The following is a 250,715-nucleotide window of genomic DNA, read 5'->3' as shown; positions in this document are numbered from 1 at the left end:
AGATACTTTTGTACTTTATGTAAGATGCACTGTGCCATTATAGTAGCAGTACTCATAAAGGGAGGTTTTTAATGCCGTCTACTACTTTTGCTGAGGTACATTTGCTCAGCTGCATGGTCGTTCTGTCTAAATCTGTGTGTTTTGCCTGCGTGTGGCTGATACGGAGAGCTATCCTCTTTGCAGCAGAGACCACAACGCCTGCCCTCTTGTTCAGTTCACTGGAGTTGTCAGTTGTTGGCGCTAACTGATTTTGCCACAGAGAGCCAGGCTGACAGCAAACACAACATCCTTTTCAGCCCACTTAGAGCTCATCATCTCAGCTCTGAGAGCCATTCATTACGTGTGGAGGGGGATATTGTCTGTAAGTGTGAAACCATCCTTATTCAAGACCTCCTCATGCTTTCAGACATGTTTAAAGAGAAGCCCACAAGCTTAAATAAGTCATTCACATTCAGACGATTAGACACGTACAGTATGTGCACATGATTCTAATCAAGCTGCTTTCACAGATGCACCAAACTCCAGACATTTTCCTAAAATTCTCTGAAAGGCTGTATGTGGAAATGCAAATGTCCATGTGAGGTGTTTTGGACATTTTCTGGAACTTCTCCTGTCGGGCCCCTGGTAAAATGTAGTAAAATGGCAGAGTGAGCCCATGTGAGAATAGAGAAGGAAAATGTTTGGAAAATTCACAGCGAGCGCGAGATGTTGATCACATTTCTGATATGCAAGGGATGCAAAAAAAGAACCTAAAAAGAATAGAAATAGCTCAGGATGAAAAAGAGGTGCAATACAGAAGCTCCGATGAAGATGTCAACTTGGAAAAACGATGAGATTCGAGAGGTTTTGGCGCTAACAGCCGACAATGTGCTGTAGAGAAAAACACACGATTTCTGCAGCGGAATTTATACGTCATGTCCTGCACGCTCAGGCACCACCCCTCGCCTGAACGTTTTCCCTGTTGTTGTAAATGCATCTGACCCGGACAATCTCCTGCGGTGTTGATGTAAAAGGCAAAACCGGGGTTCATGTCTGAAAACTGCTTCAGATGCACAAACTCTGAACTTGTAGTATTTCTCCAAAAGATGTATCTGGCCTTTTTTTTTAATCAAAACTATCCGTACTGTTGATATACATTTGTTTTCCCAACAAATCAAGGGAAGTGTCGTCGCGTCAGCTTGATGGCCCGTGCACACTTCCCATTACATAACAGGGAGTTACATAGCGGCCTGTTTGTGTGAAAACTGAGAAACCAGGTCAGACTTTTCAGGAGAGCCAGCATAGCATTGAACCCCCCTAAGTCCGGAGCGTGCATGAGTGTGTGCTGCAGGACGTACTGTACAGTGCTCTGAACCAAAGCATCTTATAGTGCCATGAGTGCATTCACTTTCAGCACGGGTAGCTCCTGTGTGAATTAAACCGCTAACCCTGGTGATCACGCTGCGTCGTACCAACTGAGCCCTACACAGGCTCTTCTATGCATGTTGTTGTGGCCATATGAGCCCATGTAGCTGCTCTGAACAATAGGATTAATTTGGAATGCATAGCTTTGATCTTTCAGGCAGACCCCGACAAAACTGTGACTCCACCATGCTCTGGTTACGATTTTACAAATCAGCAATTTCAAAGAAAAATGCATGGACCGTGATGATTGCAGTTCCACTGTGTAAGAGCGGCCACAGCTCGACGGCGTCATTACAGTATATCTCATTACACCATCTGCTCTCCACACAGTGCCACTGCAGCGTCCTGCTTTGAAGCAGTTGTTTCCTACTTTGGAAGTGATGATCCTCTGATAGATTACCAGATTCATTTGCATATGCTGCACGCTAACATTGGAATATTTAATCAAATGCAGGTTTTATTCATTTTAATAACAGCTTAAATGATAATCAAATAAAAAGGCATCGTACTTATACTGGTGAATGTTGAACCAAAGGGATCAGGAGCTCGAACACTTTCTTTGAAGGTTCCACAAGCCAAAGAAGCAACAAAGCCATAATTGAGGTTAGTTTTCTCCCTGGAGTCATTGACCTGTGAGGAACACAGAGATCTAGTGAAGACACCTCAGGCCTCTTTTATTCTCAACACCATGGAAAATAAATAAAGACCACATGCGATGTGGCTCTACGGTGCGACTGTGTCAGGAGCCCAGTGGACGGTTTGTGTGGGAAGAGGTACAGTACGGACCCGGCTACCCAGAGAGAGGGCATCTGGCTTGGCTCACTGATAACTCCCCCACAGCCCCGAGAGCTGCCGTGAGTCAGGTGCTCATGCAAACACAACATTGCCATGGGAACGAGGGGGGGAGAATGAGTGCGAAATAGGAAGAGTGAGGGAGAAAGAAGAAGAAAAAAAGATAAGCTGCTTTTCTCCAGTGTGAGTTCTGCTAGTTCTGCTTTTCCTTCATAAAGCCCCCTTTCCCTGACTCTCATGTGGGCGCTGCCTCCATGTGACGTTGCATGCTTGTGTATGATTTCCTCTCCACACAGAGAGGCTTTGGGGTAAAGGGGGGAAAAAGAGCCTGATGCACAGTTTTCTTGAAAAGCGACAGCTGTCGACAGAATAAAAAAGTAGAAAGACAAATTCAAAACACTTTATGCTAAGTGGTTCCATGTTACTCTTGCACAATCCAAAAGGTCAGCCAACTCAGCTGATTTAAAGGCTAACACGCCGTCATTGTTTCCTCACAGGCGGCCAGAGGAGCATTTTATCTCAGCTGGGTGTTTGCTTTTGCTGTGAACTCATTAAAAATGAAACATTATGATTTCAGCTGCTGAAAAGTAAATTTGGGTTAGAATTAATGTTTTAGTATCAGGCTTTATGAATGTTGTGCTCTTTTAAAAAAAATGATATTGAATGAATGCAGAGTAAAACCAGAAGGAAACGGAGACCTGTTTTGAGTCCAAATGTGAGCCACATGTTTCACGTTTCAAGTCTTAAAATACAATTCAAAATGTCATTAAAGAAACAGCAGAACAAGATGATTTCAACATTTTCTCTCAAAGCTGCTTTTTATAGTGTAATTTGTCCACATTTGTTTATGCATTTCAATTTTTTTAAAGTAGTGACAATTTTTTTAATGTTTTTAAAGTTGAGCATCACGAAAATAGGGATAAATAAATACATAGATAACTACATGCAGAAGTAAATTATTAATACATAAATAACTAGAAGAATATTTCTGTGTTTCTACGTGTAGTTATTTAATGACTTGTTCATTACATGTATTCATGCGTTTATTTGCATGTATATCTTTATATATTTGTATATCTTAACATATTTATATGTATTTCCCTCTGTCCTTTGAGTAGACTTAAAAAACAAACAAATTGTCACCTACTAAAACTACTGACAATAAATGGTTTTCAAGCTTTTCACAATGTGCTTGAACATTTTTCAAGATATATTCAATGATGTTTGGCTTTGCTAAAAGCTATAGAGCTAGCAGAAAACAAGGAATGACTTAAATGTGCACCTCACTGAAACATGAATTGTGCATTAATGTTGGACAGATACTTGGCCCCCTTATGGCCCCTGATTTAGAGAAATCTTAGATCCGCCACTGGTCACTCAAGTGATGACTAGTTGCGCTGAATAAATATGTGTCAGCTTTTCTCCAGCTGCAGATATTGTGAACCAAAGGTGGCAGATGGATGAGTCATTCACAATGACTACATTCTTTAAATGTACATTATTTCTTCTTGATGCAAAATCTCCCTCTAAGACTTATGCTGTGGTGAGAGGTAAGCTAAATAAACCTGGAAGCAGAGTCAGTATTTAGCTAAGCACGGCCGGTACCATTGAAGAATAGGAGGCTGTAGGTCAGAGAATAGACCAGGAGCTGTTTACCTAACTGCTGAAGTCGCCCCTCTCCAAATGCCCCGCAGATGCAGTGCTGAATACCAATCACACCTCTCTATGTTCAGTGTGTGTGGATGAGGTGATTTGTTCTGGCTCTGTGTGCAGATCCCCAGGTTGTTTGTAGCTCTAAGCCGTATAAGACAGTTATCCCTTTCTACACGTGCAGTGTGACCCTGTCCTCCCCTCTGTTGTGCCAAAGGGGGTGGAGTCTCCTCCGGGCACCACTGTGTCTCTGTCAGTCCGTCTGTACGTCCTCGAGGACTGGATGTCTGTGTACTGTCCCTCTATAACACATGACCCACTATTTTACTTTTATGTTTGTGTTGCTGGAGATGGCAGACGGCCAAACGGCCTGCACGAATGCTGCGTCAGGCGACTTCCCACTATGTGTGTGTGTGTGTGTGTGTGTGTGTGTGTGTGTGTGTGTGTGTGTGTGTGTGTGTGTGTGTGGATTTGTCCTGCTGTCCTTGTGACTTATGGTACAACTAAGGATGTAGGTTGAGGTTGGGCGAGGGAATGAATTTTGCTAATGTTACTAAGTTTGATTCATAGACAGAACATAAAGATGGATGACATGACTGCTCCCAAAGTAAAGCCAAAATGTCTCAATCGCCCCCTGGTGGCTGGTTGCAGTATAGGTCATAAATCCTGTTTAAAAATATTATAATTAAATTACCAGAGGATAAACACATTTATGGTATTACATATTTAGAGAGGTGAAAATTCCACCCTCCACTCCTTCACGCTCATGAATTCTGCTTTATTGGAACTTAACAGTAAACTCCAATACTGTGATCTGATTTTGATTCAAATGTTGCTATAATGTTGCATTTACTTTTCTCAAACTTTTTCAAGAGCTAAAGAAACACACACATGTATGACCTTCGAACTTTGTCAGAAACTCTGCAAGAAGCTGGTGTAGCGAGTTGGTTTTCAGGGTCTTTTTACCACATGTAAAGACAAACACCCATCTTTTGTAAAATACTAATGGCCAGGAGTAAAAAGAATGAGTTAGGGCCAATAGGTAGTACCATGCAAATGAAAAGTGAAGAATTTGAATCAGGGAATACACAAATGAACAATTTTTAAGAGGTAGAAATAGATAACATGCATTTGATCGCCCTTCAGAGCACACTTATGAGCGGTCATATTCATTTTTCTGGGTTAGGGCTAGGACAATCTCACATTTACTAAAAGTGACTTCATAGATCAAGACTTCTTCTATACGCAGCACAGAGACAATATTTTTACCTCAATGAAACCAGACATAACGGTAGCGGATCCAAGACTTCAGCTGTAATAGTCTGAAGTCTTATTCCACATCCCAAACATTCAACGCTCAGACCCTCCACCTCCGCAAAAGTCAATAAAAGCTTAGCATGAGAGGTACTGGAGTGCATTATGAGTTGACTTATTGCAGGACGGACGCCGCCTCCTCCTCACCACGGAAAAAGAAGAGAGAGAGAGAGAGAGAGAGAGAGAGAGAGATGGATATACGGCTTGATTTGAACTCATTATCATTCTTTATCTAGCAAATCTAGTTTTACACAATACCACTGTTCACTGCAGCACAAATAACCATCAAAGTCATCCCTTATTAAGTAATGTGTGTTCTAATCCTACGTTGTGTTGTAAATGTACTCTACATTTACACGTCACTGATGTTGTGACACTAGTGTTCCACAACAGAGACAGTCCCTTATGTTTCCTGTTCCACTATGGCACACTATGGGAGTATTTGTTCAGTACAAATTGTTTGCTGACACACGGGAGCACTTCACTTATCAAGTCGTGTTGACTGTAAATCCACACGAACGGTTCGGAGAGGAGTGATGATGGGACCTGTCATGCTGCACGGGATCTGACTGTTATTGTTATATACAGATAAATAAAAGTCTGTATGTGTGTTAATGCTGTTAAAGCTTGACGCAGCTTTTTCTGCGTCTCGACTCTGCTGCTGAAAACTCAAAATAATTGCACGGAGGATAGCACTCTTATGGGAATTTTTTTAAGGGGCTCGTAATGTGCATTTACATAATAATGTGTTGTCACTTTTTTCTGTATCCAATCCACTTTTTTTGGGAGCGAGCGGAAGCCTTTTGTACCTGTCAACCACCTCTCGAAGTGGTAATGCCCACCCACGTTATCAAGAGGTCAATTCTCTCTCTCTCTCTCTCTCTCTCTCTCTCTCTCTCTCTCTCTCTCTCTCTCTCTCTCTCTCTCTCTCTCGCCCGCTCCCTGTCTGCTGGTAATACAGAGGCTTGAATAATGGCTGCACAAAATCATGTAAAAATACTGCCAGAAGTGTATGGTTTCATAATACCTCAAAATTATATATTTCTTTCCCGTCTATATGCTATTCATAAGCGAGGGGTGCAAAACAGCCTTACAGAATCCACTCGTCAGCGCTGTCACAGTAATGGGAGCGTCTATTTAGTGTACAGGTTTTGTGCTGTTTTGGGGATTGACTGTGCAAATGTCACAAGACTGCTTTTTTCATCTTGCTTTAAATGATCCTCTGGTCTTACAGATGACACACTGGGTGAAAGGGGAGTGAATAAAGAGGTCATACCGTGCCCCAGGGAGCAGAAAACGCTCCTACCGCTGAGTGTACGCCTAATATTGTTCAGCATCCAAGATGCTCTTTATTTCTATTTCTATTCCTGTGTGCTCATTTTCCATATTTCTGCTTCAGTTTTTCTGCATACACATGGAGAACAAGACTCCCACTGTACTGTACAGTAAACTCAGTTTCTGCCATCTGGGGCTGACTTGAGACTGATTCAAGCTTTCTTCTCCCTGAGCCCGTAAATGACAGTGATAGATGATGCTGTCATCAGAAGCAGTGGAGCTCATCTACTGGCCCTATTTGCTGATTTCTGTGAACTTAACCGCCTTTTTTTAGCCTGCTCCATTAAAGGCACAGGCAGAAACTTCCATATCCCCTCTGAGTTACAGCAGCTCTGTAGTCCTTCTGTATGCTATAGCAGGTATGAAGATCATAATCTGAGCTGAAGTAGATTACATATGTACATGTGAATAATTCCATTATATAAACCGTTTATCTAGAGTGTCGCAATCCCATCCCACATGAGGCGAGAGGCGAGGAACACCCGGGATAGGTCGTCAGCGTATCACAAGGCCAACATACAGAGATCATTAACTCTCACATTCACAGCTATGGTCAATTTAGAGGCTCCAATTAACCTAACCCAAATCTGCATGTCTTTGGACTGTGTGAGTACCCGGAAAAAAAACATGTGGGGGTTCACTTTAACCCTAACCTTAACTATAACCCTAACAGTAACACAGGGAGAACATGCAAACTCCATGTAACCCGAACCAGGATCCGTACCTTCTAACCACTGCACCACCATGCCGGCCATATACATTATCTGTACACATATATAATTTTTCCCCCTGTATATGATTAGGCAGGAATGAGAGGGATGGTAGAAGAAATCTACTCTGAGCCACACATGATTAAATAAGAGTTAGGGTCCAGGGAGAATATGCTCAGCACAGAGTGGGCCACACATGCTTGGCTCGGACAAGTAACCAATTCTCCTCAGAGTGTTGTTATTTTTTTCAACTGGAGACCCTATCTGACACACCTGAAGTAATTTCATCCTGTTCAAGAGGGAGGAAAAAAAGATGCAACGGTAAAGATGTGAGGGACAGGGCCTTGATTAGCTGGTGCTATGCTATAGCCGCCTCGTGACAATGAAAGGGACCTTGGTGAGGAATTGTCTGCGTTTGTGGTTTTAGTGTGAAGCTGTACACATTGATGTGGGTGGGGGAGGGGGGCATTGTTTTATGTCAATAAAGCACCTTTGGATTGAACTGTATTGAAATCAGATCAACTGAGTAAGTAGGAGGGGAGGGGGCGGGGGGGGTGCAGGGAGGTCAATCTACAGTATATACCTTCTTATCTCGAGGCAAACAAATTTGAATAAAGCCTTAAGCCAACACTTCTTTACATCTCAGCAGCTTTAAAAAGAAACCCAAGCATCTAAAGGAATTATTATCTGATGCAGTGTGCTGTGCCCCTGACAGCCACTGCAAGATACAGGCCACACACAATGGGTGTTGAATGGTGAGAAATAGCAAGAATAGCTGGGCGTCATCAGCAAATATCCGTTCGCAGGGGAAGCCATGAGAGCATATCAAAACAGCGAGCATCCTTTAAACCTTCTGTTGGAACTGAAACCCTCCGACGCCCAAACCATACAGGGGCTCATTCATGCTCAACGTTAGATACGTACATGTATGTGGAAACTGATGGAGCCTTCTGTCCGTACTCTGTGTTCATTTTGTCGGTATCCGTGCACATCTACTGAAAGTTTACGGATACGGACAAAACAGACACAATGTAGCAGTACCAGTGAAAAATGTGGGGGGCAGTGTAGCCAGTAGTTCAAGCGAGGCCACCATGAGACACAAGGAAGACATTTCAATGACAGACGTTTTTGAGGAGAAACTTTGTGAGTTGGGAAGAAACTACATCTCTATGATGTTACTTCACCCCGGAAATGGTACAAACAGTCGCTTTTGCCTCTTTCTTTACAGGTACATTATCACAACCTCCTCCAACATCGCTATTTTTATAGTTAGAAACTCTCAACTCTGCGCTGCCATCCAGTGGATGTATTGCTGAACCACTATGGCAACAAAAAGGAGGCATAGTATGTGAGCAGTGATTGTTATATCGTTTGAAACAGACGTATCTCTTTTCATACAGATTACCCACTCAAGCAACACTATTTAAAATCCAAGACACCGTATCCCAAGAACCTGAGAGTAAAGTGAGAGAGTTTCCACAACACAGGCACCCACATACAGGATGTACAAACACAGGATGTGCAGGACAGACAAGGGTCGGCCTTTGTATGACCCTCAAGCCTAGGATACAGTTTTCAATCAGTTAACCAAGAATCTCTAATGTAAATCTGATACGGAATATAATATCAAGAATGATTGCTCTGGTATTACCTTGGAAATACATATTACAGTGTCATAGAAGTGTTGTGCCATAGTAGATCAACTGTACTGTACCTTGACGCTCAGCGACAAGAAATTAAATCCCTGCTAATTTATTTGCACATTATACAATATTTCTTTATGTGAAAGTGAGTGCTTTTTGGTCGTCAGAATAAAATTCATTTTCCAGCAAGGACATGTCTGAAAGAGGCATGGACCACGCTTATCAATGCACAACACCTGAGTCAGTTTTTCAGAAGTCTACCCTTTTTCCAAGGGGGTTGCTCCAGATGACACACACAGGTCAGCGGGTTTTAGCTTCAATGCTACAAGATCACCAAGATCAAATTGGAAAGATTTCTCTAAACTGATTCTACTCTCAGATACAGTGCTCACCTCGGAGAGCAGTTAGATTGGTTTCGTGTCTGTGCACTTAATGTATCTCAGATGTATCAACGTTTTTATACATGATCTATTGTATCGAACATAAAATCCGGAACACCCCATTGGGCAACAATTAGGTTCAGTTGCTTATCTTGTCCTGTAGAGCCCCAAGGTCAAAGTCAGTTATTGATCATGTATCAGTATAAAGCCGCCATTGTTTCCCAGGGGCTGTTTTCTCAATAAGATTCTGACAGCAAGTTGAATGTAACATGTGGAGCTGCAAATGTCACTTTTGGCTCCCATTTAGCCTCCTCTAAACTCTATCTGTCTTAACCTCTTTTCTTCTCTCTCTGACACCCTCTTTATTTTTCTCCATTTCTTCTGTGAGTATGTGTGTGTGTGTGTCTTTTATGTGTGTGTGTGTGTGTGTGTGTGTGTGTGTGTGTGTGTGTGTGTGCATGCATGTGAAAGTGTGCGTATTGGTCTCAGAGGAGTGAGCTGACCCAGGGGTACAGAGGCGGGCAGGAGCAGCTGGAGATCCACTCTCCCTTGGTTCGTGTCCCAATTAATTAGCATGGACGTAAACACACACACACACACACACACACACACACACACACACACACACACACACACACACACACACACACACACACACACACACACACACACACACACACACACACAATCTGATTCTTGGGATTCTAAAGTCACATTTCTCAACTTCAGGGCAGAGCAGCTTGTCAAACAGCTGTATCATTGCTTACATAGACAGCATGAGTTTACTTTCTCCGACTCTGAACACCACATTAGTGAGGTTAATCTGGACAATTCATTCAGTCTTTTCTCAGACAGAATTGGTCAATTTAAAACTCGTAGCTCTTGCCCATTGTTTTGCTGCTTTAAGGGCTGAGCAGTCTTACTTTCTTAATTAAAGACATTTCTCTGATATATGGTCTTCTTTTATGCTCTGCTGCCCCCAGGACAGTTCTCCGCGCCTTGATCTCATTTATTCCTCAACCAATCCAAAGAAACATTATATTATCACTCCTATCTTGGCCTCCTTTCACTGGCAATTTATTCATTTTAGAAACTTTTTTTTTTTTAATGTATCCCCCTCAAGGCAAAGCTAGGCCTGGCCCCAAGCTATATAACCACGGCGTGAAATTCCTGTGGATGGGGGGTGGGGCAGAGAGATCACACCCTAAAGCTAATAGAAAGGTGTACCCTCATGGATGAATGCACTTGTTGTAAGTCGCTTTGGATAAAAGTGTCAGCTAAATGATATGTAATGTAAATTTGTGTGTTTGTGTGTGTACTTGTACTTGTTCTTATTTAGGGTTTGAGTAAGGGCAATCTCAGAGTCCATCTGCTATCGTATGATGATGAATTAGCCTCTGGGGACAATGGCCAATATTTTAGGACTTTCATTTCCATTTGCGAAACACTGTTTACTGTCCGTCTAGTTTCTTTTATCACACAAGTCGAACGTTTCTTCACACAAAACACAAAGTTATAATTTTTCTTGGGGTTTGTTCCACCCACTTTTGCTCTCCACACGGAATGTTTACCTTCTGGCAAACAAAGTCTGTTCAAACAGGATTGGTCAAACTTGAAATGGAAGCTCCAAAATATCGTGCTTTGCCGACAGATTCTACATATTCTCATGCAGAATGGGTTTATTCAGATTAGGGTAAGGGTTGGGTGTGTGTCAGTGTGTACAACCCACTGCTCGTTTGCTAGCTAGTTTCCCAGTCACTCACCCACAGTGAGCTATGCCCTCTCTGGATTTCCCTGGTTTTATATTTCAAGATACTACAAGAAATTCGAAGCTAGAGTTGCATGTTGGACAAGTCACAGCCACATACCACACAAGTGCACCAGGAAACATTGTAGCGACTACCTGACAGCAGGGAGAGTAACTTCTTTGTTGTATGTGGGAATGAGCATCGAGTGTATTTGTCGGGATCGTGTGCAGTCAGAGCGTTTGCACTGCCGAGAGTTTGCATGGATTGAAATTCTGGGCAGTATGTGGACATCCACATTAGCATAAGTATAGTAATCTAATAAGCACTGTGTGTACTGTTTGATGCTAATACATGGGCAATGGCATTTGGCATGCTGTGAATCTTTGTGCAGCATATGGCTACCAGCTTGGTAAGTAGTACAGGAAGTGTCAAGGGCAGCGAGCATGAACTAGACTATATTAAATAGTAAATAGTAACATGCAATACTTAAGTGCAAGGATAATAATACTTTTCTATACTATACTATACTATATATATATATATATATATATATATATATATATCATCATCAACATCAGGGGCAATTTGGGTATCAGTATTTAGGTATCAGTATCTTGCCCAAGGACACTTGGTGGACAACCCACGATACCTCCTGTGCCACAGCTGCCCCAGTCAAAGTCCCCTTCCGGTTTTAAACATTTTAACATGTCCCCCTTGTGCCTTTTATATGGTAAAATACATATTTTGAGTAAAAACAGTATTTGCACCTTTACACTGCAGCAAATTAATGCCAGTCTGAAAAACAACGGATTCAAACAGCGAGGGTTTGCGATGTCACAAATATAAGGAACCAATCCTGTCAACTTGTGGGTGGGGCTCAGTAACAGGAAAAGGCTCCTCAGCTGCAGGTGAGCTGTGATGAGACAGGGAGCAGGGGTGGGACCATATTAGGAATATTCATAAATCCCAGTCAGGATATGAGTAAGAGTAAGTGTACAGTTAAATTTAAGCAGTTTCAAGGCCATGAAGGTATTTTTTTCATTAAAACCTTTTGAATATGTAATTGTGAGGAAGGATTTTAGTGGTGGTAATAAGTACTGGAGTGGGACTTTCAAATCGGATCACTTTTATTTAAAAATCTGACTATTCAAATGTAGCAATATTTAATATGCTATCCAATGTGAAAACTGCCACTGCCTGGTACTGTGGTACCTTGCAGACAACTTCACAACCCCTCCTGATGCTGTATTGTAGATGCAAGAATACACTGAATCTAACCTTAATAATACAGCAACATTTTCTTCACACCACCTGTGTATTTTTGCTATGGAGCAGCATGGGACGTCATTAGTAGCAGTAACCCAGTACCAGCTCTAGAGCATGGCTCATTAAAGGAGCATTGCCTGAATTAATGACCATTTTGTCACGTGCTATCCCCATCAAATAAGTGTACCTTCTTTTTTTTCTGCCACTGATTTTGCATTCTATCCCATTGTTTTTTTTCTCTCTTGGCAGCTTCCTGAGGTGTCTGCCCTCAGTTAAGTTTTTTCTCAGCATGTTGGCAAGCACACAAGTATCAGTGCTGCAAAAAATACACACAGAGCTGAGAGGATCAGCGAGTTTAGACAGTTCTCCAGCAGGTAGGTCTGACCAAGCTTTAACAGTGACAAATTATTACTGCAGACGGAAAACATGATTTTTAATTTTACACTTGGCTCGAACTAAATATTGCAGATGAGGAACCAAACAAGTATATTTTAGAAAGCTTTTATACGAATAAACAATGTGTCTGAAAAGGTTTGCAGAAAATAACTGTAGAGGATATTATTAATTTAGACTGGTGCATAATATTCAGACGAAATTAATGATATTGAATACATTTGCAGTTATGTTAGACAGTCGCAATGTGTCGAAAATAATTTTTTGGAGCTGTTTCTAAAGACTTCAAATGTTTTTTTCTTTTTCACTGACTCACCCACAAGCCTGCAATTACTTTTCAGTTTAATACCCTCAGAGGTACCCAACTGTAACTGATGGGAGGAACTGGCATTGATGCATTTCAGATATTTTGTTTTGGCTCAATATAAGCTCCTGTCCGTCTGCATGAGATTGACAGCTGTCAGAGAGAAGGAACTACAGTGAGAGACAATTAAATGGTAGATGAATGGAGGTATAGTTCACCGAAAAATGAAACTCCACTCATTATCTACTCACCACTATGCCAATGGAGGGGTGGGTGAAGTGTTTGAGTCCACAAAACAGTTTTGGAGTCTCCGGGGTAAACAGGGTTGCAGCCACATCATAAATCATATCTCCTCCATGTTAGCGGATGGGACATGGACCACCTAAAAAGTCCAAGTGCACATCGCATAAATTGTTAGCCATTTTAGGTAATTCTTATTCCAATGTTGTTTTTTTCCATTTTCACGGATTTTCCAGGGAATAATTGATGGGTCTTGTTGAAAAAAATCAGGAGCATTTAGAACACTGGTTTCTTTGTATGTGTAACTTGGTAGAGATTGATTGAATTTAATAATAGTCCCCATTGGGCCTTGGCAGAAGTACATGCTCTAGTCTACTGAGTTCCTTTCTGTTTAGTTACTTGATGCTATAAAAACAGGGTGAAACGTCATGGTTGACAGCTGAGACTGACTCAGGGACCTTCCCTCGATCACTTCTGCACAGGCTCTGGCTCCAAATGCCTAAGATTGCAGTGTTTGTATTCAGGATATTTTGACTATATGCTCTAGTAGTGGGAGGAAGTAGGAACACATCCTCCATCTTTATATACAGTCTATGGTCTGCACCTTAAGAAGACTTCAAGGCGGCTATTTATATATATGTATATATAAATATATATATATAATATATATATTATATTAAGAACAACTAGCTTAAACATCAGAGGTGTCTGCAGCTGTCTGTGGGCTTGTCCATTAGGGAGTGCAATTGAGGCTGAAGCTCCTTTGGCCCTGCTGTGTCGCAGGGCCAAAGGAGCTCCTTAACTTCAGCTCAGCTCAAAAACAGTGGCGAATAAAATCTCAGCCACTCTGGCATTGTATGTTCTGATAGCCCTACATAGAAGGCCTGCTGTCAGCTGGGGCTAATTTACCTATTAATTTGGAATGGGAGGACCACAATTAGAAAAAAATGGAGAAAGGCTGTCATATTCTTTGGCCAATTGACTTTGTTAGAGGGGATGGTGGTGCCAAAAGGTTTGCTGACTAAAATGTGAATGAGTTGAGGCTCTTGGGCTGCGATCCATATAATGATAGTGTCGCTGGGAGGCTAGCCTTTTCTGTGCCACATTGCATCAGAGGTTTGCTGGATGGGAAGGAAACAGTCAATTATGTTTTCAAAATGAGGCAACAGCTCCTTAATGGGGGTATACTACATATTGTTCATTTGCTTATTTGCTGAGAAAGCAGTTCTTCTTCATTATTAAAAAAACATTTCCAATGTCACGTTGAGGCAAGCAGAGCTGGCTGAGCAGAGGAGGGAAGGTTACTGTGAACTAAAGAGGAGTGGAGTGACCTACACAAGACTGACTGTTACTGTCAGTAGACACTTGATGAAATTGCTCTCCTTACTTTCTACTATAATTCTATAGAATTTCCTCGAGAAGAGATGGATATCAAACTGTCCCTATAGTTGGGAGAAAAAGTACTTTGAGGGTTTCATGATTTATTCCTGTACTGTATATCCATTCCTTTCGATGAGCTGTCTGTCTTGCAATAATACTGTATGTGCTGCACCATAACAGGCTGTGAAGAATCAGATGCCAGATGCAGACAGTCTGCAGTAAAACAGTACAAACCAGGCAGATGTTTTGTGATGTTTTAACTGAGCCACTTCTGCTTCATTAATCTTTGCTGTATTGCTCTTTCTTACAGTTATGTATGCTTTTTGGTTTTGCTGTGCCTTGGATCTGTGCAACCTACGCCTCATGTACACCCACTGAAAAGCCGTGTTAAGCCAATTTGTAATCAAAGGCTCAGATTTAAGCCTACACAGTGTCAGGCTGACAACACATGATCATTCATCATGTTTGTTTATGTTGCTTGGTTAATGTTGTGAAAATCTACAAACTGTCATGTAAATCTGGAGGACAGAACTTTTGTCTCCCCCTTCTGGCAATGAGAGCATTACAAAAATACTCACTGTTGAATATTGAGAAATGACTACAATTCCAAGACTAATTAATAATAAAATCATAAAAAACGAATCATTATTCATGTACAGTGAATGTTATCGGCACATCGCCCACTCCAAAATTTTACAAACCAACCTACGATCTACTGTTGTCTGCTCTGTCTCTGTCTGTGGATGCTCTCCGTTTCCACTCTGGCAAACCAATCATTGCTACTTGACGTAAAATGCGTCACCACCACTGGGCAGCGTAGGCAGGTTGCCATAAACATCAGCTTTAAAACTCTGGTACACTGGGAAATACGGAAAGATAAACAGCCTTAGTCAGCATTGTGTAAACTCGTTTGGCCACGGCTTTAATGTGATGGACGTTCATTTAAGTCCTGCAGTCACTGCAGCTTATAAGAAAAAAATTATCTTCAGCACTATAACTAGTGTTGCCCCTAAATATACATTATTTTGTTCGGGGAGCGGCCACAATTTAATTTGTATCTTTATTTTATGTTTTCAAAGCATTAAGAATTTACATAAATTCTGTAAGAATTTATATTTCGTAGGCCATGAAGACCACTTAAGTGCTATAAGTGGACATTTAGAGGGAGACACTGAGCGACTGTGAGTAGAGTTGGTTATTGTTTTTCTTTACGTCTTTTTTGACGTATTTATGTGACGGAATTATGTCTGTGCCAGCAGGAAGGTGTCTGGTCTCTGATCAGCTCAAAACTGAATTTATTTGTTTACAGCATGAAATTGTTCACAAAAACAAAACCCACAGGTAGAAGCTTTATATCATGTTTTCAGGCAGTTGTTAAAATATTATTTTTATCCGACACATCACCTGTGTCTGTCTTATTGCTTATCTGTCAGAAGGATTAAATAAAAAGCAAGGAAGTGATTTCCACCCAACTTGGCAGAGGCATGTGACCTGGACCAGGAAAAGATTCATTCAATTTTAGTGCAGATTCAGAAAAAATGTTAATCACAGACCTTGACATTGCAAGATTCAGTTTCTCAGGAAATTATCCATGGATCTTGATGTAAACAATATTGTGCAAATGATCAGTCAACTGAAATTTGATTTTCTGTTAAATGTGACAGATGTAGAAGTGTTTGGCCTTGGAGAACATATTTACTGAACTGCTTTACTGAATGCTGGTATAGTTTATGAATGAATGTATGAATGGACTTCATGTTGATTGCATGTGAAAGCCTGGCTTGTATAGGTTGTGCGTTATGCAAAACATATTTACTAATATATTGAAATAAAATCACTGTTGGGAGAAAGCAGAAGATTGAATTAATTTTGTGCTGTAAAGCAATTTCCCTGTAGTAACCTGGCCTTAGGTGAATGACCAAAACTGTAAATTTGTCTTTGAGTCCAGTCGTACTGTGTCACAAAAGGGTGTCACAAGCAACCAACGTGCCAAACAACGTGACACATGTGCTCATCAAGTCACATGACATTTTCCTGATGATTCTGACAAACCACAGATGGCTGACAGCCCCTTCACCCTTAACATGTACCCAGCGGGAATATGAGCGGATAAAGAATGACATTATCAAGAGCCATCAAGAGGCATTTGTCAGATGCAGCGTTGGTGTCTTGCAAATTGCAGAATCACTCGACACCATCGTTGCTTTGTCAGCATCCTGAATGCTGACTTGATGGACAACCGAGGCCGCAGACAATTATCTGCGAGACATTGTCTTTTAATTGGAGATTAATTAAAAAAATTCGAGATGAATGGACACGAGATCGTTCCAGTTGCATATCATATGACAACAGAGGAAAATATGAGGTATTTTGCACTTTGATGAATAAACAGAATGATTGAATAAATCTTAGTGAAAAGCAGCTCTCCATTTCTAGATTAGGAGCACTTGTCCCATAGGAGGACTGCCTGTCTAATAGCTGGGAATAGCCAGAATACAAGGAGACACCCAACTCTAATTAAAGACCTTTTACAGCTGAGGCCTCACATGAACACACACACTGACACACACATTGGAGCAGCCATACAAGATAGACACAAACACACACACTTGAGGGGCACATTTCTACACGGACAAAAAAGTTAATACTCAAAGAACTTTTCTGTCTCCAATCTAACATGTTTTCAAGAACTGCAATGAATGGAGTGGGTTCTGTATCCATGAGAGTACTCGTCACCTCACACTCTCAAAAGGTGGCAGCTATTGTGCTTTTATCCCACAATCTCTACCTCTTTTAAATGTTCTATCCTTCTTTTGAAGAACCGAATTTTTGTGACATATGCTTTTTTGCTTTCTTGCTGAGATGAAGACAAGAAAAATGACACCTAATTCCCACACAGCGAAATTGTTTGGGCCCAGATTTGGCCTACGCTGTCACACTGCTACACTGTCATCTGGCCCACATACCGGGTGGAATGATGGCACATGGCCGGTCCACTCCTGTTTGCCAGATCTGGGCCACAAGTAAGCCTGCATTAATAATATTGCATCTCAACCAGAGATGCCAAAGGTGGCCTGAATTTGTATTGTGCAATTTGGGCCCTTGTTACTATTTACCACATGGGCCACTTTAGGTTCACATCAAGATTACACCTTGTCTAGAGCACTGCATGTTTGCCAAAAAGGCCACATTGGGATATATGGGCCACATTCATTATTTTATAAGCGGGCCACTTTTGACAAGAAGGTCAGAAGTTGCGCATCATTGCCTGAAGTGGCCCACATCCGTATGCTATCTTGGTTTGCATGATAAATGAAGCCGTCACCAGCATCTAGTTAGCTTAGCTTAGTTATACTCAGACCAACCAGTCCAAAGCTCACTCACTTGTTATGAGATAATCATCCCGATTTCCTAAAAAAGTAGAAAATTACACATCGTGGTCTCCTGGCTGTTTCCTGTCTTTGTGCTAATGTGACAGAGTTTGTATCGTGTGATTCCACTTGCCTTGTGGGTATTATTGGCTCAAGGGCGCCGTCTCTTAGAGGTAGTCGGTAAATGCCATTGGCTGTATTGAGACCATACAGTCTATGATTGAGACGCTGTCAGTTCATAAGTAACGTGCCTGAGGGTGTGTGTACTAATGCTGTGTATTAATGTCTCTATGTCCACTATGTGAACATATGTGCACTGTAAGTCATAGGAGAGTGGGTCACTGTGCATTTCAAGCGTGGAAATGTTCAAATATCGACAGGCTCCACTTTCTCACTTCCTCTCTGCTAAAACAACTGCTTTAATAGTTTGTTGCGTGTGAACTGCTAATTGCGATCCAATTGCATGACTGACCTGTTCACACGATAAATGGTAAAGTGCAGTTTTGCCATTTACATCCAGGAATCGTTTGAACCGGCCAGTTTTAGCGGTTACACTTAGCTAAGGTAAACAGCTAATGAGTAAAGCTGCAGTTTTTGTTTGAATTTTTAACAAGAAAGCCAAAAGGCATATTTCCCAAAAATAATTGGTTAATTTATTTGCAGTCTTTGTAGTTAGGTGTCAACAGCAGTGTTTTGCTAGATTGTGTGTTCACAGAGATTGTTTGAGATGTGCTGATGAGAGGAGAAATAATCACTGCTTCAGCTTTAGGGTATAAGTAAAAATTATTATTCTGTCGGAAAACATTGAATATTTTAGATTGTTCTTTGCTTCATCTACTTTGTCAATGTGTACTCGAGGCGACATACAAAAATTCAAAGCGACATGAAAAACTCAAAGCGACATAAAATTACATCCTGAGAGGCAAAAGAGCTGGTTTGAGAGCCCCTCACAATTTTAGCTGCATGCTGATAAAGGGCACATCAGTCAGGCTGAAGGACTCACCAAACGTTATTCATCATCTGCGGTGAGCCATCGTGAGATTGCTATCAAGGGATTTTTGCTTGATTAGATGGTGTGGAGTGTGGGCACAGGGGATGTAAGGGATGAGGATTCATTATGCAACCAATGTGAAAACTTGGACACACATGACTTGATGGGTCCACATATATCTCAATCTGCTCAGCCACCAGGAAATGGCCCCTTGGAGATCATTGATGTTCAGGATTACAATCAATAGCAGAGATATCACCCCCTGAGACAAAAAATGTTTTCTCTGATATCACATAAACTCCACTTGAATTGATTTAAGGAATACTGTGGCCTTACCCCATCACATTTTATGGATTATTTTAAAGACATTGGTGATGCTTTTATTCTTGACCATTGTTCTTGCCTAAAAATAAATTGAAAGCGGCCCTGAAAATGAGGTTAATTATTTTTTAGATGAAACAAGAAACAACTTCTTGAAGATTTCTGAGGACTTATTGTTTTATTAGTTATTTTGTCCACCTCATTGATTTTCAGGATAACAAATTGCACAACAACACCCTATGACAAAATGGAAGCAATCAGATTGCGACTCCCAACAATCAATAGCAGAGATTTCACCCCCCGAGGCCAAAACTAATCTCTGAAATTGCATACATCCCAAACTGGGATCTCTCAAAGAGCATCACTGAAAAGCCCTGTTACCTTACAGAATGGAATAATATGTAAGTAGGAAACTACTAAAATTCAGAACCAAGGTGAAAAATGAATAGGCAAAGATTTGTATACACAGATGTCCTCAAAATCCAGTTAGGAAACAGTTAACAGGAAGACGGGACTTGTGGAAATCTTTGAAAAGCTTTCATTGTGAAAATGGCTTTTTTTTCCTTTTTCCATGAACCTCAGTGTTTCACATGGCCTCAGGTGTCTCAAGTATTATTCCTTCAAACAAAGCTTTGAGGTAGTGGAGGTCGGCTGCATTATGCTTGACACTAATGTGCTCGAGTGAAAGCCTATTCCTTTCATTCACACAAGATGCACAACAAGTGGTGTGATCACATTTTACACCTTACAAGTGTTGATGGAAATATTGTTCCAAACTAAAAGAAGTGTTCGGCTATGACCAGCCAGACACACATGTACTTGCTACTACAACACAGATTAGCATAATAAACATTAATTGGGTTACTAAAAATTGCTTATTTGTAAGTAAATATGGAAGCTTCTGGATTCAACTTTAATATTCAAAACCAAATTCAACAAAACTTTTTAATGTTTAATTAATGTGTCCTGTTAATTGATTGATTGATTAACCTGGAATAGATCAGACTAAGCTGCCTGCAGTTACTTTCCCAGAAGATGCATTTAAATCACAAACCGCTGCATTTTTACTCATCCTGTTTATTTGTTTTGTCCAGTTAATTAATAAGATAAATAATTTGTCACCTTTTCTTTGTATAATAACTTCTGGACTTTTAGAACTCGCTTCTTCCCAAGATTCCTATTTTCAGACCAACCCACATGCTTACAGATTATTGATTCCAGAGGTTTAAAAGCTCAAGACTGAAAATAACTTTAATTGATTTTAGGAAATACTGAGTTTACCCTATTAAGTTTTTATGGAAGATTTTAATGACATTGTTCTTTTATTTTTGACTATTGTCTGCTCTTGTCTCTTGCCTAGAAAGGAATTGAAAACTGCCCTGGAAATAAGGTTGATTATTTTTAGATGAAACAAGAAAACACTTCAGCTGTGATGAAACTTTCTTGCACTTCCCCCACTACTGAAGGATTACATGAAAGAGACATGACTTAATCACCTGATATGAATCAAGATATCAGCATGAAAAGGTACACAAGCATGAGTATCATTCACCAGGAGTCGGTGCAGTCCTGACTCTATTTGAGAGAGAGTCCTGTCAGTGTCAAATTAAGCAAATAATAAACCTGAGAACTCCCCTCACCCATATCCATGAGAACCAACCTTATGTTATGCAACTCTGTAAGCATTTTGAACAATAGGATCACAATGAAGTGAAGAAAAAATAGAAGCAGAGAGGGAAAAAAAACAGGGATTTGGAGTAAAGATTATGGATCTGGCAGAGCATGTGTTGGAGGCTGTCAGATATGCCTTCCAGAAGCTAGGTGCTCATTAGCATACTTCATTCGTCTAAATATAGGCCTAATCCAATGCCGAAGGGCAAACAAACAAATCACAGCATGTGTGAGTGAGCGTGCGTGTGTGTGTGTGTGTGTGGGGGGGCCATATTACTGATTCTTCACCCATGTAATATTCCGTCATGTCAACAACATGCACAATGTGTATAAAAATCATCAAATGCCTGCCTCTGATGCTTTGACATACAGTTTGTGACTCCTTTTGGAAATGTTTGCTATGCTGCTTGTGACAGAGCACACTGCAAATGACTGCAGGCTGCGGTGACGCCAGGGGAATCTGCAAAAAGGTCACAGGCAAAACAACTAGCTTGGCTGCAGGGGGGACATGCAGTGACACGGAGGCACATGTTGAAGACGCGTAAAGCTTCTGCGACTCCAGGAGTCTTTGAGACACATCGGCTTAGTTTGCATAAAGGAAGCGAGGACCCGGGGAGCGTTTCCCTCTGTGCACTCCGAGTGGCCTGCTGTGAATGCATGCGAAGCGGCAGCGATGTATGTGTAGAGCTGTCTATGCTTGACGTGATTATAGTATGACTCATAAAGGAGCGCTGCCATATGCATGCAGTGTTACAGTACGAGGTAGTACAGATGCATGTAAATGCCAGAGCCCAAAGGAGAGACCACAGCGTCTGGTTGAGAATACTTTATTTCAGCGCAATTCAACACAAGCATAGTTACGTCACGTCTATAAATATTTGATCGTTTCTCTCAAAACCCAAACAGCCCACAGAAATTGAAGTGAGGCAGCGTTTGTACTGTACGAGCCACGTGATTCCGTGGTATGAGTAATAAATTAGCATGTCTTTAAAGAGCCATGGGTTAGGCCGGCGGTACACTCACTCCGACAGCTGGCAGAGTGCTGTATTTTGTTGCACAGACCTTGTGCAGAAGCATTGAAGAGGTGCTACTTTGCAGGCTGTGGAGAAAATACAAATTTTGTTGCAATTTTTCCCATAGCCTCACACAAAGGAAAGCAATTGTGCAGCAGTTTTTGCTGTATGACAAAGTGAAGGGCAGCCGATAGCTTGTTGACGGTCCCTTTTTTTTTTTTAGATTACTCTCTCACTCGTGAAACTTTTATACATCTTTTAAAAAACGGTGGCATGATACATTTTAAATTGAGGGTGTGGGTGTACGTTGTTTTTTTTTGCAATGGCTGTCCGTGCTTGTGTGTGTGCTGCTGTGATTTACTCTGTCCTGAAAGCAGTTAGTCATCCACAGGTAGGTGAGAGCCGGACAGCGCTCTTTCCTGTTCTAGTATTGTTGTGGTGCGTAGGAGGGAGAGGAGTCATGAGGGTATGCTCAATGAGAGAAGGATGGAAAGAGCCAGAGAGAGAGAGAGGAGGGGAGAAAGATAGAAATGAAAAGATAAATTTAGAGGGTACAAACTTATCTCTGCGTGAGGTAATTTGTTTTTCACACAGCTGCCTCTCACAGACAATCTGGTAAACTCCACAGTGTAAACAGTCGCAGGCCAATTCATGTGACGTAAAGTGCAGGTTTACTGTGAAGGCTACACACTGTCATCTCTGTTAAATACACATAAAACCACTTATATTGTATCAGATCTGATTTGATGATATCGTTAAATAAACCCTTAGTTATTTTTTTCTGCAACTACAATATTACACATTACCCTCCCTGCAGGGAATAATAAAAACACGAAAACCCTAGTATAATTTAATTTGTATGATTTTCACAGAAAAGGAAGCCTCTTCATTGACTTAGGTATTGATTCCGACACTGGTAGATTCCGGTTTACCTAAATAAATAAATACTGAAAGCACCTAATGGCTTTTATTACCTGCCCATATTGTCTGCAGTTTAACACTCTCATGGCACAGAAAATGCTCTCTCTTCATCTCTCAAATATTGCTGCTAAAACCTTCCACACAGAGCTGGCTCTAGAAATCCTGTTAGAACAAAGTGTCTCTTGGAAATGGAGCTCCCAGACAAAGCGAACCAATGCCTTCATTCGGGGCTATTTTGTGGTGCTATTGATTTATCTCTATAATTGATGTGGGATCTCTCACATCTCACAGACTTCTCTTGCTTTTTCTCCTACACATTCAAAGGTTCTCAAGTGGGTTTAAATCCCACAGTTCAAAGCCGCGTATCAGTTTCAGCCTTTTTCTTTCTCTACATTTACCAGTGCAATATTTAGACCCAAGAGACCCCAGAGAAGTGTTTTATGTCATTACTGGTTAGAAAAGTGGAGGGGAGTAAACAATGTGCTCAAGATGGTACAGTAATGAATCGTTTCAAAATGAAGCTGTGTGATAACCAAAGGGCCACTTGTCTGAATCCATACTCTATGAATCAGACATGCACTGAAGCCTGGACATTCTCTGAAATTGGGTCTATGTGTGAAAATGCAAATGTTCGTTGTTCCAGACATTTTCCAGAACTTTTTCCTGCGAGCCCTCAACTAAAAAGTTTGGAAATGTCAGAGTGAGACCATGTGAGCCATCGGCAAGAAAATGCAAAGCGAGTGAGCGGGTGTGTTGATTACATTTCTAACTAGCACAACTAATACAAATGATGTAGAAGATGTCAACTTGGAAAAACAACAAGATTCGAGAGCCATTGGCGATAAGAGCAGATGACATCTGTCGATGTGCTGTAAACAAAAGCACAATGCTTTCTGCAGAAGAATTTATACGTCAGGTCATGCGTCCTTAATGCTCTCCCCAGGGCGCCACCCCCTTACCTGAATATTCTGAAAATTTGCTGTGGCAGGCAAACTGTGTGAAAACAGACGATGGGAGACACATAGAAACATTGAGTCAACAATAAAATGTATAAATCACCATTTGCAGTGCAGTCTGTTTTTTATTTGAAAGCCTATAAATGAGGAAGTCATCTACCCACATGCCATCTGGATATTTTATCCTGTACTAACCCTGTTCTCACTAAATATTCACAGACTCATATTGTCTGTCGAATCAAGCACATTCAATATTAAGAAAAAAGTAAATAAACCATAAACAAACTTAATCTCTCAGCTTTTAAGAAACCCCAAGTGTCACAACATCCGGTGTTTGCTGCATTGCCCTGTGCCACGATGATGAGTCAGAGAGCTTCTGGGTCGTGGACCTCCTCGCTCAACCTCATGCAGAGCCTCTAAATTCAGTTCATGTTCCACTGCAGCATTAATGTAGAAGTAATGGCTGACGATGATGCTAAAAGGTCAGTGTTAATTAATCCAACTCTCTATGCTCTATTGGCTCATACAGTTTAAACAAAGCCTGGGGTGACGCAATTTCCTCACAGAGTATTAAAAACATTACAGCTCCGGAAGGCAAATTATTTAATTTTCTCTACAATTCCTTTTTGGGTCGCCTTATTTTGGGTTAGGGTTAGGGCCATTCTTCCCGAGTGTAAGATGAGATGACACACAAGCCAAGGTTCAAATGTTTGTTAGATTGTTTACAGGTAGTTTCTGTTTCACATTGCAATTTAGGGAGGATACTTACAACTTTTGTATGACATATACATATGTACGACAATGAAAGAAGCGTTTACTTTTGTTTATCTCGTGACCACTGTACTATCATCAATAGCCTCTTTAGGCACAGAACTTGACAGTTTAAATACGCAAATGAACGCCCTTGTCGTTCAAACATTTTGTTGTCAGAGGCGAAGACTTTAAGCAAACCTCCAAACCTGAGCAGCTGTGTATCTGAGAAACCAGTCTTCTTCTATTGTTTACTGCTTTATCAACTTCCTGCTATTGGTCTGAAAGTTTGAACTACCCAAAAAGGGTCGGACTAGATTTTGGTCCATTGGTCTGAGGCACCTTTCACACCTGTTATCTTGGATTGGACTGAATGGAAAAGCCCAAGGGACCAAACAAACTCGCTGTGACAGTGGACTTAGTAGATGGATTTTGTTATCTTCAGACGGAGTAAGGCTGTTTCCTCCTTTTATCAGTTCTCATGCTTAGCTAAACTAAGGTTATCACTTTTATGTAGCTTAACCTAGAGTTGTATCAATCCTATCATTACTCTTCCCATTTAATTTTAATGAATACATTCGCCAAAGAAAATCCAACTAATGCTAACTTTGGCTCTGACTAGATCCTTGAAATGTTCTGCCTGTGTACTTCTCAGCAGGTGAAGCTCAGCCTGCTCAATTTGAAGCCACCGCCACTGTGCAGCCATAGAAATCCTCTTCAAAGGCTGCCATCGTCCAGGCACATCAAAGAACAGACCTCTGTCTCCTGGCTGGGAAAAGGCAAAGGTTTTTCTCTCTCTGTGTGCATCTGTCTGCTTGTTCCACTCAAAACTCAGGACAGAGAATCCTTATCAAGCTTTTTACTCACAAACTGACAGACTCTGTTGTCAGTGTTGGTGGTTTGATAACGACTTGCGGTGAGGCTTTATATTGCTGTATGCTACGATGCAAACTTTTTCCTGCTCCTCCAGTTATACCTACGTTTTTGAAATTTTTTTGTATTACCTGCCTGGAACTGTTAAACTGACCTGTTCCAGACACCTTTCTACTATGAACAAACAGCAGAGAGCAGAAAAAACGTCACCTCAGAGCTTCTTGTGATTGGGTAATCACTTGCTTTGTGTGAAGCGGCGTTGCAAGAGGTTGTTGTAACATGTTCACTTCTGGATTCTGGAGGCCTACAACTTTTGTTAACAGTGCAGAGGAAGATTCCCAGGAGACCCACCAGGTCTTGTGGGTTTGACATAGAGCGGCACATGGCGATGCATGTGCAAAAGGGGGCTTTGGTGTATGTATATGCACCAGTTCTTTTCAAGTGGTGATTAAATTACAAGCTTCAAAAAGAGAAAGGAAGAAATAGTAAAGTCTTCTTTTACCAGGGAGCGGTAAGGGAATGAAGACAGGGGGACCATTACAGAACCATGTAAGAGGAGATGTGAATGTTTAATAAGATATAATTGCAGCAGGGTGTCAAAGTTACTAAAGAAAGGACAATGGGTTTTTAGGAGCTTTCCATTTAGTCTGGTGGAAGAAAAACCTTTCCAGGCATATTGCGTAAAGACACTGAAAAGTAGTCGTTCAGTTCACTCTGCGTGATTGTGTCTGTGTCAGTCAGTGTGTGTGCATTCCCTCTGTGTGGGAGTTGTTTGAAAGGGTCAGCTTGTTTGTGACAGCGAAGTCAGGGGAGTCCAAGCTGGATGGAGCAAGGATGTGGAAAGAGCTCGTACGAGTGTGGTGTACCAGAGTAGAAATCCTCCCACTTGCATTCGTTTTTTTTCCTGGGACTGTAATTGTCTTTCTTATGCAAGATGTTTTATTCTGACTACACAGTTGTTAATGGCCTATGTGCTTCCTCCTTCGTCACGAGCATGCATTATTTAAAGGAGAAGGGAAGAGTATTAGCTAGCTGTGGAAAGAGGAAGAACAATAGCTAGTTATTCTGTTGGTGCGGTGCCATTAGTCAGCTTTAGCCATTTTATTTGTTTTTGTTCTCTTTCTCTCATAATTCCCTTGCTGCAAAGAGGACATGTGTTCCTTGGCAAAATTCTAAATAGATAATTTTGTGTTTTGTTTTGTTGCGTGTTGTCATGGTGTGTACATTGTGCTGTTGGCTTGGGGATGTGTTGACTGATTATGTTTCCCCGCCTCTCTTTTTCTCTCTATCGCTCTCGAACACATGCACACATACACACCCATCTTTGCCCACATGCACCTGCCCTGGGTACCTATTTCAATGCACCGTTCAATGGGCGCATTATATTCATCATCGTACATTATTCAGATTTGAATCAGGGTCTGTCAAGCTTGATGACGATCCAGAATTTAATAGCTCCGACAGGAATAGACTTGACAGCGCAGCCCACCGCTGTGATCCAGTGAGTTTCTATGACATGCTGGACCCCAGTTGGACTCTCTAGATTCTGGACGAATTTGTGATTACCCCTGTAGCTCCAGCAGGGTTTTCTCTGTCACTGCTTAATAGCTGTGGTGGCTTTCTTAATCAATCTGCCAGCTGTGTGTGTGTGTGTGTGTGTGTGCGAGATTGTAATTGCAGTGTACTGGCACAAAACGCTGACTCAGGGATGCTGTTCAGCTCCTGAGGACTTCAGCAGCCACAATCATGTTACACCATGAGAAACCATCGGTTATTTTCCTTTATAATAGGCTTGGAAAAATATTGTCAGTTTTCAGTGTTCAGCACGGTGAGAGTTTGGGTTTCTGCTGTGATGAATCCAGACTTTGCTGCTGTATAATTTTAATTTAGTCATTCACACATGGAGAGGGGGGGGCTTGACAAAGTTCCCGATGTTATCCTTCATGCAGCACTTGTCTCCTTAGCGTGCATTAAGCAGTATTTGCCTCAAGCTTGAGTGCAAGGAAAGATTGTTATGTGTTGATAATTGCAGGTTGCCACAGTCTCCTTTTCATGATCTGCTGCACAGCTAATCCAGTTTTCAGGTAGCTGCTGTGTAAAACACAGTTGTTTTACCCAGAGCCATGGGATAAATCTGTCATTCGTCACACCACTGCTGATAGAGTGCAGCGTCACACATGGCAGATTAAGGTTTTAAAGCCTTATTTGCAAAGTAACTACACGCTCTCCCATACACACTCATGCATGCACACATTATCTAACAAAAACATGTTGTTCTTTTGGCCATATTATGTTTATTCCCATGAGAACACACAGAAAACAGATGACATTCCAGCAATGAAATGAAATGAATACATAGTAAGATGCTCTAATGTCACAGTGAAAAGAAACAGATTGATTGGACAAGCATCTGTAAAGAAAAACATGAAATTGGGGGATGGGAGATTTTTAAGTATCAGGAATTTTTCTTTCAACAAATGATAATTCATACATTATCTGGTAATATATTGTAAAAATATCATAATTTACATGCCTAAAAAATACCCTGTATTTCTTACTGTATTAAACTTACTCATGCATGCAAGCTCCTACGTGTCCTTTCCAAGAAAAGTCAAAAAATACTGTCGGGTATGGCCTTCACTGGACAAGAGTCCAAACAGTAGAGTCACAAAGGGCCATAAACTATGTTGAGGAAAAGACGGTTTGTGGAAGAAAAAGGGCAAAAGTGCAGATTGAACAGAGTGTGGGTGGAAAAAGAAGACTTCAAATCATGAGGTTAGAGCCAAAGGTGAAGGTTACAGAAAATAGTTACAAAGACATCCAATACTGCAAGGTGTTGAGCTGGCCAGATACTAGACTCATGAAAGAAATGCTGCTCCTATCATCGGTAGCTTTTGTGCAACAACAGAAAAAAATGCTTCAAATGTCTTCTGAATATTTAAAACAAAAAGAAAACAAACATTAAAGTATACATGGAGCATTTCATTTTGCTTGTGGAGCGTCTGAAATATTCATACGTGTGGTGTAAAAAAAAATCAAGAACATTTCAAATAGCAGTTGAGCATAAATATTTCATATAAATATGTGTGTCACTTTTAACTAGGACTGACATGCATCAGCCGGTAGCAGTGGCTATGTGGGTGGTTAGGTCAGCATGGAGTCACCTAATGGGAAATTGTGCTTTACGTACCAAGAAAAAGGGCTTGGAATTAATGTTTTAGTTCCTGCTGCAGGAAGGGGAATTTAATCTTCAACCAGCCAAGAAGAGTTCTTGTAATAGTCAGTCAGCATATAGCTACTACCACTATTAACTAGTCCTTTTTTGTACATTTCAAACCCTGAAAATTTGTATAAAATGAGGTACAAGCTGGCTTCTTTTGGGTCAAGGCTCCCAGTGTGTTGGGGAGACAATCAGACACACACAGCAAGTTTTTACGATGAGGAAGATGTGAAAAAAAGAAAACAAACGGGTTGTGGTTCCCGGTACAAGTTGCCTTTTATAGATCAGTTTCCTACATCTTCTGTTGCATATGCAAACTAGAGGCCTTGTACATTTCCTCCTTGGTGAATGGGGGTTTCAGACACAGAGTAATAACAACAAGACAGAGAGAGGAAATAATCATCCTCCCAATTTTTTGGGGGAAATGAAAAGTAACAACACTTCCATTTGCACTGAGAAGCTGCTGTCAGACACATTAGTTGAGTAATGAGACTTATACTCTCCTTAAATGAAGGTGAATAAACACACTCTAGATTGAGAATATTGGAGTATCCATAATAAGCCCATGGTACTCATCGTCATGGCTACCAGTTGAGGCTCAAGTTAAAGTTATACAACTTGAGCTGTTATAGCAGTAAGTGGTCATTACGATTATAAAAAGACAACCTGAACCACCAACCTTTAAGTGTAGATATAGATATTGTACGTGTGTGTTTGTGTACTGTATGTGTACTTACATGTCTACAAAACCAATCTATACTATAGATTGACACCCTAGTATAGGAGTATTGCATGAGTCGGGGGCTGGAGATGGATGTCTTGTATCTCCAAGTACTGCAAAGGAACAAGCTGGCCATAGGCTAAATGAAGTATTACACTGTCCTGTCCTCTTGTCAAAGTCTTTCCTGGATTTTCAGCTGAAGTGGCCAATCAGTCAGGTAGTCCATCAGCGAGGGGCAGATCCTCTACAGCAGCAGCTAAGCCATTGGTCTCTCCTCTGTCACCCCCTGAATCTCTCTCCTCCATGTCCTCGTCCTGGCTGAGTGGGTCCTGTTTAGACAGGCGGTATAGGGGGTCAAAAGTATGAATTTTAGGCTCAGGGCTGAGGAGTGAAAGCTGAGGCAATAGCGGCTCCTCCCGGAGCTTAGCAGCTAGCTCCTTGGCGCTGCAGGCGGGAGTGTTGGTCTCGTAGACTTCGTGGAAGTTGTTGTAGTCTACCTCATAGAAGCCCTTCTCCAATGAGAGAACTGGTGTGAAACGGTAGCCCCAAAGCACCTCTGTGTCCAGGTAGGAGCTCCGTGCCTGACATGTCATCCCTGTCAGAGGTATGGATGGGTGTACGTGTCCACATGCACACAAACATATGCACAACATTACACACAGGGAATGAGAGGAGACAGAAGTAGACACACAGACAGAGTGGACAGGCAAACAAACACACAGAGATGGAAAGAGATGTTGGGAGAAAGAGAGACAGCATCAGTAAATTATTCATGGTTATTCAGGAACTTAACACAGAAAGGGCCCAGACCTATTTCTGCTAAACCTCCATTATGTTTTTGAAAGCAATAATGTTGGTAACCCCACTGATCTGAACGGAAATGACTAGAAAGGGGAGAAAGGCTTGGTCACAAGCCAGTATTCTAAAGGAAAGGTTTACACTAGAAGTTCCAATTCATTAATTGTATCAGCTGTGTCAAATAAAAATGTTGACACATTTTTGGAAAGGTATTGGTTTGAATAATTTGAAATATAGCAGTGAAATCAGCATTGCAGACCTAACGGCTAAATTAGCTGAGTATCTCAGCAGCTTCAATTAGCAAAACCATTCAAACGTAAACACAATGCAGTCATTATTCCTGCCATTAATCACACCTTTGCTCTTCCCGCAGTTACAAAAATGTCTACCGTGCAAAAGACGAATTAACAAATAGGAATAACAAAACATGCAATTAATCACAAATAAGATAGTTCATTGTTAATGTCCTGTAAGGTATGAATCTTAGGATGAGTGAAACCAAGAAACGCGCTCATTAGCAGTTAAGCTAGGCATAGCGTTTTCTCATGGGAATTCAGGATTAGCATAAATTTTGTAGATAAATGTTTATAACATCGTGTAATCGCCCTGTAACGCTTCATCAAACCCATGTCTGAATGGGTGGTGGTGACAAAATTTGATAAAAAACCCCCCATCTAACTTGGCCAACATCACTTTCTCTCACTTTAGAAACTTCATGTTTCACTTAATGTTACTATGCTTTTCAATCTTTCCCTCTGCTATACAACTAAATGGCTTTTAGCTAGACTCCGACTCAGGAAAATGGTCACAAGCTAATGAAGGCAACAACATATTACAGCCACTTTTAAAAATGTTTTAAAGGAGATCATTTGATGCAGAGGAGACAGATTTTGGAGTTCAAACTGAAAACATCTAACTTGCCATAGATGACTTGCTCACGTTACCTAATGTGCTGCGTGCCTTATACATAACAACACCCATAACACCGAGCATGTGCTCAAAAATAGACAAAGATGCCAAATTTGATATGGTGTCTAATGCCATTGTAAGAGGAGGGGATTCTGCACCTTTTATTCTGCTTCCCCTGTGGATATGAGTGGCCTAGTTTCCACTTTTAACTTGTGAAATGTTTATTTCTGTGACTGATTCCTCAAAGACAACGTGACGCTTTTCTATACTGTCTGTTAAGGGGTTTGGCACATTGTTTGATGTGTTGGTTTTGAATCTTAGTTTAGCCACTTTGCTGTCTAAATACATTATTTCCTGAAGATCTATTAACATCTTGTCACAGTAGCCTTTTGCTGATTGCACTTTTATCATTCTTATGAAAGCTCCATCTCAAGTCAAAAGTTCAGTTGCCTTTGACTCGAAACTTCTAAATGCAGGATGGAAGACAGAGAGTATTTTACTGATGAACTGGTGTAAACAAATTTTAAGAGCGGTTATTTCCTGAGGGATTAAAACTAAATGTACAATTTTATTCATGTGACTGAGTCAATTCACAAATAGGACAACATGAAAAGCCCCGAAGAGAGAAGATTCATACTTGGCTCCATAGACAATATCATAAACATACGTAGACGACTATACTCTTACACAAACACTTCTATACCGGTTTATGTGCACATTATTTCTTACACAAACAGCTATACTACATACTGTACTGCTACCATGCACCCATGCACCCACCTTACTGCAGCGTCTTATATCTAGGCTAAAATCATGCTTTATTTTATACTATCATCCGGTACACTTACTATATACTTGTATGATAGTCTATATAACTATGTAAAACAAAGGTCCAATATGTGTCGGAGATATTTATATTATAGGCTATGTGATACATTATAATAACATGTAAGAGAATTAAATAGTACATGGGAATATAAATGATAAAGTATAAGAAACAAAATGATAGTGAATGTAAGTCTGAATAATACAATATAGTATTGTTTGTGTTCAACAGATACACATTCATCGCGGTGCCGGTTTTCTCACAGCACATTTATTTCCACAGTCTCTCCTGTGCCATGGTGCTGAAGGTTTACTTAAAGGCTGTGAAACTCCCCTCAGAGTGAAACAAGGGATTCACTTACGAGATATCTGCTTGCCTGTAAAATGTCAAAGTTCTGTTATTGGAAACTTTTATGAAACAGTGGTTACAGTGCCCATAATTCTCCACACTGTATCACTGTTTGGAGGACAAATTCAACAGTTTCCATGCTATGTTTTGAGTCTCACAGCCTCAGCACGCTCATCTTGCTTTATAGATAACAGCCATATTTACTTCAGCGTTTTCATTACATCTGGGAAATAGAAAAGGACTGAGCAGCATTTCTGGATGCGCACTATATCATACGCAACGGCTTTGTCAAAGAAAACTATGGACCAACAATGATTTTTTTCCCCCCAATAGTGATGAAAATATAGACGATAAAATGATGTTCACCTTATGTTTGGAATAATATATAAACATATATATATAGAGATATTTATAATTCTTATCATATTAGTTGTTGACAGATAGGTCCCCCCTCTGGGAGTACATACACACACACACAGACACACACACACACACACAGTCTTTTCTGGTGCATATGGAAGGGTATATGAAAGTGTTATTGTGCGTCATGTGAGGGAATAGTACAATCATTGATAATAAATAAAATAAAGTATGATCGTACATGTGAGCGGTAACAGTGGAGTATAGTATGTGTGACATTATGATGTTACGTGTGAAACCAAATGAAATAAAGTCTTTCAAGGGGCCTCTCGTAGGTTTTTGCCACAACAGACATTATGACTCATCAGACAATACACGTGTGTCATTTCCATTGAGGTGTGTCAGTTTCCGGGTACTGGTGCTGTGCGTGCTGGCTGACAGGAACATCAAAAAGGAGAAGGGTCATCACTGATGTTATTAGTTGCACTTTTGCTTGAACAATGTTGACATGTCAGAATGTCATTGCAGGTGTAACGGCTGCAAACACATGCTGCCACCATCAGGGCTCATGACCCGTGTCCACCTGTAGACGCTGACTAGCTCGCCCCGAGGGAAACTTTTTGTCGTCACTTACCAGTCTCTGCCGTGTTGCTCAATATATTTCTGCAAGCGGTGACAAAGTCAGAGCCTACTGTAAAGAAATATTTTCTTGTAGTATTATTCTGCTTACAAGACTTAAGTAGGCTTTAGATACAATAGTTCACTGTCTGTTACTGTGGATGTTGTAAATATGTGTAACAACCAGTTCAAAATGTGAAGGATTTAGCAAAAGATGCTATGAATAGAAACAGATCAATACGCCACAAATAGGCAAGCAGAGTCAAGAGAGTCACAGTATGAAGCAATGATTTTTCCATGATAACCTGCAGGAATACTATGTTTGCAGAGATCATGGCCTTATGTGATGCCTGTCACAGTGTGGAAGTATGAATGGTGAATGGCTGTAGGAGAGTTTGTTTGATGAGCGTAAGCTCCAGATGGCTTTAGTGATAACTGGTCCTAATGAAGAAAATCCAACCTAGGCTTCCAGATAAATGAGTGGGTGTGCGCTGTGGTGTCTGAAGAGTTGGTAGATACTTTAGAAAGATGTGCTAAATCTTTTCCTGCATATCACTTGCATTTGATGGAATCTGCTTTACAGACCAGAGTGTTGGAAATGAAAACAAAAAATTGTGGAGAGCGACACCAATGATATTGTGTTGAGTGCTTAATCAATGACACAGCGCCAAGGCAAGCCCACCCTGGAGATTTTGCGAACAGTATTGAACATTGTTACTCTCTGTTGAGCAAAGCAGAAATGGGCTACACTCACTATCCACAACTGTCTAATAAATATCGCACAGATGAGTCAGGTCTGGTGAAGAAGCAGACGACTTCTCCCTCTTTCTTGCTGCTGCCACAGAGCTGCACAGGTTGGAAGCCTTTGGCTGCATCTACTATGTTTTAGCTTTAAACACTTCAACTCTGCTGAGGATATGTCTGGTGTCCACACTATTCCAGACTAGTTTCAGAAGAGAGAAGATTGGAAGAGCTGTTGGCCCCGTTTGAAAACTGACAACTGGTTTTTTTTGGACGCACAGTAATGGAGATGTTTGGAAACGATGACGTAGACACTCACAACCGCTTGCTGATTGAGTCTTATCGGTCACAAAGTAGCCACAGCTGATTTGTCAGGTTCCTATCACATGACCCCCTTCTGGAAGAAAACAACCGGCATCAGCCTTGGCTGCCATTGTAGAACTCAACATGGACAAGCAAAAGCTGTTGTGCAGTTAATTATGCATTTCATTATGCTGCTTACATGCATAGGAGACAAGCTATAGTGTGATAGTGTGGAGGGGGATTCAAACTGATACAGAGCCAAAACGCTAATGTTGTCAGAAATCGATCAGTATTTATGGAAGTAGCTTCAGAGTTTCTCACTTAGGAAGGGGCAACATAGAAGAAAGAATATCAAAACGTCGACTTAGGTCTCATAATGAGAAGAAAAAGTCAAATGTACAAACCACAAAAGAGGACATGTCAAGAAAGCTCCTAATCCTATCATTTACCCATATGAATGTGGTAAATCAATACTCAATAAGTTCGGTGTGAGGCAGCATTTACTTTCCCTGAGCCTAGAGCCAAAAGCCTACAAACAAAACTAGCCATCACAGCCTTTATACAAAACCGCAGTGATTTTTCCCAGGTTGTTCACTGTGTACAAGGCAGTAAGAAATCCTTGGCTTCATCCAGAGATTCATCATTGTGTTGGACACCAATCCTGAACTAAAAGGAGACTATGACAACCTCTTAACTGTTCAAACTTTTCTACAAAAGTTAAAACCGCATACAAACTGTTATGGATTGGCAGACCTTGGATTGGAACACAACAATAAATAATACAATGGCTTCACACAAGAGCCAAACTTTCTCCTAAAGCAGTGCTTTAGAGAAAAATAAATTCACAATTGTTGCAAACAACAGGTGATTGGGCAACACTAGAACCCTGCAACACAAATTGTTGTTGCACAAAATATGTGGTTCAAATCATTGATCAACTATGGAGGCAATGGAGGAAATTGGCTACATGCATTTACTGTCAAATATTCAGCATGTTGCTGAAACACCTCCGGCCTGTGCATCATTGATCTCTGCTGGATGAGTACAACCATTTGGCAGAATCATTTTTGAAAATCATGTGTGGGTTTAACTGTGAGCAAATTTTATTCAGTCCAGAGGGGTGTACTATTCGAGTGTCTTGACACAGTAAATTGTTCAAGATCAATAAGTCATGACCACGTGTAGATGTGTCAGTGACAGATGGTTAATTAAGAACCTATTGGAGATATCATGAACAGATGCCAATTAGTGAGAGAAGCTGTAAAAGTGTAAGTAAAACTACCCAAAAAAAACTACCAAAAAACCCTATTAACAAACGTATAAACCTCAGAGAGAGCCACATGTGAGGGATCCCTCTCCCAGGGGGGACAGAAGCACAATAGATGCCGCGTGTAACTGAACACATCAACAAAGCTACAATATTTTCAAAGTTGATGAGCAGAAACATATAAAAATGTCTGACAGAGAAGAAGGGAGCAGCAATGACAAATCAATTGAGGAGTTATTGTCAGTAATGGTATGTGAGTAGGCATATTGCATATCAAGCAGTCTTGTTGTAATCATAGTCCACTATCAGCTGCCACCACGATCTGTGCAGATGGCACCAATGCAAACTATGTTATCAGCTTAGGGTGCGAGGCACTGTACAAATAAGATAGCCATAACACAGGTACATTAGTTGGAGTTCATGCCGTAGGCCTGCCGCCTGCACCACAGCTTATCAATCCCACTCATGCGCCATCAGATCAGCCCTTGATGTCAGCATTCATGAATAGCAAGGGGCCACCCGTGAACGAGTTTGCGGACTCCTGCTGCTTGACCCGCGCCCATTCGATAATGTGTCCGGTCAGGGGTTTACTCATGTAGCACAAGAGCTAATCCATTGTGCTGTCCAGAGTACTGAAGCAGCCGACGGATATGGAGCCTCCTCTGTAAGTTTTGCCTTTGATCTACAATATTCTCTAACCCCAGATTTATATTACATTAACACTCTGTAACAAAGCATTTTTGGGGAAATATGACTCCAGATATAGTTTTTACTATATATGTTGGATGTCATTGCACTTTTCATGTTCATGTTCATATGAAAAACATTGCTAAGACGATAGTCGATAAGACGATAGGAAACCAAGGATTACAGCCATAAATGGATGAAATGTAACAGTAGAAGTACAAACATCACAGGTGTCCGGCAACAGGTGTACTGGGTCGGGTTCAGACCATAGCTAAGGCTCAATTGCATGTTATTGTGTGACTTGGGTCTCAAAAGATGTCTGTCGTGAAAAACCTTCACCCTGCATTACATTAGTTGTGTTGATCTCACAATCAAAAAATAGGGATCTGTGAAGGATTTCTTTTTAACCTCTCTAGGTCTTTAGGTTGCATTTTGGGTAAAAGACTTATACGTGGGCCTTAGAAACAATAGTTCACTGTCTGTCTCTAGGAAAGCAGTGAAGGCACTGATAGGGCCCAGTGGCCGTTGCCATAGCAACCAAGGTTGTAGCACAGACTCCATGCTCATAGCAGATATGATAAAGCAAGTCTCTGGTTGAGGGAGTAAACACTCATAACACAGGTGCTTTTCAGGGTCATGGGGAACACAGTTATTACTCAGAGATGATGCAAGCATTATGTAATAGATGGATGGATTGTTGTAGTTTATGTCAAATAAAAATATGATCTGAGAAAAGATAACAGGGTCTTAATTGAATGAAAAAGAACACGTACATCGACTTTTTTATTTATTTGCATTCATATGTAAATTGATGCCAGAATATCGTCTGGCTAATCTCTATTTTACACCCAGAAAAAACATCACTGTTTTTGGTCTGTGTGGAGAAACGTTTGACTCGTGTGCACTCGTCAGACTGTAAACAGTGGACGGTGAATGGAAGACTGAGTCTTCGCCCCGGATAATTGCTATCTACACACAAGCCCTAAATATATTGGTCTTTGCCCCCAGACACTAATTTGTCAACAGATGACAGCCGATGGGCTCCGAGATTGATGTTCATTTGTTCATGTATTTTGTCCCAGTTGTAGTTTGCCATTGTGTTTGTGGTGAATTGTGGTTTTCCCCTCTTCATGAAAACATCTTGTGCTGACTCAGTTTAGAATTGACATGTTATTTATATTCTGGCAGTCTATGAGGACGGGGGCCAATGATAATAAGAAATGTGACCTCATCTTGGTATTTGGCTGAAAAATATGCTTTAGGGAACAAAACTTATTCTTCAATTGTAAATGATAAAATATCAGTTGCCAAAAGGGAAATGATGGCACGTACAAACAGGACTGTATCTGAAGTCACTGCTGTTTTTACTTTCATTGCTAGTAGGTAATGTAGACATCTGGAGGACCTAAACATCTGGAAATAATTATATTGATAAGGGCCTAGTTTGTCATATTTTATTTGAAAAGACTTTCATTATATGCATATTGGTAACTAAGATCTTAAGATTGACCCAGACATAATATAGTGATAACCACGTTTGTCTTTGGGGAAACCACAAAAACTTCAACCAACTGCAAAGTGTAAAACAAAAAATTCCACTGAAGAAACTTGTTTACAGAGCAACGATATCGATGTAAGATGCTGTCTGTATTCTGAGAGATGACAAACAGCAGGTCGTATTTTATATATAAATAACGGACTATGAAGGAAACGGGACACAGAGCAGCGACTCGCTATCTTCTGAGCTACTTCAATGATAAAAACAAGGATTGTTGGCGGCAACATGAACAAATATGACTGGGCCTCTGGCAGAGTGGAGCAAGTACCGCAGACTTAACAATAAACTTCACCACTGTGTATAGCTTAGTATTATGTGTAACTTTATACCTCTTAAGGGCCAAATATAATCTTTTTCAAGTATTGTGCAAAAATGACTACATGTGAAGTATATTGCAGGGTACATAAACATCTGAAGTCTAGAGATCTCTGTTTCATATCCAATAAATGCATTACCTTTGAAATGGAAGTCACATTTTTTCTGCTGTAGTACAAACTGATCCACTGGGCACCAAAGTGCATGAGTGTGAAAAAAAAAACTGTGGCTTTCCATTATGTGCATGTCTTGTATTTGTACTTAATTTCTGAAATTGCACTTTAATAAAAGCTTTAAATATAAGCGGAATTAAGGATATTGGTAATAAAACCGAACATTCAGATAGATCGGTCAATTTAATGTGACAGAAAAGTAAAATAATGTATTGCATTCTGTGTAATCTGAAACTCCAACCACAGCAAACACAGTGGTGGTATGGGAAACAATGTATCTACAGTTTTATTTGAATCTCCTTCAAACATTGAAACCTACTACTTAGGTTAGTTTGATTTGGATATTCATGAATATGATTTTGTTTGTGTATTTTTAGTTGAAGATAATGGATTTTAAAATATTGCTGTGGCTGCTTCTGTGTTCCGTATTTTTTTAGTGCATCTATGGTGAATTGCATTATGTAGACATATGCTTTGGGAATGCCTGAGAAACAAATGTCTATCAAATAATTCCTTGCTTGATGTGAGAACAAATTTTCTCCAGCTTTTTTATTTTATAGAAAACATTTAATAGATGTACTGTGTATTTCCCCTGGTAATGAGAGTATTAAAATGATTTCCTGCTGGATCAGATATTTGCATACCACTGTATGGGCCATCCATTCATTGATACACAACTACACTGGCAGCAGATTCATCACTTTTAAATTAATGAAGTGCGGGTGCTTAGTCAGCTATATATTTAAATGCTTCTGACCTTGGAGCCTTATACCTCAATTAAAAAGACATAATTATCATAAATTAGTAGCCTGACTGCACTGATTAGTTGCCACATGTCCTTTTCGGCAGCTCAACGTATTTTTTAAATCACTCTGATATTTTATTACTTCCACTTATTATATGAGAATTGCTTATAAACATGAGTTTGAATTTTGACTTCTGTTTAAGTACTCAAATGCTCTCTGGTCGTGATATGACAATACATATTTATGTAGCACAAAAGGAAATAAACGTTTGTTCATGCATAGCCCATAAAGAAAAATAAATCAAATGTGCACTACGTGGTGAAGTAAGGGCCAGTCAACTTTTCTGCATCTTTTCTGCATCTTACTAAGTTCAAAAGAAAGTTGTTGTAGTCGATTTTTGTAATTGTACTTTAACAGTCAGTAGGACCCCAACCGATGAAGAAGTAAAGCCATTGTAAACAATACAGAGGTGCTAATCAAACCCTGATAGTTTTGGCTCCCAATGTTTTCTGGTTGGTTCAGTCGTGATAAACATTTCGACTTATCATTCAAATGCAGTGCTGGTAGTGTTTAGTTTAATTAGTCTCAGTAGGGTTAGCAGGGTAAAGGGGGAGGGCTAGTGGATGGTAAGATTGGTCTGTTGCCAAGTGGTCAAGGACAGTGACGACATAAACCCTGCATGATGCCATGGTCTGTGCCGGTGAAGCGAAAGGTGATTTAATGCCTGAGTCAAGTATCCAGCAGCGTGAGCAGGAAGCATGATGACTACTTGTGCTTTGGAGGGAAAAAAATTTAATAAATAAAAGAAATCAAGAAATGAAATAGAGCAGAAATGCTCAGATGCATGCAAAGCCATGCCTGATTGCATGAGGGAGCTTGAGCATTTTGTACGAGGTTGTAAAACGACAGTTGTCTGCAAAGACTAAACGCGAATGATCAACCGGTGTGCCTCATTTATCGATGGAACAAACGATGGTATCCAATAAAATAAATTAGAAACATGTATAATGCATTACATTTCAAATTAGTGGATTATAATTAGTGCTTGAACAACAGCCAATAAACAAGGCAGTTCAGGCATATAGACAATAAGTGGTTCAGCCAATGCCCCACAGAAAACCTACTGGAAGAGCAAATTAACAGCTAGTTGTGGGCCAGGCTCTAAAGGTGTCTGTATTTATCCTGCAGTGGTGAATAAAAAGGGGATTAGTGCTTAAGGTGAGATTTCTGAGTAGACGAGGCTACGTGTTTCCTCACGCTGGGAAATCGGAGCTTTATGGAACTTTACTGAACCACCTGGTCGTGTCCGCTTCATAAATGTAAGCAGCCTGGAGTGCTTTTTCAGGACAGCTTGGCCTTTACCCAAAACACAGACCAGCAGTGTGGGTAGTAACACTTCCTTCATTTTGAAATAAACAATATCAAAGACATAAACTTGAAGTAGCAACAAAGGAAATGCGGGCTGCAATTGAGTACAGGCAAACGTTTGATCGCCTTTCATCATTCGTCTCACTTCCAGTAACAGATACCAGGAGATATGTATAAAATAATTTGCTGATGAAGATGGAACTACTGTAAAAGAACAAAGAAACAGTTGCCTAATTCCTCCCAAAAAAGCTCATTATTAAAATTAATGATTATATTATCATTAAAATCCATACCATTATTTTTTAACTGAGACTTAGAGTTGATGATCTGTTAATGTTCGTGATCTGTCTTTCCGTCCATTCTAATATTATCTCTATTGCAATTTGCAGCACTTACAGGTACTCACTCCTGCTCCTCTCTTTGAAGCAGTGCAACTTTCCATGTGAGCCTCTTCTGCCTTTCCATCCATTTATCCATCCCCCCATTCCACCCACTCAGCTCACTTCCTGCATCCAACAGTTCATCAATCTCTGTCTCTCGATCATCTATCTGTCATCATACATCTTCCCATTTCACCCTTTATTTGTCTTTATCCCTTAAACCCCTCTCCCCACCACACCCTCTTGCATACCTGTGGCCTCCACCATTCCCTCAAGGATAACCACGATCTCAAACTCCTCCTTCTCCATTTGCGCCAGCGACATCTCCCAGAAGGGGCTCCTCTCGTTGATTTCGTGGGAGATGATGAGAGGTGACACCAGGAACAGCCGGTCGTCTCCCGTGTCAAAGCCGATGTTGATGTCAGTCTGGTTGAGCGGGATGAACTCCCCTTCCTTGGTCTGCTGCGAGCGTATCAGCTTCGCTCGGATCGATGCCTCGACGATGTGAGAGTTCCTCAGGTCCCCCACCCGAAACATCAGGCACATCTTGTTGTCTCGCACCGAAATAACAGCTTTGTGTGAGAACATGAGGGTCTCTGCGCGATTCTTTGGCTGTGAGATCTTGACAAACATGCAGCCCACCATCATGGCATTAACAATGGAGCCCAAGATGGCCTGCACCAAAAGCAGTATGATACCTTCGGGGCATTTTTCTGTGATCACGCGATAACCATACCCGATGGTGGTCTCTGTTTCAATGGAGAAGAGGAAGGCAGAGACAAAACTGTTAAGGTTCTCGACGCATGGCGTCCAGCCCTCCTCGTCGCCGTGCACCAGATCGCCACGGATGAGCGCTATCAACCACCACAGAAAGCCAAAGAAAAGCCAGTTGACAACATAGACCAATGTGAAAATGAAGAGACTTAGACGCCAGCGTAGATCCACCAGTGTGGTGAACAAGTCACTGAGGTAACGGTAGGTCTCTTGCACATTTCCGTGATGGACGTTGCACTTGCCGTCCTTCTGAACGTATCGCTGACGTGGCTTCTTTGGCGGGTCAGAAATCAGGTGGGTTCGCTCAGTTGAGATCTGTGCCTCCCGCAGGTGTTTGGGAAGCTTCTTCACCTACGTGGAACAGAAAAGATACAGAGGGAGAGAAGCAAAATCAGGATAAAGAGCTGGACGATTATGTGCAAGCAAAGGAAGAAAGTGGAGATGAGAGCAAGAAAATGGCAGTTTAGTGTTCTCTACATGTGTGTGTCCTTTACAGTAGCCTCACGGATTTCTTACCTAGGCTATATAGAATTTAGAGCAGAGGATTCACATGTTTTATGTGATTTTACTTCAGCCTTTCTAAAACCACACTGCTCTGTGCTGTTGGCCGGAAGGCAAATAAAAGTGAGGGCCGGTATAAAGTCACCGCTCTGTGCTACTCAATGTCATTGTATCTATGTATTGGGAGAAAGTGAAAACAGAGAGTAAGGACATAACAAGAACACAACGACGCCCAGGTCTTTGTCGATGCTGGCCCAGCTCCAGATAGACGATCTGGCTCCACAGCTGTGCCCTGTCTCTCTCCCTGTCCCCTGTGCTCCCTCCCCTCACACCCTATGGGACATTGGCAAGCCTGGATATGAACAGATCTTCCATCTTTCCCCAACAGACCCTTATGGCATCATTAAAAAGAGTGGCATATGCCTAGGTTCATTAGTTACACCATTTACAAACTAGGGTATTCCAATATTATTTGTTTCACGTGGTTTAACAACGTTACAGGACTACAAAAACGATGAGATACTCCTGCAGAGGCTGTGTGGAATTCGCTCATATGCTTGGACCATGCAAGCATACAAAAAGACAAAGGTGTAAGGCACCTTTAAAACAGACAGAGGACACTTGGCAGCACACTGACACTTTCCAATCTGAGCTGATAATTGAAAGGCAAAGTGTTGAAGCAAGGAAACAGCTCATAATCGGACATCTGGGATCCATCTAGAGTCGTGCTCACATCACAAGGAAACCTATGTCCTATTGTGCACACACTAAGTTCTCCTCTGCTCTATCACAAAGGCGATCACCCTCACAGTGCAGCCGGAGACGGACATAATCTAATGCACTACAATATCCTTCCATTTCCTTCATTTCTTGCAGCCTTGCCATGGCCAGAGCCTGCATAATAAAATCTGTCAGGCAGGTTTATTCGGGGGTTTCATTGAGATGTCAGGTGCTGTCTCACCACTGTCCTGTGTATATGCAGTCAGGCCTGCATGTATTGAGTTTACAGATATTGATTTGAGGTGATCCCTGTTTTGACAAAGAAGAATTGAAAGACAATGCACACTGACCCGCGTTGCAACTAGCGGCTTGATGACAACGCACTCACCAAATGACACTGGGCTGCCTTATTACCAGCTCTATTGGATCAAATATCAAACTTTCCTCTGATCAGTTCACGTACACATCTGTTTGAAGCTTTTGTTAATCAGCGCTACGCCTCTTGTAAACTTCAAAATATAGGCCCATTCATTTGCACACTTTGGGCTTGGGTTAATTGATTGATAGATGAAGCTGTCACAAGCAGTGCCGCCCAATCTTTGGCCTTTGTAGTCAATACAGTCCCTAGGGGTGATGGTCCATAAACAAATTCATTAGTTCTCACTGCGTGGAAGTGGTAAGTGGTGGGTGTTTTCTCTCATTGAGCCTCTCTGGCCGTGCTTGGATTGACAGTATAGGTTCCAACCAGCAGGTATATCAGGACAGATAACCGGTACAACTGCACCACCCATTATTTGGAGCGAGGAGGGTGGGGATTTATCTTTAATCTGTAGCGCTGATTTAATCTGCGCTACAGATTAAAGATAAATCACAGTAAATGTACACAGTATACCTGCTAAATATCTAATAGCCTTTTTTCTCAACATTCTTGACAGCCATCAGTCTGGTTTTCTTTCTCACACGCATACAGAATCTGCTCTTATCTTCTCCATCGCTTGAGCCCACACCACCTTCATCTCAAATACAGTATATCATGTCTCCCACTTTTTTCCCCATTGTGGAAATACGGCAGGGATGAGTACAGTGCTGGGCCGCTAGTGGCTGTGCAGTTTACCTGTGCTGGCGTGACTCCTATCTCCATGTTGTGGTCCATGAGGACTCTAGAATCCCCCGCCATTCTCAGCTGAAGCTCAACACCTACAGGACATAAGACAGAAAATAAGTGAAATAAATTTAGGATATAAAACATACATATTAAAATTGTGTTGCCATTTTCTTGGCAGAAGCAGAAAGAGCTTCAACTCATTCATCATCGACATTTAAATGAACAAATACAACAGAGAATACAGGTCAAAGCTGCGGTGGCCTCGGACCGGAATGTACAAGCTTCATCCATTAGGCCTTTTAACCTTTCAACCCTCGGCTCTCTAAATTATACATCTTCTCTGACAAGTACATACATTATGTCGACACTAACAATGTTGTGTTGATATTCAGTGCAAACCCCCTAAGGCACAGTATTTTCTACCTGTCATTTCAATTGTATCAATTTGTCAATATGTCAATATTGGCCAGCTTGTGTAATTAGAACCTCTGGAAACCACAAGGGTGGTTTGAACTATGAGCTTTAAAAGGTCAGATCTCCAGCAGAGTAAGATGTTTGCATTTATATCGGTTTTAATATTTTGTCTTTGTAGTTTGTGTGAATATTGTGTATAGTATTATGTGTGAAAAGTTGAATTGGTAAATCTTTTTTTCCTCTACTTAAAAAAACTTTTCCAGTTTTTCTGTTCTCTGAATTAATTGGGGAATTCACCATGGTGCATGACTTCATTAGCATATGAATTGCAATCATATGAAGACAATTTAATCTGAAGATTAACGGTAGCTGCAGCTACGACACAGCTTTTCACATCCATAATGTGGAGGCCAGTACAAAAACAGGGAGGTTGTTTCTCTCAAAGGCCATATTACAACAAAATTATAACTAGTGCTGACAATGATCCATATTTAAATCTATCATCCATCAGAAGTGACCACTGCTAAATTCGTGTCAAACTGTCATGCTTTCACTGAAATTTGTTTAGTTCAACGCCGTCTCTGCAGTTATAACAGTGTCACCACAAAAAAGTCTGCAGTCACTTTGGTTTGTGTTCACATAAAGTTCAGTGGAAGATTGTTTACAGGCCTTCGTGGTCCCAAGAGGATGAAGCCTCCTGACTTAGGCTTTGTGTTTTTTTTTTCTTCTAGCAACTATAGCATAGATTGCATGGAATTTGTTTCATGCATTCATGGTCCTCAGAGGATTACTATAAAAATCTGTTATTTTAATCCAATACTACAACTATACTATTGCTCTAAACTAAAAGGGGAACACTGTAAATATTATTAGCATTGCAACTGAGAGCATGTCAGCATGCTGATGTTAGCATTTAGCTCCAACCTCTGCTCTGCCAAAGAACCCAGTCAAACTTGTCAAGTCATTGAATATGTCTGCATAACGCTCACTGACCACACAGATTGCAGTTTCCCAACAATATGACACTTCCAATTCAACATCTGCTTGCAGCAACTGAAGACACGCATTCATGTTTTTAATGGTTATGTTTACACATTCACAGCACCAGTTAGAATGAGGGAACGTATGTGGTCAACACTGACTCACGAGACAGAACATGTGCTTTGTTGCCTAAACCTAACCACACACGGGACTGAGGTTGTGAAAACTTGCATGTGCTGCAAAAGAAAAAGAAGCAGGTCCAGGAATTATGTTTCCCTCGAAATGTGTCTGGCAAAACAAATCAGTTGAAGGTTTTTTTTCTTTCTTTTTTCGGCTCAACATATTCATGAATACAACACCTGAAAAAACAGTGACGAGAGATGCACTGGCAGCTCACAAAAACATGCCCATATTGAAACATGAAAATGAGCACATGCTAAATTTGAAGCTCAGTATAAGTACCGCAACATTGAGCATCCAGCATGTGGGCACCTACAATGATTTATCAATGATTTATCAAGAATGAAATAAAATTGCAGTGTAATCCGCAAATATGATAACAACTATAATAAAACAGGGTATTAAGGGATCTGCACTGTCACAGCTGGACGACTAAAGTAAGGGATTAGCTGTTGACATCACATGGGAGATGACCAAGTGTCCACAGTTGGCTAATGTGCTTGTACAATGAAGCGGGCTCAGCTGCAGCAGTCTTAACCGCATCATTTTGCCCAAAGAGCAGGCTTGTTATTGGCAGCCTCAGCTACATGTGACCACATGCAGACAAATGCATGCACACACAGCGAGAGACACACAAAGCTCTGCATACAAACACACTGCTCCCATACTACCCTGCACCACCGTGGCCACATTGTCCCTCGGATCAGAGACAGCGATTGCTTCTCAATGAGCTCGAGACAAGAGGAATAAATACTCCCTTTCACAGAAAACCCACTCGCCTCTTTTACTTTGCATTCAATCCAATATAAAATGACTGCAGGTATCATCTCTGTGGTTGTTTTTAGCTCCACTGGATCAACTGTGAGGTGCTGACAGCGTGCGATACGTGTGATGTGAGTTCTCTACTCCTGCGTTGTATTTCAAACCAGGTATTTTTAAACATCTGATATGAGAGGTCCAAAGAGACAGGAGAAGCAGACAAAGCACACTTTCAATGTCTCCTGAATGATGTGGGATTAATAACAGCCACTGCTCTTGTTATAGAGGAGAGTGTGTGTGTGTGTGTGTGTGTGTGTGTGTGTGTGTGTGTGTGTGTGTGTGTGTGTGTGTGTGTGTGGCGAAACCTCTGATAAAGCCACAATTTAATCAGCAATCTTACAACACCTTTGGAGCTGCACGAGAGGCAATTAACGTGTGGAGCCTGTGGGAGTTGAAAATCAACGACTCTTAATTTACAAAATAAAAAACAAGGTATACACAGGCCTTGTGACTGGCCGAGCTCAAAGAACGTGGGTAAATTCATTTTGCTGCGTGGCCCTGACAACATCTGACATTCCTTCGTCATCTGCCTTTGATGCCCTATTTGATCGCTGCGCAAGCAAGGAGAGGGAAAGCAAAAGTGAGCGTGTGCAGGGGGGGGGGGATGGGGCGGGAGGACCACGTCACAAATCAGATCCACACAGGAATGTAGTGTTGACATTGATGGTCCAAAGCAAAGGGCAGAGTGACGTGACAGGCATCTGAGCAGGGCTAATACAGACAGACGGACAGCAGAGGTGCGACACACACACACACACACACACACACGCAGATCCTCTGGAAAACCTCGCCGATTACATTAGAGGGGTTGCAAGGTCGCGCTTTCTGAATCATTTTAGGTTCTCTCATGAATTAAACATGGCTCCCTGGAGATTTGTGAACTCCAGACCTGTGTGTGTTTTCAGCAAGGCTGTGATTGCGGCAGCAGACTCAACAAGCCCAAATGAGAGGTGTTTGAACACGCATAACAGCTGGGGTGTTTTATCTTAGTACTTTAAGAGGGTAACAAGCATTTATCTTGTTAATGGGAGAGTGACTGCATGCTTTGGCTGAATTGTGTTTGTGTCCTGATAACAAGAGCACTCATATGTTGTGCTCGAAGCCAAAGGGATACTAGTAATCCGGGGAACTTGCTTCCTAAGGGGATTTCTACAGTACATATATTTTCCTTATTGCTGACGCTGCACGCTGTAAACAATAATCTGTACAGAGCACAGCGAAATGTGGCATTTTCAGTCTAACCTGTGGTAAGATCTATAATCCCCCCCCCCCCACACACACACACACGACCTGTGAAGCCCTGAATTGCACTTGCTCTGTGATTCATTCTCAACAATTTCAGAATTTGAGAAAGTTCGTCAGCTGCGTGTGCAGTTCTCGAAGGTAAGAGGTGGCCTGGAGCGGAGCCAAGAGAGCCTTTTTTATCAATACTAATCACTGTCCCGATAAAGACCTCGCAACAGATTAATTACCTGAATTATAATCCCCACTTGATCAACATAATTGTAAACTCTTTCATTCTCTAAATTACTTTCCTTTTTTTTAATTTCCCATTATAAGGAGGTAATCAATTTAGATTTTCTAGTCTGTGGAGAAACTGTTTCTTGCGAGAAATTTGTGCTTGTTTTGCAAATGCTGAGAACGCTGCTCGCTGCCGTCGGGTCCAAACTCAGTGGCTTCAAATGACTTCACTTTTCAGGAATAAGAAAATATACATCTAACATACGCGTTCAGTGACCCTTCTACACTCTCAACTGACAATTGTGCTTATGCTTTCGCTCTTCCTCCCTCCCTCCTCTTCCTCAGGTTGTAACCCCGCCGCTGAGCATGACAAGATACTGCCAACTCAGCACTATCCCTATGGTTTACAATACAGATTTGACTATTATTGGGCACGCATCCATAGAGTTTGAGGTCATGGCTTGCAGTTTTCTGTTGGTTCATTAAATACGATGCTGACACTGGATAGACAGAGACAAAGAGGCAGGAGAGAAAGAGGAGAGAGCCTTGAAGAGTATTGAAACAGCAGCTATTCTCACAGAATCCCTGCATCAGATGGATATCTACACTGGTAGAGTCCTTCCAGTTTATCTGCTGTCTCTGTTCTTTGGCTATGGGAGCAACTCCAACTTTGTATTTCCTTGGTCCCTCACCCTGCTTCACTCCGCCTCTCGGGTGAAAGCAAAGAGTCACGGTTACTGGACCTGTCATGATTATGTCCCGGGCTAAGATTGGCCCATAGAATAACATGGCTTCATCCCTATCTCTTCTCACTTATGACACTTTGAGGTCGAGCGGGTCAAATGACTAAAAACGGCCCCAGCTAGTTTGGCTCCAGGCAAAGCAAACACACACAACACTCATGCACACACACACACACACACACACACACACACACACACACACACACACACACACACACACACACACACACACACACACACACACACACACACACAGTTCATACCATCCCTCCCTCCCCATTTTCCCATTATGCCCGATAGTGAGCTGAGTGTATCCAGTTGTGTCCTTCTCATAGATGACCTTCTCTGGAGTGACACTGCTGCACCGAGACGTTCGACTCACACTCGAGAAACAATTTCCCTAATGATATGTCCAACTCTCTCTCTCTCTCTCAAACACACACATCACTCTGTCTATCTGTCCGTCCTGCCTGCCTCTGTCCTCTCCCTCTTACAGGACATTTTGCGCACATCCCTGGAAAGAAAAAAGTACGGTTCTTCAAACCCTGAATAGCTTTGGATCTGCTTCACTCTTCCACTAAAATGAGTGCGTGAAAAAAAAAAAAAAAGAGAGTGACAACCCAGATTCCACATCGCTGTTGAAGTGGAAGTGGATGGGATTAAAACCCAACACCTACTGGAGCTGGAAATAACACCCTCTTCAAGCCTGCTGGTCTGAGGCGTGAGAGATGTGATGGAGGGAGACATGAGATGTCAGAGGCTGAGTGGGTGGGTGGGTGGACATGCTCGCTGGCACCTTGTTTCGTCTTTTTTATCAGGCGTCTCTGTTGTTGCTGTGATTTATGGCTTTAGATCCCAGATATCCTCTGCCACGCTCTGTTTTGATGGCTAAGCAAAAGAACAAACCGTAATGAGAACGATCTAGGGTCAAGAAATACAGGGATTTCACATTACACAGCCAAGCTAATGTGTTGATTGTACATAAATGAGACTGACTAATATCCTCTGCATCAGATCTGACAGTACTTTACTTCATGTAGTTGATGAATCGTCCGCCTCGCCTCACTGCAGAGGACAGGGGAGCAGGGGGAGGAGGGAGGAGGGAGGGGGGGTGCCATTAGCAGTTTGGGCTGGGCTGCACATGCCGAATGCTTTGGAGGACCCAAAGGTCAAATGGTCTCGATTGGAATTCCTGACATGCTTCACTGTGTCCCCCATGCATGTCCCTTCGAGGAGCCTCCTTCTCTATAGTCAGCACATACCGAGTCACAATAAAATGAGATTATGACCCTGCATGTTGCATGTCAGAAATCCTCAGACCCACTCGTACATGGCAAAGCGGCTGAGTAACGTACCCCCTTGCTCAGTGCGTCCTCTGACAAAGTGTCTTTTAGTGACAAGCTTAAACCGCCGCCGGCGCCGCTGACAGCGGGTGATGCAGTGCGAATTAATCTTAGCCGTTTGAATGTGAAGCTGAAGTTGGTATCGCAGAAATACGCTGGGCAATCACAACATGTACAAAAATCTATATTTTAAACAAACAAGACAAAACAAGAACAAAAAGAAAACACCATGTCAAATAATAATTCCATGCTGCCACTCAGGCCTTATTAACACACATGGAAAGACATCTCCCCCTACCATGTGTGTTAATGAGCTGCAAATGTACAGGGATGTGCTTCCCCTGGGTGATGAATGCTCACGCCTCATAGATGCATGTGTAGAAACCCTCCAGATGTAGAGTAGACCTGAATACTGTAGCAGTGTTACACCGGCCAATTAGGGACTGTGGTTGTAGTGTTTTCAAATCATATAAAAAACGAAACAAAACATCCAAATCTATCGGCATGTATGAGGAGTGATATTGACGTGAGTGTGTCCTATAAAGCAATAAAAATGAACCCACATGTGATTTAGTTAAACTGGCCTGACCTGAATGCTTATTAGCTGGACAGGAGACAGTGTAACACATCTCTCTGCCATTGTCTGTCATGCTTAACAAAGGAGTCCTCATGAATAGAGCGAGGGATCCTCCTTCATTAAACTAAGTCCTGATAACGTCTGGTCTAGCCGCAGCGGCGAAGTCAGGAGCAGGAGATACTGTAAACCTTCCATTTCATTCTACATAACCTGCCGTCGGCCGAAAAGAACACGAGCCGTATTATGAGCCAGTTAACCTGGATATGGTATGTTTCCTGGAAGGAGTTTCCCCAGTTGTCAAAATCTGTGACAGATTATACCCTACAGTTTTTTCCTACATATATGTTATTCCTTCCAAAACTTCCACCTGAACAGTGTGAACATGGTAGCAGATGAGCTCGCTGGCGGTTGCTAAGGTCAAGACGACCTGACTCAAGGAGACATTCTTACAGAGATAGAATTCAGCTCCATGGAAAAGAGCCTGTATTTTCTGCAATTATCTTTTGTCCATGGAAGGTGACACAGGATAAGTGTGCATTTATTTTTATTTTGTTTTATTTATTAAGGGGGCAACACGTGGTTGGGTTAGGGCTAGGAAGGTTAATGGTTCCCCAGGGTTGAGTTTGCATGTTCTCTCTGCATGTGTTTGAGTTCTTTGACTGTGGGTGTGAATTAGTTTTTTCTCTAGCATGCCGCTCAATCAATGTCAGCTGGGATTGGCTCCAGCAGCCTCCCCCAACTCAACCCTCAAAGGATAAACTGTATAGTGAATGATTGGATGGTCGGATGAATGGTGTGATGGATGGATGGATGGATAGATGGATGGATGAATGCATGGATGGATATTTTATTTGGGAGTTTGCTCTCCTTGTGTCTGCATGGGTTTTCTGCTGGTAGTCTGACTTCCTCCCACTGTCCAAAGACATTAAGATAGGAGGTTAATTGGAGACTCTTAAGCCTCCTTTTCCACTGGTCAAATAACCCACCAACACCCACTAACATCTGGCTTTTGTCGCTCGACTGATAGTGATGACAACATGACACAAGGGTGAACGAGCCAATCATGTACGACAGCGAGGTGAGATAAGTGTGTTTGTGACGTTGAACATGACGTACCGGGTAGAAAGAAATAGAAATGCAAACCCCTCTATTTGCAATGGGAAAGGAGCCAGTCGCCTTTGTAGCGGGTTTCCCCTTGTGTAAGAAATGTGTGCATACCCGCTTTGATGTAAATGAGGTATAAATTGACCGTGAGAGTGAATGTAAGTGTGAATGGTTGTTTGTTTCTGCATGTTGGCCCTGTGATACGCTGGCGACCTATTCAAGGTGCACTCAGCCTCTCGCCCAAATGTCAGCAGGGATTGGCTCTAGCTCCCCCTGAGACCCTCAAGGGATAAGTGGTAAACATAGTGGATAGATGGAATATTTATTTGTACAATAAAAGACCATGTACAATAAAATGATGCATCTTAGCAGAGTTAGCCTGAGGCTAATTTTCATCTGCAGTGCAGTGACACGTCACAATTAAAACATCCACATGGTGTCAGAACAGCACTAAGCAAACTAGACGAAAACACATAAAACAAATTACACACAGTGACACACACACACAATTTGAATTTATTGAGAATGATAGAGGTGACTAGGATGTGCACTTACACTTACGCACGTACACTCTGCTGTATGTTCATACGTGTGGTGGACGAACAGAGAACAAAGATGAGATGGCTGGAGGAGTCGTCTCTCTGGCAAACAGAGGGGGGAGGTTTGATTGTGCTGCATGTAGGCTGAAGCAGCGGCTCCATGTACTGTATCAACTTTATGTGCGACAGGACTGTGGGAGAAATACACGCGCTGAGAAGTCGTTGCCTAATCAGCGGGGGGGGCGTACCGTAAATCTGGTACGTATAGGCATCGTAGGTGACACTTTAAAACACAGTAAACACACAGGCTCGAATTTGCATTATTTGCAGATTTACGAGGTCATAAACAGAGCGATTTTCCTTCCGAAGTATGACAAGATTGTGTTTGAAATTTTAATGCCGCTTATCCGTTTCATTGAAACGTCAAGAGATTGGATTGTATTAATGTACTATGCATGAAGTGCGACTTTTAAATTCAATTATAAAGTTATTTTTCTGACAGCCAAGTGTACAAACTAGAGCTGGAGGAGGATAAATATATGATAACTCAGTAGCATAGATAAATCATCTGCATATTGGTCTATCAACAGCCCCAACAGCTAAACACAGTATTTTAATGCAGTTGTCTGACATGCACACACATTTTTCTAGGCACTAAATAGGAAAGGAAAAAAAAAGTCTTCACGCCTGGCTAAGCTTTTGACACAAATGTGCCGCTGCGGTATTAGAGAATGTGGATCTGCTTGAAGAACAGAGCATTTCCCCCACATCCCCCAGAGACACGCAGTCTTGACTAAATAAACAGATCCAATTAATTATTCACAGTGTCTTCTCTTTAGAGAGACTCCTCAGATCCTGCTGAGCATTACATCAACCCTTTGCCCTCTTTTGTCCTCTTGTTAGGGAGATCGGGACAAGGATAATAACCTGAGCAGGAGGGCAGTGAGGTACACGCGCACTGAGTTGCAGCTACAATAATAGCGGTGATAATAAGGTCAGAAGGCCATCCATCAAAAACCATTACATCTAAGCAGGTCTCACTTCCCCTCGCAATCCTTGAATAGATGATCTCGGTTCCACCAGCTGCGAGCAGGGTGGAGGTGGATGAAGCCTTTTCAGACATGAACTCCTGGAGGATGTCCGCACAATTGTGTCGGGACTTCCTCCGGAGATTGCCTCTCACAAATGAACAACCTAGCAGGAGATTCTCCGCTCACAACAACACAGGAATCTCTGGTGCGTTCAGGCGAGGGTTGGTGCAGGATGTAACGTATTCACTCTGCTGCGGAAATCACGTGTTTTTGTTTACATCACATCGACACAAGCTTTGGCCCTCATCACCAAAATCTTCATCGGAGTCCTCTGCGTATATATCATCACTCATGCAGAGATGTATTGTTCTTGTTTTTTTTATTTATGCATCTGTCATGTGTGAAAAACGTCATTAGCACGCCCTCTTGCTCGCAGCGAATCCCCCAGAGGACCTCCTGCTGTATTCTCACCTGGGCGTATTCAGACATTATCCAGAGTTTTTATGGGGGCCTCGCTGGGACATTTAGCCCCTTCAGAGAATCCGTGGCAATGTCTGAAAGCAGCTTAACAGGGATAGAGGTAACAGCAAATGTGCCAAATGGGCTGGTTTAGTTGTAAAAAACAGTATTAACCACTCACTTTCAGACTTAGTTGTCTGATCCTTCTGCTCCAAAGGGCTTGAGTTAAATATCCCACATGTAGAAATGTGGTTAATGACGACAGCAGAGATGGCCTGCGCTTAGTTACGTCTCCACGGTGAGCCCGTAAACACATCTTAAAAAATTGGGACTACGTCCACGGGCTACCTTGACACTGTCTTGACATTTCCCGATGATGACCACACAAGGAAGGACAGGGCGCTTTGGAGAGAACCTGCACTTGCTACCACGGCTGCTAAGCCAGCTGCATCGTCATCAAAGTTTTACAGCTACAACTCAGTGCGGAGGGCACTGAACTGGAGCTGTACATCTGAGGAAAAAACAAGATCATCAGGCGTTAAAGCCAGCAGCCCTAATCCTCAGCCCGGAGTGTGTTTCCTTGGGAATCAATATGAATGATTTTTCTCTCAATGTCTTTGGTGTAGCTTACAATATTCATGAGAAAACTGCCGGCAGCTATCACTACACCACACGCCCGTTGCTTTATCTTTATCCAATGTATACAAAGGAGTGAGAGCTGGAACATGCTGCACTGTGGGACAGCGGTGTAAAGACCCCCTCCTCCACACACACATGCACACACACTTTCTGTACTGATGCACATCCACTCTGGGTTCGCTCCTGTTCCTACCACTGCCACCGCTGCTGCTGCGCTTGTAAAAACTCCTGCATTGCACTGAGAGAACTACAGCACGCCACACGAGTGTAGGCACAAACAGCGGGAGTGTTGACAGGCTTTTCTCCGCTTGCGTCAGAGAGATCCATGGGCTTTTTGAGTACCCTGCCCCCACTACAGTATGAGGGGAAAGGAGATGCATGGCAATGATCTATGTGTCTCTGCAATGACATAATATGAAGGAGACGTACTGTAAGATGAGCGGAGGCAAGAGTTCCTGCTCTCTGGCTCTTGGAGTGTCTTGCATTGTCTCACATCTTCTTTTTGCTGTGTCTGTTTTCATCTATCTGGCTCTCACAGTTTTTGGTCTCTCCCACACTTTCTTTTTTATTAGGCAACCTACTCCAGATTGGATTTGTGGCTGCGCAATGAAACACATAATGCAATCACAGCATGCGATGCCATCCACAGACAAATTGAGCGGAGGCAGCCTGGATGTGGAGCCACAGTCGTATCATGCATCAGCAGCTTCTAAACCTTCCCTCTCCTCTTTTGTTTTGCCTTACCCTTGCTATCTCTTTCTCTGCTTTTTTCCCTTTCTCTTCTTCATCAGTGGTGCACGAGGCTTACCTTCAGGTCTCTGCAGGAGTCGCTGGCAGGCTCCCTTCCAGGCATTTCACAGCTGCTCCTCTCCCCAGGACTGCGCACTCCTTTCCTGGCTTTGTTCAATCAGCAGCAGACCTCCTGCTTCACTCCTGCCACCCAGCTCCTTCTGCTCTCGCTCTCTATCTACTCCTGTGTGAAAGGGGGCTCTGCCTGTGCATCCATGTGTGTGTGTGTGTGTGTATGTGTGAGAGAGAGAGAAAGACAGAGAGAGAGAGAGAGAGAGAGAGGCAGAGTGGGTGAGAGAGGAGATGGCAAGGATGTTAATATGTGTCTTTGTCTTGGATGCTCCTCTCCTCTCACTTCCACACAGACATTGTACCTTGCCTCTCGGGATTTGTTATTGTTTTATGTGCAAGTGTGTGTTTATGGATTTTTGTACACAGCATCAGCATCACTGCATGTGTAGGTGTGTGTGCGTGTGTGTGTGTGTGTGTACGTGTGTGTTTGTGTGTGTGTCTACACCACATGGTCCTCTTTCCACTGCTGCAAAGGCAGAGAGAAATATTATGAAAAGTCAAGTACAGTGGTACAGTGAGAGGTGGGAATAGAGAGATGAGAGTGTGTGTAAATGTGTGTGTGTGTGTGTGTGTGTGTGTGTTGCAGGATGCAGACAGGGGAAGAGCGATGGTGAAGAGGGGTGTGCTGTAATCAATTGCTCTAAAACTGCAGTTGAAAAAGAAGCCCCATGGGATTGAGAGTGATATAAAGTGGAAGCAGAGAAAAAGAGTCTTAAGAAAAGATAGAGAGATAAGAAAGAGAAGAAGCAGAAGACAGTAACAAAGTCGTTTGAGAGAAAAATGGATGAAGTAGTGGCAGATATATATTGACAGGGATATTTGGACCGGGAATTTCTCTTCAGAATTCCACAACCAATCAGATTTGGTTTCACTTCCATTGATTTCCGTCCGGTATTCCTCAACGTACAGTTAATGCTGAAGCCAAAGTGGTTAGACCTCGGCTTGGCCACATTGCCATCGCATCCACCATGATGATGATGAGCAGTGTGGTCAGAAGGCGATGTTCACCCGTAAAGTCAAGTCGAATAGCTTAGCCACAGAATGGAGTCTGTGGGCTCATTTATGCGTCATATTTTAAATTACCTTCAGTAACTGCTGTGGGCAAGAGGACTGTGGACATACACTGCAGAGATAGAGACAGACAGATCGATGGATAGTGGACATTGAGTCATTATTGCACAGAGGAAAATGAATGCAGACTCGACATAGCGGAGGAGGAGCAACGACAGTGAGAGCAAAGAGAGAGAGAGAGAGAGAGAGAGAGAGAGAGAGAGAGAGAGAGAGAGAGAGAGAGAGAGAGAGAGATAAGGAGATGATGACAAGAGGGGGGAGGAGCAAAAGGGGAAGCTATCACCACGAAGCCTCCTCATGTACTTCCTGCTATGAGTTTGGGTGATTTATGACAGCAACCTCCCTTTTTCCCTTCATGCACACTCTCCCTCCCGAACCTTCCCCCGCCAGTCGCAGGGGTGCAGTGAGATGACTGGGAGATATCCCCCCCCTCAGCCACTGCCCGGCTGAGGAGCCAATAACAGCAGATTATGGAGCATCAAGAGGGGGGGGGGGTGATGCCGCAATAACGAGAAGCTTGGGATTTGGCTGAGGGATACGACCTCTGGGCCGCGCTCGCTCCAGGTGTACAGGTGCTAATCTCAGCAGCGCTGGTGAAGTGCCCGTTACTACATAGCCCCCAGTGGTTCAGATCCAGGCCATGTGTAATTATTTCCCCTTCTGGCGTTACCCTTTTATTGATCAGAGATCAGCCCCCCCTTCCACCTTATTGCCTCCACCGTTCACCCTGCCGAGAAATCCACTCAGATGACTGCACTGGCTCACATTAATCACGCATTAATAAAGCTTCTTGGCACATCCATTATTACCAGAGCTCGCTGGAAACTTGTGTATGTTGTGGATCCATTTGCATAAAGATAAAGGGATGCAGGTAACACAACAGAGCAGGCTTTTCATTGGCACTTTAATAGACGTTCCATTAGCCATATCAAACTGTGGATTATGTCGCTAAAATGAACTGCAGGATGAAGACACCCAACACAAATAACACAGTGTCATGCATGTCCGGAGTCTGATTTAATATTCTTCAATATAGGCATTTCCATATGAAATAAAGTGAGCTGTATCTCCTCCACGTTCAGTATGTGCTATTCCTGGTCTCCTTCCTGCAGACTGGTAAACAATCGACGTTGCACGCAGCATGTAAACGGAGGCTTAATTCTGCATGAAATTTGTCGAGATTTTTAAAAGTCATCAACGTCATGTAAATATTTGATTTGCCCATTCTGCTGAGACAGCTCTGAAGGGATCGTGGCATATCGTGGGTCAGTGTGGTCTCTGGCCTGTCCACAGAAGCCCCACAGCCAGAAAGTGCGTCAGGCCATCGGGTGGAGAAACGATTATTTCAGAGGCCATAGCTGAGGGAAGAGGAATTAGTTCTTCCCCTGTGTGGAGTGAAGAGGCGTCGTCGTTTTTTCTTAATCCTCTCTCTGCTCCATTGGCTCTAGTATTCTTTGTCCTCCAGCAAACCCCTGCACCCCCACCCCACCCCCTCCACACTCTCCCCTTCACTGCCCTATGGCTCCATCCCTCCTCGATTTCTCTCACCTCCTCCCAGGCTTCATTAGCTCTGATTGATCCTCTTGTCGGGGTTTATGGCACCGCGATGAACTGCATTGTTATTAGTGTCCCTGAACAAAAAAAAAAGGACTAACACAACAAACATATGACTGCAAGGGCATGAATGGACAGAGAATTGAGTCTGAGATATTCCTGCAAAGATTTGTCACGCGGGAGTAACATAGACTGTATATAAAGATGGCCGACATGGCAACCCCCCAAAAGTGAATTCAAAGCATCTCAATCACCATCTAGTGGCTGGTTGCAGTGTAGGTCATATATCCCACCTCCTCCATGTTAGTGGATGGGACATGGACCAAACTAAAAAGTCAAAGTATACATCAAATACATTTGAGCTACTTCTTATCACACTGATGTTTTGGTGAGTTTGGTTTTATTAGTTATTTGATGCTATAAAATCAGCTGAAAAGTCATGATTGACACCTGAGACTGACTCATGATTGGTCGAACGCGTGTCTCGACAGGACCTCGCTGCTGCGGCTCCTTTCCCCAATCGCTACTCCGCAGACTCTGGCTCCAAATGTGCAAGATTGCGGCGTTCGTATCCAGAATATTTTTGTTTAAATGTCTGGATTGTACAGAAGGAGACGCAATGTCCATCTTTATAAAGGCTCTATGGTTAGGACTGAGTAAATGAGAAGTTGTAGTTAAAGCTGCTCTTGCATATGGTAATATTTAACTGTTCAACCAAATGCAAATGTTTTACACAAAGAGCAGAGATGAAGGCCAGACTTTAACAGAAGAACCGGGGAATGCATGAAGCGGCAAGGTATGTTTGCAATGGAAAATGTGTAAATTATTAAACAATCCATCTGAGCAAGCTGGTGTAGCTTTAACTGTAACAAATTCATCAGTGTCAATATGTTGGTACAATAAATCATTTTATATGTATATTTATAAAAACACTATTTAGGAGCTTCCATACTCCTTATCTATACGGTACCTTTTAAATGGAAGCTTAACTTTAGGGAATGAGTACATCTAATAGTATTTAAATTATGAATAATGTGAGTGTGAAGATCTATAGCGCAGCACCATGCTTGTTATATGGGAATACATTATTTAGAGACACTGTAGCGTGTTTTTATCTTGTGCAGAGAATGCTCAAGTATCCACAGAGGAGGTCCTATGCAATTCTATATCCGATGACCACTACACTTTTGTCAGAAACAACAACATTCAGATTTTGCTTCATACTGAAATAGAAGGTCTAAACTGTTTCGCACAGGCTCATTGGAGTAGAGTGCCGAGAGCCGAGGGTGATTATTTTATTACATGGATAGAAAGATGAGGAATCTTCACAGATGCATCTTTATATGTGTGTTAATACAATAGTCCTAATATGACACGTGTGTATTTCCTTAGCTTTTCTTGATGATGAAGATTTACCCTCAAATTGTAAACACTATAAATGAGTATTGTGCTATGCAGAGATCACTGTTCGCAATTAGCCATCAATGATCTGCAGCTCTTTTATGTTTAGCAATGAATGAACAGAATGAGACTGATCCTGGTCTGAGCGCCACTATCCATGCACAGTGACACACTGTGGACGAAAGAGGTATAGAAGAGAGCAGCGGTTTGACTAGGACGGTGGGGGGTTGGGTTCCTTTGATCCTTGTATGGAATTAGGTCTAAACTCTTGTATATCCCATATCTGAGACATTTTAGAAGTTTTATCAAATTCATAAGAGCTGTAACAGATGAAACCGTGGATTGATATTGATTGCTTGTCATAATCCATCAGAGACGGACAGTCTGAAGCAGGGTGAAGCTGCAGCTCTGATGGGCACATTTGGGTGCATTCGGACTTGTACTTAGCGCTGAACACTTGTGGATGGATGATAATACCTGTTCTGAACAGGCTGCCTGTGTGCTCTTTTTCTGCAAGAGCGACATGAATTAAGTAGTTGATAGAAATGGTGGACAGATTTTCGGCTCGCAACCTTCCATGACATCAAGAGCGCAATTCAAACTAAACTACAGGTTTAAGTTCTTGTTAATGTCCCTCCAAATACCGCAAGGGGGACTTAAAGTATTTTCTATTTAAACTTTATTATTATTATTATTATTAATATTTGGAGAATCATTCAAAGACCTGATAGATATAAGTCTTTAGAAGTGAATCCCAATTTATTTACCAAAATAGTCATTGTCCAATGTTTCAGACCGCTATTCAGTCCCTGTAGCCTTTGCCATATTTCAGTCCAAGGCCATCACTGACAGAAAGGTTTGGCATCCATGCTTTACAAAAGTCTACTCCTCTATTGATTGTGTGTTGAAGAAGTACTTTATTCTTCTAGGAACTACTGTCATGCTGAGCTCTTACTGAGTGGCAAAGGCTCTTGAGCATTCCTGCAGGCGGGGGGGTGGTGGTGAGATCTCTGGCACCTTCCTGCTTCACAACATATACCTGGAGGGGTTAATAGACAAGTTATAGAGACACCTTCTCTTCCAACAGGGCTGTGTCTCAATACACAGGGAAGCGCTGGCAGACTGTCATTATAACCACTGCAAAGCAGAGATTAGTGTTTGTAACCACAGGCTCGTATTAGAGAATATCGAAAGAGCCTTTGAGATACCAAAAAAGAATCATAATAAAATTAAAGTCGCCATGAAAGAAGGATAAAGGACTGTGAAAATATATGACATGTAATACAGTGGCTGTGTTGTTGTATCCACAACTGAGAAAAGGTATAATCCTTCAAATGGAACAATAGGTCATTGTTCTCATGTGGATTTTGTCGCCAGGTGTCACATTACATCGTACAGTTGAATTGAATTCATGCTCTTTACCCACATGCCATGACTGGCCGTGCCTCCGATGAGAAGTGTGTGTGTGTGTGTGTGTGTGTGTGTGTGTGTGTGTGTGTGTGTGTGTGTGTGTGTGTGTGTGTGTGTGTGTGTGGGGGCAGTGAATTTCCTATTTCCTTTCACTTTCGCTGACTTACTTGTTCAGGCTATGTGGCTTCCTAATCAGCCTTTGAGTGGTGGGCATACGACGGGAAGGCAGGGTTTTAATGAGGATATTGAGTGTTGGATGAAAATGATGTGAGCTCCCTGTGACCCCCCCCCCCATCCCCTGTGGCCTCTGGGACCTCCAAACTGCTGTTTTATTCAGCAGGCGAAGAGGAACTCCCCAAAGACCCTTTACAATATTGTACAAACCGGAAAACTGCAGTAGCTATATCCCAACATAAGTGGGATATAGTTAAAAGAACATACATCTATACAACTATGCACAATCTCTGTCCACACGAGCGTTTTGGTTCTGTATCAGTTTTAATCCCTGTCCAATACTAACTTGTCTAAAAACTGATAGCTGGAATAACACCTCATCTCCTACGCATGTAAGCAGTATTGTATAAACAGCTGTGAGCAAAGACAACACGGTCAGCAACGCTTGTGATTGATTATCCCTGTTGTGTTCGCTGGAAGTCGAGGCGGATGCCAGTTGTTTTCTTCTGGAAGGGGGTCAGTTGATAGGAGCCTGACGAATCAGCAAAGGCAACGTCATGACAGAAAAATAAGAGTGGTTGTGATTGTCTACAACATCGTTTCCAAATATCTCTGTTTCTGCTCGTTCAGACTAAAATGCAGCCCCGGAATTTTCAAACTAAAACCTGGCCGGCAGCTTTTACAAATTTTTAACGGCTCTGAAATTCTGGACGGCAGGTGTATCAGAGTTTATGTGAACCACAGAGCAATTCAGGAGATGATGTATTATAACAACATAGGTGATTCCATTAGTTTTTGATGAAGCCCAGTGGGTTTTTTTTGTGTATTTGGTGGACAATCAATCAACGTCTTACTCCTGTGGTGGAAAATCCCCAAAAGCCCTGTTGGCCAAGCTTCTCCTCTGTGTTGTCATTCAGCCTTGACAGTCAAAGCCCTCGTCTGCAGGCTCCTATTGATATGCACATTGCACCCAAAGGCAACAATTCTGTTTGCATAGATCCTAAGATCATTACAATCTCAACAGCTTGCTGTTTTACTGCATGCCTAAATCTCTGAATTCCACAAACAAGATGGACAGGCTTGTATGTTCACAAGCAGCAAAGCTTGGCATTTAACACTTTGCCATTTTTACTCTGAGAAAGATGGATGCGGAATAAGAATGCTCACTGACATGCTGACCCAGCAAAATGGCTGCCATACATGTACAGTCCCCCCCACCCCTGGTATTGTTTCCATTCACACAAACACACTGACGCCCCACACACACTCATGCACAACCTCAGTCAAATAGATCTTAAAATATGAAGCTACATAACGAATGCTTTAACTATTTGTGTGTGTTGCCAAAGCACGTCTGAATCACAAATCAAAAAGGAGAAAAGCACAAAGGCTTCATTTCTAGTCACAAGAACACTAATTAAAAGATTTTATTAATTATTTTCTGACTGCAATAGATTTTTTTCCCTGATTCCCAACTGAAAAGATTTATCAAAAATGTTAAAAGTATCATGAGCACTGGGTTGAAACCCAAGTCAAACCCTTAAAAGTCCAGTCAGCAGGATGTAGGGGGATCTATTGGTAGAATTGTAACATATCAATAGGATACAATTACCTGAAACTAACAATCGATGTTGTCTTGTTTACTTAAGCTGCTTTCAAACATGCACTGAACTCCGTAGTTCCTCCATATTTTCATCCTGGAGAACTTGCCTGTGTGACCACAAATTTCTGAGTGACACGCGTCGCAGTCTCTGCTGAATTTCTCCGCCTGGCCTCCTAGAAAAATGCCCGTAAAAAAATCCAGGAGTTCCGATGTGTGAACACAGCAGGGGATCCCCCGCTGGATTCACCACCAGCGAGTGGGGGGGGTTGATGACGCTTGTGAACGTGCGACCGATGCAACAATGAAGAAAACAAATACCTCCGGTGTCATACAAAGTTGTGTCATACACAAAGAAGGCACCGACGAAGATGTTAAAAGAGTTTGTGGAGATAAGAGCTGACGCTGATGTGTTGTCAAGAAAATCACGTGATCTCCACAGCTGATTTAATACTTTACCTCCGGCCTCTGTCTGCTGCACCCGGCTGCTCCACCTCTCGCCTGAATAATGCGAAGGATTTGATGCTGTTGTGAACACGTTGGAAGGATTCTACACACAGGTCACGTCTGAAAAAGGCATTAGAATCATCCCTTTATATTCAGCCACGCATTTCACATATAAAGAACGCTGTAGAATGTTGTACAGGTCAGACAACAACAGGAACATTAAGGCGAGGGGTGGCGCTTGGGTAAAGCATGCAGGAGACAGGACATGCCAAGTAAATTCCGCTGTGTCAAGCAGCCAAAAGCTCTTGAATCTCATCTCGTGTCTTTTCAAGTTGACATTTTTGGTTGTGGTCCTCTACATGTATGGCTCCTTTATCTTATCCAGAGATATTCGTTTTCTTCCAATTGCTTGACATTTAGCTCAGGTGCTCGCAGGAAAAGGTCGGGCAAATAGGTCGGAAACAATTGACCTGGATGTTTGCGTTCTCACAAACAGCCCCTTTGGTAAGTTTCAGGAAAATATCTCAACTTCAGGGCATGTCTGAAAACAGCTGTTATTATCGAAGCAGAAGGTACTTTTCCACAGAGCCTGTTTTGTGTTTACACTGACCTGGAACAGACACTCTGAATGCTGAGGGCCTTTTGCATTTTAACATCGTGTTTGTTGCCATATGCAACGTCACCACTAGAAGCCACTGAATCCTACATACTAGTCCCTTAAAGGAGATGCCGCTCACTGTCAAATGCTTACTTCGTAACACATGCATTTACAACCCTGAACTTGATCGGAGGAGCTGTATATGTGAATGTAAATATCTGAATGATTTAGATTGGACATTCAACAGACTTTACCCTGCCAGATCCCAAATATAACATCTGAGTAATGTCCGATTGAGCACATGTGTGAACAGAGCCAGTTATTGTCCAGAAAACTCAACAGCAAGTGAATGGGCATTTTTAAATTCCTTAATTCTTAAACTGATTCTACAGACATTGGGAAAAAGAGCTCAGGTTAAGCAAAGTGATCCACACTGAAGATATTAACCTTACAGTTTCGGTAGGATGTCTCTTAATGACTTTTGAACCCACAGATACCGATCTGCTCGATGTTGCCTTTGTATTTGTTTGTATTGAGTGGAGCGAGTTTTAAACATTTAATTGCAGGTTAGTTTCACCAGCAATTACCATTATTTTAAACTTGGCAATTAATTGCACATGAGTGAGAAAGGTGTCACATACATATCCACAAGTCAGGAGCAACATCTACATGACAGATTTCCATTTGAACTTAATGTTACACTGCTTAGCACCTCATGAATAGTGAAGGCTTAGCAGGTAATTTGCTGCCACCCTCCTGTCCCTACAGTTGATTGACAGAAACTGACACAGAAACCAACACTATTCCTCTGAGTGCTCCAACTGATGTGGAGAGAAACTGCCATTGTTTACCCTCCCCACAAGACATCTAGTTATCAAAGGAACTTAAGTGCTGCAACAAGTATTTCTATTCAGTGTGGGCTCACGGTGGCGGTGTTGTGTTTGTGTACTAATCAGCTTATCATAAGTGCAACGGTAAACATGCATGTCTGTTTACATATACCACAGTGTGAGCCTGTCACCAGAGGTGGCAACATTGAATAGAAATAAGAAATTAGTTTACTGTCTAATGCACGGTATGATATTAATGTATATTTGGAAATATTATCCCTGTACTCTTCATTTATGAATTTGTGCAGTAATCTCCTTAAATAATGCAATTATTGAACTGACAATGCTTATGAAATTGACAGTTTGATTTATTGCATTTAAGCCATTTCATAGGTTTTGACTTACAATAATTTAATTATTATTAAGAAATGCATTAAAAACCCGTAAAAATGTCAGAAATGTTATATATAGCATTCACTTATCTCAACAACAAACCAAACCCCTGTTTTGTGTTGTTCTTACAATCATTATAGTCACAGAGCAACTAGAACTCACCATCTGTAGTTTGGTACCTGTAAGATCTTGATGATCGGCTCCATTGATTGAACTTTATTCCCGTAGTTTTCTTATCATGTATGGAAACAGCGTTGCCTTATCTGTTATTGATTTGTTTCTAACATTATTATTGAGTGGCAGTAACTGTCTCCGATTGCAATACTGTCAATCAAGCGTGGCCTCTGCAACTCTGAAGCTGCTGAACCAGTCCAACAAACAGTGCGCATACTGTGGTGGCTATTCGCCAGCCTATTGTCTGATACGAAAGGGATGAGAACAAGGGAGTTGATTAAACAAACAGGCACAACACCTCTTGAATAAAAGAAAATCCTTAAATACAAAAAGCTTTATTTTTTTTTAACAAAAGCAAGCCTTTAGAAAAAATAAAGCAGACAAGCCTAATCTAGTGGTGTGTCAACGGTTATGTATTGTGGTTGTCAAAAGTGTACACAATCTGCAGCATGTAAGGTAATACTGCAGCCTTTTCTGTCACTTTCATGGGGAACAATGGAGTTGAAAAATGACTCCCATCCCAATACACAACCATTCTCCTCTCGGCATTCCGAACATCTTGGGCTCATGAACTGATTCGGTTCCTGTCTGGCCCTGGAGAGCTATCTCTTTGGATCTGGAGCATCTCCTTTTTAATCACTCCAGTTTTGTTGTCTCACTCCATCACCTATTTATGTAGCATCGGTCCTGATACTTCATCAGTCTTGAGTTGTTGCTCGGAGCCGAAATGACGGTGCTGTTCCGAGCTGTGAAGTGCTGATGTTTGATAAAAAGCGACACTACTAAGCCTAACATGCCTTTATAAATTCAAAATCAGTTACATTCTCCTTTTTTCGATGAACACATTATTATTATTACAACATATTAATGTCATGTGAGAAGAAGCACACTCTGCACCCACTGAGAAGAATGCATCTCCCCCAAAACAGTGCCAATAAAAACGAGTGTTGTTTTTAGAGAGTACCAGAAACATAAACTTAACCTTGAATGAAAACAAACCAGAAACAACTGTAAAAGTCTGCAGCATGAAGTAAACTGGGAGTGTGGCTGATAGAGGTCAGCTTGGCCCTTGGTGTCAGGCATCTGTGGAGTAAACACAACTTAATGGAGCGGGGAGGGGGGTATGCATGTGAGTGTGTGTGCATGTGTGTGTGTCTGTGTGGGGGGCACTCGATGTCTCTGTGGGCGTAAACATCACCTGGCTGATTCCAGCACAGAGGACCGAGGACAGTATAAATGCACACAGGTGCTGGTGAACAGGCAGGAGAGGTGGGAGGACACACCTATCACCTGTCTCAGTCAGTTGTTAAGGGAGGAGGAGAAGGACACAGACGGAGACGGGAGAAGGCAAAGCTGGAGAAAGGGCCGTTCATGACCCCTTGGAAGTGCATCAAATCGATTTTCACTCCCTATTGTAGAGGTGAGTTTGGGCTGACGGACCTTCAGCTTATTTTTTATAATCCGTCCATTATTGAAAGAATGTGGTGATTATATCTTGGCTTAATTTCATGTTATGTAGGATTGCCTCTGTGACTGAAAAAAACCATTAAGGATCTTTCCTTAATGTTTTATTTCTGCAAATACATGGACTGATTCATTTTCTTTCTATATATGATAAACCTCTATCAATCTTTTGAATTATTTGCTTTGGTAATTAATGTCTTGTGAACAAGGGGCAGATTAGATAAGATCATTCTTCTTGCTGCTTCTTTTCATTCAAGATTTGGGATTTTGTATTTGCATTTAAATTGTTTTGTTTGGTCGGTGAATGAATTAAACGTATAAAAAAAAGATATACATTTTAAATTAGCTAAAAAAGTTGTCTTGTGTTGAATTGACAAAATATTTTCTACAAACAAGGCCCAGAGGCTCACTGGAGACATGTAAAGTAGGTTGAATTAAAGTAATAGGGATCCTCATGGGAGTTCATGCAACAGAAGCAACACTGTTAACAAACTACAACCAAATTTTTGTTTTTTCCATTGTAATTCTTTTTAGAAAGAGAAAAAACACATCAGTCTCCAATAATAAGAATAATAAGAATAATAGTCAAATAAGAATAACAGTTAGTTTCTTGGGATACATTTTATAGATGTAAGGATAGAACAGTCTAAAACATTTAAACCTGAAACAGCATATTAGTACAGGACTCTGTATTTGGACCATAATGTACCACTGAAGAACATATTTGATACAGCCAATCCATGACAAGCAGTGAAGACACATTGAAATGACCTGTGTAGTGACGGCAGTCCAAGGAAAAATACCAGAAAAATAAAGGAAAACAATTAAAAAGAATAGATATAAGTGATTTTTAGTCTTTGCTTGATTTATTACCTCCAAACCATTTTAACTCTGGTCAATCTTGAGGTCAGGAATGCTTTGAGTCTGAGTGATGAAAGTTAAATGAAAGACTCCTACATTTAAAGCTGTGTGGTAATGAGCTCTTCACACGGCTGTGTAATAGTTTAGAGTTACTTGTCATACATATAATTTAAATACCTATGAGCATATTTATTGTTACAGCATGAAAACATGCTGACCTAATGATAAGGTTTTACTTCCAAAATGATCAAAGCCTGCACACACGCTACATTGTGTGATTATCAGATTTAGTTTTTGGCAAAATGACTGGATGTGAGCTCGGAGGGCCGAAAACAAAAACACAAAGTCACCGCACTCGTTTTGCCCTATTTCACACTCTCTAACAAGCACGCCACGATCCAAATGGCTAGTTTCGAGACTTGGCAAGAACAGAGGCCATACTTATTTGGAAACCTCTGTGCAGCCAGTACTGCCAACCATCCATCAAGCTCCAGACTTACGAGAGCCCAGAGCCTGACTTAAGTCGAAGATTACAATGTCTGCGAGTAGATGGACTTTTTTGCCCAAATTGTTTCAATGCAGCGCTAACATTTGCTGCGTCGAAATCCAACAAAGAAAGGTGATCCTTGTGTTGAGACACTTGCTCGGGGAAAAGAAATAATTAGCCTTACTTCGGGCTGTTATGTGCTATGCCTCAGTGGAAACTTTTGTTTTCTCATTGACTTCAGGTCTTTTACTTTCCGCCCCTTTGCAGTCAGGATTAAAGATGCAGTCAGAAACAGCAGGTTGGAGTAAATGAGACTGGACATGAACATAGAGAGACCGGAGAGGAGTAACAACGTTGGAGAAGGAGAGCAATACAAACAGTTTGAGAATTAGGACAGTTGTTCAATAGAAACTATAATGAGGTTTTAATATTTCATGCTTAAATACCACAAACAATATTTTTATTTAATAGCATTTAACAGTATCCCTTGCTTATTATATATAAACATTGCTACATATGTAGGAATTATATCATATTCATCCTTGGCACAGTATGAAATGGCATTTCATCTTTTTTTTCACCTCCCTTTCAGCGCCTGACCACCAGTGTCACGGTGGCATTTTTATTTGATTGCAGTGAATTATAGTATTTGTGGATGACTGACAGTTTAAGAAGGTCCGTGAATGCCTGACTGGTTAAATGATAGGTGGTGGCGGATCTCTTTCAAGTATATTTGTTAGCTGCATTTTTTAATGCTGAACTTTGTTACTTGCATTTAAGAGATTTCTCATTGTCAACCAACATAGGGTGGTCGGGCTTCAGCTGCAGTGTCAAATCGGCTATCTGCAGATTGAGATTGCTTTTGATAAAGTGATGTTCATTTCACTCGACAAATGGAGATCAGGGTGTTTTTTCCTTCAGAAAACCTTTATGATGGCTTTTCTATTTTGCACTCATATGGTTTCTGCATATTTATTCTTCATTATTGTCTTATAGGTCGTGGTCTTTGAGAAAATGTTTGAAACCTTGAACAAACGTATCCAGGACAGTCTGGTGGAGCGAAAGAGCCGCAGGTGCAGACTAGTGACCAAAGATGGTCGCTGCAACATTGAATATGGAAACATCAACTACAGCAGACACTTTGCCTTCCTGGCTGACTTCTGGACCACCTTTGTGGAAATCCGGTGGCGTTTTGTTCTCTTCTTCTTCATTGCCTCTTTCACCCTCAGCTGGTTCATCTTTGGCCTGCTGTGGTACTGGATTTCCCGAAACAATGGAGACCTGACGTGGCAAAACCCCCCAGTGGACCACATTCCATGTGTTGACAATGTTGTAGGTCTCACCACAGCGTTCCTCTATTCCCTAGAAACCCAGACAACTATTGGGTATGGTGGACGCGCTCTCACCCCTCTCTGTCCCGGTGCTGTGGCACTTCTCATCATCCAGTCCCTCCTTGGAGCCATTATCAACTGCTTTATGTGTGGAATCATCCTGTCCAAAATCTCTTTGCCTAAAAAGAGAGCAAAGACCATCACCTTCAGCGACATGGCTGTAATCAGCCCCAAAAATGGTGCTCTCTGCCTGTCAATCAGAGTGGCCAACCTGCGCAAGACCCTGATGATAGGAAGCCAGCTCTACGGCAAGCTGCTGAGAACGACATACACACCAGACGGGGAGACCATCATCATGGACCAGGTGAACATCGACTTCACGGTGGATGCTGGGAAGGACAACCTCTTCTTCATATGCCCCCTCACGCTCTACCACGTCATTGACAAGAGCAGCCCTTTCTTTGAGATGGCGGTGGACACACTCCACCAAAAAGATTTTGAGCTGGTCGTCTTCCTAGACGGCACAGCTGAGTCCACCAGCTCCTCCTGCCAAGTGCGGACCTCCTTTATTCCTACGGAAATCATGTGGGGCTACAACTTCTTGCCCATCATTTCCAGAAGCAAGGAGGGGAGGTACAGAGTAGATTTCTCCAACTTCTCCAAAGTGGTGCCCATAGCGACTGCACACTGTGCCTATTGTTTCCACAATATCAAGGGTCATCACCACCACTCCAGAGACGGATTTGACAACCTGGGCTTTGAGGTGATTGATATCAATGACCCCCCAAATGTCACTAAGTTGTAAAATGGTAGAGACAATGGCCATTGCAAATCTCAAGAGAAAGACTTAAATACTCTGAAACAAACAGGTGCTAAGGGCAGGTAGGGCAACCTAACGGCAGACAGTGCATTGTGTATCATTTAAATGTGACGTAAAGACAACCTACTTATTTGTCTTATATGTTTGTGTTTTACAGAGATAAGGAATCTGTAAGAACAGTTATTGTTGAGAATTTGTTTGTCTGTCTGCCTGACCAGAAACCTGTTTTCTAAAGGGAAACCAAGTCATGCAAGATGGTGAAGCTACAGTTCAAGAACAAAGAGAGAGAAAAGTTTTTTCCAAGTAAACATATGCTCTTTATCTTTGACCTTGTACATCTGGTTTACCAAGTATCTAGAGGCAGAAAAAACAAAGAAAATGTTTAATCCTGGATATACATCTCGTCATTACTTGAAAGACCAGTGTTGAGGGTCGTACTTATAAGACAACGATGATGTAGTTCAATAGTTCATGTAAATTTAGGCTGTCATGCACAAAGAGACACTTGCACTTGAACCATCAGAGTTTGCTTGAACTATTCAGACACGGTGGCACTAGCAAGGTGTTGGGGTATGGGGACAGTCTTTTTGAACAGTGTGTGATGTAGTTGTGCTTTTTTTTTAATAAAGACACTGGGAGAGAACAAAGCTCTCAGGAAATGTGTAAAAATATGGCTGCAAGCAGCACTGACTGTACTGTAAGAATCAATTTTGTCTTTTTTGTATTTGATACAAGGTGGAGAATGTATGGAGCCCCTCTGGTGACATTTGGGACAAAAATATTGTGTAGCCATGCGCTGGAATGAGATCAATATGGCGTGGCCACAAGTTATGAATCTGTTCCTCAATAACAAGACCTGGCGAACACAACTGAAGAAGCAGCTCGGATGAGTGCGATGTGGCCTCTATAACGGCCTTTAGTTTGACACACACTGGCTGCACAGGCGTCACAATGTAAATCTGTAAACAATCTATCTATCTAAAATGTTTCATCTCTCATCCAAGAGGCTTCCAAGTTCCAAGTACGCCAGGTCTTGTAATTAAGGAACAGATTCATTCCCACGCGTTATGTTGTGGCCACGAGATCTTTTCTTTTTCTCCCAAAAGTCACCAGAGGGGCTCCGTCAGAAAACACTGAAAATAAAGGCTTTTTTTGCATTCAAAAAATATGTCTCTGCTGTGTAATTATTATTTGCTGTCTAACGTGGCCCGAACTTTATATAAGGCCTGTGATGAAAAAGGTCAAAGCAACATAATGACAGGTGCCAACCTCTATCACGGCTTTCCATCTATAAACAAAGCAAAGTTGTGACAGCAAACAGGGATCCAAACACGACAGAGTGGTGGTGTATGTGAGATGAAAGCCGTTGCTTGCTGCCCATTATTTTGCCTGCATGTTCTGAACATGAAACCAGAACTCTCCATTTATGGCTAAATAACAGCACATACTGTCTGCTAGCATGGAGCTTTGACTGGGTTTTGTTAAGGCCACTCACCTATGACCTCTCTAATTAACTGCATATGCTTAGAGTCATAGGTGTGTGTGTACCTGTGTGCCGGGAGGCCGCTGGTTCAAATTGCAGAGTAATAAGCAAGGTGAACAGATTCTGAATATTGATTAGTTAGCAAGCAGCTTAAAGATGATAATCTTTTGCAGGTATATTTCAATAATAAAATTATAAAGTCCACAACTGTCTCTCGACAGCTATTCCCTGTGATCATGATAGGCTACATATTTCTACATGCAAACTAAAAGGGCATTTTGCAAGACTTAAGCTGTAATTTCATACAAAAACCAGGTATACACACTAATTGTAATATTACCAAACCCGTGATTGAGAACGAGGTGACACAATAAGTAGCCCATATAGCATGTTTGTATTAGGGTAAATAGTTGGTAAATATCAGTTGGCATGTGGCATTTACATAGTGCATCAGAACAGAAGCACCTATAGAGGTCGAGTATATACTGTATGCATGGCGTGGATTCAGGATCTGTCGCATTGACGTTTTTATTATTTAGAGACAACACAATCAGTCCCTGAACATATCACAGTGGAGCCAGTTAACTGACCTTAGTGAAGGAGCCTTTTTCAAAAGCCAGATAAGGGTGATGAGGGTTCAAATATGAACAATTAGCTCCAAGTAACATTGAATATATTGATGATCTATCAATATAAGAAAGTGCAGGTCTCTAATGGTTCAACTAATTCGTTTTATTATTTTTGTTCATTCTCGACAGAAGCTGCATATCTGGGTCTTTATCTTGTCACTTTTTAGAAACAAAGAATAGTACAATTCCCTTGCTCACATTTTGTGGCATTGAGTTGTTGATTCAATACCTGATAGAACCGTAAAGAGTAAAAACACAATTTATCATTATTTTTGCAATGACAAAATGTTACTTGGGATTGTAATGGCAAAAAGCTGCATGCCATGTAGAAAAGAACGCCTATTAAAAGGATTGCAGTTTCCTTACTCCTTCTTTTCCAATTTAGTTTATCTTCATGAGCATATGTTAGATAGAGTGGACAAAATATTATATATATATATGTATAATATATATATATATATATATATATATATATACACATATATATAAAACATATGTAAATTGAGATGAAACGCCCTTCAGTATTAAATGTATATTTGTTGGAATACATGTATGCTCTTGTTTCTTAATGCAGATGCGATCTTACAATAAAACTCTCTCAACTAAAAGTTTCTTATCCCTCCAACCCTCTGCAGATGTAAATACATACTATATATACTGCTAAATACAAGAATACATATGTTATGCACTATAGAGTGTGTAATAATTAAAATAAATGCTCACTTAAAGTCAATGAGTTGAAAGAAATGTCACAACGGCAAAGGACGTTTCATCACAATCGACAAAAGTATCGTCACTATCAAGATAGTTGTGCATTTTTCAAATGTCCTGGTGGAAAATACAGAGACGTTGTGTTCATCTCTGGTGAAGCCACAAACAAGTGATTGGAAAAGAAACGAGAGGTAAAATTTTATTTTGTCACATTTTCCTATACAAAAGACCTTTTCCAAAAGGCATTCATACATTTCAGGAATGACAATAATAATAATACATTGGTTAATTGTAAAATTACACAACACACACACAGACACGCTCGCACACGCGCACAGAAACATACGCACCAACACACATATATATATTTATATTTGATATCCAAAATACATTGCATATACGAAGTAGCACAGATCCCTTTTCGTTGATAATGCTTGTGAAACATTGAAGTTAAGGGTACATTACAATAATTTCTTTATGCTACAAATTACATGTTCCCTTTTTATTTCTTCTTTTAAAGCTATAAGTCTTCAGGAGAAGCTGGTGGTGGGTATTAATACTGAAGGTATTATTTTGCATAAAATACCTGAAATTCTTAAATGTACAGGAAAGGGCTACCTGGCAGAAAAAAAGTGATTCGAAATGGAAAGAAACCATCTTAATAATTACATGTTGCATATAGAGTAAAGAAATCCCGGGATATTGGATTAGGATTCAAGCAGGCATTTATGGTTTTGGGAATACAAGAAAATATCTTGTGCACTTAAAGGCATTAAGGATGTTACAACCGAATTTCAGAAACAATAACAATTACAAGAAAACAAAATTTTTTAAAATGTATTGCCCAAATGTACAGATATAAAAAACGCTTACATGCTTAACAAACTACTTAGCAGAAATGGACTTAAAAGGTTTTGCATTTTTGACCGAGGTCAACTCGTATTAATTCTCTTGACTTTTTTAATACTGTGTCACATATGAAAATAACTCTGCATAATTTATACAGTAAGTTGCTTTAATGCCTAGTTGACTGATGCTTATAAAATAATACAAAATAGGTCTGACAAACGCACAGCGTTTGCGAATCTGAGGATTTCTTTGTTTCATCTCGTCATACTTTATTGATTTTGTTCTCTGATAAACTACTCAGTCCCAAGTAATTTATTTTCAAGTGTCCACTCTCAGTTACTCTGAAGGAATACTTTTGCTATGAACAGCTTTGAACACCTAAAGACGGATATGTTTCGACGTGATACTGTCACAGGATGATGATGATGAAATCCAGACTTGAGATTCATGTGCATTTTGCTGGGCTCTAGATCAGTGAGAAACTAACATTCAAACACACATGCTGCTCTCGAACTAGGATCCAGCCCTGGTAAAAGAATACGACTTGATTGTCTTTGTAACATGACTTGCTGCAAAGCCACTACTCTGTGCTCACCTACACGGTCCTGACTGGCCTACATAGGAAAGAGGAAGGAGACACCGCGGCAGCCGTTATAGTCAGAGTGCACTTCAAAATCAAAAATTGTCAGATTTGTGGTCAGACATGGAAATGATTTATAAATGTCACGATACATTTAAACGCGTAATGCTGTTCCATCATTAATGAATAGAAAATATATGGCATAAAACAGCAGTTAAGGCATGGCACTCACTCTTTGACCGTGAGGGTTTTGGGTCTCATTAAGGCACATAGGAAACCACCTCAGAGTAAAAGTAAATGCACTCATGGCACCGTAAGGTACTTTGGATTAAAAAAAACAAGCAAACAAATAATGAAAAAAAGCCACTTATCAACATATAGTCTTGAGCTTTGGTATGTTGTCATAATCATCTCTCATGTTTTAGATTAGTCAGGTGCAGCAATCGTGGTCTATCATCGAAAAAGGAATTAATTTCTCCACTCCTCTTTTTACAAAAGAAAACATCTGACAAATTTTGATTTTGCTGCGGGGTATCCCTTTTTACGTGTTTCACAAACATTCACATTAATACTGACATGGTCGAGCAACAAAACATCTGGAAATGGCATGGCTGAAAGGCAACAACATGGCAAACATTTAGTAGCCTAGTGTGTGGGCCCCTGAAAACATCTGACCTGGGTTGAATTATTGTTGCAAATTACTTCAATTACATCTTGACTCGGCTTCCCCTGCACGAACGAGTCAACTGTACACATCGCCAACCTTGAACTCCACACACAACACGCAAAAAAGCATTTTAAGTAACTGAGTTGACCCAGGTCAGCAAAACATACAGCGCTTCCCTCTGCGACATTTAACTCTTCTCTAGCCTTCCAGTTTGGAGGATAAATTAAATTGTGAATGGCATATTCCAGTTGCCAAATTTCATTCAGTGCTGAGAAAAGTCCATCTCTTTGAGAGCTCCTCCTTATCCAGCAAATTCCAGGAGACTCTCCACACATAAAACGATGCAGATGGACAGATGAGCAGATAGAGCCAGTGGAAACAAAAGGGTAGTTGCGGTGGGAATAAGGAACCCCGACAAAGCTGTAGACGAGCGGAAATGGAAGATGCTTTAAAGCGTAATGTGCATAATGTACTGAGGAGGTTGTAGATTGAGACCCATAAATAATAGGCCCATGTCTGGTACTATAGCGGGGAGCGGAGGCAGACGGACTCAGGTTGTTTCTCCTGTCTTCTGGCTTTGGTTTGGGAAGGTTTTCGGGAAGGACAGCTGTCAGTGCAGCTTTCAGAAGGATGGGAAACAGAAAGGCACAGGAAACTAAAACAGACTAAATCAGTTGCTAGTCTTGTAAAGTTAAGTAGTATTCCATTTTGGAGCATAGCATCCAGTTGTTTATAAATTCTTACATATATATATAAAACTTCAATTGAATCATCCTTTATTTCCTTCAGAGGTCAAATGCCTCTATCAATTCAGTCTTCATCGGTTTGGCATCACTGGGAGTGCAGGTCAGCAATTGTGGACTCTGTTGTGGGGAAAGGGGAGGTTTTTAGAGGATGGTGGATGGACAGACAGGGGTCCTTTAATAGTAACTGCCCAGGTGGGAAGGCACATGGGTGTTAGGGTGGCGGGGGACATTTGGGTTGGGGTAGATGCCTGCAGTTGGTGAGCTCCAGTACGGAGCAGTGGGTCCAAAGAAGTTGGAGGAGGTGACGGGCATGGATGGAGGGTGTGGGGATACGAAGTTGACCTTCTGCTGGTGGGCATGGTAGGAAGGCACATAGGCCAGGTCCGAGGGGTACTTGTACATGGAGGACTCAGTTGGGTGTGGCTGCAGCGCTTGAGCAATACCATGGAAGTCGAACTTGTAGGCATAGCGCTTGCCGTGCACCTTGGTCATGATATTTTTGTCGTAGTAGTAGCGTAGAGCACGGCTCAGCTTGTCGTAGTTCATGTTGGGCTTGCTCTTGCGCTCGCCCCAGCGTCGTGCCACCTCATCGGGGTCCGTCATCTTGAACTCGCCATTGGTGCCCTCCCAGGTGATGCAGCCAGCGTTAGCACTGTCGGACAAGAGCTCCAGGAGGAATTGCCACAGTTGGATTTGACCTGAACCTGATGGTGGACACAAAAACAAACAGAGGTCAGAGGGAGATCCAGCCTTATTTATTGTCAATAAATGTAAATTTCCCTCGGGATGCAAGATGATGCATGCAACCAAAAAGCAGTTTGGCAATGCCATTCGAAGGGAATGAGCAGCATTTCAGTTAAAGCCTCCGACGCATGCATCAGAGTCCTGTATAAGCAACATCTGCCTTTATTTACAGCGGCTTTATAAAGACTTGGACTTGCACAAACTCTTACCTGGATTTGCTAGGCGACTGCTGGTGGGACCCAGAATCTGGTAAGGATCTGTGTACAAAAGGAGAGATTTTTTGATAATATAAATTATTATGAAAACTGGCACTAAGTGAATCAAATAGGTGTAATAACAAATTGATGTAAAGTCTGTGCTTAAGACGAACAGAGTCGCAGGTTAGTTACCTGGCTGAGGTCTGGGCTGCTCAGTGGACTTGGTCACATTCTGAGTAACCACTGGTGAGCCTGCAGGGAGAGAAACAGTCAGGAAACACAGACAGAGAGAGAGACATAAAGAAACATCAGCGGGGGTCTACAGATAACCAAGCTACACGTTGTGATAGCAAGTCAGCAGAGGTCCAAATTAAATAAGGCAGTAACTGATGGCTGAGCTGACTTCTTCTGATTGTGTGCTCAAGTTCTGACAACACAGTTTGTAATCTCCAGGAGTCTGACCCACAGACTATGTGAATGCTGGAACTTCCACTGCCGTGACACAGACTTGGGTTAAACACTATCTGCAAACAACCTGGGTGTTTTGACCTGCACAACATATCACATGATAAAGTTCACCACATCGGGTGATCACTCCCTCTCTCAGAAGTTCGCCTCCACCCATAGCGACTGTACCCGTATCATCCAATCAAAAATGGGGATCTTTTCTGTTGATGATTTGTGTATGTCCTCACCTTTGCCGCTGTGCATGTTGTTTGACCATCCTGTCCGCCGTACAGCATCATATGAAGGGTCTGAAGAAGACAGAGGAAAAGAGGACAACATTTTTGTGTATTTTAAAAAGGTAGAAGACGGTGAGAAATATGAAAAACTCATAAAAGATCAATGAATGCACTTAAGTAAGTGACTATATCATGATGTGCTAGCCAGGAGGAGCCAAGAATGTACACTAGTGCCAAATGACCTAAATACATCTATTAAACATGGTTCAAGATGCTCTTCAAAGGATATCTGGACATGGTAATGTGGTTTTTAGTTTGGCATGTTGTGGTGGTGAACATGTAGATGGCACAATCTTTGACAGAAAAGAGTTGGTTGAGCAGCTTGCAACACTCTGACCACGAATAAAAGCTCTGATGCCAATTAACGTACAACTGACACACACACACACCCACACCCACACTCACACACACACCCACACTCACAGCCCCCCCCCACACACACACACTCTCTTTCCCAAACACAAGCTAATTTCATGAAACCTTGACAAGCAGCCAAACTGGCCCAGTTCGCACAGGTTCTACCTGCCGTGTGTCTGCGGTTCAAACCTATGAAGCTGAGTTGTGTGAAGGTGGACGGCTTCCAGTAACAATCCGTCACTCCGACACAAGCAGATAAAACACAGGATGTATTGTTCCCTTGAGAATATCTCAAAAAACACCCTGGTATCCCCGCCGCACACCTGGCTACAGCACCCTGGATGGTTTGTATTGCTGGGGGCTGGAACTGTTGCCAACATAAAGGGAAATATGAAGCATACCGTGGCCAGATATGTGTTGTGTGCAACACGCAGCTCCACACTTTTATCATGATCTGTAAATCTTTTATGTCAGCAGCATTTCACATCCTAGAGGGCAACGGATAGAGTGAGTCTAATGGTGATGACAGATGTGCCTGACAGTAACAATTGACAGTTTGTATGCATTAATTCGAAGAGTTGAAAACACAGATGAAGAATGAGCAAGTGTTGATCGTGTTGCAAAAAAGTGCAGTGGAAATCCTGTCCACATATGGCACAGGTGAGAAGAAGAAGAAGAAGAAGAAGAAGAAGAAGAAGAAGAAGAAGAAGAAGAAGAAGAAGAAGAAGAAGAAGAAATCATTCCATTAGGCTGCCCCTAGAAAAAGGGAGAATAAGGTATGATGAAATATATAGAATAAAAAAATGGTTATATTAACATATGTAGGCTACATTATTCAGAAGAAATATATATGAGGAAAAAATGTGGCTGGCAGCGTTGCGTTTATACACAATATGCATGATTAATCTTTAAACTTAATAGGTTTGATCATTAGAATAATATGGTTTGACATCTCAGATGTCATCCATTGTTCTGATGCCATTTGTGTGTTGTCGCTGTTTGTTTTATTTAGACATGAATATTTATCTATCTTCAGATTAGTCTCATCATGTTTTATCTTGTGCATTCACACAAGTCACAACGTTATTCAGTCATTAATCATTTAATAAACTATAATATTATATTAACCATATTATAATTACCCATATTTATCTAAGTTTTTACATGGAAAGGCCCCTTGATTTAGTACACAAGACAAATGTAATGTAGAAAGCTTTTCATTATTAATATGTCTGAAACAAATTAATGTGGTCGTCTTCATAACAACAATACATTTGGGGTTTGCGTGTCATCTTGAACCATATTACATCATACAGCCACACCAGAGAGACATCCAGTAGCATCAAATATATCATCAGTAGCCACTGCATGTTTCTAAACACTGTACAATACTGCCCTCCTGTGGATCTCAACATATTGACGTCTTGGTTCCCCTAAATAAACACCAAATAATAAAGTAATCGGAGTCAAATTTATTTTTCCTTTCAGAACAGTTGAGCTCAAGATTCCATTCTCACTACAACTATGAAAACAAAGTTTGCCTGGTAAGATACAGTAGGATAAGATTAGTCCCACAATGGGGAAACCCACCACACAAGTGTTTTATTGTTTAACTCCTTTCATAACATACCACTGAAAATGTAAAAAGACTTCAAATCCAACGTGTCTACTTTCAAAGGATGTTTTCCCTTTCCTCACTATATCAGAATATCCCCAAATGGCAAAAGTTCCTGTTGCTCGGGATCGTTTGATCTCTTCATTAGTTTCAAACTTTTCAACTTTTAACCCCTGATATTTCAGTAAATGATATTTCGGTAAACGATTCCCTCCTTTCTGCACAGACAACAAGAGGGTCTCAGAGCACTGTTACTGGGAAGAGAGGGGTTTTTTTGACGGTGGAGGAAGATGTAAAGAGACGGTGGAGATATAAAGGACATGAACTAAAAAAAATGCATAAATGAGGATGCGATCAAACGAATTAAAGGAATGCAAGTGTAACAGATAGAAAAGACAAAAAGAAGGAGAGGAGGGACAAATAACAAGTGGGGCTGCCGCGGCTCAGCGGGGCTGTCAGGTTCAATCTGCTGTGGGCCGGCAGGATAGCCAAGGAGCAGTGACTGGGGGAGAGTCCTGGGAGACTTGCGTTTCCTGCCTGCCTCGCCTGCAGACAACCTCTCTTTGTTTTACTGGCCCTTTTTTCCCCTCTACACACCCCCACACAGCCCCCCACCCCTACTGGCTCACCACCACCACTATGAAAAAAAAAAACACACACAACGGGGGCCCCCTCCCTGTATGTATATCGAGAGGGGGTTACAAACAGAAGAGGAGTTGGTTGGGGAGAGGGTAAAAGGCAAAGAGGAGGAAAGTTATTGACAAGCAGACAGATGCAGATGGAGACAGAGCGAGTAAGTACACAAAAAAAGCACGGAGAAGGAAAAGAGGAGAAAACATTGAAGGGCGGGAGGAGGAAAATGATGAAAAAAAGTAGAGTCAGACGAAGCACAACCTTGGAATTTGCAAAGAAAACAATGGCAGCAAACTCAGCTACTGTCTGGTATTGGCTGGAGTAGATGCCCAGTAATGTGGGCTCATCCACATCTCTCAGATACCCTCGGTGTAGCTGTTGGCAGCAGATTACATTAACCTCCAAAACAATTTTGCAAGTCAGAATAGAGGCAGACAGTGCCACAAAAAAAGAGAGAAACCAACACACACGCAGCACGTTCAAGGTTTTCACCATTACTTCTGTTTCGGGGGGGGTTCATTTGACGGAGAGAAACCTGGCGAAACATGTAAGTGAAAGTGCAGGAGGAGGATGAAGCAGCAGATGCAAAACGTACAAAGCCCAGAGTGGTGGGGGGTGTGCGGTTCGAGCTGGCCACGCAAAAAACACAGACATAGACCCCTGAATATGTGCACAAACACACACACACACACACACACACACAGACACACAGAGCCGCCTCAACCCCCCCACCTCTCCCGCCTTCATTTTTCCAGGCCTCGCTCTGACTGCGACTTGAGCCAGTTTCCACTCCGGTCTGGGGTGTGGTGCACGCTCCTGGGAGACTTTGACTGCAGGACCAGTTAGTCAAAACAAGGCCCGAGAGCTAGACAGAGAGAGGGAGAGAGAGAGAGAGAAAGAGAGAAAGAGGGGGGCAGAGAGACGGAGAGTAAAGGACAAAGACAGCGAGGAGATGGAGAGGGAGAAAAAGAAACTGCACATAGAGGGTGAGACAGACAGAGAGAGAGAGAGGAAAGAAGAAGATACAAGTTGTGGACTGTTTTTAACCCAGAGTCTGAGCCAAGGAGAGAGACCCAGACAGGATAAACTTTTTTAATACCCGTAATACAGGTGCTTTAAAAGCCATCTGTGTGAGGAAGGAGCCATGAGAGGAGGAGAATGATGGCAAAGTACAGGAGTTACACACAGCGAGGAGACAGTTGGTGCATGAGAGCAGAGAAGCATCACTTAAAGAAAACAAAACATTTCAGCAATGGCGCTGCACACACCAAACATAAACACAAAAGGGCAAAAAGTTACAGGCATCTTTCGCCCACCCCCTCATCATTGTTTCTATTTCAAAGAGAGAATTTCATCTCTCATTTATTTATTTATTAACTTGACAAAATGCAGCGAAGGGGAGCAATCGAAAGTCGTGGATTTATAACAGCTTGTGCACATAATGGCACACTTCAAATTGTATTGCCACTTTGACTTGGCAGCAAAATGAATACATTCGCAGAGGTGAATCATCATCTTCCCACATTCGCCGAGAAGCGGCGGAGAATATGAGTGTTCTCACTGCGAAAACACAAAATCCCAAAACGTCAGGGCAGCAACACAAACAGAACGGAAAACATTCAGAAAGGTGCAAAGGCTCAGCAACAAGCACTGTGTGGATATACATGTAACACCCAGTAACTAACGGAACATATGCACCTAAAAGTCATGTAAAAGCATACATGCTGTACTAAGACATACAGGAACTCACCCACTCACACACATGCCTGTCCACAGGCAAATCGCAGACACAGACTTTAGACACACACACGCACAGCCGCACACAGCCGCACACACCCTTTCATAGCTGCCGCATTCCGTGTTTTATATGCTCTCTTTTATTCATAACATTGCATTTTACACCACAGAGTCTGGAGCAGATTAAGGGTTGTCTCCTGCTGTACGCTCGTGCTTACTCTACCCCAAAGAGCCTGTATGGTATTTGACTGTTCTCAAAAGGCAATATGAACTTGAACATCTGGCAATGCTGATCTGTGAAAATGTTAATAAAGGCTTCTCCTGAAGAAACACCGCTTTTTTATTGTCGAGTCACAATTTCTCCGCTCCGACTTTTGTATGTTTTGTCTGTCTCGTTTCACTTTTTCCACACAAATTTTGCATTAAAGTTGCGCTGTGGCACATTTCTGATCAAAGTGATTGATGCGCGGGGATCAATCGGATAATATGGTTGTATTTGGTAATTCATGAAAAAGTCTGTGTCACAACTAGAAGTACGGTCAGCGCTGCAGAGGCCTGTAATAGAAGGCACCTCTTGTGAAAAAGGAAATGCTGCTGAAGGGAGTGACACTCTTTTCCTGCCAGTCCAAATACCTGGCTCTGAGAACCAGGAAGGCCGGGGTCAGGGGGTGGCCGAGCAGAATCTTATCTGGCCTGCCCATAGGTCTATTGGTATTGATGCCGGGGCGTGAAAAAGTGCGCGGCCTGCTCACGCTCACCACTTGGGCAGACAGAGCGAGGCAGAGGGCATTCTTGGACACTTATCGGACCTAGTGTTTCCTCTCCTTCTGCCTTGATAGCGCGCCTCATCCTGTGAGCAAGGCTATCATTGTTATTGCAGTCCTTTCTCCCGTCTCTGGTGGTGACACCGTATAGCTGATTTAAAGGATGCTTTTTTTCTAACAGATAGGCAGTGCAGCCTTCGCATAGTTCACGTTGTGTCAGCACAAAATAATGTTTGTAGAGTGAGAAGGAATCGAGAGGAAAGAGACAATCATCCTGCTGCAGGGTATTGTTCTCAGACCGGCTTCTGCAAGACGTTTTTTACTATTCAACAGTAACAACAATTCACTGCAGGATTTCTATTTTATCATAAATTATAAGTTTAAACCAAGATTCAGTATTTAAGCTCAGCTCAGACACAGAGTGGACCCAGATTTAAATAGTGCAAAGTATCGGATAAATAAGTACCTCTACTTAATTTGTCTTTTAGTCTCGGAATGAACATGACAGATCTCTAGATGAGGTGAGCTAATAGATGTTGTTACCTTTGAAAAGGAGGTTATGTTTTCATCTGCATTTTTTGGTTTGTTAGTTAACAGTATTACAGTATTATGTTATGTTCAGATTACCACAAAACTTGGTTGGAGGATTATTTTTAGATGTTGTTTAAAAATGTCTTCACATTGAGGTATAAGTGGTATAACTGGTATAAGTGTGGGTAATTTGCTGCAGTTTGATTGAATTGAAGGGGACAGTTGGGCCTTGGCAGAGGAAAATGCTCGACTGATTGCCATTCTGGTTGCTTTTTGTTGTAAGCAATGTTAATGATAAGAAAGAAGTCTCAACACTTCAATTTAAAGACCTATAATGAACAATTATAAAAATTGCATTTGATTATTATGTATTTTATTAAAGTTGAATTGTGTAGTGAATAAAATTACCCTTCGTGTTAAAAAACTGAATAGAATAAGCAGTGTATGAAACTGTGTATAAAAGTGAATACGTGTTAGGCTCCTTCACAGTTTGAATCGGGAGTGTGACTGATGTTGTGTTTAATAAACAGTGACAGTAATCTCATTAAAAATGGCGTAAATGCATTTTGACGCACTAAATGGGGTAAAAGTGCAAAGTGACACACGTCTTTCCACTTCAATCTGGCCTGAACCAGCGGTACAGCTTCTAACGTTTTCCATTCACATTGTTGCTTCAGCTCCTCTCTCTGACGCCTGTCTCTGCGACAAACATCCTCATTCACGTCTAACATCCTGCCTCTTTTCCGTCATGGCTGCATTCACAGTCCGCTCTTGCCCCCGATGCTGCAGACAGAGGTCATCAGCACGCTGCTTTTGTCTCAGAGCCGATGTGTCGTTACAGTGTTCGGGTAGAAGGCCTGAATGCAACAGTCTGCTGGGGCAGCCTGGCTCATATTATGTTTTACAACACAAAAGGTGCACCTGCCCAGAGCTTTGTTACTGACCGCATGTGCTTTGGGTTTGTGTGCGTGGTGTGTGTTTGAATCTGGTTGGCACTGTGAAGCAGACATGACAGATAAGAATTCTCTGACTTCTGTATTACATAACTCCAGGTTATAAAATGATAAAAAAAAAATAATATGGACAGATAGACACATAGAGAATAGAGAGAGAAATGTGTTCCTACCCTCTTTGGCAGCCAAGCGTGGGGATGGATCTGTGTGAGATGGTGTATTGTAGGATAATGATGAGCTACCTGTAATAACAGGAAATAATGCATCAAGAGAAATGAATGACACCACAAACAAGCATATAAAAACCAGGGTAGAAAATGTGCTAATTTAATCAATTCCTAAGAGCATTCAGTTATTAACAGTTTATATTATACACCTAACTTTAACTTTAAAAGGGACAGTGTACATTAATTAATATGAGCACAATGGTTCATATTACCAGAGTTTCTTTTTTTGACAAATTTTCATCTGCAGTCCCAGGCAGGTATATATATATATACACGTAGGTTCAGTATTATCTTTATTAAAAGTCCTTTATTATTCCCGCAATGGGGAAATTTGTGTATGTAGTAAGACTTTTAACGTTTGGTTTATAGAATATGTGAAGAATAGTAATATTTGTAAAAATGTATTAATGAATCATGATGGAGACATCACTTATCCTGAAACCTGGGTGACAATAAGTTCAAATGGTATGACAATAGCCAGTAGGTGGCAGTAATAGGTTCAGCTCAATTACTGTCAGGCAGCACCAAAGCACCCTTTTCATTTGTTGAATCGTGTTCCTGTTTTGTCCCTAAAAACCAACTCAGGAGGAAAATAGCTCGTGTCACATAAATCCTGTCCCAAATAAAGCACATCCAGCACACAGTCAGTCCTTTAAAGGTAGAGGGGAAAAAATGTTGCCTGTCAGCATTTTAACAGCAAACCCAACTCGAATAATAAAGTCAGGGAGGCAAGACTGTGCACATGGCTGCCTATTCATTTCACCTTATGGAGCAGAACTCTGCACTGCATTCCTCCACTTACACAGGCACCCTGGGCGGCACCAAAATGCTCCCTTAATTTTAGCTGCCCCCAGGCATAAATCAGCGAGTGGAAAAACAGACCCAAAAATGCACAGAGAAAACACAAGGGCAGCTACTACATAGGGAGTGTTACGATTTGGGGAGCTGCTGAGCCAGGATGATAACTTTTGTGAATGGGACGGGAAAAAAAGAAACGAAAAACTGCAGAGCAGAATTAAATTTGTGATGTGCTGTGTCTTGAGAGAAAACTACACCAAGTAGGTTTCTTACCCAGCTCGCTGTGCGGCTGATGGTGTAATTGGGGGTGGAGGGGCCCATGGTGGCAGACTAGGGGTCTGTTTTTTTAGGGGGTGGCCGAGGGGGAAAAGTGTGGGGTGCTCTGCAAATGTATTCTAACCTCCAAACACCCCTCCCCTGCTCTACCTACTCCACAGCACCCCCAAGGCTCTGGGTCTAGTTTAGAAACCTGGGGGCCTCAGAACAGGGGAGCCATTGTATGAGGCCGGGTCCCTGCTCAGCAATCAAATGCAGCTCCCCGTACAAAAATAATTCCACACGCTGAGTGTAAGCGCACGGGGGCAAGCAATCCGCCAAAAGCGCCATCTTTGGAATGAGGGAGAAAGTGTAAGAGTAAGATGCACAGACTGTCAGAAAAAAATCAAGTAAAAGGGGGAGAGAAGGGGGAGGAGCAGGAAGGGGCTGTTAACCCTTTTCCTACTGTGTGCCACATATGTGGGCTGACCCAGACAGGCAAACAGGCAGCATTGCTGAGAAAACCTCAAACCATCCCACAGACAAATGTAGGGCTGCTGTACGAGTGAGAGTGAGAGAGAGCATGGGGGAGAGTAAGGGAGAGAGAGAGAGACCACAGCTGACGGTTCGGTGGAGGGAGTCTTGGCTGCGCTGCCTATTTATTTGGACGGCCTCTTCCTCTCTCAGAAAACAAACATGTCCCGGTAATCTGACAGCACAGTGGGAGGACTGGCCAGTGTTCAGCCTCTGAGACCCTCGGCTTCCCTCTCCTTCCCTCTCCAGTCACATCTGCGCAGAGTCTGTTAGATTACATAACATCCACGACCAATTTTCATTTCTGTCCTTGACTGAATGGCGCTTTTCAAAAGGCCCTGTCCTCCTGTTTGGCACACCCATAAGATTGACAGAAATCTTTCAGGGCTCGCTCAGCAACGTGACGGACCGGCATCAGGCCTCTGCTGTTTATTCTGTAGCGCTATATGATACCATTGCCTCAAACATGTGGTCTGAGCTTTGTCAATAAACCCCGGGTCCCAGTCACCTAGTTTAAGGCATCTTGCCGCCAAGTGATCTCCAGCCAACAGTAAGTCATCCTTCAACTTTATAGCATGAAGCTGCACTGACATGCCCCAATGTCTCTTAAGGCAATCTTTAAGGATTGCAAAACCTGCAGCAGGTCCTCCCGAACCACAAAGTAAACCCTTCCCATCAGATGACATAGTTGGCCACTAATTCAATGAATAACTCCAAACATGCCAATGATTGAAAAAAAGTGTTTACATTCATTTACTAATTTCTCAAGCCCCAAATAATACGTTATATTTATCGTTTCTTTGTTTTCGTTACTCAGCCATCGGCTCCGTCAAAAGTGCCTTCAAACAAAAAACGCTTGTACACCTGCACGTCTCATTTTCTGTCCTCCAACACAAAGACATAGATAATGATACATTCTGGTTTAACTAGCTGTCAGCCTGTGCTTTGGAGGTATTTGCTGACCATCAACAGCAAATTTGACATTTGCCCTGAATGCCTTCACCATAGTGAAGCTACGCTCAAGCACCCTCTTAACTAACCTTAATTATTACCTCATTGTTCTGAACATTACTCCACAATTTATTCTTATTTTTAGATTAACATCGTGACATCACGATGATGCAGGAGACTCGGCCGGACCCCTGACATGGCGTTTAGGAGCAGTGTGTTCTTTCTGGGAGAGGAGCTCCCTTTACTGCAGATTGTTTGGCTAGATAATGCGTTAGAGAAAAGAAAAACTGAAGAAAGCACAATATGTCTCCTTTAGTGACCCTTTACTTAACCTAACTGTTGCAATGCACATATATTGCAGTGAGAAAGAATAACAAATAATAAAATTCTTAACTGGCGATTGGGTTTCAGGTCCAATTATCATGTGCCTCCAAACAGCTAGCTTCAATTACAACTGTCAGTGTTTACATGAACAGCAACTGCTTCTTATCCACCTCCACTTATGCTAATATGATGCATGTACAAAAAATCTTGGAGCGCTAAGTGTCTGAACCCCAGCAGTCAAGTGAGCAGCCACAGACTGCTCCGTAATGGTGGCTAACGGCAGACAGCTAACAGTAAAGGGCGCGGAGCCAGGTCGTTGAGCCCCTCTGCACCAGTGATAATCTGCCAATTGAAAGAACTAATGCAAGGGGAGCGCAATAAAAATGTTGTGAGAGGAGAAAGAGGAGAGAGTGTAAGTGAGAGAGAGCGAGGGAACGAGAACGAGAGAGCTCTCCAGACCTCCTTTTTCCCTACTCAGCCTTCGAGCCCAGATGTTTATGGTCTGTATAAACTATTGAGGGCTCGAGAATGTCCCCCACTCTGGAGCGAGCAGCAGCCGTGCAGAAGCCCAGACTTATCACTCTCCCTCTCTCTCTCTCTCCGTCTTGACTCCCTCACTGTAAATCCATCCAGACACACAAGCAATGGCGACAGCTGGGAAACAGAACTATTGCTATTCTCCAAAGGCACTCAATCATGACCACCTCGCACCGTTTCCACACAGTTCTAAAAAATAGTCCACCGGAGACTTTTTTCTTTTCTATCTCACACTCTTCTCGTTTTATAACTGCTTCTCCTCCTCACACCCTCCTGCCCTTGTCCTCAAATAACTACTGTAAAAGCTATCTGTCAAGGATATCTTTTTTTTTATCCAATTTTCTTCCATTATGTTTCTTTAGATTTACAGCAGATTTGCTCTCAATTCTCTGTCTCGTCACTTTCCCTCTTGACTCCCTCCTTTCACTGCTGCCTTCTTCTCTCTCTGTCTCCCCCTCTCTTCTTGCATCTCTGCGTGTTGGAGGATACAGCCTCTCGTTGTCTGAGGTTTTTTGCTCCGCTCCGTTTCCAGCACATGTGGTATCAAACCGACCTACATGGGTGCGATAAAGCAAACAGTCCACAGTCCCTCCCTGACAGACTAATTTGAACAAATTCTCAAATTGCACACAAAATTGAAAGCACATTGGGGTGTGGGCGGCCATCACTTATGAAAATCTGGATAAGTGACCAACAAGAAGGCCAAAATAATGCATGGGCAACTACCCTTGTTACTGTAAGCAGCTGGGTTTCCAGACAGATACCCGTGGTTTCACGTGGGCGTCTGAACAACATTTCTGCACATGACGTGGCAGGAATTTTCTTTTTGTTATGATATGGCCGTGTTGTGGAGAAGTGTGTCCCTGCCACATGCACAGTGTACATACAGGACTTAATGACCCTCAGGAATGTTCATCAGAGGTTCAAAAACCAGAACCCAACGCACGCATCATGCTCACAGATGTGTATGAAATGATTGCAGACCCCCTTGGACCATCCATCTTTTGGAAGAGGATCGGGCGTAATATAGTAAAGAGTGGGGAATGGGGTTGGTGGAAGCCATCACATGACCTGTAATCACTAATACTTCCAGGACTCAGCTTAGCCTTCCCCCTCCCTCTTTCTTTTTCTGTATTCTGGGAGCTCGGCCCGGCTCCAGCTCTCGTGAGTGAAGCCAGAGGTCTATTTTCTGGACGGGGTTACTCCTCGTCTATGATTGTGTTTGTTTGTGCTGCGGGGGGAGAAGAGAGAATGGCTTTAGTTTCCAAATCAGCCCTGCAGCGTCTGCATGAACCCTCCTCCTCCTCAGCCCTCCTCCTCCAAGTCCTTCTTAGTCTTCCTCAGACCTTCATTTACAAACATGGTTCCTCTTGCCCTTAGGCTCCCAGTGTCAATAATACATGCTGCTCACTTCTCAGAGAGCTTCCCCAAAACAGGTCAGTCAGTCCAGGCACGGAATGGGAGCATTCATCTTTTTTGATTTTCGGGAACGGATCCAAAGCAATTTCAACTGGCAAGTGGAGAGGATTCCCAAGACATCTCTTCTGTCTCCAAAACATACAAGGTCTAAATCAAAAAAGGACAGCAATGGGCAGAGTCGCGGTGCAGCACGCCTAATCCGTGGCTAAGTCCCGCAGCCAGTGGCCATAATGAAAACTGCTCTGCGGAGTGTTCCCAGTGGCGGTCAGACAGATCCACCCGCTGCAGCGCTACACAATGAGGCTGTTATACTCATGACAAGCATCTCTCTTTCTGCCCAGACGCTGTGCACAGAGAAAACTGTTGACACCCACAAAATATAGTTCCCATTACATCACACTGAGGCCCATCACAATTTTTTGGGAGTAATGTTAAATTTAGTCAAGCCATCAGTCTCTCCACCCAGCGTGGTATCGTTATATTGTGCAGAAGCAGCTCGCACTATTCAAAGGTGTAGAATGGAAAGAATTCAAAGATGGGATAAACGACTCTCTGTATGTCCACCAATCGCATTACACCTGATCTGCTTATTTTTATAGTAAACAGTGGGTCAAAGATATTGTCTGAACTAGATATATCACTGTGTATTCAAAGCAATACCCACACCAGATGTTACATCTTGTATTGAAATGCAATTTGCATACTGACTCAGAAGATTGGCTTTGTTTCCCCGCCGAAGCATATGAAGCAGGATTCCACAGAGGAACTCTTCAAAGGTAAGAGGCTCAAATTTAGTTGCCTCCGTTGCAAATTGCAGATCAACTTTCTTTGCCGTGCTGAACACACAGGCCTCGCGTGATTCCCGAGGCAATGCACCTGGCCTTCATCTTTCTGTGGACCATGTGGAATAAGGCACTGTAAAGTGTAGTGGGGGGATGCTGTTGATGGTTATCTGGGGAAGGGAAAGAAACCCTCTTGGTTTCCAGAGCTCTGCTTAATGCTGGGTAGACATTACGGAGAAATAAGTTTCCAGTAAAAGCAATTTCATTGTTTATTGACGGTAATATGAATATAGTGCGGTGACAAAAAAAAAAGTGTCATGTTGTTTGCTTGGGTTTGGCGTTTTTTCACCCTCTCGTCTCATCCAAAAGTAGAGAAAAGTATATGAGAGGAGGCTTGTGTTTTGAAAGTCAATGTTGACTTTGACTATTCTTTGGCAAAGATGGACGCCAGAACAGCGGAAATACGAGCACAGTGCGTCAACATTATTGTCTTAGTATCGCCCTTCTGCTGTCAAATAAGATCATCATTTGCTGATAATTTTTTACAATTGAAACAAAGATAACTGCCATCAATGCCTTGCCATCCAAAACACTGCAGTTCAAAGGACAACATTTGTCCATGAGGGGAAACAGGAAAGAGAGGGCCTCCTCCACTGACCTGGAGTGGTCAGTTGGAGTAAACCCGCATATTGTCACTACCACCCTAAGACCTGACCTGGTACTCTGGTCCAACACCCTGCGCGTTGTCTACTTTGTAGAATTGACAGTACCCTGGGAGGATAGTGTTGATGAAGCGAATGAGAGGAAAAGGCTGCGGAAAAGGCAGACATGGCATTTGAGGCAAAGCAATAGTTTGCCCTGTTGAGGTTGGCTGCAGGGGTTTTATTGAAACATCCACCATCAGGTTGCTCAGAGATCTGGGGATCCAAGGACAAGCCCTGTGCCAGCCCATAAAATAAAGATCACACACCGCAGAATGGGTGTCTTGTGATTAAAAGGCTGAAACACCTGATGACGCAAAGGTATACAACTGAAGATATGTCCCTAACATCCACTGGTGGTCACTAACATCCGCTATCAACTGGTGGTAATGATGTCTGATCTAGTGAGCGGGCCACATGGCTTTCATAGTACTGCCATACAAACCAGTAGCCAGTCAGATTTATCTTTAGCCTCAGCCTACCCTCAAGTTCGGCCTGTATCACTGATTATAGGGCCACAACACTTGATGATGCTAAGGTGCACAACTGACGTTATGTGCCTAACATCCCCTGGTGGCCACTAACACCTACTAACATCTATTGGTAATTCATAACTTAATTTGTGCAGAAGACCTTCAAACCTACAAGAGATACAGTATATACCATCTTGTCCTATATTTTAAAACTAACTTTTATTTGTCCAACAATTTTAGTTTCTAGTCAAACACTCGTCCCTGTATGTAATGAACTTATTATCTGAAAGTGTTCCTTTTGATTTGCCTCTTTTCTTAATTAAGTGTACTTACTTTCCCTGAGGTAATTGAGATGAGAGAGAAGCACTTCGGCGTTGTACATGGTGGTGAGCCGGAGGAAGTCCTCCTTGCTCATCTTGCAGAGGTCTTTGCCGTCTGTGTTCTGAAACATGGCCGTGTCGATCTCCAACAGGCCATACTCCTTAATGGCCCACTCTAGCCACTGGCGCACATGATCCTGGGACCACAACGACGGGTCTGCAGCAAGAAAGCAGAATGTTATTGACTTACTTACCAGTTGCATTCAAGGAGTGTCCTCCAAGTGGTTCTCCAATCCAGCCAATCATTCTCTCTCTTTTACTCTGGTTTATGTGTAAAAACGTGATCAGCTTGTGCAATTTTTCTAAAGGCTTTGACCCCGAACCTGCACTTGTTGCTCCATGAGCTGTGTTATTTCACACTCTGAACCAGTGAAGAAATACAATAAAATATAGTTCTGGCAAACAAACTGACACCTCTACCTGCACGGACTCAGCCGTACTCATGGGTAATGTAAAACACTGGAACAATGCTTTGCACCTCGAAGTGGGTAAATAAAAATGGCACTCGTAAAACATTTACAGCATTGGCAACATGACATCAGTAGAGAGGAGCGGTTCTGTGTGTAATCACAGCTGCGGCGTGGGAGAACCACCTAGAACAATTTGCACCATTAGGAAAACGCAATCACCATTATTTCTCTCTCGTAGCTATCCTTACCTGCAGGTACAATGACTCTGCGCTCATTGGTGGTCATGTTGGGGGGAGGGGCGTTCTTCTCGTCCATGTAGTTTCCATAGTTCATCTGCGAGGTGTCATTACCCCCCACCAGCTTATTGCATTTACCCACGCTGCAGTCCACTGGAGACTCCCTGCTACACAAACACGCACGGTTGTAAAAGTATTGTCAACAGATAAATTGGGAGTTGTTCGTTTTCTTTTCCAGTCGTTTACTTTGGCATGACCCACACTTGCAGGGATGTAAGGTATAAAAGTATAAGGTCGTTATTGTAAAATATATGGATATTCAAGACGCGGTCATATTTCACAGGACAAAGAAGAATATATATGCGAAAACAAAAAACAGGAAGTGGTTGTTATGCCATACCTGGATCCATTCATGTGCTCATATTCTCGCTTGACGTTGACCCGCACCGGCTGGTTGATCCACTCCTGCTGTGGGGGTAAGGGGTTGATTTTGTGGGTCTGGCCGTAGTCCTGTGTGCCAGATGCAGTCATGTCTGTCTTGGGGAGAGGGGCAGCAGCGGCGTACGGAGGCTCAAATAAGGACTGATCTTCACTCACCACTGATAGCGCCTCCTGGAGATGGAAAGAGCAAATACTTGGTATACATTTCTTGACTAACTTTGCAAATTATAAAGTATATGAGCAAAATCCACACAAGTAGCATATAGCCATCCTATCCCACACTTGTTTCACATTACGGAGAGCACTCACAATTATTTCCGTGCGGTAATTAGAGGTGCTTCTAGGCAGCTCATTTCAAATTAGTATAGAGAGCCAGTGCTGCTATTTTCACCTCCCTTCCTTGTGCTAAGCTATATTAACTATTGGAGGATACAGTCATCCTATAAGAACAAAAAATGTATACACTCAAAGTTATGAGCAGATACAGCAATAATCTGTCATTTGACAGTACCCAGAAACTTGTGATGTGATTTTTTTTCAGTCTCTTGTGTATTTTTGTTTACAGCAATTATGTGCAGTTATGGGTCATATCACAGTCTGGCATCCTAAGTAGTTTGTGTATACAACTCATGTTGCAACTGTCGTTTCCTGTTGATGTTAGGATGACTTCAATCATGCCCACAGTGGAGAGAGATATAAGATTGGGTGCATCCAACATACTGTTTCACTAACATTATGACCGAGTGCATATGGCTTCTCTTCCAGTAATGGCCCATTGAAGATTTACACATGAAACAAATCCACAAAACTAACCCTAATAAAATTGGGACTCTCACATTCATCACACTCCAAAGGCCGACAGTACAAAACTATCCTAAACAAATTTCCCTGATTCCCCCAATCATTTACTCTCGCCCATTATCCTCTTAATGTCACTGAACCCCAAAATCCCCTGTCAGGCCCTGATGTGTCTTCTCTCTCGTCTGGGCCTTGGGCTTCCCTTCACAGCTGAAGACTCAACAGAAGCAGGGGGGATCACAGCTACACTGACCCCTCTGCTGTGGCTCAGCTGGAGCAATGTAAGTTTATTAAAGAAAACAAACGCAGAAAAGAAGGGCTGGCCAAGATATTACGTGTCTTCAACATGCTCCTCGTGCAGTGTCTTCGAAGCGAAGCCTGGATTATAATACTTGATGTGTCACTTTTTTAAACTAAGATCTCACCACTTAGTGTTTGACAATGTCAGTGTCACCATCTCAGGCCTGTGCCAGGCAATAACTCTTAGCTGGCTTAAAGTGCATAAACTGCTTAATAAGTAACTGATGATTTTTTTATAAACAATAAAAGAAACAAAATGAAATAAACAATAAGTCAGAATATCGAGGGTAATCATTACCGTCATATGTCTCTGCTGAGGATTAGGCTCTAGTCTGATGCACATCTGGATCTGATAGGATCTGATGGCACAGCTTAGACCGAGACGTGTCTAATCCCCATGGACTGAATTATTTCATTCCAAAATGCCACATATCTGCTCCAGGGGGAAAAATGCTACTTGATATTCATCGATCAATATTTCCAACATGTCGTTTGCATTCTCCGAAATGTTGAGTTTATGAAAGTGAAATCCTCCTGATCTCACATGACTTCAGTACCATTCCTTTCTAGGACATGTCATGCGAGTAGAAAGTCTTCACTCGTGCCTATTTGAATGATAAACGTCTCTTTTTGGAGCAAACGGAGATCGTGACTGCATACGGCCCAGGCATACACACAATCTCCACAGTGACTATAAATCATAGTGACAAAAAGTTCTGTACAAACAAATACAACACTCTAAAATTTCCAGTCTTTTTATGACAGTTATAGTTGCTTTATACATTGTAAACACAAACAAAATGACTAGGTTTTTACCGTGAACTCTGAAATCTGAATTCTCTAACAGGAAACATCAGAGCACTAAATTATGAAGAACATTATTGTATTTGATTATGTTTGATATTGAACGGCACTATGCCAAGATTTGGTCTAGATTTAGGAGCATTAATATTGATCGTCAGAAACTAAACTGGTCTTTTTCTAATTTGCTGCTGAAGAATCGTATTTGCACGTATGGATCCAGATTTACAGTGATTGTTAAGTTTGAACCATATTTTGTGAACACTTCGGAATAAAAGGCACCTTCACTCTGGTCTAACAATAAGATGAAGTGAACCGACCAGTCAAACAAAATTGAGAGAAATCACGGGGAATTATATTTAATTATTCTTCACTCACTCAAGGGGTTTCACAAAGTCCTTCTCTTCAGGTAAATGGCTCGATAGTACAAACAACTAAAACCTCTCTAGAAGCATTTAACCATCTCGACAGAATTAGATTTTCCAGTGATTACATCAGTGGATCCATCATAGTCTGAGCACTGGCAGCGGGACCCACTATCTGAGCAGACCACAGAAGCCAGTCTGTGGATGATAAAGCGTAGAAGAGTGAGGGAATGTCTCATTACTGCGCGATAAGGACTCAGGCGACTATTACGACTGTTGCACGTTATATTTACAGTGACATATCAGCCTGCACAATTGAAGCCATGATTGGCAAGTGGTGTGTGCGCCCATCAAGATTGCAGAGGTTCTCTTCTTTTTTTTTAAACTGAAAGCACACCATGGGCGAGAAGCAGATGACAGAGCAGTGGCAATTTGATGCTCTTTACGGTATCTTTGAGCAACATACACACATATTGACAGTGAGTGCTACTGTTCTTCTTTATCTCCCAATGTCCACAGACAATTTGTGAAATGGTTAAGTGCCACTTTTAATCACTTCATCTGAAGACTTCACCTAAAATCTACAATCACGAAAAACTATTGAAACGTTCCATTTTCTGGGAAAAAACATGATATTTAAATGTGTAAATAAGATCTGAACTACAGTTTTCTACAGAGCCACAGACAAAGGAAAGAAAGCACTACACCATAGCTCAGCTGGGAGGATGCGAGGCCCGTTATAAGTATTGTGTGAGTGTGACACCTGCTGGGAGCCACCTCTGCTCTGTTCACATCAGCCAAGTCTATCTCCCCAAGTGCGTCACGACGCGTCTGGAGCAGACTGGACATGCATGCAGTAGCCCCACATCCAGACTACACGTGTGTCTGTTTGGCGTTCACACACAGCCATCTAAGCAGGAGCCACCCGTTGAGAGAGACGGGGGGGTGGGGGGGCATTCCTGTCTTTTGTTTAAGGAGGAAGAGGAAACCTGTCAGGAAAAGATTGTGTAGGACGGGAAGCTCTCATGGTTAGAGAGCCCTTCCTCTCTTTTAGCGAGCATGAATGCGTCTAATAACCACTCATTTACACCCAAGGATTCAATCTTGATTGCATTAGTCCACACACGTTTTTGCTTTGTTGCACGCACCCCGGGTACATGATTGCACCCCCCCCTGCAGTGTGGCATCCATCCCCAGCGCGCAACAAACCACTCGCAGCGCTCTGAGCGGGGAATGACGGGATTTAAGTGACTATATAAGCAGCCTGGCATTTTTGTCTGGCCCAACGTTTACACTCCTCCAGGACTCACACCACACCCAGCCGCCACAAACCCGCTACTTTAAATTTCCAAAAAAGAAAACAAGTCCCTGCATCAGTTCGCTGCAGCAGTAACAGTATACACGCAGATGCTGCATTCTTCTGAGCTTACTTACACTTGTTTTTAACCGGAGGACACAGACACACTGAAAGCATGCATGGCTCGGGTGAACTAATGGGGACTTGCCATTCAACATCTGGTGGCTGCAGCCATAATACATCTGGAATTTGACTGTCGGGGGCAGTAGCCTAGGTTAATGTGGACCAGCGCTCTCTGACTACCAAAGCACCATTTCAGAATAGTTGAGTAACCATATAAGCGGCAAGCCAAGGTATCATTGTGAAGCCCTGTGGTTAAAAGTGTTGCAAACTATGCAGTTACCGCACGAAGTTGCCAAATGACAGCTCTTCTTACACTTTGACTTAACTCGCTGCCCGACAGCGGAGTGAAAGCACTTTCCATAAACAACAGAAACAAATACAGAGCCATTATTATTTCTCCCTCTTTCTTTAAAAATCCTAACCATTACAGTTGATGACCCACGGATCTTCGGACTGCAGCCGGGCGATGTGCCACACCGCTGTTGCGCAGCTCGACACATCTTATCCAGCGGTACATCCAGTCATGGCTATTGCTCAATCCCCGCTTCCCGACTAAACCAAACGCTTGAACTCGTGGATAACGTATACCTATGTGAAGTTAAAGTCTACGGCTCGTTGTCTGAAACAAACAGCAACTCCTTTGTGCCTTTCCCAGACGTGCGTAATTGTGCGCCTGGTCCCCCAAATCCAAAGCGTGATTCGGATTCAGCCTTAAATCCACACGGTAAAGTATCCTCACAGCCAAACAGCTTTAGGGAAAAAAGGAAGACAAGGGGATACTCTCAAAGAAAAGAAGAAAAAAGGAGGAAATCTGGTTACCGCTTTCAGACCGAGAGAAAAAAGCCGCTCATCGTCGTCAGATTGGAGGTCCCAGCTCACAGACCGACACAGAGGGGCATTTCAAACCCATTGCTTAGAAAAAAGGAGGCGCAACTCCGAAAAAGCCAGTCTCCCACAAACCCATACACCCCGTTCTCCACCCTTACCTTAATAGTTCCGTCCATTTTGCGCAAATTTCAGCGGACCCCGACAATATCCCAAACATGACACGCTCCTGAATTAATTCCAGCCCCGGTATGTGGCGGAGAGACACAGACACTTTTACCGGATTGAGTTTTTTCTCTCCTCTAAATTTGGGAAGTGAAGTCACCGCTGTTGAGAAGGTTGAGAAGGAAGCTGTGTGTCACCGAAAGCCCTGCCTTCAAAAAAGCAGGATACTGTCCCAGAGAGATAAGCAGGGAAAACAATTGACTGTTCGCTCCGCTGTTATGTTTTTCTGCTCGGAAATATTTACAGGATGGCTGCCTGCGTTGCGCAGAGCCATTGCTGCGTATAGCGTGCTGTAGAATGGTGTTGTGTGTTTTGCTTCCCCAGTAGTGGCACAGATGGCGTGGACGGGTTTACTATTTGTCCGACTAATGAATTATATCTGCACATATTTGACTGAGGCTTTCTGGAAAGACACAGGGCACTCTTAACGTATGTGATGCTATGTTTTAGAGGTTCACGCCTACACATCAGACATGCATCTGGCCATGCCTCCATCCTAAATCATCATACTTTATGTTTTATTCTATATTTTACAGTGGAAACGATACATTGAATAAAGTTGATCTTTGACTGTAAGCGGGCACATGTGTCTCTGCTGCTCTCCTTTAAATCAAAGGAGGAGAGAAAGGTATGGCAGGAGCTGTAGCAGCCTTGTCTTTTCTGTTACAGCTCTCTGTGAAGCCTCTGTGAAGTTTCCCTGAGACACCATTAATAAAATCCAAGCATTCAGCTCCCAACCGCACAATAGTCTGTGGGTCTGCGCTACACGTGTGCTTCTGCGGCTCAGCGCAGGACTGAACGGATGAAACGCAGCCTGCGTCAACACTGGGCTCCCAATTCATCACTGTTATTGTTTTAATTCACATTATTGTTATTATTTCTACCACCGCATTGACTTTGCTTTTGTTATTCGATGGGATTTCTTTGACGCCTGACCCTAAAAAAGAAATCCTCTATACTCCCCACCCCCACACAGGTATTTTTTCTTTTTTTTTTCGTCTACCCTGTGAAATTGCCCTCATCAATTCAAACATAACTTTAGTGCAGATGCTCGACATGGAGCCAGATCTGAACGTGAGCACACCGAAAACACGGAAAGAAGAGTTTTGTTCTCCAAGTATTTATTGCCACTTTCAGCATTTCAGTGTTGATGTTTTTACTGAGCAGAAATAAAACAAGTACATTTTATAAGTAAGTAACTTAGATATTAAAATACTTTAATACTATTGTATTTGTTTAAGGGACTTTAAACAAGCTTGAGCCCATCTTGGAAATAGAATCTAATCATTCCAATGTATTAGGAAAACCAAAAAAGTCTGTTTGGACTTTACTAAGGTCAAAGGTGCATGTAGCTCATGTAGCTGGTTTTAATGTTTTTAGAATTCATTTAGCCGAAGTGATGATGATGGCGGTGATATTTTTTGCAGTACCGGGCTTCTGCCTTGTTGAGTGGTCAAACAGAAACTACACCGCTGCCGCAACAACTGGCTGCAGGGCCGGCCTGTCTGCTTTCGACTTGGGGGTCTGGTGGGGCCATGCATGGGCCCCCACCCTTGGGACCACCACATCTGGATCCTGCTATGGGTCAAGGCTTCTCCTGCCTGAGGCCAGTTCAGCCTCGTGTAATTAAGGGAGACACCTTGTTTAACTCTTCAGCGACTGGTTCGGTTTCCTTTTTCTTCCATGTACACATTCCTGGGTTTTGTGGTTTTCATATAGTCGTTTTCACTGCAGGGAGTCGGTTGATAAAGTGACGAATTAAAGAGATGCTTCAGCTGTGACCTCCACTTGGTGATTCACCATACGAGACCTCTTGACCAATAATACAAACACAGAACTGAAACTAACAGATCCCTGATGCTGCTTTGAATTTATGTCATCAGTTTCCATAACAAAAAAAATTAAAGTTTAACCTCCACTCCACTGGAGAGTTCAATTAGTGAGTTAGTTTAGGCCTTTTGCGCTATACAGTACATGGATCACGCCTGCAAGACAAACACGATGCTTTTCACGTGACCACCGGACAACATTATACCCCATCCCTGTACTCAAATACCTGCAGCCATAAAGCTGATTAGGAAATACCGGGGGTCCAGGACCCACCAAGACCATAATGAATACAGTGGTAACAAACATTTTGGAAGGCCAATAAACAGATGCAAGTTGGTTTACACAGCGAACCACAGAACATCTGGCTCGACGCTGGAACTAGACAGCCAGACATTTCTTCCTCACACCACGAGCCAGTAGCTCCTCTGTCTCTCCTCCGCTGAGGCAACAAGCCAGAGGTGGGCGGACACTATGGTGCGTTTATGTACGGCAGCCTTTCAATTGTTATAGGCCCATCCTTTGCTCTTAAGCCTATATGAAGCTCTGCGAAGATTCGCGGAGTTAAATGTCTTCAATGAGAGACACAAATACAGTAGAAACGATTTTATTCATCAGATGGGCTCAACATGTGAAAACCAAAGAAACAAGATTGTAATTAATTTCTCTTGACTGTGCCCTGGTAAGTCGTGCGTCATGACAAGGTACTGTTTGTTTCTGAAAAAAAATATGACTTCTCAAAACAAGTCATTCACAAGTTCTCCTTTTTTCTTGCTTTACACTCTGTAACAAACCGTTTTCCTACAATATAGTCTATATTAATTTATTGTTTTGTATACAATAACACGGAAAACAAATTTTGATCATACCTGGAGGGGGAATTATATTTGCTCCTGAGAGTTTTGAGAGCAACTGTTCGGTGGGCGAAGAAACAGTCCCAGTGCATGTGAGCTGTTTTATTAGACTGCAGTCCTGTATTCAGATCATTCCTTCTCTCGGGCTAAAAAGGACAGGCCGACTCAAAAAAATACTGAGGGCAAAAAGAAAGTGGTGTCTGCAGCACATATACGCACGAACTGTCTGGCCCCTCGCTCCAGGCCATAATTAATTTGAGATTTATTTTTATTGGAGAGTTCCAGTCTCGCCTGGCCTTAACCAAACAAAACCAAATGCTGGGCCGCGGATTCGCTTGAATGGGGGATATTTCTTTTAATTTTTTTTTTTGTGTGCCTATTGAGGCGTGCCACATTCTTACCAGTATCTCCCCGAGTGAGGAGGTGGGTGCAGCACTTGCACGCAAAAAAAAAAAAAAAAGAAATAAAACTATTACCCCTGACTGCAGGAGGAATAATAATAATAAAAAAAACCTTATTGGAAACAGAACAAACAGAACCAGGCCTAATCTAGTCTGCATTTCCACAGCAAATCAAAGAGGCCATGAGATGCGAGCACTGTAAAATTGAAAGTTAGCTCTCCTTCCTCTCCTATAACCTCCATCTGCTCCTTCACTGGCCTCCTCTCTTCTTTTGAGGGAGCCGGGGAGAGAAAATAAAAACTCATTTGAAAGCATATTTTCTCCTAAAACATTCCTCACCATTCAACTCCCGCACAACAAATCAGGAATTGTTCTGCGCCCTAAACGCCAGAGTCCCTCTCTCTGCAGTGGCACAAACGCTGCGCCTGCATGAAATGAAAAGAGCCCTTTATTCAAAGGGGGAATAAGTCTTCAAAACATTAGCAAGTCGCCCTTGGAAAAATACCTTGATTATGGAGATATTACCATAGCTCGCCTCTGCATAATGGCTCATTTTAATGAGGCACAATCCGTGCAGTCACCTTATTATGATGGATGTGAGCAAGCGAGCGTCATATAGGCCTATGCAAACTCTCCCAAATTCACACATACAAGTGCACGTTGAACTTGGCATCATGGGCTCACATGCGGTTTTATACCACGGGGACATATTTAATGGTCGCAGTGCCTTTGGATAGGCGATGGGCAGTCGCAGGTATTCACGCTGCGCCATATGTGGCGGGCCCGATGCAGTTTTTTTTTTTTTATGTGGAAACCAGATGTGCGCTGTTTGCTTTATTTACATTCTCAGGACTGTGGAGGAGAGAGAGAGAGAGAGAGAGAGAGACTGGAGGAGAGAGAGAGAGATTCATGACGTGAAGCACGATAATGATCCATAACAGCAGCAGCAGCAGGTTTTGGATTGAAGACAAAGAAATCAGAGACCACAACATGCCGAGCAACATTTCAACAAACGACGGCAGCGTCAACATTTACGCAGTTCCAACCAGAGGGCAAAATAACAAGGCACCAATCAAACGCGTGATGCTCCGCAGAGCTACAGGTGTCTCAGTTACAATGTAACATACTTGTGTGTGTTATATTTGAAGTCGTCGGAGCAAAACACTTTATTTATAATACAAATGATTATTGGTGAACCGTTTGGGGGTTGTTTGTGTTATTGGTTCTGTGGGCGTGCGCATTTTCGTCCTCACTGAGTTTTAACAATGAACATATCCCCACGTGGTCCCTCCAACATTACCTGATTGAAGAGACGGTGGTGGAGTCTTACCTTAACGTAAGACGACGTGTCAGGGACAGTTTGAAACATGTCTACTTGACAGACAGGCCCAGGGGTGCTTAGTGTCCAGTGGGCCCTAAAAAAAAAAGAAGAAAACAATCATAATCATTTCATAACAAGTTCTTTATTATATGCTCATTCGTTGGTTTTATGAAAGTCCGCACACATGAGGGTCACCACTTCCACCAAAAATAAAGGCAAGGTTACATTTGCTCAATGCCCACCCCTTGCACGCGCATCTGAAAACATAATGCCTCGATTCATTCATAGTTTTTTTCTTTTTCTTTTAACAGTGGTCAGTGGTATTATGGCGCAGGTAGATTTTAGTTCCACTTGCTCGCATATAAATGGAAATTACACCACTATCCTACTAATAACGTGAATGAATTACACTCCAAGGGGGGGAGCTGGGCAGCCAGGAGAAGGAGAAGTGGAAGGGCCCCATCCCCACCCCCATCCCGTTTTCCCCCTAAAGCTTACCACATATTGAAACACTTTTCGCTTTAATAAGTGCAGCTTACAAAGTCTAGGGTGAAAGGGCACTTAGAGGACGGTGTCTTTAGCCCTTCCCTCCCTGCGCAATTATTAGGAAGGCAGCAGCGGCATACACCATCACAAATGGCTGTTACATAGACCGTGATTAAGCAAATTAACATAAATGGAACAGTGTAATAGCATCCAGGACGCACCATCAGCTCAACGTATCCTAACGAGGCTTGTGCTCAGTATTGCGCTCTGACCTGTCGGCATTATAAATATACAACCACGAAGCTTGTTCCCGACCATGTGTTATAGCAGGATAAGTGGTGGACGCAGACCCTTGTGAACTGAAGCCAATACCTGGCAGGGAAATCCAACCAAAAAGAAACGGGAGAATTAAAAGAAAGAAGAAGAAAAAAAAAACAACACAGGGAGACTTATTCCTCCTACTTATACCTTTTAATGGCGCCACAATTTCTCTTTTTTTACTGGACAATTTCGAATTTGTTCTGCACATTGGATTCCTGCCCGGTGATAAATGAACGTGGCACGGTTTAAATACTTGTAGGGGACCCTGTCTTTTTTTTTTTGTCTTCTCGGCTGCTGCAGGCAAAAAAAAAAGCAAGGGCTCGCCTCATAAAGTTCCCCCAAATGCATCCAATTTCTACGCGGTAAAAAAAAAAAAAGAGCGCAGGACCCCGCATCTGTAGCCAATTAAGGCAGGAGGAGGACTGGTGAATAACGGCGTGAACCTTCCTCCGAGACAGCCCCGTGGGCCGGGACCCCTCTAGTGTTACATTTTAAGCATCTTACCTTTGCTGTTATCCATCACACACGGAGAGAGCCAACAGATTTTCGGGCTAATACGCATTCCATTTTTTTCCCCCCTCCTCAGACTCATCTAAAGTGAGGCTGCGACAAAGTACGCAATGAAAAGTTAGGTATTTTTCGATTGCAAAAAACTCAAGCCTGATGCAGCGGGACTCAAACATTAACGCGGAGGTGGAGGTTGAGGCTGCACGTTCAATTCACTTTCACTTCACTGTGCGTAATCGTTCCACAACGTCTGCACTGTTTTCTGATCCATCGATGCGCTGTGATCTGCTCTTTTCTGGCGCATCGATGACAGCGGTTCAACAAGAGGTGGTTTTATTGTCCTGCGTGCACACCTACGCTGCATCCTCCGCAGAACTCTCGCCAAACGCAAATCATGTTTCCGTCGTTGTTTTCCTGCACTCACCTGTCGTTACTTTGTGTCGATCGCTCGGGCCGCTTGTACCTTCGTTGTAATCACTCCTCCTCCAATTTTAAAATAATTAGTTCCGTCCAGGCAAAGCCGCTTTCCCCCTCAAATGTTGATGATGGTGACAGTGAGTAATTTTTCGAGAAGGGGCTGAAAAGGAGAGCCGGGTGTATGAATGGAAATGTTGCTGAGACGAGGGAGAAAACGCCGCGACCAATGAGCAACGAGAGAAAAACCTCCCCTTGCCTGCCGTGTGAGGCCACTGAACCATGAAATAAGGGGGGAAAGTCGGGAGAGAGAGAGAGAGAGAGAAGGAGCGTCGTAAATCTGCTACAACAACTTCTTCTGGTGGAGACAAATGTCGATAATTAAACCTAAAATAGAAATGTAAACACAAAATACCGTTGTCGTTAGTTTTAATCCTGCACGTTGCATCCACCTGCGTGTGGGCGAACTGTTGTCGCGGATATTGAAACGCACCAAAAAACATCCCTGCAAAGACAAGGTGTGACGACGTGTCTTCTAACAAACTGCGACTCTACGTGATAAATAAATAAACAAATAAATAATCCTGAAGGGTAATCCTCAAAGGAGCGCTTAACATCCAAGGATTAACGGTATCGATAATGGACGGATGGATGGGTGGATAGGTGGGGGATTTAAGGCGTACACAAACAAACAGAGGAATACATAAATACATAAACAAACAAATTAAAAAATAAACAAGTTATTTATCTCGTATAAATTATCCTCAAAGGTTAATTAAAGGATTTAGATTGATTAGAGCTCTATTATAACTTTTAACGAGCTATTATATACAATTATTTTAAATTAGCCTACATCTCCTTTTTTTTTTGTGCAAAACTCCACCCCCTTCATTAAGCGGCATTATGTATAGACCAATTTATTATTAGGTCTTATTTCTGACACAATGTTGCTGTTGGTGACTGATTATTGAAACATATTCTAGTGATCGGTCCCCCAGCAGCATGTGGTCGGGGAGTATCGCTGTATACAATGCAGTCGAGTCGCTGATGTCCCTGTCCCTGTGCGTCCTCGTGGTCAAACAGCAACACGAGTTCCTCCTCTGCGGGGGGGCTCTCTGTGTCTTTTCCTGCTCAGTTGACCCCGCTCAGTTCACTAACTTCATTTCCTTCACTTTGCTGCCGCTGCCCTCATCTTCGACCAACACATCAGTCCCACCACACACACAAAAAAAAAAAGGATGTGGGGGCAATTCACGGTGAGGAAAGTCGTCCAAGCGTGGCCTTTTACTGCCCCGTCAAGGTCGCTATTTCACTCAAAGCCACTAAAGTGAAACAGAGAAGTCGCCTGTGTAACCCTTTAGGGCTGTAAGACATGTTATAGATGAGCGTTGGATGCGGGATCTATTTTGGGGGTCTATTTAATGTGCGCACCGCAACAAGCATCCATCATCAAATTCGGATTTTTCTCGCTCGTTATTACTTTACAACATGGGACGTTTTCTGCCAAACTGTGAACTCTGTAGGTGGATTTGTTTTGGCTAGTAAATCCACTAAAGACGCCCCCATTATGTTAAATAATCAACAATACAACCTGTAAGAGCAATTTTATTTTTTTCACAGTTGGGGGGTCATCTGGTAAAGAGGTCGCCTTTCATCACCGGCTGGACCCTCTGTTTGTTGCGCTGTTTCCTAATGCAATGATTAAGAACAACAACATTGATAATGGTGTTCCCAGCACGAAACAATGGACGGAAATCCCAACATCCGTTTGACGGGGAAAAAAATGGCATTCACGCGCCTGCTGTGTTGCCTTCCTCTCAGGATAGCGGAGAAGTTTTCTAACACATTTGAACACCAACTATTACATTTTCAAAAAAGGGCAAGGAGAATACAAGTTTTGTGTCAATGCGGATACAGATATTAATGAAGTCAGGACCCATCCAGCTGTCTAGAAACTTGATGTCCAAAATCATAAGGTTCCATCATATTAGGCATCATATTAAGTTAAATATCATTTCAGTGGATTACACCTCCAGGACGATTTGTGATTCAGCACCAGCAAGTACAAAAGGGAGCCAAATATTTAGATATAGAGTTTTCAAATGACACCTGCTGTTCTATATAATACTTTATTACACTAAGTTGATATTTGCCGTTCAAATGTCAGATTTAGAGGTTTGTTGGATTGCCCTGCTGTATAACTTTTTGACCCTGATTGTTTGGTCCTATGTAGCAACACCCTCGTTTGTGTTTTTTTAAGGAGGTGAAAAAAAGACCAGAATAGATTTGCAAACCCTTCAAGTACCCTGGTTGTTTCATCAAGTCTTGCACCACGTAGGACTTCTTGTTTTTGTGCTTTTCCTTGCGGTGCGGTGATCATGCCTCTTGTGGAGAGCTCACACAAGGCCCTTGACAGTCTCGATTGTCTCTCATGTTTATTTATTGCATGAATTCTTTAATAGGGTTGAGAATAAAACCTTATCCCGCTCTGTAGTGAGGTCACACAATGTGCCACCAACAGTTTCCCATTTGCAGTCAGGGACCAGTCTTTCCTCACTGGTATGTTAACATTTCAGAGCTTCTTCTCTTGGGATTCCACCCGAAAGTTCTTGTGTTTGAGACGATGTGGGCAACCTATTCAGACATTTGTGATTACATCGCCTCGAGTAAATGAAGCTCCTTACTCTGAACTGTAATGAGTTATTTATTTAGTTGAAGGGGCTACCGAGAGATGATCTGGAGATGGAGATCGGGCTCATTCCAGACCCTTTTTCTGGGCTCCTCGGGGACGGAGAAAATGGCAGTGTGGCACCAGGGAATGGAAGGCAGGGCTGAATATCACATCTTTTCACGCAAGCTTCAAGGCACTCGCTGGCCAGGCAAAGAGCAGTGGGCAGCATGGAAGCTCAGATCTCACATTCAAACACATATTGAATTACAGTTTGAAAGATTCGGGAGTTGAATTCCATGGTGTTAGCCCTTAGCAGGAAGGTATGCGTGCTCCGTGAATACATACATACAACAAAGTGAAAATATATCAAATCCAAAGCATGATTTTTTTTTTACAAGAAAAGTTTTATAAAGTGTTGAGGAGCTTGGCTGGTCGTGCCAGTCTGATATCAAGGCACTGTTCCAAAACAACACAGTGTGCGGGACAGAACAATTCAAAGATACGCACTTTAACTCATGGTCTGTCTGTCCATTTAAAAATTGCTCCCACAGTGCAGACAGCAGGCCACTTGTGTGTGCCGTGATAATTAGCAGGGGGAAGTATTAAATTAAAGCAAGGCAGTCATTTTATGGGGCAAGCATTTATGAAGGTAATAGCATCCCTATAAATTAACGACCTCCCAGTGCCTCCTGATGTGTTGCCACTTATCAGGTCCAGAGCAAAACCGCTGATATGTCCACTGTATGACCTTATCCGCTCAGTCTTGGTATTCTTGCTCCCCTGGGGGTACAATGCTTAGATGAGGGCTTGAGAGACTTGATGTTTGGGGAGGGACATATGGCGTCGAGACACAATGCATGTTGTCGTTACATACAATATGTTCTGGTATGCAGTTAATCATAAAGAAAAGAGGGTGTGTGTGGGTCAGTGTCTGTCTGTGCTACTTTGCTGTATGGACCTACATTGTGTCTCCATATAATTACCATTCACAACACCACAAAATACTGCGAATTTCTCCTCTCTGTGGGTTTGTACAAGGATTTCCCACCACTTATCTTCTGTCAGTTCAGCTGTAAAGTGCGGACACACCCTGCAGTCTAGTTCCAGACTGGGCATGGGAAACCAAGGTGCTCACTTTACATTTTTAATCAATCTCTTTTGCCAAGGGGGAGAGTCATCCCTATACATGAACAACACGAGGCTGAAATAAAGCCCCCCGAAAATGACTGCTCTTGTGGAAAAAGCAGGGCGAGTGAGAGCAGGAGGAAAGCGTTGCTATTTCGAAGGTCTAAATCATCCCCTGAACTATAAATCCACTGACCGCTCATCATTCAGCAGCATTTTAAAAAGCCCTTAAAGAAAACACTGAGTGAAATGAATATGCTGTCACCTCTCATTTGAGTCTAGCCCACTGGCTCAATAAGAAAAGTGTTGTTCCCTGGAAGGCTGCTGGCCTGGGCTGAGCTCTCAGGTTTAGGGTTTACCCCTGTCCTGCATTCTCAAGGCTTTCACTTTGAGGCCCGCGTCTCTCACTTTCCTCCCCCACGTCCCCCCAGACGAGTCTGACAGGCTGAACTCAATGTGGGCTGTTCACCAGACTACAAAAATCATTCATCTGTGCCTTCAGACGGTCAAATCTGGATCTAATAAAGGGAGCTTGCCTATTGATCCTATTCATAGGAAGAGGCAGTGCCTACTCTTGCCACTGGAGGGCTCTCTGGCTCAAGCTAGAGGTGGCTCATTGAGGACTCAAGTACCCCTTTGTTCAGACTGTGAGACACATGAACAAGCAGTGATGATGTTTGGGTGCAAATTACCTCAGGTGATTTGAAGTCATCTTAAAGAAACGTTGTTCTTTTCCACCCATTATTTTAATGATCTTTACTTTAAAAAACAAAACTCACGTGTACCTGTGACGTATCCAAGGACACTTCACTGTGTACATATACTACCTCGCAGGCTTTACATCTGCGACATAACATGTTTGTTTCCTATTTTGCATTCTCTGAAGCTTGAGAAAAAGGCTTATTGGGTCATTGAGGCCAAAGACAACCACCACACCCTCCCCTTTTTTCACCTGTGGCACAAACAAACACGTGCAAAACGGAAACTAACACTGCTGTGCCTTGAAACAGTGCCAGCCAGATGAGGGGGAGGCCATTGTTTTTCTTTATTTAACACTGGAGTGAAGCACAGAATGAAAGTACAACACCACAAAACAACACACAAGAAACATCCTGGACCGGGGAGGCCTCTACAGTACAGAATGAAAGATGACAGAGACAGCGGGAAGGAGAGTGAGTCACAGTCACTTTTAGGGTTGTATTTATGTGTGGATGAGGGCACTACCCCAAACGCCCAGGCAAACCACAGCATTCCACGCCAGGTCTTAAAGAGACAGAGCGACGCTGTCATCATGGGTATTTGGGGAGCAAAGTGTTAACATATGGTGAGGGCTATTTGAGACGGCTGCTAGAGACGCACAGAAGCCGGTAGGTGGCCGTGCCAGTTCTCTGACTGCATTCCAGCAGCAGAGGGTACAGACTTATGTGTCAGGTATAGCGTGTGAAGAAGTGGCTCGCGAGATGTTGGTTTAAGTTGTCAAAACAAGAGAAACTGATCAAATATATCCAAAAATATCATAGGTAAAAAATAAGTAATATTTCTAGTCAGAGGCAAGTCGAATTTTAGTTGTGGTTTATGATATGAAACTGCTAGAAATGGCAGTTGAAGACAGTGTCCCTGCTTTTCAGAAAACCAGTGATAGAGGGCAGAGTTGAGCCGTGAAACAAGAGTGATTGCAGCAGTGTGTTCTATCAAGCTTGTGCTGAGGACCTCAAATATACCCTTGAGTACACCAATGCTACACAAACTACAAACATTTCAAAACTTACAATTTCAGTATTGTAATAAACACTCATTAAGCTTCTGTAAAATTGAACCATAACTAAAATTCCTATATTTGGTTAATCATTTTAAATTAAAATGTTCTTCGACTTGATAAAAATCAATACACACAAAGGCCTACACAAAACCAGAGTCAATCTGACCACTGCTGCTTCAGGATTTTAGGATTTACAGCTTCATATGTGCACTTTTGGGTGTTTTTGTGATTGCAAATGATGACAGGCCCAGACTGCATGTAGGAGTAGTCGGGGGTGAAGAAAAAAGCTCACAGCTAGGAAGACAGAGAGCGAAGACGAAAAAGAGAGAAAATGAGAGGATTGTGTTGGTGGGACGTGAGAGGTGAGAGTATGGCCATGGTGCCTTGTGTGGACAATTGGGCGGTTAGAGAGAGGGTGAATCTACAGTGTGTGGCAGAAAGAGAAAGTGTGTTGGTGAGGTGGTGATGGTGGTGGTGGTGGTGGGGGTTACGGAGAAGGGGCTTTTGAGGAGGAAAGAGAGGATGCAGAGAAGGAAATGAAATGGAAGCGAGGGGGGCTAAAAGAGAAACAGCCTGTTTCCTCGCTGAAAATCCATGGCACAAATGTGGACTTAACATCCTTAAACCATCAACTGAGCTCTAAAAATAACCCCCTTTTTTCTGCACAGTAAGAGGTAGGAGCGGGAGTGAGGGGCGAGCGAGGTGTGGTTGAGTGGGGATCGCCTGGCGGCTGGAAATGGGACTTGAGACTGGAGGAGTGAGAAGTTGGAGGGAAACGAAGAAACACCACCCTGCCAGACAGTGGTGGTGAGAGATGGGCCTGAGTGCATGTGCATGTGAGACAAAGATGGAGAGAGATGGAGAGTGTGGGAGTCGGAGAGTGAAAGTGGAAGAGAGAGAGAGCCTCAATCACACCCCCACAAGCTCACTTATCACAGCACTTCTACTTGGTAAACAATCTTAGTTTTCGGGAAATAGTCTTTCTCTTCTCTTGAAGGCTGGATTAAATCCGGCAGTGGCAGAGCGTGATAGTCATTGTCACCTGCTGACAGGTTTGTGAATTACAAAGAATTTCCTGCAGTTACAGTATATTCACGACACTCGATGCTTTTATCTGAGATCTATAACAACTCCACATTTTTCATAGACAACAAATAATGAGGCCATTAAAGGTCACATGATTTGCTGTCTCCTTAAATGTGTAGGATATAGGGAGATCTATTGACAGATATGGAATAGGATATTCATGATTATATTCAATCATCTCAAAACTAAGACTGGTTGTGTTTCTATTACCTTAGAATGAGCCCTTTATATGTAAAATCGTCCACAAAGTCCGCCAGAACTAAAGATGAAGCACATTCCCTTCTTAGTACAAACAAGCTTTTACCGCTTTTAAGACGGTTCAGGTTGCCATCCTTCTGAAGCAACAAGACTCGCAGATCATATGTGCCAACGATTATTGCAGTCTTGAACAAACCGTGAAACAAAAAATTACTGAATCTTGGTGTGTGAGGGTTATAACATGTAGAGCACTATCTATCTATCTATCTATCTATCTATCTATCTATCTATCTATCTATCTATCTATCTATCTATCTATCTATACCATGTTTCCACAGCAGCATGGAAAGGACATATCAAACACAAGAGAGGATCTTTCACATTTGATGTTACCTGAAGGCCACCATAGTTTCACTGCACGCTTGGAAGGGGAGGGTGAGGTGTATTCAGTTCGGTTGCAATCAGCAACTTCACCACTAGATGTCGCTAAATTCTACACACTGAACCTTTAAATATAATGCATTGATCACAGTCGGCTACAGGATGGTGAACAGTACATTTGATAAAATTAGCTGCACTTCAACACACGACAACCTTAAAATGCTGCAGTGCACCAGTTGTATATATTACGTGTATATACAACTTGATGTAACTGAGCTTCGCCAGTTACTATGGAACCTGGCTTGTTAAGCAAGAGGAGAATTTACAGAGTAGTCATTAATACAGTTAGTTCAATATGAAATAAGCTGCTATCTCTCATGATGTTTAAATTGAAATTACATTATAACATGAATAACATGAACTGGATATTATATTGGTCATTTACAGTTACCTTGCAATGTATGCTTAGATCCACTGTAGATCTGTATCTCAGCACGGCGGCTAACCAACTTGTGTCACGATTACACTTTTCAATGTACCATGGACAGTTTAGCACCATCGAATCAATTTCATTAAGTCACAGTATTAGCATATTTATACAGAGGAAATACTGCAATGATATTAATATGCCCCCTTTGTGTCGTGCGGCGAGCTAACCTGCCTTGGCTATATCACTCATGAACTGACAAAGTGGAGTTAACTATTGAGAGGGGGCACACTTACCGCTACCAAACTTAAACTGGATTCATAGCAGGTGGAATCAAACCCCATACAGACAGCAGATACAGAGATCTATTTTTCAGTAGGTACATGATTATTAATACATGGCTGTAAAAGAGATAAGCTGCCAACACTTGTACAACATTTCTTTCCTCGTTGAAGCTCCAGATTAGTTGGGTTTATTGCATCAGTGCAGTCTTAAGAAAAAGCTATGCAATACGGAAATTATTTTCTCTAGTTTTATTCAAGCATATTGCTACCCACTTATCCCCTGTGTGGGTGATACAACAAAGCCTGAAACACATGACACTTTCAAATATTCTCTGTTCTACCAGTCTGGTGATAGATGAGAGAAGCAGGAGGTGAAATATATAAGACCGTCTCCAGGACACAGCGCAGACTCCTCTGAAAACCAGCCACTGACAAGCGGCTCCTTCTTCCCTCTCATCACCCTGATAAGGCCTCCTCTGCAGCCTGAGCCACACCTCATCACCGACTGGGGAAAGGGAACGAAGCCGACAGGCACTGATGTTGTTATCAGTGAGAACACAACGGTGATGTAGTAGAGCTAATGATACCTCTTTCTCACAACAAGTGCTCTGGTTAGGAGTCAGACTCACCTCAGCCCTTCGATACCTCCCACATGGGATGGAGCCAGATTAGCCAACTAGAAATCCCAGGTTGTGTGAGTTAACGGTGTATTGATGGGGGAAGAGACATATAATAGCATATCAGCTGTAACTCTCCAGAGAAGATAGGCCCTTCACTCAATTCAGAGAGTTGAGAAGGACGACAAATGTTTTCAGTTTGGCTGTCCTGAATGTCGCGTGTCATTAAAGAAGATCACATGGAAATCTGATGACTGCGGGGGAAACTGAGCAAAGGAAATAAAAGCTCTATATAAGTGTGCAGCAGGAATAAAATTCCTGCTCCCACTTTATCCTTATTAAGGAGAATACCAGCTGACTGAGGTAATTGTAATAATTTCATCCAGACCGAGTGACTGTCATCCACGGTCCCTAGTTGGTGCACTAAAGTCAGAAACCTCTCCCCTCATTTTGTAAGTTTCTGTTTTTCTTGTTGCCCTCAACACTTCCTTTATTTTTTTTCCTGGCACGTTCCCACTGTCCCTCAGTCTTTCTCTCTCTACCCCATCGGTCTCACTGATTGCTCTCCCTCGCATGTGCCTCCCCGGCCTGCCTCTCCACCTCTCCCCTCTCTTTCCAGCCTTCCTCTCACTTCTCTAATGAGAGAGGTTTTTTTTTATTTTTTTTTTAACGCAGGCATTCAAAAACCTCCTCGGCTAATTACATGACAAGCATCTCGTTCTGGGACACTAATGAAGAGGAATAGTGAGCTGGAGACGCCACTTGAGTGGTGGCAGTTTGTGTGTGTGTGTGTTTGGTGGAGGGTAGGGGGGTCAAACTGGCCACTGGCCACTGGGTTGGGTGCGTGTATGTGTGTTTATATGCATGTGTGTATTGGGAGGAAGGGGGGTGTTTTGGCGCCAGGCCAGCACCTTATCAACTAGGGCATGTTAGACTCAGCATCTCATTCTCTCACTCTTGCCCTCCCTCCTTGCTTTTTCCTTTCATCCTACTACATTATTTCTTTTTTTCTTACAAAAGAGCAGTGTAAGGGCGTCATTATGCCAAATAACATTAACTTTATTTTTGATTAAATCTGGTATAAGCTTTGAAAAGGACGCTTGTTCTTTGGTCCTTTGAAGAAAATAAATGCAAATCCATGATCTGTTATTTGTGTTGTGCTGGCCCCTTTGCACATGAAATGTGCAGCATTGGTTTCGATTGCAGAATGGGTCATTTGTGGGGACATGGTCTAACAAACACAACACTGACGCTACAGTACATGCACACACTTACAGCTCAGAGATAAACCCACACACAAGAAGAGACAGAGAGAGAGAGTGCTAGGCAGAAATCCAGCGACTCAGCATGTGATGTGGAGGAACTCGTTCTGTCAAGGGGCACACTCGAACAGAAGATCGCTGTCCCGTACCATCCCTCGTGAAACGCTTGAGAAACACAAACCATCTGTAGGCTATAGAGCACACTCTCGACCCATCAAATATTGAGGATGTTTGTCTGATTTACAGAGCCTATTTAGGAGTGTTTGGACAACTTGGCTGAGGGATTGGTTCTTTAATTAAAGATAATATCGAGAGCTAATATTGCCCCCAAGACCTTTTTCTTCACAGTCAACAGTGCAACTAAGTCACGGTTCTGTGGGTGAGGGTGAGAGTCGTAACCACAAGCACTTCTAAATGAATCTAGTCAAGGCCTGACAAAAGGCTTTTCCATACTCCTTTAACTTACCTCATATTCACCCCACTTCCATTCCACTTGTGCCAACAGCAACGTAGGCCCTCTCAGGCCCGAACCCACCAGGGTGATGGCATATTGATACTGTCATAAAATATTACATCCTCACTTTATTCATTTAGAACTGGGCTTTAATCTAAAAATATCACGGGCAGGGAATAAAACAGAGTTTTCCGTGGCAGAAAGATTAGGCCTGCACTTCTCTCACTGAGCGCCACAGCTCGGAAACACAGAGGCCCAAAATAGATGTTCTCCTCATAAAGGGCTCCTTCTTTGTAGTCAGCATACAGCAACAACATCTGCAGGGCAGTTTCTATGGGGGGAACAGATTCGGGCAGGCTATCAAAGAGAGAGGCGATCTCCTGTGAGAAGCGGTGGGCGGAGGACTTCCATATTCTCTCTCTCTCTATCTGTCTTTTTCTTCGTCCTCTCCCTTGCTCTTCCCCTCTTTCTCTTGCTTCCAAAAAGTCTCTAGCTATCAGGACGATGCTAATAAAAGACCATTAATAACACCTGTCAGTGCTATCTTTGGAAGATCCAAAATGAGAAAATGAGACCAAAGGATTCACAGTCTGGAAGCTGCTCATTGAGACTCAGGGTGCCGGCGGTGGACGGACAGCAGTATGGTTTGTTTGTCATGATTTAAAGAAAGAAAAGAAAGCCCTGGGACGACAGAGATCCATCAGAAGTCGCAAAGCAAAGACAACCGAGGAGCTGCAGAACAGTCCCATATTTTATAACTTATGTTGCGTCTACAAGACATTTGGTTTTCTTAGCTGAAACATTAGGTTCGTGGCATTTACGTCTCCAAGCATGGTTTGCTAGTTTTAGTCGGCCTTAAAGCAAACGGTTGCTTCGAGTTATATATCTGTTTTAGTGTTTTCTTGGAGATGTTCCAGTAAAATGATGAACTGGGTTTTGGATTCAGCAGGTTAAGGTGGGATTGTCACTTCGGAACAGATGGTAAATATAAGAATATGACCCCTGTGTGACTTCAGGTACTGTGTCTTTTAGGGCAGACAATGGACCTGCCATGTGAGCTCTGTTTCAGGGTTAAAATCATACGGCAAACATTTTAAACTCTTCATGGTTTAAGATGTGGAATGTGGCACTAAACAGTGTAAGCTATAAAAAAACCCCAATGAAGTATGGAGGATTATGAATCAATCCATCCGTCCGTCCATCCATTGGATGTACAGCTTTTCCTTGTGTGGTACCATCATTGTGGTAGAAACGGACTCATATCAGTTTAATTCAGAGCTGATGTGGACGTAAGAACACTAAGACTTTACAAGGAGAGTGGTGGTGAGGGCCATAAACCCCTGCAGGTCTTTTGATGGATGGCTTTTACTGGTGGTGATGGCAAGGCGTTCACTATCTGTTTAATGTAAAACATGAGCACGGCCGTGCATAGAGAAGGGGGCTCTGAGCGGAAAAAGGTGGCACCATAATGGGGAGGTGAAAGGCAAAAGGGGGCAGCGCGATGATAGTGGCTTCATGCGGAGCAGGAGTGAATCAAGGGCCTCGCCTTTGAACTGCTGAGCCAGCTAATTGAAACAGCATTGCCGGGGCATCGGCTGAAGATCTGGATCGCATTCATCCTCGCTTTTATTCAATTTGGTCTCATCACAGGGGCGCGTCCCCGTGCTCTTTTCTTCCACATGGCAATAAGTCATACCTCTGCCTTTTGCCCTCGACGTGTTGCCCATCTGTGTCCCCCGGGGGCCCGGGGGGCGCGGAGGCCCACGGTACGCAGAGGGGATTCAGGCAAGGTCTTGAGAAAATACAGGCTGCCTGCCACTGAGCCCCTTATGGTACTTCTTCACGCCTCTCACCTTGGACTTGACCCACCTGCCCCCAGCTCTTCACTTAAACACACACACGCACACACACCTCCTTACCCGGAGACTTTTAGGATTTACTGTTAAGAGCAGGGGCTGTCAGGAGGTTTGAACCGTGCACTTTCTAATTCAAACAAATGCTGCACTGGGGTCACAGAATTATCATGGAGCCACAAGGTGTTTCAGATGACTCGCAAGTGTTGAGTGTTAAGCTGATAGAGAGAGAGAGAGAGAGAGAGAGAGAGAGAGAGAGAGAGAGAGAGAGAGAGAGAGACACTGCTGGTAGGTGCAATGCAGCAGAACGCTTGGCAGCTTTCAGCAAGGAAATAAATAAACAAATAAAGCGATAAATAAGCTAAACAGATAAACCTTGACACTGGAACCTGGTTATCGCTAACTCTTATCAGAGCGGGTGCATGTAGATCTTCCTGTTGTACTGTGGGATCCTCTCATTTCGCAGAAGACTGGTCAACGCCTCTGTCCCAGCCTTAATCAGCGGCCCACATGCATTGGCTGCTGGTTGGGGTTCAGGGGCAGGAGAGTTGGGGGGATGATGTGATAGTCAGTGATGTACAGCAAATAAATTCTCACATGCTTCTCAGGTGCAATCAGGCAACCCTTGAGACGAATTGGTTTGACGGCTCCAGCTCCTCAAATGGTTCGTTATAGCCTGGTTTGGTGCCAGGTTTCCGAGGTTCATCATCCAGGACAACACTATCGAGAAAGGAGATATTTAAAATAGGAATTGATTGAAATGGAACTGACACAAATGTTCAAAAATGGCATATCGGTGCATTAAAAAAACACAGGCACATGTTTTTTTCTTTCTTTTTTTAGATGATAGCATCAAAGGGAGATCAGCTATTGTCATTGTCATCACACCCGTCTCTATGTGATGTTTTCCTCCCTCTTTCCGGCTATTTTTCCCAGTAAGACTGAGACAAGAGGAAAACAGACTGACAGATAAACAAACTTAATTCAGATTTAGCATCAAAACAAGGAGAGAATAGTTCTGACTTATTTAAGGAATGAGTCTAATGATAAATGGCACATCAGTAGTTGCTTTATTTTTCTAGATACACAGCAAATGCATTGAAGAAACTTCCCAGACCTGACATTGGATGAAAATACACATCTCAAATGTAAAGAAAAGTTCCATGGCTAACCAAACCCACTGCTGACCACCACATGGTTTTTCTACACCTGTACTGCGGCTGCATGCAAACCACAAGTGGTGCGTAAAAATCCCCAGGGAGACTACATGCCAAAGGAAAAACAGGATTCGGAGAGGATCACCGTGCGATTGGAGGGAGGGACTAAAAGTGTGCATAATATCTCTCCTCTGTGGGACTCCGCTGCTGCGAGCAGGTACAGCATCTCTCTGTGCAGTCCAACCGCTCAGCTGTCACACTCCGCTGCCCGGCGCGTCCGCTTCACAGGGAAACTTCTCACACCGCAGTCGGTAGGTGCGTAAAGTTTATTCTTACTACTATTGCTATTATTTGTACCAGAAATGAAGCATGAATCAATGATCTTTGAGAAGAAGGAGTGCTTGTCACCGGTGCTCCTCTGATGCACAGGGACGGGGAAAGTGTTGCCTTCAAAGTTTCTCCTCTTCCCGGCAGGAATGCGCGTTAAGAGCGCAAGGTCCTATTTTAAATTGAGACGTTGCTGCTTTCGTTACCTGCTTCATCTTGCGACCTTATGGCATCATTCCAATGGTCTAAACCAGAGGAACTGACATGCACGGCTTTATCTCTTTATTAATAGGAACTTTACGTCAGGATTTGTATTTATTTATTATACTTTAGGAGCTTGGAAGTGCCTCCAAATGGAGCACTCAAAATATGTAATGCATATTTATACAGCCTATATGATGTATTAGAGAATTTAAATGCAAATACATGATTAGGGTTATTTGAATGCTTACTCTTTTTTTTAATTTAGCAATCATTTATTGTTTATTACCCCCCAAAAAATGAATGATATGAAAGTAAAAGCCTAAAGGTAGTGCATGAATTTGGCTGATTTGCACATTATTCACGCTGTGTATGGGTATATTTCCTGAAACAAGAGCCCCTCACTCTCTTTGAGCGGCTGAACATCTGCAACCATTGAGCACTGGTGCATCCTCCCTCAGTCTGTCAGCAGCTGCTTGCCTCAAACTAAATATTCCACGTTGCTTAACATATGAATGTGAGGAAGAGGATGATGGGGACCTGCCACTGCCCATATACACTACCCCTCCTCTAATGTAATCCTTCAGCTCAGTTTCCAGGCTCTTTTGTTGACGCTGTCTCGAGTAAACAATGTTAAGTGATAAGTAAAGTGTGTAGGAGGGCAGGAACGAGGGGAAGAGGAAGGAGGAGGAGTGGGAGGAACATGTGAGGCGGCTCAAAGGAGGAGGCCGTTTTCTACATGATGAGGAGAAGGGAGGGAGACGGTGAGTGAGGAGTGATGGAAATGTTGGGTTGACAAGCCTTTGGATTGATGGCTTAGCTTCAGTTTAAATAATTTTTTTCACATAAATAATCTTAAATCACAAGAACATAACTCCTGTAAGCCCTAAAACTTTGCTGGGAGTTTTCACCCATCTTAACTCTGCAGCTGATGTTACAGGTTATTGAAACTCAAATTTCTCACACTCTCCCTCTCTTTCTCCTCACTCAAAAAAACCTACATATACACAATCCCCCGCACCAGACACACATGCAGTATATACCACACACTTGCACACAAAGTGTAAACAGTGTGTGATAGATAGTTCGCTCCACCCTGACACCGTGTGTTGATTCCTTCAGCAGGCCCTGCTTCTCCTGTCCACGGCGTCCGTGATGAGTTACTACATGGATCCAGTTTCTTCCTACCCAGCCCTTCACCCCTGTGACCGTCTGGGCGCAATGGTAAGACCCCGCTCGTAAATTACCTCTGTGTTAAGGCTGCCTCAGCTACCTACCACACAGCTGGGCAGGAGTGTAAGGGAATGAGCGTATATGTGTAAGCGTGTAGGCTCTCAGGCACATGACAGTGCAGGAATGTGTGCAGGATCACATACGAGCGCTGTGCTCGTACGTGTGTTCCTAACTCTGGATTCCTTCAGCTCACAGAAGCACACGCTATCTCTCAACATTTCTCCTGCTGACTTGTGGTGTCTCTGTCTGTACACGGTGTTCCTTGTGATTTCGTCAAAAGTTAGGAAACAGAGCTGTTGAACAAGACGCTTTTTCTACAAGGCTGCGAAATCACCCTTGTGAACACCCCCCCTTGCTGTTGCACAACCGGCCACTGCCAAAATGCACTTCTCTTTGGCGAGTATTGTAAATATTGAGACCCGCAGGCCTCCAACCTCGCCACTAACCAATCATATCGGAGTCAGACCATAACTACTGAATAACACTTTTCTCAGCTAAGCCGCCCGCACAGTGCTTTGCAGCAGTCTGTTTGCAGGAACACCAAGGCTCTAAATGCTTTCCAAATGAGAGAGCAGAACACGGAGTCAGAGGCGGTGGTAGCTGGGAACATTGGGATTCCTGTCAGGAGAACATTTGAAGGGTGAAGGCCAAGGAGCGGGAAAATAAATGCCTCCATTTGTATGCAGAGCGCTGGCATATTAGGATAAGAGACTGAGGTTATATGCAAATGGCAACCCCTCCCTGGCCTGATAGACAACATAGAAGGATACGGCTCCCCGGGTCCTAATTGGCTCAGGTGGTGGGGCTTGCCTTTGAAATTGAGACTACCGTATACCACGACAGACTTGGTCAGAAAGGTGAACCTGGGTCACCTCGGTAGCTCTATTTACATGAATTATCAGCAAAAAACAGGGGGCCTGGCGTGTTTTATATTTTTATGTTTACAATTTAGCCTGTGTGTGTACATAGAGAGCACCTCAGGCTTTTTAGCTCCCTGCACCAGTGGAGAATAAAACCAGAAGCCACCTCACCGCAAAGGTGATCACCATTTCCATGGAGAGAATGTATAGAACCTTCTCACACATGTAAAGTCACAGCAGAGCACTCTTCCTCATGCAGCTTTGGTGTGGAATGAAATGCCATCAGCCCTCTGAATCGTTGCCATTCTGCGTCATCACTGACACATAGAAATATATATGTAATTTTTGCATCCATAAAAAGTAATGCATTACATTGAGGGGTTGATAGCAGGCTTACTAAAGATCACTATATAGCAAATGATAGTGATTTTAGGTGCAGGCCTTTAAAGGGTACATTTGTCATTTGCCGTAAATTTAGTCTGAAATGTCTCAGTTTTCATGCACTACACAGGGGCCCCTGCTGCTTAGTTACCTCTTTGAACCACCAGGGGGATGAGGGACTAAACACCTGTGTAACTGTGTATAAAGATGGACGACTTGACTGCTCCCCAAAAGTGAAGCGGAAGCATTTGGATTGCCACTTGATGATTGGCTGCAGTATAGGTTCTTCATCCTGCCTCCTCCATGTTAGTTCTTAAAGATGGTTTCAGTCATTTTAGGTTGTTCTCATCACGTTGATGTTTATTCCAAGTGCTTATTTTTCTGGTGAATTTGGTTTTAGTTTGTTGTTTTGTGGCTATAAAACTGAGGTGAGAGGGCACGATTTAGAGCTGAGACTGACTCGGTTGAACAAGTGTATCAACGGGACCTCAATGCCCCGGCTCTCTCCCCCGATTGCTACTGTGTAGACTCTGGCTCCAAATACACAAGACGGCGGCACTCATATCTGGGACATTTTGATTTGATAGTGGGAGAAAGTGGAGACGTATCGTGCATCTTTATACACTGTCTCTGGTCACAACAGAAGAATGTGTGTTAATATGAGACACTTGACAATATCAAATTAAAGTGGGTCCTTAGTACATTTGGAAATTCAGTCTTTTTTTTTACGTGTGTGTTCCCATATTGCAAAATACATTGAGTGATTTAAGAACCCTGCTCCTTTCTATATATGGTATTGCACTTATTTTGTGGGTTGAACTGTCAGGTCCTGGAAATGTTAATACGTAATGTTCAAATCTTAATGCAGGCTGAAAACGTTTTGGGTAGGAGGCACAACATCAAATACACTAACCTATTTATAGTTTATATAGACAGTAGACGTGCTCTGTGGCCCAGTCCCTTCCCATATCCATCAGATCTTTTCACAGGAGGAGTGAGAATTTATGCCTCAGATCTCAGTGCCTGCTGGCCTCCTCCTATTTTAATGTACTGTATTGTAACAATGTCTTGGAACTTTCTATAAGTTTTTACCACGGTTTGATCATTGTTCGAATTGGGCCATTAACTCGTTCTGTCACAAATAAGTGGCTTGTAATACACTAATCCTTGTATATAGACAATATTACTTAAAGCTGTAAACATTTCGCTTTTTTCTCTTTAGCACAAAAAACAATATGATTCATGTTGCGTAGTTGAACTTCGATAAAAGTTAATGGTGTTTTTGTTCTGAATTACATACTGACCTCTGCATTTAAAGTTACTCTACATTTGAGCAGATCAAAGCATATCATAGTGTCGATGTTATCTTTGCTGTTATCTATATCAGCCTAACTGTTTATTCCATAAATCATCCATGTGGCTCCCTCCATGCCTATCTAACTTTTTCCCCCCCCTTGCTGATTGGCCTGATACGAGGTGGCAGCGTTTGGAAAGATCCAAAGAGCCTCGTAAACTGACCTGATCTGGTCATATTAGCCATCCATAAAGCTGCATGGCCGTGTACTGATAAATGCTGCTGTGCTTAAACAGGGGCTGGTTATCAGATCGACAGTCACTCCGTCAGCCGGTATGTCAGTTGCTCACATGACATGTAACAAATGTCGGGCTAATGTGACTCTGTGTGGAGGCTACATTGGCAAGAATAAATATGGCTTTGCTCTTAAACTACTTTGACGTGTTAAAAAGTAAGTAAAGGTGAAATTGTCACTGCTGTTTTTATACGATTTTTGGGGGATTTCTCATCGACATCAAAAAAACAAAACCCACAATCGCATACAACACTAGGAGGGCTCTCTGAAAGTGTATACCTCCACCAAGGCTAATGCCCTATCTTGCCCTGACAAAGCAGTGTTTCCCATTAATTATCTAGACTGCTTTATTCTAATTTGGCCCACAATTAATAATGAACCCAAAAATGATTTTATACTCCTCATAATAACATAAGACATCTCTAACTTGGTGTTGTGCTCCGATGCTGCATTGCATATCTGCGTGCAGCGCTATTTGCTGCGTGCTAGCTCGAGCTATCATGTGCTCCCGCCACAAAGGTTTTACCAACCATGCAGACAGTCAGACCTCATAGATTCCGCTCCAGTTGTACGCAAACCAACGCAATGCAACTCTCTCTCTCTCTCTCTAATGCGCAACCTTGTCTTTCACTCTTTAGTCTGTGTATTAGTCACTAAGAATCTGTTGCTTGTGAGAGCGACCTTTGTGCTCTCCTGGCAAAGAAAGTGAAAAAAAAATTCCTTGGTCAGGGCATTTATTCAGATCTGCTCCAACAGGTCAATGGGTTCTTCCCATAGACTGTATATAAAAAAGGTTCTTGCTTGGGCCTTGTCTCAGCCCTCCACAAAATGTGACAGAAAGTTCAAAAGAGCACATTATGTTTAGTTAGGCACATGCCTGTGAGAAAAAGTCAATCTGCCGTTCACATCGGTTTCAAACTGAAACATCCAACAATATCTATTGAGCTTTTTGTTTGTTGTCAAATGAAGGTTCTGACATGCTATAAATGGCCAAGTGGCTATCTCCCCCCACCCCCCCCGCTTACTATCTCTTGTATCCACATGGAATTTCATATCTCCTCTGGCTCCCCCTGTCAAGTGCTGACTTCAGACTTCCCCCCACAGCGCAACCTCTTACGTGAACAGCTCGGAGATAAGCAGGATAAAACAACACAGCAAAGATAAACTAAATGAGTCAAATTTAGCCGCATGGGTTATCTGTTAGGGAAAACAATGAAAAAAAACCGTTTTCAAAAATCCAAGGTTGCACTGTCGTCCAAAGCCACTCGTTAGTTTGATCAACTGTTTTGAGCCTAAGCTGTCACTACACCCCAAGACACAGAAATAACGTTTTTTTTAATTAGTTAACAAATACAACTCGTGGCTAAAAATAATTGTCACACTCTGATTTATTTTGAGAACAATAAAACTCTGGTAAATTGTGACCTTGTTAGACAAGTTCCAATGTAATTTTCCTCTTGGAACTCAAGCCTTTGAAATAATTAAATTCTTAGCTTGAATTACATCCATGATACAGGAATGTATCAGCTGTGTGACATAAACAACATGCATCTGTCCAAGGCCTCTCAGTTCAGTTTGGCTGAACCATAATGTGTGCTGTGTGTCTCCAGAGGCAGAACGGCGGGGTGGCAATGGGCCCTCAGACCCATCTACCAGGCGTGGTTCACCCTCAGCAGCAGTACTACCCCTCCCAGCCCCTTTACCCCCAGGACATCCCCCTGCAGGAGGTGCCCAACGGACACGATGTGTGCCCCACAGGTAAGAGACGCACACACAAAGCCCCACCTCAAACATGTGACAAGGTTTTAGAAGAAGAGCCTATTTGTTAGCATATTTTGGATCAAAATCCATAACTTCCTTTTACAGCTACTTCCATTAAACTCATCTTCTTTTCGATCATTGTTGCACACCTACATGCTTCAATGCATGATGTTCAAAATGCAATAGTCAATTGTTCATTGTGGATTTAACGGCCTAGAGCAAACAAAAGACTTTGAAATGGACAGTCATTCACACTCATGTGACATTCATGTCTGCAATCTTGACACACGCATTTAAACTCCCTAATCTAGTTTTCTAGAACAGAAACACACACACACACACACACACACACACACACACACACACACACACACACACACACACACACACACACAGTCTCAACTTAGCCTGTTGTTCTGCGTCTGCTGCATGAGGGATGTTTGTGATGCTGACCCCGAGGGCAATGCCTTTACCAGATACCCCCTCTTGTTCTCTTTTTTCCCTCCGTGTCCTCTCTACTTCTGGGGACATTTAAATACCCTGCATATTTCTGCTTCCAATTCTGATCCTCCATTTTTCTTTTGTTTTTTTATAAATTAGTTTTATTTTAAACTGGAACATTCCTTCCAGTTCACTGCGCTTGACTCTGGCCTCTTCTCGTCCTCAAATGTGATTGATGCTGGCGGACTGGGACGCACGCCACAGGAGTTGGGTAGGGGTGCTGCAGGGGCACAAGCTTCCTTCCGTCATCTCCCTGAGCTGGATGCAGGGGGCAAGACACGGGGGCAAAGGGCGGCCATCTTTTTCCCAAGCCTCTGGTTTGGTCCCTGGAGAGGTGGAGGGGACTGAGTGTGCATGTGTGTGTGTGTGTGACTGTGTGTGTGAATGAGAGGGGAGATTTGATGGGATTTACTTATGTTTGTTGCCAGAGACACACTCCTTTCGGAGCCCTCTCTTCATTGCTCCCAATGCTAAACCGTTGACATAAACATTGCTGAGTGGAAAAAAATGACCGAGCGTTGACCTCCTTTTTTTTCCTCATCCTTCTCCTAAATCCTCCACAGCGCAGACCACAGGTCGAGGAGTGTTTGAGCCACCTGGAGATGTGGTTAGAGTCATTTAGTTCTCGTATATGAGGTTTTTGAGCTGACAGCATCTGGCGTTATGAATGTATTATAACATCAAATGCAGCTCAGTAACCTCTGACACAGTCTCGACACCCTGCAGCCGTTGCTTTGACTAATTTCTCTCACAGTCTCCTCTTGAATGTTTTGCACTTGGAATTTGATTTAAATTCAATTTGTGAGTGGAAAAAAATAAAACCACTATTAATCTAAGCATCGGAGTGATTTGGCACTTTGAAAATCTCTGCTTTGAAGTCACATGTGCATACCATTAATGCTTAACCATTGAAGTTGCAGCAGTTTTGAACAATTCGTTTTGGCTCATTAACTGCAAATTAAGGTTTTATTTAATCTCTGGCCATCAAAGGAAGATTTGCTGGGATTTAATAGATTATAATAACTTCACCAGTTGACTTACAATATGTATAAGGCCCCTTTTTAGGTTTATTCTGCTATAGTCACTAAAGTCAGATTTTCAGGGAAACTAGACTGAAAATGAAATTCTACCTAGATAAATCAGACCTTGCTAAATAATTTACAGGCGAAACAGTGGTTTCAAGAGGTTTCTAAAGCACAGCAGGTAAGTCCAACATTGACACCATTCCTAACAATGTCACAAGCTAAATCCAGTGTGCTTGACATGTGGGATCATATATTTTGTTTGAGTTTTAAAGTGGTTCCATAACACAGGTTTGTACAACTGAACTCACTCTTGTTTTTCTTTAAGAGTGGATAGGTAGTTGTTAAACTGAAACGTACCAGTGTGAGAAAGCGAGAGTACGGAACAGATGTGAGGCGGGGATGTTCTATGTTAAAGGACCATCGCATGTTTGGCCCAGAGCCCAATGTCACACACACTGCTTCCTGACAACAGCCATGCCATGGTAATGTTTACACTAACCCGGCTCCGCTCCTCGCTATCCAACGCTCATACCACAGGAGCTGTTGTAAACGTCCATTGTGGAAATTCTGTGTGTGTGTGTGTGTGAAAAAAAAAGGAGTGAGCGTGTATTTCTGTGCGATCTCATTGAAATCCAGGCACAGATATCACACACACACACACACACACACACACACCCCATCAACATCCTGCAGTGATGCACACTCCACATATTCATTCATTAAATTCACACCCTGCACTCTGGTGTGTATTGGTGGTGTGTATTGTATTACAGCATCCTCCCATTCAGTAAAACAGGCACACACACACACACTTGCACACACACACACACTCCCAGGCACTCGTGGGTTCACTGTACATTTAAACATGCACTCCCATTCAGTACACACAGACGCAGCTGTGATCTGGCACTTGGGGACCATTGGCCTGTGTTTTATTTGATGTGATTTGACAGCTGGACAGTTGGAAGAGGAGGGGAACGGGTGGAAAGCGAAGGAGAGTGGGCGGAATACAGTTTTAGGAGAGAGGACGGATAAGCAGAGGGATAAGTCACAGGGCTCGCACTGGCGTTGATGGGAGGAGAGGAGCCGAGGGGAGGGTTTGCGGGGAGGAGGATCTTACAGAGAGAGGTGGGGGGGTTCGCCTCTGATGAGGGGCACGTCCTCACGGGCGCAGGCCCATTTTTTATTTCTAAAAGTAAACAGGCGGCCTGCGGGGGTCCAGGGGGTTATGGGAAAGAAGGAAGCAGTGATGCTAATCAGGCCGGCGCACACTTCCCCCTCCAACAATAAAACAAAACAAGAGTGGAAACACGGAAAAGCGACAGACAACTGCAGAGGAATGGGCTGCACTGCTGCCATGGGCCTGGATTTGAACTGTACAGTGTGATTAGAGTTCTGAGACATGTGGTGTTTGTCAATAAACAGAGGGAAGAGCTGAGGTGTAACTATGTGTTTTTTGTACATTTAAAAACTTAAAAGAAATTTAAAAGGATTTGAGTGAGTTAATGTGATATGTCTAAGAAGTGGTTGCTTTGGAATCAGTTTACAGTAGAGTCCCTCTGGAATTTCCGTCCCATTGCTCAAATTACTGCTTTACTGAGCTAAAGGAAATCCATATTTTTTTGTTTTCATAGGACATTTATTTGAATATTTATTTAAATACCTCTGACCTTCCAAAACTACTGGATTGAGGGATGACCCCATTGCTTCCTGTTAGCATTTTAAAGATTTTTGTAAGATCCCTTTAACAGGGCTCTACAAGTTTGATTTCTGGGAAGTGTGAGTGTAGTTAGTTCCTCTTGATGGCACGGTGACTAATTACAAACCCCTTCAGTTGGAGAACAAACAGTTCTGAAACAAATGCAATCACTGACGGGGGATGATGCAACAGATTACAGCTCATCAGGAAAAGGTGGCGCTTTAATGAATCCTAAGAGAGACCTCCCATTGTTTTAATGTTTATATCGTGGGCTTAGTAATATTCACAGACTGTTAACTACAATGAGTGTACACTGGTAATAGGAAGAGTGACTCTCACTGTGTCTCATTTTACGCATTCGCAGTCTTGTAAAATCCATTCTATAACAGTTAAGTTAAATTCTTCTGTATAGTCCCTCAATATAAAGAGCATTTATTTAACATTTAACAAAATACAGCAGTCGGCCACTGTGTTTTCACAGGCAGAGCATTGTCTTTTCAGACTTACATTTATTCAGTGAGAAACAAATGAAAACCACAGAGCGATGTATTTTCCCTTCAGCTGAGAGAGGATGAGCGGAGCTTTATCTGAAAGTGTGGTGGTAACAGAGGGGAGGGAGGGCAAGACGAGGAGAGGGAGGATTGGGAGGCAAAGAGACCATGAGGGGGGTGGGGATAATTGAATTATCTTCACAATGGAGTGATGGGGGGCACGTGGTGCCACTAATGGAGGAAGAGATGTCCTTTTTAGCGGAGCTAATTGTTCAGAAAAGAGCTGAGCCTTGTTCAGGGAGGCCCTGCTACTTAGTAGCGCGTGCACATACGCACACACACGCACACACGCGCACACACTCAAACACACACATACTCTCAGAAGAGACTTTGGAATGTGAGGCACAGGAACAAGAGAGAGAGAGAGATGTACATAAGCACAGTACATTAGCACACACACACACACACACACACACACACACACACACACACACACACACACACACACACACACACACACACACACACGCCGGGGGTACACCGCTCATGTCCCAGCTAGCCCTCTGATCTCAGCAGGGGTGCATCCAGCCTGTGGCACCTTCAGACAGCATCCACCACAGATAGAGCTGAGACTGAGCTACTAGACAGAGGCCACAAGGACCCCACTGTTTTACTGTTTCACTGTCTGCTCTCTGGCTCTCTGGCTCTCTGGCTCTCTGGCTCTCTCTGGCTCTGTCTCTCTCTCTCTCTCTCTCTCTCTCTCTCTCTCTCTCTCTCTCGCGCTCTCTGTCTGTGTGTGTGTGTGTGTGTGTCCCATCTGTGTGTCTGCTTGAGTGCCTGTAAATGAGTGACTGATTGATTACATGCTAAATGCTGTCCATTCACTCAACATACCAAACCTGTCGGGCCACATCCATTATTTGAGATGTTTTACACTTTGACAAATTTATATACAATTTTTTGTAAATGTGGAAAAGAAAATGAAGTAGAGCTAAAAATTCGAATACTCTCAGCAACCAAGACTCTTGTGACTCGTTGCGAGGGAACCAAGACCAAAGACAAATATCTTTTGACAGCTGAATGGATTGCTCTAAATCGAATAACCTTTCAGTTAACTCTGTGAAAAGTAGCAGGTGCAGCGGTTACATCTGAGGATTATAGACAAGCACACAGCACAGATGTGCCAGCGAGAGACAGGCAGCACGCAGGAGAGGTCGGTGAGCAGAGAGAGAGAGAGAGAGAGAGCTGCTTTAGCTTGGGGTGGTAGACTGCAACGCAAATGAGTGTAGCCAGCTAACTGTCAAAACCATGGCAACAGCATTTACCAGGTGAAGAAAAGAGACAGTGAAACCAAAACTTGTTTGATCTGGGACACGTGTTTTCAAGCAAACTGGTTCATACTCCAGGTTGCTTGGTCGTTGTTTGTGAGAGTGAGACGGTTAACAATCCGTCTTCTCAGAAGGAAATGGTGAAATTTGTTTCAACAATAGTTATTTTTGGGGGTTTGAAAAACTTTGACAAAGGCAGCTGATACACACAGATCTCCATATAGATAAACTCAGTGTCAGTTTTTTTATGGAAACTGTTTTCGCCGTGTCAGTGTGCTGTTCATAAAAACATGTTTGTCTTCAGGGTCACACAGGGCTGTCTAAGGGCAAACAAGAATTGCTCCGAGAAAAAAAAAATCAGCTGAGAAACAGAAATGTATTCACATGTTTCCCGGCAGCAGGAATTTAAAGCAACAACGTTTTCTTGCGGTTACTTTGTTGCTGCCTATTTACGGGACTTGTTTCTACAATTTCAATACACCAACCCTGCACTCTGAACATTCATTTGTGAAAAAACTGCTAAATAGTTTCTGATTAAGCTGAGAAACAATCAGTGACAAGAAGTGGCGATGGGAAGAAGAGAAAATTGAAACATTTTGCAGTGACGCCAGCCCAGATATTAGTCAGCAACACCATTAAACCTCTAATGGCCGCCCTGAGGCACAAAGGGACGCGGGCCGTCCTTTTAAGAACAGATATGAGGGAGTTCATTAACAGAAAACAAAGAGGTCCAGTCAGATAGAGTGAGAGACTGACTGACTAAAGTGACGTGAGAGGTACTGCTCCCCCCCCCCCCCACCACCACCACCTCTTATTCTTCTCTTCAATCACCCCCCACTACTTTGCCCCTGGTGAGGCAGCTCCTCTCACCGCAGAACCCACCAGCGCTCTTCCCAGACGAGGCTCCTATCAGGCCAATGAAACCTGATCCAGGGCTGCTAATGGAGCCAGTGAAGTACCACCGGTCTAAAAATCCATGTGTGATCAATATCCCTGGCTCCCCAGCCTCCATCCAGATCATCCCATTTAGAAATACATGAGTACAGTACACGCAGTATCATATTGATGTGCATCATAGGTTGCGCCCCTATGGTTGCGCCTCATGACTCATTCTAATAAGGTTGCTTATGATGAGGGTGGATCTATGGAAAATTTTCCAAAGAAAGGTTGCATTTTCGTTAACCTGAGTCCAACGTACTTCTCCTTGCTGGAACCGGATTTGTCTTGCTGTTTTTATAAAAAGCATTTCGTTTCAGTGCAACTTGTGTGCGAGATTTACTGTTATAATCTCTTATTAATGTTTCTGCTGCCCTGGGAGGTGTTCCCTAATGGCCGCAGTTTGCTCAGAGTGGAGCCGTACTGTGTCTAAAATGCCCAGTCATTCGGTTGTCTTTGTCTATTTTTTTTCCAGTGATAGCACAAACAATTGATTCAATTTCCAGCAAGGCATGGTCATTGTTCCTGATTATTTTAAGATAAGAAAGGACAAAAATCTGAGAGTATAATAAAGCAACGTGAGGTTTACAACAGGCACAAGGCCTTATTTTAGCTAGATTTTCATTGATGATGTTTGGATGAGACCAAGTTTGATTGACTTGTACTGCTGAACTTTAAACCTTGAACTTTTAACCCTCTGGCGTCTGCACTCACGTTGGCACGATCAAATCGCGTGATGTGTCTTGTGTGTTTTAGGATCCAATGTGTTGATATGCTATGTCGAAATTATAAAATGTATTGTCTGGTCACATATAGGCAATGTTTTGCTGAAGAAAAGTTTCCAAACATTGACAAGGAAAACATTTTTATTGTGGTATGTAAAGGCTAAATTAACAACATCCTCAAATGGCCATTACAGCCTCAAAGTCTAAAAGGTTTAAATACATTATATCTACACGGGGATGATTTTACAGGTAATACTGTACATTTTCAAGATTTACTCTAATACGCGATGGAGACGTTTAAAGAAAGAAAAGGACATGGCTGTTTTTTATTGATCAGTACAAGGTGAGCAGGAAATACTCTGAGGTGTTTATGAGGGTGAGCTCCAAGTTACGAGGAAGCCTGGACTTGTAGAATATGGGACGCTGACAGTCCAGACTCTCCATTCAGCTTTTAGTTTGTGGTTCTTCTTCTTCTTCCTAAATCTAAAGTCTTTTGTGCTCAGCAATTTTTTTTAATCTAAAACCATCTCCAAAAGACATATTGTTTCTTACTCTCAGAGACAGTTCCTATAATGTTCCTTTAGGGGACCAGTGTGTCTAATATGGCTGCAATATCTCTACTTTATGTTTTCTTTCCAAGTGAAACGATGTAGTTCTAGAATGAACAGCTTGCTGTTATCTTTGGATAGTAGATAGTAGGGGTTAGGAATCTCAGGGTAACTCACAATACCCAATACATTACCCACAATAACAATAATATCACGATACAGCGATACTGCGATATCTGCGTGTTATCTATCTAACTGAAGAATACAAAATGCCCTTAAAGAGATAAAGTGCAGGATTTGTGTATTTATTCACTGCACTTTGGTGTCAGTTTCACACAAACCGAGATAAAACAATGTAGAACAAAAGTCCATAAAGTGTTAGTGTCTCTTTATTCCACACACCGTGACTTGTCAATGTCCACACGTGCCATCATTCCAATGTAAATTAATTATACACTGGCAAAATAAAGCAAAATAACAACATTTGGATATTCGGTGCCTGCATATTGGTAATCGTACAGCTCATGAGTCTGGACGACGATATATTGCCTTATCAATATTTAATCCCACCCCGAGTAGACAGCACTATACATATACCCCCCTCCCAGTAAATGTGGTGAAGCATTACTACAGCTCTCTCTCTCTCTCTCTCTCTCAGACATCAGCAGCTCTCACATCTCCACAGTGATTAGCAACCCTGTAAAAAAGAAAAAGAAAAAACGAGTAATTTGCGGGAACTTGTAAACTCCTGATGACGTGAAGGGGGTCTTGGTCCAAGAAGGTTTCTCACAGAGGAGCAGGGGGTGGTAGTGTGTGTGTGTGTGTGTGTGTTTGTGTGTCTGTAGAAGAGTATGGTAGTGCTGGTGATGGTGTGTGTGTGTAGGGTGTGTGGGGGAGGAGCATCGTAATTGAATTGTGAATCAACCGGCAAGTCAGCCCCCAACCTCTATACCACACCTCTCCAAACACCGCCCCCTTCAGCTGTCGTCGGCTCCCTGCAACGCAACGCCCATCAGCCGGGGAGAGGGAGGAAGGAGCGAGCGTGTGAGTGAGTGAGTGAGTTAGAAAGAACGAGGAAAAGAGGGAGTGTGTGTGTAGTGCGGCGTGTGTGTGTGTGTGTTTGTGTGTCTACATGTACCGGAGAGAAAGAGAAAGATCTGAAGTGTAAGAAACCGAGGCGGCTCACAGTGTGAGGGGACAAGAAGACAGCGAGAAAGAGAGCAGAAAGAAGAAGAAGAAGCGGGGCACCACAGGGACAAGAAGAGCCCCACTCTTTATTTATAGTGTGTGGGGCTGTTAGAATAAACAGAGAGGGACGCGGCGCTGATCCGATGATCATGACGGCGGCTGTCGATATGAAACCGACGCTCACCATCATTAAGGCTGAGAAAATGGACGGTGAGTGACACAAGTCTTCTGTGAGAGCTTGACAGTTAGCGTGAGACCGGTAGTGCCGGTGGTTGGCTCCCGGCGAACGGGTTGATCCGTGCGTCGGTGGTGGACACTGAGCGGGACACAGCGTCCTGATGTGTCAGGAGTGACAAGACGCTGTCGGTTGCTCAACATCGGACAACACGCAACACTTATGGAGAAATGCACGCCCGAGGCTCCCCAGTCATGCAATAGGCTATTTATGTGTGTGTGTGTGTTTCTCATTATTATTATTGAATGAATCAGGCTCCAAGCGGTCTCTGCTTTTGCAATTCACAATGTGATGCTGCGTGTGGGAAAAAGTTTTTACATTTTCATTCATCGCAGAAGTCTTAATGACAACACAGCCACACGTTTAATTCATGATCCTGTGATTCATATTCTTTCATGTGGCTGGTAAACTCTGAAAGACTGCACGTTTTCAAGTCATCCCCCGGTTTATTCATATTGATTACGTGATCAGATTTGCTCTGATATATCTTCATTTAAGTCACGCTTTGTGGGTTTGTTGTCCAAAATGCATATCCCTCTCCCTTTCATCCTGCTTTGATCTCACTGGGGGGTCCAGACCATCTGAGCACCCATCTCTGACCCATATATTCAGCGTCATACTTGGAGAGCCGGGGGTACTCTGCCCATGGAGCCGGCAAGGGAGTCAAACGGTGTTGCTCACTGCCTCCTCTACCTCCCTCAATCCTTTCTTCTGTCTCCCCCTCCTCCTCCTCCTCAGTGTTTGAGACTGGCTTTCCAGAGGGGAGGAGAGACAGACTGAGGTGATGAATCTGCAGTGCTGAGGCTTGCCTCTCTGACCCTGCTGCCTGGAAGACTTGGCTTGCTCCAGGGGTAGTCCAGGGCACAGACAGGGAAGCCCGCAACTGTGAGCTGTGTTTGTGTTGAGCTTTAAAAACTTTCTGAGGTTTCACTTGTCTTTTTTTTCTTTTTTTTGTACACAGACAAATGCTACAAATGGTGGCATGTTTGGATGATTTGCATATAGCAGCTTTGTACATGAACCTATCCCCTGTGCTGGTGCAGCTCAGGTGGCACTGACTCTGCTAGTAAACTGGCAAACTGCACCGATGCATCATTGAAACTTGATACTAAATGCTAGCGTTGACCCACTAAGGGACTGTGACTCACCACATGTACCACCTTCTCCTCACTCTCAATACATGCAGAGCAAAGATTCTTATATACACATCTCACAAATGCACATAGAAGGTGCTGACAACTGCAGTTCAGTTGCCAAAGCGTAGTGCTCTCTTGCAAAACCGTTTCGCAATGCGTGCTCCTGCTCACTTGGGTGCATTCGGGTCAAGTTGAGGCTGCCAAGGAGGAGTTCACAACTTCACACAAAAACATATTCTCTCCACCTCTCTCTTACTCACAAGCGCACGTTTGTGTCCACTCCTTGATATTACCATGCTCAGCAGATAAATGCAAAGTCCAAGGCTGTTTGCCATCCCTATGAGACACAATATTGATATCCCTGTGCACTGCATGCATTTAACACGCATATGACTCGTTATTAGCTTACAACTTAGTGACAAAGATAAGCATCTCATACAGAGCCAGGACACAGCTGTTGATTTGTTGGATTGTGAAAGTAGCCACCCTCCCAGTGAACATGACTGCTTGGCTCTTCACAGCACAGATCAAGGGAATTGTAGGAACTTTATTTTTTCTTCCTTAACACCTGTAACCACATACGTAACATACATACAACACTAACCGCCATAAGTGGTCTCCAGCCCACCTTACTATATTGTTTGTTTTCCTTTGCGACGGAAGGACAGTCAGTGTCAGCTTACCTGAAGCCTGTCCTCCCTCTTTCCAGCAGAGGTAATTCCCTTTAAAGCACTCACACACTGCCAGGGTCAGAGGTGCAACCAAACAAGACTTCTCATGTTCCAGGAGGCTTTTATTCCTCTATTTAAAATTGTAGCAGTCAGTTCCTGACACAGCACACTCACTTCAGTGTGACCCATAACACGGTAGCTTATTATTGAAAGCATTGTGTAGCCATAACAAAACCGCCAGCTCAACAGAGACACATTTTAAAGATGGGGGACATCAGTACTTAACACAGGAGGGGTTGGATTTTGACATTATAGGCGTGCAACGAGAAAAGTGTTGTCTGTCTTCTACGTTTGTATAATTGAAATTCTTATTACACGTTATAGTATATCCAGCTATCGTTACTCTGTGGTTCAGTATAGATTTCATACTGAGAGCTGTCAATCATTTACAGGTAACATATTTGTCAGATTGAGTGAGTCGTCTCTGTTACTTTCCTTATATGTTCCTGAGATCAGGCTCCAGTGACTGACAGGAATGCTTCGAGGGCATGCCCTGCTGGGTGGCATGCATGGAGGCATAGGAGGAGCTTTCGTGGGAGGCTCACTTTTTTATCTGATCAAAATGCTGCTGTTTGTTATAACTGGCATGCCTGATGCTTCTGCCGAGAGCCCTTATCAGGCATCGCGTTCCACGCCCGCCACATACCCTATGCATACAGGCCATACCATCCAAATGATAGCCAGAGAGGCTTCACTGGTTGTCTCTCCCAAGGTGCCTCCCTTGTTGGTACAGTGTGAAGAGGGGCAGCTTATGCCAGGACAGAGTTACAAGCGTCAGGTTTTTTGCTCTGCTGTGTTTGTGTCAGCACTCCTCCAGTAGTGCAGGGTATATATGTCAATGTTTGAGTGTGCATGGCTGGCTGGCAGCTGTGCAAACACTGTTTGGGTGATCCAGGCTTCTCTTGATGTGGTGTGTCAATGAATCGGGCCAAACGGAGCAAACAGGTCAGTTTTTCATGGGATGTCAAACTGAGGGTATTTCTTTGCCAAATCAAAACGTGATTAATCGGTCCAGTGTTCAGTGCATCATGCATATGTTACAGGGTAGGGTTTGACCAGACCATGTTTGTGAGGGCGCGACAGATACCAGCTTGATCAATGGGCCTCCCTGTGATGGTCAGAGTGGTCCATTGACTGGGTGGATACTAGTGAATTGGATGTCTGTTAGTTTCCACAATGACCTTGTCTTTCTTTCTTTCTTGCCCTGCTCAGTGATGCCACTGTGCTACATCAGATAGGTATTCCCCCATTCAGCCAGTGTCATTCATTGCTCCTTCCGTTATCTGCTTTGTTGACCATATAAATATAAAACCATTATACTGCGCAGGTCATATCTAGACGCCTCCCTGGTGGATACACACCCTAATCTTTGCTTATAAAGCTTAGTCATACAGTGAGACATGTTAGCACCAGATATAGAAGTCTGCCAAATAGCAAACATATGGTGAGAAAAGCGGCCTGTTTGAGGGACACCAAGAGACAGATCTTCTAAGGTGTAGTCACTATGATGGTAGTAAATATTCCTAGCTATTGTAAAAGAATAATTAGAGATCAAAATGATCACAATGCCTATCCCAGCAATCTGTCTTCAACAGCTTCTCATTTACTCACATTCCACAAAAAACCAACAACCAAAACAAAGGAAAACATGTTCCTTGGCCGAGGGAATAAAGCATTAACAAGCTTTTTTTGTAAAAGACAACTCTTTTCAATCATTCACCCACCCACTCACACAGTTCCTCCCCCAGTTTTCCTCCCCCTCCTTTCCCTTTCTTCCTCTGTTTCCATGTCTTTCTGCTGGCCACATGAGTTTCTATCAAGCCACCTTGATGTGGTGTTGAGTGCGTTCCTGGGGAGTGCACTTTGTCCCATCCCCAGTCATTCCTTGCTTGTAATCCCTGAGTCATGGCACAAGACGCCTGCTTCACCACACGCCACTACTGGCTGTCCGAATGCACGTCTGCTTGGTTTGCTGACTGGTTTCGTCTACCACAGGCCTCTCCCCTCTCTACATTACCAGTCTGACTGTGAACCCTAACTGGCCTGACTCTGCATCTGGCTTCACCACCGCCCACGCAACTCAGCGTAGCCCTGAGAGCTTTAGAACTTTATTTTGTACTCATGCTCTGTTGCTGTTTCCATCATATGGCTCTACATTTAGGACCTGTGTTTCCTATTGTGGAATGGAAACTGTGCAAGTTTGGCCTGTTTTGAGAATCTGTCCACTGTCCTGAAAGGCGCAAGGTTTGTTTCACCATGGATGTTTCAGTCGTCCACAACTAGGCCATGTCAGTCATTTTGTTCAGTTTATGTTCCAGATTTCCCTCACTTGTTTTTCTCTTCTGTTTGCTGCACACCACCTGTTTTTGGAGTCAGTATTGCGTGCTGGTTTTGTGATCAGACCAACAAATGGGACGCAGCCACAGATTTTATGTGGATCAGACACGCAGCATCGGTTTCTTACTCATTGTTGGCCTGTTGAAGCACAGGAGGGTAAAGAAGGGTGTGTTTGTGTGGGTGTCAGGCTCTGCTGAGTAGGCGTGAACCTGTGGTGCTCATGACGAGTTGGGCCTTGGTGATACAGTCAAATAGTTTTGAGCTGTAGTAGAAGCAGCTGGATTCCTTAGCTTTGACTGTCTACTGTGATCTCCCTAGTATCAGCATTTACACATATTAACATTAGTTGCCTTCAGGCCCGCATGTTCAGAAGACAATGAAAATTTGACTTTGGCAGTTTTCACTTAGAGAAATGTGGTTGTGTTTCTGGTATATTATTGTTTGGCTTCACCTAAATCCTCATTAGAGATGGTCTGTTTGCTATCTAAAATGTGTGATTGTTGCATGCATATTTAGAAGGTAACTGAGTCACGGGGCAGGAATTTTACAAGACATGGTCATTGCCTTCATCATGACCAGACGCATTGTCAAACGAATTAGCATGATATTCTCTGAAGTCCAGTCATTCTTCGATGGAATGAGTCACAGCCTGTCCCTGCTTGCGTATATCAGTGTGTGTGAAGGCAAGAGAGAGAGCGAGAGAAATAGGGAGATTGAGAAGACAAGGTAAGCAGAGTTTACACAACCACAATGACATGTGCATGTTTTCGAAAGTACTTCTATCTTTTATTGCAAAACACTCAGTTGTAACTTTCCAGCTATCAAGTCTGGGCTCAAATCTTAGAATCAGCATGGTCAGCCAGACCTGATACATTTGACCTGCCATGAAAAATAACATATCTTGAATAAGATAAAGTGAGAGACATGTGTTCAGATATTTGATGATTTGTGCCCCTGTTGGCAGTAGAGCCTACACTGAGTTTAAAATAGAAGGGCAAGTCATCCCTCTGAGCTGAGACCATTTTGCCACTTACACCACAAGTCATTTTTTGGTCACATTAGTGGAAAACAAGAAAGCAGTGTGAAGCACATTAGCGATTGTAAAACAGAGGTGGAATGCAAAGCACGCAACATGAAAACACTGTGGTCTGGTGGAGAATTTATTTTTCAAGCATCCATCTGTCGTCATTAGTTTGCCTTCAAACAAGCAACACGCTCTTATATATGGTATGGATGATGCATAATTGCATCCAGCCATTACAAGATGCGTGCATGCGTTCATATTGCACAAAAGGATGAGGGTCGAGGGGCAAACGGTCCTGTGAATGTGTGGCTGTGCACTGTCCCACGTAAGTCACACTTATATCAGCAACCTGGCTGTGGAATGTATCAGTTTGGACTAAAAATGTGGCAGGCACCATGTTTTGTGGAAAAAATGCAATACGGAGAGTAAACTGTTTGTCAGATATGTCGTGTGTTTGGTTTAACGCCTAAACAGTTCCCCCAGAGCATCCCCTTTTTGTTTACAACGGAGATGGAGCCTGGGAGGGCAGCTAGCTGGGATATAGCTACACTAGCACCACCTGCACTCACACAAGTACAGCGCTCGCATGTCAGTTCACTTTTCTCGTCACTATGTCTAGCAATGACGGATAAAAAAAAAGACAGTCAAAACCTTTGGACTAAGAAGTGCTTTCATTATAAATATTTAACATACAGTATGTGGAGGTCACGGAAAACCCTCAAGTTGAGTGAGATTCGTCATTGTGTTTGTGTAGTGCTTTAGCACAGATTTATCTTTAAATTTTTTTTTACAGTATTGGAGAACCCGAAGGTTGTGCAATGGGTTTTTGTGAGGAATGCATTACTGTTGCTCAACATTAATACGTAGAACCCAGGCTGTTTCACACTGTTTAAGATCATAGCTGCAACAAAACTTGTACACAGTTAAATAAGCAACAAGGAGCCAAATCCTGTCTTATCTCTTTCACCCTCATTCTTCTGGAAAGACAAGAATGTTCATCTAGCTTTTAGCAAAAATATGTTAAGTGTCTATTGGCAATGATGAGGGATCATTTTAAAGTAATGTCACATCGAGCGCTGAGACTTTGGCATAAACAGTAGAGTTAATGCACTTTCACATCATAAGCTAATATGATTTCAGAGATGGAGGCAGTGGAAGGAAAAAAAAGCAGCAAGGCAGCAATGGGGTATTAGTCTCACTTATTGTCTCTGTCAGTAGCCGGTGTGTCTGTGGCAGTGATCATTCTGGACAACTCCAGTTTAATGACCAAAGACGATGTCTGCAGTTGTACAGCTGCTTTACATTATCCCAGGTTTGTGCTTCACAGGGGCAGCCAGAAGCCAGTGGTGAAGAGTAAAGAATAAAACTAGTGTTAGAGCACTGTTGTCAGTGATGTCGGGAGGGTCCTGGTATGTGTGTGGCATTTCTTTAGGTTAACACTGTTCAGTTTGGAACCGACTTGGGTCAAGGTCTGGACTGGCTTCGTCACATAGGCCTGGCTTGACCCAGGCCTACACATCTATTCCTGGTCCTTGGCATTGAGATGGAAATCTAAACAGCGGGGCAGCTGGCTGAACAAGCAGCCCTCTCAAAGCCAGACTGCCACCCTGTCCTCCTCCTCTTGCTCCACTGCAACCCTCAGCCACCACTTTATCACCCAGTGGCGTTGAATGGGCTCCCTTCATGTTGGTTGGGTTTATGACCCCGTGTTCTCAGACCAAGGGTCCCAGACAGATCCACATCAAAGGCACTCTTAGATGCCAATGTCACCTTTGGTCTGCTGTGCGTGGACTGGTCTGACTTAAAGAGCTGATTATATGCCCTTGGCAAGTAACCAAGACCTGCACCTTGCTATGGCAATGCAGATATGTAAGCATGCAGAGGTATTCTGGAAGGGTATGAGACCTCAGTGGTGCATCTAAAACATTTAACCCTCACCTGAACCCACACATCACCTCACATCCCACAGGAAGCGACAAATTAGCGACGGGAAATTGACTATTTGAAACAAGTCCGCCGTACACTCTGCTACAGAAAGGTATACATGAAAAACCCAGCTTTGTGTAGCCTTTTAGATCTCACCCTCACACACTCTCTGTAGGGCTATTTATAGCTCAATTGCATGATACAAAGTATATTGTCCCTTATTTGTTGGGTCTGGTTGCCTGCTCTACTTCTAGCATTGCATCATTCTGAGTGGAGGCAGAAGTCGAGGCTTTATGAATGAATCGAGTCTCCACCAAAGGCTGGGAGATGGCAATGATCCCACTGTGATGTCACTCCAGAGACAAGGAGAAGAGAGGGAGCTTTATGAGACCTCCCATTCATTCGTCTCTCTCTCTCTCTCTCTCTCTCTCTCTCTCTCTCTCTCTCTCTCTCTCTCTCTCTCTCTCTCTCTCTCCTTGCCCACCCCCATTCTCTTGTCCTGTGATGGGCTCATATTACAGACTGGTGACTCCCCCCCCTCCTCACCCCTCCTTCTTCCCTGCCTACATTATCACCTCTCACCCACCCAATCCCCCCCCCCGGCCCAGTCCTGCCCTGCCCAACCCTGCCTGTTTCATCCCCATACACATTGGACCCAGACGCAAAAATCCCAATTTCACACCCACGCTCTGGTGCACAGGACGAAAAAGACCACTAATTTAGTGTGTGTGTGTGTGTGTGTGTGTGTGTAATTATGTGTGTATCCGTTTTTAACAGCCAACGGTGCCAAACAGAACCTCCGTCTATGGTTGAGTGGGGGCTTGGTCACAGGGGCTTGGCAAAAAGGGTGCACAATCTGACAGTGAGAATCCCTGTGAGATACATCGCCGTCGCACTCAGCAGACTGTCCATTGATCAAATCACGGAAAAAGGGGGGAGTGGTTAATCAATACACTCTACTGTACGTTTACATCCAGACTAAACATCACTCTCACTCCATCAGCGATTCCTAGAATAGATGGATTCATAATTCTCTCTTCTTCATTATAAGAAATTGGGTTTATTTCAGCCTCTTTACTGTAGAAACTCTTTTTAGTCCGTCTTGTTAGTGAAATGTGAATGCAATAATGTTGCATTTGATTTACACCCACTCCCACATTTCGGGAGCTAAGTGGATGGGACTCATTTTTGCGGACAGACCAACACCGTCTAATGTGGAAAGTGATGACTTGTGGATGCTCTAACTCTCAGCCCATACTGACCATTCTGTATCTAATGGGACTCCCAGGCATAGAAATCCTATCAGGGCTTCATCATTTACTAGAGATTGTCTAGATCCAAGCTTGCCTCTCTTACTAATGGATGCGCAGTGAACATTAGCTCTGCCGCAGATAACTTTCATATGGGTCATTCACCATGGAGACTGCTGTATTACCAGTGCACATTTAAGTCTTGCGTTTGCCTCTCAGTGTTGCTGTGTCCTCTGCTTCACATTTTTTAAGATTTTATTGCAAATTCAAAAAACACAAACAAAGCAATTTACACATACATATACAATGAAACAAATTGTTGGAAGTGTAATTTCCCTGCACCTTACAGTCTAAACTTAGAAGATATTCATTGTGCTTTGAATTGATTTAAGGCCGTCAACAAAAATACCACTTCAAACACATTTTAAATGTATGAAACAACAAAAACAAAAGAAATCACTGAAATTACTCTATAATCATGGTTCCCATATTTCTCTCTTTCGAATGGCTAATGGTTCTCATGCAAGATGGTGCCGAGTGTCTTTGATGGAGGATTTAGTGCTAAAGTGGGTTCAAGTCTGTGTGGGCAAGTATAAGCTGGGGCTGGGTTGATAAAAGCGATGGGGAGGGAGCGGCATAAATGGTTCGAAAGTGCAAAGAAACTCCACTCGATCCAGCTTAAATAAACTGCCACATTTCGCCTTTGCCTTCACATCAAAGCGCAGACTGTCTGAGCCCCAGTCCCATCTCAGTTTGCAGCGGTTTGCAACATACACGTTTTTGCACCACCAACACTACTTAAAAGAAAAATGAGCTCGGTAGAGGCTTCGACAGCCTTGGTGTCAGGGGCACCTTTTGCTCAGCGACAACTCGCTCAGGTCTTATTTTCACTGTGAAACTGCACCGTTTATTTTGATGTGCCGTCTGCGTCTGACAGTAGTTTAACGGAGGTATTTTGTGAGACTGTAAAACAGCGTTTGCCCTCAGCTCTTCTACCTTCTGCTCTTACTTGTGACTAGAATGAATAACTTTCTGCTTGTTCACCCGTCTAGCAGAGAGCAATGTATTATTACAGGCCTAACTGAATCACATGAAGAAGCAAAGGGCTCCTGTCTCTCCTCTGTCTCCGTTTCTGCTGCGAGGTTTCTTTCTTTAGGCAAAATAGAGGGGAAAAAGTCAGAAAAAAGAAAGTGGAAGACCTAATTTTACAAACGGCCAGACAGACATTGGTTACATGGGCAAAGGAGGGACAGCTGCTGTGCATTCCAGACGAGGTCGAGACGTCAGTGAGTGGTGAAAACAAGCATGAACTGTATGTTGCGCCAGTGATAAAACCACCAGCCAGCAGAACATCTGGGTTCGACGAGTTGTGTTGCTGTGCGAGGAGTGACACAACTTTTCCTCACTGTGTTTGTTAACAAGAATTTAGTGATCTGGTTTTTATCTATTTTAATTGACGGATAAGAAGGATGAGATGAAAGGAAAGACACAAAAGTCGAAGACAGATTCAACCTTTGATTTTGTGTGCGTCTTAACTTGCTGAAGACTCAACATGCCTGTTTTTGGTCTGTTAAAGTTGTGCCTCATGCACATTACCCGATCAGACTAGACATGGCTGTGTCTTCAGACTCAAACCGATCATGATATACTGTATGTCGGCTTTTGTTTTGTAAAGGCAAAAAGTGTGCATGCTTTTGCAGATTAAATGATAAAGACATGCTGGTTAATTGGAACTGTGTAAGGCCCTTTTGTGTCTATTTACAAGTAATTTCTTGAGTCTTGGCCTAGTTAGTTTTTAGCAGTCTATTCTAGTGTGAGTATCCCGAGGGTCTTTCCCCTGCTCTTCTCTCATCATCTCCCTTGTTTTGCCCCCTCGTCCCACACTTCTGGTCAATCTAATTAGATGAGTGCGAGTCATCAGGCTCTGTTTAAAGCCATCAAAGGGAGCTCTGTTCCCCATTGGGTGCCTACTGGCTGCGAGCAGAGAACAGTAAGCCCAGTGTGCGACTGGGACCCTCGAGACAGCCCACCCCCCATCTCTACTAGCCACCCGCCGGCAGCTAAAGTGACATCATCACCTCATCCCTCGACCCCTGACCTCTCAGAATGTTTGACCCCATGCTTGGTCTGGTGACAGTCGGCCCACTGTGCAGGGGAAACTTTGTTGGAGGGCTAGCAGGGGTCATGGTGTCGCTGATGGGCACCAGGCGCTGCTCTCCCACCCAGGATTTGTGGGTAAGAGAGGGATCAGTGTTAGTAGTATTTGATAATATACTTGTGTGTTTATTTTAATGCCACATGAGTGGGAGATGCCTCAGGACCCTGTGTGAAATCCCACAAACTGCAGACATTTGGTATAAAAGAAAGAATAGTTGGAAAGCTGTTGCATGACGTAGTGACACCTCTTGTTTAAATAGCTTGTCTCTGATATGGAGACAGTGTCCGTCTGGAGGGGAGGTAATTGTCAAGCCATGTTGTTGATCACGGTCAGATGCAACATTGGTGTGTGTGTGTGTGTGTGTGTGTGTGTGTGTGTGTGTGTGTGTGTGTGTGTGTGTGTGTGTGTGTGTGTGTGTGTGTATAAATAGCTAACTGAACCACATTCGATAGTCTCTCTTTCCCACCCTCTTTTTTCCTCAATTCAATTTTCCATTCAGTGAGCTTTATTGGCGTGGAATATAACACAGGGTGCATTGCATTAGCTTGGGTTGTCAATAATAGTTAAAGCAGGGTACAATTTTAGCATGTTAATAATTGAAATCCCAAATTAAATTGATATTGTTATTGCTCAGAATAATATTATAATCAAATATCATATAATTGTTCCTTGTAATTTTGTGATTGGCAGATCCAGAGTGCGGAGATGTCCCCCTGCTGACACCAGGAAGTAAAGAGATGATGTCCCAGGCTCTGAAGGCCACCTTCAGTGGCTTTACAAAGGAACAGCAGCGGCTGGGTATTCCCAAAGGTAAGACTCTAAGCTGCCTGTATTCTCATTAGTCAGGTGTTGACATTTGCATTAGGGAGATGAAATGTTAGTAAAGCAGGAGCCATCATAACCACCTCAACATGTCACACACTAGGGATGAATGCATCCTCACATCATAGCCTGCTTTAGATCACTCAGTGACAGTGTCTCTCCCTGAAAAGCAGGAGACAAGAGCATCACGTTCAAACCCATGTCAGTCCAGGCAGACTGACAGACTGAGTGACTGACTGCAACATTCAAAGCATTTAGACACAGAGACACACTGAGAAATGAATGAGTTGGCTTCCTGCATCCAGGCTGAGCCTCTTCACGCTGTTTGGAAACAGCAGTTCTTACAATATCTGTCTCTGCAATTGTGCTTTATTTACAAACTATGGGTTTGGCTTGTCTTTACCACTGCTGTTTACATCCACCACTGCCTCCCTGTATAGCTGCTGCTGATTGACTTGCAGAAGGTACATACTGTATATTTACCACGGAGGTAGTGTGAATGACGGAAGCATAACCAAAGGTTGGAGTTCTTCTCACGGTGAAAACAGAACTTAATACAGGGATGTGCTGCAGTTTATAGTGTTGCAACCAGAAACGTGGAAATTCAGTCTACATTGTCATGCCACTTGTAGGTAGGGCTGACTGTCTGTATGAGTGCACCTTAATGCACTCATAATACTTGCATGGGTCACTTAAACCAAAAAAAAAAAGATATACAGTATCAGTGCATGTAACCATCTCATATTTGGTTCCTGTTCAGATCCCAGACTGTGGACAGAAAACCACGTGGCTGAGTGGTTAACATGGACCGTGAACGAGTTCAGCCTGAAGAACGTTGACTTTGAGAAATTCTGTATGAACGGAGCCAGCTTGTGTGCGATGGGGAAGGAGCGCTTCCTGGACTTAGCACCTGACTTTGTGGGGGACATCCTTTGGGAACATTTAGAAATGCTTCAAAAAGGTAAGGCCACATTAATCTAAAGACAAGTTTGATATTAGTGTGCATTATAGGATGCTTTTAATACAGAGGCAAGAGGCTAAAAGAGTTTCTAATTCACACATATATACATATATATATATATATATATATATGCGTGAGAAAACATCACTCACGCAAAACAGTGTGATGTCACTGCCCGCACCACAGGAAGATGCAGTTTAGCTCAGGTCATAAATTTTTAATCATAACGCTGGATGCAGTTACATGATACATGAAATCAATGAGGAGGTCACTGACGCTCTCTATCTATTTTTCATGAAGAGGATACAAAGCATTATCCCATCAATGGATTGACCTCCAACTTCCAGGAATCCCGTTATACCTCAGACTACTTTGTCAGTAAGTACTGCTCACACTCATTGTTAATCACTCAGCGTAACAGCTTGAGATACACGCCTGAAATATGAATGTGCATACTGCAAAGAGGTTAAAGGTTGCGAATGAGCGAAGACTTGGATTTAGTGTTTAGCATGGTGTAAAACTGGATTTTGAGCTCCATGATATGACCTGACCTTAAGTATTGCTGATGCAAGGTCTAATCAATAATGTTTTCTAAAATCAACAAGATTCCTCTTGTGCACTGAGGCTGTTTTACGTTTTGGACTATTCACACATTAAGCATTTGGGGGCAGGAGTTCAGCACAAGAAGGACAAGGACTCGTCTGAGTCTGATCTTTTCATCCCTTTTTTTTCTGCTCCTCGCTTCCTCTCTGTGCTTCTCTGTCTTCGCTCGTCGTCCTTCGTGTCTTCAGGCTACGGTGTTGAGCATGCTCAGTGTGTCCCTCCTTCTGAATACTCAGAGCCCGGCTTCATCACAGAGTCCTACCAGACGCTTCATCCCATCAGCTCGGAGGAACTGCTGACGCTCAAGTATGAGAGTGAATACCCTGCTGTCATCCTGCGGGACACGCCCCTCAACCCGCTGCAGGGGGACTACTTCTCCGTCAAGCAGGAGGTAGTGTCCCCCGACAACATGTGTGTGGGACGCCTCAGCAGAGGTGAGGGGTCATTTATGAAGAATACACTATAGTTGTGATTTAGGTATTTAACAGTATAGGATTAGTCTGCAGAAGCATTGCATTTAAGAATGTCACCTACTGAGGTCTGCATTGAGTGCTTGAGAAGCGTGTCCGTCTAAGTGTTAAGTGGTGCTGTGGGTGTATGTGTGCCTGTTACTGTGCTGAAGCTACCAGAATCGTGTCATACCACATCAGTGTGCACGTATTACTGGAGAAGAAAAGCAGGCCCTCTGGTTGATTTGTGGTCCAAGCAAACCCGCCTTGTACACTCTCGACTGGGTTAGGGAAAAAAATAGAAGAGCCTATTGTTTTTGTCAGAGCGATACATGAAGCAAAGCCACAGTGTGTTCTCTTCTTGCCGCTCATTCTTTATGTAAAACAGCTGAAGTGCTGTAACCTTCAAGAATTTTTTTTTTCTTTTTCTTGTTTTCGTTGGCCTCTTTTCCTTGACTCAACGTTTGGGTTCTGGGTAAGGAGACAGAGGTGTCATCCTCGGTTAGCGACGGTGTAGTTTTCTCATGAAGCTGTTTGCTTTTCTGAATGCACACGGCTTGTCTTCCCTCCCACTGATAGTTTACAGAGGAATTAGGAGCATGGTTTACATTTATAGTCACAAAGCTAGGATTTTCTTCTCACACATCCCCAGCTGTATAAATGAATAGCATGTGCCAAACGCATTATACAAGCCCCCTTATGGTGCTTTAAGCATTTGCCTGCAATGTATGAGGTCCGGCCCTCATGCATCACACATACCAAGCTTCTGAGCGTGGCGTTGGGCTCTCCCAACGTGGGAAAGTATTTGCGTAGCCCAACTGATATCCACATGTGGCTTCAATTTCAGCAGTTGGAAGATTCCGGCATCAATCGAGGCGCTGCATTATCTGTCATTTGTTAATGACTCACCATTGAAAGACTCCTCTTATCTTTTCCAAGGCCAAAAATAGCAAGGCAATTTGTGTGACTGTCTTCCATTTAAAATCAAACTCAAGTGGTGGTGAAATGAGGTGTTAAATGGAGAGAGCTGTGGCACCGTATAGAAAAATCCAGCTTAGTGAGTAAGAGTGTAATTTAGTGCTAAGCTTTTGTTTGTCGTTTTCATACATAGTGCTCCTTTGTCAATTATTAGAACAAATTGTGGAAAAAATGTCCTTATTATGCACTTAAGTATCACGTTGAAAAAAAGTCATGTTGTACAAATGACCAATTTTCGCTTTATTAGAGAGATTCTAAAATGTGATATGCTATTACATTTACAGTTTAAAGTTAGCTCCTTTTTTTTAAAACCTACAACTCTGTCTCCCTCTCCGCTCGTCCTTTGTTCTCAGGTAAGCTCGGCGGCCAGGACTCCTTCGAGAGCATCGAGAGCTTCGAGAGCTGCGACCGACTCACCCAGTCGTGGAGCAGCCAGTCCTCGTTCAGCAGCCTGCAGCGGGTGCCCTCTTACGACAGCTTCGACTCAGAAGACTACCCCACTGCCTTGCACGGTCACAAGCCCAAGGGCACCTTCAAAGACTACGTGAGGGAGCGCACAGACCTCAGCAAGGATAAACCCGTCATCCCTGCAGCGGCGCTGGCAGGATACACAGGTAAGATGTCTCGAGGTCATAGTTTATACATTATCATACTGTCCTGCCTAGAAAAGTGCCGTGGCTTTTTTCACAGCAGACACTTTCAAAATGTCACAGGAGGAAAAGCACATGGTAAATAATAACATTAATCATAGCTCTGTTCCATTTAGGTGGAACTATATGGCAGCCAGCATGCACAATCCCTGGAGCCTAATGGGGGGGGAAAGGGAAATGCATTCATTACACATTTTGATAGTCATAGAATATAACAAAAATGTAGAACTATATTATTTAATTATGTACAATTGTAATTATCATTAACTCTAAATAAGCAAGTGAAATTGAATATGGTGGTTTACATTGAAAGAATAATTCTGGTAGTGTCTGCAGGCTGTCAGAAGACTTTTTAGATATCATATTCCTATTTGTTGACACTCGTTCTTGTGTGCAAAGAAAAAAAAAGATTCCACAGCCTTGAACATTGCATTGTAGATCCATCATCTATGCAAACATAGACACAACAGCTCAATTCAAAGATTAATATGTTTTGAGTCTCTGAATGCAGTGCAATCAGGGCAAACGCTAATCTAGTATCTGCATGGTTATTCTTGTTGTGGGAGAAGTATTCCCTCATAGTGCAGAATTCCTTCCACCAGTTCCATGATATTCAGCTGTAACACAGTTGTTGATTCTCCGCAAAAGCCTCTGATGTGAGGGGGCCTTAATGCACTGCTTTTAGACCAAATGAAAACACCCCCTCTATCCAGGCAGCCCAGCTCACGCACATTACAGGAAATAAAACAACATTTCCTCCTTCTTCCCCTTCACCTTCTTACACTTCTCCTTCCTCTTCTTCTTACTATTCTTACTCCTTTGTTCTGTCTTCACTTATCATCTGCCTCCCTTGTTATCTGCAGCCTGCATCTCAGCCTACTTATTGTAGGTCGTCCTAGCAACGCCGGTGAAACTGAACAGAAATCGTGCCTGCCCCTGCGCATAACACCGGAGTAAAATTATCTCTTCATCTCATGAAACATCTTCATACTCGTACACGCTCAAAGAGCTGGTTTTTATGCATCCTCCAAGATGTGGAGATATTTGCAAGCTCCTTTCAAGCAAATGCACTACTTTGGCATCTGTAATGGGTTTTGGTCGAAAAGTTGCATGAAAAAAGCTGCTCATGTAACTACTTGTTACACTTCATAATTATATTAATAGCTGTATTTACATAGCACCTTTCAAAGCAGACATTACAAAAGTGCTCCACAAAGATGAGACTGAAAAACAAAATTTGAAGAGAAGTAAAGTAAAGAAGCAAATAAATAATTTAAATCAAAGACAAAAGCAAATTATACAATACAAAAAACTTAATTGAATAACAACTACTCTTAACTTACTCCTGGCTGTTCTTATAATTATATGTACGATGTAAATTTGAACCCTAAGGCTTTTCTGGTATGTTTGTAACCTGACTCTTCATGTTACTCCCCAAATCAAGTATTATAACCTAAATCAAACAATTTCATTGAAGGTCAGTTTTCATGACACACATTCCTATTTAAAATCTGGATTATAAAGTGAGTAGCGTGGTCACACATGTCGACACTGAATTCGCCTCTTAACGCCAAAGTGTTTGGGACTTTTTCAGACGTCTTTAAATTAGTCACAAGGCTGCAAGGTTGCCAGCGTTGGAAAAAAAAGGGGGAAATCCAATGCGAAATTCCAGTGTCACTAACGATCCGTACATCAGGTCACAATAGAGTGTCCCGAAGTTGGTATGCACGAGTTAATCGGTAATCTGTACGGTTAGAAACGGTCAAAAGCCGCTAACAGAACAATGAGTCATAAATGTGTAATAATGTAGGAAATGTGTCATCATGTGCACTTAGAGTCAAATAATGAAGAGGAAGACATGGACTAAAATCCCTTCTAGTCACGGCATGTGGTTGTGTTGTGTTGGACTCAAACAAGGAACTAATAACGTGATGCATAAGCAGCTTTATTTAGATGTACAAGATATGACCAAATCTTTTCCGTAATGACAGTTGATTTGATGGAAACCTGTGTCATCTCCAAACATCAGCATGAGGTAATATCCTACTCCACCACTTTTACATCTAAAAAATGTCTGACTCCATTTTGCTGCGATGTCTGTCATGTATCACTTATTAACAAACGTACAACTCCAAAGGGTGCATGGGTCTCCAGCCGAATACAAAGCAATGTGTTCTCAGTGAGGAGGATGTGCTCCCTCTGAGCTTTAATACAAGAAGACAATATCACGCTAAAACAGCCAAAATCCAAACGCCGAGCAGCCCGGTTTGGTTCCAGCTGTTGTTAAGAGCAGAGTGAGGAAGGTGTCTTTAAAAGATGTGGCGTACATGTGTGTGCGAGCCCATGTGCATAGGCGGCGGGTGTGGGTGGATGAACACATGGAGGTAGAAAGGCACAGCAAGAAAGAGAAACCTCAACCCCCCCCAACAAATCAGACCTTAAAGTAGAAAAAAAAACAGGCATTTGTAAAATTCCAAATTGATGTTTATGACAGCTTGACAGCTCGCTGTGCTCGGCTTCCTGTCTCAGTCGCGAGTGGCGGGTGACACTTGTAGCGAGGACGAGGAGCCCGATAAGGCTCTGGAGAGATAAGTGAAGCTCCGCTTGTCTTCTCCGTGGTTTCCTGTGACAATTCGCCATACACCCCTCAGCCTGCAGTAACATCACGGTGAACTCTGTATCATGATACTGTGCTGCCTCTCCCCTCTCTCGTCCTGTCTCACACTGTACAAACGCACAAACACACACACAGGTCGCATTGGAGCCAGATTTAGTCAAGTGGTTCAAAATTGGTAACGATATTGATGATTCATAGTTTAGGTCATTTTTAAAATTCAAACTTATGACCTTGTTCCATTGCCTCTAACATGCTGATCATAACTTGAATTCTTTTGCGATGTCCATTGTTGTTTTTTACATTGACACGAAATGATAAGCCCCAGTCATGACCCTGCTGTCTGTAGTTCTCAGGGCCTGACTGGCCCTTGACGTGCCCCTGTCCCCTGTAGTTTTTAATGTCTCTAATAATTTTTATTTTCTAATCGTTTTCGGAAAACACAATGTGCTTGAACGAGGAACCATTTTCAAAGTCTATTCAATGATGTGTGGCTTTGCTGTTGGACATCTAATTGGCTGTGTAAATTGTGGCCCCTTTATGGCCCCTGATTTAAAAAAAAAAAATCCCAGATCCGCCACTGTTGCATATATGCTCAAGACTCACTATTGTACCATGGGTCAAACACTCAACACTGCTGTGAATGTGAACCCCACCCTACCCACCCCCTTTTGCCACACTGTATGCTTTTTCAATGAGGCCCATTGTGCATAGAGACTTGAAACATATTTTTGGAAACCTCTCTTTTTCTTTTTTTTTTTTTGTCAAAGGGTCGCCTGCATTCTGTCGTGAGAGGGCAGGGGGCTGGTAGACGGGCAATGTATTACCCTTATGTGGGCTCGCTGTTACAGTAGCAGACTTTTGGAATGCAAGTCAACTCTGAAAGAGACTCAGTGTTGCAGAGCCACTTATTTTCCAAAGTCGGAGTGGCTGTTGTCATGCACCTTCTCCGGCTTCGCAGGAGGAGAGAGAGCTCTGAAACGCCATTTCAAGTGTTCAGCCCACGCGCCCGTTTCCCTGAAAGCTTGTGTTTGTGTTGTATATCGGGTTTTTCCTCAAGCGAGAGAGAGAGAGAGAGAGAGCTAACTTTTGCCTCTAGCCTCAGTTTTGCTGAGGCGGTGTGCTGCATAGGCAGGTGTGATATCAACATGCGGGCCTCAGAAGTGGGTGGATGTATGTGCTGAAAAACCACAAGATCAGAGTGCAATCTAGTTCAGAGACAAAACCAAGCCTTTGCTCTTGGTTGTTTTTGTTCTGCTTTCCCTCCTTTTCCTCGAGATGCAATAACACCGAAGTTTGTTTTTTTACCAGGTAATTATATTGGTCTCAATTCACGGTAAATAGATTCCAGTGAAACATTACCGATGACTTAACAACTGCTCCTTTTCTCACACACTCCCCGACTCTTCAAGTCCCCGAGACGTGTTGCTGAAGGCGGCCTTATTTTAAACTAGTGATTTCATCAGTCGGGAACTCAGACTCTAGATTCACATACTGCACAGGTCAACTGGCAGACAAGGGAATACATGATGAATGGGACTGTTGTATTTAGGAGGACATTTGGTTCCATTGGTCTACTTCAGTCCGACCCAGATTAGAAGGTTTACTTTATCCCTCCTCATACATGAGTGATGAATATTAAACACTGACACAAGGCAAAAGTATGTAAATATATATATATATATACATATCTATATACACACACACACACACACACACACACACACACACACACACACACACACACACACACACACACACATAAAAGTACATTCCAACTTTAAATCCTTTTTTTCAATGAGATATATGTTGTATCTTTGCTTTGCAGCAACAGTAGATAGATTTTGTACGATTTTACTTTTCTTCGCATTTGATGGAAATGTTCCTCTTCCTAAATATGCTTACAACAGATGCAATGTGCCTTGGCTTAATGTATAATACAGTACTTTGGACATGAATGCCTCCTCAATCTGGATTTTGACATCTTTGCCCTGAGCTCACACTTTGCTAATTCTAAACTCCCACATCCAGCCAGTGTACACAGTAACAACGTGTCTGCTTCGTGTAGACAGCTTCACTAAAAAACACACACCTTCTCCCCCTCTCCCATCTGTTCTGCAGGCAGCGGCCCCATCCAGCTGTGGCAGTTCCTTCTAGAGCTGCTGACCGACAAGTCTTGCCAGTCCTTCATCAGCTGGACAGGCGACGGCTGGGAGTTCAAGCTCTCTGACCCAGATGAGGTGAGAGGTCTTGACACCGATGGTCACGAGCCCACGTGCTGGGAGGTCCTGAGCAGATAACCAGATGAACGAGATGTCTTCTTAGTTTTCAAGAACATTTACAGGCCGTGTTTGGCTCTATTCATATTTTCGAGGGTCATAACTGTACAGGTTGCATATCAGTAGTTGTTTAATTGCAGAATGACTCAATAATACCAAAAGCAAAAGAACTGCGCTTGCATGTGAATGTAAAAGATAGTATTTCCTGATGAATGTGATGCTTTTTTTCCCCTTTTTATCAATGCAGCAATAATTTGTTGCAATGTTTACTGTGTGATTTCGTAATTTCGGTTTTGGTCACATCTTGAGCAGTTTATTTCCTGTGTTGTTTTAGGTTGCTCGGAGGTGGGGCAAGAGGAAAAACAAGCCCAAAATGAACTATGAGAAGCTGAGCCGTGGCCTGCGCTACTACTACGACAAGAACATCATCCATAAGACATCGGGGAAGCGCTACGTCTACCGCTTTGTCTGTGACTTAAAAAGCCTGCTGGGGTACACTCCCGAGGAGCTGCACGCAATGTTGGACGTAAAGCCCGATACGGACGAGTGAAAGCAAATTTGAAAACTGAAGCGGAGACGGACGTTTAAAGAGCCGCATGGACTGGGGCTCATAAAGTGGTCTTAACTGTTTGATAGTATTGGTAAACCATTTTTTTGGGGGGGACCAAAATGTTTTTAATGACTAACTGTGGTCTTTGTCAACTTCGAGCTCTTGCCTCTCAGACCATGATTTGACAGGAAGGCACAACCCTAAAGCCTGTATTCATACCCTGTTGCATTTGAAATGTGTGTGTGCGAATGTGTTACCGGTATTATTTTGCAGCTGGTGGCAGACGGAATGCTATCGGGTAGAGTTGAGGTTCCGCGCTGCCGAGGTAGCACAGTGACAAGAGGACCAAGACAGGAAGTGTTAGAGAAGAAAATAAAATGATTCATTTCATTCTTGGGGTAAACGGAGAGCGGGGCAGACAGCTCCAGCTAAGAAAACGGTTGCCAAAATGTAAAAACCCAAGTGAGGAAGGTATAATGTCATATTTAGATATATACGGTATGTTCACTGTTTCTGAGAGTTTTCAGCTTGGACCAAAAAGTATTGTTCATAGTTTTGTTTTGTTTAAGGAGCTTATGCTTGTGCCAGTATCGTATTACTGATTCTTGAGAACACCCAATGTAAACCTACCTAGCAGGCATATATTGGAAAGATCTCATGTTGTCAATGAAGGTATCACAGTTGGAACCAAATAATGGGCTGCCGTCAGAACTGTTCTCTTTCTCTTGGAGCCTTAGATTAAAATGTGCTGATCCGTTATCAGACAACCTCACAGACACCGGCCCTGTGGTTTCATAGGGTGCGAGGACCTGGCGAGATTACTCATAACTCGAGTCTCTGATAGACAGACAACTGAAAGCAGCCGTTGCTTTTGAAACTGACGCGTTCACCTTAATGTACATGTTTGCCACTTTGTTAGAGACACATATTGTGACTGAAACTTGTGCGTTTTGCATATACCACCAGTATTAGCAAACTGTAGACAATCAGGAGTCCTCGGTGAGAAGAGTTGTTTCACGTGCAGATAAGATGCATAGTTTCTCGCTTCACTGTCCGTGTTTGTTGCTTTAGAAGTGTTGGAATAATCTATATGTCCGTCTGTACAATAAAATCGCAAGTGAAGTAGTTGAGGGGCTGGTTCAGCAAATTCCTAAGAATGTCAGGTTATTCTTTCTTTTGTTTTGCAGAGTGTTTTGGCCACAAGGAAGTGGCTGCAGTATAGTGTGGAGGTGCAGTAAAGGATAAAGGGACAGGCAATAGAAAAGTGTTGATGAAAGCGAATCGGAAGCTGTGTGGGACCAAAGTGACTGAAAGGAATCTGTGGTTCCGGTGAAGTCTGATAGGAATTGACAGACAGAAATGAGAAAGTTTGGATTTTTGGGATTACACAACATGTTTATTTAATCAGCAAGTGTAGACACTGCTTATAGCTGAAGCCTGAATGCAAACAGACGTGTAGGACTAGTGACAGACATTTGTGTTTCATTTGTATGTTGTGTGTTACTTGTCTATGATCAAAAAAACATTCAGTTCGTATTGAGTAACTCTCTCATATGATTTGTATAGTTTGCGCAAAAAAAACCACATGCAGAGATTAACTGTTAACTTTGAGCGAATTGGCAGCAGTTCCTATCCGACAGTGGGAACCGTGGCTGTACACTGGCCTTATGGGAAATGCCAAAGTCAAAAAAAATCATCTTAGAAGACAATGTTATTGTTTACAGTGGCTGAATGTTACCCATATGGATGAAAATAGCTTTTGAGATGTCTGTTTGTACAGATTGTATTTCATAATGCTTTATTGAGACCCAGATTACACAAATAAGCAAGAGACAAAGCAGTAATAATAACCAAAACCCATGTGAGGTCTTTTGGCCACGGTGCCTCGGGTTTCGTCCACAACTGTTGAAGACAGGGACCAGAAATCTTTCACATTCACAAGTGTTGACTCGTCTTTTATGTGTTAATATGTTGGAAAGCACACAGCTTTAGGACAAAGAGAAATCCCCGTCACTGTTCTGGGTTTCCCACTGAAAGGAGATGCTGTATGTGATGTTTAAGTGGTAACAAGCTTGTGCGCGCCATCACCGAGCGCTGACTCACAAACCTCCAGCTATGCTCGTCATCCGGCACAAGGAAATGAATTAGTAGCTGTACTTTCATCCTTTTCTGCACGTTGGTGTCAAGGTTTCAAAACACTGTTTTTTTTTTTGTTCAGGTTGTTTTTTTCTGATGTCGATGTTTTATGTTAAAGAGAGCTTTACAGATTTTTAAATATATTTGTAACGGTTGCCAGTGCCCTTTTTTTTCTTCTTTCCATACATGGTCATGATGTTAGTATGGTTGACTCCATAAGATCAATGTGCTAAAAGAAAACGTTACTTCAAATGTTAATATTATTTTGTCAGGAAAATATACTGTTGTTAACTGTCAGCAAATACTGCAGGTCTTATGTATTAATGAATCGTAGTCAGGCAAGTGTATACACACCAATAGATTGTGGCATATGCATATCTCAGAGTGGATTCAGAAGGAAAAAAAAATCTTTTTTTTGTTTTTGGATGTTGTTTTTTTGTACATTTTATAGTGTCTCTGTATTTTTTTTATGAGATCATTTTTATTGTATTTAGTTCACAAACATTTGAATATTTTTCAATAATTTATATTTTATAAAAAGACAAGAGATGCAGACAGCTGGTGCTTTCATGGGAATATAAAGGTAGCGCAGGACAAAATAATGTAGCGACTTTTTCTGTTTGTTTGTTTTTGTTTGTTTTTTTTTAATTCTTTTTTTGTATAGAAAATCGAGCTGTCTGCTAGAGGAAAAAAAAGGCTGATGCTGGCCCATCAATGATTTCTGCTGGAAAGGTTTTATAAACTGTAGCTTCTATTTCTAAAATGTACTTAATGTACTTCAAAATGTTATAAAATATATGTGAACAAAGATTTCATAACTGTGTCTGGTGTTACTGTATTGAGTCATGAACATACACCATTATGATGCTAAAATGTTAGTGGTAATTTTATAGCATGTTATTGGCACATGTATTAATATGCTATTATACTTGATTTGGTTTGTTTTAGTAGATAGATAGATGGTTAGATGGATAGATGGATGGATAGATAGATAGATAGATAGATAGATAGATAGATAGATAGATGGATTGGGTGTGTCTCACATGCACTAATGAGGTGACGTCAAATCAGAAACAGCACACTAGGGCCCATTCATGTGCGTGTAACCCCAGGCTCATATAAATTCCACTGTAGATAGAAAACATACAGGACCGTGGCCTGCTGCCCTGAGCTGCACAGCTGTTTGGCCCTGCTGCAGCAGTGTAGCGCTAAAGCCAAACTCCAATAGATCAGGTCCAATGGATCAGGCTGTTTTTCAGTTTAAGAAAATAGCATAGTAAAGATGAAACATGAAACCTTTTTTAAACATAGACACAATAAAAAAAAAAACTGGATTTAGTTTGCGACAGATTTCCATAAATGCACCATGTGCAAAAGCAATGTAAAAAGTGACAGACGCAAATCACATGGAAAATAATTCACATGCATGACTGATTTCACATACTTCACATGCAGCCCTCAAGAAAACATGATAGAGCTGTCTTCTGCTAAAAATCAAAGCCACATTCTCCTGGGGGACCTGTTGGTGGTGTTGTTGGCAGAGGGCAGGCTGAGGTTACCCAGGTGGCTCTTCTCCTATTCCACCTCCCTCCATCTGACTGGGCTGATGATCCAGACCAGACGGGGTTGGCTTGCCAAGTTTCTTTTTTTTTTTTCAAACACTTGCCCATGCAGTGCGTGTTCCAACAGACATGGAGCAAACTCCAAACCATTATGATACCACTCATAATCTGCTTATTCCACATCCAAACCCAGACACAAAGCTGGCTCACGCAGGTACGCTTTGCCCAACCTTTACCCCCCACCCCGCTTTGCGCTTCATTCAGAAAAAAAATCCACTTCCACTGATTTAAAGCAGAGTTCAAAATTGAACGACAGCTGAGAAAGACATGTAGAGAGGAGGAAGTGTGTGCAGAAAGTGAGAACTGTCACACCTGGCAGCCGCCAAAAAGATGTTAGATGATTTTTACCTCTCCAGACAAAAACGTATCACCCCCTGTCGTCAGCAGCTTACAGCTCTCTTGACACTGGAGTGCGGCTCGTTTGTCAGATTTCAAACCTAAATATTTATCTAAAGGGTCTTACCGAGCTACATCTGTCTCCTGCATGTAGTCTTAACATGACTGAGGAAGACAGGCAGGGAGATTAAATGATGAACTAGTGTAACCACTGAGTTGGGAAATATTGGCCATGTTAGGGACACTGTTGCAATAAAAACCTGAGCCTATGGAGTGAATTTATTAGACGTAATTTACAAGACACCATTGCTTCTGCCTGGATCATTGGACCAGTGTATCACATGGAAGATGTATGTTTCTCAGGGTCAGCATTTCGTCTGGTTCTCCTACTGGAGATAAATTCTAGGAGGCCAAAAACATCACGGCTCTCCTGTACTATGAAATATAATGGGTTAAATAGTGCTTGTCTGCACCTTTTTATGGGGCCAAGTGGCAACCAAATGAGTTTAGAGTTGAAGCGATATGTATTTCCGGACATACCTGTGTGGGAGTAGAAAATATGAGACGGGGAAGGGAAACTGACTCATAAATGATGACTGACCACTGCAGCCAAGCCCACTGTGTCTGGGACTGAAGGTCTAGGAGCCCATTATTAGATTATTGTTTTTTTTATTAAATTACTAACCCTTTAATCAAGCTGACAGCATGATTATACAACACTGTTTAAATATTTTGGGCTCAGTAGCAGAGCTTTCTGTAGCGCTCTGTTGCCATCCAACACATCCTTTGCCTGGGATCAAGTCTTAATTAGCAGCATAACATTCAAATGAAATAATAGAATGTGCTGTGGCGGGGCCAAATTACAGAATCCGACTTAGCAAATACTAAATACTAAATTGAAAACATGTGGCAGCTCGCAGCACAAGGTTTTGTGGTCCTCGGTGTAATTTGTAATAGATTAAGTAAATCTATCCTTGTATCTCTTAAACCAATCACACTCGTCAGGGTTGGTGAATACCAGAGGAAACTGCTTATGCGGTGGAACTGAAGTGTGTGCACGTTATAAATCTCAGAAGCTAGTTCCATAAATCTTCCTATGAGAATGTTACAGTACGAAGGCATGTCATCTGAATGAATTGTGAAAATCCCTGCAGCAGCTGGTAACTGAATGGAAGCCTGAAATGTTGTTTAACATATCTTTAGGATTTCAAAGTTGTGCCGAATATCACACTTTCCATATGTCATCATTGCAAAAACCTTTGTCAGATTGAAACCTCAGTGGTGGACAGTATTTACATTTAGATTCCTGCTATGATAAAGACCAAGTACAAAAATATCTATCTCCCACTGCCTTGAATTAATGTCCTCTTCATAGAAAGAGAACCCTGTGACGCACAAGAGACCCACTCAGTGGTTCCATTACGCAGAGGAGTTGTGAAACATGACTGATGTGTCCCTGGGGGCCCTTATGGTCTAAGCTAAGAATCAGTGCCATAGGGATGTTTTCATGTCCCATTGTACTTCATGGTTAAGCTGACCGGGGCCAGTATGGACTCCAGTGGTATCCAGGGACTACCCTGAAGAGAGTAAGAAACACAATGTCTTCTCAAATATGACCCTTCTCATGGAATTGTCTTCTGCTGATCTGGTCTGGGTTTTGAACACCAGTGCACATGGGCTTGAATGGACAATGTTTAGATTAGTCATTTGGACTCTTTTCATAGTCCTGCTTGACTAATGTACTGGCTAATGTACATATTTTTATTATTATCGATATGGGAAAGTGATCGTCGTGGCCTTTAAATTTGATTGATGTAGATGGGGAATGAAGAATGATGAATCATCAATGAATCTGCGCAGATGACACCCAGCTGTAATGTATCCATGAAGCCAGATGAAAGTAATCAGGTAGTCAAACTTCAGGAATGCCTTAAAAACATGGAGACCTGGATAACCTGTCACTTTGTTACTTAGTAATTCAGCCAAATCAGAAGTTATTGTAGTTGGCCCTATAATCCTCAGTACAATATTGATCATGCAATAGGATTGCATTACCTTAGTATTAGGTTATACTATAGGGAACAATACGCTGCCATAGACCTACACTGCAAGGGGAACTCCCATGGTGCACTATAGGCACTTCTCTCCCTCTGTGGTAAATGGTCTGTATTTATGGAGCACTTTTCTAGACTTGACTAGTTTTGTCATGAATCCGTTTTCACACATTTGTTCTGCAGTTTCTTTATCACACATCACTCACGCATTGCCTGTCAGGGGTTCATTCATTCTTTTTGCACATAATTAACTTTTTGTCTACTTCTGTGGTTGGTACTTTCCTGTCCTCACTCTGCAGGAATCTCTGACTGCAGGTCTGCCATTACTCAAGTGTTAGAATTGTTAATATGAATAGTATTGTTATCCTAATAATTATGATTTGCTAATTATTTATTTACTATAATAATTATTACTATTATTAATTGGTGTTACTACCTTTGCTGCTGCTAACATGAATAACATTATTACATCTACAAGTATCACTACTATTATTGCCATTATAACAACCAGTCTGACAGTTCTAAAATACAGCAGTAACCTAACTGTCCCTGGTCCATTTTACTCCTCTTTCTCTCCCCCTCTCTCTTCTCTGTCCTCCCTCTCTCTCGTCTCAACCCGACCAGTCGAGGCAGATAGCGTCGGCTCCTGCTGGACGTTTCTTTCTATTAATTCGTTTTTTTCTGTTTCCACTGTTGCAAATACGTTGATCATTGTGGGAACTGTTGAGTTTCTCTTTATAATATTGTATGGTCTCAAACTTTCTATGTAAAGTGTCTATGAAATAATGTATGTTGTGATTTGGCACGATACAAATAAAGTTGAACTGAAAAATGATATTGAATCCATTTGTACTCACGTGCTATCACAAAGGCAAAGAAAGTATATAAAACCACCTTGCACTTTAGAAGGTACCCCCTCCACTTCTGCTTATTCATGCAATCCTCTGATAAACCAACCATGTGGCGACAATACTGGTTAGGGGCCTAAGATAATGTTCACATCAAATGGGGCAAAAATATGATAAACCTGACAGATGTTTGGCCGCTTGACACCAAGCGATCGTGGTTTAAAAGTCACTAACCTCCAGAGTATTGTCATGACTCTGCGCTCTTAGCTGAAGAGCTTTGGGATTTTGTTGAACACTTTTCGTCGTGTTTAGATTTGTGTTCATTCTGAGTTCTGTGTTGCCTGTTTTATGTAAATGTTGCTCCTTCTGTTTCTGTAGCTTTATTTCCTGCCTTTGTCCCGTGTCCTGCCCTTGGGATCTCCTGCACCTGTTCCTCATGTGTTTCACCTGAGTTCGATCATCCCTGCCTCCCCTGTGTATGAAAGTCTCTGTGCTTCCCTTTGTCTTTGTCAGTTCGTTGTCGTCCGCTCGTCACTGTCTGTCGCTGTCATCGTTTCCAGTGTCATCTTGTTCCTAATGTGTCTTATGTTTTTTTATTCAGTTTTATTTTGTTTCTTTCGACCTAGTTTTTGGGATCGTGCTTGCTTTTGTGTCATGTTCTCTTTGCCTTATTAAAGGACACCTTTAGGTATTTTACTGGCTCCTGCTCTTTCCCAATTCCTTGACATATTGTTGCTGAGCTTGTGCATCCCTTTATGTCCACAATTACCAATCTTCTAATAGCTACTTCAACGCATCATGTTAAAAAGTCAGCACATCCAAATCTAGTAGCTCACCTCTTGGATGTGATGGAACAGGAGAGAAGGAGCATGGACCTGCAGCTGAGCTACAGAGTTCGTGCAGGGGTGAGATCGGGATGGATGCAATTTAACACAGGACACCGCCGTTTGTTTCCCATTACAAACTAAAAGTCACATTTGTTTTCTGTAACCTTAACCAATAAAATCAATAAGCTGGATAAAATAGGCTGACTTGTTTTAACCCAAACCATGATGCTTTGGATCTAACCAGGTTGTTTTTGTGACTAAAATCGAACCAAACATTATGCATAGCATTGTCGTATAGTTTGAATTATAGGTTAGGGACAAATGACCTATAGTCTTGGACACCACAGTTTGACTTTTTAACAGATAACACTGTCTGTTGTTGGAGTGAACATTTTAGTAAAAAACTGAAGAGTGTGCACATAGAGACAGAGAGGGCACGTGGAGCGTTCCAACCTACAATGAACCTCAATGGCGGTTTGCCCACCATTGAGGTTCATTGGTCAAATTGTTGTTATAGCCAATCTTATCAAATATCTGATATGCAAATAAGTAAAAAAGAAGTCATTTAAAATAAAATACCAGCCAAGGTTTCTGGGGAAGTTTGCTTTCTAACTTAAGTGCTGTTTGGTACCAACAGACTCATAATTAGCTTCTTTACTTCCATAAATATCGGGTGCTTGTCATCAAGAAACAGCAGCACGAGTGGCCCACAGAGCACTATTGATCTGGCCCAGATTTGGCCCACACTCTCACACTGCCACGATGTCATCCAAGCCACATAATGCGTGGAATGATGGCACTTGGGCGGTCTGCTACTGTTGCCAGATCTGGGAACTATGATGCAGTATTGCTATGTCGAACTACAAGTTCGACATAGCAATACTGCATCTGAACCGAAGGTGCCAAAGGTGGCCCATTTTAGTTTTATGCTATTTGGGCCATATTCATTTTTTACCACATGGGTTAACATCCAGATTATATATAGCCTTTTTTTAATTCAACATGAATAACTGACAAATGGTATGTATGAACTAGTATCTTCAATAGCATAAATTAACTTTCTTATTAAAATCATACAATAATGGAAGCTATTTGACAAAACCCAACCAGACTGACAAAGATAAAAATATTCACTTTCTTAGCTAAAGCACCTTTGGTATGAAGGTTTGTCACAGACTCTAACCCTCGGCTGTTCCTCCCCTCCCCTCATTCATTGTATTGTTGTGTCTGAGATTTGTTGAACCACGCGGCTTGGCAGGTGTGGTGACTGTATTATCCAGGCTCGCGAAGGGCAGATCCAGGCCATCCCCTGCATTGGCTGGTAATTTGCATTTTTATTGCCATTGTCGCATCCTCAGTTAATACACCATTGACTCCCAGAGCCACCCCTGGACCTGACGGCATCACCTTGCTATCCCACCTGAAATGAGAGCGCCTGCTGGCCGCCGGATCCTCACAGGCTGAGGCTCGCGTACCAGTCGACCTGGCATTCTGGGACGGAAATGGGGCGTCCTCTCATGTTAATGTGGACTTTCCATTAGGAAAGATGATTGATTTGCTCTGTGCTGTTGCTGTGAATAGGCAATAGAGTGGTACAATAAAAGAGTAAGATGGGGCTTTGTGTGCAGGTGAGGCTGTGTGTGAACTAGAGTGTGACTGAATCAGGGTGCTGATGAAGGCGGAGAGGAGAGGTGAAAGGAGAGGAGGGGGGGGGTTTGCGGACGGATACGAGGAGAGATGACGGATGGAATGGAAGCTTGAATATCGGGGGTGAAGGTTAGGGGGTGAAAAGGAGGAGTGGAGGGATGAGGAGATGAGTAGTGGGAGACGGAAAAGGTGTGGAAGCTCTCAACCGCATTGATTTCAGACAATGTCTCAAAGATGAAAGAAGTCAGCTTTCTTTACCTACAAAAGATTATTCTTCGGCCTCTTTTTGTGAAGCAATTTAGAGCCCTTGTATTGGAGCTGATACATATTCAGTGCAGGGGCATTCAGAAATATTGCTGAAGTGTTTGTATAAGCTCTACGAGAGAGAGAGAGAGAGAGAGAGGGAGGGGGCGGGAGAGTTTGGCTGGATTAAAACAAGTTTTGGTCAATGTCCAGTTAAACAAGCAAATGTTTTCGCTTTTCTTTTACAGTGGGTCGACTGGGATTCAGCAACTTTCCCAGGACATCTGCTCCCGACGCCCACGTTTGAATATCCACCCAATAGGAGGGCTTCTTTCACCCCTAGGACGAGTGGGTGCTGTGTGGCGATTGGCTGCCCGGGCCAGGGCCCAGAAAGGGAAGCCTGAGCCCTGAGAATTTTCCGAAACATTTTCTTCTCTGTCTTGGCTTTTGCCAACATCTGCTTCCAATCAATGTTAGTGAAAAGACTGCTTCTCTTTCTCCCCGCTGTCTGGGTTACACACACAGACCTACACAAACGCACACACACACACACACACACTCGTACTCGCACCAGGCATCCCTTCTTCCTGCAGCTTTCTTGGTTTGTCATATAGTTTATAATTGACACAAACCATGCATCATGTGAGTTATCTCACAGACCCTTATACCTTACATGCAGGAAGTGATTAACATTTCACTACAAAGAATGATACGTCATTATTCATTATCCATAATGAATCAGATCTGACTGATTGGGAGTACAAAGAAACTAGTGAAGAGAGAGCTGTTTTAATGTACTCAAATATACACGTACCACAGGTCAACTCTCTCGACCACGAGCGTCGGTTTTTGCTTTTCTTTCTTTCTCACTCACTTACGTCTTTTCATTCACAGCTCAGCCCTCCTGCATGTGTGGTCATTCCCGTTGCTCCTGTTGCGTGACTTCCAACTGCAACAAGTCAACAAACTGCAGAAGACCTTGCTTATTATAGCAGGTACTTTCCACAGATATTCCGAAATAAGCATGGTGATTCACTGTAGCCGAAGAGAAACACACACTCAGTGTAAGCAGCCGTGTATTCCACTTCTTAGCAATAGCTTGCTATTATCAGTAAGGCTGACTGTGTTGTTTCTGCCAGCACACTGCTTAATGGGCTTTGGCCCCCATGGCTAAACAATCATGGGAGAAATAACTTGGAGGTTATGAGGTTGGTCAAGTGAAATTTGGGAGTTATTATTAACGGCTCTGTGCAACAGCTGGACCAAAGTGTAGAGGCCAGGCCTGTAAAACGTAAACATGTTTCACACGTAATGAAAGATAGTAATGAAAGATAATGAGCCAGATGTTTGATTATGATGTATGATTTAATACGACTGAGCCTCTAGGAAATGTATAATTGGTCAGACCCCATTACTGCTATTCTGGTACTATATGTGCATTGGTGGTGTCGAAAACCACACTGTGAAACTGTGGTTGATGACAGAACTGTGGCTTCCAGGATAAATAAAGATATTACAAGTAGCTGTCCCCCCCCTGCACACACATCCCCTTTTTTCCGTTGACCTTTGACCTTTAACACCACTGTCTTCGTAGTCCTGCTCCTGCTGGGCAAAGCTTGATTCATAGTGCAGTAGTTCTGACTGGTCTTCATGAGTAATCCTGGGTCAGACTGAGCTAATAAATCTATAGTGTGACACTGGAGGAGAGACCCGGACCCACCTAAACTTTGATGCAGTTACAATTTATGGAAAGTTTTTCTTTCCTTCTTTCTTTTTCTCTCAATATACTAGATCTACTTCTTTACTGACATTTTTTCACTACTGCTCCAATGATGTTTACCTTGGTTTCTAATATAATATTATATGTATATTTCTTTTTACATATTACAGAGCATAGTCTGATTATTTTCATACTACCTGTTCACGACTGTGACAAACTGTCGTATGTCAATGTCGCAGAAGTCTGTGATAACTCCAGGAGGATGTTATTATGCATTTAAGATATGCATGTCTACATTAGGTTGAATAATCCACATGTTTTAATTTGATTATTTCTGATATAAGTATGACATTATTTGTGTTAAGGTAATCAGAAAAATGCTGTTTACATTGCATTGTCTTATTCAGACTACTAGCTTAGTCGGGTGGATATTGGAATATTGATTTCCACGGAAACGTGTCTATTGCAAGAATTTAAATATGTGTAAAATCAAGACTGCATTTAAAGAGAATAAAAGCCAATCAAAGTTAGGAATACATTTGTACAAGAGAAGATTACATATACGACTGCTTGCTTCGTAGAATCAAATATACAACCATGCACATCATACATCATAATTTCACTCGGTCTCTCTCCATCACAGAAATTTACATTTATTATCAGAAATGTTGTAAGTTAGAACAGAGAAACTTCAGGGGATGCAGATGGAGGAAAAATAGATTAAAAACGAATAAATGGGTTTGGTAAAACTGTAGATGATGAGCGATTGCAAAGATGAACAATTTAAGTTAAAGAAAGATAGTGAAAGTCAGCTTCTGCAAATAAACAACCCAGACGTCACCGTTCACATGTTTTGTTCAAGTAAAGACACATAATATAATTCATTAAGTATTTGTCCCGCTAGTACTGTTTCAATTCCCCTCACAGACCCTCTTTTCCCATCAGTCTCTGCATGCTCTTCACTGCAGACTGGATGCTCCCCAGACCTGCACAGCAAACACAAAATACAGAGAAAAAAATAAACATAAAAAATGGTCAGTGCAAATATGGTTTGGTTTCATCTACAGTGAAGGGGGAGGCTGTGAAAAGCCAAATCTGAGCACCTGCTGTCCCACTGTTTGCAGTGAGTCATGAGAACTGGCTTGACGATGTGCTTCGTGACATGTTGCATGCTCTGTTTTGGCCTACCTTGTGGAGGAGGTGCCTGGGTAATTGCTCCACACAGATGAGCTCAGACTCAGAGGTTTTTACAAGATGAATTTGAAAGGTCATACAGGTTGTAACCACGGGGAATAATGGTCCAAGTTGTAACTGAGCGCTTTGGAAAACATTGTGTAAATCTTTTTCCGATTACAGAAATTAGAGAGCTACTAAATGTCTTGTCCCCATGAGGAATTTAAGCACAGCCCCTTGGGCAAAGACCACAGTGAGTGAAGTAAGCTGTTGCAACCTTTGGCACTTCAGAGGTTAAAGTTTTGTGGGAAAGCACGGAGAGGAACAAGTTTGTGTGAAGGCACATGTATACAACAAGAATGAACTATTTTTGTTCCAATAACAGTAAGTACATTCGCTTGGTCTTGAGCTATGAGTTATGAAAGCAGGGAGAGAGAAATAGTGAGAAGAGAGAAGCGCAGCTCCCCTGGCTCGGACAGTGACGGCCAGAGGAATGACCATAGAAGTGGACAGATGAAGAGAGATGACTAACAACAGGAATATGTGACACAGATCCAACACTTCTGACTAACTATTCAAATAAATTGTGCAATTTATATGTATTTCATGTAATGTGACACCGCTTTGGTCCGAAAATATCTTAGCAGCTACTGGATGGATGAACATTTAATACAGAAATTCATGATCCCCAGGGGCTAGATCCTAATAAGTTTGGCGAACCCGTTGACTCTTCCTCTGGAGCCAGTGATGAGATGGATTGCAATGAGCTTTGATACAGAATGGAGTTCCCTACTGTCATGACTGTGACTCAGAGACTTCTTTGCATTTTCCCTTGTTGAGTCACAATCCAGATACTTCCAGGCTAGCACTTGCTATTTAGGGCATACGTGCGTTCACACTGACAGTATGGCAGCGTAAAATGTTGGAGGGGGTAGCACTAACATATTTTCAAGCGAAAGTCGCAGCTAAGGACAGAGGACACATTGGCACAGCTGGCAGATTCTATGGCGGGTGAGAATCACAAAGATCCATGTTGTGATCGTCATTTTCAATGAGTGCGCCACAGCCGTGTTTGATTTGGAGCGACAGAGCAGTGTTGGAATTTACATACTATGCCAGTGAGAATACTGTGCACACGGATCTCCTGACACCTTGTATTGGGTTTACCTGTGATTTTAATTGTGCTGTTTGTTAAACCTGTTTTTCTAGCACCTAGTGAACAAACCAGCTCCTAGAGCCAGTATCCCATCATTCACTCAACTGGTCAGCCTGTCTGTTCCCTGCCATCCCCTTCTAAACCTTCTACCATCCACGTCCATATTACAATTATTACCAACCACATTTAAGTCTCTGTGTCTGTTTCTGGTTTTGGGTCCAAAAAGAACATTGGCTGTAACTGTAGCACCCACAAGATGAAATGTAATAACTTTGCCCTTTACACTGGCATTTTACTTGGTCCAATACTTTGGTTTATGAGAAAGTACTTGGCATTGACATCAGTTCTAGCCAATTTCAAACATTAGCTTGATAAGATGGCAAATATGGTGAATAATAAACTTGCTTGACAACAACATGTTATCATTGGCACTACTAGGATGTTATGGTAGCATTAGGCTAATCTCTATAAACAGATTCTGGATGTGAATATGTAGAATTTTTTAGGCGAGGGACAAGATTTGGGGCCAGATGTCTTCTGGTTTCTATTTTGAGTTTGACCAACCAAGTTGAGCAGGCTTTGGTTGCATAACCAACTGGTAAATAGTCCGTGTGAAAAGCAAAAGAAGAGGAACTCATTGACTGAAATGCATCGGCTATCAGCTTTTCATTTCTGCATTCATGTGCAGATAGCCGTTAATAGAGGTTAGCTAAAATGTTGTCTGAACAGCTACAAAAATGATCACTGCATGTGTTTTGTCTGGAGAAACATTTGAGTGATGTGATGAAAGAATCTAGATGCACTGTAAACAGAGCACCTCGAAGGGAAGACAGCATCTTGACCTGAATATCCGCTCTCAACACTGGAAGCCCCCAAATACTGGCTGTTGCCCCTGGAAGCTCATTCGTTGTCAGACGACCTTGGAGTTTAGCTTATAGCACTACTGTGCCACACAGCCGTAGAGAAGTGAACTGAATTCTTGCTTTTCATTGTTGTTAAGCTTTTTATTGACATTAATGTAGTTTCATTTACAACCATAGAGACATTAAGTCATTCTGGACCTTTGTTGAACCATAAAAAGACACTTTCCTAAGCTGATAATGCCTATTATAAATTATTTGTATCAACCCAATCCAGGATTTCTGATCATGTTGTTGTAGATGATCTGTTACCATAACGTCAACAATTTTCACTCAAACTTAATGCATAGCCCCTTGACTAAACCATAGTGCGTGTGGCTGTGTGAGTTCTGTGCTTATAGAAGCTGACAGGTGTGTGGTGGACCTGTGCAGCACCATGGTCAGCTCCAGCCCTCTCTCTCCCACCATAAACACTAACCCCTGAGAATAACTACAGGCCTGAGCTGTATCAGATGTGGTTCAGTGATATCACATGCGTCTCCAGCACTAATGCTGTTTGTGTCTGTGCTCGGCAGCGGAAAGAGTCAGGAGGACAAAAGAAGTTGTTTTGTGATTTTAGCGGAAACAAGAGAGCTCCTTGGAAACTGGGGTAGAGGATATTTTTAACTTGAGTGTAGTAATCATCGATGTGTTTTGTTCTCATTTGGAAGTATATCAACAATAGTTGGTCTTTACATTTAATTGCATGGACGTTCAACATTTTATGAACTTCCTGTATTAGCATGACCTTGACTCAAGTAATCCATCCACCTATTTAATTGAAGAAAATATTGACACTATTCTTATATAATATATTCATACTTTGTCCAATTTTATTCAAAACATTTTGTCTCATTGTGTCTGATTATCTTCTGTATTTGACAGCTTGAATCAAAACCAATGCTCCAAGAGGATTCTATGCCTCTACATTTGGTTTAATTACCTCTGGTTTTGTCTCCGTTTGTTTGTTTGTGTATTAGTTTGCAGGATTACACCAAAACTACTGAACAGAGTACAACAAAACTTGGCAGAAGGATGTGGTATGAGTCAGAGAAGAACCAATTAGATCAGGACATTAGGTAGGCACTCTTTTTAGTGCCATTCTAGTTTTATTTTGTTACCCCTTCCTGCCTTGTAAGTGCCATTCACACATGCTGTCAGTGATATCAGCAGAGTATTTCTCTCTACATCCCAACCACAGGACAATCACATTGCTATGTTTTCAAATGAGCTGCAAATATCCTGGAAACCCCCAGAGTAAATAGAATCTCACCTACATTTACACAAACCGGCTTAAAAACTCTCTGTGGTTGCCATGCAATCATATGTTTACTGTGACTCTGCAGCCGTGATCATTTTCCACAATAAAACAACCTGTGTGCTCACCCCTCTTCTCTCACTGTTTGCGTTAGAGAGAGAGAGAGAGAGAGAGAGAGAGAAAAAAGTCATATGATGATGTGCCAAGAATCTCTTGCTCACGCAACCACAAAACATCCCCCCATGACCTACCCCACAATCTCACTCACACACTCACACACACACACTGTGGCAATCCTTGCTTACGCTGCCCCCCCTCCCCCCCTCAGTCTCTGACAGAGCATGTATCTCACAAGATCCAGGATGAAACTTTGAGGGGAAAAAATGAGGGCAAGTTCTCCCCTGGCTGTTTTCTCAAGTGCTCTTGTCTCAGTCAGTGTAAACAGGGCTCTCCCGGTGACTCGCAGCTAATGTAAAGCAGACACAGGATGCCAACTGGTCACCGCTTTTTTTCTGAGACAATTAAATCTAAAGATGACAGTAGAGAAAAAAAAAATAATGCCTTGTTTAGCATGAAGGGGTGGAAGGCCGGGGAGCGTGGGGAAACAAGAGGGAGGAGGGTGGCTGTTCACACGCTGAGGAGCAGAAAAGCTCTTCTCAGGTCACACAGTTTCCCATACAGAGATCTGCCCCCTCACATATGGACACTGAATCAGTGCAATGGGTTGGCTCAGCTGAGAGAAGGGTGTGCATGCGAACATATACCAGTGTGATTTATGCTTCTTTGTGTATTTTGCTCTGCTTGATCTCCTCTCACATGAAAACATTGTGACAGAGGAGGTGTAAGCTGTGGAACAATATCCCCATTCCCATGGCGAGGACTTCTACTGGAGACATGCAAGGATCTTAATGATAATAATGCTTTCTAAATCCAGATGAAGGTCGATGATCTGTCTTTTCTCCTCAATTCTCCCATATTTTGGTGCTCTCACCCTCCGTGCTGATGCAAAGTTGTTTTATCTGGACACTGTGTGTGTGTTTGGCTTGTTAAAGATTTTGACACTCTCGTTCCACGGTTGTGACCCGGAGTAAGTCTCAGATTATAGCCGCTGCAGCTGGAGTCTTTACAATTCAGTCGTTTTTTTCAGACATGATCTCCAACCAATGTCAGGTCCAGACTTTCTCCGGAGTTTGCCTTTCACACATGAACAAGAGCAGAAGATCCTTCACTCAGACTCGCTCACAACAACATCGAAATGTGGTGAAGGGCGGTGCAGCAGCCAGAGTCAGGACTTGACATATTAATTCTGCTGTTGAGATCCCATGTTTTTGTTTACAGCACATCGAGACCCTTGTCACCAAAATAAAAATGTAAGGAGTCGAAAGTACAGATATTTGTGTTAAAATGTGGGGAGTAAAAGTAAAAAGATGTCAAAAAGAAATACTCAAGCAAAGTAAAGATATCTGAAAAATCTTCGCCACTTCCCACCTCTGCATTCAGCCCCTCCAGTGAATGGCAGGATATTATCCTTAGTTTAGTGCACGTCTTAAAGCAGCTTTACAGTGGCTGTTACTAATAATTTTAATCTAACTGATGGTTGGAAAACATCTCTTCCAGCCATGTCAATCACTGCTCTTCTCGTGACTACTGCGGGCCAGCCAAACAGATGTTTACACAGATCTTTGAAAGTGGTAACAAGAAGTCACGACTCACTGGTGCGACTCAACCTCACTGACTCCAACTGCAACTTGTGTGGCTCTTTCTGTTTGGTCTGAGGTAAGGTGGAACAACACGGCAAAGAAAAACACTCGTGAAGCAAGCTGTCTTTAACAAGCTCGGCCCGGGATGATGGGTGCTGCAGCCTGCAGGGATATAGGTTTGGATCCTGGAAACCACTGCCTGAGCACGGAGCACACTCAGTGGGACACCCTCCCAGGCTTTTCCCACATCACTGGTGGCCAGGGGGTGGGGGCTGAGGCGAGAGGTGGGCTCCTCGCTCCACAGCAATCTTCTGGGCTGTGGCTGGGAAAGGCTACGGCCCACTGTTCTCATCATCTCCCCCTGTAGTCACTAACCCAGCAGAGAGCGAGAGACACGGTGACAGAGGCAGAGAGAGATGGACAGAAAAAGGAAGTAGTACTGAGTTACTGAGTACAGCTGATGTGGGGGAAGAGGGGACGTGCTGCCAGGTGATACCAGGTTGAAACAAAGCTGAACAGATTGACCGGCAATAGTTACACTTCTCCTGACTTTGGATTCAAAAATCATGTTTATTGTGATCTTGTCGAGATAGCAACTGAATTAGATTAACATCAATGTTTGTAAAAGTCTTGTTTATGTCTATTCCCATATCCAAAGATAAACTGTAGTCATCCTTTTCAAATGACTCATCAGACAACTGCACAACATTAACAACTCAGCGTGCCTACGCACCATGTGCACAGATTTACATACGTTCTGTGCTCTGGGAGAAGAGAAGTGCACTTTTGTAATTTCATAATTTGATTATGTTTCACCTGCTTTTTTATTAGTTTTTCTGTTGCAACACACACACACACACACACACATACACACAGCCTGGAGGTTCAAACACATCTCGCCACATATACAAGCTCAAACACACACGCACATGGATACACACACACACACACACACACACACACACACACACACACACACACACACACACACACACACACACACACACACACACACACACACACACACAGTGACACACAGTGTCTCCACAACTTCAGGGGACATTACTTTAACTTCCACTCACTTCCTGGAGACTTATTCTAAACTTACCATAACCATAACTACTTGTGGCGTATCTAAATTGTTTCAAAATCAGGGGCCATTACGGGGCCAGAGTTTACACAGAGGGGCCAATAATATGTCCAACATCCATGCACAGTTCCCGATTCAGTAAAGTGCACATTAAATTGTCATTCCTTGTTTACTGTTGGCTCTATAGCTTTGAGGAAAGCCACACATTACTGAATATATTTTTGAAAATTGTTCCTTGTTCAAGCACATCGTGTTTATTCAAAATCACTTATTGTCACTAGTGTATTAAAAAAAGACTATACTGACAGGACAGGGGCACTTCAGGGGCCAATCAGAATTTAGTGGGGCCCAGTGCCTCCCTGGTACGCCTTAATGACACATCAGCATTCTCTCAGCAGTTTAACTTATACCTGATTATCATGAGCAGCTCTCATTATGACTGCTGCATTCAAACTGATTGCAGGTACTGCACATGTGTCATGTCAATATTGAAAGATCAAGTGCAGCAGCTACATTACTTTAATAAAGTTAATTCACTTCTAGTTTTTTTCTGTTTTCCTTAAAAGCCCAACAAGATGTGAAAAAGCGATGCTCGATGGTGCAACAGCCACGACTCAGTTTTAAAAAAAGAAATACTGTGAATCTCAATTTAAAGTAATAAATACTTGAGAAAATCCACAAATCCACAGAGAGGACTGCCGTCTTACTCTTGAAATCCTTTAAGTAGAAATCAATGTGTGAGCAAAGTAACTAAAGCTGCTACAGTGCTTTCAGTTTCTGCACACACAGTCACCCCTCCCTGTTAGCAGAGGAGAGCGAGTGGGCGGCAGTGGTGGCACAGATAAGGGCTGCTGAGCAGGAGGAGACAGGGCGGAGGCAGTCTGTTCTTGAGGGTCATTGACCAGGCAACCATTAGCAACTTTACTCTACAGCTGTAAACACAGTGCATTAGAACTGGAGTGGTCGCGCATGCATGTCAGCACGCACACGTACCTCCAGTCCCACACACGCACGCACACACTGAGACTATGGAACGGCCGAGAGGATGCACTCTGCTGATTTGACAGTCCTCTACACTTTCTGTTTAGCTGGAACTGCTTTCCTCTCGCTCTCTGTTTCTCTCTTTCTCTATCATTCAAACACACACACGCACACGCACACACACACACACACACACACACACACACACACACACACACACACAGAGTCTCTCACTAAAAGAAGCAAATACAGGAAACCACCTTTATCAGAAACTCCACCCAAGAAATAATTTTTTGCTGCATCCGCAAAGCTGAGCGGCTTCATATCACCTCTGCGACGGGCCCTGCACCACAGTCCTCCAAACAAATGCTCTGCACACACGCACACACACAAACCAGGACTGATAGAAACTTACTACCACTGCCTGTCATACACTGTCAGCTAGAAGGAGAATTAAAAACCTGACTTGGCCCACTTTGATCGTGCTTCTTTTTCTGTTTGTACTAATTTGGTCAGAAGTGAAGCAAAACAGTTTCTATTTTCCCCCATAAAAAGTTCAAAGAGCAGCATATTTATTAACTGTAAGCTCAACAACATGGTACAGTGCTTGTATAAACACAACGTTCCAACACAATCATCTCCTCGCTGCCAAAATGGGTTGGTTCATACCGACGGGCGCCTCAACAGCAACAATGGCAGCTGCTTTGAAAGTGAACTTTTCAGCTGAAGGAATCTTAATGATGGTAGACAAACACTGCTGGGAAAGCTGCTTTAAAATGTTATAATTTATTACTCATTACACAAACAAAAGTACAGCGACATTACTTGTTACATTACACTTTACATTTCCCAGCACTGTTAACAGTGGCTTATTACGAGTCTCCACACCCATATGTCACATTTTCTCTATTTACAGCCCAGTCTATTAGACATTATGTTCATTTATTACCAACTTGAGCTGCTACATTTATTTTGGAAGAAACTGGATTATCTCTAATGGGAGAGGAATGTTTTCTTTTTCCACAAATCATTATGTCCGTGGTCAGAGTGTTCGGACAAAGAGCAGGAGTGAACATGGGTCTTACGCCCTCCATCCAACAAGTGGTTAGGTTGTATACGACCCAAAATAATGATTCGGTAAAGATGTTGGTTCTTGTTGAATTAAGAAGTTTTATGTCATGACAGTTTTCCACTAACTACTACCATAACATAATTTAAGATTAGATAAAATAATCCTTTATTAGTCTCACAATAGGGGAATTTGCCGTGTTGCAGCAGCAAAGAGGACAGTCAAACAAGAGACATCAGCAAAGTAATAATAAGTAATTGTGCAGTACTTATGAGATAATATTAGGTACATTTAAATCCACTAGATTCAGATTTTCATTTGGATCTAGTGGATTTAAATGTGGTTTCACAAAGGGACTGTTGGGCCTTGGTTGAGATATGTGCTTTTTACTCAGTGCCAACCTAAACTGACGCCAACATCGAGGTCTGTGTATTGATGATGGATTGTTGAAGACTGGATAACCGGGGCAGACCTGAGCAGTTGAGTCTGTGACGAGATGGTGTAAAGTTAGTCGAGCTCATCTGGGTAAGGTCTGCATCCTTTCTTGTGTTGACATCGAGGGCATTCGGTGCACATGATGGCTTATTAATAGTGGCTGCTGCGTAGCCGTAAGCTGTTTGTATAGCTCAGAGGAAGTTAAAACCCACGGGCCCAGGAGCAATTTGTGTAAGCAGTACTAGTACCTGTACTATCTTAGGCCCATCTGCAAGCAGGACTCCAGACTTTTGTCGTTTACACACATTTTAAATGATGGTGTTTCTCATATGCAGCTTAGCTCGCCAGTTAAGACCCAAGACACCTTCACAGTATTCCTCTTATACCCGCGTCCCCGCCACCCTCCTGTCCCTCGACCCAACTAACACGTCCAGACACCACAGGAACGAAATTTGCGTAAAGCTCTCATCCAATGTCTGGTGAGACAGTAAACAAGCCCCCCCAAAACGGCAAAGTAACAACGGGATTTCATTACTTGTTACTGTATGAAAATAATCACATTACTGTCTTGAAATCAAAACAAGAGCACAGCAGCTTGCTTCCACATTCTGTCAAACTGGATCCAGCTCAATTGTATGGATGTGCATATGTACATGTATTCAGAGAGATGGTGATGAGAATGAATAGAAACCGTTGCTCGAAAGGGGAATTCTAAACCCTCTTGGGTTAAATGACATAAGGCAATTCTCACAGTGTTGCATTTTTCATATCTCGTTAAATATATTTATAAAACCATTTACAGCATGACAAAACGCATTCATTACTGCCATGAGTTCATATACATATAAAAGATTGACGAATAATGATCACAGTGTTGTGGAGACTGTGCAGCTGCTGGGTCTGAACCTGTGTGGGCAAGTGTGAATACTTAGAGCAGTTTGTTTTTAATCACGATTAAATGTCATCAGATGGGCTTTGTCACATATGAATGTCAATACAATGATAGTGCTGACATAGAAGTTGGCTGCACAGGGAGGATGTAAATGAAAGACAAATGGGACGGTCTCATCTAATGTGCAGTGCAGACAATAACCGAGGACACCCTGGGTGTGCAGCATTCCTCCACATGGTTAGTTCTGGAGAAGTAAGAAAACAGATTGTGAGACTTTGAAAAATGTGGGTGACGGTACAAAAGCATCAGCACATTAACTCAGCAAAAGCCAAAACACACATGATGGACACACGGTGAGAAACATAAAGGTGAGAATATTCAGCAATACAGACCCACATACTAGACTCAACTCAACTTTGCTGCTGCCGGTACAAGTTTTCTGACACTCTTGTGTTTGCAGCTCTGATTGACTGAAGAAGAATCGTCAAGAGACCACTTGGGAGCTCCAGGGTTGTCAGATTCATTTATGTATCAGAAGTTTCAATCACCACCTCTCTGAAACTTACCAGATCTGATCAATGTGCATCGGGCCAGGTCCTGGTCCTCTGTCAGTGAGGTCAAACCGAGCCGAGCTGAAGACTGCACTGTGATCAGCTCATTGAAGATCTCCTCCAGCACCGGGTGAAACTCTGTTCAAGGCCGGCCTGAATCAAGTCTGTGAGTAGCCGGCCACCCTCGGCTGTGGTGGAGCTCCGGTGTCTGATGTCCTGACCTTTCTCTGTCCTCCCTTTTGGAGTTAAAGGAAGCACCATACTACCAACAATGGAAGGCACAGTGACTGTGCTCAAAAACCTATGCCCTGCTTTCTGGCATGAGTTTTGAACGACTGATGAGCCAAAGTGAAGGACATGCAAAAAAGAAAAAAAAACACTGCCTGATGAATAGACCACATTCTTTGGTCTGAAAAAAACTCAATACATTTATCTGGATTAGTTGGGGTCCTGCATTTTTCACGTGAACTAGGCCCAGATGGCCGCTGTGACTGAACGTTGCCAAAAACTTTGAGGTGGTACAGACACAATATATGAAAGGGGTTACCATCCGTTCTCAGGAATCCTGGCAGCAGAGTAATTTGCCAACATGACAATGATCCCTAACACACAGCAAAAATCCCATACAAAAGAAAATGATGAACCTGAATCCAGAAGAACACCTCTGGATCCAGCAAAGGGCAGCTGAAAACAATCATCTGTAAAGATTTGTGCCAGACTGGTTGTTATCCATGCCCATGAGGATCCAATCAGTCTTCAAAACTAAAGGCAGGATTATAAAATTGGGTAAATTACAACAATACAATCTAATTCATGAAGGCAATATTGACTTTTGTTGCATTTGGTACTTTCATTATAGTTTAATTCGTGACAGATTTCTGTTTTTTAAATGAATTGACTTGGACATTAGCTAAATGCAAATCCAATCAAATTAAATGGACAGGGTTTGTAATTACTAAGCATGTTATTGATACTGTATACCTCTGCTATTCTACATCAATCACAGCCAAACAAATTAAGAAAACTATAGACTATATTTTCAGTGGCCATGTAAAATTATACTTATAAAGGTGCGTTAGATTATTCTCTGAACACATTACGTTTACAATCTCTCTCGCAGCAACTAGACACATATGCATGTGAGTGCAGCAGAGATAAGATTCATCCCTGGGGTGTGCATGTAAAAGCACTTTATAAATTATCGTCTTAGAGTGAAGCCAGAAGACATTAATGCAGAGCATCTGTGGGTGTCAGGGGGGGAGATCTATGTATTTCTGAGCACTGCCATGTTTTTTTTATTTACCTGTGATGAATAAAGAGATGATTTATCAATTCACCTCTTGTGTTCCCCCACTCTCTCTCATTCCACCTCTCTCCTCCGGGGAATTAATCAGCTGTCTGACACATGCACCGAGGGAGACAGGGAGGGAGATAGGAAGAAAGATGATGGGGGGGAGGGGGCGGCGAGGGATAAGGGTGGCACGAGTCAAATTGGAAACATATCCTTTCAACATGTCCTATCTGAGCATTTTATCTGTGAAAAGAGGCACAGGGGGGACAACTCCCATGGTTCAAAGGCCTAACTCAATTCAGTGATGAGACCGTGGCCGTCTCCTCGCCAGGCGAACCGACTGCAGCAGCTGTTGAGAAATGGGATTGCAGCGCAGAACTCCTCTCGCCAACACCTGCAACCCATCCAGGACAGAGAGCAAACCGCGGGGGAAAGGCCTCCTACAGCATCGCTCTCTTTTAGTTCAGCTGTCACGTAAAAGAAACCTAACGTAAGAATTGATCGTTTTGAAAATTTAGCGGAAGATTGTGAGTCAGTCTCAAGGCCTCTACACACCTCCTCTGACTAACCCCTTTGAAGAATAAGGAATGGTGAGCCTATGGTGCATCATCGCAGCCTCTATTTTAATCTTGGCCCAGGTGGGATTGGATCCAGATGGGCACCTGATCACCTCTCTTTTTCTCTCTGTGCTCTCAGCTGGGGTTTCCTGTGCTCTAACCTTTTCAATGGCAGCCGCACTTCATCCCCCGGAGACCGAGCAAAGAGCTGGGAATCGAATCAAACGATGAAAAAGTGTGAGTGCATCTGAATGAGTGTGATTCCTGAAATCCCTAATCTGGGTGACAAGTGTAATTTCCTGGCTATATTTGACCACACAAACAGTATGTTAACAGTTGGGGCCCACTCACACATTCGTGAACACGAAGGAAATGTTGCAGGTCAAAGTTAACAAAAGTTGAACTCTATGCAAAGCCAAGCTGCGATTTTTTCCTTTTCACACTCTGCAAAGGTTTTATCCGCCTCCTCACTTGCACAGAGTCAAGTGAACAAAGGACCACCACTGCTTCATGTGACCAATGCCCACTGTGACTTGTTTGGAATGAGATCCTCCACAAATCACCTCACAGATCAACAATAGTGACCGCTGCAGTAAAATAGCTTTGGCTTGGTGGGTCATGTTACTGTCAAAAGCACAGTACAAAATTACAACACAATACAGTAAGAAAAAAAACATGTTCAGTGGTGACTTTGCAGCTTGACTGAATTATGGGCCCATTCATTGCAAGTGTGAGGGCAAGAGGGGGTCGTGTCTTATGATCCAACAGCAAGGTAGAACACTCCAGACCAAGTGGGTTAACCTAACAGGAAACCTGGAGGATACACCCTATTAGGCCTGTACTTCCTGCTACTTTGAGGCATGTACAATTTATGAGCCCAGAGGTACAGTGCACCACTGCAGATCTGATGGATTTCCTCTGTCTTTTTTCCAAAAAAAGGACTGAGCCGGAGCATTTTATGAAAGAAAAATGAGGGGGAAAAAGGCAGATAAGGTGAATAAAAGAACCATCTGCAGGGCACTCCGCACAGCCCCGTGCCAAACGGTCTGGGAAGAATCACACGTCTTGGCAGTACATGCTATAAATATGCTCTGATCCTTATAATTCAAATGAAACGTAGGAGGATATTAAATAGATCCCGTTGCCTGAAAGCCAGTGTATATCAGTGCCAGTGGAGTGAGCACTGTAACTCACCAGGAATAGACCCTTTCTAGAAATAACTCAAAATTGATAACATGTTTAAATAGCAAGCTTAAAACAGGCTGCAGTTTCCTTTGCTACAACCATACAGTGTGTCGCACATCTTTGTCACACTGAAAGACACTTGTAAAGGTTATTTCTGTCAGCGTTTGTCTGTACATTTCCAGGTGATTTAACTGTGCTGCTAGTTTCTCTTCTCTGGAAATGAACAAGCAGCAGTGACACGATGGTGAAAAACCACACTGGCAGCAACGTCAAAACAATGCAACACTTTGGCTCCATCGCCAACTTGTTTATCAGCTGTGGTCTTTCATGGCAAATCAACTTATCTTCTGAGTCCTGCTCATAAAAATCATTTTCTCTAGGTTCTAGATAAACGGTGGGGATGAAAAAAAGAATCATAACGATCATCGGTCTGGTGGTGTAGGGTTCGGGGTTTTGTTTGTGTGTGTGGGCGAAGAGAAGTGGCACTTACGCATTCGTGAAACCATCAAACAATGTCTCTGCGATCTATCTGCAGGCTTCAGACACTCTCATTCATGATGTAATATGTACTATGACTTCTGCCGCCCAGTGTGACGCAAACTTCGTGCCTTACATCACAGCAGATGCTACTTTCTGAACGCAGAGGTTTGGGGTATGACGCATCTCACTTATAGGAATGTGTCAAGAGAGTTGTGTGCCTTTGTTCTCTGAGGAAACAAAAGGAACTTCGAATGAAATGAAAAAATGGTCAATTATCGTAAATAAGATTGTTCTGTTGCTACACACCAGCGTTGATTCAGACAGAGACACAAAGCAGCGATGAGATTTGATAGGAAGAACAGGATGCATGAGGTTTGGATGAGTTGGAGGGTGTTTTAGCAGGGAAGAGAGTTGAGAGAGGAAGTATATCAGGAAGAGGAGGATGAGACAGAAGATAGGCAAGCAGTCTCCACTGCTGTCAGCCATGATAGAGTAACTCAGCATCTTGTAAGAGACCGTCTCTGACTATTATCACGCTGTGGTAAAACCCTGAGCCCTGCACTGCTCAGATACAGACCCTGTTGATCTCAGTTTTTGCCACTGAAGCAGAAGATCAAAGCTTGGACACGCCCACAGGCAGACGTTACTAGTTTATATCAATAGCAACTGGGGGTGGAGATACATAGAGCTTCTAAGTTCATGACCCAAACCATAATGCTGGTCTTGAGATAATGGTAAAGGAATGTAAATGTAATAGTTGACGACCAAGTGAGCCACCAATAAAGTCTGAAGAAACCTAACATTCAGGGTAAAGTGTCTTTATTAGGATTCAATTTAGTTTTCTTTCTAAATATAATGTAGATTCTTGGCATATGATATAAAAAGGAAAAATGACAACATATGTCAACCAACAAATGAACCACTCACCCAACCAACCAGAGCAGAGGTACTGAGTTCAAAGTGCTATTAAATCTAATTGTCATGTCATTCACTGTCGACAAACATATTGATCTTAGCCGCTTAGACGAAATTCCTTTAAGTTCGTTATGATTGATAATTAAAATTCTCACAGTGGTTCTTGAAGTCATTCTTTCACCACATGGTCACGTGACATTCGGTAACTTCAACAACGCCTAGTTTCCATCAGCACAGCAAATAAAACTTCTAGTTTGAGCAGCCCACTTCAAAACAAGCTGTAACACAGAAAGGAACCTGCAACGTTTTATGTTTTTACCACACAGCCACCGTGCCACTTCGAGCACAAACACCCTGCGTGCATATTGACCTACACACGCACAAATGTACCTCACTCTTGCTGCTCTATTCACACATCCAAGGCATTCAGAATTAACACAAATTCCACACGGCAGGATTGAGTCATGATAAGAGGGTTGTGTACGTGTCTAGACTCTGCTATTGTTCATCAAATAGTACAGCAGATATACAGTGGACGTATTGTTCATATTTCAGTCTGGAATTCTACTTAGTGGAAAGGTGACTTTGGCTGCCATCCAACTATCTCTCAAACAAAACAAAGGACATTATTAGATACTAAAATAAGCAGTGACATAAGTCACGTAGGCCTGAGTGACTAATCTGCAGTTGTCTGCTAATCATATTTGATTGACTATTTTAACCGTGTGTTAGTGCAGCAGACACAAAGAGTACAGTTGCATAATGTCCCTTGGATAAGGATGTACTCAGTGAAAAATCCTCCCATTAAACCTCTCTATGGCCAAAGCACTTGCCTTGTATAAAAAATAACTTGCCTCTCCCACTAACAGATGATGACATTTGGAATATGATTTAGCCTTGTCGCCAAGTTACTATCAGCTTGGGGCCTTAGGTAAACACAGTTGATGGGACCCAAAGGTCTAGCACCAGCGCTGGGCTGGGAGGACAGGCAAGTGAGCAGGCCCTTGGCCCTGCTAAGAATCAGCAGAAGCCGAGCAGGAAACATCTGGAAGACCCAGTGCAAACAGATGTCGGAATGAGATAAGAGCCCATGAGTTGGAGTTCAGCCTCCCATCTCAGTATGATGAGGCTTTGTAACATCCAGGTGGGCCGCAGCCTTGGCTGCAACAGCTCAAAGGTCCAAATAATCAAACTGCAGTGCTTTTTTCCCCTCTTTTTTCTCACACCAGCATCTGGTCGAGGCTGTGAATGTTGTCAGTAACTTGTGTTCTATTGTTCCTGGTCTCATTTTGATCCATTGTCAGCCAGACTCTCATGAGACCCCCTTCATACAATGTTTTCGCCTCTCCAGGTCACCATTTACATCATTTCCTGCCATAGTTTTTAACATCGACCGGGCAACAAAGTCAAGTTTGAATCAGTGCTAGCCATTCATGCGTATTTGCCCACACTTCAGCTCATTGTTGTGCTGCAGATTGTTTGATATTGAATTGCAGTGTCAACTTTATTGTTTATTTTCAATTTCTCATCTAAATACTTGAGGCCATAGTCTCTGAAAAACAAAAGACTGGCAAACAACTGTCAGAACTGTGCATACACATGATTGTAATGTGGAGTGTAAGCTACAACATACTGTGCTCCAGTTTTTAACCCTTCACCTCACATTACCACAACAAAAAACATATATATTCACCCCTCCCTTATGACTGCTGATTACTTTATGTGAGGAACTTAAAACAGAGGAGAAAATAACAGAGATAAATTATAAAGAAAACTATGTCATTCGCACAGATGAGTAGAAGCCACAGGGGAGGGTTGGTTCCTGTTAAACTATAAAAAGATCTCTCTTGGGACCCGAGATCTGAAGTGGAACTCACAGATTGTTCTGCAATCAGAGGCGACTGCGCACTACCAGCCTGGATCTCCATAATTTGATAAATAATGGGTCCTTGGTGGCAGTGAAAAGTTACAGAAAAGTTACACAGAGTGAGAATGAGAAGAGATCATTTCAAATGAGGAGTCGAAGCAGCGCTGGTAAAAAGCAAGCATCAGTATTAGTGGATTGTAGCAAGAAAGATTTAGATTGTTGACATTTTTATGAACTATATATATTGATAAATTATATATAAAGAAATAGAAACGACCTAATGAACTTGATGAAGAAAACCTTGCTCAAAAGATCTTGGGTGTAATATATTGGAGGGAATTTGCATAAATATGTGTAGCTGCCAAGGCGGTTATGTTTTCACCCCATGCATTGATTTGTTTATTTGGTCCAGAGAAAGGGTCTCGAGGTGATTCATTTCTTATTGTACTTTTCACTGATTCCCCAGGAAATAATAATAACAATAATAATATTTAATCTGGGTGGAGAAAAATGAGGCATATTTAGGAGACTGATATCTATACGTGCAGTTTGATGCAGCTTGATTGAAAGTAAGAGGAGTGTTTCCTCCACTGAGTGCTATACAAAGTGTCCCAGCTGAACAAAACAGTGAATATGGAAGTGTACTAAATCTATTTGTATTTACAAAATAATGTATACATTGATCTTCCTAAGGAATGTATTGTTATTTGCATCACTACACTTCAGTTCAGCAGGACAATGTGGCGCTAAATCACAGGGGATCCAGACGTGACTCAGACTACATCCACTCCACATGCTGTCTCAGCCACACCCTTTTTTCAACATTGAGTAATTAAGAGAATTTACAAAACTACCCCTGGGATGACCACTGATTCACCGCACAAACAGGAAGTAGAGAAGAGGTCAGTGAATGAAAGGGGGAAAAGCTGGCAAACGGCAACAATACAACGGGAGGAAACCCCCCCCTCTCCCCTTTTATAAATAGGTACAGACCCCTGCCGTGCGGTGGTCGGGGTCATAGCTGGAGGAATCGGAGACAATGGGGGAGCAAGGCCAGTGGCTGACGAGTATAGGTGTGATGTGTCTGTGTGACTGAGATAGTGGAACGTCAAGGGTCATGGGAGACACAAGAACGCAGTTGCAAAACAAGACCAAACAGCCAGTAAGAGAAGAGATCAAGAGATTGTTAAAAAGGTGATGTAGTTAACAACAAAGAGTGAAGATGTGGAATTTGTAGGAAGAGCTGATGAAACGTACATTACTTCCTGTGATTGAATGGAAGTTGCACATATGGGGCATCACTCCCCCGACTGGCTCCTCGCGCAATGTGTGTGTGTGTGTGTGTGCTTCTATGTGTGTGTGTGTGCGTGTGCTTCTGTGTGTGTGCGTGTGTGTATGTGCTTGTGTGCCCACCTGTGTTTACGTGTGTGTGGGTGAATGGGGTCATCCTGCTCTTCACAGCAGTGAACCTCCACCCAGTTTTAACGGAGCATCATTTTGACTGCAGCCTGCAGACACTTCCCAGAGGAAATCCTCAGCCAGGCCAGACACAACAGTATGAGTATTTTCACAGACCATCTGCCAGTGATGTTTTGAACAGGCTGAGTCAGATCGGATGTATATTAAATTTTTTTTTTTTAAATATTAAAAATGAAAAATTTGTGACTCTTGAAATAAATGCAGGCATATTCAACTGTGAATATTAGATTAATTGATAAGGCGGAAAAAACCTTTGTTGTGGCTAAATGTTTGACTTTCTATTTTGCTGAACAGACTCGTTTATTTATTAGGATAATGAGTGAAAATCTCACTTTTCGTTTTTGCATTAGAGTCTGTTATTGAACTACACTATGCTGTACACATACCTGGTTAGAATGGGCTGTTTGTTTGGCCTGTGGTAAAGCCGGTTGTTTGGCAAGTTAAGACCAAGTGCTGGAGTCCACAGAGTCCTGAGGCTGCACAAAGAGCTGTTCATCTGTTTAGTTCAGTGAAGTTCAACTCAATACACAGAACCACAAACTGGTTGTGCGTATTGAAATCACAACTAATTTAGCACTGCACTTCCTTGGCCAGATAACAATACACATGTCAAGTATGAAGCCGATGATATGAACAGTTCCAGAGATATGTGTTCCACATACAGACAAATACAGATTTCTAGAATTTGATACACACATGAAACAGATAACAGCTTAACACTTTACAATTTCCAACAATAGTATTCCTGTATATAAACTGTAGCACATACCTTAATGGTTAACATGATTAACTGAAAAAGGAGGACCTGAGGAGTCAAATGGAAATGACAGGGGAGACAAATCACACCTGTGGGAGAACGAACAACTGTTATCGTGAGAGGCATGTCCTCAGATAGAAAATGACAAGTGTAATTTTGACAGAAAGAGCACAGGGTCTTTAGGCCTGCGACGGATCACACGTCAATTACAGCGGCTGGATTGATTTTGACGGGTTTAAATGTGGTACATAAGCAGATAATAGTTTGAGAGATAATGGAAATTTCACCGAGCTGAAACGCAGACACACTGTCAAAAAGATAAATTGTCGGGTCGGGAGAAGAGGTGAAACAAAAGCTGAGATATTTAGATGACAAGCGTGCGTGCAAAGTTCACTTTCTCTCTTCTGCAATCCATCATTTTTTGAGCGGGAAATAACATTCATGGCGGTGCGGTGACATGTTAGAATCAAGTAAGCACTGCTGGTAATTGTCTGTTACATAAACATGTATAATTATGTTTGCATTTGAAACAGTACTCTAAAACTATGAGTATGTTGACAGAAGTTTTACAGTGTTCCCAAGCCGTTATATAATATCCCTGAAGCCAGGCACACAGAAGACATTTCACACCAACAGGAGAACCCAGAGGAGCCTGGCTGAAGTCTCCCAGGAGTTTGCTATAAGCCAGGGGAGTATGTAACATCGAGGGCTTAGGGCACCGTCCGAGGCCCTTTCACCTCGGAGCTGTTAACAGTCAGGCCTGTGATCCCCAGGCCCCCGTTAAAGACCCCCATGGGTGCAGGACTGTAACCAGAGAGCTGGAATAACAGAGGAGGACAGCACCACACAGAAGAGCCATGATGTGGTACGGTGGGCTCGACCTCAGCCTCTGCCCGGGGTCTGGAGAGAGGTCACAGGGTAGGAGAACTTTTTTTTTTCTCTCTCTTTCTCTCTGCCTCTCTCTCTCAAAGATAGATCAGCCAGGCAGGAGGTCAGAGGGAGGTGGGCTCCCTGGGGCCTGCGGTGGGTGGATGCAGTGGCTAAGGTCAGATGCCCCCCCTCTTGGTTGCAAGACATTTATCAGAATGCCTTGGATGTGTGAATAGAGCAGCAAGAGTGAGGTACGTTTGTGCGTGTGTAGGTCAATATGCACGCAGGGTGTTTGTGCTCGAAGTGGCACGGTGGCTGTGTGGTAAAAACCTAAAACGCTGCAGGTTCCTTTCTGTGTTACAGCTTGTTTTGAAGTGGGCTGCTCAAACTAGAAGTTTTAATTGCTGTGTGGCGGTTACAGAATCTTTTGCTAATGTTAATATCAGAATATTTGAGCAAAGCTCTCAGCACTTTTTAGAATTTGCCGCCCCGAGTTGATGGCTTTGTGGCCGGAAGTTCTCCCCCTGCCACTCTCTGCTGTCCTTCTCTGTGTGGGTGACTGAAATGCTGAGCTGTGCAAAACCCAACACCTCTCGTCCAAACAACCATTGGGACCACTGCATATTTAAGATTATATGTGAGTGTGTGAGTGTCAGACAAACAGGACTTTCTGTTATGCAGGAAGAATAAAAACCCAGCAGGTCCCTCAGATGTTCGAGAGGCAGACAGCTGGTCGTGTCTCCGGTCAGAATCAAACACTGCTGCTGCCTATATTTGGAGACAACTTCCTGGAACTTTCAAATTTAAATTAAGCATATCTCTATTACACTTTTTGATTTCCTAATTGATGCAACTTACTTAAAATGTACTACTGCGCTGCCACAACTAATCGTAGTCTCTGACAAGGACGATACCTCTTTGTCTGTGTTTGTCTGTTAGCAGGATTACGCAAATAACCACCTGACGAATTACTACAAAACTTACCAGAAGTTTGTGGTATGGATCAAGGAAGAACCTGTTGAATTTAGTTATGGATTGGGAAAAGAATTTGTTTTATCACTTTCTTATACAACAACAGGGCATTTTTCAACATTTTCCATTGATTTCTGTTGAATGTTTAGGGGACTGATATTTATGAGTGTGTGCAATGTGGTGCAGATCCAAATAAAGGTCTGGATCTATTGAATTTTACCATAGTGTCATTTGTTGACTGTTGGGCTTTGGTGGAAGTATGAACTAAGTGCCATACTATTTTATTTATTTATTCATACCACTAACTGTTCATTAGTCAATGCAAATGACTGCATATCACTGTTATTACATATACTAACATATTCTCTTATGCTGTACTACTGTGAGTTACACTGTAGATGTCAACAGCCTCGCTTTCATTATATGTATAATTTAATCCTAATCATATTAATCTTGTTAATAACTTTATTCGATTTTATTTCCTTTGTCAACATTTTATAAATCACACTGGATAGCAGCTACACAAACAAACTTGTCCTTCTTTGCCTCTCCGGCTTTCATCACTGGTTGAATCTGAGAAAAAACATGTCATAAAGCATCTCTGTGTTTACTGAGACCATAGTGGTCTCCGTAAATATTTGACGTGTGAACCCTCTCAGAAGGCACAAAAAGACATGACCATTTAAAGATAAGAACTAGTGTTATTTCTGGCAAATAACGACACCAGTACATTTCCTCTCTGAAGTTGACTGAGATGTGGTAAAGCTCTGTGTAGGTGTACAGTCTTCACTGCGAAGATCTCTGAAATGTCAGTTTGCATCTGAAGATCTGTGACGTCTTTACATCTGACATTTACAGTTTCTCTTATTCGCTTTGGCTCAATTCTTGAATGAATTTTTTTTTTTTCAAAACAACATGTTGAAATCTTAAGAGTTTCTCATTCGTTCAATCAAATTGCACTTGTTTTGGCACACGTTTGCAAAAGAGCTAGTACAGTAGTCCAGCCTCTTGTTGTCTAGTCTTTGCACATTAACCACTTGCATGTGACTTACTGATCCAAACTGATGAGTTGATTCTCAGTGAAGTTGTCATCCTCTTCACAACCTCTAAACATTCTTTCATCATTTTAGCCACCACATTCAGAAGGATCCATTCAATTGTCAAAATCTTTTAGACATTTTCTCTAAAAAAAAATAAAAAAAAATGTTTCCTGTGTCGCCTGGTGAAAAGCAACAAAAAACAAAACAACAGGTACAATGGTCTGTATTAACCACTCAAGTACTTCACAGTAAAGTTCATACAGCCGGCACAGCAGTGTATGAATTTGGAGTTGATTATCTTGCCCAACAACACTTGACATGCAGAATACGGGAGAAAGGGATCGAGCCACCAACCTTTTAATAAGTGGATGACCCGTTCTACCTCCTGAGCCAAGTTACTGACACAAAAACTAGGTCATGAAACACAATTGAAAGGTTTTGTGTGGGTTCCTACCTTTTGCAAACATGCTGTAGAATTCTGATGTCTCATGAAACAGCCGTGGCAGTTGCACTTACAGTTGTTTCAGCAAATGAGCCAAAGTTATTAAGACAAACTGTGACTTGATAGTAAGTATGGAATAGGTAGAAGTATGGACGGCTGTTGGTTTGATAACACAGATAAATAACTCTCACCTGTCTGCCCAAACCCTTGTGCATCAGTTGAACAGAGGAATGGAAAAAACTGAAAGGTCACATTGAGCGGCGGTTGATTCAGAACACACAACATCTTTGGTTACATGATTTTTTCCCCCCTCAAATCTTATGTGAACCAAACTGAGGTTTAAAGAACTATGTTTTTTTTAGACATCTCACACCTTCTAGGTGGGTCGGTAAACAAATGCTATGGATCCCATGGGTGTGCAGCTCGGCGAACCGCAGAGCCTTATTTGCTCCTGCTTGTCTCTGCTTGCGGCTGTGTATTTCTGTCCCTGTGAAGATGCAAAGGTAGCATGGTAGGACGCACATCAGCACGCAGACTGTGTGCATACACCCTTACAGATGTGCACACACACACACACACACATGCATGCACGCACACACTCACACACACCAAAGGTACTTTAAAAAAAAAAAACAGCACCCTGCAACAAAGCCACCAAAAATAACAGGCACCTGTTGCTCAAACCACAATGTCTACTGTGAAGCCAAATTAGAGCGTTTCCCTGGCAACAGTAATTTCAATTACAAGCCACACAGCAGCAGCGGCCTAGAAAACAACTTCACTTAAACAATGTTGCTATGTGAGTCACCAGTAAACAATGAACTACAACACGTGTATGTGTGTGTGTGTGTGTGTGTGACACGCTCATATCCTCATGCTTTATAAAACTTCATATACGCCCTAATGTTGAATGATGTTCAATGGAAGACCTCTATGACACCACTGGCTGTTTTAGGGTAAGACTAGACCACATTATTCACATTAGCCATTATTGGCTGGAAGATGATGCAAAGTTGATTGCAAGGACTTCAGTGTGACAAAGAAAAAGCCTGCGTCTCTGCAGAGTCCTTCATCGAGTTGCAGTTTGTCACTCAGTGGACTGTGGTGTTCATGTGTTGTAGGGGCTCCTCTAGTGGTCACAACCAGAACTGCCCACTGAGTGTCAGTGACTCAGAGTCACAGTAGTACAGTAACAGCTCAATGAGACAACAATAATGACTTTCTGTATGCTAACACATACAGCATATATTTGCATTGTCTAATGAACACTTAGTGGTATGAATAGAGAACATCCATCAGACTTTCGAGGGGGTATTCACAATTTTTTTAATCTGTCTGTGTCCGTTTCTACAATTAAAATATAAAATATAAAATCAAAATGTTAGATTTATTGTGGAGTTTTCCTCCGGCTGGTGCTGTTGTTGTCCTACGTCATGATCCTGCTAAAATTATGTAATTACCGGTGCAGTGGAAATGTGCCAAGTAGTGTCCAAAAGTGTGTTTTTCTTTTGCCGATGAGCTCACTATGTAGGTCTCTACATAGAGGTCCCTGCATAGTTAGGTAGGTGTTAGTGGGTGAGTGGGTGACTTCAGACACAGCCTTTGTCTTCTTCAAAGACTGAGCCCTCATGATAATCCTGCTGAAGCCCCAACCTCCCTTGATTGAGGACTGGTTAGATCATCAAAAAGCATATTATAGAGAAGTTGACAAAATCCCCTTTACACTGCACCAAAATTAATTTACCAGTCCTAATTGTGTTGTTTTATCTTCTGATGCTCTTAGTTTAGGTCTGTGCCAGAAACAGTTGACGCCAACGAAATATGCAACAGTTTTTGTTGTGATATATAAATTGTCAAAACAGGCATGAATTAAAATTGTAATTGTCTTCTGTACAATCTCTGCAATGAAAAGCAAAATGATAAAAAAAAAGGAACGCATATGCAGAGATTTTTGTGTGTGCATTGCATATTTCTGAATTTCCTTTCGTATTTACATCTGATAACATCTGACGAATCCTCTTCAAACACTGAATACAGGGCAGAGTAAAGAAACCTGTTTTCAAGCATTGAGACTACTCGGGTGTGCATTGTGCCAAAGTGGGTGTCACGCAAGGGTGCACAGATATGTTTTGTACACATATCTGTGTTTCATGTGAACTGAAGTGGGGGTGTGTGAATGCAATAAGGGAGGCGGTGGTCTGAGGAGCAGTCACTTCTTCACAAAAGGAAAAAAAACCTAATTGGAAGCACATGTGTTGCACTGTGCGGCAATTTAGGATGGTTGGGGTGGGATGGGGGTGGTGGGGTTGTAGGTTGCTATTGTGAAAGAGGGTGTTATTGATGGGAGAAAGAAAGAGGGAAGGGGAGGGGTAGAGAAAAAAACAGTTTGTCGGGGAGGGTGTGCGCCAGGAGTCACTGGTGGTTGGGGAGGGCATGAGAATTTAAAGCTGGACACGAGTCATGCGATTTGCTAAAGGCCTGGGAATACAAAGTGGGGGGGGGGGGAACATCTTGAAACATCTTTTCCGACAAACAAAGTGACGTCATAAAAAAAGACATGTCCTCTTTCCCGCTCTTCTTCTCCCTTGTCACCTGCAATGTGCAGCTATTTAATCTGTCACTCAAAGAAGCCAATGCACATATTGCTCAATTATGACCGATTCCCCTTTATACCAGTCGTACTGTCATGTTTTCCCCCTTAAGTCTCTTCTTATGTGGGCCTGCAGCTTAATAGCATATCAAGGAATATAATTCAGATTTATGCCGTGGTTATGATTCATAAGCTCGTACCTCCCGTTATTCACCCTAACAAATAAGACAGATGAGACTCGGACGTGTGAGTTGTACCCTTCTTTGGATGAAACATCACGCTACTGTACCATGGGCTCTTATCTCAGTGCTCGACCCCCTCGCTCATATAAGAGACCAACATGAGAACAAAGGCAGGCCATGGGACTGAGCATATACGCTTCAGCCTTCAGATTTATACACTTTCATAAAAACTGGGCCCAAAACGTCTGTTGGGGGCCCAATATCCCATCCTCATGTTTGGAGCGCTGCCAGGAAAAAAAAGAGGGCACTTTTTTTTTTTTTACAATAAATTACAAAGGGCAGGTGAAAGAGGAAGAGCAGAGGGGCTGTGAACTAGGTGAGTGATGTCAGTTGGTGGGGTTGAAAGTGGGGGACGGAGGAGGAGGAGAGTGGAAGCAGGAGCAATACAAAGAAGGCACGGGGGACGCGGATGAGGATGGGCGAAAAAAAGCGAGATGAAGGTGCTGCAGGAGGTTGGGACGGACGCCCAATAAGGCTTTAAAGACAAGATGGGTTGCATCTCTCTTCTCTCTCTCTTTATCTGCAGACAGTCACTCCCCTTCCTCTGTACCCCACCTCTGCTCCAATCTGGCAGCACCCGAATCCTGGGTCCCATCAGAACTACCTGCCAGGGATTAACCAGAACCTGTTACCCCTCAGTGTCAAATGACTGGGCTCTCTCTCTTTCTCTCTCTCTCTCTCGCTCTATGTCTGTCTTTCACCCACACCTACACCACACACACACACACACACACACACACGCACACACACGCACACACGCACACGCACACACACACACACACACACGCACACACACTTGTGCACTGTGAGAGTCTGTAATAGGAACCAGCTGGGCTTTCAAGGCTGTGCAGCGCGCCAGACAGGCCCATTCATAACCCTCTAGTGAGTTTTAATGAAGGTGGGTTCTCGGGCAGCGGCAGCGTGGAGGGAGTGGTGGGGTAATGATGAAAGGGGTGGGGTGGGGGTGGGGGTGACTCCCTCTTCCTCACTCTCCCTGTGCCTTCCAACCAATGAATGTACTGTGCCAAGGCTTGAATGGAGGGGGGGAGGTTTGACTGTGATCCATTTATATATTTATTGTTGGCTCCTGTGCTGTTTTCTAGCTTCCTCAGTCACTGAGAGTGGATCATAAGAGTGAACTTCATCGTACATAGGTAGGAACTGAGGAACTGAGATGTGAGGCTGTTTGCTACTTAAAGTCAGAAACAGAATATGATGAACGTTGGACTTAACCTTAACCTAAACCTTAACCTTAACCTAACCCTAACCAGGAAACATGTCTTAGCCCATTTTCCCCATGATGTGACTGCTTTGACCCCTGTTGGTTGCTGTAGTTATACGTCTCTCATGAATTTACTCATTTCCTATTAACTAATTTATTCTTCTATATATATTTATTTATATGTGGATATTTTAACTCATGTGCATTACTTATTTATTGACTTTTTGCATGCCGTGGGACTGGATTATCCCCTCTTATGTATTTCATTGGATTTTAAAAGCACTTTTTTAATTGAGCACTTCATTCACTTCCGGTGGAGCCCCCATATTTGAATTCTGGTGGGGTACCACTGTGTTACACTAATATGGCACTTGCCTTTTGGATGTGTTTGTCCGATCCTCTGAGCTGTACCTGTGGCAGCCTTCAGGGCCCGTGCCCAAGTCCCCATGATGTGACTGTGAAAACAGATTTAGGTCCCCACAACATGAGTTATACCTGGACCACACACACACACACACACACACACACACACACACACACACACACACACACACACACACACACACACACACACACACACACACACACACACACACACACACACACACACACACACACACACACACACACAATCATTTTAAACACATTCTCTTACTTGCGATGCTACGAGACATAAAGTATTCAGTAGGATGTACTGTGTCTTGTGTGAATCTTTGGAGAAGCATGGTGCAGTGTTGAGGTTCACAAACCAGAGCCATAAATACTCTGATATCGGTGTCAGTATAACACACACACCTGCAAAGGGCGATGATGTCCATCATTTAGCTGAAACCCCACACCAGAGGATATCTGTCTGACTACTGGACTTCTGGGGACTGTAAACATGCTTACAAGGGCGTTCACATTTATGGCATTTGCTGTAGTGTTAAATGTGCTTTCGGCCATAAGAGACAATCAATGCCTGCCAAATGTTGAGATCTGATGATTTCTTACTTTGCATGTGAGGGACTAGGACCGAGGGCAGTGGTCCCCTCCATCTTGATTTTTCCCGAGATTTGTAACCTGAGCTGGTGAAGTAATGGTGAAGAAACAGCCGTTTGCACCCTGAGGTCACACTGATGTGAACACCAGGCACTGGCACACACATTGCTTCTCCTCAAACACACAGAGGTGCACGGGCAAACCAAACCTTCAAAATCTAATCGTAGGAGTTTATAACCACATAATTAATTAATTATTTTGTACCATTTATAACTCTCTACACAAGAGGGATGTACTGTCCTTCTTCTAAATATTTCACGAGGACTTAACGAGGGTTTCCCCCCAGGAGGTGTTTGGCCGAGGGTGGGATGATTCCTCATTGAAATGAGGTGTGAGGCCACTGCAGCACAGTCAAACAGCCTCATTATACACAGCAAAGCTCCCCTATCCTGCCAGACAGACACACATGCGCAGACAGACACACAAGCTGCGCACACACACACACACACACACACACACACACACACACACACACACACACACACACACACACACACACACACACACACACACACACACACACACACACACACACACACAAACACAAACACACAAGTGCAGTACACGCATGTTTTCGGTGGGCAGATGGAGAGACATCTCGGGGTATGTCACAAACCTCCCACGCTCTCCACTTCAGCCCTGGTGGCCGTGCAGCCTTTGATATTTCCCACATAATAACTGTGTGGTTTTTCCAGCTAACCCCAGGAATGTTCATATGAAACAAACAGCACTAAAACACGATTGTGTAACGCAGTGTCTTGCCGGCGCACAATAATGACAGAGGAAATATTTCAGTCGTGTCAAAGCTTGATTTAATCTTGCTTTCTCCTCTTTAGACCGTCGCAGGATTAAGCCAGAATTTGTGCAAGCATTAGTGTGTACCTCAGTGTGAGACGGTCTGAGCAAGCTTTGCTGATGCTTGTAGAGAAACAGAGGTGTGCGTGAATGACCTGGCGTGATGAGTGGAGTTACATGTGTATTTCTATTTCAGTCAGGAGACACTTTAATCATTCAAATTAGAATGAGTAAATTATAATGAACTTAAATTCATTGTGAACTAGAGGAATACATTAAGCGGATAGCAGGAAGGAGAATACCATGGTTGCAGTCCTATGCAGTAGTTGCTCTAGATTGACAGCTCTGATTGGACAGTTAAAGGGAGCTGACCAGGTATCCAGAGCTGAGTTTGTGTCGGAGATGGGTGAAGAGAGAACATTTTCAGGTTTGACAGCTTCCAGGCGATTGGCTCAAGGCGAGCATGTCAGGTTGTGATTGGATGAAAAGAGAGAATGAGCCGGTGGAGCAGAGATAGCAAGAGCTGTGCCTGTGACGGCTGCGTCACTGATCTGCTGCGTCTCACACGGGGAGCGTGTTTGCTGTGGAGCTTCTACGTGAGGCTTCTGTTATGACGACGGTAATTCCTTGAATAAAAGTTGACCAATGTACTTCACTAAATATGAAGACTCTATGACATGAAGCTGTGCATCTTCCTGTCCTGCAATAATTACAGATGACGGAAATGCTTTTACTCTGAAACAGGTACAGGAAGTGTTGCAAATATTTATGTTTATGACGAATTCGACATTGAAACTGTGGTAAAAGATCACCATCACTATCTTGTCTGCTTGTGGTACCCATGGAGAAAAGCACGGGCTCACGCAGGCAGTGTAGCCGCTCTAACCTGATGGCGTTACAGGTCTTTTTGTTCCGGTGTGGCCCTTCCAGTAGCATTACTGTGGGAGGCATGGGCAAGAAGACAAAAAGTCTTTCTGACTGAACTTTCTCTAAGCTTCATTTGTCCTTCATGGTAAGACAATTATAATTTGATGGAAAAAAAGACAAATTTCAAAAAAATCAAAGACTTAAATTTACTGTTTGGATACAGAGTCATGCGCTGGGTATTAACATGTTGCATGCTGCTATTTACCTTAATGTTTTAATAGCAAATAACAAAATCTATTAAAAGCATTTGGTTTCACGTAATTCACACATTTTGAAGCCACATATAGCCATGGCTGTAACTGCTTGTTTGGCCAAACATATACGTGTTCCACAACAAGCTCTACTTGGTAATACGTTGTGTGCCCGAGCTCACTGGGTGTGGTGGTGATATATATTCGTGTCACACAGGGCTGATGGGGTGTGTGCGCAACGACTTCAGAGAGGAAGAGGTCATCCGGAGTTGAAAAGAAGATGGCTCTCTTGTTCTGTGGGGCTTTCCTCCCTCAGATCGCAGTCTGCGCACAGGGCTGAATCACTAACCGGTGCTCAGCCAGTCGGGCCTAGGGCCAAGAATGCAGGAGCTGCTGGGTGGCGTGCTGGGTGATTTCCTGTCTGAGGGGTCTTCTTGTAGTCGTAACACGATCCACCCTCGGTCCAAAAATAACCAGTGTCCCCGCAGGAGATGGCGGTGCAAAGCTAGGGGGGCACTAATGCAGCTTGCCCCGCTTCCTTCCTCAGAGGATGCTGAGAGTATTGAGCTGATAGCGGCTCAAAGTTAGTTGTACTGTCAGCAGCTGGGAAGACACAGATAAAAGGTACTTGGTTAACATGTGTGCAGACCAGGTGATACTTTTCAATGCCCGTTCCAGAAACAATGATAAAGTATATTCTCAAAGTTTTCTCAAATGTTGAGTTCATGACTAGTTGTTATAATCAGCTCATCAGCTATAATTCTGTTTTCGAGTTTTAAAAAGAAAAGGCGAGCAAAAACCAAAATGAACACGCTGTTTAAATAAACAGACTTATCGATGTATTTCTTTTCATTTGGGTATTGTGGTTTCACAGTTTTTTCTGCTGCGTGACCTCAGTGTGTACCAACCCCTGTAAATTCAGAATGATAACAAATCAACACTTTTACCGCTGCACCGTGTGCAGAGAGAAAGAACGAGAGGGAGAAAATTAGCGAGGGATGGATTATATCATAGAGAATCGCTGCTGTTCGGGGGACAGGGTTCGGGAAACGTATCAAAGGCCATAAGTTAGGGTAAAGAGGGAAAACAGATAGCGCCACTTTGAAATATTTGACCCTAATAGGCTGATTATTTCCACGAGGGCTTTGCCTCTCCATAAACAGAGCGGCGTATTTATGCAGGTCTGTCTGTGTTGTTTCAGAAAGCCCGGGCTCTCCTGGCAGGGGACATTTCACTGGGTCATTATGCAGCAATTTGGGTGGCTGGGCCAGCATATTTCACAGCACCTCGCAAACCGCAAGCGCATGAGATAGCAAAGAGGTGGAGACTCAAAACCAATACGCTGCTTTCCCCCTTTGAAGAGGATCCACCGAGAGAAGCATGGCGGAGGCCCTGAGCTCCACAACGAGCCAAAAGAAATGGGATGAATGATTACCTTAGAGAGTTGAATTGCTGTATGTGAAGATAGGGGGAGAAAAAAAGTCAAAGGTAGAGGGAGAAAAGCTAAGCGGATGGTAAAAATGAGAGAGACCCAATAATGAAATAAATCTGCCCACAGCTTTTTTGTTTAATGAACGTGGAGCTGATTTATTTTCCGTATGGCTCTGCAGATTTGTCTGGGCGCAGAACAGAGTGTGCTCTGTTCAGTGCCACGCTCAGCAGCCAGGTGTGGGACAGACGGGCTGAAACAGTTAAAAGTAAACTGAGCGCAGTGGAAATAGGTCGGCTTCAAAATTTTGTGGCTGTTTCTTTCTTTTTCTTTTTTTTCTTTTACAGGTTTGCCAGGGGAAATAGATTTTGCTGCTGCAATCAAAAACAGTCTGGTTTCTGTCTCTGTTCACTTCATAGTCACACGTTAGCTGTGATTGTGTCAGAACTGCTGTCAAAACAAGTAGCCTGTCAATTTTCTGTATGTTTGAAATTTAAATGTGTCCTCTTGTGGGTAAAAAAAATAAAGTTAGGTTAAGTATATCAAATGAAGTGCAGTTTACTGAGAGAAGAATGGGAAAAATATTTTATCGAGGCAATTTAGAAAAACCGAAGATGCAGCATATCACACTGACAGTAGAGCGAGATAAAAAGAGAGAGCACAAGACGGAGGGAGGGGGAGAGAGAGGGAGCATTAGCTGAGAAGAAAGAACTACAAACAAACAGTGAGGAGGGAATATCATAAACAGATCATCTGAAACTATCAAGCAAAGTAAATATGAAAAATGCCAAGCACAAGTACATGAACCCATGCAGGAATGAATAGTAACCTCTGTTTATGAAGACAAGCAAGTGTGGGCCCGTGACAGAGCCTTGGTGGACGCCAACGAATAACGGTCAGTTCTTGGAATGTTTTAATCCTCTGCCCTCCCCCTGCTCCGTCCAACCCGACAGGAATTACAGTATCCATCTCACTCAGCTAAATAGTCCACTGTTCCCTGAACAGGAGGGCGGTGGACCCCTTGTGAAAACACTTCATCAGAAACATTATGTGAGCCAGAGAGCACATCAGAGAACATGGCCCTGAAGTCTAAATCACAACGGCAAGTAAGATGACTTAAAGGCAATAATGAAAACACAACGACAAAACACAATTACAGAACAGCATTAACTTCTAACGTAAAAGGTACCTGCTATTGACAAGGCACACTGCCGATTAGATGGGTTCTCCGATTCTCATATGTTGTTGTGTTTTCTTATTTGTTGTTGTGTTTTCTAATCGGCTGCTGTGTTTTCTTATCTGCCATTATGATTTGCACTTTCAGGGCCACCTTAATTTTCCACTATAGGCCGCTCCATGCAAGCACCATTGTCATCCTGAACAGGATCTCTATTTTTTTATTACCTAGTAATAATCTATGAATCTTTTCTAGTCTCTCAAAAACACCTGTGCATGTTACTGTAATGTCTGCTGGAGTTCAGTCACAGTTCATGCACAATCCCTCTCCTATCTGCCTCAGATTCCAGTAAACAACAAGCGTCTGTGAGTGGTATGGTTTTTAATTGACGCCACCGTTAGTGTTTTGCATCAACGCAGCACATGGGAAAAATGTCCGCTGAGTTCAGAAGTCTGGAGTGAGGACAATGACAGAATTTACAACCTGTCACAGCGGAGATCACTTTTCACAATTTGGCTGTACAGGGTGATATAAAGTCTTAAGGGGGACGCATAAGGACCATTAGATTCTCTTATATGGAAGACTGAAGTCGTAAAAATGTCTCAAGAGGCCACGACAACAATCCCAAAGATTTGAGAGAGAAAAAACGATGACAAAAGGTTGATATGTCTTTAACCCCTGTTACTCCCCTTGTCATCCTTTTTGTTGCACAGTATGGAGATGGCTCAACATGTTTACTCATTGCTCAAATTCAGTCACGCTTCAAACTGACATATTGTTTCAATATACTAATGTGAACGCAACCCTAAATATAACTGGCAGACTTTCAAGTATGTGTTGGAGATGGAGCAAATGGCGGTTTGGCTCCCGTCAGACAGATAATTTTCAACTAATGAATCAGACAAGCTTAAATTGGGAAAATTAGGCAGAGTGTGATCAACTTAAGTTCATGGCTTGTATTTGGCATGAGGCTCTGGTCTGAGACCAAAGCCGAGCATGTTTGTTTTTAATGGCTTACTGCTGCCCTCTGTCACAAAACGACGGTAACTGCATGCAAAGGCATGAAAAACAGACACAGTAGCAGAAGCGTCCAATCTATTCAGAAATAGATAAAACCATAACAATGAGATGTCCGTCAAATTATTCTCGGAATACCATTTCAGCCGTGACAGGCATCATCTCTTTTGTCAGCCTGTGCGTCTGATTCCAGGAATGCAACTGCAGACGCAGCACTTCTGTGTCCCAGTGTGTATTTCATTTGGGCTCTCTGTCTCAAACACACATGTGGCTCAAATATGTGGCTTGATGCTCCAACAGCAACAGACTGTGTGTTCCAGCGAGGTCCTAACGTGCGTCTCGCTGGAACGTGCCACTCTGACACCAATCTAAGTCAGACGGGGCCACGTGTTCGAAAATTTAACAGACATTCTTCAGAAGCTCTGTCACCGTCCTCGGCAAGATGAGTCGACACTGAGTCAGGGGTGTGAGACCAAAGAATAACAACAATCTAATTAACACAAAAGGAAACAATGGAAGATCAGCAGTACTGTGCATGTTTTGATGTCTCCTATGACATGTGGCGTACAAACACATTTAGTTTAAGAACCATTAACTGAAACTGAACCACAGAACTGAAACTACTGCAACACACCCAAAACCTCCAAACACAACGTGCCGCACTGAACAACTCGCAGAGGGGATTTCTGTGATGAACCTGTATTTGACAAATGTTTACTGACACAGTTTATGGAAGAACACTGCTCTATATGTGGTCAATCAGGGACTTGGTGGCAAGATCATTTGGTTAAAGTTACTGAGCACAGAAATATTTGGTAAAATTATAATCACAAATTGTATTTTCCTCATCTGTTATGTATTCAATTTGATAAATGTCGCTATTGGTCTGCCTCAAATTTGTCTGTAGTACAAAAACTTAATGAAATGTATTAATTGTTTTGGACACATAACGTTCACAACATAACCTCATTCAACAAGTTATATTTTACTTTTCTTTGAGAAAAACTAAATGAATATGTGTTACCTATTGTCGTACAGTGTAGGGTTTCAAATTGTACCTTCATGACAATGACATCTGATTGAATTGTCACATGTATTGTGTAAACAGGTTGTTTGTTGTTTCACATGTTGCTGTTAGAGGCACACTCAGGTCATCTGTGACGGTTTTATCCACAGGGACACATAACAGAGGGAGTGGCATTCCACAGATCTGGGTGTAGCGTGACTGTGGGAGGATTGAGAGGAATCTGCTTGGCCAGATTCACCAGACAGACAGTCTGTAAATATAAGGTGCATTTAGCACAGTGTGTTTGCGTGTGAGTGTGTGTGTGTGTGTGTGTGTGTGTGTTTTCAATCAATCGATCAAACTAATTTTATCGTTGTAGCCCATATTCACAAATCACAGTTTGTCTCATAGGGCTTAAAAGGGTGTGAAATCCTCTGCCCTGTGTATGTGTGTGTGTGTGTGTGTGTGTGTGTGTGTGTGTGTGTGTGTGTGTGTGTGTGTGTGTGTGTGTGTGTGTGTGTGTGTGTGTAGCGTGTGTGTGTGTCATGTATTTTTGTCTGACATTGACCTTGTTTTATAGCTGCTGGAATGAGAAAATCGTGTGTCTTTAAAAACTCTGAGGAAAGATTCCACCCAAACACAGATTTTCATGATTAACAACTTTCTCCCAAATGTAAAGAAAGTGAAGAGGCTACAGAAGACAAGAAAAATCTGTGAAGTCTTCGGTGAACTATGAAATCAACAGTAAGAGACTGGATCCACAAACACAGCGGGGGCCTAAAGCAACCATGACAGCAAACATCCACCCTGCAGAACAAGGCCTTTGAACGAGACGCTGAGAACAGAGCCGAAGCAGGGGTGCTGGGCCATCAGTGACCTCTGCCTTTGTTTCAGATGTAGCGAGCAAAAGGGTTTTCATTAGTTTCCAAAAAAGAAAACAACTAATAAATGAATGCATTGTTGATTGAAAGGACATAGAGAATGATGAACTGCTGAATCTCAGATCAGAATTACAGCCCCAGTCTGCGAGAGCCATTTTTACATTCACCATTGCAGGTTGAACCGTCTGCCATTGCTGAAACATGTGGGAATTCAGCTTTCGCATGGAATTTCAATTTAAGGAACTGTATTCCATAAAAATTTTGGAGAGAGCTTCCAAACCAACTCTCACACTGGCCATATAATTTACAACTTGGACACGGGGTGCTGTAAATAGCTCTGTGGAGTGTCTGCACTTATGACAGGATCTAAATATACTTAACATGTTCTCACTGGAGAGAGCACTGATCTGTGAACTAAATAACAGACCGTATTCACACTTTTAGAGAAAACATTGGCCTTGGAAACGGAAGCACATTCAATTTCAGAGGCTACATCAATGGAGCTTCTATACACTCTGTACATTAACATAGCTGTTTATCCTTTCTAGACAGATTGGTACAGTGATTAGTTTCCTTCATAAAGCTGGACGTTCTTTATCCACAGCTGGGCTTATATGCAGTGCTATACTCTTTGCCAAAGTTGACCTTGTTCCCGTTTTAATATTCAGTAAAAATCAGCTTTGTGAAACAAAAGATAGAGAGAGGAAAAGAAAGACAGAGCTGGGAAAGAGAGAGACAGGGAGAAATAGGCTTCCAAGGTATAGCAGCAGGCTGCCTGCCAGATGGACTCTCTGCAGCTGGATAACAGACACAATGAAATCTCAGATCATTCTATAAATACCGCTACCAGCTGCTCCCAGTTAATGTCAGATGATTATTAAAAAGCACCGCAGATTAACCGTTTATCAGCCATGGAGCAATATCGCCCCTTCTCCCTGCACAAACCAGTCATCACAAACAAGAGGCAGGGGAGGCGGGTGGGCACTGTGACAGAAAGAGGTCTGAGCTAATAAATGAGAGACTTAAACTGATGTGACAAGGAATGGATGATGAGGTATTTTGCCTGGCTGGCTCATGTTGTGGGGTCCCCTGGGACTGAGCTCTTTGTTTTTTCACGCCGTCTCTCCTGTTGCATTAGTTAATGTGTAAGGTTTTTGCAAGAAATAATATGTGGGGGTCATGGACGTGGGGACTGACAGCATCTTTCACTGGTCTATACCCACCCAGCTGCCCCCATCTGTTCCCAGGGGAGCTTCTCCTGTTACCTGCTAATGCCTCCATGTCTCCCCGGCCTGGCCTTTGGGTTGAACATAACTTCGGAAACGGTTTGGAGTTTCAACTTTCTTTCTGCAGTTTGTGTCACGTTACGTTCTGGTGCTCGACACTTGTCCAAAAAGTGTTGGACATGCAAACACAAACCGGAGTCCACTACTGCCGAGCTGACAGACAAAATAATTGTAATATCGGTACAATATGCTGTGAGCATTGTATTTCCAAAACTCATGACATTCAATTGTTGACATGTTTACATGGACACCAATACTTGATATGACCCTGAAGAAGACCCTGCCTTGCAAACAGCATCTTCTGATTACCTTAACCCAAATAAGGTCATGTTCTGAATAATGGAATTCAGTATTCAGACATATTATGTACACATGTATACGTCTTAATCACATCATAACGTCCTATTGGAGTTTTCACAGCATTTTGCAACATCAACATACAATAATTACCAACTGCTTCAATCAATAAATATAATTTTATTTAGCGGTTCTCAAACGTTTGAACCTAAAGGATCCCTTAACTGAGACGAACCAGACCACAGACCCTCATTTGACAAGACTTTTGGTTTTAGATGTTTTATTCCAGGAAATGTATGAAATTCTGGACCAAAATAGTCATATGTTGTCTCAGTGTGTTACTTATGGATGAAATTACAGTGAAAATAAATGATTCCCCTTTTTGGATCAGCTCACCCTGAGGACCCCATTTGAGAACCCCTGCTACAGCTTATATTCTCAAATCACAATTTGCCTATAGGGCTTAACAAGGTGCCTGACGACACACGTGCCTGGTTCAAATAAGATGGAACAACAACAAGTAGCTGAAGGTTTCGCAAAATTAGAAAGAAAATGCTCAAAAGGGTAAACGGCAGCATAGTGCATGGAACTCTTTCAGGTTGGGGTCTTAACATTCTGGTGGGAATGTTGTATTTATGACGCAATGTTGACGTGAGTCATATTCAGACTATGCTTTGTAAGACGGAAGATGGAAGATGAATGGAATAATTTAATAGCAGCTCACGTAAACATCACAATCCTTCACCCCCACTGCTGTCAGACTCTATCTGAAATGAAGAATAAAATACCCGGCTGGTTTTTCTCAGTTTTTCTGTCACTCTACTATATGACTTGAACTATTTCTAACGGGAAAAAAAATCATTTTGCACATTAGTGCCCACTTCACAATCTCTCCTTATACTTATGTACGAGCAGTTTTTTACTTCATGTGCAATCATCCTGTGCTGCTGCATTTTACTCAATAACATTTCTATACAAACCACTTCTACAGTGAAAGGTGTATATCATGTACAAACTCTGCATTTTTTTATTCTATTGCCCTTTTATATCTTCATTCTCTTGTCTTCTTCATTCTAACAACAGAATTTTGTTTTGTCTTATCTTATCTTATCATAATCGGAGTACTGGCTTATCCACAATCTAACGGTCAACGTCAGAGGGTATTTCGAGACCTCAGTCCGGAGCATTGTCATTGCATTACATTTAAAAAATGTTTCTGTTGGCGTCTCTACATACGTCTCATCTTTGAAGGGAATGAAAGGGAAGATGTGGTGTCAAACTAAGCCCATAAGGTTTTACATCTTTCTCAAACCATCTCATCGTTCAAACTCCGATCCATTCTGGATGGAGCCAGCTGAGTCAGTCTTCATGATATATTTCCTGCATGTTACGCCCCCGCCCCCCCCCTTTTTTTTTTCTCCTCCTCTTCCTCACTCTTTCCTCTCAGGTGCTTGTGATGAGTGTGATTACGAGCAGGGGGATTTACGGGAAGCTGGAGAGACTCTCTCTGTCTGTCCGTCTGTCTGTCTCTGTCTGTGTCTCTGTCTGTCAGTCTGTCCCCTGAATGCCAGCAGCCTGTGTCATCGTGGCAGTGTGTTGTTAGTTTCCCTTTGAGTTGGGGGTCTGGTTGTCCTCTTTTCGGTTTTTGTTTTATTTCGATATTGCTGCTTAGGTAGACGGTGTGGGGGGCGGTATCTGGATCTGGGAGTTGCCTGCAGGCTTGATAGAAGTGGCACGGCACACCTTTACCTGACAGAGCCTCCCATGGCTCTTGCATACACAAACATGCCATTACTTTGTCAGGGACTATACAGCCACTGGTAGCCCGACTCGGAAAGTGTGTGCACACAAATTAATTTAGCTTCTAGCTGTGCTTCAGGAATCAATCGTGTTGTTTTTTGTTCCATAAATAACAGTCCTGTCAACATCCTTTACCCAGACACACACACACACACACACACACACACACACACACACACACACACAGTTTAATGGTTTTCATTAGTCGAGAAAACATCTTAACTGTCAATGGCAAAAAGCTGCAGTAAAGCCACCCAGTCAATTGTGGTGATGTGGCCATTTGAGCGAGGGGTGTGACTAATTCACCCAGAAAGTGACACGTCCTCATTGCGAGATGCGAGGTCTGAAATATTCCAGTGACTCTGTCCTCGTTTCACTCAAGTGTTTATTCATCTTTACTTCACTTTTTCTCCTCATCTGCTTGATATTTTTCTTCATCCAGGCCACTTTCATCTCCAAAAAAACGCACATAAATCTCCCCATAAAACAATTGGCAAACTTGTCGGATTTTCGCTCCCTGACATGAAAGCCCCTCTGGAACCCATGAGCTAAATCTATAATCGTGATCCACCTACATCAGGGTGGCCACATATTTTCCAGCATGACTGACAGTGTGTTGGACCCCGTGTCTGTGTGAATGTGCTAACATGATGCGGTTTTTCTAGCTCGGTAAAAGCCCAGCTCCATGCAATTTGATTGATATTGGCTACTGGCGCACTGTAACCCTCAAACGGCTGCATATGTGCAGACTGGGCCTCGCTCTCCACAGCTGTTTCCTGCCCCAAACTGCTGAAACAGTGGTGTGTACGTACCAGGACCAGAGGTGGGCCTGCACAAACCAAACTCCCTCCATCTGCCACACATATATCAATGAGAGCATGCCCACCTCCCTGCAGACTGCTACTGGTCACCTTGCAGCACTTCCTGCACGAGTTAGGTCATTTCCTCATTCTCTGTGTTGGGAGGGTTTCGGCTTCACGGATGTCGGAGCACAGGAGGGATGAAGAGAGGACAAGGGCACAGTTTCCTCCCTTTTATCACCTTTAACCTGTCTTTAACACACTCACACATAATGTGAAGAAAGACACAGAGAGCAGATTTTATTTTGTTGTTCCCTGTTTTCAGTCGAAGACTCTGCACACCAGTGACTTTATGGGCCGTATAAGCCCCATGTAGCACATTTGCTTAAATTCACATCTGGGCGGAATGAGGCCTTGTGAAGCTGTGAGACTCGTATAATTCTAAATAGGGGGATCATGGCGGTATAAAGGGCTGAAAAACAGGTTTGTGACAGGAACGTTGCTGGTTTCGCCTGGTAATCGGAAAAATTCTCAAGGAATGGCAGTGTGCCCTTGAGCAAGGAACTTACCTGATCCAGGAGGGCACGAAGTGTGTGTGTGTGTGTGAGGCTGTGGTTTCAGCTCCCAGATGTGCAGTCATTCATCAACGGTAGGAATGTGAGGCGATGTGTTGCTAAATTATTTTCTGGATGTAGAATATGTACAAATGACAGTTACCAGAATAAAAGGCTTATTATATAAAAAAAATGAAAGGAAAATACTAAAAAACTTAAAAACTTGAATTTGCTCACACCATCCTGGGAAAACAACATCAAACGGTGAATGTTGTGTGTCATACTCACTTGCATATATTCTCCCATCTCTGATGACAAATCAAAACAACTCTAAATGGAGGCTGTTTATCACCAGGGACTAAAACAACTGTTTAGAGACAATCCCAGAACGCAGGCTGTTGAGGGGAGGAAAATCTTCTGGAGAACACTTCAAAGTGGTCCCAAATGAGTGGACTCATAAATGGTTTTTTGCCCCTCAAGTGTGCTCGGCGCAATCACTCTCGAGCAGCGAGGATAAAGAAATGAGGCAGATTGTTTGTGACAATTAGGGTGATGCCAGATACTGCCCTCTGTGGCCTCTGCAATCACTTGTCCCCATCAGCCAACTCTGTTTATCAGTAATTGCAATTTGGAAAGAACTCTGAGGCGATTAGGCCCAGGGAGTGGTCAGACAGAGAGCTCGCCCAGCCCTAAACAAGAGCCCAGTGTCTGGGCAGAGTCTGCACGAGGGCCCACTGAGATAGAGGGAGAGAGAGAGAGAGAGAGAGAGAGTGCAGGGGCAAGGGAAAGTGTGAAAGGAAGGAAGGAAGGAGGGAAGAGAAGGAAGGAAGGAAGGAAGGAAGGACTGAGGAAGGAAGGAAGGAAGGAAGGAAGGAAGGAAGGAAGGAAGGAAATATCAGACAAATATACTGCATCGACCACATCTACGGAACTATAAACCATCTGATCTTTAACTCATCCTGTCTGATAAGAATCATTATTTTGTCACATTTTTACCTTTTTTTTATAATTTGAGAGCAGAATTATTGAAAACCACTGTCGAACCATGGTGGCAAATAAGAAAGGACTTTGCAAATCTAATATTTCTAAGGTAAACTTTTCCCTAGATTGCATATGGTCATTTTAAAGAAATAAAAAAATGTGATATATTCCCCGACAATATATCTTAAGTATTGTGAGCAATTAAATACTTGAGAGGGAATTGAGGCTTTAATCATGATTTACCACAACAGTTCATAATCTTTTTTTCATTTTTATTTGTGCATAAGTGCATTCAGGGTCCCAGAAGCTTCAGCCGACGACCTGTCTCAGTCATGTTGCTCATTTACACACTGTCTCACACGCTCATGCATGACAGACGGGGTAAAGCAGAACCTTGAACGCACCGCGTTAATCATAGTAAAGTCTGACACATTCAAAGGTTTGCCAACAAAAATCATCCGATATGAGTCTTTCATTGACATATTGGTATCAGCATTTGTTTGCTGATATGAAAGCTTTTATTTTGCAGAATCAACTGCTGCTCACTGTCTGACGCCAGGATTGTTTCTTCTCATAGCAGCTGGGGAATAGTCCTAATCACTGTCTGTGTTTGTTTGCTCTAACAAAGAAAAGACACATATATGCCATGTCAAATGATGCTTTGGGGATTTTTCCTCAATACAAATGTCTGAAACTAAATAGACATTTCTCAATTATTGTATATCTTTCTGTACATTTTATATAAAAACATTTTTGTATTCAACTTGAATATATTTGGTTGGGTTTGTGTTTTGTTTTTATTACATGACTACACTTAAAAATATCAAGCCTCATTTACAATTCTTTGTGTCATGAGTGTTTGATAATGACAATGAATCACTGCCAAAACTTTTTTTTTTACAAATATATATACCTGCACATATATTGGTATATTACACCCTAATATTGCTGCATTGCCCCCCAAATACCCATATTCCTATAGTCTTCACTACTATCATTATTTTTCCCTTTCCCAATATTCCATATTGGAACACTACAGTCTGTCTCTGATATGGTTTTGTGAAACATCACACACATACAACAGAGAAAAAGTGTGAAAGATGGAATGAAAGAAGCAGCTGTTGAAGTGAATGAACATCCACGTGTATACATCCCTCCATCTGCATATCACATCAAACACACTCAAAGTCAAAGAAGGTAGGCCTGGAGTGTTATCCCAACGTCACAATAACAACTAGTACTGTTCATGCTGCAAATGCTTTTTCCAGCGAAACACAGAACATTTCAGGAACATGTCTGACATCTAGTGGATACCTCTAGTAGCTGCAAGTCATTTTTTCATGTGGTTTGTCATTTCCAGGTATTCCCGCTGTGTTTTGAGAGATGTTGCAGTGCATCAGGATGCCAGATGGTGTGAAACCTGCTGGATGTGACAGCTAAGAACTCACAGAGACAATCTGAGGCTGCGAAATGATTCTGACACCCTTTTAATTTCTCTCCCTTCACACGTTTTGTTGTTCTCTCTGCCTAATACACATACACACAAAGAGACTTTGATCAAGTCCTTTGGGTCTGTGTACACTAGTAATGTATATGTGTCCTGAGCTTTTCACACCACAGAAAAATGTGTTGTTCACCACCCATCCAAACCAAAAACACAAACTGTATCACTGTACATAAAATCAGATTTCAAAATAAAATAAAAAAAATAAGCCTGCTCTGAAACTCTGGGGGCTTGTCTGCAGAAGATGTCCAAAGCATGCCTTACCTTTTTCGACCTGTAACATTAGATGCCAGTAGTGAAAAATCACCTGTATTTGGGTGGTGGGTGCCACAGAGAACGAGGTGTCCCTCACTTTGCCATTAAACATGTCAAATCACAGCATCACAAAGCAGCTCTCTCTCTCATTGGTGGACACATGCTGCAGATGATGGGACAGATGTCTTTGGAATGGGGGGATGAGGGCCCAGGAGTGAGGTGTCAGAGTTTCACCTGGTGTAAAAGGGCGGAAGTGTGCTGTTGGTGGTGATACTCTTGTCATCTTGTGAGTCTTAGAATAGAATTTGAATAAGGCGAGCTGTTCTGCAAACTGTGGCTCACAGGAAAGATGCTGTTCTGGAGTAATCTGGAGGCTGTAGCAGGTGGAGTATCTTGCACTGAACCACTAATGCTAATCAATCAAAAAACACCAAATAATGAAAAAACTTTGTTGTGAAAAAACAGTTCAATTAACAATTTACATTTAAAAATAAACCTCTGTATTTATTTAACATGGACTTTAATGTTGCCTTGGTTTAAATCGTCATTAATACAGTATAGTGTATAAATGTATAGTGTGGTTGACACATTATTTAAATATATTTTGAGTTAATAAATTAAAAAGTGCATTTCACCAATTGAGAATTTTTTTGGGGGACATTTTATCCAAAGATCCTGTTGGAATTCAATAATAGAGATAGATGGATAGATTTAATTTGAGTTAGACTTTTAATTATTTAGTTATGTACATCCTATTACTTGAAAAATATATATCCACAAGTACAAAGTGAGTATCAAAATGTTCCATATCAGAGCTGTCAGCTGAATCAGGAGCTCATATCCCTGAACAACAGTGTGCCATGATACAGAATGTACATATTCTTATTTTCTTCAGTACTGAGCTGTACGCCAGAGAGTGTTTTATATTTTCTTGTAATGTCATGGGAAAGTACTCGAGACATCATAGACAGGTGCATCAGCTGATCTCAGATAGTTCCGGCTATACTAACGAAGAGAAATGATAAAATCAACATGGGAACTGAATCTGCATGATTCATCTGAGGCAGGGAGCCGACAACTTGTTTTCAATACACTTAAGAAAAATCTGAAAAATTCATAAATGCATGTGGTACCATATAGAAAGCTCCCATATTGCATCCTGAAGCCAGGGGCTCTGCAGGCTGCAGGTTAGCCCTGCTTGGAGCTGAGATCTCTGCACATGTACAGGCACAAACACACACATGCACAGACACAGAGGTGTCTTCATGTCTTCAGAGGACATTACTTTGACTTACATTCATTTCCTGGAGACGTTCTCTAACCTTAACCATAACTACCTCACGTCTAACCAAACCTGAACCCACACTTAACCTTAATTTATCATGATTTTACCTTACAGGGACTTGCTCTCTGTCCCCCAAAAGGAAGACATGTCCCCACAATGTAGTGTGTTGTTAGATTTAGGTCCCCACAACATGAGCAATACAGAGCCTGTGCACACACACACACTCAAAAACAACTAATCAATGTGAAGTTGGAGCTCCAGCAAAACGGTGAACTTTCAATCTTGTTCACACCTAAAAATCAATTTGATGTCAAGTTATGCTTCAATGCCAAAGCCCACCAAAACAAACAACAAAAAGACATCAGCAGAGAATTGGAAAGTCAAATAAATCACTGTTATCAGTTTCAAACAGGGAGAGCCAGTGAATCGTGCCGCTGCCAACCAAGACCTTGTGTTTTTTGTACCTTTAATTAGACATTTGCCTTTTAAAAGTCACCAGTTGGCAGCCACGTGGCCTTGAGACGGCCAAAACAAAAACAGAGGAGCGCTGCCCTCAGATGCGTCCGCCGCTCATTCATGTCAAAGAAACTGGAAACAATGCCAAACCCTCAGGACGTTCTGGGAGCCAAACAGCTTACAGTAGTGTGCGTGTCAAAGAATAGACTGCTGCTCATTGAGCATGTATCCCCCAGGCCATATCCTGTCCACCTTCAGTCAGTCCATATACTGCCGTTTTATCAACACGTGTAGCTCAAGAGGACTGAGCTTCAATTCATCGAACGATTGCCAACGATGAATATAAAGCCAGTCGAGCGGGGACTTCTGCCAAATAGTCACCTTAAATTCAAATGGAATTTTCACACACTCACAGACATAAGAAAATGGCACAAAGGTTGAAAAACACAATGTTTGAAAAAAGTGAAATGAAGTTCCCTGATCGGTGCCAAAATTAAATGGGTCCCTCTTTAACTCATACCACATCCCCCCAGCATGTTTGATGCAAATATGTTCAGTAGTTTTCTCTGTAATTTAGCTTAAAAACAACCAACAATCACACAGGGGTGAAAACAAAACCTCCTTGGCGGAAGAAATCAGTGGTCATGTCTTTTCTTTAATAATTTTATTGAACTTTTTATTGCAGGGTCAAAAATAATTTCCCCTCCGTTATATTGAATCAATTCGTTGCTCCTACACTCTACATAATACACCAAGCCCTTTCATGTACTTTCCCCATCCCATCCTGTAGCCTTTACCCTCTCCAGCCCCCCCCCCACCTCACCCTCACCCCTCCATCCTGTCTGCAGGCTGCCAGGCACAGATAAGGTGTCTTGGCAGGGAGCTGGAGTGCTGTCCTTCGCCTCGCTGAGTGGGAATCCAGGAAGCGGTGTTCACGCCACATCGCTGGAACAATAGGACGGGGGTTGGGTTTAGCAATACGAAAATGAAAAACAAAACAAGAAAAAGGTGAAAACGATTGTGGGACAATCAGAGCAACATTTATTTTCTCGGATTCGATTGTGTTTTGTGACGTATGTCGTTAAAAGGCCCTTTGTCTTAAAGCTAAATCCTCAGCCTGCTCCACAAAATGTTAAATCTTTATTTCTTTTCTCAAGTGGTTTTTTCCAACTTAAATGCACCTTCAACACACTTAAACTTATTTTGCCATAAAAACTATGTAGTTTGTCTGTATCATGTACATCCCTCGTACTCTCAGTGATTTCCACTCCAAATGCATTCGAGCCACAGTTTGATGTATCAACATTCAGAGAGACAAATTAATAATAATAGAAAAACTGAGAGCAAAATGACACATGGCTCCGGTGCATTCTGTTGGATTAAGGCATCCCTCCAGATGACACATATAGGAATCCTGCAATGCCATAAAGATAGTGAAAATTGAGCTCGCACTGAAGTTGTGTCAGTGTGTCTACGTGTCTGTTTCGGTGCAAAGCAGCTGCAGAGCTTAGTTTGTGGTTTGGGCTGAAAACAAACTGCCATCACCAGCTCGGCTCCCTGTCTGATTTACAGTCAGACCTTAATCAGGCGTGTACAAAAACATGGACCTCTTTCACACCCGGCCCACACGTGCACGCAAGCACTTTCACAATCCTAACACTCCACCTTGCTGCAGCCCCTCTCTGCTTCTCCTTCCAGCCAGATAAGCCACAGATAAATTTACAACACAATCAGATGAATGTTGCTGTGAAGGTTTGGTTTGAAAACTAACTCAAGGCAGGAGTAGTGTTTCTATTAATCATCCAGTACGGGTTTTTTTTATTGCATATAATAAGAAACAGCAATGCAAGTGAAAACACATGTTTTCAGACAACAACTCACTTATACAACCCAGGGAGGTTATGTTTTCACCAATGTATGTTTGTTTATTTGTTGGTTAGGTAGATCACACAAAAACGACGGCACGGATTACAGTGAGATCTGTTGGATCGATGTGGTACGGGTCAGGGAGGAGCCCGCTTAATATTGTTCCCGATCTGGATTAGGGGGCGGATCCACGTTTTTTTTTCTTACTTTATTTAACACAATGAGATATTTTGAACGCCTTTCTTGATTTCTCAGAGAATAATTCCTGGGTCAAGATGAAAACATTTCAACTCTGAAATGTATTTGAAGTATATGCAATTTGCCATTAATGCAGCTGGCAAAGGATCTTCACTTAGTTAATGTCACTTCTTGAGATCAAGTATGTACTTTGAGAAAAACATGGCCCACGTGCAGCTGCCGAACTTGTGCCCTTGTCCTCTCTCTATCCTCCTGTCACTCACAATGTAACTCTTGTCTCAAAGGTTAATACTGTGTCTTCAAAATGATCTGGAGCTACCTACACAACCTTGAAACATCACCTGCCATGTTAAAGTGTTTGCATCACATCTGCTTGGCCCCTTTGAGCAGAGTTATGGTCTCTCCCTTGGAGAAACTTGTCCATGCCTTTCTCTTCAGTCGACGTGACTGTAAAGGTGTGTTTACGGGGTCTCTAAAAGTCGACCAGAGACCTGCAGCAGCTCGAGTCTTCACTAACACCGATGTCACTCCAATTCTCAGATCTCCACACTGACTCCCTGATTGTCAAAGAGTTGACCTCAAACACCTCCCGTTGGTTTATAAAGCCCTGAATGGTTTAGGGCATCTATACATCTCTGATCTGCTGCCACGTTATGAACCATTCATTCCCCTCAAGTCGTCAGGAACAGGTCTGTTTTCTGTCCCCATAGTCAAAGCCAAACATGGAGAAGCAGAGTTCAGTTTGTATTCTACACATTTATGGAACATGCTCCCAGAGAACTGCAGGTCCTCTGCAACTCTTAGTTCTTTTAAATCAATGCTGAACTCATTTGACTTACTTTTTTATGACTCATTTCTTACACGCTGCTGTTTCACTTTCAATTTTATTCCTCATTTTTATCGATTTTTTTTATCAAATTCTCAATATACGTCTTCACTTTCTTTTAAAACGATGCTTTCTGTGTATTGTCTTGAATTCTCCTTGAATTGCCTTCATATTGAAATGTGCTATACAAATGTACTTGCCAGGCCGTTCAGGATAGGCTTTTAAAGTCACACTTACATGGTTGTGCTGTGGCAGAGTACAACCTCTCAATCATGTGCAATACTAAAATAAACTGTAACAGCTACATGCAAATGCTGTCAGAAAATAGGTGTGGGGGCCATCGGTCTCTCTTCACCGGTCTGACACAACCATGACGTAATGTCTCCATCCCTAAATCTGCTGCCTCGGGACCAAATATATCACTCTTCCTCTATTATTGTCAAGTAGCATCTGACCTCACTTTTCACCAGATGAAAATCCAACCACCCTCACGGCCTGCTTCAAGTGGTTTGGAGCTACATAAACAGTTGGTCAGCTGCAGAGGGCATGGGAGGAAGCCACAAATTTGGGGGTAGAGTATGGGGGGGGGACCACAGCAAGTAAACATTGTAATTTCCAGCATCATTCATGGAGTCTTGATCGTGAGTGGATGGGTCCCAGTAACAGACAGCGTGTAGCATTTAGACCCAAATTAATATTGGATGTACTTTTTAAATTTGACTCGCTGCCAAACTGAAAGTTGTTTAACATATGAGCGGCAGGATCCCGCTGAGAGGAGGATTATAATGGTTTCAAACTCCACGTTATCCATCCATATGAATACAGAAGCTCTGGTGGTCACCTCTCAAAGAATTTAACTGGAATGCTTGAATACGTTTAGAAAAATTCACCCTTGTTCACATACAGCACAGTCAGTATCGCGGCTCTGGCAGTTTCATTAACAACCGCGCAAACTTCGCTGGGGCATTACATCATTAATGGTGTACTGGTGGCCCACTGTGCTGGCTACACCCGGAATCAGGAGCAGCGTGAGCAGAAAACACTGCAACAAAGGTCAAAGGGGCCTCATCTGAATCTGACAAGAGTCGCCCACAGACTGAAAGCAGGGTCCAAATGTCAAGAAGTCACACAAATATCTGTGAATACAGTAACTACAATGTGAAGTCATTATCCGAGCACAACAGATCAATACACATAAACCTCTGCTGACCTTCTCCACTCGCCAACCTTGTTTCAATCTCAACATTTTTAGTCTTAATGAGGCAACAACCTGGTTAAATAAATTCTAAAGTTATGACTGACTTAGTTCTTAATCCACTCCCGAGTTCAACTTTTTGAGTTTGTTTGTGTGTTCATGGCACAATCATGTTGCTCAGTACTTTCTTTGTTTTGACTTCTAAAATAAATCTATCATATTTTGATTGATACACTTTCGTAAATTTGAAATGCATCACACTCACCCAGCCTCAGCCATTCCTCTTTATTGTACCATATGTCAGAGGAGGGATGTATTCTTCCTGCATACCTTTTTATATTCAGGATTGCTGCCATCAGGGGAAGGCAAAACAAACAGGAAAAAAGGCAGATGACGTGAGCGGCGTTTTCCCCAAGCCAAACCAGAGATGCGGTAAATCATAATCCCTGAGCCGAAACTGAATTCACCCCACCGATCAAAACCCATTTAGGATCAGAGGCCAGAGGTCCAACCATTTACCATTTGTGAGCTCCCCCTTTTTTTTTTTTACCCCAATCCTTTTCTTTCAGGAGAAGAAAACAGATAAATGAAATTCAAATACACAAGGATAATCCCTGGCGTCTGTCCAAAAAGGAAATTATTATATTTGAAGTTATGAAAGTGCTTCCTGAAGTGGAGGAAATGCACGAGATTCTTAGGCCTGTGTCTTGATCTAAGAAAAACATAAGCAGACGCGCACTGGCAGAAAGCCCCTCCATGTGCACTTTGATTCACAATATATCTCAAAGCAGGAAGATTTTTCAAATAAAAAAAGCAGAATTGGTGGAAAACTCCAAAAGGTCCTTCTAGCCAGAGACGTGAAGGGAGGAAATTGCGTTGATTTAAGCTCAGCTTCTTTTGGCATCTGTCCGCTGTCTTCGTTTTTCTTTCCTAAAGTGAGGGCGTTTGTTCCACATCCGCTGGTTTAGATACAGTCAGCTAAGATGTTTTTCTTTGTCTCTCGTTATATCCACAGTAAGCTGATGAGTGGACGTAAGCGGCGGTATCTCACTGCTTTGTAGCAAACACTAGAAAACTTCAACTACAGACAGATTTCTTTTTCTGTGGACAAGCCAGAACAGACGTAAACTTTTTCATTCATAAATGAAACTTACAAGGCTGCGTTCAGTGAGGATGATACTTTCTTTAAATGTGTTAATCTGTTCATGTTCACATTTGAATCAAAGTAATCAATAATGAGAGGGTAAAGAGGGTAATTGGTGAGCAGGTAACATCAGACCCCGCCTCCTACACCAAGAGCATCAACAAATGACTTTAAATGGATTTGGAAAAGGCCATCGCCAAGACTCAATGAGACACAATGGTGTAGAAGCTCTGCAAGTACTTTTACTTTGATAATTTAACTTATTACTGCAAGTAGAAAATTGAATGTGGTAGTTTTACTTTAAATTTTTGGGGTATTTATTTGTACCTTTACTTTAGTGAAATGTTTGAGTTCTTCCTCCTCTTCTGATGATCAGTCTTTTCTGTCTTGTCGTGTAGATTTAGCCAAAGGCCAAAACATTCTCTATGTCCCACATATGGACGCTTGGTCAGGGCCCATTTAGCATCAGTTAGTAGAGCGGATTAGAGTTCATTTTTTATTTTATCTGTTGCTTGATGAAGTTTGTGTCTCATGTTCATCGTAGAAAAAAACAAACAATTACACAGTCCTGATATTACTTTACCTTTTAAGGAAGAAAGTGCAAAGTAGAGTAAGTGAAATCGATATATTCCTAATATTAATATCAGGATTTTAATGTTTTTCAGTTATCACCATTGCTGCTCTATAGGTAGACTGTGTTTTAGGAACAACATGAGGGAATCTAAGGAAGCTGTGACGAATCTAAGTTTGAGTGCATATTTTTAGCACCTTGTCTGCAGCTTTTATTTACAACTTGTTGACGTTCTCCTCCTGTTTGTCTCGGTGTCTTCACAGCTTAGGAATGCTCTGTAGGACAACAGATCTGCGATTCCTTACCACGGCTAGGTGGCTTCAGTTCGGGACAATTGATAGTTGCCCCCCCGCTGAGTTCACATTGCATCCGCTGCTTTCCCCACCTTCTCCAGGGTAATCACCTAATTTCCTGGTGGTGTAAATCCTGCCGTTTGCAGTGCTCAACTGCCACAAACCAAGAAGACACCCCATAGGGCTTGTTTCACCATGACCGACACATTCCCCCTATTAATCATAGCCGCATGTTGAGGCATCCTCTTTCAGTGTCTGTGCCACATGCAGGTTATGTAATGGCAACAGCCGTGAAAGCCACTGTACAGGAAGCTTTCAGATAACACTGCAGTGATTTAACGGTTGGGTAAACAGGACACAACACCAAAGAGTTATTTCACTTGAGCCCCAAAAAAATGTTTGCTCATCTCTTAGTTATCCCTAAAGGCTGTAATACAATCATAATAGTATGGTAAAATTATTTTATTTAGTCTCCATGTGTTTCAGCTGTATTCATCTGTCATCGTGACTTTTTTTTGCGTCCACTATAACGCTGTCTTTCCTGGGTGAAACTCGAGCCTGCGGCTGCTACAACCTGACATCTTTAAACACATTGGAACGGTTAGGATGGCCTTGATCCCTGCGACCTCTCGACCTGCACTCGCGTCTCCACAGAGCCTTGAAGATATGCCTCGTCTGGGGAGCCAGGGGAGAGGCTGAGGGTGAGGGGTGGAGCTCCAGAGGTTCAAGATGTTTCCACTGCTCCAAGAGACGCGCTTGATTTCAAGATTAACACACACACGCGCGCAAGCAGCCGAGTTTGTCGTAGCCTCCGGGCCATGCTGAGCCCAGGATTGGTTGGCTGGCTCTGTTTGAGACCTTATGTGCGGTGGCCGAGACTTCTCACACAAGCGCATTAATGGGAAACATGAATGCTAAAACCACAACACAACTACAAAAGCAGAGGCAACAAAACAACAATGGAAGTGAGTGACAATGGATGCTGACAGTGAAACGAGCAGAGTTACTCACTGCAGTCAAGTGAGACGTTATTTTTTTAAGTTAGTCGCTGCTTAAAATGTGATGCTTGTCTTTTTGAGGTGTTACGGTAGAGTCCTTTTTGGACACTCTAAGCACTTACATCTAGAGGTAACAAATGCACGACTAGTTTCTCAGCATCCTTTTGAGAAAGGATGTTTCTAATTTCCACAATATTTTACTAATTTTCATAATATTGCAGGTGGAAGAAGGCTGTCCTCGAGAGCTGTGTTATGTGTCAGTCAAATAACATGTCCTTGTCAAATTAACCCGTAAGGTTCCAAAGCTGAGGGAAAGCTGTCCCCATCCAACGTGACTATCTGCTCAGACAATGTTTCTCTGAGGTGTTTAGGGCCAAGTACAATGCTTTCTGGGTCAACCAGGTCTGAATGTCTTTAATCTGCGTAACAATGGCAATGTATGTTGTGCTTTCAGATAATATTGCCTATAGGAAGCAGATATAAAGTGCAAAGTATTTGTGTTGGGGCTTTTGCACTCATGATTTCCGTCAAGGCACTTGTGTTAGTTGGTCTCGGCCAATGTACTTACGCCACTCTGTATCGCAAAAGCAGCAGCACTGGTTGTCAGAAGTTGAGATGCAAAGGAGAAGACCCATCCTCCTCTCCCGCTCGCACCTCCGCTCATTCCTTATTTCCGACCTCTACATTAGCAAACAGAAGTGACAAGTTCCAGATACAGCCTGAATATTTCATTATGGCAGAAAGAAAATGTGGAAGGAAAGGGCACAGAGCCGTCGCTACATGGTTTTCCAGTATGGGAGATCATACAGCGGCTGTGCGACCGTTTCAGGTCTTTCCAAGCTGTCGTTCTGAGCCCTAAATGAAAGCACAACAACAGTGTGGGAGCCAGCTGAGCCAGTGGAGGCTCATGGACTTCATACTTTTGAGTCTGGGTTTCATATCAAGCCAACTCCACTTCCTGGCCTAACTCCTCTGGCTGTGTACCTGCCCTCCAGCCATCCATTTTCTCTCCAGATCCAACCTAGTTCCCTGCATGTCACACCGCTCAGAGCTGTGCTCAGAACCGCTCCCAATCATTCTGGTCATATCGTTTTTTTTTTCCTCTCATATTTTTCCTGCTTCTTCCACTCTCTCAAATTAACTGACACATTTCAAATCACTACTGAGGAGAGAGGAAATAAAGAAAGCCCTCTTTCCTTCTCGTTGCCTCCTTCTCTCAGTCTGTTTTCTTTACATTTCCTGCTCCTTCCCTCTCCCTCTCTGTCTGCCTCCTCTGCTCCACTTATGCATCTCAGCAGTCTAGGTTTCCTTTCCTGAGGTTATAATAGTTAGACTGTGAAATCACCCGGGCCCCGTACACACCCCTCCCTTCATCTGTGTGTCCTTCTTTCCCCTTCCACTCCCCAACATCTTTATCTCCCTCCTCTGATCCCCTCCCTCCTCTAACTACTTATAGCCAATCTTTAATATTTATGGCCTCAAAGCTTGAGGAGTGGGTGGGAGCACGGGGCTTCAGCTCGCCGATGATTACCCACGTGTTGGGAGGGAACCAAGCGAGGTAAGGTGAGCGTCGCGCTGTGGAGCAGCAGAGCAGAACAGAACAGAACATAGATCTCTGGGCCCCCATACTGAAGTGATTAGGCCACAGGAAGCTGAACCTGACATTGCTGACACTAGGCCCCCTTACCACATCCTGCCTCAACATCCACCCACACCACATGACACCACCTCTCGATACTGACACCGGACTCGCTGTGGCCACCACAAGGCTGATTTACCTCTGGTGATATGTTCACAGAGGATGGAGGAGCAGAGGATGCAGCAGGACACTCGGGAGACCCCAAAAAAAAAGGGGCAAGAAGAAACCCGAGATGAGTGAAAAGGAATAAAGAGAAATGCATGTGGAAACTGCTCTCTTTATTGTTTCCTTGTTTCGTGGCGTGGTGCTGGATGTGAACAGGAACAAGCAATTCAAGTCTATTAGCTGCACTGCAGGTGCTTCATTTTGGGTTCAAGGATCACATGGGTCAAGGCATATGAAATTGCCTTAGTTTTCTTTTCCTCATATGAAAACTTTGCGACATGGGCTCATATATGACTCATACATTGTCCCACATTTGGATTCATATCTCTCTTAGGAAAGAAAAAGAGGAATAACTTGTCCAAAGAGAAAACATGCACATGTTAAAAATTGTCTTCACCAATCCAGTGCGTGTTATCTTTGCACTTGGCAATGTACGATGCAATGCTATAAATTGCATGGTAGTTCAAGTAAATAATTTAATGATTAAGATAACCTTCATGGCAGAGCACTACTGCCCTCTTGTGTTTGGGGGTGGAAAGGGCAGAATAAAAGCTTAGACATGCCTCTCCGTCATTGTGACTTTGGAGATGGTTTCACTCACTCTTTTAAGATAACACATACAATATTGGTAATATATATTTTTCCACAACTTGCTTTATTAGCTTCTTAAATCAGCAGTGCATGCAACTTAATTTACACATGAAAGCATAAAAAAGTATGTTTGCATTCTGCATGACATATTCACATCTAACATTTAGAATGAAAATAATAGGATATTCACCCATTTGAATTATGCATTCAAAGTGAATAACACATTACATTCAGGTTGAATTAGGCACATTTAGGCATTGATATGTTCACAATTCTTTGAGGAGCACTCAACAAATCTCAGCCGGGGTCAAACCACAAACCCCAGATAAATCTTTCCCTCTCCATCCTAGCTGTTGTTTGTCTTCTTTCGCTCTGTCTCCCTCACACTCTCTTTCGCCAATCAAACTGTGTTTCTTTCTCTGAGCGCCTGCTGCTCCCTGTTTGATTCCCGTCTCCGGTGAAAGTGTTTCATTTCACTAATGCAGAAGTGAAACCAACTCCATTTAAAAAGGGAGTCTCGCTGAATACTCAAGGGGCCGTGGGAATAATCAAAACACCGCAAGAGTCAGCGAGGAATACAAACTCCAGTTAGGAACAAAGGAAATGGAAATCAATGGCAGGATATGCAGATTTATTTGACAGCTCAACACGCAAAATAATCTTTTGGGAGTTTGCCCTCTGTTGCCTCCGCTAGGTTAAAATAACAACTGAGATGTGGAGTCTATAAAATTCAGCGTGATGAAGAAAGGGCAAAGCATTACACCTACTTAGTTTTGTGTGAAGGTGCTCCAAAACAATCAATAACGAATGCACTGCATTTTCAAGCAAGGCAGAATGGCCCGAGGCATGGTCATATCTATAAATGCACCGCTACCAACCTCAGGAATTAATTTAAAGATAAACAGTGTATTATTTAAAAAGCTGCACAACATGTTTTATGCGCAGTTGTATTTGTCAGTTTGTCGACACTTGAGGAGCTTGAGGAAGATCTCCATCTTATGGGCATCTTTCTTGAAGCAGCTGAGCAGGGTATAGTCTCTCATCACCGATTCCAGCATATCTGGCAGCACGTCGTACTGGAACAGGCCTTGTTCGTTGTAGGTTGCAGTCAACATTCCCTCGTCCAACATCTGCGTGGAAGCGTTGAGGAGAGAATAAGAAATGGAGTTTGAATGGAGAAACAGGTTTCTAATGTGTAATTGGGATGAAACTAACTAAACTTTAAATTGACTGCACTGTAACCCTGATGCGACCCACCTTCCTGATAAGCACCACCACCCCTTGCTCCAGACTGATCAGTTTGTCAGACACCCACTTGGTCTTGTTGAGGAGCATTTCCGAAGCGTTGTCGTAGCGATCTAGCGTGGTCTGCAGGTAGACCAGGGGCTCGATCCACGACTGGACCAGCAACAGCACGGAGTGGAGCAGCCATGTATCCTGCAGGGCACACAGATGAGGAGTCAAACTAGTGAATTAAAACATAAACGGACCACAAATATCTCCTCAAACATAAAGATTATATTAGAAAAGATTATCCTTTATCCGACTATGCATGGGAAACAATACTCTGTTAAAGGGAATAGTGAAAGGCACAGTAAAAGGTCTTTACCTTTTTCAGGGTCTTTAACAAAGTTAGTAAAAAATACAATATAATTGTACATAATTGTACTGATTGTACATTCTAACAGCAGCAAGACCTAAGAAACTGCGACACGTATAAATACAAAAGACACAGCAAAAACAAACATGACACAGCTCCAGCTCTGCGAACATTCATTTTTGCATTCAATAACAAGCCATTTGTCCTTCAGGACTTCTGAAAGAGAGTCAGGAGCGATCAAAATAGACTCAACAACTTGAGAAGTGTTAAGAACTATAGACTTAATAACAGTCTGGTTTTAAATCAATGGCTTGTCAGCTGCAAAACATTCAGCGACAATAAAGTAGGTTGAAAAGCCGTGGGTGAAGCAGTCTGCTTAAATTCCCCTTAAGCAGAGCAGACTTTAAAGCAAGAGCAAATGACCATCGCACAAATGGCCGTTAAAGTGCAGAGGAGGCAATATTTCAGCAGAAAGGGCAGAGGATAAATTACTAACATTAAGAAGAGCCTTGCGGTATATGCAGTTTTAAAGATCACATTTAGTATTATAGTGATGACACAACTTTCAACCAGCAGTTGCATGATACCAGCGAGGAGTCCTTGACTAAATTGCATTTTTACATTATTTTCTGCACTTGGTGTTTGTCAATGCTCTACAATAATCCTCCTTCAACTAACAGAGCTACAGCTCACATGAGCCAAATCCCCCGTCCCCGGCCCTTTGGCTCAGTTCAGTTTCCAGCCAACTGATCGAGTTGACCTTTCAGCCACCTGGCTGGACAAACACTAAAACCTCACACAGGCAACAGACAAGAGGGTTTTGAAATGTTATTGCACATTAATGAAATTTGATGAGCTTTTTATTTTAATTACTGCAAACATTCACTTGCACACTTGAGCACTGCAAAGTGAGTTATCAATATGCATATCAAGTATCATGCATCAACACCACCTAAAACACACACACACACACACACACGCACACACACACACACACACACACACACACACACACACACACACACACACACACACACACACACACACACACACACACACACACACACACACACACACACACACACACACACACACACAGGAACAATTATTATTAACAGGCACATGAACAACCAGACAGTGGTAGTAATATTCCTGCACACATACATGCACGCACTCACACAAATACATGCAACAATCCATTCCTTCATTCCTTTTGATTATGAACAATCACATAGCTGAAACGCACTCACACGAACACACTTAGTGGGTTGAGGATACAGTTCCTGACAAAGGAAACTAGTAACGTGTGACCATGCACTTACAGATATCTGTTGGATTTCACTTTTGGAGCTTGGGATGGGTAAGGCTTTGGTGATGCATGCATAGCCAGCCTGGTTCCTCTGGAGCCGCAATGGAAACGGGACAAACATCTCCTCCTACAATCCACGAGGAATGGGTGTAAATAAAATAAAGCAAAATCAAATCACAGACACCCATGTGCACAAATGCATATTTTTGTTAAAATGCATCTGATGACCTTAAACCAACATTTATCCTTGAACTGCCCATTATAATGTGGCATGTACAGTTATAAGAATAGGTTTATCTTTTTTCAGGTTTATTCTCTATATTCAGTATTGAAGAGTATAAGCAGCAGCATCATCGCATTGTGCCTTTGTTTTTTGGACTCAGCCCTGTAGCCCTGACCCTCTCACAGAACAGGTGAGGAGTGGACTCCTCCAACTCGGGGAAACGGTGGCCGAAGCTTCACCAGTCTCAGCCACTGAAAACACAGCGGAGCCCCATTTTGTTATCCAGCTTGTTCTCATCTGTAGACCCCATGCAGCGTCTTCTCTGTAACAAGGTCTACATCACCCCATTTCAAAGACAATTTTGCCTCTCAAGCCGCAGCGGAGTTAAAAAAAAAGGCGATTCAACAGGCTGGAAAAACCTGTGCTCTGGCTGCTGTGGTATACCATTATCACACACTCCACTGTAGGCCTGCTCCTTCAATAAAACATCTCTGGCTCAGAAGAAAGAGGGAAGATTACTTTGAAGCCGCACAGTGAGGCGATGATCATGTCAGAATAACACAGCAAATAACACAGAGTATCTAACAAAATCAGTCAGTTCTCTCTGTCCAGCATATTGTAACACAAACCAGCAAAAAAACACTTTGCTCGCTTTGTATGATTCAGTCCAAGTGGTGCTAGTTTGTAGGCTGTGGAGCCCATGATACAAAAAATAGTTTGCAACATGTAGGGCGAGCTACTGAGACTATAACAAATGAACGATGTCTTTTTAATTACTTTTTTTAGCATTGACGTGTTATAAAAACAACTGAATGCCATTGCTCTCTGGATGACTCCATTTTATTGCCTAACAAGATTATTTTTCTCCTCCATAAAAAGTGATGTTAGACAGCTCCTCAAACATAGCATTTAGCATCGCTGTCACTGGAGCCTAAGGCTACGTTTCTACAGCGCTGCTTTCCAAAATGCTCATTTCACCTTTCATTAAATATATATGTTTTAAAATCTGAACACATGCCCAACAGCTTCAAATCTGAATTTCCTAACTCTTTTCCTAATTGCACTGCAGCTGAAACCTCTCAGTCCAGGTACAATGTTTCTTTTTTTATTATTTTTCATGTGATCATGTGTGAAGATTGATTCAGTTTCTCTTGAAGAAATATTCTGCAAGAGCCTGCATGTGCCTACAATATATGATTTTTTCGAATACGGTGCACAAGTGTGAGGATTCCTGTTTTGCTCGGCTTTACTCACAAACATAGAACACGACTCCTCCGACACGCGGTAGATGAGCTCGGCGTGCTGGATGACTCGGTCTAGAAGTTTCTCTTGCGAGATGGAGGGGCAGCGGGAGAAGCTGCCCTGCTCGTCCTTGCAGTCTAGTGGGATGCTCGCAGCGAGCAAATAGGGCCAGAGCAACGCAGCCCACACACCCTGCTTGACTGAAGACGAACACATGCAGACGTGTACGTGAATGTTCATGAGTAAATACTCACCCAAAGCTGCACAGAAAAAGAACGTCTTCTGTCTCTTATCATTAGTTGTCTAGTAGGGCCTGGTTTACCTTCTTCAGACTACATACTGTACATGGAAATCACCGCACAAATAATTAAAGGGTCCTAATTTATATCTGATGACCCCACAGTTACAATACATACTCACAACAACCAGCGTCATTTACCTGTCATCATGTTCATGCTGTCAGGAGTCTTCAGGTCCTTCTTGCCGTTCTAACCCATCCTGACTTCTTTTATAGACCCTGACCAGGTCATGAATAAAGGAAAAGGTCCTTTTGGGCATGCATGGGTTCTTGTAAAAAAAAAGAAAAAAGAAGCAAGATGGTAACCGGATGTGTTTTATTTTACGTGGACGGTTGAAACCTCATTTCAAACAGGAACAAAGGTTTCTGCACACTTTCATTCTATCCAACACGCTGATCAGATTGGACAATAATCCAAGCATGAGGGCTAAAAGAGATTAGAGTCATGAAACAAGAACTACACAAAAAAATGAATGGGCTATAAAAAAAGATCTTTTCAGCTGAGGTAAATACGTAATGCAGATTTAAACATGTGTGACAGAGGAAAAGACGGTGTGTAACTGTAACGGACACAGCACAAAGGGGCTGGATGAATGAGAGTCACTGGGATCCACGAAAACCCCTGAAATCTGTTTTGTATGTATAATTTTGACATTCCTACTCTTTTCTGCTCTGAGAACCTCGGGTGTGTGCTCTACCCAGATGCTATGATGTCCCAATTGTAATGAATGTGTCTAGCTGTCGTAGAGCGAAGGAAGCACATATTTGAGAAGTAATCCATGCCTGTTTCAAAACAGTGCCAGCCGCGGTGAATGGGCATAAAGGAGTCCATGAAATGCTCCATTTTGCCATATTTTCTTTTTCAGCCCTGAACACTCGCTCCACTACTTGTTTTATCCTTCTGTTATTTGTGTAATCCTCCTGGAATACTGTAGAGAATGATTTATACGTCAGTTCGGGGTCATAAATACATCACATATTTAAGATACATCAATATGGGGCATTTTTTAATAGATGAAATTCAATAGCCAAATACTGTTCAATGTAAAACACAATTATACTGTACATTAAAACAATGACAGTAATTCAGAATACTGAATAGAATTGTGTACGTGGACTGCAGGCCTGAGCTCAGACGTCTGTTTTCTTCAGTGAGACATGTTTAAAGATAAGCAGGAGACAGCTGGGCATCAAAAAGCAGCAGCGGACGGGCGTCGTGTTACCAAACGGATGATTCCTATTCACGAACATCTTCAAGACACCTGAAGCCGTGTGTCACACAAGTCAACCTGTTTCATATGAAATAATGTTCTCTCTTCTTGACATCCCTCCTTCACGCCTCCACTTTTTCCCCCTCTCCGCTTCCGAGACAGGCAGATCTCTCCAAAACACATTGTTCCGGTTAATGTACGCAGAGATTGATAGAGCTGTGTATGTAGTTAATGTAAATGATTTGTACGTTCAAGCTTGTTCTGAGCGTTCATATTTTTTTTTACTTTTGCTTTTTGCACACATCAAATGGTGGCGTGCATGGAAATGTAAAACTAATGTCTGTTATTACCAGTATTTTAAAGCAGTGTTAATAACTATTAAAAAGACGACGAAGAGGTTGTCACAAAGAAGGTGAGATATAGATTTCAATAAAAGCCGAAATACACAATAACAACAGATTCAACAAATGTTTAATATCATAAAACATTTAAAACACAATACCCATGAACCCCACAGGAATAAATAAAAAGCTTGTTGTCATCTTAACAAGTTCTAATACAACAACATTTTAGCCCAATGTTCTCAAGTACAAAGATACTGTGAGCTTCCTAAAACAACAACATTCATTTAATGAAGGGTTCTCTGGTTTGATTGATTTCATTTAACCACAACATAAAGTAGCGACACAACTATAAATTACTTCAGAACTGAATATTCTTTCTCCTGGAGTATTTGTTTGAAAGGCTTTCAGATGTGTGAATTGTTATAAAAGTTGTTAAGTTTAACTGCTGAAGTTTCAATAGAACCTTCCAGTGCAATCACATTGAACACTGTCCTTTATCAGCAACCACTGGAATTCTAGTGCTTGAGTGACTGGTTCCTAAAAGATCCATCAGCACATTTTTATAAAAGTGAATTACAAAGTGTGAGTTGGCAACATTCAATATGAATTGCTTGTACCTTAGTTTATAATGCGAAAGTGATGAAATATTTTCTTCTGCTGTGAGTTTTAAAAATGATTAACCTCCAACACGTGAACACAAATATGGTTATAAGACAGACAGTAAGTTTCTATGTTGTTATAAACAGCCCATGTCGCTGTGTGGTCATAATTCACAAACACCCAGTGTTTGTATTTACTGTATGACTGAAGAAATCTTCCCTTGTCAGGGAGTAAGACTGGATCAGTCGACAGTGTCAGCAACAATCCAATGACAATATACCTGTACATTAGTCATCCGCCATAAACTCACTCCCCCTCTGACCTGTGCTCACTTTACACTTTAACAATAAACAACCTCCCTGATCACAAGTTATTCGGACACGCACAGGGCTGACGTTTACTTTGTGTTTGTTTGATTCTGAGAGACACGTTTAAACCTGCTACACAACACAAGACGTAGCTTGACGCGCACAGTCCGGACATCAGGGCGCAGTGTTGTAACTTCACTGTTGCAGAAAGAAGCGACGCCCCGTTCTATCCAGGAACATGATTATAAATTCAGCAGGTTTTAATAAAGATCGGTTCTAAGTGTGATGATCAGAGAACATCAGAGGATCAGAGTCACTTGTTGACCTGCGGGGGAGTGCGCCTCATTGCAGCGGTGCAGCCAAGTGGGGCCAGGTGGGGCCAGGTGGGGCCAGGTGGGGCCAAGTGGGGCCAAGTGGGGCCAGGTGGGGCCAGGTGGGGCCAGGTGGGGCCAAGTGGGGCCAGGTGGGGCCAGGTGGGGCCACCTTAATACAGTTAAGGCTGTTTTCAGTATTTGTCCTTTTAAGCCTTAGATGCAACACACTAGTCCAAAGGGAAGAATAGGAAATCAGTGTGGAGAGCACTGACCATTTTCATAGACCTACTGCTGTAGTCGGATTTTTGAATTGAAAACGTTATTTTGTAAATTACAGCACACTTGTAATAACAGTAACTGTCTATAATAATTTTTAAAGCACTTTCTAATTAAAAACAGATTTCATATTTGACTGATTTTATGAACTGATGAAAAAGCAGCCATGTGCAGTTATATAGTAAATTGTGGATGTGATACAATGAAATGCATCGAGATACATCTTTGTGCATTGGAATCGTTGATTGCTGAATCGGAGGACTAAGCTACCAGTGCCTCAACTTTACAGCTAACTAGCCAAAAGACAAAAATATAGATTCTAAGCACTTAAAGACTGATAGATCTTGTAAAGACATACAAATTATCATTGCTAAGAATAATACTTGTTTCTGTTCTTTCTCCTCTATGATGAATCACTTGAATTGCTCCCCATCCCATCTGTTGGCACCCCTGCTCACCAACAATGGTTGAAAACCCATGACGAGATCTCCTCAAAGCTTCGCAATCTCTGCCAGAGCTGCGGCCTAACACCTGAGCACTATTCCCCTCACTCCCTAAGAAGCGGCACAGCTACGACTGCAGCTCTCCATCATCCGTGTTTACCGTGCTATGTCAGGCTCCACAAGAAGGAATATTGATTGTCAAAGATCAACAGTTGCTCCACCCTTGATGCTTTAATATGTACTCTCCGTTGCCCGATGCCATCGTGGCATATCCAAGGATTCGCGACACCCTTTTTGCGGCATCTATCGCACTCCTGTCCACCCTGGGAGAGGGATCCCTCACATGTGGCTCTCGTTGAGGTTTCTACGTTTTCTCCCTGTTGATAGGGTTTTTGGTAGTTTGTCCTTCCTCTTGTTGAGTGTTAAGGACAGAGGCTGTTGCACCTCGTAAAACCCTATGAGACAAATCGGGTTTTGTGAATATGGGCTATACAAGCAAAAGTTAGATTGAATAATATGTATGTGCTTTGCAGCCAAATGATATTGTTGCATATCCGGTGGTTTACTGGGTTTAAAGTGTTCAATTCTGGTGTAGTTTTTTTTGTTGCCCATGTTCTTGCAGGAAATCCAAGTTCACTAGGTATATCCCTTGACAGCCAGGGTTCCTTTAGGGGGAACAGCCTCACGTTGACTGATGCAAGGTCTACACGTAGCAGCTTCACTAGGTAGTATGTTCTACTACGGCCCAGAGCTATGGGGAGCGGCTCACTGAGGCTGGTTCCAGGCCCACACATAGCAGTCTCACTAGGTCATACATTCTCTGGCAGGCTAATGCGTTTACGGAGAATGGCGCACACCGCTCATCAGTCCCATCATATCTATGTAATCATATCGGGGGGAGTGTGACGCTTACACAATCAGCTCAGTGTTAATATAATTTTGTTACATTTCATTTTAGTAAAATCATTACACGTAGTTTTGTTTAAAGAATCTTTTTTGGACGGACAGTTTATTTTCTGAGTTGGGTGCGGACAATTGGTCAATATTCTGTCTTTTTCTTTAAATAGTCTGTGTTTCTCTGTTGTTGACTGTATAGCTATTTCTGTAAGTACCCTGAGTCTCTGGAGTCAAATTCCTAGTATATGTACAGATACATGGCAAATAAAGCTGAGTCTTTATTGTCTATTCTTATTGAGCAATTGAGCAGATTAGATCTGTTTTAAAAACGCCATGAGCATATGTCTCCACTTGCAACTCAAGCTATTGGTCACAGCTCACTAGTAAAGACATGATGTGTTTTCTCAGGGTGTGATTTTAGATTTTCAGTCGTATAATAGATAGTGGCTCAGGCCTCGTTTTTCTTTCCAAACTTTTCTCATCCAGATACAAAACTATCTGAGCCTGACCTGAACCAACAGGTATTTTGCATTGAGTTTGTGATACCATGTCCTTGACAGACATGGTTATTGTTTTGTTTACCAGATTAGAAGAAGGAAAATCTGCCCAGCCAACGAGACCGACCCAACCCAAACCTGAATACCATTTCGAAATTTTGTCGGGACCCATTGTGTCAGATACCCACACTCTACTGGGGGGTGGGAGAGCACTGATATTGCTTTTTTAAAATTTGAAAATGAGATTGCAGAATGTTTTTTAACGTTGTCTATGGTCTTCAGAAACCTGTTGTAAAGTCATGGTGAAACTTGTGGAAGCCTATTTTACAACTTTTCAATGAGACTTGCACTCGTTGCATTGATACCAAGATTCTTACAGATATATTATAGATTGAGTTTACTTTTAGCAAAGAGAGCTTGTTTTTTCATTATCCTGAACAAAATATAAAGGTTAAAACTGAATGATGTTTTTCTAAAATGAACAAAATGAGTTTTATTTTCGGCTGAAAAACATATATGTTCTGCTTTTGGAATAAATTTGCCTTTTTCTCATAATTGCTGAAAATATCTGCGGTAATTTTTAAATTTTTTTAACCAAGGCAAGCTTATAATTCAAAATCCATCAAGTAAATATTAGCGAGAGATCAGTGGTACATTTAGGTTCTGTTGTTCTATTGTTCCATTCACACACACCCAGTGCACTCACCCAAGGGTTCCATTGCTTTGCCTCGTTTTAATCTAAAGCAAATCTCTGGTTCGAAATCAAAGGTGATAATTGTTTTCACCAAAAAGACATGGAAAAAATACACTTTCATCGAAACACATGAGGCGGGGGGGGGGAGACGATGGCGTATCAGCACCAAACCATTTTTTCTATTTGCAAAAACAAGTCCCTGTGATATTGTGTCTGGCACCTTCAGTATGTGGTGTGTTATCTTAATTTCAAAGTGGCCCATCTGGGGGAAAAAACAGGGAGTTGGATTGTGAATAGAAATGAATATGTTCAAATCGTAAAACATATTTTTTTATGTCTTAAATCTGAAATAACAACAGAGTGTTGCCTGGGATCCCAATATTATAGGTTTTTTTTGCTCCCGCATTGCATTATGCTCTGTCCTAGATTTCACTGACTATAAAGTTTGTGTATATTTCGAAATGGCTCAATATATATATATATATATATATATGTCTGAGACCACATGTCGATTTGGATTTTCTTTCAACTTCCTCAGAGGATAGCTTTTTTACGTTGAGATTCATAAGAGGCTGCTGCCGCTCGTGTACTTTGTGCTACAGGACTTGCACAGTGCAGGGATCACATGCGTTAATCTCTCTGCAGGGGTCCGTGAGATGTGGCACACTTGATCAGAATTCATGCCGCAAGCAGAATCTGTTTGTTTGAGACAAAATGCTGTTCAGTAACCTAAAGTACAGCATTTTGAGGTAAAAAAAACATTTGATTCACACATTGTACACAACTTTCACCACAATAGAGTAAAAGAGAATGAAACATTTTCCTCTAAACAATATCTTCACATAAAGCATCAGCGTTGCTATATGGTTAAAAAATAGATTTCTGCACCATGTTAAGACCGTGGCTGATTATATAGACTATAGACCCATTTTATCCCCTCACGCAGTATGATGGTTAATGTACACACTTGCTGAGGGTCGGTTAGCAACGCTTGCATTGGTACATTTTGGTCTCTTATTGGGTGTCGCAAAGAGGGTGTGTGTGTTTGTGGTCCAGGTATTACTGATGTTTTGGGAACCTTAATCTGTTCCTGTTGTCACATTATGGGGACGTGTCTTCCTCATGGGGACAAAAAAAGCAAAAAGAATGCCTGATAATGTAAATCATTAAATTTAAGGTGAAGACCTGTTTATGTGTGTGTGAGGGCAGCTGTTATTAACTTGGAATGGCTCAGTGTAAAACGTTATAATGTAATGTAGGACATGTAATTCATGCAGAAATGATAAATATATATTTAAATATTAGAAAATTTTAAAAAACTGTATCAGTTTTCAGAATGTAGCGGGAAAAAATTGAATTTATCAAAAAAAAACGAAGAAAAAACAAACAACATAAATACCATCACAGGATATTTGCCAAATAACAAATGGAGCGACGCCGGCGAGCTAGTTCAGGCAGCCAACTCGAGCTGCGCTGCTCCAATCATGTGACATACATCATGTGACATACCTCACTCTCCACAACCATCTATAATACACACCCACCTTATCAGGTGGTCTATTTAAGCAGAGAGAAAGTTCCCATCATCCCCTTTGCTCGCACTGCTGCTGCAGTATTGCTACCAGTAGCTTCAGCCCCTCCACCACCCCAGCATCCCTCTGTAGGCTCTGACAGGGGTTACAAGTATTTGCTCATCACTCCCATCATTCCTGTGGAAACATATGGGGGAGTGATTAAGTTGGAGTCTAGACGCCAAACACTAAACCTGAACGTGAGTTGTCTGACTGAACTGAATTACTGGATCTTTTTTGTTCCTGGAAAAAAAGCATGTTTCAAAACTCCTGAGTCTTCTTCTATGACAGAGGGATCAGGTTTTTCTTACCCGGATTCAGGTCCTCCCCTGTGTGCAACAGTCAGTAGACAATACAGCAGTGTTTATACATGACAGGTACTGCTGTGAGTTAAATGGACAGAAGAATGACAGGACCTCGACAGCTTCAAGCAGCATGGCTACAGCTGTTGCCTGCTTTTCCTACCAGCTGTCTTGTTTTTGACGATGTTGACTTCTTCCAAGGCTTCAAAGGGACAAATTTAAATCGACGTGTTCAGTCAGCTCTCATCCACACACTCGCTGTAGCTACCAGCCAGATTGTCCTTTTTTGTCTCGGGCTGGTAAATTATTATAATTATAATTTTATATGAGCAAGAAAAAAAAACATTTGAATGATTGGCCTCAGGTCTGTTTTTATTTGTTCACGAGACAAGTCGAAATGGAGAAGACAGACTATGTGCGCTTTTTAATGAGAACTTTGTTATACAAAGCGACACTCAATTTTGTAGCGCAATATACCAACAGTCCCCGGGCAACGAAGACAACTACACATTTGTATGATTTTATGCCTCTTTATGACGGCTGCAATCAGGTCATTGCGTATATGTGTGGCTGCGTGCGCCTGTGTGTGCGTACATTTGCTTTGCAAATTTAATAGTGACAAGCACGAGTTTAATACTTGTTTGTGTTATCTCTACAGCGAAGACAATGTGGTCGAATATTGTGGCTTCTAGTTGCGCAAAACATAATTAGTTTCTTAATAAAAGCACACATTATTTTTGAACCTCTTTCATGTCAATGTGTAGTCTATCAAAAAACTGCTTTTTACATTTCAGGATGCGACCACACAGAAGCACAGGTCTTACTGACCGATGAGAAGAAAAATGCAGTATTTCTGCAGATAAAGCAAAGTCAGTCTTTTTTAGTGTTTTGGATTTCATGTTTATTCATAAATCACATCACATGCACGCCAATGGTAGTTTCTATCCTGAATATGACAAATCCAGACATCATTTATAGACTGTAACAAGAGAAACAAGATAATCTGTGTAATACATGGTCTTCTCCCTATTCTAAATCAACACCACACCTAAAGTAAGAGCTGAAGTTCCCTTTCATTTTTCCCATCTTTGATTTCTGCGGCTCATGGTTGAGGCACGGCACTGTAGAGTGACAGATGACAGTTCTGGGCTGATCCATTACCAATCCCCCAGGCGTAATTAACATCTCCCTCCAGTAACATGCAACACTCTCTCCTTCGCATGCAATCTTCTTCTAACTTGTTAGTCTGGTTGCAGCAGGAACGGCACCTCTCTTCCGCCTGCCGTACTTATGATCCCCTCCCTCATGGGGCCTGCGGTGGAGCACACCTGCATGCAAAAAAAACAAACAAACCAAAAAAAAGACAATTAGAGCACGATCGTGATCATCAGTGGTGATGAATTTGGCTTTGGAGCTTGTTATTTCCCAGTAGGATTTGGTGGCAGAAGCAGCAGCGGTGGCGGAGGCATGGCTGCCGTGCCATGATGCCACGCGTCACTTTTGACAAGTCTCGGGGGATAAAGGAAGCAGGCATAAAGCTTTAAATCAAATTGGTCACACAGCCGTGCCAATCACTGTGGACAACATATGCAGGCTCACAACCAAGGTGAAGCCGCCGTTGCGCGCCTCGGCGGTGAGCAATCTCGCTGTGCTCTAAAATGGAAATGAAACTGTTACACACCCACAGCTATTGAGGAAGGGATTTGCGTGGGCCGAGGTACAACTATACTCGATCGCCACTGTGGGAGAAGCTTTGGCTTTGCCCTTCTTCAAAGTGAGATTTACAAAAAGGAAATGCTTGGCGAGGTTTATTCAAAAGAAGCTCCTGATGGTGGGAAGACAAAAGGTACTTCACACCATCCTCCCTGGGGCACATGTACTCCAAAGCTGCACTGCTCCGCTTTACTCCTTATTCTAAGTACACGTTCCCCCCTAGAGTGCACTGCACCCTCGCCTGCTCATGTCTCTCCTGCTCAATCTTTTAAATTCCATTTTTTTTCTCCATTCTCTCTGTACCTACCCGTATTTCTCTTGCTTGTCTTCTCCCTATACACCCCGCTGTTCCTCTTGTCTGCATCCCCCTCCCCTATCTTGTACCCACTCTCACCTCTAACTTTCTATCTCATACCTCCTGCTCTCCTCTCTCTCCTGCTCTCCTCTCTCTCTGCCTCCTCTTCCTCTCTGTCTCTCGGTCCATCTCTCTCTCTCTCTCTGCAGCCACGTGTTGGCTAGCTCAGAGCAAAACCCTCTATTAACAGAAGCCAAGGCCAGATGGCGGCTCAGAGATGGATCATATCAACTCTGAAGGTCTCCGTGAGTTCCAGACTTTGTTTTTTTCTTCTTCTTCTCCTTCTTTCTTGGGCATCTCAAAAATAACCTGCACTTTTACCATTTCACCTACACAACCCTGTGTGGGACTTGTTACTTAATTTACGATTTCACATCGGCTCAGGAAAGATCAGAAGAGGCAAATATACTTAAATCTTATCTCGCTGTCATTCTGTTTTATCTGTGGTACTAAAGTACTGACGGAGAAAACTTTGCTCAGAAAACATTTCTGGCCATTTCTAATCTTATCTGATTTAGTGTGCCAAAAGAAACTAGTCAGGGAATAAGAGCGTTATCTGCACATTTTGGACATTCATTATTTTTTTCTGTGATACACTTGTTACAATACAAATTCCTTTGTGTACCCTCACTAAAGGCTGTCAAACTGTGATGGGTCTTGTTAACACAAAGAATTCAAATCCCCTGACGACACTATTTATTCCCACAGGGTACTTGTGGCTGTAGAACAAGGAACGTAACGTGTCTGTTAGTCCAACAAGAAGAGAAGCAGGTACGATTTATATCCATGGGGAGAAAACCCTGCAGTTTGTCTAATGAGGCATAGCTGTGGTCAGTTCAGGAGATGAGCGTGAAATTCCCCCATTAAATAATGTGAATCTCACATTAACAGCAGCTCCTAAGGCAAACGCGTCCATGGTAGGGATGACTAACTTATAATTCATAGTCTCTCCGAAAGTTTCTTCCCAGATCAAAGGTGCTGTGTATCAGAATGCCTGTTTGTGTTGTTACTGTGTGTGAAATGAGAGCACCGGGGCATACGAGGGGTTTTGGCCGACAGCCTCTGAGCTGCTGGCCGGCCCTCGATACCAAAACAAGCCACTACTGTACTTCCTGTTTTGTGAGTCCGCGTCTTTGCCTGCCGTGTAACTCGCCCCCTCCCCTTCTATCTGTTTGCCATGCTAGAGCTTTATTCTTGCCATTCTTCTTCCCCCTCTCCGCCGTTGTTTTCCTGTGCGGAGAAACAAGTTCATTGGGATTCGGAATGCAGTTCCACGGCTCAATGGGTTCTGTTTGAAATGAGATTTGAGAGTGTGAGCATGAGAGAGAAAGACACCGAACCTCCAGCCGCCTCGCGTCTTGATGAATAAAAGATGGAGGCACCAGCATCTTATAAACAACAACAGAGCATAATTAGTTCAGTTCTTTTATTTTAGGAACACTTTATGTGACATTTCCTTTGTGTGACTGTTTTCACAGCGCACGTCCCGCCTGCTTTACATGTCGTGTGGGCTTCCTCTGTCGCTTCCTTGGAAGTCAACAACGCAGCTGGAATAATATTTACATCCTATGCAAATGTACACGCTGACATACCTTTTGGCGCGCTCTTATTTTCCTATAGTTTACCGTTGTAATATGGTTTGCCTATTCAGAAAATAGCAAACAATCCAACAATGTAAATTATGATAATTATTCATGTTATTTATGTACCGCCGCAGTATTGGTGATAATTCACACCAGGCCTGGTTCCAGCAGGATTGCTTCTTCCAGTAGAGTTTACCATTTATAACAGTAGAAAAAATAAGATCCATCCAATCATTTGTCCCTCTCATCCTCTGAGGGGGCTGGAGCCAATCCCAGCTGACATTGGGCAAGAGGTGGGGCCTGAACAGGTCGCCAGCGTATCACAGGGCCAACATACAAAACGTTCACATTCACATCCACAGTCAGCTTAGAGTCTTCAGGATACCCAACCCCAATCTGCATGACTTTGGACTGCAGGAGCTGCTCCAGAAAACCCATGCCAACACCAGGATTCAAACCTCAAACCTCCTTACCATGATGCAACCGTGTTAACCACCGCACACTGGAATTAGTGTAAAATAAACTGTATCATTGATGTAGGTCATATTATGACATAGTGTAAGAGCCACTTGAAGGGAAATTCAATGAGATTTCAAGAATAAAGTCATCATATGTGAATAAAGTTGGAATATTATGAGAATAAAGTCTAAATATTAAGAGAATATAATTTTAAATTACAAAAATAAAGTCGTAATGTTGAATTGAGTTGTAATGAGGAATGTGGATCATCTTGTGAAGTTGTACTTAAGCTTATAGATTTCCCAAATAAGAAAATAGTTAATCTTTTGGCTCATCAGCACCACACTACCATAAGTGTGTCTATTCTAAAGAAAAAACACACAGACTTGGAGGAAGTCGCCTTTTTAGTGGAGGAGGAATTGTCAGGCTCCAGTCTCTCAAGTAACAATGAGATTGGATAAGGGCTTTGGATCCAGAAGGCAGAACTGGATTATAAGACTTTATTGTTGTAATATTATGACCACAACAATGACTTTATTCTTATTCTGCAAATCTCAGAGTGTTTTTTCTTTATATGTCCCTATTAGTCTGTTGTATCATATAAAGCAGTCAAGATAATTAGAACTTTTAAAGCCTGGTCTGTATTAATCTACATCTCTTTGATCACTGTTCCTTTCATGGAAATGCAATTTCTGAAGATTGTTTTCAATATGAAAAACTCTATTTACATATTTGCCCAGTACAGCTCTTAAACATGCTGATTCTTTTTCCTTTTTTTTTTCCTACAAATGCACCTGTAATTATTGGCAAGGCGATTTGTCCTTTTGAATGTCTGATGTTTCCTGAAAATGAATGTGCTACTTTAAAAATGTTCTTTTGTTGCAGGCTTCTAATTGGCTTTTATAATAATTACCTGTGGCTGTGTTGTGCTCGCGGTTAGGCTACATCAATCTTCTTTTCCACTAAGTATTTACATAATTGTGTAAAAACTCAGCATACGGATGCATGTTTCAGTGACCGACAGCTCACCTGACATTATCAAGACTCACTCAAGTCCCACATATTTCGAACACAAGGGAATGTGAAACAAATGTAAAAGCTGCCAAATCTGTTCGACTCAGGTCTGTGCCGCTTGTTGCTCTGCAGTCTCTCCACATATCGTCTGCTCTGTTGAATGTGGCCCTTTCTCATGGTATCTCTGATATCCCCAGAGCACCCCAAGAGAGGCTGATGGCAGCATGTGTTTTTTTCTTCTCTTCTCTTGGCTTTCTTGACGATACATCTGCACGGATACACACACACACAGCTATGCGCGCACACGCTGCACCTTCTTAATCTTCAGTTCCGCTCCGCCACCCACTGTTGATGCGTCAGAGTCAGAGCCCTGTAAAGTCTTTAGCCTCAGGTGCTGCCTCGGGGTCTGAGCAGTGGTGAGGGCAGGCGCAGGGTAGCAGAATCAAAAGATGATTACAGAGAACATATGCATATTAATGGGAATTTGTTATGGGTGTCTTTTTTTCAAAAACCCTGCTCACCTTCCGAACCCCAGTTCCCTGCTCTCTAAATTACCAACCTTTCAGCCTCCTGCTCTTGCTCATCAGACACCCCAAGAGTGCACTGAGTAGATTCAATTACAGCGGTAGTTTATGCGAACGTGGCGGTTGGGTTCGCGCCACGCAGAGCTCCTGACACGTTACCCAACTCACATGCATAATCCAGAATATACTGACGTTGAACAAATGACCTTCAGGCACCTGCTCGCAGGAAAGGTCACCTGGGTTGTCAAAGACATTCCATTCAGTGTGAGTCTGCACAAAGATACAAATGTTGACTTTCGGCCATGTGCGACAGGAGTCCTTTAATGCCCTAATCACATTTGAACTCATGCAGGGATAAGGATAATGGAAGGAGGTTTTCACTGTTTTCAATTCAAAATTAAACCTTTGCTTAAAACCAAATGCTCTCCGTCCAAACAATGGTGTCCACGGTGAAACAATAGGAAATCTATAGCTCTAGGTGATAGATAGTCACAGTCAATTATAGAACTCACAAAAACACATTATTAATCTTTCTATAACAGGTCAACAAAAGCTGATTACTTCTTAATTGGTGACTGTGTCTACCATTTTTTATCTTGTGGGAGGTTAATAAATCAGGACACCTTATCAATCCAACCATCGTAATTATCACAGACCAAAATGATTTGTTTAAGAGAATTGTCGGACATAACCTTGCCTTAGTCTGAACAGAGAAAGAGTCGACCGGTTCCCTTTTCCCAGAGAGAGGACATTCTTTAACTCCCCAGACATATCTTGGCCAGTGGACAGAGTGCAGGTATTTCTCAGACAATGTCTTATTTCATCCTGCACATACTGGATAGAGAGCAGCGAGAATTTGTTCTTCTCTCTCACAGAACAAACCTAAAAGATGAGATACAAAAAAAACAGGCGTTGAATCTATGAAAAAAAGAGAAAATCAAAAAGACAGACACATTCAGAGTAATCCAGCAAAAACTAAAGAAATTAGGAGGCTGGTCAAGCAGAAGCAGGCTATGCAATTTGCAGTATCGTAGTGACACTACACTCAGAAACCATCTCAATCTCCACTGGGCTACCTGAGGAGATATCTGTCGTTACTATGGCCATTTTAAGACATGACCTCTGGAGAAGGTCTGCACAATGGGGTCCAGACGTTCTCCCGTGTTTTCCTTCCTCATATGAAGATGCCACTTGTTTTTGTTGACAGAACATTGACTCTGGCGTCGACCCTCACCAAAAAAACTCTCCTTTATCATTGTCTTTCCAAGTTGACATCTTCAGCTTCTTCTACGTGTATGACACCTCAGTGTTTCTTCAGTGGCGCATCCAACATGAGTTAGAATCGTCATCAACACGCACACTGGCTCGCTGGGAATCCTCAGCAGAATCTCCTACTTCATTCTCACGTGGGGTTTTACTCAATTGCTAGCCAAAGACAATTTCCGCAGCAACTGACTCAGACGTGTGCATTCTCACATACGGCCCCTCCAAATAATTTCAGGAGAATAACCAGAGTTCAGTGCATGTCTGAAAGCAGTTTATGTCGTTTGTCTGGGGGACATTTTAGAGATTCACGTTGTGCTAAGCAGTGGTCTTTCTACTTTCTATTTATGTGAGGGGGCAGCTGCACAATAGTCTGCTCCATTGTGTTGAACACCTTTGCTCCTCGCAAGTTTGAAGACAATTCATCCAAATGAGACAGTGGGAGACAATCTGCGTTTGGTTCGCAGACATCTTTCACCATCTGTTTGGTACCTATGATCGTAATGAGAAGGTGCATCAGTCCTCTCATTTTCTTTTTCACCGAGCAGTCATAGACAGCATTCCTAAAAGTAAAAAGGCAGATGGAGGAGACGGAGGAGGAGAGGCTTGAAAAGAGGTAAAAAGGTCCCCTTATGCACAAAGTTGCACATGAGAGATGCAGGTGAGGTACAGTGTCCTTCATCATGACAGGAGCAGCTGAGATTGGTGAGGCACCCAAACACTTCAGAGAGTGTGACCAAGGCAGTAAGACCTACTTCAGTGTGTGAACACAGGCTTAAAGGGGGGTGTGACTTGGAGGTACCTATTGCAAAAAGGCATTAAACACAACATTATCCAATATTAATGATAAAATCGAAAAACCGCCACTCATGATCAGTTGCCTCATAACCAATGAGGAACAAAAGGATTGTAGATCTACAAACAAATGTATCAAAAGACATTAAATCTCACTCTCTGAGAGAAGAGTAAATAACACCACGCAGTTACCATGAGAGGGGCGGTGGTTCGCACTGTCGCCTCAAATCAAGAAGGTTCCTGTTTCCAAACCGGTTCGGTCAGGGCTCTGCTCTCACAGTGTCTGAGTGGTTTTTATCTGGCTTCCTCCCACAGACATGCAGATTGGGGTTAGATGTAGAGTCGAGCCAGAGCTGAAATATAAAGAAAAGATCAGATAGTTAAACTTTACCAGTTCTAATATAATAGTATAACATTCCTTTGTCTTCATTTCCTTATTACAATAACCCTAAAAAGAGATTTGTTTTTTACCTTCTTCCCTGTTTTGCCGCTGTATAATGTTTAATATGAGATATAGTATTTTTGTCTTAAATCTACCTCTACTCATTATTTAGCAGCCAGGCATTATGATGCTGCTCACCCACTGAAAAGAACTTGGCCTTTCATATGAGGTGATGAAAACCGTTTCTCACACCTGAATGGAAAATGTGAGCACGTCAGAAGTACAATTATACATGATCCTCGCCGCTGACCTTCTCCCTGGTCTGAGGCGTGCTCACATTCCCACCGCCTCCTCAGGGACAAATAAACACAATAGATACAGAAGAAGAGATTAAACAAAGGAAGAATATGGGCGACAAATGCAAATGACACAATCGTTATTGATTGCTAATGATGAGCTTGTTCCAGCTTGTCCTCTGTCAGTGTTAATATTCAGTCCGGCCTTGAGTCCTTGCCTCTGCTCACTGCTTTGATTGACAGTTGGGGTCCACGATAACCATTCATAATGGACAGGCTTGTGCAAAGATAGCCGTGTGTGGACAGGAGTATGGGCAGCATGACACATGACAGCCTTGAAATAGCCAAGGCTTTGTTTGCCTAGCGGAGACCTACCGACCGCTCTATCTCACCACTCTCTCTCAGCCTCACCTTATAATGGGCATCAACAAGTGATCTCTCTGAAACCACGGGCAGGCCGTAATGAATAGCCAGAGGGGTACCAGCAGTTTTTGAAAGCCTTATTATTACGGAGAGCGAGAGGCATACTTCACTGACAAGGGGACATGACAGACAAAAGAGAGAGCCTACCCTTGGCGAGGCGGTGGACGGAGGGGAGGCAGTTAGTTGAAGATAGGCGTGGGAAGATGTAGAGATAGAGGGCAGAGGGGAGGTTGAGGATTTATGAGGGGCAGTATGTGTGTGTAACAGAGAGAGCGAGAGAGGCTGGCAGACGGAGCAGATTTTGTTCGTTAAGACTAAGGTGGGATGGACAGAAGGAGGGCATAAGGGAGGAGGAGAAGGAGAGAGGGATGATGCCGTAGGTGTGAAAATGCAAAATAGCTCGTAAATTATGAGAGCAATGTCTCATCTTGTGGTCACTTGACACCTTACAGTAAATCAGGTATAACACTGCATATATGCAGTGAATGGGGAAGCTGCTACTTTTTTAAATTTCAAAATAATCTGACCTTGACCCTGATCTGTATCGCGAGTGAGTCGGAATTGGTAGAAAAAGGCAGAAAGAGTATAGACCATAGTGCAGGACTTTGTATGGAGCAGGCTACCACTGTCAAAACATATCCTTTAATCTCTTTTCCCCCTTGCCCCAGCCCGCTTCTTTTCTCTGAAAATCTAGGACATTCTTTTTTATCATGAGTGTGTTCCCTGCTCTCTCTGGTATATGCTGAGCCCCGATGCCAAAATGAAAACTCCATAGTTAAGGAATCTGTTTCTTTCCAGCAGTGGCTTTGGTCCGGTTTGCAGGCACTGTCCAGAGATACAGTCCAGGGAGGCGGTGTTTGGTTCAATTTGCTCCCATTTGCATTCATGCTCAAAAGAAAAGGATAAGTGTGAGGAAGAGTGAAATAGATGAGGAGCCGCCACAATGTCATTACACTGATGCATTTCTTGCCCAGAAAAACAAAACACATTTACAAGGAGGAAAATGTATAAAAGGAGAGAGAGAGAGAGAGAGAGAGAGAGAGAGAGAGAGAGAGAGACACGTTTGTGTATGCATCTTCATTAGAACTGATCTGTGCTGTGGAAAGTCTGAACCATTAGTGATGGTGCTGGATTAGTTTTGTTTGCTTCCAAAGAGAAAATCACCATTAGGAATGTATGAAATATAATTGAAAGGAAAATAAGACATTATTGGGCCACAGCATTCTCTGGTTTGATGATGTGCCCTGGAGAAATAGAATACACATCAGGCAACTATGATATGATATCGTCTCCCCTTATCGTTTCCATCGCCCATTGGCTTTTCTTACTATCATTTCTATAACGACAGTTTCATACCATTTGGCTTATGAGCCATTGTGCTGTTTCCCTAATGCCTCTGAAAGTAACAAACAGTAATGACAAAGTGGATGTACCTCTTTCTTCAGCACTGTCAGATTCTTCCTAATGGGTCTGGATGGTGATCTTTACAGTATTACCTCTGTGTATCTATTCCCTTGTTCTGCATCAGTATGAAGGACGCTTTATAGGATGCAGTTTGAACCTAATCCCCAAAAAAACAATGTTATGTGTCAGGGGCTGCCACTAGGTGGTGCTGAAATCCTGTGCTCCTCCCTGCTCTATAATGGACCCCCATGGGCTTCCTTAAATGGGGCTGACTGTGTTGTTGTTGAAGGAGTTTGGCAGGCACAAGCCAAGAGTTACAGTCCCAGGTTTAATTGTGTTTTGAAGGAATAAACAGCTATAATGACATAGGAAATGCAATAAAGCTATAATGGGCTCTAGAAATCCCAGTTTAAACACTGAACAGCAGAGCACTTAGCAGCCCACTGTTTGGTACCAGTGGTAATATGAAGATAAGAACTGATAGGGAGCTTTCTCTTGTATTAGCCCGTTTTCAGACTCAGTCTTGTGATCTATTATTCACGCTGCTGATTCTTCTCGTTGCAACTGGTTTGCATAAACCCACAGCATCATTAAATAAAAGAAGCTAAATGATTAGTTCTACTGTAGCAGACTTTGGTGTTCACTGAGTTTGCAAAATAATAAGAACTTCAGCCTCTCCCCTGGCCCCTATGTCATTATTTCCCCCAGTTTGAGGCATGGAGAAGAGATTACAAACTAAAGAAGCATTTTAAACTTAAGACTATGGAGATATCGATCTAGCAAAAAAAGGTTCAGATCAATAGTTGGAAGGTGCACCTATTACTTTATACACAGATCCTACACAACATTGTAAGACTAGGAAATACAAAACTTCAAAAAGAAAAACACCTCTCAGCTCAGAGCTATGTGGGAGAGAGAAAAGACAGATTGCATCTGGCAAGGGGCTATGATCTATAAAAAGAAGCCGAGGAAGGGATAGACAAATCTGACTCTGCAAAAGCAAACAGATATATTGGTCTCAACCACTAGGCCTCACCTACGGCTGGAGAAATATTTGATGGTCCGCTCCTTCCTGGCAATACCACCCCGCATGCCACGCCGGAGCCAGCGAGGAGAGATTACCTGGGATGTTCCTCCGTGCTCCAACACAGAGTGGCATAATAACTGCCTGTGGAAAATTAATTAGTGAGAGGGACAAGGTTACAGACACATAATGAAAGTTATTGGCCATGTCACTTCATCATTTCCCCAGCCCCCCCTATTACTTTCCATCAGCTTAGTCAGCCGTGAAATGGGGGTTTCATATGATGCAAGGAGGAATGTGCCACCACACCTTCACCACCGACACCTCCCAACCTATTCTCCCAGAGGGTTTGCACATGGATGATCAAGGCACTTAGACTAATGTGGATGGTGCAGGGTGATGAGGAGGGATGGGGAGTGTTAACCCACCATTATACATCATTACAGCACATTTAGGGATCATTCTATCAAATGTCAGCCTTTGCAAGCAGCTCCAGACGGTGTTCACCCACTTAACCTATTCAGCCGGGGTCTCAAAAGGTATCTGGCCCTGATTGCAATGCTCTTAACAAAGAAGGACTCACAACCAGGCCAGTAGTACGTCTGCAACTATGTTGTTTCCATTGAGGAAAAGAAAAGATAAATGGTTGAGATGGTGTGATTGTCTTAAATGATTAGAGCTGCATAATCGTGAAATAAATTTATCAACGAATGAGCTAGTCTTGTACTGATGAAGCAAATGGTATGAGTTGTGATGACAGAACGATACCGGATAATACGCATTACTACATGCTATAGGCGGCTAACATGTGATGTGTTGTATGCATGTTCACGCACAGTACATCTTCGTCAGTCTCTGCCACGCAGCTAAATTCCAATAAGACACTAGCACAAGGGATACAGTTTGCCCATCATCACAAAGCAGATCATTTGTTCCCTTTTTTCATCTGACATTGGTGGATTACAGTTGCTTTCTGACAGGATACACAATGATAGAATGGGATGATGACGGCACCCTCTATTGAACTAATTAGTCATACTTTTGTGCATCAACTGGCTTCATTTTGCCTCGGGTTCCGCCCTTTTTGTATTGTAGATGTTCTCTGAGACGGACTAAAATACACCCTGGAGCAAAGACAAACTGAAAACATCAGCACACACACAGCCGCCTGTATGTGCGTGTAGTTTATGTTGGATATGGGTGTCCGAGCACAAAGAATGGACTCCGCGATTGGTGTTTGATGATATGATCTTATTTATTCATCTATTTTTCATTGTTTCACACATTGGTACAGGAATATCATATAAAGCAGTGTGAAGAAGTCAAAGCGGAGAAGGCTTGTCAAGTTACAGCATTGCAACGCCAGTACATCAATAACGGGAGTACCTAACAATAGTTAATTTGTGGTCTTTGTGCAGCACACCAACAAGCACACACATCCTGTCACTTTCCGTGTGTTCTGCGCTCAGATTTTCTTCTTTGATGTGAAATATGTTTGAAATCAGCTAAAATGGATACAGGCCTTTTTAAAAGGTAAAAGCAGAAGAATCTGCACTGTTTCGGTGTATGTAGATAAAGACAGATACAAAAAAAAAAAGACCATCAAAGGAAAACATGGCCATTGCAGCACTTACTATGAAATGGCTGTGTGGGCAAATTATAAAGTTTCAGAGCTATAATGTTTCATACTTTAACTTGTTTTTTATTCCTGTTTTACTATTTATTAAGAAGGGCCCCATCCATCATGTCCACATCTCAGACATCAGCAAGGTTCTCCAAATCAATGGCTCATTGACTGCCCCAGCAGCAGACATGGACACACGTCTGTCTCACTGACAGTTACAAAAAAGAGACAGGAATACAAATTGGACTTCACTGTCTGACTGAGAGGGCAAGAACATGCATCATTGACAATCATGACACAAATCCATCTCTGATTCTTGAAAACCCTGTTTCAATTGTTCCCCCTGGTTCCCCCTTGTTCCCCCACGTCCTCTTGCTTAATATTGGTCGATATAGACATGCTTGGAATAGTCATTTTGTTAGGCTGTCTCGACACGGGTTTGGGCTTAGGTGCTTTAGAGGACATTTTGACAATGGGAGAAGTATTGAGGCGAAAGCCTGTCAGTGGCTTTGCTGTTTATTGATTGCAAATGTGGTGAGAGCTTAATTGATTCACACTTTGAGATCAACACGATAATCTCTCAGCCCTGGGACTACAGTGGGCGGTGCAGGTAGGAGGCAGCCGGGAAGGGCACAGAACGTGTGAATCGGCTGAGCGGAAAGTTTGGTTTGTTGTCTGCCTCCGGTCAGTGTTCTCACAAAATAATCGGAACCATTCAAAATCAGCATCAATACTGCTTCAGGACCTAGTGGGTAAAGAGGAACAGACAGTGAACAGAAAGTGAAATCAATGGCTGATTTGTGTTGTGGTGAATTTGTATTAATGGTCATAATGAAGAAAAACATGTATCTGTGTGATATCATTCAAGTAAGTGCAGTCATTCAAAAAAGACTATGGTCCTCTGTCCCAGTATTTCCATCTGCTACTCATCTCACAAGTTTCGTTGGCAAGTAGATAAAAGCACAAACATCAAAACTCAAAAATGTGTGTCTTTAATGTTTGCTTTTGTTTAATCCTCAGTTTAGACAACCTTAACATAGACCTTTCCTGATCAAAGCTACTAGCCTTAAACTTACCCATATCCTAACCTTAACCACTGACCTAAAAATCTGCTTTTTCCCATTTGGCATACTTATTCTCAAAGCTGTCTTTAGCTCCAGTCGAAGGCAATCAGTGCTCACTGACTGTGCATACAAACTGGTTCCATAGAGGAAACAGCTCCAAGTCCAATTATGTGTTAAACTCACATGGTCTTTCAGTTATGTATGGTTACAAATGAAAATTAAAGTGCCTGATTCATGGGGCTTGAGCTGGGTTTTTCAACGGCAGTGGAACTATAAAGGCTTAGAAGGTTGTACATCCACATGTCCTCTATCCATCCATCCATCCACCCCCCTCAGGTCCTTCTCTTAAATTTGATTCTATTCACATCACAACTTACTCAGACAACCCTTAAAAATACCAGTTGCAGTGGCTTCTCTCCTTATTAGAAATATTCTAACAGATTCTTTCTCCACCCTTCAAGACCAAAGGGCCAGTTGTTCCCTCATCAAAACGACTTCCCAGGGTGGAGCCTTGAATCCGACAAGAGACAGAGGCTGTTTAAGGGATCGCCGCTATAGACTCGCAGGCGGCGTGGCCGGGCAGGCTAACAAGTAAGGAGATGGACACCTAAAAGAGTTTGTCAAAATGAAGCTGCCTTTTCACTGGTGCGCTGGGGCTTAAAATGGAAAAGGCAGGCTGAAAACAAGGCTACATGGGACCTCAGCCATTTCTCTGTGTTCTGCAGATGAAGAAAGGACGCCGGATCAAGCGCAGCAGGGGAAGAAGGCAGGCTGGGCGGGCCAGAGGGATTTGTGCCTCTGTTAGTGTGTGACTGTGTTTGTGTGTGTGCAGATGGCAGTGTGTGTATATGACTGGGTATAGGAGTCATAAGATGTAGCTGTTTTCTGGGGGGGAAAAAAAGAAAGCTTTGCAAGAAGATGCACTCTGCCCTCAGAGGCCTTGCAGAGTCCAGGAAAAGTTTTAACGAAAGGGAATACAGTATACTGTCATTAGGTTTTGGCTTCTGACATGAAAGGAAAAGTTGTCCAGTGTGGGATTGATATTTTATGGAAGACACCAACGTATATTTTCATGCACAAATCAGGAAATGTACATAATGTGTTTACTGGGGATGCCATTCACATTAAGGGGAATTCTGGTATTTTTCAGCCTGGGCCCTATGTGAGTGTGTAAATGAATACTACTGACAAAAACCACTGTCAATCCATTTGATCGCCTCTGCCAGTCGTTGCATTGGCTTCTATGTAAATCTTATGGTGCAACTGCGACAGTGTACAAAGTACTCTTTTTTTTTATCATTAAAGGTTCAAATTCTTATCTATTCATTTACATACTCAAATTCATAAACATGACCCAGGCTGAACATTTTCATAATTCACGTTTTACATGTCCCAAGGTTTTACAATTACGATTGAGATCCATATTTCACTGTGTAAACACCATTGCTACAGAAAAGAGACTGCAATCGAAATCACCCGCCGACCTTCCCAGAGAACTTCAGCCTGAATCGAATTCAGGCAAACTTTGGGTAATACAATAATCAAAGCAACATTGCATATGCACATGAATCTGGCATCTGTAAATATCAATAGAAACAGATCAATATCTTGTCTCAAAGGCCCGAGGCAGGCACAGTGAGCTTCAGTGAAATGCATTCATTTTTCAAAAGAAACAACAACAAAAACTGAATATCCCTGAGGGGACATACTGGCTAAACCCCCCCCCTTAAACTCTATATATTTTTTATAGAGTTTAAAAGAGAATGGATCAAATATACAATTGTAGATGTAACTTGGTCATATTTACATTATATCCCCTCGATTTACTACTAAATTACTTTCCCAAATATACATTTCAAGGAAAGATAATTACTAAAAAAAACATCAGGGTCGTAATTCAGATGTCTGCTCAAGTTTTTGTCCTTTTTGCATTCAGTATAAATTACGTTTTATTATGTTGATTAAAAATGCAATCCAGGTGACTTACAATTCAATAATGTACAAAAACAACTATCCAATATTTGCTGTTGCAATTAAGTTGCATACCATCACATTTTATCTGTGTAGCCTATATTTTATGGGTTGTGTGTGTACATATATATAGCACAGTTTTTACATTCATACAGTGCATCTATGTGTATCACTTTTTGTATGAGAAAGCCACTGTAGTCAGGGGTAATTTGGGGTTATGATATGCAAAATATGCTGCATGCACCAGAGCTCATCAACAAAATGACTATATTTAAAATATTCTTGTCCAACGATGTCTAACATAAATAGAGAGGTGTACCATATGAGTGTTGTATTAGCTGTCCAACCCATACAATGTATTTTGCTGACCAGAGGTCCTGCTTGATTTTACAGACATACAACAAGTGAGCTGAGTTTATGCAAATCCACGTGCAAGACATACAGTACATGACCTTCCACTCTGAATAAGCATGGAGAAGACAGAGGTGTCACTTCGAACCTACAGCAAGCCACGGGACCTGGATGTGGATCAGGACAGGAGCAGTGGCATTTGCATAATCGTCGCAATTTGTCGCAGGAACACGGAAATTCTGTAGGTGGCCTGGTAACGTGCCAGCTGTGTAACTGTAAGAGTTTAACAGGAAGAGAAGCAATCCTCTCTCTCAAAGCATCATTTTCTCAAACTTCCATCTTTTGCATTTGGTAGCTGTAGAAAATAACAAGATACCCAGACCCCTTTTTTTCCCCCATTCAGAACACACAGGGATGTAACCTAAACCTCAGGCTAAGACAGAGTGACAGGGTTGAATGTTGCGCCGTACCTTTAACATAAACTGACTTTGGATTTAATGCTTTACTGTGAAATGCACCTGAGGTATGTCAGGAATGGGAAATGCATTTTCTTGCTTGTTCCGATGTGGAGAAAATATTTGATCCTCAACGTCACGGCCTCCTGCTCTCATCGCCTTGCTGTTGCCTGATCAGTCGTCTTGCTCGCTCCCTGCGTTGCGGCTCTCAGCCGGTATTCAGTCAGGCGGAAGTAGCATGCTATACCCTTAGGTGAGACAAGCCTGCATTCTCCTGCCTCCCCATGCATCAGGAATGTAGCATGATGTCTGCCTTGGCTGCTCCAAGTACAACAAGACGTAGCTGCACTGTCACAGCTACTTGACGGCCAATATGCATTAACCATTACCAAACTGTAAATAATTAAATATCTGGGTGAGATGGCTTGGCAGGAACACCACATTGCTTGATTAAAACTTTATCACTAGACACAGTGAAAAGTTCCCCAAACAATTAATTACCGGGGTGTTAATGGTGGCTGGTGCTACGTCAAACACGATTAAGTGGGGACTTAATTAAAAAACTCATTATACTCAGGCCCTTTTCAGAATTTTTGAGAGTTTTCGGATGAATATGTCGCAATTTTCACGTCTCTCTCTTTTTCATTATTTCTATCCTATTCTCACTTACTCGCACATACACACACACACACACACACACACACACACTCCTTTCCCAGCATAAACCTACCACTTTTATGGATCCAGCGTGTTTGTGTGAACTTTTGCATTCTTTGTTATAATTATATATTTAATTCCCCGCTATTTTCTTCCTGCTCCGTTTACTTCCATTTTTCCTCACACAGAGAAATTAATTTCCGCTCTTCTCCTCGGCTGCAGACAGGGATCCACATGAGAACGCTGCTGAGCTGTGTCAGCGAGGAAGAGACAAACACCTCCGCAGCAGGTGACGCGCTGCTCTTTTCTTCTTTACCCCATCGCATGCCCTCACTCCCCTTTTTTCTTTTTTTTTGCAGACCTGGCCCTCATGTTTTATGGAGTAAAACTGCATCAGCATAGTCTCTGAAACAGGCTTTTTATTGCACCTGACCTCTACCTGCCTGACGACGCTCGGTCCAAGGCTGCGACCCTCATTTAAATATCAAGACAGAGGTAGTGCAGTGATCTAAGTGCTTCGTGCACAAAAAGCTCCCTCCTAACTCAGCATTCCCTGTCAGAACCAAACTCAACCCGAGCTCCTTAACCGCACAAAAGAGCTCTCGCCACCTGCTAAACTATTTGACAAATACATGAATAGAGATTGTTGGTGGGTCAGAGAGCTCCCTGAGGAGACGGTATGAAGCAGCACTAGAGGCGTGTAACTGAAAGCTCGGGAAAAGAAGCTCTTCCCTCCGTAACAAAAATGTAATGGGGAGGTCGGAACGAGGGCCACCTGTACTCGCAAACATCCTGTACGTACACATGATGACTCACACACACATACACTTATACTTGGCCTTGTTAGTCAGAGCTACTTTGGCAAGAGAGGAGGAATCGCACAATCAGAGACACACAGGTTAAGTACCACAGATACTTAAAAACACACACACACACACACACACACACACACACACACACACACACACACACACACACACACACACACACACACACACACACACACACACACACACACACACACACACACACACACACACACACACACACACACACAACCTGAGTAGAGGACTGTCACTGCCACCATGCTTGCTCTCTTTAGTTACTGGGGTCAACTGCAGTGCTCGAGACAGCAGTGTAAAATACTCACCAGGCCCAAAGAGGAGACTGTTGCCAATGCTCCTGATGCAATTGGTCGGTTTTTGTTTTAACTCCTCATGCATTGTTATCGGAGTGTTTAGGGACAAAACCGTGGAGCGGGTGGCCGTGAAAGAAACTGGAAACGGATGATCCCATTTCACATCCCTTCGAATTTTAATGATGAGCTTAGGGTACCATGTGTGTGTGTGTGTGTGTGTGTGTGTGTGGGGGGGTGTGTGTGTGTGATATTCATGAGGCTGAGGAACAGAGCAGGAGGGTAATTTTCTGCACTCACTGAGCCAGGCATTCTTCAGGACAAAGGGACTACTGGGGACAAGGTTGAATAGGAGTAATGAGGGAACTGCACGACCCCCCCAACCCCTGCATGCACACACACACACACACACACACACGTACGCGCTCACCTTGGAGATACCCCTGTTTCCTCCCCTCACAGCTTTGCCAAATCCGACTCCCCCCCGCGAGCCTCGCGGCCGCCTGCTCGCCCCCTCAAATCCCTCGCCGTTCCCAAATTGCTTGTCAAAAGGACGAAATTAGAAAATAAAACTACGCATCTGACAAACAAGATTACATGCTGTTTGCACCTGGCCGTGGCAATTAAAGCTCTGATGACAAGCGAGGATGGCCTCCTAATGTGGTGTCTCAAGGCATATCAGCGCTTTCACAACAAGATTACGCCCCTCGTGCCGCTGTGGCAGCACTGCCAGCCGCACCGCCTGTCATTCTCTGGCCCCCTCGTGCTGCCTCTTGTATTATGTCATGAGTTCGTCAGGGAAATGCTATATTGAGATGTTCATAATTAAAACTGTGGCAACACGTGTATCTCTGCAAGTGAAGCTCCTCTGGTTTGGATCTGAAGATTCATTGAACTGATCCAACGAGGAGAGAAACCAAAACGAGTATAAAAACACAATTCATATTGAGTGTTACAAATTGCAGATGTGTTTGAACAGATAGAAACAAACGCTGTAGGCAAATATCAGAGTTCAAATATGCACATGAAATAACACATCATAATTTGGTTTGCCGTGTGGTCTGTTTAAACGGCGCATTCTGGGGGCAGGAGTGCTTATGTTTGGCATTTTCAGCTCAAGGGAATTTTCTGAGAGCCCCTTTATCTTAAATAGCCCCATTTGAGTGACAGCAGACAAGCTAACAAAATTGTTTAAATGTACCACTTACACGACCTGATTGCTGTCTTCCTCTTATTTTTGCCAGAATAATAAAACGGACCCTTTGCGCAAACAGACGCCACATCATTATTTCATGAGATTGCTGAGTTGGGCGCATTAAATTATGTACACTTTGCTTTCTTGTGGGAGACGGGCCTTTCCCTCCACATTAGTTGCTGCCGAGATGGGGGCGATGTCTATAAACCATATGCTGAGAAATGTTACACGCCCAAGAAGAGACTTAAGCAAGAAGAAAGGCCCGATGCAGTGCTAGGTGTAACTGTATGGATGGGCCCCCCTGACCTTAATGTGCATGTCAGCGCAGATAAAAACACCATAAATGCCTCCCATTACCTTGAAAGTCCCTTTGCATTTTTACGCTGTTGAATGAAGTGTTTTCTGGTTTTGATTAGCAAAACACTGAGTTGGTTAAAGGAGCCTTTTCCCTCTTTGGCCTGATATCAAAATGATTATGTTGGCTTTTCTCATCCCCTTTTGGCTCCTTGACTGTCTTTTAAGCCCCATCAGTGCCTGTGACTGGCCTGTAAAGAGCTTCACTCTCCTCATTAGCAGTCGCTCTCCTCCTGCTATGTTGGCTCTGCGTGGTATCGCTGCCTTTAGTGGTTTCCAGTGTCTCTCTGTCTGCATGTGGACGAGTATTGGAGAGCTGGGGGCTTCAGAGTGACAGATGGAGGCTGCTTTGTGACCCTTGGAGATTGGCAAGCCCGTCTGTCCCCCTCCTGATTGAGTGTCTAACTACCGGTTGCTCTCCTCACGTCAAACAACCCTGCTTTATGTTATCTCAAGCCGCTCCCACTTGGCCCTACTCGCTGCGATGGCAATGTCAGATCCTGACAGTAGTTGTCATTTGCAGCTAGCACTGGTGCCATTGAGGCATGATGAATGGCACTTTTATGAGAGCAGTCAAAACCTAACAGACACAGGTTTGGATATCAACACGCATATTAGGGATGAGACAGAAGAGATAAATAGAATATGCAAATAATCCCTGCTTTGTTTTAGTTACAGATAAGTTGCTGCTGAGGACAGTGCAGTAAGTGTCAGAAGTTTCAAACCTTCAGAAGAAAGTTTTTATATCGGGGTTGGACACAATTTAACTGACACAAGTACAAAGAACACGGCACATGTGATTTCAAGATCTAAAACTCCATATCTCTTTAGGTCTTTTCTGTGTTCAAGCCAACAAAAAAAACAACAAGAAACTATACTGCCAGATATGGACACTGAGCTGAGCGGGCCACGACTACAACTGACGGAGTGGAAGCAGGTTCCACCTAGACCAGGATCTGAAAGGAGATACATCACTTACTGTGATACATCATTGAATATTTGTGTTGAACGGCCAAATTCCTTGTTGGGTACAGCCCAAATATATATTTAGCTAAGCCTCTACCATGTATTTGTTACTGCAGGCAAGTGGTATGGAAAAGTGACAGTAATTAGACAAAGCACCGGACCTGGAAACACTGGAGACTTTGATTTGCATCCA

General features: G+C 42.6%; 5 protein-coding genes and 1 long non-coding RNA gene across 17 annotated transcripts; 2 read left to right on the top strand and 4 right to left on the bottom strand.

The window, feature by feature from the left end:
- Positions 1–27,700: 27,700 nt before the first annotated feature.
- On the bottom strand, positions 27,701–55,264 carry kcnj5 (potassium inwardly rectifying channel subfamily J member 5). Its single transcript, XM_035155554.1, has 4 exons — positions 54,963–55,264; positions 43,874–43,956; positions 41,016–41,889; positions 27,701–29,962 (listed from the first exon to the last, which is right to left on the bottom strand). Exons 2-4 carry the CDS (start codon positions 43,934–43,936, stop codon positions 29,577–29,579), a joined length of 1,323 nt encoding a protein of 440 aa, XP_035011445.1. The 5' UTR covers positions 43,937–43,956; positions 54,963–55,264; the 3' UTR covers positions 27,701–29,576.
- A 10,678-nt stretch (positions 55,265–65,942) lies between these two features.
- On the top strand, positions 65,943–70,796 carry kcnj1a.1 (potassium inwardly rectifying channel subfamily J member 1a, tandem duplicate 1). Its single transcript, XM_035153538.2, has 2 exons — positions 65,943–66,087; positions 68,476–70,796. Exon 2 carries the CDS (start codon positions 68,494–68,496, stop codon positions 69,613–69,615), a length of 1,122 nt encoding a protein of 373 aa, XP_035009429.1. The 5' UTR covers positions 65,943–66,087; positions 68,476–68,493; the 3' UTR covers positions 69,616–70,796.
- Positions 70,797–72,639: 1,843 nt separating this feature from the next.
- On the bottom strand, positions 72,640–103,423 carry fli1 (Fli-1 proto-oncogene, ETS transcription factor). 9 transcript variants are annotated; one of them, XM_035154038.2, is made up of 10 exons: positions 103,318–103,423; positions 101,154–101,268; positions 91,997–92,208; positions 91,609–91,763; positions 90,904–91,107; positions 83,743–83,811; positions 76,932–76,991; positions 76,429–76,488; positions 76,249–76,296; positions 72,640–75,999 (listed from the first exon to the last, which is right to left on the bottom strand). In XM_035154038.2, the coding sequence occupies exons 2-10, from the start codon at positions 101,220–101,222 to the stop codon at positions 75,470–75,472; spliced, it is 1,407 nt and encodes a 468-aa protein (XP_035009929.1). In that variant the 5' UTR covers positions 101,223–101,268; positions 103,318–103,423; the 3' UTR covers positions 72,640–75,469. The 9 variants fall into 9 exon arrangements, with proteins under 9 accessions (XP_035009929.1, XP_035009933.1, XP_035009930.1 ...); XM_035154042.2 differs by having other exon boundaries at positions 101,184–101,268; positions 103,318–103,421; XM_035154039.2 differs by lacking the exon at positions 103,318–103,423 and adding an exon at positions 102,913–103,175 and having other exon boundaries at positions 91,609–91,760.
- A 12,965-nt stretch (positions 103,424–116,388) lies between these two features.
- Positions 116,389–154,618, top strand: ets1 (v-ets avian erythroblastosis virus E26 oncogene homolog 1). Of its 4 annotated transcripts, none has more exons than XM_035154385.2 (10): positions 116,389–116,491; positions 117,827–117,928; positions 122,378–122,525; positions 142,457–142,576; positions 143,349–143,549; positions 143,850–143,927; positions 144,389–144,586; positions 145,933–146,193; positions 150,965–151,083; positions 151,457–154,618. In XM_035154385.2, exons 2-10 carry the CDS (start codon positions 117,860–117,862, stop codon positions 151,670–151,672), a joined length of 1,410 nt encoding a protein of 469 aa, XP_035010276.1. In that variant the 5' UTR covers positions 116,389–116,491; positions 117,827–117,859; the 3' UTR covers positions 151,673–154,618. The 4 variants fall into 4 exon arrangements, with proteins under 4 accessions (XP_035010276.1, XP_035010273.1, XP_035010274.1 ...); XM_035154382.2 differs by having other exon boundaries at positions 144,341–144,586; XM_035154383.2 differs by having other exon boundaries at positions 116,395–116,487; positions 144,341–144,586.
- A 62,813-nt stretch (positions 154,619–217,431) lies between these two features.
- smtla (somatolactin alpha) lies at positions 217,432–222,323 on the bottom strand. The gene is made up of 5 exons (XM_035153472.2): positions 222,200–222,323; positions 221,773–221,960; positions 220,309–220,422; positions 218,644–218,823; positions 217,432–218,516 (listed from the first exon to the last, which is right to left on the bottom strand). The coding sequence occupies exons 1-5, from the start codon at positions 222,213–222,215 to the stop codon at positions 218,322–218,324; spliced, it is 693 nt and encodes a 230-aa protein (XP_035009363.1). The 5' UTR covers positions 222,216–222,323; the 3' UTR covers positions 217,432–218,321.
- An 8,381-nt stretch (positions 222,324–230,704) lies between these two features.
- Positions 230,705–238,583, bottom strand: LOC118106449. The gene is made up of 4 exons (XR_004695206.2): positions 238,470–238,583; positions 237,856–237,951; positions 237,414–237,574; positions 230,705–230,843 (listed from the first exon to the last, which is right to left on the bottom strand). It is a non-coding gene; the product is annotated as an uncharacterized LOC118106449 (long non-coding RNA).
- Positions 238,584–250,715: the final 12,132 nt, after the last annotated feature.

This window comes from Hippoglossus stenolepis, chromosome 4 (assembly GCF_022539355.2).
Source record: "Hippoglossus stenolepis isolate QCI-W04-F060 chromosome 4, HSTE1.2, whole genome shotgun sequence".
NCBI classification, from domain to species: Eukaryota; Metazoa; Chordata; class Actinopteri; order Pleuronectiformes; family Pleuronectidae; genus Hippoglossus; species Hippoglossus stenolepis.
The sequence above is the reverse complement of the archived record's forward strand: the minus strand, read 5'-3'. Positions and strand labels throughout refer to the sequence as shown.

Bases quoted from the DNA above. Each gene is read 5' to 3' on its own strand.
- fli1 (XM_035154038.2), bottom strand. From the start codon at position 101,222: ATGTTTCAAACTGTCCCTGACACGTCGTCTTACGTTAAGGTAAGACTC. The intron at 91,108-91,608 runs GTAAGGATAGCT...TTCTTGCTGCAG, and splicing joins CAGAGTCATTGTACCTGCAG to ACCCGTCGTTGTGGTCCCAG. The intron at 76,992-83,742 runs GTAGGAACACAT...TGTCTTCTTCAG, and splicing joins ACGCTTGGCTGCCAAAGAGG to ACCCTTCATATGATGCTGTA.
- smtla (XM_035153472.2), bottom strand. The intron at 220,423-221,772 runs GTGAGTAAAGCC...CGTGGATTGTAG, and splicing joins AGGAGTCGTGTTCTATGTTT to GAGGAGATGTTTGTCCCGTT. The intron at 218,517-218,643 runs GTGGGTCGCATC...GCTTCCACGCAG, and splicing joins TGGTGGTGCTTATCAGGAAG to ATGTTGGACGAGGGAATGTT.
- ets1 (XM_035154382.2), top strand. From the start codon at position 117,860: ATGAGTTACTACATGGATCCAGTTTCTTCCTACCCAGCCCTTCACCCC. The intron at 122,526-142,456 runs GTAAGAGACGCA...TGTGATTGGCAG, and splicing joins ACACGATGTGTGCCCCACAG to ATCCAGAGTGCGGAGATGTC. The intron at 143,550-143,849 runs GTAAGGCCACAT...TTTTTCATGAAG, and splicing joins TTTAGAAATGCTTCAAAAAG to AGGATACAAAGCATTATCCC.
- kcnj1a.1 (XM_035153538.2), top strand. From the start codon at position 68,494: ATGTTTGAAACCTTGAACAAACGTATCCAGGACAGTCTGGTGGAGCGA.
- kcnj5 (XM_035155554.1), bottom strand. From the start codon at position 43,936: ATGGCGGGGGATTCTAGAGTCCTCATGGACCACAACATGGAGATAGGA. The intron at 41,890-43,873 runs GTAAACTGCACA...TGTTCCACGTAG, and splicing joins TAGGAGTCACGCCAGCACAG to GTGAAGAAGCTTCCCAAACA. The intron at 29,963-41,015 runs GTATGCAAGAGG...TACCTCTGACAG, and splicing joins GGGAATGGTGGAGGCCACAG to GGATGACATGTCAGGCACGG.